The following is a 288,358-nucleotide window of genomic DNA, read 5'->3' as shown; positions in this document are numbered from 1 at the left end:
GTGTCTTTATAAATTTCCGTTTTACATGCAGTTTTGAAATAAGTATTAAATCACATTGACACATAATTATCCAAGTCCTACATTCGCTTTACATTTATTATAGTTTATTGAAATCATTTTCTGTTTGATTAAATCTCATTCACTTACTTAATTTTCCTTCCTTTCTTTACCTTATTCTACATGTTTGCAGAATGTCAATAATAGGTTAACAATATCAGAACCAGTTTTTACAATTACGTTAGAAAGGGATTTAGATATTCTTCCTATATAAAATGCGTTGTTAAATATTACAGACTAATAATAGTTATCGCATTTGCGAATCTAAGTCATTTAAACGAAATGCGTTAACAATTCAATTTTAATTTGCAGTTGAACTAAAATAGTTATTTCGAAATTAATATTTATGTTATAACATTGTATATCCCATGTTCCATGCTGTAAATCTTCTTTCTTTACGCGCCACACATACTTATATATATCAATGGAAAGGGAGAGAGAAAAAACAAAGAAGAGAGGTTTCATTTCCTCTTCGCCTCTCTTTTCCCTGTCCTCTATCTCTCTCTCTTCAATTTTTTTCGTACGCTCTCTATCTATTTTATTATAAACAAATGAAGACACAGAGGAAAACAAAACTAAAGGAAAACACAAACACCGTAGGATTTAAGAATTGAAGAATTTGAAGTAAAATGAAAATCAATACGTTGTTCATGGAATAAATACATTGTAACACACACGCATAGATACGGAACAAGTAATAAACATACATACTTATTATTCTCTCGATTCTGTAATGATTTGCATTTCGTTAACAGAATATGATACTGACACAAAAATATAACTTAAAAAACAAATGGTAGTTTCCCTGAGACTAAAAATTCATAACCTTAACCACCATATTACGTCGTACTTAGTATACTAAAACATGCATACGTATATACAGAACAATAAGAAGCATCATACTTATTGTTCTCTCGATTCGACTTTTTGTGTCTTGCAGGTCAAAGCATTGCTGTTAATGCATAGACAGTTATTCCTTATAACCTTATTGGAGTTGGAGGCCTATGCTGCAACTGGAGCTTTCAGACAAATGGCTACTCCGGCCTCTACAGTTACGCGATGACTTCGGCAATATCGTACTACGATCAGACTGTTTCTTTCACGATCTCCTGGTAGTCCTCATGTTTCTACCATGAAAGGTGTGAACTTAGTATAAGAAACCCGGTTAAACACACGACAGATCTAGAGATCTAAGTGAAGTTTCTGAATTTCCTGGTAACACCCACACAGCGATTTGAAGCTTTTGTCATGCTCGGTTAGGTAGCTGTGTTGCTGAAGTGAAGGAAGATTTCTCAGACGAACAAAAAATCTACAAATGCTCATTTGGATCGCTGGGAAATGTAGTTTTCTAAGAGGACTCCATATTTACAACATCGAATGAGAGGCACCGTTTTTGCACCTAGGTATAGTCCAAGGTATAACGTTTATGACACTGAATATGGGCTTCCTGTATTCGCAGAGACAATACTATATATATATATATATATATATATATATATATATATATATATATATATATATATATATATATATATATATATATATATATATTGTGGTGGGATATGGTTTCCAGCCGCGTGCTTCACGGAATTGATCGATACTTGAACAGTGGTCAGTACTTAAACATAATGAAGTACGAGGACTTCATCCTTACGGAGTCATTACGTTGCAAATATACCAATTGCCAATATATAAATCCTCTCAGGAATAATTCGCAGAGTAGTCTGAGATTGATTTTAATTCACTTGCCGCCTCGTGTAGCAGAGATCAACCTCATGAGAAATATCTGAGCAGATGAATATCGTGGTTTAAAGCACAGCTGGGCTAAGGCAGTTTAATCAAGAGCACGGGATGATCTGTAGAATTTTGCTTCCTGGACAAGACTGCAGGTAGAAAAAGGGAATATATTTGTTGGCCATTAATTATTCTACGTCCACAAGAATCGAAAGTGTTATAAATACATAAGAGTCTTCATGAATGAGAGTCTTTCATGAATAGAGTATTAGTGTCACCACTCTAACTCCCAGAACACCACTTTAGAACTACCAGTACTTTTCTGATTTTTTTCTTTCTTAGTAACCCTTCCTTGTATTATTTGTCTCTGTAATTCTATTTACAAAGAAAAGGCATCTTTTGGACTTAAACTCCAAACTTGGCAATTCGGAATCCTAAATTCTAAATTCTAAATCCTATTCTAAATTACTTCCACTGCTTAATTTGTGAAAGTATGCATTTGTTTGTTTCTTTCTCTACAATCCTGTCAAGTTTTTATTTATAGATTTTATATTTTCGATTATGGGATTTTCATTTTCTAGAATAGCGAAATTCCCAAATAAAGAAATTTTGACATTGCGGAATTAGAAAATTGGATTAATGACTTCCTAATGTTACCTATTCGACCATCACTCGTTCTTGCACAAGACATGTTACTTTACCCCAGATTGGGTGTGTTAAATGAAAAATAATTGCATATGCTTCAGTATATCGACTAAAGTGAGACGAGAAATGCTAATAATTTCAAAATAGTAGAACACACCGATTTACGTATTGTAACTTAGGTTATGAATTAGACGAATAAAGTGCATTTATAATAATACTCAACTTTAATAGTAACTTAAATAAACGCCAGATGCAAATATCTCCTATTTACAGATTATAATATTATCTATAAGAAGGTAACTCCCATACTGTAATGGGAATATTGAGAAGTAAATAGGTACAGACAAATACACTACAGACACTTACGTTTTACCATTATACGTTTTACTTAATTTGTATTTAACGTTCACAAATAATATACTGAGATGTTTTAACACCTGCCACATCTCATATGTTGTATTTTAAACCTAACAATCACTTATGTATTTAAACGATAATTTTAGCTGCAGGCGAAATGTTCTGGAAAAAGATACACACTCATTCTCCTCATACGAAACAAGGAAGAATTGCCACAAGAGTAGAAAGAATCAATCATTGTTCGAATTCACAAGAAAGGAGACAAAAGAGACTGTAATAATTATCGAGGCATTTCTCTTCTGTCAACGTCCTATAAAATCCTTTCAAACATTCCGTTAGCAAAGATGACCTCATACGCATTTTTGATTTAGATGAAACCGATCAATTATTGACCAAATATTTACCATTCGACAAATATTCGAAAAGAAGTGGTGATACAATATCCCGATACATAAACTATTTATTTATTTTAGAAATGCTTACGACTCAGTTAGGAGAGAAACATTGTACAACATTCTTATAGAATTTGGAATACCGAAAAACCCAATTAGATTAATTAAGATATGTTTAAATGAATCCCAAGGTAAAGTCCGGGTAGAGAAATTTTTGTCCATGAGCATTCACGTCGAGAATGGCCTAAAACAATGAGATGTATTGTCGCCATTGTTATTCAACTTAGTCTGGAATACCCTACATGGAAAATCAAAGGTAGCAAAAAGGGCCGGTATCCAATAGTTATGGAGTATTCTGATAATGTAAATTTAATAAGGGATGATAGGAGAATAATAGAAATAAATGCATAGGTTTTAATAAACTCTTGCAGGAACATGGGTTTAGAACTAAATGCAGATAAAACTAAATACATGGAAGTTCGTCGGGATCATAATACGGCAAAAAATTAACTGTCGACTAAAACCAGGAAATTCAGTTATTATTGAGTCCAAAATCTCTTTTAGTTGCGATTTCTGTCGAGAAATTTGATGCTTGAATTATGTATTATGATAATCATTCCTGTTGTTCCGTATGGTTGCAAATCGTGTTCGCTTATTCTGAGGGGAGAACATAGACTGCAAGTATTTGAGAACAAGTTCTTGAGGCGAATATTGGGACCCAAGAGAAACGGAAATGAGGAATGGTGGAAACTTCATAACGAGGAACTACATAATTTATACGGTTTTCCAAACATTGTTAGGATCACTAAGTCTATGAGGCTCAGTTTGGCAGATCATGTAGCCAGGATAGAAGGAAGTATTAACACTTTCAAAGTCTTATCTGGAAGATCAATCGAGAAACAACCATTAGCAGGATTTAGGCGCAGATGGGAGGACATTATTAACATGTTTCTCTGAGAAATAGGAATAGAAAGTAGAAACTGGATCTAGTTGCCTAAGGATAGAAGTCAGTGGAGACCTTTTGTGAACACCCCCAAAATGTTAATCGAAGCCATGATCTTAGAATTAGAAATCCCTGAGTAACATGAACATCACTTCGGCATTCCTTTTGATAAAAAAGAATGACATTTATAACCGTCGTAAATGCTGTTGTTTTCTTTTTGGTCTTTTTCATTCTACTATGGATGCGAGACTTATGTCCCTGTATTCCATTCCAGTAGATATGTCCGTTTATGTATGGAAGCCTAGGTGACAAAACCAATAAGTGTTAAGCGTATGTATAATTTCGAAATACTGTATCATTATTTCTTTCAATGAATGTTATTTCTTCTACAATTAACATTTCAATACGTCTTATTACGTTTAAAATATATAAACTATATTTGCACAAATCGATTCCCAATTACAAAGCTTTTGTTGAAAACTCGAACCTGGCACTTTTGGTTTACTATTTCCTAAGATACTCGAGGTTGGACTTAGAGGATTTTCAGTTCAAGACAACTATAATCAGTGTAGTCATTCTTTTTGGAATAGTTGTACAAAATGTTTCGGTTATTCGTTTAATTCTGATAGGGAATAGAAAACTCACTGGTTACATTCGCAGTAAATGCTTTGGTATAAATCGATGGAGATTTAGAGTTCTAGAAATTTGAATTTCTTCAAGATTCTAGAGTGTACGTAAATAAAATGTTCGTACACATGTATACTTGTAACGTTTCTAAAATATATTATCAACAACGTATCTGTAATGCATTACTTCAAGCAAGAATTATTTAAAAATATATTTACCTATTAACCTTTTATTGTCCTCTACAAACCTCCTATTTCTAGACTTTCTTCCTTCACATTCCGCATTCGTAAGTATGTAGTATACCAATAAAATTTGCACAAAAAACATTCGATTCATCCTTGCTGGAATAAGTATGAAACGAAATTACAGTATATACTTAGAACTATTTTATTACAGCTCTTACACATACACACACACACACACACACACACACACACACATATATATATATATATATATATATATATATATATATATATATATATATATATACATATATATATATATATATATATATATATATATATATATATATATATATATATATATATTGGTATTTTGAATTATATTTAGTAGCAGGAAAGTGTAAATAGTTAATTATACTTTTATTGATGATGAATAAGGATATACGATTCTTAATTTTAAAGTAAGACAATACGTATTGAAGTTCGGAACATTTGTAACGTGAAGGCAATCATACTGAATTTACTACAAATGATCACGTTGACCGATGGACATTTCACAAGTGACGACAGAGCTGTACGCTATAACCTGAGTATTGAATCTTACTTTAAACATCCAGAATTCAACACAAAATATTTCATATTTTTCTTAATGCTACGAATATAAGCTTAAAAATATGTTGCACCACTTTTCAATATGAATGGCCTATACGCATTACAAATTACAAGAAATATGTAAGGACACACTTCATTTTAATTGTAGAAAACTCTTTATGACTGTTTTTTTTTTTGAAAGCAACAAATTATTATACTTTTTCTGAGTGATTCATCTCTGTTGAGGCAACAATAAGAATGTTAATTTCTAAAAATGTCATAGACGAAACTATGGTGGTTGTAAAAGGAGTATGACACCATCACTGTATCGTGAACAATATTTCTTAGTGTACACTTGACTCTTCACAAGTAGCCTTGACTATTAACTTTCCATAAGGAGGACTCTTGAGGATATGTCTTACATAGACTAAAAATTTCACCATAATAAAATTGTATGACATCCTCATTACTCTAAGCACAAGTATGTTAAATATTATATAGTTACTACAAGTTATTGTGAACAACACTTGATAACATTTCGCATTCTTAGTTACAATAGGTCATTAGACCATATTAAACAGTAGTTAATGAACCAAGCAAAATGTTTCACTGTATATTTAAACTAAAAACAGATAATACGTAAGTCAATTTATACTTCATTGCTAGACAATACCAGTATAGCTGCAACGATTATACATTAAGTAACTAACGCAAATTAAACAATCTTGGCATTGTTCAATAAAAGTCCAAATTTAACAAAACCTAAAGCTAAATTATTAAAACTTAAAAAAGCACGAAGAAGTGATTATATATATTATGCTTCTCATTTCAAATATATATTATTTTTCCTTTCAAAATGTTACATTTCTCACGACTCAGTGTTTTGTACAGTTTGAGAAATATAACAAAGCTTACGGATCAATGAAAATTGCTAAGGGATTTTACTTCGATTATCAAGTAATTTTCCTTCTAAATATTTAATTATTTGTTGTTAGTCTCTTCTAATTTGAAGCACATCCACTCACTGAGGAACTACGCGTCGTTTAGGACAAGGACAGATTTGGTACCTCTCTTCTGAGCAGAAGACCGAGTTTCATATTTTTCATACATTACAAGTGAGTCTTTTGGTTGAATACTGAGTCAGTTTCTTTACAATGTTTGTTTGATATAATGTTAATTCTATTGAATTTAGGAAAGCATTTATAATTTAGAGGACCAACACATTGACTACAAATTTATAATACAAGTAATTATATTTTCTATGTTCTTAATTTTTTATGGTAAACTATTTACAAAGAAAAGAGTAATGTGTTTTTTTAGTTTAGTGCTGTGTTAAAATGTAACCTTTTTGCAATGTGTTTAAAGATCCTGTTGTTCATTGGACAGTCATGCTTTTTACGTCAACACTGTGTCGTAATTCGGTTTGTGGAACACGTGTTACCTGTATTTAAAGGGTTTTCTGGATTTACGGATTACTCCAATCTTTTATTTAGTTTGTGGTATTGTAGTAATGGTTCATGTCAGAAGAAAAAATATATTGTTTGGAGTCAACTTAACCTCAGATATTATTGGTATAAAGAGATATATTCATGTCGTTCCGCTTCATTTCTAGCTTCAAGTAACGTTTGGTATTTTTTTTTCACATTTGAGGCAGTTTCTTTATCTTGACATATTCCCGCAATATTAACACCTTATGTTGTTCTAAAGACCTGTTCTCAACATTGTTTGGTCACTTAATAATGACTGATTGAGAATAAGAATTTGCTTGGAGAATTATTATTATTATTATTATTATTATTATTATTATTATTATTATTATTATTATTACTTTGCATTTTCAGAGTTAGGTAGTAAACTAATTTGACATCTCGTGAGGATAATAAAAGGATTCTGAAGCAAATAAGGCTTATGATACCAGTGGTTTTTGGTGCTGTCTACTCCACGAGGATCCTATGAAATTTAAGATGTCAACCTAAAATCTCGCAACATAATATAACAGGTAAGTAATTGATTTCCGATAACAAATTCCGCTTTTTGATCTAACAGTAAGCTGTACGCTCTACAAGTCTATTAGTGTATCTGACATATAACGGGTATGTTTCGGTTTTAGGTTGAGAAAGCAGAGTCCTGGCTTGGTGAGCTTTCATTATTGTAGTATATATTACTAGTTACACCAAATGGAACATAGTGGCTCACGTTACTAAAGTCATATCTATTTCGAACTGATGTATCAGAAAGATAGAGAGGGAAGTGGAAGGAAGGAAACATGTTTATTCACGTTCTTCTTAATATGGAACCAGCTACTGGTGTTTTGCAAATCGTTATTTATATGAAATGGTAGGTATTAGTTCACTGCTTCTATTTTAGTAGTGCTACCTAAATAAGTCGTGTATTGCTTGCAAAGTTATAATTTTCAAATTGTCGTGCCAATTCGGAAATCCCAGTCCACTCTATTTCGTCGCCTTCGCAAACTTCGGTAAACCAGAAGGAAATATCGTATTGAGCCACATGAGTTGTTGACCCCAGCTCAGGTACAGAGGAGAATGGATATATAGAGACAAGTGCTGCATCATTAGTGGAATGTTTGTTTCTTGATACACCTTATAAAATGCGATGAAAACTAGGTGTTTTTTTTCGAAATCAAAATGCACATAAAGAGTGGTTGAGCAAGGGTCAACGTAGAGAACCAGTCGTCAAAGAGAAGCGTTTTGAGTGAGAAGGTGTGCGTGGTGAAATAACGAGCACCCACTTCATTTCGTTCCTCATGGTTCTAGATCAATGGTGACTTTCCTTCGAGTAGTTGCCGTGAATGTATGCTTTAGTATCTTATAGTGGTAAGCCGTGAGTGTGCGCTTGCGCAACAGGATAATATATATTCTGTCTCAGCTTCAGAAACCAAATAAACATTGAAGGAAATAACAACATCGAATTGATATCATACGCAGAATATAGTGTAGGTACGACTAATAAACTGATGATGTGAAAGATGTTAAGCAAATGTGCTCCGTATTATCTGTGTTTTATATCTGGTAACGTAAACAGGAGATATTGCAAGGGATATATAACAGACAGTAAGTAACAGTGGTATATATTTTGTTATTAGAATTGAGTTTGTTGAATATAAAATAATGAAACAAATTTTTTATTGCAAATTGTGGACTAGTGGTAACGTAATCAAAGTAGAATTCCACCAAGAAAGATGTATCAGCAATAGTACCAGTCACCTTAGTATATTCGGAGTTGACAATTTATATGTAAAATTAATTGGGATATAAACACTAGATAATTTGATTTAATTGAAATCGACAAGAAATATAGTTAAGGAAGCTAGAAGTTTCACAGTTGCCAGTTCTGGTAGAGAAAGAATCTAAGTAATAACATTAAGTAATCATGAGTTTGTACGGAAGTTTTGTTTTTGTTAAAGATAGAGAAAGAAAACTAATAATGTAAACAACCTGAAACACAAGCTCATGTCGAAAACGTCGGTGGACTAGCGATGAGCAACCAGAGACCTCTGGGCAAAAATTGGATGCTCCGGAGTGACTATCCTCTGTAGCCTCACTTCCGTATTGAAAAGTATACCACTTGGGTTCTACCAGTGGCAGAGACGCGACAAACACTAATGTGCCATAAAATTACTCCCCCAAAATCTAAAATTGCCTACATGTGTGCCAGGGAGCCGATTTCTCTGTACATTTGGGGAGGGGTCATTCAGATGCAGAAAGCATATATATATATATATATATATATATATATATATATATATATATATATATATATATATATTAGGGTGGTCCTTACTTATATGGGGAAAAATACATTTAAGAATTTCCTTGGACAAGCCCCCTAAAATGGTTTAATGGTTCCATATGGGACTAAATTGAGCCAGAAGAAAGATTAGATCCATTGAATAATTTTAAATGGTGCCTGAAGCGACCTAAAATTTTGAATTCGATTACAATACATAGTAAAGGGGAAAATCTGGAAGAAACCATTGAAATTTAGAAATGGCTTAAGAAAATGAACGGGAGATATCTTGGATAATGGAAATAGAAAAAAAGCCCAATGTAATCTTGTATAACGTTATCATGGCGGCCTCTTGAAGTTCGCCATCTTGAATTCAGGTAAAAATTTTCACATAAGGAGAGAGTGATGTGACATATCGTTTTAAGGTAGCATTTCACCACAAGCATAAATCTGGCATTGTTTTCAATTACCTATAATCATGTAATATTTTTACTTCAGAAAAACGAATTGCTTCGATTTAATGTTATTTTATTGTAGTTATGGACATCAGATTTGTAATAATGTTGGAAGTTTTCTAAATGAACTGAAAAAAACTGCTAGATAAAGCTAAATCTTTGTTTCGCTATGAACTGCAAATAAGTTTCCATCAAGATCATTCATAGTTAGGGATGCACACGAGACGAGTCGAGACAGGATTTTCCTGACAAAATTCGAGTCGAGATATGGCTCTTCCAATAGAGAAATATACATTTTTCGAGTCAAGACATCACTTTTACAGAACATTTTCGAGACGAGACAGCCACAAATCTTGTCTCGTGCGCAACCCTCTTCATAGTCCATTATGAGAAAAGAGAAAAATTATAACTTGGAAGAAATTGAAATATCCCTTATTTGTGTAGTAGGTTTGTGGTAAATTTTCAATCTTATTTGCTACATAGTTCACTTTTGACACATCTAGGAAAATATTGTCTGTGGGCCTTCACTATCTGCAAACGAAACTGCTTCTGCTCCTCATTTTTCGTAAGAACGTTGTAATCTATTAGTTTCACTCCTCTTTCTGCTGCACCGTTTGTTACGTGAATAAATTTAGCTATTATCTTTCCTTGAAGATAATCATTATTAATTGAAAATAAAATCGGTTCACACTTAAGAAACCCTTTGGGTATTTTAAATATCTCGATTAAAATTTGTGTGTTTGTTGTAACGAAATCACTAATTTCTGTTTTCACAAGACGTTTTATCATATCACCTCTTTCGTCAAGCTTCTTTGCTGTTTCACGGTTTCCCGTTACAGTTTTAATTCTTTCGATCAGTTTTTTCATAATGTTAATTTATTTTAAAAAAACGCTAGTTGTGCCTCCATTAAGTACCAGACATGGCGAGAAAATTTAGAAAGAGCCACTTCAGACAATTCTATATCTATTTGTCTATAACTGTACAAACCTTTCGAAAATTGCAGGTCTTGTAATGGTGAATGGGATGCTCGATCACATTTAAACCAAGCTTGCACATATATCAGAAAAATGCATACTCTTCGAAGATTTGTTTCTATTTGCTTCGTTAAACAAAATTGTTGGCGAAAAAGAAATGTTTCTAAAACGTAGATTGCTTTTCCCATTAACCCTGCATGGTGAATTGTTCCAGGCAAACGAAAGAAAACTCCTCCGGAACGTATGCCACTCAAGAATATGATGACCAGTCCTAAAAATTCCCTGTAATCTTCTCTGCGATGTCCTGCTTCTACAAGTTTGATAGCAAAACTCAACACTTCATTTCCTACATAGAAAATATTGTCCCTTACATCATCATCATCAATTTCTGGAATAAAGTTAGTGCAATCTATTTTAGACCACTCTCTCTGAAAACGCTTAAATAGAGGAACGCCTGGTCCAGCTACAAACCAAACACAACACTTATCAAACCAATTCATAAATGGGGTGTCTTCAGGGAAGGAATATAATTTTTTGGAGCTTCTTCTCTAGCAGAACGCAAGCACCGTTGACATGACCCATATTGCACGGAGTAGTGTGACAACAAACTGTCTGCATGAACTTTACCAAGTTCCATTCTTCAAGTGAATGAACTATAATAGAAACAATATGTTCTCTTGATGATGACAAAATGGGAACAGTAATTAGACTCTCATGACGATGCTGTAATAATTATTGATAACCTTTCGACAGTGTCTCTGGTAGTCAATTTCGGTAGTAGTTTTCCGTCCCAATGCACAAATAACGCACTTTGTGCACTCTGAAATTGTTTCTTGTAGTCATGTGCAACTTCGCTACGGATTTTCTATCGGCATTAGTGAATGGAAGACGTATCTATTTATTTTAGCTTTTATACATCATGGCCAAATGCTTCTGCCACCACCGTCAGATCTATCAGTGACCTTGTATCCATCAAGAACAGCAACCAGTCTTGGAGTAATAAAATTAGTTTTTCCCTTTTACATCTCTTAGAGGGTCCGGGCACACATGCATCCATTTTTACATCTTCTCTAACATTCTCAGCTGTTTTTTTCTCTTCATTACTTGAACTGTTCACCTCCATTTCTTTTGGTGTGTAAAGTTCAAACAAATCATTTTCAGAAGTGGCTTTTGTTTTGCGTTTCTCTTTCTTTTAAAGCCGTGCATATCCCTTTGGTTCTTTTCGTGCCAAACTCATGTCTTTACCAAGTATGTTACCATTTCGTCCCTCCTGTCTTTGATAACTCTCTATCTGTTTTGATTTCAATAATGCCTAGAGCATTAGCGTGTACTATATCAAATAAATCAGGCAAGATTTTTGACAAAGCTACTTATTTTTTGGCTTTGCACTTCACTCGATATTTCATTGTTCTTCTGTAATGCTCACTATTTCTCATACAATACAATCAGTTTGTCAGCACTGCGTTGGGTATTCTTTACTGGGATCCTTGACTTTTACAAAAGTACCTCAGTTTCTTTAACAGCTTATCGTGCACTTTCCCTAACTGTCAGATTTACTGTTCACAAGTTGTAGAAAAGGGCCATCAACACTTACTTGATTGACGGTAATTTACTTTCCAGAATCTGTTCATTGGCACTACGAATTAAATAAATTCCCTTCCGATACATATTGTATCCGCAGCTTGCATTTTTCCATTAAAATTCGCTAGAAAACTGAAATATCCAACTGTTAATCCTGACATTTGAACTAAAATAACTTTAAGAAAAAAACAAGTTTCATTCCCATCCGAACATGGGTGGGCCGTAAAAGGCAATACCTTCTCTGTGACCAGAGTTCAATCCTTTCCTCTGTAGCTTACAAATACTAAAATAGATATAAAATATTTTGATGAGCTTCAATTTAATATTAAAAATCGAATGTCAGGCAGCAAAACTACTGCGGGCAAACTAAACTTTTTGCCTACAAAATTGTAATTAAAATATTTTCTATATTTATGCATTTGCATTTTAAAAAACTTACAAAATACAACACATCATTTGCTACTGCCATATATTGACCAACTAAAAAACCAAATTAAGTAGGAAGTAATTACATTGTATTTGATATGACGGAAATAAATATGCTAGTCCAATAATCAAATGCATTAATACAATTATGATTGTTACGGTATTTACTAAAATTAATATAAGATTGAATAATAGTGCCAGAAGCAAAACTTTGGCAATTATCTGTGAAAAGGAGACATCTTTTCATTGGTAATAATTCTTACAGGACTAAAGCTATCTTTAAAATAGTGCCAGATTTGTGCTTGTGTTGAAACGCTACCTCAAAATGACATGTCACATGAGTCATGTGACATGACCCCAGTAGTATTCCCCCGTATATTAAACCGAGTCAGCAAATTTTTTGTGACGTCATAAGTCAAAGGTCAATGACCCCGGGGTACTTAGACCACCCCTCTAAGTTTTGGCAGGGGTTCTTTGGCCCATTCCCTAAATTTTGGCATGAGTACATAGGACCACCACACAGATTTTGGAAACTGCAAAAAATCTAAAACTTTGGTGTGGTAGCCCATGACCATGGCTTGTACCTCTATCAGTATTGGAGCTCTATCTCGTTCTCTTTTGTGCGTAGAAAAATTGCCAAAAAGTCAAATTTTGTTTCTATTTTTGACAATTTATCCAATTTGATTAGGTATAATGACCTTATAAAGTTATATGGGCGAATAAGGGGGTCATTCCCCTTCATAAGACATGGAAATATTAATGCACCCCTTTAAAATTTTTGTAGGGTTAATTTGGCCCACCCCTTCAGTTTCGCAAATTGCCAAATTTAAACGATTGGTATCATAGTACAGGACCTTAATATATGTTATAAATTTGAGTGGTCAACCTCGTTCCCTTTTAGGGGTACAAAACTGCCAAAATATAAACTTAAGCAATACGTTGCACCACGTGTTTCGTTTACGGCCCATTTTATCCCCCTTGATGAGGTCGTACTACCTTATAAGGTTATATGGTCATGTCTAGGGGTATCATTCTCTATCATAAAACATAGGTACATTGGTGCACCCCTTTAAAATTTGGGAGGGATACCTTATCCCACCCCTTCAATTTTGGAAGTTGTTTAATTTAAACTTTTGGTATAATAGTACTGGACAGTAATATGTATCACTATTAATTAGGTGGTCCACCTCCTTACCTTTCATGGATAAAAAATTGGTAAAATATAAACGTAAGCAATACGTTGTACCACGTTTTTGGTTTTGACCTAAGTTATCACCTTTTATGCGGTTTTATTATTGTATATGTTTATATGGGTATGTATAGGGGTCAATTACCTTACATAAGACATAGGTATATTAGTGCACACTTCTTAAAATTTGGGAGGGGTACCTTGAACCACTCCTTAAATTTTCGAATTTGTTTAATTTAAAAATTCGGTATCATAGTATAGGACCTCAATATGAATTACTATAAATCTGGGTAATCCAGTCCGTTCTCTTTTATGGGTAAGAAAAATTGCTAAAAATCAAATTTCGGAGGTTATTGATGCCCTTTGATGAGGTATTATTACCTTATATAATTATATGGAAATGTATAGGAGTCTATTCTATTTCTTAAGAATTTCTTAAGAATATTTCTTAAGATGCAATAGATACCTTGGTGCATCCGTTGAAACATTTGAAGGAGTACATTGGCCCCACCTAAAATTTGGACCCTAATAGGTATAAATTTGGGTGGTACATTTTGTTCCCCTTTATGGATAAAAATGTTAAAACTTCAAATTTCCGAGGTTATTGACCCCTTTGATGCGGTTTAATTATCTCTTATAAATATATGAATGTGTTTAGGGGTTTATTTTCTTTACAAGACATGAGTACATTGATGCTTTCATCTTAAAATTTAGTAGAGGAACATTGGCTCACCCTTAAGATTAGTAAATTGCCCAATTTGGTATAATGATATAGGTTCTTAATATATACCATTATAAATCTCGTACCCTTTCATGGGTAAAAATTACCAGAAATTAGTATGACCACGTGTTAGATTATTGACTCAATTTATTCCCTTTGATAGGGATTTAGCACGTTATATGGGTACGTACAGAGGCTTGTTACCTTTATATTTTTATGTTCCCTTCTAAATTTGGTTGGGGTTCATAGGACGATTTTCTATGTGGAAATTACCAAATAAAATTCGGTAATCGTTCTCTAGGACCCATTGTAAATTTTTGTGTCCCTCTTATGGCCAAAGATTTAAATTAGAAGGTTATTGATCTTTCTTGATACGACTTTATTATTGAATGAGTACAGAATTTATTACTTTTTCATAAGACACAGATGTATTAGTGTACTAATCTTAAATTTTGGGAGGGGCACATTTCTTATTGTTAAATCAATAATTGGTAATTGTTCTTAGAACTCAGTGGTATCTCATTCTTTGGGTAAATTATTGTCAAATATTAGTATGGTGATGTGATCAGTTATTAACCCATGATAGGATTATGGGTCCAGGACATTAGTATTTTTTTCTTTGTAGGATAATTTGAGAATTGTCAAAATGAAATTACGTGATTGGTCTTGAATATTCCCGCCTACGGACTAAAATATAATCGTAAGCAATACGTTGTACCACGGGATTGTCCTTGATAAAGTAGTGTACAGCAAAACCGTATAATTGTTAATCGAATAGTTAAAAACGGCATAAAGTTTGACGGTTAACCGTGAAATTTTTAAGTTTGAACATTTTGTTTTCAAAAATTTTAGTTTGAAAATGTTTGTTTGAAAATTTTTTGCTTGAACTTTTTTGTATTTTTATTTTTTTAAAATATTGTTTGAAAACTTTTGTCTGGTAATGTTTTCCTTTGAAAATTATTTGAAAAATTTCGATTGATTTTTTTTGAGAATTGATTGAAAAGTTTTGTTTGAAATATTTTGTTTTGAAATTTTTGTTTAAATTTTGGTTTCAAATTTTTAATTTCAAAAATTTTGTTCGATTTTTTGAAATTTTTGTTTGATAATTTTTCCTTTCAAAATTGTTTGTTTCAAAATTTGATTAAAAAGTTTTTGGTTGAAAATATTTCTTAAAATTTTTAGTTTGAAAATTTTTTGTTTAAAATTTTAGTTTGAGAAATATTGTTTGAATTATTTTAAATTTGTACACTCATTGGTAAAAATCGGAAATGTTTATAACAAAAACATCTGTGAACACTGTTTATCATGATGCAGTAATACACGTCAAAACATGGGGTTGTACTTGAAAAACTCAAATCATTGAAATGGATCATTTTATTACACTGCACTGGTTAATCACATACGTCCATGTCAGATGAAAGGTCTGGATATTGTTGATAGAATGTATTTTGAACTTCTTGCACTAATTTGTTTTTTAGCGTATACTTTTAATTCCAATTAAAGTCTTCTAAGGTCTATTGCAATATCGATATAATGAAATGGTTAATTGTAAGATTTAGGTATAACGAGAGACGTACATAGAACCATTCTTTTAAATTTTGGAGTTGTGATAAACAGAATTTTAGTATGGGGCTCGAAATTTGAACGTTCAATAATCAATCGATATAAAACAATACTTTGAACAGTAGTCACTAATCACAGTCTAAGATCATTGTTGGTGGTTGGTTTTTACCTTGAGCTTTCAGAAATCTGATAGGCAACGTTACTGAATCTTATGACTCATAGACTAAAGGCAATGCATGCTACAACACGTTGAAATTTAATCACAACTCACTGTCTAAGGTGACGTAATTTGATCACTAGCAAAATTATTGTCCATGCAATTTGATTGGCTGATCACTATCCTTCATGCAATCTGGATGGTTGATCTCTATTAACAAATAAACGGTTTTGATCATATTTATCAGTGAATGCAAAATGTTGAACGAGTGTTCAAACCAAGATTTTTAAACAGTAATCAATAAATGTTAAACAAAACTTAAAACTGAATGCAGCAAAGATTTGAAAATCATCCGTCAATCAGATTGCATGAAAGATAGCTATCAACCAATCAGATTGCATGAAGGAGAGTGATCAGCCAATCTAATTGCATGAACAATAACTTTACTAGTGGTCAGACTACGACACTTTAGTAGTTAAGATTAAATTTCAAAGTGTTGTAGCATGTATTATGTCTATGAGTCTATGAGTCATTGATTCAGTCTATGAGTCATAAGATTCAGTAACGTTACCTATCAGATTTCTGAAAGCTCAAGGTAAAAGCCAACCACCAAAAATGACCTTAGACTGTGAGTTGTGACTACTGTTCAAAGTATTGTTTTATATCGATTTATTATTGAACGTTCAAATTTCGAGCCCCATACTAAAATTCTGTTTATCACAACTCCCAAATTTAAAAGAATGGTTCTACGTACGTCTCTCGTTATACCTAAATCTTAGAACTAACCATTTCATTATATCGATATTGCAATAGACCTTAGAAGACTTCAATTGGAATTAAAAGTATACGATAAAAACAAACTAGTACAAGAAGTTATAAGTACATTACATCGACAATGTCCAGATCTTTTATCTGATATGGACGTATGCGATCATCCAGTGCAGTGTAATAAAATGATCCATTTCAATGATTTGTGTTTTTCATTTCAAGTACAACCCCATGTTCTAACGTGTATTATTGCATCATGATAAACAGCGTTCCCAGATGTTTTTGTTCTAAACAGTTCCGGTTCTTTACCAAAGAGTGCACAAATTTTAAAAAAATTCAAACCCAAATTTTCCAAGCAAATATTAAACAAAAAATTTTCAAACTAAAAATTTTAAGAAAAATTTTCCACAAAATATTTTCAAACAAACTTTGGAATTTTTGAAACGAAACAATTTCCAAACAAGAAATTTCAAAAAAATTCAAACGAGATTTTTCAATCTAAAAATTTCAAAAAAATTCGAAACAAAAATTTCAAACGTAAACATTTTCGGTTTTGAAAAAATAAACCAGAAAGTTTCAAATTTCAATCTAATATTTTTGAAAACAAAATTTTCACGGTTAACCCTCAAACTTTATCCGGTTTCTAACTATTCGATTAACAAATATACGGTTTCGCTGTTCACTATCTCATGAAGAACAATCACATGGTGCAACGTATTGCTTCGTTTTTATTTTGGCCCATAGGCCAGAATATTAGAGACCAATCATGTAATTTCATTTTGACAATTCTCAAATTATCCTACAGAGTTTAAATGTACCAATGTCCTGGACACATAATCCTTTCATAGGTCAATAACTGATCAGATGAACATACTAATATTTGACAAATAATTTACCCAAAGAATGAGATACCACCCAATTCTAAAAACAATTACCAATTTTTGATTTAACAATAAGAAATGTGCCCCTCCCAAAATTTAAAATTGGTAAACTAATACACTTGTGTCTTATGAAAAAGTAATAAATCATGTACTCGTTCAACAATAAAGCCATATCAAAAGAAAGGTCAATGACCTTCTAATTTAAATCTTTGGCCATAAGAGGGTCACAAAAATTTACAATGGGTCCTAGAGAACGATTACCAATCTTACTTGGTAATTCCCAAATAAAAGAATGTGCTATAAACCCTAACAAAACTTAAAAGGAACATAAAAATATAAAAGTAATAAACGTATGTACATAACCACAAAACGTGCTAAATCCGTATCAAAGGGAATAAATTGAGTCAATAATCGAACACGTGGTCATACTAATTTCTGGTAATTTTTACCCATGAAAGGGTGCGAGATTTATAATGGTATATATTAAGAACCTATATCATTATATCAAACTGGGCAGTTTCCTAACCTTAAGGGTAAGCCAATATACCTCTACCAAATTTTAAGATAAAAGCATCAATGTACTCATGTCTTGTAAAGAAAATAAATCCCTAAAAACATTCATATATTCATAAGAGATAGTAAAACCGCTTCAAAGAGGTCCGAAATTTGAATTGTATCATTTTTTATCCCAAAAAGGGAACAAAATATACTACCCAAATTTATACTAATATTATTAGGGTCCAAATTTTAGGTGGGGCCAATGTACTCCTTCAAATGTTTCAACGGATGCACCAATGTATCTATATCTTAAGAAATAGAATAGACCCCTTTGCATACTCGTATAATGATATAAGATAATAAAACCAAATAAAAGGGAATAACTTAGGTCAAAACCAAACACGTGGAACAACGTATTACTTACCTTTATACAGTGGAGTCTCTTCAATTTGAAGTCCAAGAAGACAAGAAAAAAATCGAATTATCAAAACTTCGAATGAACCAAAAACTCTAATTTTAAAGTAAAATCAAGGGAACAAAATAACTGTACTGTATATGAAAAACTACTAAACATGCAATGCACCTTACCTGTAAAGCACCACATTTTCGTAAGGATAGGCGCCGCGATTCGACATTTACCATAATGCACACCGATATATCACAAACGAATCTACATACCTTTTTGTCACTGTTTTAGTTCAGTTAAAAACAATTGCACAAATATCTCGTTCTTGCAAGTCATTTGCTGGTGGAGGACAGGGTTTAAGGTCATTGACATTTATACAGAAGGGATGAACACTTCCAGGTTATTGAGGAGGTGGAGAGATGCGTACCATCTTCTGCCAGATTCTCTATAGTGGGACGGAGTCCAGCTGAGGTGGTATCAAAAAAAGTATCTTTCCCATGGTCGCTTCTGGATATAATAACATATAAATAAAAACAAGTTGAAATTACATTGTTCTATTTGCAGTTTGTCGAACACTGCAAATTTTCCAGTGTAAATACTTCGAATTATCCAAACAGAAGTTTCAAATGTTCGATTTACCCACGATTTTTTAACCATTGTTTTTAATACAGTTTTCAAGAGGAATAAGCTTTTGTTCGAATTATCCAATAATTCGAATTATCCAAGTTCGAATTAAAAAGAGTCCGCTGTATTTTAGCAATTTTTTACCTATGAAAGGGAACGAGATGGACCATCTAATTAGTAGTGATACATATTAAGGTCCAATACTATTATACCAAAAGTTTAAATTAAATAATTTCCAAAATTGAAAGAGTAGAACAAGGTACTCGTCCCAAATTTTTAAAGGGGTGCACCAATATATCCATATCGTATGTAAAAAATGGACACGTATACATATCCATATAATCATATAAGGTAATAGGAACTCATCAAAGGAGATAAATTGGGCCAAAAACTAAACACGTGGTCGTACTAATTTTCGACAATTTTGTACCCATGAAAGCGAACGATATGGACCACCAAAATTTATCATGATACATATTGATGTCCTGTGCTATTATACCAAATGCTTAAATTGACCAATTTCCAAAATTGAAGGGGTGGGCCAAGGTACAACTCCCAAAATTTTAAAGGGTTCTATCAATGTATCCTTGTCTTATGTAAGATAATTGACCCCTATACATACCCATATAACCATATAAGGTAATAGGACCTCATCAAAGGGGAGAAATTCGGCCGAAAACCAAACACGTGGTACAGCGTATTGCTTATGTTTCTATTTTTGTATTTCTTTTGCCCATGAAAGGGAACGAAGTGGATTTCCCGAATTTATCATGATACATATTAAGGTCCTATGTTATGATACCGAATCCTTAAGTTGATTAATTTCCAAAATTAAAGGGGTGGACCAAAGTACTACTACCAAAATTTTAAAGGGGTGCACCAATGTACGTATGTTTAGATAGAGAATGGATCCCTATACATAAACATATAACCATATAAGGTAATAGGACCTCATCAAAGGGGATTAAATGGACCAAAAAACGAAACACGTGGTACAACGTATTGCTAACGTTTATATTTTGACAATTCTATACCCCTAAAAGGGAACGAGGTGGACCACCCAAATTTATGATAACATATGTTAGGATTCTGTACTATGATACCAACTGTTTAAATTGGACAATTTCCAAAATTTTAGGGAAGTGCCAAATTACCCCTCCCAACATTTTAAAAGCGTGCATTAATATACCCATGTCTTATGAAAGAGAATGAACTCCTGTATACGCACATATAACTATATAAGGTATTTAAACCTCATCAAAGAGGATAAATTTGGTCAAAACGCCCAAAAATGTGACTTTTCGGCAATTTTTTACCCATAAAAGGGAACGACATAGAGCCCCAATACTGATAGAGGTACATACCATGGTCCTAGGCTACCACATCAAATTTTTAGATTTGGCAATTTCCAAAATCTAAGGGAGTGGTCCTAGGTCATTGACCCCGGCCAAGGTCATTGACCTTTGACCTATGACGTCACAATTTTTTTGCTGACTTGGCTCAATATACGGGGAGAGTACTACTACTCTCTTCTTATTTAAAAATTTTGATCTGAATCCAGGATGGCGGACTTCAAGATGGCCGCCATACCAATAATATACAACATTAGGTGTGTGTCTTCCTCTAAATCATTATCCATGGTATCTTCGCATTCCCTTAAGGCGTTTCTAAATTACAGAAGTTTCTTCCAGATTTTTCCCATATACTATGTACTGTAATCGGATGTCGCTTGAGCCACCATTTAATATTATTCAATGGATCTAATTTTTCTCCTGGCTTAATTTAGTCCCATACGGAACCATTTTAGGGGCTTCGTCCAAATAAATTTGGAAGTGAAAAATTAAAGACCAACCTAATACTATATATATATACGTATATATATATATATATATATATATATATATATATATATATATATATATATATATATATATGAAGATTTTAAGACAAAATGCACTCAAATTATGCCAAATATTGTATATTCACAAATAAACTAGGGGGACCTACATGAGGTACGGGCGGCCCGGGACCCTTCGGCCCCCCAGGATCTGCGTCCTTGCATGTGCGATTTGTTTACATTAAAGTGAGTCTAAGAACAAACTCCATGGCTCTGGATAAGTAGAGTAACAAATAAAACACTGTTCTGACCAGAGCAGAATGAAATATATTAAAAACTATACTTACAATGTGTTACTGTTTCAAGGACCTAACGGTGTGTCTGATGAAGAGGACGTTAGGTCCTTGAAACTGTAACACATTGTAAGTATAGTTTTTAATATATTTCATTCTGCTCTGGTCAGAACAGTGTTTTATTTGAGTCTAAGAAACACTAAAAAAATATCCTGCGGTGAGCGCGAACCACCAATCTTATGACCCATAGGCTCGTGTTCTTCCGACTTCGCCAGGGAGCCAATGAAGGAGACGTTGCTCATAGAGGGATAAATAGTTAAGGTCTTTATAATTTGGCCCATCAGTGTGCTCCTCTTATCCTGTATATTTGTCGCTATCTGTTTGGGATCAGGTAAAATGCGTTTGCCTTGTAATTTTGTAATTAAATTACGGGAATCTATTTAGCTTATTTCATAGTTCTCCCATATTCACTTTCTAATGATCGGGGACAGTCGCCATCCAAATTCATACAATTACACGTACTCATCTCAAGATCTTTGACTTCACGATGTAGAGGCAGGGGTTACTCTTGACCCACGGAGCTGACTTTAGAAACAAGTCGTCTGGAAAAAATAATATATAACAATAACCGCATGCGCATGACTGGCAATAATTCGCTTTGGTCCCTCTGGATTCTTCTAGATGAATCGAAGGAGTGCGGCCAAAATGAAGTCCTGACTGCCAAGAGCGGACTGGCCCGGGCGGAAAGGCGGGGATTCCAGCCTGAATCCCTTGAGTTAGTAAAAATAATAATAATTATTACAAATATAACTTATTATTATTATTATTATTATTATTATTATTATTATTATTATTATTATTATTATTATTATTATTATTATCATCACATACTACCACTAAAGTAGAACTAATTCTATGCGAACAGATGTATACGTGAGGGCCCCCTTGTGTACGGCCATGGCCAAAAGCGTCCTTATAATTTGGGTCATTCCAAAACAATGTTTAACATGACTTCTTCCTATCATAAAAGTGAACCTGTATTAAAGATAGTGGACATCAAGATAACGTCATAATGATACCATACAATTGTAGATGTCCACCTACCTCAATTACTCATATTCAAATTAACGTATTAAATCGTGTCAGCCGGTCAAAACTTACAAAGTTTTATTGGTGTCTTTTTCTCATATTATATACTGTTAACTATTCTATAAAGAAACTTGAGTTACCGTTTAATATTATGTAATTGTAGCAAGTTTCTCATGAGGTGTTCGGTTCTGATTTGGAACAATTTAAAAGATGAGATTGAAAAAACTCATGTAGAGAATAATATTAAATGAAAACGAGGTTTTAAATGTGTTACTGTCATACATCAAAGAAAATTCATATTGCAGAGCACAAACTATTATATTTATAACTTTCATATCGTGTTTATTGTTTTCATCATGAGTTATTACCTACTTGAATCAAATTACTGACACTGTCCTGACCAAAAGTAAAATATGTGCTTTATTTCCAGCAAATATAATAATAATAATTAATTAATAATATAGATTTTACAACTTGAAATATAAATTTGTGCGTAAAATGTCAGTTCTTATCACAACACATAGACATTTTTAAAACTCGTTTTACTCCGAAACTCGCAGTTACAGTGCAGTACAGTAGTCAGTTCGGGTAGCTCAAATTACCAATGTTGGGGACTAGAACTGACGAGCTGTTCCAGGAGTTTTGTAAACTAAAATTGGTAGACCAAAAGTTGTGAAATCGAGACCTGGGTTGCTTTGTAAGTGAAATAGAACACTTAAATTATAAGCAGAATGTGACGTTTAGGAGCGATAAAGAGTAAGACAAAGTAAGGATAGGATAGGATTAATCCTCTCGGCACTTGCATGACGTTCTCGGCAGTCCTTAAATAATGACTCATCTGATGGGTTATTGTTCTCCCTTTGACACATCTCGTCTAGATAGTTGGTCGTCAGAAGACTCGAATAGAAGTCAAGCGCTGATATATAGAAAAACTGGCGTTTCATCGACGATGAACTTTATCGAAATACGAACACTCTCCCCAGTTTCGACACATCCTTGTAAGACATTCAACTACGTAACAAACAGATATTACCCCTTCTTGACAGGGGTAAGATTGGGAGTTCTAAACTCGAAATCGTGGACGGCAAGACTATATCCTGTCGTAGCAAATCTAGTCTTTAACTCTCTTGTCTCCACATCATTCAGTCGATTTTGTTTGGTCTCTTTGGTTATTCGGCTTACAGTTCAATGGATCTCTATGTGGTTGATGAAAATCCAAGTTATGTAGATTAACGTTATATTAGGTGATTGCTAACGCGTGAACAAAGGAAACAATGTGCAATATTATTGACTGAGAAATACATACACAACAACCAGTTAAGAGAAAATACAAATTCTTCTTTCTCTGCAATATAAATCAACTCTGTCGCACTGGAAGCAAGTAGAAACTAAAATATAACTTCAATATTAATCTGATTATTTCTGTCCATAATTTCAAGTAAATAATATTTATCAATTTCGCAAAATTTAAGTCCAACCTGTCGTGCCCAACATTTATAATTATTATTGCTATTGTTATAAACACTTCGTTGTGACGGCAGAATACCTTCACAATGTCCCTGACAATATAAATAGTAGCATGATTGCTACGATTATTTATTTGTTTGTTTAAACATAAATAAAACTATTAAATAATTTTAATTATATTCCAATAAATTATATTTTCATAAATGATTAGAGTTGAAATGTCACTAAATTTTGGTCTATTTTAAACAAGTTCCTATAATGTATAATTACCGAATAATGTAAATCAGATTGTCTCGATATGTAACAAAACAAGGTCAAAATAAATGAATTAAAGATGGTTTATCATCATTTTTGTGTTAAATAAACTGTAGCATGTGTATATATTTAGAAATGTTTACTAAAAGTGTATGTTCTCAAAAGATATGTAAAGTAACTGAATAACTGTCCCGCATACCGAAGTTTACCTAGTACAGTCAGGGACAGTAGAAACTGGAGGTTGGATACATAAGAAATGATAGCTTTTTCCAGTAGCAGAATAGTTTCACTCGATGTCTGATAGTTGGACAACCAACATGACAGCAAATACGTGCCCGAAAACATAACATGCCAAAATATTACTCCATTTGGAGGAAAAAGTATTACTATCTGAGAGCATCACTTAGAGAAACAACCACGAGATAAATCTGCAGAAAATCCATTCACTTTAAGATCAAAGAGATAGGAATTAATGCAAAGGAAACGAAAAGAATAATACGCATCATGCAGAGACCGAAAAAGTATGGAAAGCTAAACAAAATGAGAAAAGAAGGCAAGAAAGAAAGGAAAGAGCAAAAGACATGGGAATAAATTAAATTTTAACACTTAAGGATAAACAGTGTCCGTCTTTCCACCTGCCCGCTGTATCCGTCCTGGTTTTTCTCCCTTCATAGGATAAATCTCTTTCTGCATCAAACGCGAACATTATTTATAGTGTTTAATTCCTTGAAAAAAGTTAACTCCATCCAGGCCGAGACTCGAACCCCGGACCCTTAGAACGACAGTCAGAGGCTGTAACCACTTACCTACACACGCTATGTCAACTCCGTGCGTTTATAAATCAGCCATTACCCGCGCTGTTATCAAACGTCTTAAATCAGTCAATGTCGGGAGTTACCCCAGTTACACTTGAAGTTTGAATTTTATTTACGGCCTTTAGCCATCTACGGCAACAGGCCCCATGTTTTCATTAAACGCATTTGTTTTGTATGTTAAAATCAAGAATAACTTAATCTATACTCTTACTTACTGTTGTATATATATATATATATATATATATATATATATATATATATATATATATATATAGAGAGAGAGAGAGAGAGAGAGAGAGGTATATAAAAATCGGATTTAGGGGGGGTTAAAAGAGTGATTTCGTAACCTCGAAATGGGTCTTCAAGACGGTGATCGCACCATTACTGACATCTGGTAGCCGTGTTACGTAACACACACATTAGAAATAAAGCTTCGAAACGATTAGTTGCACGTTGTGCAGTGCATAAATCGGTAAGGTGACTGCATATTGAGTAGGCAACTCGAGTTCGAGTCTCGAATACACCATTTACTTTTTGCTTCAAAATACTTTTCTATATTTTTATATATGTTATTAATAATTGCTTTCTTGCATTTTTGTATATTATCTTAAATTAGTGAAGGTTCAGTAAAGTCAAGAAGGTTAAAATACATATATATGATAGTTTTATCCGTATGTACAGTCCAGAGAGGGAGAGGTCCGGGGGGCGGCGGGTCAACAGAACGTGACCCACTGCAAACTCCCACCCACTAGAACCCACTCTGACTTAACAACGTATAACGACCCACAGACTCATTCTGCTCAGTGCATTGTAGACAGCTTCTGAACACTGGTGAACTTGTCTACTTTCAAGGCATCCTATTTCTTTTCATTTGTTTCCATTGACAAAAGAACTTCAGGCAATTTTAGATATTGATATTTTCAATTGTAATAATAGCAATAGGACTTATTTGAGATGCAGCCTGTGATTTCGTAGAGGAGCTAACTACTGGGAAAAATGTTTGAATCATGTGTAATATATGAATTATTATATAAAAAATTGAATGTGACTATGTGTGCATGATCATCATATCCAAATTGCAAAGTCAAATGAAATGATTTTTGGTATATACTTAGGCCTCAATCTCAACTAGGAAGTTATCATACATGTATCGGTTTCATTGTATTACATATTCTAAGAGGGTCCGAATTTTTGCGAAAAATTTAGTATCTCGCAAGCCGTTCAAGTTGGAGAGCTGATATTCAGTATATTAATTCTTTATCTAATATAAATAAAATAAAGAGTTTGTTTGTGTGTTGGTCTGTCTGTTTGCCTGTCTGTCTGTGTGCAGCCTGGCAACCAGACGAGTGGACCGAGAGTTACCAAATTTTGGTCAGGGGTACCTAGCCCAAGCCACAGATCAAGACGAAGCCATTTATTCAAATTTCGAACCAGGGGAATCTTAGGGGGGCTTTGACCGGAACCGGCTCGGGAACCAGACAAATAGACCGAGAGTTACCAAATTTTAGTCACAAATACCTTGGTCCACGCTCCAGATCAAAGTTAAACGTTTTTCTCAAAATTCGAACCAGGGGATCTCAGGGAGACGTTTATCGGGACATGTAAAAGTAGTAGAAAATTTCCGATATTAGTGTCGAGTTCATAGTTCTCGCGGTCGCTGAAATCAATAATGAAATTCATCTCGCAATAAACTTCCAAATTCACGCTATTCGGCTCCTTGCCAGTGGTCACCGGGGGAGGGGGGCTGAAATATCGAAACATATAAAAGTAATCCAAAATGACCAATATTAGTGTCAAATACATAGTTTTCGCGGTCGCTAAGATCAATGGTGACACTTTTATTAGCGATGACTTGCAAAATCATCTACCATTGTATGCGGACCGAGGGTCACATGTGTGTGTGAAGGGGGGCGGTTACCAAGATGTAAAAATAATCCAAAATGACAGATATATATCAAATCCATAGTTTTCGCGGTCGCTGAGCTCAATAGTGACACTTTGATTAGCGATGACTTGCTAATTCAGGTGAAATTGTATGCGGGCCAGGGTCACATGTGGGGGGAGGTTACCGAGACATGTAACAATTATCTAAAATGACCGATATAAGTGTCAAATCCATAGCTTTCGTGGTCGCTGAGCTCAATGGGGAAACTCCGAGCGCATTCACCCCATTCGGCTAAGGGCCGGAAGTCATGGGGGGGCGACACCGAGACACGTAAAAGTAATCCAAAATCACCGATATTAGTGTCAAATCCATAGTTTTCACGGTCTCTGAAATCAATGGTGACATTTCCATTAGCGATTACTCAAAATCAGCTATCATTATATGTGGTCCGGAGTCACCGGGGGATACCGAAACATGTAAAATAATCCAAAATGACCTATATTAGTGTCAAATCCTTAGTTTTCACGGTCGCTGAGATGAATGGTGATTCTTCGAGAGGCGTTGACTTCTAAATACAACTCCCATCAGCTGGGGACCAGATACGTTCTTTTTAAATTTCAAACAGGGGTGTCTCAGGGCGTTTTTACAGTGATATGTAAAAGTAGTAGAAAATTACCGATATTTTATCGTTTCGTTGTTCAGTATGTTTACATAGATATTTTATCTGACCCTTGCGAAAAGTAGGTATTTCAGCTAGTGGTTATTAATAAATGCAAGATACAAATTATTAATAATAAACAGGGATAAAATTTTTAAAGCTGACGCCTGAAAGACCAGAAGAAATGAACCGAAGTGATTGAAATTGTGAACAGAGATTGCAGACGTAAAATGAGGGTACGGGTTTCGTATTTTCATAAAGAAAAACGGTTGGGTGGTGCACGGACTCCTCCAAACCTTTGACCACGAAATATGACAAGTGTTAGTAACACTAGGTCAAATGTGTAAAGGACATGAAGAATTGCAGGGAAACTTTACGTGTTGACAATACGCAAGAAATAAATGAATACTGGTTCTTATTTTCTGCGGAAAAACGGTTTCAGAGGGCAAAACTATCACAGAAAATTTTGAAAGTTTACGCCCGAAAGGCAAGAAGAAGTGAACCGAAGTGAATCAAATTATGCACAAATATTTTACACACAAAATAAGGGAATACGAATTTCGTATTTTCCTGCAAAAAAAGATGGTTGAGTGGGGCACGGAGCCCTCCAAACATTTGATCACAAAAACATTGTAAGCGTTAAAGATGCCTCCCGAAATATTATAAAATACTATATATACTGTTTGTGCTTACTGTTGATCTTCCAAATTTGAAAAATCGGATGGATACACTTGTGAAACACGAAAGGTCTTATTTTACATATCCAATATCTACACACAATTTATTTCGCTTCTGTCCACTCCTTCCGCCACCAGACGCCTCGGTCCACCCAAAATTTTTTTCTTTGCAGGAAAATACGAAACACGCAGTCCTTCATCTTACCTCTACAATATTTGAGCACAGTTTCATTCACTTCCGTCCACTTGTTTTTGCCTTTTGGGCGTCAATTTTCCAAATTTTGTGTGTGGGCCTTTTCCCCTTTACCGTTTTTTCCACAGAAAATAAAAAAACGAATTAGTTTTTTTTTCGCATATTGTCACTACACAAAATTTCGTTGCAATTCTTCATGTTCTGTAGGCACTTCTGACATACTGTTATTAGCACTTTTGATATTTCGTGATCAAAAATTTGGAGGGTTCTGTGGCCCACCTAACCGTTTTTCCAGGAAAATACGAAGCCCGTATTCCCTCATTTTATGTCTACAATATATGTGCACAATTTCATTCACTTCGGTCAACTTGTTATTACCTTTCGGGCGTCAACTCTCAAAATTTTGGGTCTGGTTTATCACCCCCTGAAACAACTTTACCACAGAAAATAAAAATACACGTATTAGTTTATTTTATGAAGTGTTACTCGTCAGTCATTGTAAAACTATTTTCCTTGTTTTTCCATCAATAAGAAGTTGCCTGACAAGTAAAGGGTCCCAATGGATGAATCGAGTTGCGGGATGACACTTAGTGCGACTGATAGAGGATATGGAAATATGTATATGTGCAAAGTTGTAAGGGCTGAACGCCATAAGAAACGAATGGGGGTCAAAATTGATGGGAGGAGGGCTATGCTATGTTATTAAAATACATCAAATAAACTATTGAATCATGAAAATAGTGAAAGATAGACAATGCAAACGGTGATAGTTTCTCATATTGACAGAAGAAAAATGGGCAGAGTAGATCGCGAAACCTCTGGCGGAACCTTCAAATCCGCATTTTTGAAATCTGTGATAATTTTGGAAATGGAAAGGTAGTGATGTGATATATCAGTTAGGGCCAGCATGTTCTCAAAAGACAATTATGAACTTTAGTGATCGGTATCTGTACTTAGTTGTTAGATTTAGGATAATCTTCATAGTTATTTACGAAAATCTAGGAGACAGATACTCGTATGTTGAAAGTTTGGACTATCACGAAAACACATGTAAGTTGAACATGTCTAAAGCCAGGAAAACTAACCTCGAAATTTGATATCCAAGTTGTATATTATTATATTTCACTTTCGAATATCAAATTTCACTGTTAGTTTTCTTGGTTTGTACATATGACTTATTTTTTGTCCATAATACGACTAATAATGCTAAAAGACTCACAAATCAAATTTAGTTCGCACCTTTAGCATTTCTTACAATCAACGTTCAATTGTAGTTCTTAGCCTTTCAAAATTATGAGCCTCATAGACTCCTTCTTTCTTACAAATATTAGTATCAATAATATAACCTATTGAAAAATTATCTTAACGGTAACCCACCGACAAACTGTAAGCAACCCCTGTAAAATGAAATTAAGTATTTCATTTTAACGAACCACGATTATGCTCTTTAGGCTAAGGGAGACAATGATAAGGCAAGTGAATGTTGATGGAAGATATGATGGAATGAGAATGTGGAAGGAAATTAAAGTATCCCGAGAAAACCCACACACGATACGATGGTGTCCACCACACAGTTTCTTGGCTGAGGATCGAACCAGAGGCCCCACGTACCAGAAACAAGTGTTTACCACTGAATCACCGTGTCCTCCCCCAATCCCTAAGAGACGCCGGCATCCAGTTAAGAATAACTGACATAAAAAAACGTACTTACCATTTTCTCACAAAGGAAACTCCACGAATCCCACATTCTGACCGTTTGTACTTCTTGTATGTTGGTTTATCACAAACATTATTTAGTATATCGATACATCTGTCAGAATAATAGTGTTTCCTCCAAAGTAGGGGCAGGTTACTTAGTGATAGAGCGCTTACTTCTGGTGCGGGATGGACCTCGTTCGATCCCAGACTTAAAGTTTGTAGTGGATACCATCGTGCCCGTGAGATTTCTCGGAATTATCCTATATCTCCTACATTCTCATTTCACAAATTATTTCCCAAAAATTAGCTCCCATCCATTACCTCTCTTTATTATTGGATCGGATTTCAGTTTCGCATCCCTTGGGTAGCAAAATTACATGAGATATGGAGCTACGGATTAACGTGAGATCCGAAATGCTTGCGCTCCCGCCGCGAATCGGAGCCGGGTCTCCTATGCTAAAGTCGCAGACGCTACCCAATATCCATGCGTGATCTCTCTGACTTCATTAGCCTAGAAGGCATAACATTTAAACTTTATGGACTTCATATAAATTCAGTTCTTCCTTGATAGCGAATTCTATACTGAGACAGAGTAGATCAATCAAATGTGTCCATCTTCCCTTTTTTATAATTTTAATGATGTTCTTGTAACTTTCACCGTGTTCTAAGATTCCTGTTAGTTGAAATATCGTATTTAATTGTAGTTAACTTGCCTCGGTCAACGTTTCATAAAATATCCCCATAATTCTTCAATTTCTTTGCGGTGACCTTTGTGCTGCTCCTGTACCATATCGAGTTGTGCATTAATGGAAGCCATGGCTAAAAATAATATACATTTCCTTTCCCCAGACTTCGATCCGACATTTTGTTCTCGAGTTATCGCTGTTTTCAGCATTTTTGCAACTGGTTTTTGGCTGGTCATAGCGCCAAAAGGAAGCATTTGTGCACCCAGGTTGTCTTATCATGGTGTCAGGAATCAGCTCCCAAACGTTGTCAGTGTTGTTTTGAAACACGCTCTATATTTCTATCCTGTTTCTGATTAGCTTCTCTTTACCAATCAATTTCCAGTATTCCCAAAACAAACCAAAAGTGAACTAAATTCACTAAATCGCCTACCCCGTATGCTTTCTTCTTGTATAATACTTATATATTTATATTGTAGTTGACAGAGATTGCCAATATTGATTGAAATATCTGGTTAAAATGCTAGTAGAGGAATTCCCTCTTCAGTACAGAAATTCCCTCCTTGCATCCTACCGCAATTTTAGGCGAGATGGGATTAAGTAAGATGGGAATTCCCATCTCGCCTAAAATGATAGGCATTCTTATCTTGGAGATATAAGTGGCTGATAAATCGTTAGGCTAAGTGGGATTAGGCTAGATGGGATGGAATCATCTGAAAATGTAGGGGGACGGTAGGTAGCGGCTTGACGTCACGCCGTACCCCATGCCTATCTTTGTCCATTGTAAATGCTTAGGAAGTGGGGGGTCGCCATACCCAGTTTTTTGGAGGTGGGGATAGGGTCCCCCGCGTTCCCACGCACTTTTACCCCTGCTGCTAAGTATTAATTGCTGTGAGGACTAACGAAAAATATTATCTGATAATAATAATAATAATAATAATAATAATAATAATAATAATAATACTGAATGATAAATACATTTTTCAACTTTTATTACAATTGCTGTCTGTTCCCGTGAATCTGGTTATATTGTTTTTGGAAGGAATAAAGAGGCTTCAAACAACAATATGATTTGTATAAAAGAAAAAAAAACCTTATCAGTAGTATTATAAACTCACAACTGACCTTGTCTGTTTTTTTTTTTAAACACAATGTTACGAGGCACAGAAGCCACCACGACTGCGGTGTGCTTGCTTTTTTGCCTCAGGCAGCTTCAGTACTAAAATTAAGACTTTCATTCTGTCAATTTATGTGTAGCTATCAGTCAGTCACACAGGTTCTTTGCAACGCTGAATGTTACAAGAAAGGTTTTGTTCATCGGATAGGAAGCGAAGCCCATCGTACGTTGTAATCCCTTCCCCTCTTTTGCCCACTCTGTGAAATTTAACTTGTATACTGTAGTAAGTTACAGAAAAAAGAATGCTATTTTTTTTAAATGACATTATCGAATAAGATTGAACATTATTACAATATATTCAAGATGAAAAATATTCATTTAACAGTCGTCGTACTTAGTTGTCTGCACTGAAATTCCCATAATGTGCTTTCTTCTTTGCTAATATGAGCTCCGATCTTCTTCGTGGCTAAGTGGTTAGCGTACTCGTCTTTGGCGTGGGAGACCTGGGTTTGATTTCGGTGAGAGCTCATGTAGTTCGGATTTCACGGTAAAACAGTAGGTACCGTCTCATATAGCCTCGCTGCTGAAAGGGACGACAAAATGAACTCAACTCATATGCAGCACCATAAGAATTAAAACTCCGAGGGGAATTTTGTCCCTGAAAAACCTCCCAAGATCATCAACGGTACGAAATATGTCTGCAATGCAAGATGTCAATCATTTCCAACTCTATGTTCTGTGACCTAGTTTGGTTTTCATGTTTTCAGTAAACTAGACAGACAAAAGGAAGAATAGAGGCTATCTTCTAGAAAATTGTGTTCGAGGGTGGGGGGTCACACAGGCCCGTATCCATGGGGAGTCTAGGGGGAAGGGTTCACCCTAAATTTTTACATGAGAATGATTTATGAGCATTAAAGTAGTCAGCCATTTAGATTTTTTCTTTTTGTTTTAGGATGATACTAGATTCGACTCCTGGTGTAAGCTCAACTTTGTCCTGTGTCATTTGCAGGGCTCGTTTCATACAGATTTGCTGAAAAACCTCTAAACATGTGCTATGACTAGTATGCGAACTAGTTTTTTTTAGCAAAAAAGAGAAATTTCTTGCTTTAGACTCTGCCCTGTAATCCAGTTTTTCTGGAGCGAGATAGTATGGTTGGGAACGGCCAATCAGATTCAAGTGCCGAACCCACATTAAAAAGACCTTCCTTTATAACCTTGGTGTTGTATAAGGACGAAAAACAAAAATATACTGATAGCTCCAGTAATAGATATTATGGGAAAGAGATTTAAAAAATAGGTGGTTTTGAAATAGAGAAAGGCAATACCTGAGCTTTATTAGTATTACTAGCATATATTACCCGCTTTGCTAAGTTGAAATGAAAATTTAAAGCACAACTCCGTATTTCATGTGTTTAGTACCCGTGAAATATGCTGTTTTCGTTTTTAATGGCATCGATTTAAACAACATTGGAAAGATCATTGATCATCTCGGCGACCCCAAAAATCATGGATTCGACACCAATAATGGTCATTTTCGGTCATTTATATGTATATTTCCTCCTCCCCGATGTTGCGGGCCAAGGCATCGAAAGTGTCACTATTCATTTCAGCGACCCCCCACAAATGTGGATTCAGCACTAATTATCGGTCATTTTCCATTATTTTTAAATATCTCTTCCTCCCTCTCCCCCAAGTTGTGGGGTTGAATTTGAATTTAAACGGGATCGAAAGTACCACTGTTCATCTAAGCGACCCAGAAAACTATAAAATTGACATGATAGTGGCCATTATCGATCATTTTATATATCACTTTCTCCTTTTCCCGCAAGTGGCGGAACTGATTTTGCATTTAAACCGGATCGAAAATGTCACAGTTCATCAGAGTGATCCCGAAAACTATGGATTAGGCACTAATATTGGTCATTTTTGATTATTATTATATACAGCTCCCCCTCCCCCGTGCTGTGGCACACAGAATCAGAATTGTCACTGTTAATCTCAGCTACTCCTAAAACTATTGACTCGACACTAATATTACTCAGTTTCGATCAGTTTTAAATGTTTATACCCCTCTCCTCCATTGTACCCCCCTTCCCAACTATTAGGGCTGGACTTGCATTGAAACAGCATCAGAAGTGTCACTGTTTGTCTCATCGGGCCCGAAAACTATGGATTCAACACTAATATCAGTCATTTTTCATAATTTTTAAATTTCACTTCCTCTCGCTCTCCCCTACGTTGCTTTATCAAAGTGAATAGCCTAAAGTAATCCCTGCCCCTACAATCATGTATGTTAAAAATTTGATTTAGATCGGTCGGGTGGTTCAAGAGTGATGAAGTCACAAAGGCAGTCATATTTTTTTTACATATATCTCCCCCTCCCCCTCACCTACCTTGGCTCGTCAAAGTGAAACGATAAAAAAACACCCAAGGCCCGACCCTCATATTTGTTCAAAATTAGATGGAGATTGGTTGGGTGGTTCAAAAGTTATTAGGTTTTATTAATTTCTATATATATGTTCTCCTCCCCAAACCCTAGGATGTACCGTTAAAGTGAAATTACAAAAATGTTTCCAGATCCAAACCTCATATATCTTGAAAATTTGATTGCAATCGGTCGGATTTTCAAGATATAGTTCAAGAGTTATTAAGTTACAAAAATAGTCACTTTCAGTCTTATATAAATTGATTTTTATATATCTCCCCTCCTTCTCCGCCCCCACGTTGCTCCGTTAAATTAAAATTACAAAAACGATCCCAGGCCTGAGCCTCATGTATGTTGAAAATTTGATCAAGATCGGTAGAGTGGTTCAGGAGTTATTAAGTTTTATTTATTTTTACACCCCCTCCCCCTAAGCTCTACCTTCAAAGTGACTAGCCTTTAACCAGCCCAGCCGTAAAACTCATCCATGTTACAAATTTGATCAAGACCGGTGGGGTGGTTCGGGAGATTTAGAGTCACAAACATATTGTTTCTTAATTATATATATATTAGTAGTGTCGAATCTAGATATTTTCAGAGGGGGGCAACGTGTGACATGGCCAGCAACATGGGGGAGGAGGAAATATACATATAAATGACCGAAAATAACCATTATTGGTGTCGAATCCATGATTTTTGGGGTCGCCGAGATAATCAATGATCTTTCCGATGCTGTTTAAATCGATGCCATTAAAAACGAAAACAGCATATTTCACGGGTATTAAACACATGAAATACGGAGTTGTGCTTCTAAATTTTCATTTCAACTTAGCAAAGCGGGTAATATATGCTATTACCTGACCAGGATATTAGTGCGGTTTTTCGTGGAGGGCGCTAGTGTTGTGTTTACATCAGTTTCTAGGTAAGCGCGGTGGGACAGGGGAACGGTGAGCGTCACTCTGCAGTGTATCCAACGATTTTCAAAAGTTGCAGTTTGCATGTTATTAGTAGCCTAATCTGTTTCCCTTAATAAAGAACTCCATAAATTATATAGTTGTTATTAAATGCAGTAATGGTTATTCCTGCAGTAATGCAGATGTATTGTGGATAATGGCATATGCATGGAAATTAACAATTTAAGAACAAGATAGCACACAAGTGAATTTCTACAGTGTATTAAGCAGATTATATAAAAAAATGATTACGTTATATTTGATTTCATTATAAAACAGTAGAAATCTGTAAAACTCAGTAATAAGATGTTAATGACTAAAAGATTAATTATGGGTTGGTAGCTTAGATACTTGCGCAATATCTTGTAACTGTAAGTTTAAATCAAGTTAAGGCTCGCGATGCTTGTATTTGTTTTAATGTAGATCTATCGATTGACAACTAAATTATTTTCTTGAGTTGTAGCCAAGAAAGAATTCCGACACGTTTCCACTCGAGAACTGTGGAAGTTCTCTTCGTTGGTCTATTGGCTAGCGCATGTGTCTTTGTTGTACGTGGTTCTGTGAGAGCCCAACAATTAATTTTACAATCTTTCACTTTCAGTAATCATCTGTCTCCTCTAGCATAAACAGCATAATCATGGGACGCTAAACTAAAGAAATTTCATTTCATTTTTTCGATGAATGTGAACCCTTTGGGGGAAAAGGAAGTGAAGAAGAATTTTTTCTTAATTTTTTAAAGGGCTACGGGATTGGATAGCTTGTCTTTCGGGATTGCCTTGTAAAACCTGATTACAATGCATCTTTCTTTTAGGATTATTATCGTAATCCAGCCTTTTGGTAAATGTGAAATAAAAGTATCGATAAAATATCAGCGTATGGGTAATGTAAGCATAAATATTATTGGTTCAATACACAATAAATTCACAACTTTTATTTATGAGTATAGAAATTTCCTTTGAACTCCCTCTGAATTTCTTTCAGACCCTAGGTCTCTTGTGACAAAGAATTAATTCTACTATCTGTTTTCATACACAATATAATTTTGAAACTTGGGAGCCTAGTGTTGTCTTAGTGTCTGTAATACATAATCATTTGTCGATTGACTTCAGAAGACTGAGTTTAGCCCGTGAGCATAAGTTGCATATAGTTCAAACATATCAGATGTACGGTCTTGTTTAACAAATTCTGTGTGCACATATGAAATTCAAAGACAAAGGCAATCAATTGTCTTTAAACAGCTGTATTTTTATTTCAAGTGAAGTATTCAAATGTGCTACGTATAGTTCCAAGAGGAGAAAAGAAAGAAATAAAACTGAACTTACGTACCTAACATTGGCACTCATCTTCTTTTTCATGATTTGATGTAAGAAGCGGCCGCATGATTTCCGGCCAATTGTTTCATCGCCGGTATCTTTGAGCAATGAGATGGCAGTGGAAGACAAACTTCGTTCTTCTAACTTGATATTTTGAAAAACTTACGCAAGTGGTTTTGTTACTTAAATACATATCTATTCTATCTAATCAATTTCAAAAGTACCATTAACTTTATAATAACATAATGAATGTAAGAGTTACCATGAAAATGTATTTTGTATTTCTTTTTTAATATGAAATTCATTTTTTCTGAATTTCTGAAGAAATCAATTGGCAGACTCCCCACTTTAAATTTTAATCGCTCCCCTACCGCCCCAAATGTAACATTGGGTTAATTTCTTTTAAATAAATTTTTCAAAATATGGTAGAAATACTGGATTTTTAAATTACCAAACCATGCTAAATAATGACAGGTTAGATATCAGAGAAAGTTATCTTTATCTACCATCTTAATTAGGGGCGGATCCAAATCTCCTTCGGAGGCGGTTAGATTATCAGTTTCCCTGTCACCAGTCTTTTGCAGCACATCCGAAAATGATCTCAATGCAAATTTGTTACTGAAGGTACTGTCAATCGATCGATCATATGGTCCAAATTGGTAGCAATTTCGAAGACGCCTTATCTCAAAACTACAAAATAAAACTTGATTTAAACAATGAAAGCGCAGTTGCCAAAGTATAACTTTGATTCACAAAGATGAACTTCGAGGTTTTGTTAACAGATGAAGTAGGAATTTCTTATACTCTAATGCTACGAACAGCGTTGCCAATGTGTGTGAATTTGCACAAAATGTGTGCAATTTTGGCCTGTTTGTGCATTTTGTGTGTAATACCAATCTGTGTGCATTTTGTGTGTAATTCGGCACAATTAAAAATTTTGATCATTGTTGATTTTTACGAAGTTCCTTTCATTCAAATATTCATTATTTCCACCATTCTTTTTTTTTCTGAAAATTGCCTACTAAAAGCTCCAACGCCTGACTCCAGGCCAGCGCAATAAAACTACAGAGAAAATAACAAGTTATTTGTTATAATTGTTAATCTCTTCTTATTTTCTCTATAGTATGATGAAACCTATCTTGCTTCCTTGGTACCTCACTTCTTGTTTTTCAGAGGCGGATGTCATGACATCCCCAAGCAAAGACGCTTTGTTCAAGCAAGCAATGTGAATGAATTTTGTCCCTTAATGTTGGCCAAAACATGAGGCGGAGGTGGTAAGAAGTCTTGTCTTCTCACCACTTGTGAAGAAAAGGCCATTTTGCAAACAGATGAACGACAGTGGCCGATGTCCAATTAAAAACATTAAGTACGTTGAAAGCAATGGCGCAGACTTTCCAAGATTTATGTGGGTGCATATCAATGGCAGGTCATATTAGCCTATATGTTTTCAGGGAAGTCTCGATGTTTGATTGATTTACTTTTAGTTAAAATACTTTATGAACATTGTCATAAAGGCCTGAACTGCGAGAAAGTAAAATATATCGGTACTATAAGGATAAATTGGGGCTGCCCTAGCTCAGTCGGTAACAAACTGATTTAAACGCAAGAGAAACTGGTTCAAACCCGGGTTCAAGCTAAAAATCTTCTGGGTGCGCCGCACCCATAAGATTATTTATGTTGGTGCCGGAGCTCTGGAGCACCCAAGTAGTCGACGCGCATGGTTGAAAGTAAAATGAAACTGACAATGGGCGGGAAGGTGACGGTTTTACAATAATAATAATAATAATAATAATAATAATAATAATAATAATAATAATAATAATAATAATAATAATAATAATAATAATAATAATAGTAAATCAAACGCTGAATCCTTGAACAATTGCTGGTCAATGTACACTCATGTTCAAAATGATTGTCGCATATTTATAACGGTCGTGTTGTGCGAATACAATTTTATAATAAACTCGCAAGGTACAGTACTTCTAGTACTGTTACTATGTGTATAATCGGGAAATGTATATTTATGCTAAATTTCATAGAAAAAAATTATAATTACGAAAATTAGAATGAGTACATCAAAATGTTGCTAAATGGAAAAGAAAAGTAAGCGCTCTATCACTAAGTAATCTGCCCCTACTTTGGAGGAAACACTATTATTCTGACAGATGTATATACTAAATAATGTTGGTGATAAACCAACATACAAGAAGTACAAACGGCCAGAATGTGGGATTCGTGGAGTTTCCTTTGTGAGAAAATGGTAAGTACGTTTTTTTATGTCAGTTATTCTTAACTGGATGCCCGCGTCTCTTAGGGATTGGGGGAGGACACGGTGATTCAGTGGTAAACACTTGTTTCTGGTACGTGGGGCCTCTGGTTCGATCCTCAGCCAAGAAACTGTGTGGTGGACACCATCGTATCGTGTGTGGGTTTTCTCGGGATACTTTAATTTCCTTCCACATTCTCATTCCATCATATCTTCCATCAACATTCACTTGCCTTATCATTGTCTCCCTTAGCCTAAAGAGCATAATCGTGGTTCGTTAAAATGAAATACTTAATTTCATTTTACAGGGGTTGCTTACAGTTTGTCGGTGGGTTACCGTTAAGATAATTTTTCAATAGGTTATATTATTGATACTAATATTTGTAAGAAAGAAGGAGTCTATGAGGCTCATAATTTTGAAAGGCTAAGAACTACAATTGAACGTTGATTGTAAGAAATGCTAAAGGTGCGAACTAAATTTGATTTGTGAGTCTTTTAGCATTATTAGTCGTATTATGGACAAAAAATAAGTCATATGTACAAACCAAGAAAACTAACAGTGAAATTTGATATTCGACAGTGAAATATAATAATATACAACTTGGATATCAAATTTCGAGGTTAGTTTTCCTGGCTTTAGACATGTTCAACTTACATGTGTTTTCGTGATAGTCCAAACTTTCAACATACGAGTATCAGTCTCCTAGATTTTCGTAAATAACTATGAAGATTATCCTAAATGTAACAACTAAGTACAGATACCGATCACTTAAGTTCATAATTGACTTTTGAGAACATGCTGGCCCTAACTGATATATCACATCACTACCTTTCCATTTCTAAAATTATCACAGATTTCAAAATGGCGGATTTGAAGGTTCCGCCAGAGGTTTCGCGATCTACTCTGCCCATTTTTCTTCTGTCAATATGAGAAACTATCACCGTTTGCATTGTCTATCTTTCACTATTTTCATGATTCAATAGTTTATTTGATGTATTTTAATAACATAGCATAGCCCTCCTCCCATCAATTTTGACCCCCATTCGTTTCTTATGGCGTTCAGCCCTTATAACTTTGCACATATACATATTTCCATATCCTCTATCAGTCGCACTAAGTGTCATCCCGCAACTCGATTCATCCATTGGGACCCTTTACTTGTCAGGCAACTTCTTATTGATGGAAAAACAAGGAAAATAGTTTTACAATGACTGACGAGTAACTCTTCCCAAGTGTAACACTCCGATTTTGATAAAATTTGGTAGGTAGATACTACACATAAAATAAACTAATACGTGTATTTTTGTTTTCTGTGGTAAAGTTGTTTCAGGGGACGATAAACCAGACCCAAAATTTTGAGAGTTGACGCCCGAAAGGTAATAACAGGTGAACCGAAGTGAATGAAATTGTGCACATATATTGTAGACATAAAATGAGGGAATACGGGTTTCGTATTTTCTTGGAAAAACGGTTAGGTGGGCCACAGAACCCTCCAAATTTTTGATCACGAAATATCAAAAGTGTTAATAACATATCTTAGAAGTGCCTACAGAACATGAAGAATTGCGTAGTGACAATATGCGAAAAAAACTAATGCATTTTTTTATTTTGTGTGGAAAAACGGTAAAGGGGGAAAGGCCCACACACAAAATTTGGAAAATTGACGCCCAAAAGGCAAAAACAAGTGGACCGAAGTGAATGAAACTGTGCTCAAATATTGTAGAGGTAGGATGAAGGAATGCGTGTTTCGTATTTTCCTGCAAAGAAAAAAATTTTGGGTGGACCGAGGCGTCTGGTGGCGGAAGGAGTGGACAGAAGCGAAATAAATTGTGTGTAGATATTGGATATGTAAAATAAGACCTTTCGTGTTTCACAAGTGTATCCATCCGATTTTTCAAATTTGGAAGATCAACAGTAAGCACAAACAGTATATATAGTATTTTATAATATTTCGGGAGGCTTCTTTAACGCTTACAATGTTTTTGTGATCAAATGTTTGGAGGACTCCGTGCCCCACTCAACCATCTTTTTTTGCAGGAAAATACGAAATTCGTATTCCCTTATTTTGTGTGTAAAATATCTGTGCATAATTTCATTAACTTCGGTTCACTTCTTCTTGCTTTTCGGGCGTAAACTTTCAAAATTTTCTGTGATAGTTTTGCCCTCTGAAACCGTTTTTCCACAGAAAATAAAAACCAGAATTCATTTATTTCTTGCGTATTGTCAACACGTAAAGTTTCCCTGCAATTCTTCATGTCCTTTACACATTTGACCTAGTGTTACTAACACTTGTCATATTTCGTGGTCAAAGGTTTGGAGGGGTTCGTGCACCACCCAACCGTTTTTCTTTATGAAAATACGAAACCCGTACCCTCATTTTACGTCTGCAATCTCTGTTCACAATTTCAATCACTTCGGTTCATTTCTTCTTGCCTTTCGGGCGTCAGCTTTAAAAATTTTATCCCTGTATATTATTAATAATTTGTACCATGCATTTATTAATAACTAGCTGAAATACCCACTTTTCGCAAGGGTCAGACAAAATATCTATGTATACATACTGAACAACTAAAAGATATCAGTAATTTTCTACTACTTTTACATATCACTGTAAACACGCCCTGAGACACCCCTGTTTGAAATTTAAAAAGAACGTCTCTGGTCCCCAGTTGATGGGAGTTGTATTTAGAAGTCAACGCCTCTGGAAGAATCACCATTCATATCGGTCATTTTGGATTACTTTTACGTGTCTCGGTGTCGCCCTCCGTGACTTCCAGCCCTTAGCCGAATGGGGTGAATGTGCTCGGAGTTTCACCATTGAGCTCAGTGACCACGAAAGCTATGGATTTGACACTTATAACGGTCATTTTAGATAATTGTTACATGTCTCGGTAACCTCCCCCCACATGTGACCCGGGCCCGCATACAATTCCACCTGAATCAGCAAGTCATCGCTAATGAAAGTGTCACCATTGAGCTCAGCGACCGCGAAAACTATGGATTTGATACATATCTGTCATTTTGGATTATTTTTACATCTTGGTAACCACCCCCCTCCACACACACATGTGACCCTCGGTCCGCATACAATGGTAGATGAATTTGCAAGTCATCGCTAACAAAAGTGTCACCATTGATCTTAGCGACCGCGAAAACTATGTATTTGACACTAATATTGGTCATTTTGGATTACTTTTATATGTTTCGATATTTCAGCCCCCTCCCCCGGTGACCACTGGCAAGGAGCCGAATAGCGTGAATTTGGAAGTTTATTGCGAGTGGAGCTTCATTATTGATTTCAGCGACCGCGAGAACTATGAATTCGACACTAATATCGAAAATTTTCTACTACTTTTACATGTCCCGATAAACGTCCCCCTGAGACCCCCTGGTTCGAATTTTGAGAAAAACGTTTAACTTTGATCTGGAGCGTGGAACAAGGTATTTGTGACTAAAATATGGTAACCTTCGGTCTATTTGTCTGGTTCCCAAGCCGGTTCCGGTAAAAACCCCCCTAAGATTCCCCTGGTTCGAAATTTGAAAAAACGGCTTCGTCTTGATCTGGGGCCTGGGCTAGGTACCCCTGTCCAAAATTTGGTAACTCTCGGTCCACTCGTCTGGTTGCCAGGCTGCACACAGAGAGACAGGCAAACAGACAGACCAACACACAAACAAACTCTTTATTTTATTTATATTAGATAAAGAATTAATATACTGAATATCAGCTCTCCAACTTGAACGGCTTGCGAGATACAAAATGTTTCGCAAAAATTCGGTCCCTCTTGGAATATGTAATATAATGAAACCGATACATGTATGATACTTCCTAGTTGAGATTGAGGCCTAGTTATATACCAAAATCATTTCATTTGACTTTGCAGTTTGGATATGATGATCATGCACACATAGTCACATTAAATTTTTTATATAATAATTCATATATTACACATGATTCAAACATTTTTCCCAGTAGTTAGCTCCTCTACGAAATCACAGGCTGCATCTCAAATAAGTCCTATTGCTATTATTACAATTGCAAATATCAATATCTAAAATTGCCTGAAGTTCTTTTGTCAATGGAAACAAATGAAAAGAAAAAGGATGCCTTGAAAGTAGACAAGTTCACCAGTGTTCAGAAGCTGTCTACAATGCACTGAGCAGAATGAGTCTGTGGGTCGTTATACGTTGTTAAGTCAGAAGGGATCCTAGTGGGTGGGAGTTTGCAGTGGGTCACGTTCTGTAGACCCGCGGCCCCCGGACCTCTCCCTCTCTGGACTGTACATACGGATAAAACTATCATATATATGTATTTTAACCTTCTTGACTTTACTGAACCTTCACTAATTTAAGATAATTTACAAAAATGCAAGAAAGCAATTATTAATAACATATATAAAAATATAGAAAAGTATTTTGAAGGAAAAAGTAAATGGTGTATTCGAGACTCGAAGTCGAGTTGCCTACTCAATATGCAGTCACCTTACCGATTTATGCACGGCACAACGTGCAACTAATCGTTTCGAAGCTTTATTTCTAATGTGTGTGTTACGTAACACGGCTACCAGATGTCAGTAATGGTGCGATCACCGTCTTGAAGACCCATTTCGAGGTTACGAAATCACTCTTTTAACCCCCATTAATCCGATTTTTATATACCTCTCTTTCTCTCTCTCTCTCTTTATATATATATATATATATATATATATATATATATATATATATATATATATATATATATATATATATATATATATAGACAACAGTAAGTAAGAGTATAGATTAAGTTATTCTTGATTTTAATCTACAGAACAAATGCGTTTAATGAAAACATGGGGCCTGTTGGCGTAGATGGCTAAAGGCCGTAAATAAAATTCAAACTTCAAGTGTAACTGGGGTAGCTCCCGACATTGGCTGATTTAAGACGTTTGATAACAGCGCGGGTAATGGCTGGTTTATAAACACACGGAGTTGACATAGCGTGTGTAGGTAAGTGGTTACAGCGTCTGACTGTCGTTCTAAGGGTCCGGGGTTCGAGTCTCGGCCTGGATGGAGTTAACACTATAAATGATGTTCGCGTTTGATGCAGAATGAGATTTATCCTATGAAGGGAGAAAAACTAGGACGGATACAGCGGGCAGGAGGAAAGACGGACACTGTTTATCCTTAAGTGTTAAAATTTAATTTATTCCCATGTCTTTTGCTCTTTCCTTTCTTTCTTGCCTTCTTTTCTCATTTTGTTTAGCTTTCCATACTTTTTCGGTCTCTGCATGATGCGTATTATTCTTTTCGTTTCCTTTGCATTAATTCCTATCTCTTTGATCTTAAAGTGAATAGATTTTCTGCAGATTTATCTCGTGGTTGTTTCTCTAAGTGATGCTCTCAGATAGTAATACTTTTTCCTCCAAATGGAGTAATATCCTGGTATGTTATGTTTTCGGGCACGTATTTGCTGTCATGTTGGTTGTCCAACTATCAGACATCGAGTGAAACTATTCTGCTACTGGAAAAAGCTATCATTTCTTATGTATCCAACCTCCAGTTTCTACTGTCGCTGACTGTACAAAAACTATTTTGTTGAAATACAATCATCAAGGCAGAAGAAGCTCTGATATTGTTTTCACTTTGCAATACATCTAAACATTTTTTTTACTTGAAACAAGTGGTATTTTGATTTTGTTTAAGTAGTTATTCACACTTAGCACATGTTTAATTTTGACAGTTGAATTTTTGTGAACTTTCTAGTATTTCTAGTGTTGGATTTACTTGTTCTAGAAAAAGAAAATAATAATTTCACATGACACTCTTTTCCGTATTCGAAGTAGGCTTATACCACTTATATGTTGATTAATATTGTCTATTTCCATTTTATTCACATATTATTTCAGGCTCTTACTTTAATCTACAGCCTTTAGATCAAGAAGGGAAGATCAAACATTCGAAAATATTTTAATGCTTTCGAGAGTAGCTTTTAGCTTCATAACTTTTATTATAAGTGGCAATTCTGTATTCTTAACGTTTCCTTTCGGACTGGCCTGAAAATAAAGTATCTCTGTAACTTCTTCCAGTGTCCTTTAATGATCTTGTGAACACGAACATTTTTAGTTGCAGCATACGATTCACGTTTGGATGTTATGAATGCGATATCGACACACTTGTCATACAGAAATCAGAATCCTTTATTATGTGACCAATATCCGTCGAACGTATAAGAAAGCAATCCATTAGATTCTCTCAAATAAGGGGAAAATCATTTGCTATGCACTAAAAATTCATTAAGATGTCTCTTACTATTGTGAAATACCTATTACATAGGATTGTATAAGACAGGATTAAAACAATAGATGGGCTTGAGTGTAAGGGTATTCAGTAAGCTCTAATATTACTTCAAGGACAGTAGTAAAGGAGCAATTAAGAATTATGATATCGTTTCCGCTTTGTTGAAAGTCTTCATATATACTTTGCCAGCATATAGTAACGACAACTGCACCATTTTCTATTGATTTGCGATAAAATGTATCTGATAATATTACTGAATATCTTTTCACATTCTATGATTTCTGAAAATGAATTATATTAAACAATAATAGGAGACCTCTACTTATTTTTTGAAAAACTGAAGTTCTTAACAAATAATCTATTACTGTATAATGAGAACAATATAACGATGGTTTATTACTATTATTAGCACGCCTTTCGGCAGGTCCTGGTAGTAATGAGAATTATTCTTTTATTTTTCCAATTTTAGATTTGGCCCTGGAAATGTTTCTTCCATGTTTTTCGATCTTCAGCTTGCTCTCTTAACTTCCAATATTTTGTTCCATTTTTCAATCACACCAGCTGTGTTCTTCTTCTGCCTATTTCTCGCTTCCCTTGCATCTTTCCTTCTATGGCGGTGTGAAGAAGACAATTTCTTCGCAAGATGTGTCTAATCCAATTGGCTTTCCTATCAAAGAACTTAATAGAAGTGTCATCTTCTCTCCTCTCTGGTTTAAAACATCTTCTTTTGTTACCCTCTCTGTCCACTTTGTTTTTTGCATTTTCCTCCAACACCACATTTCGAAGCTCTCCAAATACTTCTCTAAATTCCGTAATATCCAAGTCTCTGAACCATACAGTTCCAATGCTCCATATAGCACTTGACCAACTTCTTCTTAAGTCCAATATTGAGAATGCTAATTAAGAGTGATCTTTTCTTGTTGAATGCTTCTTTATCCATGGCAATTCTTTACCTGATGTCTTTGGTGCAGTAAGCATTTCTAGTCAAAATACTCCCCAGATACTTGAAATTATCGAACTCTTCAAATTCTCTTTGTTCTACTCTCATCCATAATGGCGTGTTTCCACGGGATATTCTCATGACTTTCGACTTTACGATGTTGATTCCATTCCATATAGTTTTCCTGTGCCAACTATTTTGTCAATCATCTCCTGTAGTAATTCTTCGGTTTTAGTGATAATAACCGTATCATCTGCATATCTGGTCTTGTTAATGATATGCCCTCCAATCTTGAAATCACTAATTCCCATTAATGCTTCCCCCATTAGACATTCACCGTAAATGTTGAATAATTGGGGCAACACACTACACCCTTCTCTGACTTCTCTTCAAACCTGCACGCTATTAGTTTCTGCTACATACAAACATAACTTCACTTGTTGTCCTATGTACAGGCTTCGAATAAGTCGTCGATTTCTCCAGTTGACTCAAATTTCTTTAAGTATTTTCGAAGTAAAATTTATCTGGCGGAAAGGTTTTCGCCAGTCGATGAAACACAAACACAACTAACTCTACCTTTACATCAAGAATTCCTTTCTGATATAATTCTCATGAATCCAGTAGCATCTCTAGTGCCTTTTCCTTTCTGAATTCCAAATTGGTCTTCTTCTAACCTCTCATCTATCTTATTTTCCATTCAGTATGCGTAACATAAACTTTCCAGTGTGGGAAATCAGGCTAATGGTTCTGTAATCGCTGCACTCCTGTGATTGCTTTTTCTTTGAGCAATGAAATTATAGTAACATAAAGAAAATCCTTTGGCCATTCTCCACTCAGGTAAGTCAATACTTTCATTGCATTGTCTCCTAATCCCTTGAGCAAATCTACTGCTACGTCGCCGTCTCCAGTGGCTTTCCAGCTTTGCATGTCTTTGGTTGCATGTATTACTTCACTTTTCAATAAACAAGATCCTTTATCATCATCATCCACCCATTTCTCTGCTTCAATCGCAATATCTGTGGGACTGTTCTTCTGATCATAAAGATCTTTTATGAATTCGTTCCAAATTCTAAAGATTTTTTGACAGTCAGTGATTACATTGCCTTGTTGATCTGAGATGCCACATGTTCGTATATTTTTCTTAGTTTTTCTCCTAATTCTTATGCTTTCTGGTACATCAGATCATATCTGTCGCGTGTTTTAAGTTCCGTTATTTTTCACATATCTGCTCCATGTACTTTTCTTTGGCTTTTTCCCTTTCTCTTCTCAATTCATTATTCAGCCTTCTGTATTCTTTGATGTCCATGTTTTATGCCCTTCTGCGTTCCTCCATCTTCTTAAGCATTGCTTCCGTTATCCATGGTGTTCTCAGTGCCCTTTCCATTCTGCTAATGTTATTGTCGAGTGTGTCAAGTAGAATTTAACTTTCCCCAGTTATTTTCTATATTGTCGATCATTATCTACCATTGTACAAAATTATTCTTCAGTCTCTTCTTTCACATCGTCGTCGATGTATCTTAGTCGCTCTAAGTTCCATTTTCGATTTCTCCTCCCATTTTTCTTGATCGACTTTAACCAAGCTTGCACTTCCACCACCAGGAGATTGTGATCCAAATCAATGTCCGCTCCTGGGAGTGTCTTCGTCTTGAAATGTTGCTTCACAAGAATGTAATTGATTTGGTAGTGTTTCTTATCTCCTGGTACAATGGTGTACACGAACAATAATAGCAACGAAAGATAAATGCGTATATCTCTTCTTATCTCTATCTAATAGATAAAATATATTTATTAAAAATCAGATTTCACTAAAGCAGTCAGTGACCATACGACTGTCTTCCTCTTACGGTGTAAGAATTCTCTGATTGCCCAATTGTATTTTTTCGGAACCTTTCTGTTTACTTGGTCGGACCAAGTCATTCGAGAAACACCAAAAAAGCATCGATACTTTTTTAATAGTTCATTTGCATTCTTCGGTTGAGAAGCATACTTTTTTGTATCTTCTCTGGGTATTACAATATGTTTAGTTCTTCTTTACCAGCTCATTGATAATTTGCAACGTAATAAAATAATGTAAGCTAAACATAACACTAAATAAATCATTGGTACTTATAGTGGACACATACAAAATCATTCAATAATTTTTTCTGATTTTTCCAGTGTATGCAATTAACAATATAATATGCATAAGTAAAGCAATGTTCGCTAATTAATAGCTGTGCTCATTGGACGTTATGCACAACATAACAGGCATCAACCGTATGATAGCATTTGAAAAGTAGGGGCCGGGTGGCTCAGTGGTAAAGCGTTCACCTCTGGTGCTTGGGGTATCGGGTTCAAACTCTGCTCCCGCAAAGTGAACTTTGTGTTGGAAAACACCGTGTGCGTGGGTTTTCCTTGGGGTTCTCCCGATTCCTCCCACTTTCACCATTCCACCATTTCGTTCATCTCTTACCATCACTGTCTTCTTTAGCCTAACTGGCATACCCGTGGGACGTAAAACTCAAAAATTTCATTAATTTTTTTTCCTTTGAAAAGTATTCACGTATTCAGGGCCGGATTTCCCAATAGGCCCGGTAGGCCCGGGCCTATGGGCGAAAGCTCCAAGGGGGCGCACGACCGAGAGAAAAAAAGAAGAAAAATATCTAGATATAAAAATAAATAGCCATAAGTTAACAAATTTTTTGAATTGATTTTTAAAAATCAGGCTAATAAACATTCTGATTTTGAAGTTCATTGGAACAAATAATTGTTGGTAAAGTTAAACTATTTTTCAACATTATGCATAAACTTCGTTAGAACATTGATCTCAAACACGGGAGAACTGGCTGTAATTTTTTAATAAAGGTTTTTTAGGAAAGTAAGTTTAACCAGACTAGTGGGCGGAAAAAAATATTGGGCCTAGGGGCGCCAAAATGCTAAATCCGGCCCTGCACGTATTGGAAACAAACTTGTGTATACAACCAGAATAAAACATATGCTTAACATGAAATACACTCTATTATAATTCCGGAATTTAAAAAAATACCAATTGCAGTCATACATGACCAAATTAGGAAGATATAATCTATACACATATTCTGTTCGTCACTCCCGTTAAGATAGTAAAGTTGCATGCAATTGTTTCACAATTTTAGTAATACGCAGGCGATAATATAGAACTATCAGCATTCAACTTAATAAAATCAAAATAAAAGAAGCTCATTACCGCTTTCTACGATTCATCTCTTTTCTACTCTTGACACAACACATGATACATAAAACAATTCAGCCTCGGTAAAATAGTTAACTTTACTTTGAGGTTAATGTCCCTGTCAGCAGCGAGACTATATGAGATTTGACCTACTGATTAACATCGAATTCGATCCACATGAGATGCCTCCGGAAATCGAATCCGGGTCTCCCACGCCCAAAAGCGAGTACGCTAACTGGTTATCCACGAAGGAGCTCAATCGCGGTAAAAGGAATACGAAGTTCATATTAACTAGAACTGCAGTTATATAACGACATGTTGTTATACAAAATCATCTTACTCTCAAATTTACACGGACCATTGAAGATAAGAGGTACGCTGATATTTGGCGCAACTACCGTATATACATATTTTTTAGGATAATGGATTGACAAACTTTATGAGCTAATGAAAGAAATTAGGAAAAAATGTCTTATGGACAAGGATCGGAAGGAGGCACACATTTACCGTCGGAGGCCTTCAGAAAATGACGAAAGAACTGATATAATATCCAGTATTTTGTTAAGGAAATGACAACTCTGTCGGGTCAAAATATTATACAAGAAAGTCGATCTAGACTAATGCAATGATGTATCGATAGAAGCGAAGAAGTCGTTGTACTAAAGGATTACCACGGAAGGAAAGAGTGTATGAATGTTCCATCTGTTTTTTAGAGGTCCATATAAAGGAGGAACCACCCCTTTTATCATTGCATTTATCGGAGTTCACTTTATGTATAGTATTTACACCCGGCACCAATATATTTCCGTGTTGATATATTTGGCATTAGAACAGCGCCCTTGAATATTTTTGAACTCCTTCTACCGTAAAGAGGAGACCGCTTTCAATCCGTCCTAGACATATGGTACAGCCTATATGTATACAAATTTCAAGAAGAGCGTTAAACTAGGGTAAACTCTATTCTGAGGATCTTTGTTAGTGTATTATTTCAATTGGAGAGTCCAATAAAAATGATTCTTCATAAGTGGCTCCATATTAATTCATATTTTCTGTAATTTGTCTTATTTATTATTGTGCAACCCTAAAATATAATGCCTAATTATATAATGGGACATATCTTTTTTGAAGTTATGTATTGTAACATTAATTAATATATATGTATTACTTAATGACATGCATATTAGATCCCTTACGGGCATTAACATTAAAGAAAATGTAATTAAGTGAGTTGAATCAAACTTGAATCATGGATGTCATTTAGGGAGGGCAGGAGGAGGCAATTGCTCCCCAAGAGGTTGAGGAATACATATACTTTAATCGATTGTCTACTAGTGAACTGGTACAAAACGTCAAAGTCTTATGTCGATGATGCTATTGGCCACCTCAAAAGAAGCCTGAAATGACGGTGCTGACTTGCATATATATAAAATAGAAGTAATTATGTATTAATTAACTGTGAGGGAAATTGAAAGAAAAATAATTAAATTTCATATTTATCAAGTGTGTTTTAAACAAAATAGCTCTAAACAAAACAATAGTATCAGGAGCATCTTCGTATATTTTGATATGGTATTTCTTAGCTACGCTGTTTAAACTTGCATTTATCTATTCTAATATCTACGGATGAACTTCAATTCCGTCGCCTTTGGTTTCTAATTTCAAGGCTCTAGTAGGTTATTTTTAATTAATTGATAAACAATTGAAATTAACTATTTAGAAATTGCATATATTAGTGATCTGTTGGCAGATAAATTACGCGCTTTCTAATGCTTAATATTTTGTTTAATTGCCGAAAGGATTAAGATGTTTGATTACTCGTACGACGTGAAATCACCCTCAAGGAGAAGAGAGAGAGGAAAATGTCTTTAAAACTGCATGAAATGAGATAGTGGAATGTGAGAAAATATTTTACATAGTATACTCGAAGAAATTAATGTGATTTTGTTTCTTCTTATGATTAGTATAAGTAAATATTATATCAAATTCTGCATTGTAATTAACAGTTATGTCATTAACCCTTTTAATAATTGAAGACTACATATTGAAAATTACGTATAATTATTATATTTTGAGAAAACTGACAATATCTGTACGACATTTTATTTGCGAAAACTGTTATAAGTAAACAATATTTGATACACTAACTTTGATTTTGGATATTTTCGTGTCTTGGTTTATGTTAATGTTCTACTACAAAGATACAAAATGCGGAATGATATTTGGAAATGGCATATGTGGATGATGATAAATGTTAATTGAATAGTACAACTGTCTTCTATTTACAAAATGCTTCAGTTCTAACAGAAAGTGGTGCAATAGGTAACCCGTATGTGAACGACACATCAAAATGTGTATTTTGCATTAACTTGAATTGAGATATTCTAGTTGTAAAATAATACCTTATTTAATTAAGTAATGAAAAATTCTCATTAATACTTTACCTCAAAAATTTCTTCTGTGTCAAAAATTTCTTCAAAAATTTCTTCTATTTGAAGATGCGCTCCAACGCTGATTTCTTGTCTGTATATAAATTGCGTACTAAATAACTGAAGTGTAAAGCTGTGTAAATGTTTAATTGACGTAAGGCTGAAATAATAGAACGGCAGAACATTATTTTGATACAAACATTGTAAATACCAAGAATAGTTACATATTCACCAGTTGGTACAATACATGGTTTACACACTTTGGAACTGTATGTTTTCTAAAACTGATAATGCTAATGTCTACTTATCACAATATGCTAGGAACATTCTGTATTTGGAATTCGAGTAGACAATAACTTAGTTCTATTGACATTTTCAAGTATGTACACATTTTAGTTTATAGTTAAAGACGATTCTTATCCAGAAAAGCAAGCAAATATACGAATAAGAAATGCATGAAATAAAAAGAAAAACGTTCTTAATGATTATATATAATTTTACATGCTCTAACGTGAGATAAACGGAAATTACTGAAGCTAATGTATAACCCAATTCGCATTTTTGGAATAAAACAAAATTAAAAATTTTGGTTTACAACAAGAAATAGTACAGGTATGCTAAACTATTCTAACGAGATATGTGTATAGGTATTTTTAACAGCTTTTACGCGACGCAATCCCACAAGTTTTGAAACAAAGGTATATGTAGGGTAGACGTGTGGCTCCGCTGTTACTCGTTGCCAATCCACCAAACTAGTTATGACGTACTATGACTGATCTTATCGAATAGTATGGGATCATCTCTTGGAATGCCACTCTATTCCACTTAGAAAGGATTTCGAGTGAAGAATTCCTTTCTATGTGTCTATAGCGCTATTACATGAGAAATGCTAGTACGGCAACTCCTTCTCCGTCTGTTTCTTGCAGCTGACGGGTCTGAATAAGACTCTATTACACTGACCGTCATAAATTAAGCAACAATGGATACTCAGGGGTATAAGGAAAGTAAACGCATGCTGGTGAACAAATTGCTATTGAAATTGAAGAAGCGTCTATTTTACACCGTACAGCAAGGAAAATTACCAAACGAAAGTACGCTCGTGGAGAAAAAATGATATTGGACGTAGGTGGCACTCAAACTGAAAAACACTGAAGCCACAAAAAGTTTTTTTCTGACCCCAATAAGGGATATACTCACCGTGCACAGCAATAGAGGATTCACAACGTTGTCTTATGCTGGCAGTTAGTGTTTGTACCAGATCATTCGGTATCTTTGTCCATTGTGGACTAGGAGCCCATTGAAGATCTTGGAAAATTTGTGGAGATGTATAAGGCTTGCAATGCGTTGCCCTAGGACATCTCAAATATGACCGATCGGGTTAAGGTCCGGGGACTTAGATGGTCAGTCCATTCATTGAATATAGTATTGCTCGAAGTAATGATCGACCAATTGTTCTCTATGGGTACGAGCGTTATCATCCTTTAGAGTGAATTCCTGAACTCTAGCACGTGCAAGGGATACAACGTGACAATCCAGAACAGTATCCTCATAGTGCTGAGCTGTCATTGTGTAACGCAAGAGAACAGAGATCAGCACGTCCTCTAAGCGAGATGCCACCCCAGAAAAGCAAATTTTAACCATTATAATTTTCCCTTTCAAGAATACTGGATGCACGGTAACGGGGTCCTGTTTCTTGCCAGACCAGTCTCCGTCAGGAATCACTGTCTAGAGAAAATCTACCCTTCCTTAAAGAGAACCGACTGACATTGCTCATGAGTTTAATTCATATGCGCTCTTGTCCAAATTTAATCGCTGCCTCTTGTGCCACCGGGTAAAGAGTATAGAAACCACTGGTCTTTTGGCATACGACCCAACTCCTTGAAGTTGTTAGTGTACTCTACTCGTTGAAAGAGGACGTCACATGGCAATAACAGCCTCCACACGCACTTGAGTTGCTGTTGCAGACCTGTTTTTTCGACTCATCAAACGTATATATCGATCATCCTTTCTGATATCACACGCAGACGACCAACACTGAAACGTCTCGGAGCAATTTGCGTTATTTGGAACTTGCTTCATAACCTGATGAACACTGCTCGATCGATAGTGATTCAACGGGCCACGGCGGCCTGATGCTCCTCTGCTTCCAATCGACTATGGCACTCTAGCGTAATTCATTCGGCAAATGATCCCTCGTTGTCATATTCGCGTGTTTCACTCCAGTAGAGTTAACTCTGAACTCTACACACACTGTCAGCCAACAAGTCCGTGAGTTCATGCAGTCTTCTTCGTACCTAATACTTTACGAAGTCGTGTGAGGACAGCATAATCGCAAGTTCTTTCACACAATCTTTTCCCGATCATCGTCTATGCTCGTTATATTATGACATCCATTTTCCCTGTATTTCATCATCCCCTCACCAGTCTTTTATTTTTGGTACACACTTTGTTGCTTAATTCTTGACGGGCAGTGTTGTTTCAGACAAGAACACCTTCATTAGTTCTGGTACCCCAATCTGGTACCCAAATTGAAGAAAAGTCTCAGGGGGATAGAAGTATCAAAGTTAGGTTAACGAAAATTCGGTACCCGTATCTACTCGATTCCTACACTCTTTACTGAGAACAGGCTTGGAATATGAATTCACTCAAGTGTTAACTCCTTTTCGTAATAAAGTAGATTTATTATAAAAATATAGGAACATTTACATTAAGCTAGTAAAAAATGTTCATTATAAAATCTGCTAACTTACATAATTGACTGAGAATAACTCCCAGAGTAATATTGAGAATGTTTACAGGCCAGACTGCCGAAAAACAAAAGACGTGATAATCTTTGCTTTAATTAATAAGAACACACTTAGTTGTGAATGATGCAGAAAATGAAAGAGAAAGAACTCGAAAAAAGGAATCCAGACTCTAGTAGAATACTACGCTGATATAAGCCTAATAATCCCCATCAAGTCTAAGCTTGATGCTGGCCGCCGAGTTTTTTAAGTTAACTACATAGTTGCTAAGGTACTAGAAATTTTTATAAGTTCTTTGTATGTTTTTTCTGCTTCGGCTTCTGTGGCTGCTGCACACCTGCTTCTGAGCACAGAAGTTGAAGTGACCGAAGAACCGTTTCAAGGCCAAATCCACCTTCTTTTATAATGTGCTACGACCCACTCTCTGGACTTGGAGAAGAAGGAAGGAAAGGGAAGAGACTGAGAGATAGTTCTGCACCGATCGCTTCTAGCACCAATTGCAGTCAAGGGGAATAATGCCTCCATTGGATTTTTGCAGAATTTAAGATCACGCTGGGATAATTGTTTTAATACTATGTAACGTGCCTCGATGGACGCCGTTCTGGGCCGCTGGATATTAGATCCAGGACAACTATATAAATTATTTGAGGGGTTAGAGTTGTTAGACCTATTTTCTCTATCATAAGAAATTAACTGGTGTATTATCAAATCTATGGCTAAAGATTATGAATCTAAATAAATTTAGCATTAAATTCAAATATATTAATATTACACTTACGAACTGCATTAGAAATATACCGTTTTATAGGTAATTCAATATCAGGTTCTTTTTAACGGAAAATCAATAAATTATCTTTTCTTATTTTATTTAGGAAAAAAAACATAAAAAATGAACTATCAAAAATGTATCGAAAATACAGATTAAATATTTAAACAATTGAAGATTATAAACAATTATCATATATCTTTGAGTATATTCTCCCATTTATACAAGTCATTACGTGTTCAAGTAGGTCAGAAAGATACATTAACTGACTCTATTTGATTACTACAATAATACAATAAATCGTGGATAACTAATAGAATTTGAATTCCTCCTAAAATTCAATAAGAATTTAGAATAATTTAATATATCTCACAATATGATAAATCGAATAAATTACTAGTATTTAAATTGAAAAAGTATAACACTCACCATTTGACAATGACAATTTTATGCCTTGTTAAATACCAGCCAGAAGGAGTATTTCACAATATTGCCTCTGAATTCCATCAAATAATCACACAATTCGACTCCAATTACAGATTTATATAAATTATAATATTATATAACACTTGATTAACTTCAGGAGAACTTTAACACTTTTAACCAACTCGAATAGTAAATCACTTGAAACTTTTGAAGAATTACCGTATTCCGATTAAATTTAAATATATGTTATAGAACCAGTATAATTTCGATGTGCCCAGTTCTACATTTCGTTCCGAATGGCCGCTTAGGTAACCCGCAGCTCATTCGAAACTCAGTAGTTCTATAGTTTTCCTCTAGAGGCGCTGCATATGCCGAGTGTTCGGAAGTTTAACATAACCCCTAGGATACATGATTTCTCTTTCCTTTTTTTTTATATCCAGAATTAAGTGTGATAAAACTTATCACACGCAACAAATATCGCCCTCCCGGTATATAAAAAGTTGAGGCAACTTTTTATTTAAATTAATTTTACCATATTTAGATATTCCATTTCAACCTTTAATTATGAATAGATAGCATAAGTTATTATTAGTAGGTTAAGTTTATAACTACTTCTACACTACACTACTAACTACTAACTCTAACTAACCCTCACACTCAATAAAATTCATTACATACAAAATAAAAATTTAAACGAAACTTAAGAAAAAAAATTCCCCCCAAAAATTCTAACACACCACTAACAATCTATCAACCACTCTAAGTTAGTTAAAATTAAATAGCTATTACTAATGTTGTCTATCTATTCATAAATTTACATTATATACTCTTTAGATGTTCTTAAAATACTCATATATACCTTATATTCTAATATGAATATCAGGAGGTAACAATATTCTGTTTAATCTTATATATATTTAATTTACAAAAAAAATATTATCCATTGTACGTATTTGTATTACAATATATACTCATCTGATGTAGCACCATTATTTTCCATCCATCATAGGAACAATCTTTAGAACTATTTTTCGTACAACCTTTGAAATAATCTTTGGTACCATCTTTGGAATAATCTTTGGAATAATCTTTGGAATTAATGTTATGGAAGCTTCCATTCATCTATTATTCTCGGTTTCCATTAAAATCTCCATGTAGAATATTGGACAATGACAATTCATACAAACAATTCTCAATACATAGACATAAGGACATCCAGATCTGGAATACTGATAAAAACATGCATTAGAAAACACATTAAAAACCTTTTATATATTTATATAACACTACTTTTGTCTAAATAGCTGACTAGATGGAATTTATTGAATAAGTTCTTATTTAGTGACTAGATTTTTTTTTTAGGCTGACTAGATTATTACCTTTTTTTCAATTAAGCCAATATTTACGATGCATTATTTCTAGGCTCTCTGTACTTTTTAGTTAAACTAACGTGGCTTTTTCGTATGTCCCTAGGATTATTAACGTTTACAACTCTAATAGTATTTCTACCTAAGAAACTCTCAATCTGATATGGCCCAAGCCATTTTGCACATAATGATTTAGTTCTCTTTTCTTTCAATGAAGACAAAACCTGTGACTTAATTAATACTTTATCTCCAATCCTATAGTCTGTTTCTACTCGTCTCAGATCATACAATTTCTTTTTACGTTTCCAGGCTTTATCTAGATTTTCTAATGCTCTATTCCACAAGTTTGGATCCTTTTGAGTTAAATTCATAGTACTTATTTTCCACTTAACATCTAGAGGATTGCAAACGTTATAATTGAAAACTAGGTCCATGGGACTACATTTAGTTTCTTCGTGGACCGCATTATTAACGGAAAATTCTATTTCCCATAGTCCTTTGTCCCACGAGCTCTGTTTATTACCAAAATATATTCTTAAGGAATTTTTAATTGTAGCCATGTATCTTTCACTGGGATTAGATGCCGCGTGATATGGTGAGATACTAATATCTTTAATCCCGTTAGCATATACAAAATCTTTAAACTTCGCTGAGGTGAAGATTGAGTGATTGTCATGACATATACTGAATATAAAACCATTTCTACACATCAATTTGTACAATTTGTTTATTACACTTTGTGTAGATAAGACCTTTATCGGTTCTAAGAATACTCTTTTTGAAAAAGAGTCTACTACAATTAGACAGTATCGTCCCAACTTACTCTCTACCAAAGGACCTAGCAAGTCTACAGCCCAGAGTCCGTTAACAATGTTCTCATACTGAGATATTAAAGTACCAGATTGTTTTCTGTTATCACTTTTATTTAATTGGCAATCTACACAAGTAGATACGTATTCTCTTATGTCTTCTAGGATACCTCTCCAAGTAAATCTAGCACAGATCTTAGCTATTGTCTTATTAATGCTAGCATGAGAACCTGGTAAAATTTGTGTATGAAAGAATGCAATAATGCTGGGAACTAACTCCTTCGGTAAACAAACCTTATAGGGATTCTTAATTGCCTTGGTCTTTTTACAAAGAATTCCTTGAATTATTTTATAACCTTCAACCTCTTTCCTAGCTCTTATATCTTTTATAATATTAGCTAACTCTGGATCTTTGAGTTGATGTTCTTTTATGGAAATATTAGCATAAGGCATGTTCCAGATGTTTATTAAGCAATAATTATTAACCTGTTCCGCATGTGATGGTTCGGTTTCCATTTCTTCAAAATTGTTATGATCATATAATCTAGATATGAAATCGGCTGAAATATTCATATTTGAGGCTATAGATTTCACTTCAAAGTTAAAGGCAAAGAGTCTATACAATAGCGATCCATATCGCTTGACCCTCCTCATATTTCTCATAGCATATACTAAACCTGAATGATCCATCCTAAGTTCGAAAGGATTATGTAAGTACGTACTGAAACGTTCCATGGTTTCGATTGCAGCTAACATTTCCAATAAATAAATAGGTTTGTTAAAGTCGTGTTTCTTTAAACGCCGACTGTAAAATGCAACGGGAACTAAGTTATTATTCTCATCGTACTGTTGGAGGACCCCGCCTAAACTTTTGAGAGAGCTGTCAGTATTGACTATAAATTTCTTACTTAAATCTGGAAGTTTCAACATAACATGGTTGGCAAATAACTCTTTTACATCATCGAGAGCTTTCTGTTGTTCCGCTCCCCAGACAAATTCTGCTGAAGCCCCACGTAAACGTTCAAGTGGTTCCATGACTTCATGGAATTGCGGTACAAACTTAGCATAATATTGTAAGAAACAACACAAAGATATTAAACCCTTTTTAGTTTTTGGTGCAGGTAGTTTTCTTATGACCTCTAATCTTGAAGGATCCATATACATTTTCCCATTTTCTATAATATAACCTAAATAAGAAATCTTATTGGAAAAGAAAGTACATTTCTTAGTTGACAAAGTTAAACCTTTTTCTTCAAGTAATCCTAACACTTTTTCCAATAATTCCTTATGGGATTCAACATCTGGACTTCTACATATGAGGTCATCCATGTACCATTGAACCCCTTCGTCCTTCAATTGATATAACAAGTCAGTCAAGATTTTAGACAACACATGGCTACCTGCAGCCAAACCAAAAGGTAAGACCTTAAATTCATACAATCCCCTATGCGTAAGAAAGGCAGTAAGGTGTCTACTTTCTTTTGTTAAAGGAATTGTTAAATAAGCCTTTAAAATATCCAGATGACTAAATACTTTTCCATCTGACAATTCTGCCAATATATCTTCAATCCTAGGAGTGAACTGTGTGTTTAAATACAAATGACGATTCAGATCCGAATAATTATCAATTAACCTCTTGGATCCGTCATTATTGTTCACTAGGAAGCATGGAAAAGCATAGTCACTATTGCTGGGCTGAATTAAATCTGCTTCTAACATTTCATCTAAAATTTTATCCATTTCTCTTTGCGAACTCCGAGATAGTGGATAAGCTTTCTTACGTATAGGAGTGTAGTCGTTAAGCTGTATTTTATACTCAAAATCTTTTATTTTTCCAACCTGCGATGCAAAAACTTTGGGATATTTATTATAAATCTCATCAACGTACCCTTGTAAGTCTGGGTTTGCCTCAAGTACATCTGGATCCACCCTCAGCGGACAAGCCATTTGCTCCATATGGGTATTAGAACTGCTTTCAATAGGATTAACTGCACTGGCAACACTGCAAATCCCATGAACTGGACCTCTGAGATGCCCCTCTCGATCTGATACCATTGTCTGACTGGTTGACTGTCCATCAGTGTCCGACTCACGCAAGAATAGCTTGGAAGTGTTTCCGGCCGCTTCACTGCAAAATAAATCACCCGGACGAGTTTCTGTTTTCAAATTAGGGGGGAGGGTGTTTAAAGTAAAGTTTAATGGTACATAAGCACCTTCCAAAGGGAGAAACAACTTATTGTTCACTAAGTCGATGTTCGCTTTTAGAGTTTTAAGTTCATTTATCCCAACTATAAACACTGGTTCTAAGTCACTCACTATGAAAAACTTCATTCTGTAAACACGGTATCTGAACTTAATTGGAATGATCACACACTGATCTAATGTTAACTTTTGTTTATCAACCCCAATTCCTATGAATTTTTCATTAATTATCTTAATTGGGTATTTTAACTGCTTATTCCAATTAATAAACCTTTGTTTGTTTATTAGTGACGCCGTTGAACATGTGTCCAAACCACCTCTTATATTTTGTCCTAACACAAAAGCATCCACCAATGCTGCAGTCAAAGTTCCACAAGAATTGGCATTTTCATTTTTTATTTTATTCTTATTATCACTATCTTTAGTTTCAGAATACGTAAATCTTCTGTCTTCTTTCTCTCGTTGTTGCGAATCATGGCAAAATCTATTTTCACTTCTTTTAAATAAGTGTTTTTTACTTTTATAGCTGTTCCCTCCAGAACCGCCACTGAAACCAAAGTCTCCGCACAATTGGTCACGCGTATTAGTATCATTCACTTTCGCATTAACTGGTATTGCTTTTGGGACCACTTCGTGTTGTTCTAATTGTACTCCCTTACGTCCATGACTTCTACCTCCCCCATGGGATCGAATCCCGGACCCCTTCATAAGAGTCAACACTTCATCAGTACTTTCACTTTTCTGTTTCTCGGACCACCCCAACCTTGACCGATTACCTGCAAAGCGTCTTTCATTATTATTTAAAGTAAAGGGTAATTGTTTATTGGAGGCACTAACACCACTATGAAAGCTCCGGGTTTGATCTTCCGACCCCCTCATCTGAGTAGTACCCTCTAACCGGTCACTAAGTTCTGCAAAGCGTCCGTCCGAGTTTAAGTTCATATTCACTTTCACTAACTGCTTATTCACAAGATATTGTTTATGAGCCCTACAGTTAGCAACATGATGCTGTCCGCCACAAAAATAGCACTCAATTTTTTTTTCCTGGGTTTTACTTGTATCGGAGTTTCTCACCAGTGCATTATACGATTCTAAGTTCCGCTGATGATTCTCATACTCAATAATGTCTCCCCTAAGATCTTCCATAGACATTGGGTATCGGTACTTATAAATATCGAACCTAATTTGCGGCTGCATCCCATCCATTATTAAACTAATTAATTCACTAGAGTTATTCCCATTCACAGTACCATAACATATTTCATATGCATCGCATATATTGTTTACAAAATCTAGTATATTTTCTCTAGGCTTCTGTATTACTCTTACATACCGATTTAAGAGTTCTCGCTTTCCTAAAGGTGTAACTAATTTAGTAAACAAATAATTAGAAATAAACCTCCAGTCATGTGACATTTCATACAAAGTAAGCAACTCTTGATTCAACCTCCCTTGCGCTTTACTTAACGCAGCAACTAAAACTGACTCGACTGGAAAAATTTTTAATTTCATAATTTTTTGTACTGCTAATAGAAATTGAAATAAAATAAGATCATTTGTTCCATCGGTACTGGGTATTGATTGAATTTTCTCATTAAATAAGTTACCTGTAATACTACTATTTAATTTATCTGCCCTAATATGGAAAGGCATAAAACTATTTATTAAGAAATTTCTACCAGTATTTAAATTTGTAGCTTCATATGAATTATCAACTACAAAAGGATTCTTACTTTCGTTTTCTTCGTATTTCTTGCAATCATCTGTAACCAACAGGTCAATAAACGGATTGGTAACAAGACTTCCTCCACTATCACTTTCTACAGACAAAAGCTGTTGTGAGCTATCACGTGACATACCTATTGCAGCTAGCTTGCTTGTTATGTCACTAGCGTTCGAACATAATTCACGTGTCTCGCTGTTTTCCTCAACAGACAAGGAATGCCTTGACCTTGACTCACTTTCAGTTTCTAAATAAGAAAGATCCCATCGCCGCCTAGCATTGGGAGAAATGACTACCCCTGCATTTCCATTTTCAAAGCCATTTAGTACCAACTGCGACTGATTTCTTTCACCCATATTTTCTAAGAAAATAACAAGGCTAAAAAAAATTATTATTCTTAAACCAAAGTAATGTCTGTATGAACTATCTTTCTTTAGGATAAGCGATAGACTCCTTACATTCATTGACCTTAAATTTTAGATTTGATATTTCCTTAATAAATATATACAGGGTGTTCACAAAAGTTTTACAAAAATGACAACCTACTAATATTCTTTCCACCTAATTCAGCGTAGAACATACTAACCCCTTTATTTTAACTCCTAATTTTCTTCCTATAGAAGAATTAAGATTCGGAACGAAATGTTTGTAACGTGCCTCGATGGACGCCGTTCTGGGCCGCTGGATATTAGATCCAGGACAACTATATAAATTATTTGAGGGGTTAGAGTTGTTAGACCTATTTTCTCTATCATAAGAAATTAACTGGTGTATTATCAAATCTATGGCTAAAGATTATGAATCTAAATAAATTTAGCATTAAATTCAAATATATTAATATTACACTTACGAACTGCATTAGAAATATACCGTTTTATAGGTAATTCAATATCAGGTTCTTTTTAACGGAAAATCAATAAATTATCTTTTCTTATTTTATTTAGGAAAAAAAACATAAAAAATGAACTATCAAAAATGTATCGAAAATACAGATTAAATATTTAAACAATTGAAGATTATAAACAATTATCATATATCTTTGAGTATATTCTCCCATTTATACAAGTCATTACGTGTTCAAGTAGGTCAGAAAGATACATTAACTGACTCTATTTGATTACTACAATAATACAATAAATCGTGGATAACTAATAGAATTTGAATTCCTCCTAAAATTCAATAAGAATTTAGAATAATTTAATATATCTCACAATATGATAAATCGAATAAATTACTAGTATTTAAATTGAAAAAGTATAACACTCACCATTTGACAATGACAATTTTATGCCTTGTTAAATACCAGCCAGAAGGAGTATTTCACAATATTGCCTCTGAATTCCATCAAATAATCACACAATTCGACTCCAATTACAGATTTATATAAATTATAATATTATATAACACTTGATTAACTTCAGGAGAACTTTAACACTTTTAACCAACTCGAATAGTAAATCACTTGAAACTTTTGAAGAATTACCGTATTCCGATTAAATTTAAATATATGTTATAGAACCAGTATAATTTCGATGTGCCCAGTTCTACATTTCGTTCCGAATGGCCGCTTAGGTAACCCGCAGCTCATTCGAAACTCAGTAGTTCTATAGTTTTCCTCTAGAGGCGCTGCATATGCCGAGTGTTCGGAAGTTTAACATAACCCCTAGGATACATGATTTCTCTTTCCTTTTTTTTTATATCCAGAATTAAGTGTGATAAAACTTATCACACGCAACAACTAATATTTCTTTATTATCTATCTCTTTTTTCTTTTGCAAATGAGACTGTAGTACAAGTGTATTTTTTTATATACCCATTATGCATACAATTATTTCCAGATCTGTGACTGAGAAAAACTGCCAGAAAGCTTTTATTCGCGCGGATGGTACCCGATGAGGGGTCAAAATTTCAATTCTTCAAATATGTGATCCTTGAAGTATGTAATTTCCACTTATCATCCTGTAAATTTGACAATGCCATTCGGAGTCTGGTATAAGAAAACTTTACTTTGTATGAGTACAGATGTGAGATTTTTAACGAATGTAAAATGTACCCTTATGTCCAAATTATTGTCGCATGTCTTTAGAAATTACATAAATAGAAATAACTCTCTTTCTTGTGATAGAAAATGTCACATTCATTCTTGGAAATAAGTAGAAAAACAAAGCTCATGTTTCCAAAAGTATTTCAATAAAAAAATAAGATACAAGCAAGTTATAATTAAAAAAAAAAGAAATCTACGAAACTTTCATCAAGTTCCATTTTCGTAAACGTGGCAAACGCGCAGCGAAACTTACAAAGAAGGAGAGATTTTATGATTTGTTAGAAATACAACGTAAATCTGTCATAAGGATAGTTACTATACATGTGGCACAGCTCTAACAAGCATTGCTATTAAGCATTTTACATTTAAACAAAGGACTGAATAGAAATAAACTACAAAATATACGAAGCGATCAGACATTTTGTGTTAATTGTTTCGTTATATGGGTCTGCCAAGGTGTAGTCCTTACCATGCCTTTGTAGAATAGTCGGTTAAAGTAGTTTTTTTTTAAAAAAAAAGCTTGATTCTGTGAATTCCTTAAGGAACAATGTTTTGTTCTCAAAATGCTCCTTAGTATCATCCTCTTCATTCTAGTTTATTTGAATATTTCCAAATAATTTAGAATTATGTCTTAAAAACATTAAAATTGTCAAAAATTTTATAAAAAGCGTAAGCTTCATTTATAATCAATTTCGTAACCGAAATGAGAAACTTACAAATAGTGAAATTTCAATTAACATATGACTAAACTTTTATAAAACAGTACTTAAATAAAACATTTACTCCGCATAGTTTCTGCAAGTAATATGTAGGAAATAGACAGAAATAATGAACGTAAACTATTTGATGTTGATTAAAAATTAGTAGGGATAGTTCTAAAGGCAAGTAGAAAATTCTGTCTGCTTCATGAAAATAATAAAATAATGGTATTTTTGCTGTATCGGAAATTTGTTTAGTAAATAAATAAATACAATACAATTATATAAGTCAATCACTCTGACTCGGTAGCTTGAAGTGAAACTGTGTCGGCGCGAACCTTCGGCTTTCTTCGTTCCACACGAAAGAACACGAAGTTGATCCGAACCAAGGGAAAGGGTGTAGAAAGATGTAATGGCACTCACGGCCTGATAGGTATTGCTTGTCATATAAGAAATTGAATGTTCTCCGCAAGATAGTATCTGTTACTTCTTGACGCGATGGAAGATACGAGAAAATCGGTTCAGTTAATGTAATTGACAATAAAAACTTTTAAGAGCTGTGGATGGTGGTAAATCAACAAAATATATTACGTTTGCAGATACAATTTACACAACAAAGAACACGAATAGTGTGATAAGCAGGGAAAGCAGAAAAACTGTTATGTGGTAAGACAACAGAAACAAAAATCACAAACTGGATGTTTAAAGTGTATAGCAAAAAAAGTACCTAAGTATGTGGCATAGTAGATGTAATCTACCAATCAGTTGATCCATGTTCGAGTCTTCGTCAAGTGTATTTTGTTTTTTCGCGTCGAAGGAACAGCCACTACTTGTAATATTTACTTTTTATCTTTTCGTCAAAGATACAACCATTACTTGTAGTATTAGTTTTATACAGGGTGTCAATGAAGTATACCGACAAACTCTAAGAGGTAATTCCTTACATCAAAATCAGAGAAAAAGTTTATTTGGACCTGTGGAGAAAAGTGCATTTTTTCAGAGCTAGTGCTGTCGAAAATCCCGAAAAATCAAAACTTCAATATGTGCTATTTCGAATTCCAGAAATTGTGGATGGTGGTCCTTATCAAGTAAAGAAAGTCACCCATACGCAATTCAGAAATGCACATTTCATTAATTTTCAGTGGGTATACAGAGTATTCCATACAGGGTGAAATTCCCAGACATACCACCAACCGAATTTTGAAATACGCTCTGACTTCATGATCGGTCCAAGGTAGACAAATGGTAAGCCTTGATAGCAGTGAACACAAAATCCTTTACCGCGATGTCGGAAGTGTTATGGATCGTCAGCAGCACGGTTTCTCGTATCGGGAACACGCATGCTGCAATGTTTTCTTTCACGCTTATAAGCGAAGAGAACGTGAAATAGACCGTGAAGAAATACATTCCATCACACATTATTGCGAAAAGAAAAAACGTAGAGCTGCCGGTTCCTAACACTTCCGACTTCCCTCCGATGAATTGGATGTCCATTATTGTTAAGGCTTACATTCTGCCTACTTTGGACCCTCTTTGAAATCAGCGTATATATGAAAACTCTATTGAGAGCATATCTGAGAATTACAGCCTGTAAGGAATACCTTGTATACCTATTAAAAATTGACGAAATATGCACTTTTGGATTGCGTAAGCGCGGCTTTCATTACGCTGATAAGGACCATCATCCATCGTTTCTAGAATTCGAGATAGGACCGCTTTAAATTTTGCTTCTTCTCTGATTTTGGTCACCCCTGGCTCTGAAACTATGTATGTTCGCCATAGGTACATATGAACTTTTTCTCCTATTTTGATGTGAGGTATCACCTCTTACAGTTTGTCTGTATAGTTCATTAATACCCTGTTTATGGTTTCATTCTGTTAGATTTTTCCTTTTTTTGTCTAAGGTAATAATATAAGGCTGAAGGTATGATTATACCTAGGTAGATCAAAAGTAACGGTGTTGTAGATTCCTTTCCATTAATAATATATCAAAATATGCTTACATCCAAAGCTAAATATACAAGTAATTGAAATAAAAGTAGAAAGTTTGGTGAGTCACCACTGAGGGGAAGAGCAAGGCAAATAAACTGAGGCGCTTTAAAGTGCCTCTCTTATCTGTGTGTTAACTGTGAACTGAAAGTACTTTCTTTTTTTAAAAAAAGTAATAATGCTATCAATGAAATACTTCTCTTTGTGGAAACATAAAGAGAAGAAAAAGAAACAATATTAGTATATTTGTTTATTATTTAATGTTTCAGTATGTTAAAAAAAGAAATCATGTTCACTATTTAAGGAGAATATGGTTAATAAATTAGTGCTCATACCGAGTGGAAAGATAATATGTATTACGGAAGGTCATTTTCTATTTTGGAGTACTCAAGTGAGAATGAAAAGAATGCAACATTTATGGAACCAACCCTATCAAAAGATTGATTCTGATGGGAATCCATTTAGTTTAGCATCCCAAGTTAAGTTATTCAACCAATTCTCATATAGTCTCCGTTCTGAAAGGGATGTTACACTCCCAGTGAACCAACTGATCAGTCTTATAACTATCAGTTTGTGGTAAGATGATTGGTTTGTGAACTGTGAAAGGTCTACAAGCCATGAACGGAGAAATTTCCACGTAACCCGAAATAGTGTAGAGAAGTCACAAACTATGTAGAGAAGATGATCACTTGCTGAAGTATTGTGATACATAATTAATCTTGATTTTCAGCTTCCGAAAATTGTGCTTCTAGGTTCGTATTACGATTTCAAAAGATCAGTAAATCTATATTATAAAATTAAAACTCACTATGTGACTCTTAATCTCTTGAACAACCCGACCAATATCAATCAATTTTTTTACGTAGATGCGGTTCTGGACTGGGGATGTTGTTGGCAATTCATTTGATGGTAGAACTTAGGGGAGAGGAAGGAGGGGAGATAGAAAAAATAAATAAAACTTAATAATTCTTAGACCACCTGACCGATTTCAATCAAATTTTGAACTAAATGAGGTTTGGAACTGGGAAGTTTTTCTTATCATTTTGCTTTGACGGTAGATTTTAGGTAAGGAGGAAGGCAGGAGGGGAAATATATGGAAATGAATAAAACTTAGTAACTCTTGAACTACCCGAGCGATCTCGATCAAACTTTCAACATAGATTAGGTTCGGACCTGGGATGTTATTGCCATTTCACTTTTACAATGCAACGTAAGGGAGGGGTAGGGGTAGATATATGTTATAAATGAAAATAAAAGTGACTGTCTTTGTGACTTCATCACTCTTATACACCCTACCCATCTTTATCAAATTTTCAACATAGATGAGGTTAAGACCTGGGGTAGTTTTATCATATCCATTTGACGGTAGAACAAAGAGTTAGGGGGAGGGGAGATATGTATGAAAATGAATAAAACTTATAACTCTTGTACCACACAACTGATCTCGATCAAATTTTCAAGATAGATGACGTTCGGTCCTTGGACAATTTTTATAATTTAACTTTAACGGTGGATAGTGGGGAAGAGGGAAGATATGTAAAAAATAAAAATGAAACTGGCTGTCTTTGTGACTTCATCACACATGAACCATCCCAACCAATATCGATCAAATTTTCAACATAGATGTGATTTGGCTCTGGGATACTATTTATAGATATCTATTTACTTTGACGATAAAAATTAGGGGAGGGGGAGGAAGGAATTAAAAAGTAAGTAAAACTTAACACTTGAACCAAACGATCAATCTCGATCAAATTTTAAATATAGATGAAGTTAGGATCAGAGATTTTTTGTATCATTTCCCTTTGACCGTCGAACTTAAGGGAGAGGAGGGGATACCTAAAGTAAATAAAACTTAATAACACTTGAACCACCGGACCGATCTCGGTCAAGTTTTCAACCTAAATGAAGTTCGAACCTGACATGGTCTTTGTCATATCACTTTGAGATTAACAGTGACACTTCCGATGCTGTTTAAATTTGAATTCAGCCCCACAGTTTGAGAGATAGAGGAGCGAGAAATATATAAATACGATAGAAAATGACCGATATTAGTGGCGAATCTATAGATTTCCAAGGTTGCTGAGATAAACAGTGACACTTCCGGTCCCGTGCCTCGCAAAATGGGGAGAGAAGGGGGATATATAAAAACCATCGAAAATTACCAATATAAAAGAGCGCATTAGTAATAGTAAAATGTGACTGACTAGCGGAACTATGTTCTCTTAACTTACCCCAGGGAAGCGGATAATTAATGCTCGTATATTCTAAAAGTCAAAAATATAACTCACAATTCGTTTATAAATATAGGCTGGGGCAATCTTTAAAGGTCAGTTACGAACTAATGAAATAGCCATTCTAGATTTAATTTAAACAGCTAAGATTCTTGTTCACTTTGGCTAGTTTATGAACAAAAAATGGAAAATTAAGATATTGTAACAGTTTCCTTCTTTCTTTGCTAGAGTTGTAATTTCTAAAAACGATGGATCACATGGTCACCGATTTGTAAGGAGGAGCTTAAATGCCAAGTATCATTTCCCTATGATGAGACATTCATCAGAAAGTCTCTTTTGGAGTATATTTTTAATATTACCTATCCTCACTTAGAACATGTATTGTATGAAAGTAACTTGAGAAAAGCCCGGCCAGAGTTAACTAACATCGGGAAAGAAGAGTTTGGTAAATGAACTTCGGGGCCATCCTTCGCGAGGCAGTAGTGCACATTTAAAATGTTAATATTACAAACTGGAGGAGAGCAATAGTCAGAAATAGTGAGGAAAGGCGTCCTAAAGATTCTAACTTAGCGCATATATGACAGGACGTATAAAGTTCTCAAGTGAGGGCGTGGCAGAATTAGGATGACCCACGACTCACGTGCAAAGGATCCCGGGTTCGATTCCTGCTCTAGTGTATTTTTTTCTTTAATCAATAAAGTAACGATTTTTACTTACAAATAAAATATTAATTCATCATATATTTATAATACATAAAACAATAGAATTGTTCAAATGAGTTGTAAAATCTTTGAATATTCCATGTTAACTAGCAATAGAATGTAACCTATTCCGCGTAGTATATTGATGCCACGGGTTATATTATAAAATAAAATGAAATTTTTTAGTTTTACGTCCCACGTGTATGCTGGCTGGGCTAAAGAAGACAGTGAAGATGAGAAATTAATGAAATAGTGGAAAGAAGAAAGTGGGATGAAACGGGAGAACTCCGACGAAACTCACGAACACGGTGTTTGTCCACCACAAATTTCACTTGGCGGGAGCAGGGTTTGCACCCGGAACAACATGCTCCAGAGGTGAATGCTCTACCACTGAGCCACCGCGTCCGGACTTATATTATGGTTAGCACAATCGTTGTGTAAAAAATGTTCTTGACGTTTCGTGTCTATATCTGTGAACAGTGTGCGAAATGACCGGACATTTGCAAGGGAGGATGGATTGTACTTCAGAAGACAATAGAATGGCAAAGTATGACAGTTTTAGCCAGGGGCGTCATTTAGGAAGAGCAAGAGCACCAATTGCCCCTCAAGATTTTGAGGAATAGATATCCTATAATTGATTGTCTACTAATATACTAGTACTAAACGTCAAGTGAACATTTTTTGAACAACGACTGTGCTAACCATAGTATAACGCATGATATCAATGCACAACGCGGAATAGGTTACATTTGATTCCTAGTTAACATAGAACATTAAAAGATTTTACAACTGATTTGAATATTTCTATTGTTTTATGCATAATAAGCATGTGGTGAATTAATACCTTATGGCGACTTTATTCAAAGCAAAAATAGTTGAATCGAGCTACAATCCAACCCGGAACCATTTGCACGGGGACGTAGATGCTCCTAACTCTGCCACGTCGTCACTTGATAACTTTACGCGTCGCATCATGTATGCGAGAGTCAGAATCTTTAAGATGCGTTTTCTCCACTATTTCTGGCTGTTGTGCTCTTCCAGTTTGTAATATATACATTTAAATGTGCATTACTACCTTGCGGAGGATGAACCCGAAGTTCATTTACCAAAGTCTGCTTTCCCCTTATTAGTCTCGTGAGATACTGTTTTTAAGCACAAATTTTTACACCCTTTTCCTCTATGGACTTTACACGAAACTTACATAATAAAGCCTTCTTTCGAAAACGGTGATAATTATGTTTAAAAACTAACTTGAAACGATTGAAATGTTTCTTGTGATGATCCAATAGATAAAAAAAATAATATGAGTTACACAATTGAAGAAATTCCCTCTACTACTTCTTAAAGCTGGAATTTTCGAAAATGTTAGGATATATGTCTACTTATTTATAATAAGACATTTGTATCGAATTCCACGGGCGTAACTTGAGAGGCTGTGATGTATTTTATTATTGGCCTATTTATTTTAATCCTTCATCACCTTTAATATACGCGCATTAATTAAAGTAAAAAATTACAGAACATTGTTAAAAATTACCTATCTTAATATTTTTGTTTTATTGGATCAAAAGATTCAATATATTTCAGGCAAAATTTTCTTCTAGGCCTTATACCTGAAGAACTACATATAGTGTAGCCAAACTCATACTATCATTTAACCCAATATCATTTGCTTACTTCGCAAAAAAAAAAAAAAAAAAAAAAAAAAAAAAAAAAAAAAAAAAAAAACAGGAACCAAAACTCGATTTAGGGGCTCCTCATAAATGTTGTGACCCTTGATAAAAGAAATCTAATATATTTCATTCAATCAAAATTTTTCTTCTACTCCTTATTTCTTGAGTTCTACATATAGTGTAGGCAAACACAAACTATCACGTAACTTGGTGTAATGTGCTTATTCCGTCGAAAATACGAACACTTGATTTAGGCACCATTCAGAAATGTGCCTCTGATTCAGAAACTAATTATTGGCCAAGATCGCAATCTTTTGATAATTATTTTATCATTAATAAAATTCTTGGCCAAGATCGCAATATTTTGATTCATTTTTTTGATTACTCCTAAAATTCTTCTTTAATTTTCTTCGTTTCGACGATATTGTCAAGGTTGATTTCATTTATGCAGTATACTAGTTGAAATGCCGCTCTTGTCACGGGAACATTAGGTGTATGGAACATATTTGAAAGGTATATTTGGGCACTCTTCCCCTTTTGGGATGCCCCTATGAATTAAAGTGAGATCATAAAAACTCAGGTAGACGCAAGTCACAAACTTAATTAAAACGAGATAATCATTTTCACATTTTGGTTATTTTATGAATAGATTATGGGAAACTAGAATAATATGGAAATTGATATCCTCATACCCATAAATCGAAATGTTCGAAAACGCTGGGACTTATACCAGCTTAGATGTAATAAGGAACTAATATACTGAGTTTCGTCTGTTAAACTTGAGTGATTTCCAAGATATATTTTTGGCATACAATTTGAATTTCTCTAATCTTTTAGCAAACATATATTAATGAAGGTAACATGAAACTAGTTAGGCATAATTAGCACTGTCTTCCACTTCAATGTTTTATTCATTTATTTATTTATTTTACATTAATAAGGACGGACACACTAAGAAGGGAAAAATGATTCAAAGTATACATAAAAATAGGGGATACGGACAAAATCTCGCGGCCGAAACATCGCCGCCCAAAATCTCGCCGGCCAAAACCTCGCGGGACAAAATCTCGCCGGGACAAAACCTCGCGTGGCCAAAACCTCGCCGCCCAAAACCTCGCGGGACAAAATCTCGCCGGGCCAAAACCTCGCGTGGCCATAACCTCGCCGCCCAAAACCTCGCGGGACAAAATCTCGCGTTGCCAAAACCTCGCCGGGCCAAAACCTCGCCACCCAAAACCTCGCCGCGAATGAAAGTTTTCTTTAAAATTTACCCAATGAGTTTCTTAATATGCAATTCCACATTACAAATAATAATAATAATAATAATAATAATAATATACAAAAAACATCGTGTGCGTGGGCTTTCTCGGGTTATTGCCGTTTCCTCCCACTTTCTTTATTCGATCATTTCCTTCATCCTGGTCATCTACGTCTCCTTTAACCTACAGGACATAATCAAGGGACGTCGTAAAAGCTCATATATTATTTCATACTTTCATAAATATTATTAGATTTTTGTTGAAATTTTAAGTTTTTGGATGTTCCAAAGTTCACGAAACTAACCCCGTTAGTTGTCATTACTTTCCTTATGCAGACTTTCTTTCCCTATAACCAGTTTAAAAACATCCTGTCGCCCTATCTTCACATTGAAGTCCTCTAATACAGAAATAGAATTTTCATATGGTATCGCGGGACTTGGTCAAATACCCGTGATACTTTTTCTGAAACAGCGTCTTTTATACCGTCATCCTTATCACCTGTTGGAACATTTACATTTTGGTCAGGCGAGATTTTGGGTATGGCGATATTTTGGAGCGCGAGGTTTTGGCAAGGCGAGGTTTTGGCCCGGCGAGATTTTGGCCCGCGACGTTTCGGGCGGCGAGGTTTTGGCCAGGCGGGGTTTTGGCCCGGCGAGATTTTGGGCCGCGAGGTTTTGGGAGGCGAGGTTTCGGCCAGGCGAGGTTTTGGTCCGCGAGGTTGTCGCCGCGAGGTTCTGGCCGCGAGGTTTTGTACCCAAACCAAAAATAGAGTATCTTACGAGATCTTAAAGAATATGAAAGTCACCGAATAGATCCCTAATTTAAAATACATAGCCATTCGTTCTAGTATTTTGAACAATTCCGTTTTTACGTAGGAGGGATGGAGCAATTTCTAGTGTTTAAATTTAAGTTATGAACAATTAACTCGACATTGCTTTTATGTCAATTTCATTAAAATGCTTTAGGGGGATAGCCGGTTTAAAAATTATGAATATATATATATAGTATCTCACGAACCCCAAATGATTGCAACATGGAATCTGGTATATAAAATACTTGTTAAAACTCGATGGACACAAAATCCAAAGTTTCCGAAATTTTCACATTTAGGAGGAAGCCCAACTATTCCTCTATGTTTTCTCAATAAACAGTATAAAATTGCATCGATATTTTCTGTTTCACTAGGAAAATTGACTTAACTATCTGAAATGAATTTGTGCACATAGTAAGCACTTGAGTCGAGCTTACTTTTCATCAGTTCACTGCATTCTGAGAAGAGGAAGAAGGTCCAAACCAACCTTCAAAATATTTTTCAAATAAAACTACTCTTCCTATAAAATGAACGGACATCTTTGCTATTAAAGAAATAAATGTAGAAATTTTAAGATTTTCTCTGAAGCAATCAGAAGCAGGTTAAAACACAAGCACGAAGTGCACCCTTGATGTTTAGATTACAGCCTACTATTTCCTAGCGATGGCCATAATTTTTCGCGATCCGGAATCCAGAAAATATATTTTCCGGAGTCGGAAAGTTTATTTTCCGGATTTCGGAAAAAATCCGATGTTCCGGAATGTAGAAATATTCCGGACTTCGGAAAGAATACGATACTTTTCTGATATCGGAATTTTACTGAAATCCGGATTTTTTCCGAATTCCGAAATTTTTCCAAAATCTGAATTTTCCGAAATCTAGAATGTTTCCGATTTTGCTTTCTGGATTTCGGGAAATAAAAGTTCTGGAATTGACCATCCCTAATTCCTATATCCTTATTTTACCGGTAAATTGTATCCATATATTAAATAGAATTTATTGTTACGAAGGAAATTAAAAGTAAAATTTAAAGGAATGTTGAGTTTACTTGCGGCTAAGAGGTATCCTTGAGAAAGGAATAGGGGCACTTTGGATTGGATTCACGTCGGTAGCCGGCTCAAAAATGTGGTTGGATCGGGAACGGCTAAAGTTAGGGGAGGCCCGATGCAACCATATTATAGTTCATCACCATATTATAGTTCATTTGCAAGCCTACCATGAAAATTTTAGGTTGCAGCAAAAATTTAGGGGGTGCCCCTCCCCTAGACCCCCCGGATTCGATTATCGGTGAATGTACATTTGTTCAAATTTAACACTACTCTGTAAATCTACGTCTTATATAACCTCAGTGCTGTAAGAAGTATTCTAGATGTCATTGAATGAAACTGAGGTATATAAATATATACTGTTACTAGTTCTGAAGTTAAGTGTGTTTGGTTATTGAAACGCCTGGAGAATACAAGTTACATTATGCACATTCAAAGGTAAAGCTCAAAGAAAACGCCTCTGGCTGTGTTTCGTGTGATACTGTAGGAATATTAAATAAGGACTCAATTCACACTACCAATATCAGATATGACAACCAATCAAAATTCGATAAAAGGGAGTTCGTGTCTACTAAATGCCATGTAATACATGAGATTTCTTATAGATAGACATTCACATACATTTCAAAGGTAGGCGTCATGAAGGAAGCAAGAATTCGATTCATAACGCTTCTTGACGAAGGTTATAGCGCAAAGCAAGCCGCGGAACATATAGGCATTCGCCCTAGAACAGGTCACATAAATATCGTGTTACCGGAGAAACATTTCGTCGTCGTGGTAATGGGAGACGGCGAGTTACCACAAACGAGCAAGACCGTCGTCTAATTTAAGAAGCCAAGGAAACTCCCCATTCAAATTCGCGTCAACTGCGACAAGCCGTTGACTTTCCTGGATCCCGTCAAACAGCTATTAGGCGACTCAGGGAGGGTAATCTCTTCGCTTGGCGTGCAGCCATTAAGGAATTTCTTTCCGCGGAACACATCAGACGTCGACGTCAATTTGCAGAGGAATATATACATCGGAACTGGACAAGTGTCATTTTCAGCGATGAATGTATATTTTCTTCTGCAAATGACGGACTAGTCTGTGTCTTTCGTGAGAGAGGTTTCAGGTTCGATCCTTGATAAATATGGCAGAAGCGTTCCAGCGGACGCATATCAGTGGCTGTCTGGGGCTGGATCTCTGCAGATGGATTTGGGTATCTTCACAGGATTGATGGGCGCCTTACAGGTGCGCAGTATAAGTTCATCTTGGAGATTATTATGGTGCCGTCTGTTCGCTAACGTTATCCTGAGGAAGCAATCTACTTTCAAAACGATTGGTCATCTGTCCATGTGTCACAAGTTGTCCAAGAGCGGCTGGCAGAGCAAAAGGATGTAGTGGTAATCAATTGGCCATCACGCGGAGCAGATATTAACCAAACAGAAAATGTCTGGACAGAGGTAAAGAGGTGTTTGAGGGTGAAAGGGGCTAATGAAGTTCCTAAATTAGCTCTGGAATTCGGTCGTTAATGCTTGGGAAGATCTTGCTGCGAATGGCACGGGCTATGTCCTTCGAATGATAGTAAGAATGCCTCGTCGAATATTAGCGGTTGTTGAAGCAGGTGATCACTGGACATCATATTAAGAACGTGTTTAGTTTCAAACAGCCCTTTTAAGGGCAACATTTCATCCTTAAAATGTTATGTGAATATGAGATTAAGCACGCAGAAAAAAATTGTAATGCAATCATAGATTTATATTTTTAAAAAAATAAAATGTGCTTTGAGTGGGATTCGACCTAACAACCATCACTACGTAAAGCCGAAATGCTACCTCTACTCTAGCTTCTCACTAGCGGTTACTGCCTACCAATACCTTGCACAATTGCTGCCAAGCCGCCAAAATTTCATACGTAATATTCCTTCGTAATTAAAAATTATATACAAGAGAGATACCTAATTACTGCCATTGTTTTCCATTATTAAGAAGACGTGTCTTGCATTAAAAACGTAATGCTTCATTATTGACTGATGAAAATGAAAATGCAATAGTCGAAAATTGTATTTTCTTTGCAAGTGATTTAAAGCAAATTCGTATTCATAACCAAACTTAAAATGAAGCTGAGTTGAGTTGAGTTGACTTTGAGTTTAACGTCCCTTTCAGCAGCGAGGCTATATTAGACGTGGGCCTACTAACACATGTTTAATCCCAACCACATTAGCTCCCACCGTGAATCGAATCCTACTCCTCTACGCCATTAAAATAAAGTGGATTCGTATCTCTAAATTAGGATAAATTTCTTTAAGTACTTTTGAAATTCTTAACTAGATTTGCGTGTGTTTCCAAAGCAAATTTGATAAACCTTACTGAATTTTGAGTTTATCTCTTTTATACTTCTGAACCATATCTATTATTTGGTATCAAATATGCAGAATGTTTCCAAACAACACAGATAACGTTTGCGAGGTGATTCCTGAAACAAGACAAGACAAAAAGTATGGACCAACCTGGATTCACAAATGTTTCCTTTCGGAGTTATTGGCTGCCAAAAACATGAAAAAAATGAATTTTAAAGGTCCATAGGTCCAAAAGTATGGGACCTACCGAAGTCGGGTCAAGACTTCACTCAGAAACTAATATGTGCGTTATCCAAAAGTACATGTTTCAGAATCTTAAGGTACTCACGCAATAATTTTTATAGAGGGAGTTTGGCTAAAGGCATATAATTTGAAGTACTCACCAATGACCTCTATAAAAATTGTTGCGGAAGTACCGCAGGATTGTGAAACTTGGATATTTGGAGAGAGCTCATATAGTTCTTTAGTGAAGTCTTGGCCCGACTACGGTGGGTGCCATACTTTTGGACCTATGGACCTTTGAATATCATTTTTCATATTTTTGGCAGACTATAACTCCGAAAAAAGCATTTGTGCACCTAGATTGGTCTATACATTTGTTCCATCTTGGTGTCATTAATCACATCCCAAATATTGTCGGTGTTCTTTGAAACAACCTGTATAAAACTTTCAACTAGAAAGATTGCACACGCTAGTATTTAACCTTATTTGAATAACTGAATCTCTGAAATTAGGGAAATTATTTGATTATCAGTATACATACAATATGGTATTCACATTTATTTTAAACGTTCAATTAGAATAAATAATTTATACCTGCTGTCTTCATTGAGCTCTATAATGTTTTGTAAGAGTATGTTTTGACTTCACTTTTGTATACAATGTGGGATCAAATTATGGTGATTGCGTTATGTGTTTAATTATTTAAAAGATTTTAGATAAAGTTGATAGCCCAAAAGATCTAGGTGCACTGAAACATTAACAAAAAATGAACAGAATATTTATTAATTCATCCATGGCCTATATATTAAAAATATATATCCCTGCCTCCGCTTAATAAGATTGAGAATCTCTAGCCAAGAAGGCATATATTTAATTGAAACACGGAGACTCCTGATTTTGAAGCGCCAGTGCTAACTGCACACCTATATTCATTAGTTATTATTCATGTCATAAAGTTTTTGAAACAATGTTTTTTGTAAAATGTTTATAATTTTCTGCGAGAGTTAATTTAATTATGTTCCCTCTTCAAAATAGTGTTAAATAATAAATAATAATTTAACAATAGAACAATGCTTAATTCCGCACCCCTTAGTAGTTAATACACTCTAGAGCAGCCTAATCATCAGATAGCTAAGGACTTTCTTCCTATAACTTTTACAGTGTAAACTCTCAAGCCGATATAACATCTATACCAAGAGTTACACACCATATTAAATTAGGAATAAGTGTGGTTATAATAATTGCTTGTTACGTCAGAAAGAAGTATCTTTGATTAATATCATAGGAATTAATCTATGTATTTTCGTGTACAGAAAAGAAATAAAGAGTTACGATAGGAAGCCAATTAACTCGTTAGACAAGAACCTCTGCTACTTTCGTCACTTAGAATATAAACGTCCTCAGATTTCTGAATTAAGAATTTCAATTAGGAATCCATCAATGTATTTTGAATATGTTTAAAGTTGTCTCAATTCTCAACGAATTATTTTTCAATTGAAAATTTTGAATAAAATCTAAAGATGACACTGCGTATTTACTTTCATGTGCACTCACCTTACGAACAATTGTTCGGCATACCTTACATAGTACGGCAAAGTACTAGGTATCCCCTCTAATCCATAATGTGTAGGAAGTATAGATTTGATGTCATCCCTTGTCTGAACGACATTCTATTCAAAAATATTTTGCTAAAACGTAAATTATGAGTACCACCTCAGCAGATATGTTTACAAGATTAGAAACAAAAATCAGTAATCGGTGAAAGCACTGTTTCTTTCAGAATTAATGTTCCGGGGAGGGGGGCACACTCACAAGAAGAAGGCAGACTTTGGTAAGTGAACTTCGGGCCATTTTTTGCGAGTTGTTAGTGCACGTCTAAAGAATTAATATTGGAAAGTTGCAGAACGCAATGACCAAAAATAACGGAGAAAAGCTGTCTTAAAGTTTTCTACTCGCTGCATATATTGTACGACACACACATTTACCAAGTGTCTGCGTGGCAACGTGAGAAAAATCTTTAACTCATTCGTAAATGGTTCCGGATTCAATTCCTGTTCGAGTCATACATCTTTTTTTGTGCTTCAACCAATAAAGTAGCAATTTGTATCTATAAGTAAAATATTAATTGACTATATGTTTATAATGAGTAAAACAATAGAAATTTTCAAATCATTTGTAAAATATTTCAATGTTCCATTTTAACTGCGGTAGAAAAAAAAATTAATGTCTTCCGTAAATATTATTGTTACCGCAGTCGTTGTGTAAAAAATGCTCTTGACGCTTCGTATCTACATCTGTCGACAGTGTACGAATTAGAAGAGGAATGAGGAGGAAATCTCCTTTGGTTATAGCAACATCCAGTATTAGCAAACGGGATTTTCCCTTAAACTCCTTTGTAATTCGTACACTGTCAACAGATGTAGACACGAAGCGTCAAGAACATTTATTACACAACGACTTTCGCAACCAGTGGCGTATTTATTGGGGGTGTTTCCAGGCTTACGCCTCCCGAATGTTATTTACTATATTAAAGTAAATGAAATATTTCGAGAATTTTCACATTTCCAGGACTAAAGTTGGCAAATCCCCCTTCGAAATAAAATCGCAAATACGCCACTGGTCGTAACGATAATATAACTCGTGATATCAGTATATTTTCGGAATAGATTAAATTTTGTTTGCCAGCTAACATGGAACAATGAAAGATTTTACAAGTGATTTGAAAATTTCTAATGTTTTATTCATTATAAACATATAGTGAAATAATATCTCACTTATATTTACAAATGCCTACTTTATTGGTTGAAGAAGAGAAAGATGTGTGACTCGAACAGGAATCGAACCCGCGGCACTTTACACCTAAGTTACAGATTTTACTCACTCTGCCACCCCGTCAGTTGGTAAATTCGTATGTCGTACGAAATATGCGGCGAATAGAAAACTTTAAGACGGTTTTTCTACCTTATTTTTGGCCACTGCGCTCTCTCAGTTTGTAATATTAACTGTTTAAATTGCACTACCACCTCGCAAAAATGGCTCAGAAGTTCACTTACCAAAGTCTGCCTTCTCCTTGTCAGTATTACTGGAGGAGGCACTGTCAGGACTTGTCCGGAAGAAACACTGGGTGAAAGATAACATGTTAAGTATAAAGGTTTTAAGATCAATCTTTCAAACAATACTGAATGGGGAGTTCTAACTTAATTTCATACACATACCTTAAAATAGAATATTTCGACTAAAATTGCCACTTTAGAAACTTCATTTCAGAGAATGACTATGAGAAACAATAAGGTCACTGTAAAATACATTATAAAACACACACACTAAAGACTCTATCTACCTTCAAAATGACATTTCCAGAAGTTCAGCCGCAACTAAATAGGTTTTTCAGACCTGAAAAAGTTAACCTTTCTGAAGTTCATGCAAATATTTAATCTTTCTTTCAGGTTACCTCCGATTGGGATTTCTCCTTGAAGTGAAAACTGTTCCTTCGTGATTATAAGGTTCACGTACGCCTTTCCAACTGAAAAGATCCACTTCTTATTTCCGCTGAGAGCACACGTGTTTTGGAACCCACCTGAAGCTGAAGATCGACGTCTCATATAGCCTCAGTGCTCAAAGAGACGACAAACTCAAGATCAGTCATCCAACCGAAAACTTATTTACGTCGCCTTTTCACACTCATCAAAGAGTATTAAGCGCTTTTTTTAAATATTGCATTTACAATCAAACAAAGTAACTTGGAGTGCTGTCATTAAAAATATTTAATTTTAATTTCACATATATATTAAACAACTTCGCGTAAAATGATACTTGTAGATCTTCATGTTGACGAACACTTTCTTAAATCGCCAATTGATATATATATTTTTATATTATATTAATTATTTCAACCACATTTACGTATAACTTGCAGTACATATGTAGAGTAAACAAAAAAAGGAATCCTATTATGGTCATTTTTATGCAACAAAACATTGAATGATGATTTTAAAATATTCTGCATTGAAATAGAAAATTTTTTCGATAGAATAATTTTGATACTTTTATTTTTTCTATGTAGTAATGTAACGATTTATCACAGCATTGTGTACAAAAGGGATTAACAAATGTAGTTATTTTTTCTAAAATATTTAAATTAATTTGTATTGAAAAATTATACAACAAATATAGTTAGTACTACGTGATGCATAATAAATAGGAAAGTAATGTTTTATTAAAGTTGCGGGTATATTGGCTAAACTTTTATTATAGTTTCATTTTCAGGTTTTAACAATCAAGTTCCTTCTTTTTATTGAAATCTTGCTAATTGTAGTATTTGATAAATATAAAAGTTTGAATTATACTTTATGCACATATTCAAATTGAATAGTATTAAATTAATAATATTGAGAAATATTTTTTTGGATTAAAAGAGATTTTTGAATTTTTTAACGTCCCGTTCAGCAGCGAGACCATATAAGGCGTAGACCTACTGATTAACGTGAAATTCGAACCACATGAGGTCCCGAAGGAAATCGAACCCGGGCCTCCCGCGCTGGATTAAAAGAGAGTCGTTTAACAAAATATCACTAACAAAATGTAAACATAATAATAAATAAAATATGTTGTATACCGAATAATAAATAAAAAAAGTTGTATAACGGATTTGAACTGTTGATCATCACCAAACTTGAACATTTAGTGAGTGTCCATTAACTGACTTCTGTGCGATTGCTAGCTTATTAAATACATCTTGATAACACATATAAACAAAGTATACGAAAACGAGTGGTTGCTTCATTTTTTAGTTTAGTTAAATGGTTTTCTGAACATAATTAGCACTGTCGTCTTGTCAATGTTTTGCTAAGATTTGCATCCTAAGAGGGAAATGGAATTTTAAAATTTAACCTATAAATAAAATATCTCAAAAGTACCTCATGTTAGATAGATGAAGTTTGATATATAAACTCCTCACTAAAATAAATGGTTCGGTGTAATCGAGTTTTCGTATATTCAGCAACTACAGGAAAAGGTGTAAAGGTAATTTTCTCAACATATAAATAAGAATCGAAGTTTTCTCTCTCCCCATCACAGGTAAACGCTGAACTATGTAAAACGAATTTTTGAAAATCAGAATCGCTTGGCTAGAGTTGAGTTGATTTTGAGTTTAAAGTCCCTTGTTTAAGCCTCAACAGCGAGGCTATATGAGACGCGACCTACTGATTAATGTGGATCCGAACCAGTTGAGCTCCCTCCGGAAATCGAACCCAGGTCTCCCACGCCAAATCATTTGTCTAGAGGCGTGATTTCACCACCTCATTGTCGCCAAAATATATATCCTAAATCGGAAGGAGATTCAAAATACATGACAAAAATATTGTTTCCTGCGAGTCCGACATTAGGGACTTGAATCCAGTAATATACGAGGGTTGGAACTTAAATAGTGGCAACACTGCTGTGCAGAAACTATGCAATGAAATGTACTAGTGGCGCTGATAGCGCACGTTGTTGAAATATCTACCTAACCTCCGAGCATATAGACTCGCCCGTCACACGTCACTGGCAGGCGCACAAGCGAGGGAAGCACAGTCACTTGTGAGCGAGCGGTCTAACGTAATGGTGTCAGTATGTTTTCGAAACAGGAACAACAGAGTTGGATCAAGATTGAATGTGCCAGAGGTCATACAGTACGAAGGTCATCAAGGGCTTCAAGAGGCGTGTGGGGAACCGGCATTGCCGTACTGAACAGTGGCACGGTGGGTAAAAGCCTTCAACGAAGGTCGGCAAACTGTGGCAGACATGCATCGGGCAGGTCATCCTAGCGTCTCTGAAGAAGAAGTGCAAGCTGTTGCCGCGTTAGTGGACAGTGATCGACGCCTGACGATTCGTGAGCTCGCCCTTAGCGCATACGACTGTGCTTCGCATCCTGAAGGAACGCCTGGGCATGCGCAAATAATGATGGGTTCCTGTACTCGCTTCCCTCGCTTATGCGCCTGCCGGTGACGTGCGACGGGCGAGTCTATTTGCTCGGAGGTTAGGTAAGTATGTCAACAACGTGCGCTATCAGCATTACTAGTACATTTCATTGCATAGTGTCTCCACAGCAGTGTTGCCACTATTTAAGTTCCAACCCTCGTAAATTCCTCAATGAAGTAAGTGAAGACTTATCCCAGCGTTTACGATAGCTTGCCTTCTAAAAGGGGAAAGGGCAGTTTGTAAAAAATTAAGTTGATGTTGATTGCCTTACCGCCACGTACTGATGATTCCAGGGGGTAGCACAGGGGCACATTATCTCCTGGGACAAATGAAATTCTTACCACTTCCGTCCAAACTTCCGAAGAAACCAGTATTTTTGCAGTGCTACTTTAACCCTTTTTATTGAAATTATCCCTCGGGAGAAATAGTTTGTACTCATCACTTTCATCACGGATAATGACTGAATCGTTTGAAATAAAACTTCGAAGATAGTCGAACCAGTTTTCATTTTTATCATACTGCTTTCATTAGAATCGGTATCCTAAGGGAGAAATCGGCTCAAAATTTGTGATAAAAATATAGTATCTTCCGGAACTCTTAAAAGACGCAGATTAAGTATTGTTTATGAAGTCCTTTTGAAAACTAAGATGACACATGTCCTAATAAAAGGGTATGACAGACATGGGTAATCCTCGGCCATCCTCTGTATAGCCATGGTTTAGTCCCTTCGTCATTAAAATTAGTGATATGTTGATTAAGTTTTATTAAAGTTTCACTTTCGCGTTATGACAATGAAGCTGCTAGTTTCTATAATACTCTTGGTAATTTTAACACGTTGAAAGGCAACAATTTGAATTGCTTGCCCATATTTAAATTACTAACATAAAATGAATAATGTCAAACACTTTTTATTAATAGATGAGAGCTGTATAACGAAATCTCCCGAACAAAATTTTAAAAAAATACGGTTGGCACGGAGCTGGAACTAATGATCATCGAAAAAAAAAAAACGGGAGCGCTAAATCATGCTTTAACTAATCACCCTACTACTTGTTGAAAAACACTATAACGAATAGAGAGAACAGGCGTTTCCTTAAAAAAAAAAGAAAGACTGTAGGGTAGGTGATTTGTACCTTACGGGCATTAACATTAAAGAAAATGTAAGTAAGTGAGTTGAATCAAACTTGAAGCATGTCATTTAGAGAGAGCAGGAGGGAGCAATTGCCACCCCCTAGAGTTTGAGGAATACATATACTTTAATCGATTGTCTACTAATGTACTGGTACAAAACGTCAAAGTCTTATGTCGATAATGCTATTGGTCCCCTTAAACGAAGCCTGAAATGACGGTGCTGACTTGCATATATATAAAATGCAAGTAATTATGTATTGATTAACTGTGAGGGAAATTGAAAAAAAAAATTAAATTTCATATTTATCAAGTGTATTTTAAACAAAATAATTCTAAACAAAACAATAGTATCAGGAGCATCTTCGTATATTTTGATATGGTATTTCTTAGCTACGCTGTTTAAACTTGTATTTATCTATTCAAATATCTAGGGCTGAACTTCAATTCCGTCGCCTTTGGTTTCTAATTTCAGGGCTCTAGTAGGTTATTTTTAATTAATTGATAAACAATTGAAATTAACTATTAAGAAATTGCATATACTAGTGACGTGTTGGCAGATAAATTACGCGCTTTCTAATGCTTAATAATTTGTTTAATTGCCGAAAGGATTAAGATGTTTGATTACTCGTACAACGTGAAATCACCCTCAAGGAGTAGAGAGAGAGAGAGGAAAATGTCTATAAACTGCATGAAATGAGATAGTGGAATGTGCAAAAATATTTTACATAGTATACTCGAAGAAATTAGTGCGATTTTGTTCTTATGAATACTATAAGTAAAGATTATATCAAGTTCTGCATTGTAATTAACAGTTATGTCATTACCCCTTTTAATAATTGAAGACTACACATTGAAAATTACGTATAATCAGTGTGCGAATTAGATAATCTATATTGAGGGGGATAAAATTAGACCAACAGGACGTAAAGACTGAAGATGCAATACTTCAAAATGAGACAATAATGTCTTAACCCCCCACCCACCCACACACACATAAATATGGCATCTTTAATAAGTAAGAGATTTATTTATTCAATAATCTACTGTCAATAACTATGTACGTATATATTGTCTGACATGCGCTTTTCATCCCTTTTTTTTTTAATGTCGATTCCGTGACAGCTCAAGAAGTCAACACTTACAATTACTTTACTGTTAGGTTACAGATGAGTTGATTCACTATGTGCTACGTTATTCAAATAAAGTAAAACATTACATTGAAGTTTTCCAGACAACATTATTGGCGTGGACAGCAAACTGTACAGCGAAAAGAAAGATGGAAAAATGGAGAGTTAATTTTAAAAAGCCCGCTCCAATTGAAGTACTTATACAGACATGGACAATGACACGGAGAACCAGTTGTATTAGCAAATCTTGAAACAAATCTTCAATTATGCGCTTACTCACCCTCACATGTCTGCTCACTAGGGGCGCATCCGCAGCATGCATGTTAACATATTATGACCACGAGAGAATATATTTCAGAATTTGAGTACAGTTTCAAAAGCTCATTTCCGTAAACTATAAGAGGCAGTGATTACTATGTTAATTATCACAAATTAAACGCAACTTTTGAGTTGCATACACACAAACTACTAGGAAATGAGGACCATATCCTAACAAAGAATACACTGGAAAATGAAAGAAATATTACAAAAATAAAAATAAGATGACAATCGATACAAATGTAGAGAATGAATATGACATGTCTGAACTTCGCTAAGTATGGTGGAAGAAGCTATTTGTTTACTTCTTCTTGGCCAGCCGCTAAGAGCACTTATAAATCCATATGTGACTTTGTTATGCGCAATTAGTACTTTCAAATTCACGAACGACGATAAACTGAAGGGTACGAGGATACGGTTGCAAGTAACAACTGTAGTCATAGTAATATAGTTCAAAACAACGGTGAAAATTTAGAAATGACCAAAACTGAATAGTTTACATCGTTCATTTCGAAATACAGTTAGAAGATTAAACTTGCAAGAAATGACAAAAATCAGTGAAATTTGGCGTTATATTAAGCATAGTTTGGGAGGGAAAGCCAGCATCCCCGGTGGGGATACTTCAGCTGACTTCTTTGGGAGGGAACAAAATGTGATTGAGGGGAAAAATCCCCCTCATCCCCCCGGTAATTCGTACCCTGCGTATAATTATTATATTTTGAGAATACTGACAATATCTGTACATTTTATTTGCGAAAAATGTTATAAGAAAACAAGATTTGATATATTAACTTTGATTTCGGATATTTTCCTGTCTTGGTTTATGTTAATGTTCTACTACAAAGATATCCATTTTGATGTGTCGTTCACATACGGATTAACTACTGCACCACTATTTGTTAGAATTGAAGCGTTTTGTAGATAGAAGACAGTTCTACTATTCAATTCATATTTCCTCATAATTCAAATATGTCATTTCCAAATATCATTCAGCATTTTATGTTTTGCAAACACTTGAATTGAGTTATTCTAGTTGTAAAATAATACGTTATTTAATTAAGTAATGAAAAATTCTCATTAATACTTTACCTCAAAAATTTCTTCTGTATGCAAATATTTTTCTCTTTTACCAGTATATATTAAACTCTTATTTGAAGATGCGCTCCAACTCTGAATTCTCGTCCGTATATAAATTGCGTATTAAATAATTGAAGTGTAAAGCTGTGTAAATGTTTAATTGACGTAAGGCTGAAACAATAGAAGGGCAAAACATTATTTTGATGCAAACATTGTAAATACCAAGAAGAGTTACATATTCACCAGTTGGTACAATACATGGTTTACACACTTGGCAACTGTACGTTTTCTGAAACTGACAGTGCTAATGTCTACTTATCACAATATGCAAAGAACAATATGTATTTGGAATTCAAGTATACAATAACTTACTTCTATTGACTTTTTAAAGAATGTACACATTTTAGTTTATAGTTAAAGACGATTCTTATTCAGAAAAGCAAGCCAATATAGGAATAAGAAATGAATGAAATAAAAAGAACAACGTTGTTAATGATTATATATAATTTTACATGCTCTGACGTAAGATAAATGGAAATTACTGAAGCTAATCTATGGTCCAATTCGCATTTTTGGAATAAAACAAAGGAAAAATTTTGGTTTACAACAAGAAATAGTACATTTATGTTAACCTATTCTAACAAACTGAAACAATAGAAGGGCAAAACATTATTTTGATAGAAACATTGTAAATATCAAGAATAGTTACATATCCACAGTTGGTACAATACATGGTTTACACACTTGGTAAGTGTACGTTTTCTGAAACTGAAAGTGCTAATGTCTACTTATCACAATATGCAAAGAAGAATATGTATTTGGAATTCAAGTATACAATAACTTACTTCTATTGACTTTTTAAAGAATGCACACATTTTAGTTTATAGCTAAAGACGATTCTTATTCAGAAAAGCAAGCCAATATAGGAATAAGAAATGCATGAAATAAAAAGAACAACGTTCTTAATGATTATATATAATTTTACATGCTGTGACGTAAGATAAACGGAAATTACTGAAGGTAATCTATGGTCCAATTCGCATTTTTGGAATAAAACAAAGGAAAAATTTCGGTTCACAACAAGAAATAGTACATGTATGTTAACCTATTCTAACAAGATATGTGCATAGGGATTATTTTTACAGCTTTTACGCGGCACAATCCTACCAGTTTTGTTACGAAAACTAAATGTAAGTAGTGTAGACGTGTGGCTCCGCTGTTACTCGTTTCCAATCCACCAAACTAGTTATGACGTACTATGTGTGATCTTATCAAACAGTATGGGATCATCACTTGGAATGCCACACTATTCCACTTAGAAAGGATTTCGAGTGAAGAATTCCTTTCTATGTGTGTATAACGCTTTTGCACGAGAAATGCTAGTACGGCAACTTCTTCTCCGTCTCTTCCTTGCAGCTGACGGGTTTGAATAAGACTCTATTACACAGACCGTCATAAATTAAGCAACAATGGATACTCAGGAGTATAAGGAAAGTAAACGCATGCTGGTGAACAAATTGCTATTGAAATTGAAGAAGCGTCTATTTTACCGGACAGAAAGGAAAATTACCAAACGAAAGTACGCTCGTGGGGAAAAAATGATATTGGACGTAGGTGGCACTCAAACTGAAAAATTACTGAAGCCACAAAAAGTTTTTTCTGACACCAATAAGGGATATACTCACCGTGCATAGCAATACAGGATTCACAACGTTATCTTATGCTGGCAATAAGTGTTTGTACCAGATCATTCGGTATATGTATCCATTGTTCACAAGGAGCCCATTGAAGATCTTGGAAAGTTTGTGGAGGGGCATAAGGCTTACAATGCGTTGCCCTAGAACATCTCACAGATGCCCAATCGGGTTAAGGTCCGGGGACCTAGATGGCCACTCCGTTCGTTGAATATGGTATTGCTCGAAGTAATGATCGACCAATTGTTCTCTATGGGTACGAGCATTATTGTCCTTTAGAATAATTTCTGACCACGTGTGAGTGGTACAGCGTGACGATCCAGAACATTATCCCTATAGTACTGAGCTGTCATTGTGTCACGCAAGAAAACAGAGATCAGCACGTCCTCCAAGCGAGATGCAACCCCAGACAAGCAATTTTGAACCATAGTAATTTTCCCTTTCAAGAATACTGCATGCACGGTAACGGGTTTCTGTTTCTCTCCAAACCAATCTCCGTCAAAAATCACTGTCTAGAGGAAATCTATTCTTCCTTAAAGAGAACTGACTGCCATTGCTCATGGGTTTAATTCACATGCGCTCTCGTCCAAATTTAATCGCTGCCTCTTGTGACACCGGGTAAAGAGTATAGAAACCACTGGTCTTTTGGCATACGACCCAACTTCGTGAAGTTGCCAGTGTATTGTACTCGTTGAAAGAGGACGTCACATGGCAACAACAGCCTCCACACGCACTTGAGGTGCTGTTGCAGACCTGTTTTTCCGACTTATCAAACGTATATATCGATCATCCTTTCTGATGTCACACGCAGACGACCAACACTGAAACGCCTCGGAGCAATTTGCGTTCTTTAGAAACTGCTCCATAACCTGCAAAACACTGCTCGATCGATATTGAGACACCGGGCCACGCCGGCCTGATGCTGCTCTGCTTCCAATCGACCGATGGCACGCTAGCGTAATTCATTCGGCAAATGATCCCACGTTGTCATATTCGCGTGTTTCACTCCAGTTGATTTGCCTCTGCACTCTACACACACTGACAGCCAACAAGTCCGTGAGTTCATGCAGTCCTCGCCCATACCTAATACTTTACGAAGTCGTGTGAGGACAACATAATCGCAAGTTCTTTCACACAATCTTTCCCCGAGTTCGCCTATGCTCGTTATATTATGACATCCATTTTCCCTGCATTTCCTTATCCCCTCTCCCGTCTTTTTTTATTACACATTTTGTCTTTGTTGCTTAATTTATGACGGGCAATGTAGTTTCAGACAAGAACACCTTCATTAGTTCGCTGGTTTGAAATTGATCTGAGATATCTGGTACCCCAATTCAAGAGAAGTCTCAGGGGCATAAAAGTATCAGAAATGAGGTTCCCGAAAATTCGGTACCCGTATCTACTCGATTCCTGCACCGTTTACTGAGAACAACAGGGCTTGGAATATGAATTCACTGAATTGACAATTCTTTTTCGTAATAAAGTAGATTTATTATAAAAAGATTCATTATATATCTCATTATATAATAAAGATAAGATTTATTATATTTACATTAAGTTTAGTAAGAAAATGTTCGTTACAAAATCTGCTAACTTATATAATTGACTGAGAATAACTCCCAGTGTAATATTGAGAATGTTTATACGGCAGACTGCCGAAAAACCAAAGACGTGATAATCTTTGCTTTAATTAATAAGAACACACCTATTTGTGAATGATGAAGAAAATGAAAGAGTAAAAATTCAAAAAAGGAAATCCAGATTCAAGTAGAATATTACGCTGATATAAGCCTAATAATCCCCATCAAGTCTAAGCTTGATGCTGCCCGCCGAGTTTTCTAACTTAACTTTACAGTTGCTGAGGCTAGAATTTTTTTATAAGTTCCTTGCATGTTCTTTCTGCTTTGTCCTCTGTGGCTGCTGCGCGCCTGCTTTTTGAGCACAGAAGTTGAAATGATCGAAGAACCGTTTCAAGGACAAATCCACCTTTTTTTATAGAGTGCTACGTCCCATTCTCTGGACTTGAAGGAGAATGAAGGAGAGGGAAGAGAGTGAGAGAATGTTCTGCACCGATCGCTTTTAGCAACAATTTCAGTCAGGTGGAATAATGCCTCTATCGTACTTTTTGCAAGTTTAAGGATCACGCTGGGAGAATTGTTTTAATACTAACTTTTATTTGTTCTCTCTCTCATTTTTTCTTTTGCAAATCAGACTGTAGTACAAGTTTTTTTCTTTTTATATACTCATTATATGCATACAATTATTTCAAGATCTGTGACTGAGAAAAACTGCCATTGAGCTTTTATTCGCGGGAATGGTACACGATGAGGGGTTAAAATATCAATTCTTCAAAATATGTTTCCTCAAAGTATGTAACTTCTACTTTTCAGCCTGTAAATTTCACGAAGCTATTGGGAGTCTAGGATAGGAAAACCTTACTTTGTATGAGTAAAGATGAGTGAAATTGTGAGAATGTAAAATGTACCCTTATGTCCAAAATTGTTGTCGCATGTCTTTAGAAATTACATAAATAGAAATAACTCTCTCTCTTGCGATAGAAAATGTCACATTTCTTCTTGGAAATAAGCAGAAAAACAAAACTCATATTTCCAAAAACTATTTCAATAGAAAATTAAGAAATAATCTAGTTATAATTTAAAAAAAGAAATCTCCGAAACTTTCATCGAAAACTTCTAAGTTCCATTTTCGTAAACGTGGAAAACGCGCAGGGAAATTTACAAAGAGGGAGGGAATTTTATGCTTTGTTAGAAATACAACGTAAATCTGTCATAAGGTTAGTTACTATACATGTGGCACAGCTCTAACAATCATTGCTATTAAGCATTCTACATTTAAACAAAGGACTAAATAGAAATAAACTACGAAATGTAGGAAGCGATCAGAGATTTTGTGTTAATGGTTTCGTTATATGGGTCTGCCAAGGTGCAGTCCTTACCGTGCCTTTGTATACTAGTCGGTTAAAGCTTGTTCTTGACATACTTTTTTTCCACGATCATCACTTTCAATCCCACACCTTATAGTAACGTTTTTATTTCTTTATTTATTCATTTATTCAATTTTGGAAGAGCTTGATTCTGTGAATTCCTTAAGGAACATTACTAGGTTCTAATAATGCTCCTTAGTATTATCCTCTTCATTCTAGTTTATTTGAATATTCCGAAATAACTTAGAAGTATGTCTTTAAAAACATTAAAATTGTCAAGAATTTTATAAAAAGCGAAAGCTTCATTTATAATCATTTTCATAACCGAAATGAGAAACTTACAAATAGTGGAATTTTAATTAACATATGACTAAACTTTAGTAAAACAGTAATTAAATAAAACATTTACTCCTCATAGTTACTGTAAGTAATATGTAGGAGATAGGCGAAAATAATGAACGTAAACTATTTGATGTCGATTAAAAGTTAGTAGGGATAGTTCTGAAGCCAAGTAGAAAATTCTCTCTGCTTCATGAAAATAATAAACATTTTACAAAAGTAACGGTATGTTTGTTGTATCGGAAATTTGTTTAGTAAATAAATAAATAAAATACAATTATATAACTCAATCACTCTGACTCGAACCTTCGGCTTTCTTCGTACCACAAGGTTGATCCGAAGGAAGGGAAAGGGTGTAGAAAGAAGTAATGGCACTCTCGGCCTGTTCGGTATTGTTTGTCACATAGGAAAATGCATGTTCTCCGCAGGGTAGTATCTGTTGCTTCTTGACGCGATGGAAGATATGAGAAAATCGGTTCAGTTAATGTAATTGACAATAAAAACTTTTAAAAGCTGTGGATGGTGGTAAATCAACAAAATATATTACGTTTGCACATGCAATTTACACAACAAATAACACGAATAGTGTGATAAGCAGGGAAACTGTTATATGGTAAGACAACAGAAACAAAAATCACAAACTGGATCTTTAAAGTGTATAGAAAAAAAACTACCTGAGTATGTGGCATAGTAGATAACATTCGAATCTACCAATCAGCTGATCCATGTTTGAGTCTTCGTCAAGTGTATTTTGTTTTTTCTCGCCGAAGGAACAGCCATTACTTGTAATATTTACTTTTTATCTTTTCGTCAAAGGAACAGCCATTACTTGTAGTATTAGAGTTTTATACAGGGTGTTAATGAACTATACCGACAAACTCTTAAGAGGTGATTCCTTACATCAAAATAAGAGAAAAATTTCATATGAACCTGTGGAGAAAGGTGCATAGTTTCAGAGCTAGTGCTGTCGAAAATCCCGAAAAATCAAAACTTCAATATGTCCTATTTTGAATTCCATAAATTGTGGATGGTGGTCCTCATCAGGTAAAGGAAGTCACCCATACGCAATCCAGAAGTGCATATTTCATTAATTTTCAGTGGGTATACAGAATATTCCATACTGGGTGAAATTCCCAGACATACCACCAACCGAATTTTGAAATACGCTCTGACTTCATGATCGGTCCAAGGTAGGCAAATGATAAGCCTTGATAGCAGTGAACACAAAATCCTTTACCGCGATGTCGGAAGTGTTATGGATCGTCAGCAGCATGGTTTCTCGTATCGGGAAAACGCATGCTGTAATGTTTTCTTTCACGCTTATAAGCGAAGAGAACGTGAAATATACCGTGACAAAATACATTGCATCACACATTGTTGCGAACACATCAGCTTTCATTACGCTGATAAGGACCAACATCCACAGGTTCTGGAATTCGAGATAGAGCCGGTTTAAATTTGGCTTTTTCCCGATTTTGGTCAGCCCTGGCTCTGGAACTATGCACTTTTCGCCATAGGTCCATATGAACGTTTTCCCCTATTTTGATGTGAGGAATCACCTCCTGCAGTTTGTCGGTACAGTTCATTAATACCCTGTATATGGTTTCGTTCTGTTAGATTTTTTCTTGTTTTTTGTCTAAAGTAATAATATAAGGCTGAAGGTATGATTATACCTATGTAGATCAATAGTAACGGTGTTGTAGATTCCTTTCCATTAATAATATATCAAAATAAGCTTACATCCAAAACTAAATATACAAGTAATTGAAATGAAAGTAGAAAGTTTCGTGAGTCACCACTGAGGGGAAGAGCAAGGCAAATAAACTGAGGCGCTTTAAAGTGCCTGTCTTATCTGTGTGTTAACTGTGAACTGAACATACTTTTTTTTTCAAAAAAAGTAACAATGTTATCAATGAAATACTTCTCTTTGTGGAAACATAAAGAGAAGAAAAAGAAACAATATTAGTATATTTGTTTATTATTATATGTTTCAGTATGTTAAAAAAAGAAATCATGTTCACTATATAAGGAGAATATGGTTAATAAACTAGTGTTCATACCGAGTGGAGAGATAATATGTATTCTGGAAGGTCATTTTCTATTTTAGAATACTCACGTGAGAATGAAAAGAATGCAACATTTATGGAATTAACCCTATCAAAAGATTGATTCTGATGGGAATCCATTTAGTTTAGCATCCCAAGTTAAGTTATTGAACCATGTCTCATATAGTCTCCGTTCTGAAAGGGATGTTACACTCCCAGTGAACCAACTGATCAGTCTTATAACTATCAGTTTGAGGGAAGATGATTGGTTTGTGAACTGTGAAAGGTCTACAAGCCATGCATGCAGGAGTTTCCACGTAAACCGAAATGGTGTAGAGAAGTCACAAACTGTGTAGAGAAGTTGATCACTTGCTGAAGTATTGTGACACATAATTAAACTTGATTTTTAGCTTCCAAAAATTGTGGTTCTAGGTTCGTGATACGGGTTCAAATATCAGTAAATCTATATTATAAAATTGAAACTCACTATGTGACTCTTAATCTCTTGAACCACCCGACCAATAACAATCAAATTCTTGACGTAGATGCGGTTCTGGACTGGGGGTGTTTTTATCAATTCATTTTGATGGTAGAACTTAGGGGAGAGGAAGGAGGGGGAGATAGAAAAAATAAATAAAACTTAATAACTCTTGAACCACCCGACCGATTTCAATCAAATTTTCAACAAGATGAGGTTTGGAACTGAGAAGTTTTTCTTATAATTTTGCTCTGACGGTAGCTTTTAGGTAAGGAGGAAGACAGAAGGGGAAATATATGGAAATGAGTAAAACTTAGTAACTCTTGAACTACCCGAGCGATCTCGATCAAACTTTGCATACAGATGAGGTTCGGACCTGGGATGTTATTGCCTTTCACGTTTATGATACAACATAAGGGAGGGGTGTGGGTAGATATATGTTAAAAAATGAAAATAAATGTGACTGTCTTTGTGACTTCATCACACTAGTACACCCTACTTATCTTAATCAAATTTTCAACATAGATGAGGTTAAGACCTGGGGTAGTTTTATCATATCCATTTGAGGGTCGAACAAAGAGTTAGGGGGGATACATGTATAAAAAGGAATAAAACATAATAACTCTTGTACCACCCAACTGATCTCGATCAAATTTTCAAGCTAGGTGACGTTCGGTCTTTGGACAATTTTTATAATTTAAGTTTGACGGTGTAAAGTGGGGGAGAGGGAAAATGTGTAAAAAATAAAAATGAAACTGGCTGTCTTTGTGACTTCATCACTCTTGAACCATCCCAACCAATATCGATCAAATTTTCAATATAAATGCGATTTGGCCCCGGGATAGTATTTACCGGTATCTATTTACTTTGACGATAAAAATTAGGGGAGGGGCAGGAATGAATTAAAAAGTAAGTAAAACTTAACACTTGAACCAAACGATCAATCTCGATCAAATTTTAAACATAGATGAAGTTAGGGTCAGACATTTTTTTTATCATTTCTCTTTGACCGTAGAACTTAAGGGAGAGGAGGAGATACCTAAAGTAAATAAAACTTAATAACACTTGAACTACCGGACCGATATCGATCAAGTTTTCAACCTAAATGAAGTTCGAACATGAGATGGTTTTTGTCATATCACTTTGACGGTGTAACTTTAGGGAGGAGGAGGAGAGACATTTAAAAATGATCGAAAATGACCGATATTAGTCATCGATAGCGTTTGGCTAGCTGAGATTAACAGTGACACCTCCGATGCTGTTTAAATCCAAATTCAGCCCCACGGTTTGAGAGACAGGGGAGAGGGAAATATATAAATACGGTAGAAAATTAGTGGCGAATCTATAGATTTCCAGGTGTTTCAGATGAACAGTGACACTTCCGGTCCCGTGCCTCGCAAAATGGGGAGAGAAAAGGGATATATAAAAACCATCGAAAATGACCAATATAAAAGAGCGCATTAGTAACAGTAAAATGTGACTGACTAGCGGAACTATGTTCTCTTAACTTACCCCAGGGAAGCGGATAATTAATGCTCGTATATTCTAAAAGTCAAAAATATAATTCACAATTCGTTTAAAAATATAGGCTGGGGCAATCTTTAAAGTTCAGTTACGAACTAATGAAATAGCCATTCTAGATTTAATTTAAACAGCTAAAATTCTTACTCACTTTGGCCAGTTTAGGAATACAAAATGGGAATTAAGATATTGTAACAGTTTTCTTCTTTCTTTGCTAGACTTGTAATTTCCAAAAACAATGGATCACATGGTCTCCGATTTGTAAGGAGGAGTTTAGATGCCAAGTATCATTTCCCTATGATGAAACATTCATCAGAAAGACTATTTTGGAGTATATTTTAAATATTTCCCTTCCTCGCTTAGAACATGTATTGTATGAAAGTAACTTGAGAAAAGCCCGGCCAGAGTTAACTAACATCGGGAAAGTAGAGTTTGGTAAATGAATTTCGGGGCCATCCTTCGCGAGGCAGTAGTGCACATTTAAAATGTTAATATTACAAACTGGAGGAGAGCACTAGTCAGAAATAGTGGGGAAAGTCGTCCGAAATATTTTAACTCAGTGCATGTATGACACGACGTATAAAGTTCTTAACTGAAGGCGTGGCAGAATTAGGATGATCCACGATTCACGTGCAAAGGATCCTGGGTTCGATTCCTGCTCGAGTGTATTTTTTTGCTTTAATCAATAAAGTAACCATTTTTACCTACAAGAAAAATATTAATGCATTATATGTTTATAATACATAAAACAATAGAATTGTTCAAATCAGTTGTAAAATCTTTGAATATTCCATGTTAACTAGCAATAGAATGTAACCTATTCCGCGTAGTATATTGATGCCACGGATTATATTATGAAAGAAAATGAAATTTTTTAGTTTTACGTCCCACGTTTATGCCGGCTGGGCTAAAGGAGACAGTGAAGATGAGAAATTAATGAAATGGTGGAAATAAGAAAGTTGGAGGAAACGGAAGAACTCCGACGAAACTCACGAACACGGTGTTTGTCCACCACAAATTTCACTTGGCGGGAGCAGGGTTTGCACCCAGAACCATATGCACCAGAGGTGAACGCTCTACCACTGAGCCACCGCGTCCAGAGTTATATTATGGTTAGCACAATCGTTGTGTAAAAAATGTTCTTGATGTTTCGTGTCTATATCTGTGAACAGTGTGCGAAATGACCGGACATTTGCAAGGGAGGATGGATTGTACTTCAGACGACAATAGAATGTCAAAGTATAACTGTTGTAGCCAGGGGCGTCATTTAGGGAGAGCAGGAGGAGCAATTACCACTCAAGAGTTTGAGGAATAGATATCCTATAATTCTCGATATAATTATAGATATCCTATAATATCGATTATAATCGATTGTCTACCTATATAGTAGTACTAAACGTGAAAGCCTTATGTCGATGGTGCTTTTGCCCCCTCAATTGAAGTCTGAAATTACGCCGCTGATTACAGCATACATCCAGTATTACCAAAGGGTATTTCTCCCTCACCCCCTTGTAATTCGCACACTGTCCACGAATAAAAACACGAAGCGACAAGAACATTTTTTCCACAACGACTGTGCTAACCATAATATAACGCGTGATATCAATGCCCAACGAGGAATAGGTTACATTTGATAGCTAGTTAACACAGAACATTGAAAGATTTTACAACTGATTTGAATATTTCTATAGTGTTATGCATTATGAGCATATGGTGAATTAATATTTTATGGGTACTTTATTGGTTAAAGCAAAAAGCAAAAAAAGTTGAATCGATCGACAATCCAACCCGGAACCATTTGCACGGAGACGTAGATGCTCTTAACTCTGCAACGTCGTCACTTGATAACTTTACGCGTCGCATCATGTATGCGAGAGTCGGAATCTTTAAGACTCGTTTTCTCCACTATTTCTGGCTGTTGTACTCTCCCAGTTTGTAATGCACTACTACCTTGCGAAGGATGAACCCGAAGTTCATTTACCAAAGTCTGCTTTCCCCTTAATAGTCTTGTAAGATACTGTTTTTAAGCACAAATTTTTACACCCTCTTTCTTTATGGACTTTACACGAAAGTAACATAATAAAGCCTTCGTTCGAAAACGGTGATAATTATGTTTAAAAACTAACTTGAAACGGTTGAAATATTTCTTGTGATGATCCAATACATAAAAAAAAATATGAGTAACACAATTGAAGAAATTCCCTCTACTTTTTCTTAAAGCTGGAATTTTTAAAAATGTTAGGATATATGGCTACTTACTTTTAATTAGACATTTGTATCGACTTCCACGGGCGTAACTTGAGAGGCTGTGATGTATTTTATTATTGGGCTAATTTTGTTTATCCTTTATCACCTTTATTACACGCCCGTTAATTAAATTAAAAAATACAGAACATTGTTAAAAATTATCTATCTTAATATTTTTGTTTTATTGGGTCAAAACAATTAAATATATTTCAGGCAAAATTTTATTGTATGCCTTTTACCTGGAGAACTACATATACTGTAGCCAAACTCATACTATCATTTAAGTCAGTATCATTTGCTTACTTCGCAAAAAATAAAAAGGAGATGTCGATTTAGGGTCCGCTCATAAATGTTGTGACCCTTGATAAGAGAAATCTAATATATTTCATTGAATCAAAATTTTTCTTCTAATTTTTATTTCTTCAGTTCTGTATATAGTGTATCCAAACCCAAGCTATCACGTAACTCGATGTAATGTGCTTATTCCCTCGAAAACACGAACACTTGATTTAGGGACCATTCAAACATTTTGTGCCTCTGATTCAGAAACTAATTATTGGCCAAGATCGCAATCTTGTGATATTTTATTATCATTAATAACATTCTTGACCAAGATCGCTATCTTTTGATTCACTTTTTTTATCACTCCTAAAATTCTTCTTTTATTTTTTTTCGTTTCGACGATATTGTCAAAGTTGATTTCATTTACGCAATATACTAGTTGAAATGCCGGTTCTTGTCACGGGAAGATTAGATGTATGGAACATATTTGAAAGGTATATTTGGGCACTCTTCCCACTTTGGGATGTCCCTATGAATTAAAGTGAGATAATAAAAACTCAGGTAGACGCAAGTCACAAATTCAATTTAAACGATGTAGTCATTTTCACATTTTGGTTATTTTATGAATAGACTACGGGAAAATAGAATAATATGGAAATTGATATCCTCATACCCATAAATCGAAATGTTCGAAAGCGCTGGGACTCATACCAGCTTAGATTTAATAAGGAACTTATATACTAAATTTCATCTGTTAAACTTGAGTGATTTCCAAGATATAGTCCTGGATCCACAGTACATGCCCGTAAAAATTTGTGGGTGCACGGAGTTTTAATGTTGTATCGTCTTCTTCAAACTATCGTTATCTGCTTTTTCTTGGGTAGACATCTTAATTATGGTCGCTTATCTCCACAGACGCCATTTTCCAATATGGCCGCCAAATAAGCAATCAGCATATATAACTCAGGAACTAAGCCACCTAGAAAAGTCATCTTGGTGTCGAATCCTTGGTTTTCGAAGTCAAAGAATTCAAATATTGCCATAAAAGTGCTATATATTGAAGTATTTTATATACTACCGACAAGCAATACATTTTATATGTAAAGGGTGGACCATTTTAATTCATCCATGGGAATATTTCGAAAACCACAAATCGAATCAAGGAAAGTTTTCAATTATATTTGTTCGCCACAAAAAGGGACATATTTTGGCTTACTCTTTAATACCACCAGAAGAACAGTGTTTGCCAATTCAACAGAAAGTTGTATTTTTCAATTGTCAATACTTCAGGTTATTACAAATTTCAAATCTGCATTTGAAAAGAAAACAAGCATTACCACATTTACTTCTGTATTGTTCAGTATTGTAAACTAACGACGCTACAGTATCACAAATATTTAAAACAAATAAATTTTAAAGTCTTCAAAAACAATAATAACGCAAGTGAAGTGCGAGGGAAGGCACATCAAATGTACCTTAGTGTCAAGTACTACAGCAACGATGTGACATATTTCGAATAAATGTGAACAAAATTATAAGAAATTAAAAATTTGACTTTTTCCAAAGGCTTTATTTCGAAACACTGCACAGATAACTATCACATCTAATTATGTAAGTTGTTTTCAAAAAGCATGAAGATCATAATTCCGTTTACAGCACTTGATATCTGAAACCATTGGAGAGATATGGAAATTAATGTTAAAGTTGCCAAGACTGCTTAAAATCATTAAGTATGAGAACTCGCTGCAAATACAGCTGCCAAAAACTGTTACCACTACTACATTGTAAGTAATTTTCAATTTCTTATCATTTTCTTCCAATTATTCGAAATACGTCAGAACATAATGATAGTATAAGACACTAAGGTGCATTCGATCTGTTTTGTCCCGTTCGTCTCACTTGCGTTATCATTATTTTAGAAACCTTCAAAGTTTGGTTATTTTTAATGTTTGTGATACCGTAACGTTGCTAGTTTACAACCCTGAACAATAAGTGTGGTATTGCTTGTTTTCTTTTTAAATGTAAATTTGAAATTTGTAATAACTTGACGTAGAGACATTTGAAAAAATACAACTTTGTGTTGGAATGCAACATTCTCAATCTGGTGGTATAGAGAGTACGCGAAAAATGTCTCCCTTTGTGACAAACAAATTTCATTGTAAAGTTGTTTTGATCCGGTGTATAGTTTCCGAAATATTCCCGTTGATGAATAAAAATGGTCCACCCTGTATATATGGTGTATTGTATTTATTACAGACATTGGAGCCGTGTGTATGTTAACTTAAAAGGATGCGAAAACAAAGTTGACATACAAAATGTTTCATGGTTTACAATATATGTAAAAGCAGTAAATCAAATATTATGCTATTAGTATCATTATGAATTATTATTTTCTAATGGTTCAAAATATCATTAATCCAAAAAATAAAAAAAATAAACCATTAGAAAAGTTGCTGATGTGACTAAACAACTGAGTATTCTTACAATATTACCCACTTATAAACAGCATTATACACAACATTTGAGCAACCACAATATTTACAATCTCTAATATTATTTTGTCATTTTGTTGAGGTAACTGCAGAAGTTGTAATTTCTCGCTACATTCGTTCACAAATCTTAAATAGCAATCTCTTAGTTCTTGACTTGACACTAACAGTTGAGTGTGAAGTAATTTACACTTTCATTTTTCTTTATTTTGCAAGGCCAGTCGAAACTGATTTGATTCTTTATGTAAATTGTTATATGCTTCCTTTTTGTTATCACCCCAGGAAACATCCCTAAATCATTTTATCGAATGCTTCAGAGACAATTAACATTCCTTGAAACGCCCGGGAAAATAATGTTTTTTTCATTTAGTACACTCTTAACTGCATTCACTCCGAAGCTCTCTGTTTCAACCAGAGCATCATCGAAACCACTACCAAGGAGGTACCTCCCAGCACACCGTAGAGCCACTTTTTGTGCCACGAAATACTCCAAGCATTGGCAGTATGTCATAAAATTCCTCTGGGTTATTTAGAACTATGTCCACAACTGTGCAGAACACTCCTTCTTCGCAGAAGTCCGGAAGATTGGGTTGTCTAAATTGTTGTTTCACAGATTCAAAGTTTTAAGGGCAGTACAAACAGTAGTGTAATCAGTAACTGGGGAAGAATAACTGACAGAAACCCGACTTATTTAATTGGTGTCACCTCGGATGAAATTAAAGAGTGCATACTGCTGCACTTTGGTGCAGCATGCTGAGTGTTGCCTAAAAACGCACCACATCGAGTAAGAGAAATAACAAACCCAGTTTTTAGAGCACATGTGGATGCCTCATGAGATACATAAATGCCAACACCTTCAGCAGCTTTAAAGTTGTTGGGAAGACCAGGTTTGTTTGTATTCTTTCTTTGGTTTAGTATTTTTTTTCGACACCGTAGCTCACACTGAAGTTCTCTTCATCAGTACAGTTTGTGAAATATTTTTTCTTTCTGTGGATCTCTTCTGATGTCTTCCGTTGAAAAAAGAACCATGGCAGTATGATGGCTTCCAAATGTACCTATGAGGAGCGATGACTTGTCTTCGAAGTCGAAGTTGTAAAGAACTCATGTTGTAAAATCTCCTAAGTTAAAATGATTTGGTATTGATGTCTCAGCAATTTCACATGTTTTTACAGAATACGCAGAGCGTAAATTTATGTCTCTTATTAAATCTTAGTAGCTAATGGAAACACCAACTCGATTTAAGGAAGTTATTAACGTTTTACCTTTGCATCAATCATAAATTGAATGCGCCATCATCATATGAAGTAGTGTTTTCTTCATACTATGCCATATCTGATAATACATTATTTGTAATAGAGATAATAGTGGCAAAGATTTGCGTTCCGTCATCTTCCAGTTCATTATCATTTTCGATGTTTGCGACAACACTGTCTTCTGCTGCTTTCATGAGTAAGTGTGTTTGCTAATATTGAATAGGGATGAAAGAATGGTAATACATCAGACATCGTCATCATCTTCCAGGATTATAGAAGGTCTGTGGAATCATAGAATTTGTCGCTTAAGTTAAAATCTACTTCCTTAATAGCATTACGTAGAAGTCTTTACGGCATTGTGAGATCTAATCATTTGGGCTAAAACGTCTGAACTCTGATGAGAAGAAAATACAAGCAAAGGTTCCTTTCGGTTTTTTTTATAGACAAAACTTGATTTTGTCCTCATATTCCCTAACCAAAAATATCTTCACCTCATTGTTATAAATTGTAATACTGTCATCGAAGTTGTTCATCAGCTTCCTAATTTTAGAAAGCGTGAAGCCATAACCGTTACTGAGTAAAGGGTCAATAACTGTTTTCCTTGCTTGAATAACTGGAATTTCTGTAACAATTTTGTAGTTTTCGGCTCTTTAACATTTGCCAGGCAGTCATATTTTCTAAGATAAGATTTTATACAGTTTCCATGGGCGAGTACATCGGCTGAAGACAACTTGTACTATCTAAATCTTCGATATGATCTAATACTTCATCATGAAAGAAATTTGCACCTGGTAGAAATTTGTGGGCTTTATTCTCTTTACACACACGAAACTTCTTTACTCCACGCACTTCAGTTATTGTAGCCGATATATTTCCTCAGATAATTCATGGAAGGTTATCTTGGAATTCTTTCTGATTAGGACCTCGGCGGGAAGTGGTTAATGACCGATTAATACAATTTGTCCTCACATTGAACTTGGACTCCCCGGAAAGCTAGAGACCCCTCCGAAATAAATTTCTGCGTACGCCCCTGGCTATATTATGAATCAGAATACAATATATCGCAATTTTAAGATAATATTTGAATTCTCTGATCCCGAAAACCTACGATTAGATACAAAGATTACTTTCCTAGGTGACTTAGTTCCTTAGTTATGTATATTGATTGCTTATTTGGCGGCCATATTGGAAAATGGCGTCTGTGGAGATAAGCGACCATAATTGAGTTGTCCACCCAAGAAAAAATAGAAAGCGATAGGTAAAAGAACACGATGCAATAATAAAGCTCCGTGCAGCCACAAATTTTTACGGGCATGTACTGTAGATCCCGGACTAATATATTTTTGGCATACAATTTGGATATCTCTAATCTTTCAGCAAACATATTTGAATGAAGGTAACATGATAATAGTTAGGCATAGTCAGCACTGTCTTCCACCTCAATGTTTTATTCATTTATTTATTTATTTTACTTTAATAAGGACGGACACATATACTAAGAAGGGAAAGATGATTCAAAGTATACATAAAAATAGAGTATTCACCGAATATATCCCTAATTTAAAATATTTAGGCATTCGTTCTAGTACTTTGAACAATTCCGTTTTCACGTAGGAGGGAAGCAGCAATTTTCAACACACCTTTTTTCGCATTCGAATGCAATACAGTCTCACCATGATAGAAACATTTCTTAAGTGTTAAAATTGAAGTTATGAACAGTTAACTCCACATTGCTTTTGTTATGTCAATTTCATTAAAATGCTCTAGGGAGATAGTCGGTTTTAAAATTATGAATATATATATATAATCTCACGAACCCCAAATGATTGGAATATGGAATCTGGTATATAAACTCCTTGTTAAAACTCAATGGACACAAAATCCAAAGTTTCCGAAATTTTCACTTTTAGGAGAATGCGCAACTATTCGTCTATGTTTTCTAAATAAACAGTGTAAAATTGCATCGATATTTTCTGTTTCACTACGAAAACGACTCAAGCGTTTGAAATGAATTTGTGCACATAGTAACCACTTGAGTCCAGCTTAGTTTTCATCAGTTCACTGCATTCTGAGAGGAGGAAGAAGGTCCAAACCAACCTTCAAAATATTTTTCAAATAAAACTACTCTTCCCGAACAATAAACGCACATCTTTGCTATTAAGGAAATAAATGTAGAAATTTTACATTTTCTTTGAAGCAATCAGATGCAGGTTAAAACACAAGCACGATATGCACCCTTGGTATATAGATTACAGCCTGCTATTTACTAGCGATGGCCAAACTTTTTCGCGATCCGGAATACAGAAAATTTATTTTCCGGAATCGGAAAGTTTATTTTCCAGATTTCGGAAAAATTTCGATGTCGGAACAATTCCGGAATTTAGAAATATTCCGGATTGCGGAAAAAATACGAAATTTTTCCGACATCGGAATTTTACTGAAATCCGGAACTTTTCCGAATTCCAAAATTTTTCCTAAATCAGAATTTTCCGAAATCTAGATTGTTTCCGATTTTACTTTCCGGATTCCGGGAAGTAAAAATTCTGGAATTGGCCATCGCTATTTCCTATTTCAGTTGTACTTGTTTTACCGGCAAATTGTATACATACATTAAATACAATTTATTGTTACGAAGTAAATTAAAAATGAATCAAATAGGGTCTTAAAGTGGTTTAAGTATATATAATTTAAAGAAATGTTGCGTTCACTTGCGGCTAAGGGGTATCCTTGTGAAAGGAATTGGGGAACTTTGGATTCGATTCAGGCCGGTAGGCCGTTCGAACCATTTTATAGTTCGTCACCATATTATAGTTCATTTGCAAGCCTACCGTGAAAATTTTAGGGGGTAGCAAAAATTTGGGAGGGCCCTCCCCTAGACCCCCTGGATTCGATTATCGGTGAATGTGCATTTCTTCAAATTAAACGCTAGTCTGTAAGACTACGTCTTATATAACATCAGTGCTGTAAGAAGTATTCTAGACGTCATTGAATGAAACTGAGGTATATACAAATATGCTGTTACTAGTTCCGAAGTTAAGTGTGTTTGGTTATTGAATCGCCTGGAGAATAAAAGTTGCATTATGCACATTCAAAGATAAAGCTGAAAGAAAACGCCTCTGGCTGTGTTTCGTGTGATAATGTAGGAATATTAAGTAAGGACTCAATTCACACTACCAAATATCTGATATGACAACCAATCAAAATTCGATAAAAGGGAGTTCGTGTCTACTAAGTGCCACGTAATACATCAGATTTCTTGTAGATAGACATTCACTTACATTTGAATGGTAGGCGTTATGGAGGAAGCAAGAATTCGTTTCATAACGCTTCTTGACGAAGGTTACAGCGCTAAGCAAGCCGCGGAACATGTAGGCATTCACCCTAGAGCAGGTCAGCGGTGGGCACATAGATATCGTGTTACCGGAGAAACAATTCGTCGTCGTGTAATGGGAGACGGCGAGTTACCACAAACGAGCAAGACCGCCGTCTGGTTTAAGAAGCCAGGAAAACACCACATTCAAATTCGCGTCAGCTGCGACAAACCGCTGACTTTCCTGGATACAGTCAAACAACTATTAGGCGACTCAGGGAGGCTAAGTTCTTCACTCGGCGTGCAGCCATTAAGGAATTTCTTTCTGCGGAACACATCAGACGTCGACGTCAATTTGCAGAGGAAAATATGCATCGGAACTGGACAAGTGTCATTTTAAGCGATGAATGTATATTTTCTTCTGCAAATGATGGACTAGTCTGTGTCTTTCATGAAAGAAATTCCAGGTTCGATTCTCGATAAATATAGCAGAAGCGTCCAGTGGACGCATATCAGTGGCTGTCTGGGACTGGATCTCTGCACATGGATTTGGGTATTTTCACAGGATTGATGGGTGCCTTACAGGTGTGCAGTATACGTTCATCTTGGAGAATATTATGGTGACATATGTTCGCGAACGTTATCCTGAGGGAGCAGTCTACTTTCAACACGATCGGTCAACTGTCCATCTGTAACGAGTTGTCCAAGAGTGGCTGCCAGAGCAAAATGATGTAGAGGTAATCAATTGGCCTCCACGCGGAGCAGATCTTAACCCAATAGAAAATGTCTGGGCAGCGGTAAAGAGGTGGTTGAGGGAGAAATGGGCTAATGAAGTTCCTAAAACTTCCAATGAGCTCTGGGATTCGGCCGTTAATGCTTGTTAAGATCTTGCTGCGAATGGCACGGGCTAGGTCAGTCGAGTGATAGAAAAAATGCCTCGTCAAATGTTAGCGGTTGTTGAAGCAGGTGGTTACTGGACATCATATTAAGAACCTCTTTAGTTTCAAACAGCCCTTTTAAGGGCTACATTTCATCCATAAAATGTTATGTGAATATGTGATTAATCACGCAGAAAAAATTGTGATGCAATCATCGATATATATTTTTAAAAAATAAAATGTGCTTTGAGTGGTATTCGATCTCACAACCCTCACTACGTAAAGCCGAAATCCTACCTCTACTCTAGCCTCTCGCTAGCGGTTACTGCCTACCAATACCTTGCACAATTGCTGCCAAGCCACCAAAAATTTCATACGTAACATTCCTTCGTAATTAATAATTATATACAAGAGAGATACCTAATTACTATCATTGTTTGGCAATATTAGGAAGTCGTCTGTTGCATTGAAAACATAGGGCTTCATTATTGACTGATGAAAAGGAAAATGCAATAGTCGAAAATTGTATTTTCTTTGCAAGTGACTTAAAGCAAATTCGTATTCATAACCAAACTTGAAATGAAGTTCAGTTGAGTTGAGTTGACTTTGAGTTTAACGTCCCGTTCAGCAGCGAGGCTATATTAAACGTGGACCTACTAACTGATGTGGAATCCGAACCACATTAGTTCCCACCGTGAATCGAATCCTAGTTCTCTACGCTACTAAAATAAAGTAGATTCGTATCTTTAAATTAGGATAAAATTCTTATAGTACTTTTGAAATTCTTAACTAGATTTTTGCGTGTTTCCAAAGCAAATTTGAGAAACTTTACTGAATTTTGATTATCATCCTTTTTATACTTCTGAACCATATCTATTATTTGGCATCAAAAATGCAGAATGTTTCAAAACAACACCGCTAGCGTTTGGGAGGTGATTCCTGAACCAAGAAGAGACAAAACACATGTACCAACCTGGATTCACAAATGTTTCCTTTCGGAGTTATAGGCTGCCAAAAACATTAAAAAAATAAATTTTAAAGGTGCATAGCTCCGAAACTATGGAACCTACCGTAGTCGGTCAAGACTTCACTCAGAAACTAATATGTGCGTTATCCAAAAGTACATGTTTCAGAATCTTAAGGTACTCACGCAACAATTTTTATAGAGGGATTTTGGCTAAAGCCATATAATTTGAAGTACTCACCAACGACCTTTATAAAATTGTTGCGGACGTACCGCAGGATTGTGAAACTTGGATATTTGGAGAGAGCACATATAGTTCCTAAGTAAAGTCTTGTCCTGACTACGGTGGGTGCCATACTTTTGGACCTATGGACCTTTGAAGTTCATTTTTCATATTTTTGGCAGACTAGAACTCCGAAAGGAAGCATTTGTACACCCAGATTTTTCTATATTTTTGACCTATCTTGGTGTCATTAATCACACCCCAAATATTGTCGGTGTTATTTGAAACAACCTGTATAAAATCATCAACTAGAAGGATTGCACATGCTAGTATTTAACCTTATATGATTAACTGAATCTCTGAATTTAGGGAAATTATTTGATTATCAGTATACATACAATATGGTATTCACATTTATTTTAAACGTTCATTTAGAATAAATAATTTATATTTACTGTCTTCATTAAGCTGTATAATGTTTTGTAAGAGTATGCTTTGACTTCACTTTTGTATTCAATGTGGGATCAAATTATGGTGATTGCGTTATGTGTTTTATTTATTTAAAAATTTTTAGATAAAATTGGTAGCCCAAAAGATCCAGGTGCATGAAACATTAACAAAAATGAACAGAATATTTATTAATTCAGCCATGGCATATATTTATAAAAATATGTATCCCTGCCTCCGCGTAATGGAATGGAGAATCTCTAGTCAAGAAAGCATATATTTATAATTGAAACACGGAGACTCCTGATTTTGAAGCGCCAGTAAGAACTTCACACCTACATTCATTAGTTACCATTCATGTGATAAAGCTTTTGAAACAATTGTTTTTGTAAAATGTTTATTATTTTCTGCGAGAGTTAACATAATTATGTTTCCTCTTGAAAATAGTGTTATATAATAAATAATAATTTAACAATAGGACAATGCTTAATACCACACCCCTTAGTAGTTAATACACTCTAGAGCAACCTAATCATCAGATAGCTAAGGACTTTCTTTCTATAACTTTTACAGTGTAAACTCTCAAGCTGATATAACATCTATACCAAGAGTTACACATCATAAAAATTAGAAATAAGTGTGGTTATAATAATTGCTTGTTACGTCAGAAAGAAGTGTCTTTGATTAATATCATAGGTATTAATCTATGTATTTTCGTGTACAGAAAAGAAATAAAGAATTACGCTAGGAAGCCAATTAGCTCGTTAGACAAGAACCTCTGGTATTTTCGTCACTTAGAATATACACGTCCTCATATTTCTGAATTAAGTATTTCAATTAGAAATCCATCAAAGTATTTTGAATATGTCTAAAATTGTCTCAATGCTCAACGAATTATTTTTCAATTGAAAGTTTTGAATAAAGATCTAGAGATGCCACTGCATTCTTACTTTCTTTTACGCTCTCCTTACGAACATTTGTTCGGCATATCTTACATAGTACGGCAAAGTACTAGGTATCCTCTCTAGTCCATAATGTGTAGGACGTATAGATTTGAAGCCATTCTTTGTCTGAACGAAATTCTATTCAAAAATATTTCGCTAAAACATAAATTATGACTAGCACCTCAGAAGACATGACTACAAGATTAGAAACAAAAATCAGTATTCGGTGAAAGCACAGTTTCTTTCATATTTAATGCTCCGGGAGGGTACACTCACAAGGAGAAGGCAGACTTTGGTAAGTGAACTTCGGGGTCATATTTTGCGAGTTGTTAGTACACATTTAAAGAATTAACATTGCAAACTGGGAGAGCGCAATGGCCAAAAATAACGGAGAAAAACCGTCTTAAAATTTTCTACTCGCTGCATATATTGTACGACACACACATTTACCAAGTGTCGGCGAGGCAAAGAGAGGAAAATTTTTGACTCATGCGTAAAGGGTTCCGGATTCAAATCCTGTTCGAGTCATACATCTTTTTTTCTTCAACCAATAAAGTAGCAATTTGTAACTATAAGTAAAATATTAATTCACTATATGTTTATAATGAGTAAAACAATAGAAATTTTCAAATCACTTGTAAAATATTTCAATGTTCCATTTTAACTACGGTAGAAACAAAATTTAATCTATTCCGTAAATATTATTGTTACCGCAGTCGTTGTGTAAAAAAATGTTCTTGACGCTTCGTATCTACATCTGTAGACAGTGTGCGAATTACAAGGGGAATGAGGAGGAAATCTCCTTTGGTTATAGCAACATCCAGTATTAGCAAAGGGGATTTCCCCCTCAACTCGTTTGTAATTCGTACACTGTCAACAGATGTAGACACGAAGCGTCAAGAACATTTATTACACAACGATTGTCGTAACCAGTGGCGTATTTATTGGGGGCCTTTCCGGGCTTAATCTCCCCAAAATGTTATTTACTATATTAAAGTAAATGAAATATCTTCGAGAATTTTCACATTTCCAGGACTAAAGTTGGCAAATGCCTTTTCGAAATAAATTTGCAAATACGCCACTGGTCGTAATATAACTCGTGATATCACTATATTTACGGAGATTAAATTTTTTTGCCAGTTAAAATGGAACAATGAAAGGTTCTACAAGTGATTTGAAAATTTCTATTGTTTTATTCATTATAAACATATAGTGAATTAATATTTTACTTATATTTACAAATGCCTACTTTATTTGTTGAAGAAAATAAGATATGTGACTCGAACAGGAATCAAACCCGGGACACTTTACACATAAGTTATAGATTTTACTCACTCTGCCACCCCGTCAATTCGTAAATTTGTACGTCGTACGATATATGCGGCGAGCAGAAAACTTTAAGACGTTTTTTCTAAGTTATTTTTGGCCTTTGCGCTCTCCCAGTTTGTAATATTAACTGTTCAAATTGCACTACAACCTCTCGAAAATGGCTCCGAAGTTCACTTACCAAAGTCTGCCTTCCATTTTTCAGTATTACGGGGGGAGGCACTGCCAGGACTTGCCCGGAAGAAACATTAGGTGAAAGATAACGTGTTAAGTATGTAGCGTTTAAGATCAATCCTTCAAACACTACTGAAGGGGGAGCTTTACTTAATTTCACACACATACCTTAAAATAGAATATTTCGACTAAAATTGCCACTTTAGAAACTTCATTTCAGAGAATGACTATGAGAAACAGTAAGGTCACTGTAAAATACATTATAAAACACACACTCTTAAGACTCTATCTCCCTTCAAAATGACATTTCCAGAAGTTCAGACGCAACTAAATAGGTTTTTCAGACTTGAAAAAGTTAACCTTTCTGAAGTTCATGCAAATATTTAATCTTTCTTCCGAAATAAATTCTTTCAAGTTACCTCCGATTGGGATTTCTCCTTGAAGTTAAAACTGTTCCTTCGTGATTATAAGGTTCACGTACGCCTTGTCCGACGCAAAAGATCCCGTTCAGAAAAGGTCCAGTTTCCCGGTGAGAGCGCATGTGTTTCGGAACGCACTTTAAACTGTAGATCTTCGTCTCATATAGCCTAAGTGCTCTAAGAGACGAGAAAGTCAAGTTCAATCATCAAACCGAAAACTTATTTACGTCGCCTTTTCACACTGATCAAAGAGTATTAAGCGCTTTTTCTTTGAATATTCCATTTACATTCAAACAAATTAACTTGGAGTGCTATCTTTAAAAATATTTAATTTTAATTACACATATATATTAGACAACTTCGCGTAAAATGATACTTGTAGATCTTCATGTTGAGGAACATTTTTTAAATCCCCAATTGATATATATTTTTTATATTATATTAATTATTTCAACCACATTTACGTATAACTTGCAGTGCACATGTAGAGTAAACAAAAAAACAATCCTATTAGTGTCATTTTTATGCAACAAAACATTGAATGATAACACTGGTCGAGAGTGAAAAATTTTCTTTCATGAAACAAAGTGTTCCTTGTAGTGTTCGAGCTGCTGAAAACGAATCTGATCTTAATTTGGGCTCTGCACCTTCAGATTTTGAAATAATGTCAGTTATAGTAGGTTTTGGTTAAAATTTTAAGGAAATCACAGAACTGCAGGTTTGAAGCCTTTCTACTCCTTTCCTAACTATCCCAGAATAACAAATGATACCTCTTTGGAAAGAGTATGGAACACAAATTCCAACGGTAGACATTTAGGACCTATCGCGCTCAATTTGTAGAAGAAGAAGAAAAATATTGAAAAAACTGGGGAAAACTTTTTTTAAAAAAAAACAAATTTAGAAAAGTTTCCAACATTGATAGTCACGCTACGCAAACATAAGCTCAGTAACCCATACCCTATACATTCAGGTGTGTTATATTAAAAAATCAGAGCTCAAACACAAGGGGAGTAAAATAGTGTGCAAGTAATTTTTAAAAAACGGGAAAATTTAATATTTGGAGAAATTGACAAAAAATTTGCAACATTACACTTGCGATACTCACACATAAGCTCAGTAACGAACACCTAATACATTCAGGTAAAATACTCACAGATGTTACCAGAACAGAAGTTTAGAAAATTTTGTTAAATGATGTTACCATGTATGTAAATTGTCTACGATTGTTTTGAAAAATTTCGGCTTTTCTATGGCAAAAAGAAACACGGTCAGAATTTTTTGAATTACATCCAATATTCCAATTTGGGAGAAAAAAGGGCCTATTGAAGCCTGGCAAGATTGTATTTTTCCTTCCTCCCAGTCACCACTCTACTGTTGCTCAGTTGTCTGAAGGTTTGAGGCAGTTTGTGCACGTCTTCCTATCGTGTAAGTGTTTTTGTGACTGTCACATTGCCTCGAGATTGTGTTACCCACTCAGATAATTTTTGTTATGTCTGAGGAGAATACATAGTTAAGGCTAGGAGAGAAAAATTAATACTTTTGGCGAAGAAGGCTTACGAACTATATACTTCGACAGCAAAATTGATGAAGATAGGCAGTGGGTACTTAGTACAATATGTAATAAGTGTGCTTGCCATTTCCGGTCGTGGTTGAATAACAAACGTCAAGGTAAAATGTCTTTTGGTGTTCCGAAGATATGGTGTGAGCCAGCCGACCACGTAAGTGACTGCTACTTCTGTGCTGTATACATTCAAGACATGAAAGGGAAGGACAAAGAAAATCCTGACAATATTTCGATTGCAATAAGACCTGTCAAACACGGTGATAATGTTCCAGTTCCTGTACATCCAGCAACATAGTCTCTGGAAGAGGAGAAAACAAACGTAGCTTTTTCAGAATCGGAGAGCTCAGAGTCAGATTTTGAATTTGAAGAGAGAAACAACCCATATTTTGTAACACAATGTGATTTAAGTGACCTTGTTCGAGATTTGAAACTAACTTAGTGGCAGGCTGAAATTCTTGGATCCAGACTTAAACAATGGAATTTACTTGACGTAAGTGCCACCGTTTATTCATACAGGAAACGACATGCACCATTCAGAGTTTTTTTTCAACAGGAAGATACATTTTTTTCTGATGTCAATGGTTTATTTGCTGCTCTTGGTACGACACATGTGGCACGGAAGTGGTGACTTTTTATAGACTCCTCAAAGAGCAGTCTTAATGCAGTTTTAATACATAATGGCAGTATCCTCTCAACTGTACCAATTGCCTATGACACACAGGTGAAAGAAACGTATGACATAATGAAACTTATATTAGAAAAAGTTCAGTACAATGTTCTTAAGTGGCACATTGTTGCCGATTTGAAAGTTATAGCATACTTACAGGACTACAGAATGGACACCGAAACATTGCTGTTTCTTATGCGAATGGGATTCTCGAGCCCGAGATAGTCACTACCAGAGGAAAGAATTACCACGACGCAGCACAATGCAAGTAGGTGTTAGGAATATTGGAACCTCTCTCTAGTTAAATCTGAAGACATATATCTCCCTCCACTCCATATAAAACTTTGCCTTATGAAATCTTTTATAGTTGGAATGGACAAGAGTGGAGCTAGATTTTAGTATTTAGTAGTAGATTTTAGTAAATTTTCAAATCTCAGCAATAACAAAGTGAAGGCTGGTGTGTTTGTCGACACCCAGATAAGAGATATAATCAGGGGTGTATCCACGGGGGGGCCCACCGGGGCCCGGCCCCCCCAAATGAGTTCTTGGCCCCCCCAAATGACCAGCTTATAAAACATCATCGTAAGATTACTTCGCTTCAGTCATTTAAAAGTAACAAAGTTTACATATAATTGATAATTTTCGGTAAAATAGTATGGAAAATACAATTTTACCATACCGATCGAAAAATAGTGTGGTATCCAGGGGCGTCGTTAAGGGGGGTAAGGATGAAGATCCCCCCCAAAAAGTTCTCAATTTCTTAACCAGTTGGCAAATTAAAATACCTAGTTGGCAATTTGAAGAATGCCGCTTTGTTCGTGCTGCAAATCATGATCAGTTCTTTTATAGACTTGGCATAAATTTTGTGTAGTTTCCTATCTTGAAATAAATTGATATACCGGTAGTCGTTGAAAACTTCTTTACTTGTTGCAAGTGATCAGTGCCGGATTTACTTACAAGCTAAACAAGCTATAGCTTAGGCCCCCACTGTCTTGTAGGCCCCGGAAACCTGAAGAAAACTGGATATCCATTTCCAATGTATAAGAAAATCAATCAATAAAATACAATTTACATATACGTAGGACGTAGCAACAGTGCTTACTGTTGTGTAGGCTACTATGATGTAAGTAATGCTGCCCCTTCTGCTAGGTTACTTCCTAAAATATCATTAGTTTATCCATTTCTGTATACGGGGTGCCTACGTTCACTGGACACGTAAAGGGCCCCATTACCTTCAACAGCTTAGGGCCCCACTAAACCTAAATCCGACTCTGCAAGTGATCACACTTCACTTTTGTTCATTTGATATTCCTAAACATTTTGAAGAATCTTTAATGAAAAATCGGGAAATTGTACCACTGACAAAAGCTGAATAGAGGTGGCGTGCAAAATTAAAACAAAGACAGACAGAAAAAGCGTTTCGGTTGCAGGTAGAGCATTGGACGCAAAAGCATTTGATACAAGAGCGTATACAAGACAACACGCAGATTGTGGAGATTAATAAGAGAATAATAAGAACTAATAGGCCTATTAATAAAATAAGAACAAGTCAGTGACTAGTTAGTATAAACTTTTTACTATGTATAGTATGTAAATTTGACAAATTTAGGAGTTTTTTCCTAATAGTAAAATATCAAAGGGAACTAGATTTTGATACCAGAGTGAATATATTATGTAACCGTGTCTGCTTTGTGTGTGAATAGACCTTTCCCTTTGAACAAAAAGTGATCATATTAATACGGAGGAAAACAATAGATTATTTCAGTTGTTTTGCAGTAAGAATCTATTTACAGGGCTTTTCGAGTAGAGAGAATTGAACAAAATGTGTTTTGGGAATGGTATCACATTAGATTTTTGGGAGTGTTGTTCGGTAGAGAGAAAAGCTACAATGGATGTCAAGCAGTGCCGTGCCTTGGGGTGGGGCGACCACCCCGGGTGCAGATGTAAAGGGGCACAAACTTCGGGAGAAAAATGCATGTGCGTACACATGTATAAAATGCAAGGAAAAAAGTAATTAAAAGTGCTCAAACTCAAGGGAAAGCAGGGTTTAATTTTGAAAATTTTCTACCGCTTCGCGCCAAGCATGGTGGCGCTTCGCGGCTGATCTGTCGATCTCACCCATATGTACGGCGGCACCGTCGTATACTCTCCCCGGGCGCTGACTTACCACGGCACGGCACTGGAGTCAAGTCATTTCGTCGCTTCCACTGTGAACCTAAGTCCAAGATTTCAAAAGTCACATTTTGGGGTTCAAAACGTCTGCTGGGTGAAAAAATAGACCGGTGTGTGTTTCACTTCATTTTCATACAAATATGTTGCCTTTCCTACCTTATTTTTAATCCTGTAATTGCTTCTTTCGAAAGTAAAACAAAAATTGCAATTCTTTCTTTCTTAAGTCAAAGCATTACATATGTAAATCACAGGGCCGCAACTATGGGGGAGGAAGCGAGGCACGTGCCCCGGGTGCGTGGTTAGAGGGGCGCCTAAAAGGGAGGTTATATATTAGTATTTTTTCTGCCGGTATTTAATATATTTCATCAGAGTGCGAAATCATGAAATGGAAGTGGGACAAGACGAGGACTGAAGTTAAAAAAAAAAAAAAAAAAAAAAAAAAAACTTTGCGCACTTTTATGCTTTAAAGTTTCGATATAGAAAGTTCACGTATTTAGGCATCCAGAAGTAGTAAATTATACAAAGTTAGGAATTATACTAGTATACCACTGATCACTAGTTCATCTAATAATTAAATATGAAATACACGTTGATTACATATGAATTACGATAATTACTTTGGAAACTTCTGACATTTCAGTGTATTATCCCCCCCAGCAAGGATTTAGTGAGGGAATTTTGTCAAAAAATATTCAGTGGGGGAATTCCCCTGTTCCTCAAGGATTTCGCACATTGTTTTTCACAATAAATTTCACTATTTCAATTCGATAATAAATAATGAATTTTTTGTAGAATCAAATCTCATATTATAATATGAATTATAGTGCATTTTCATCTTCTCTAACGACATACATTATTCATTTTGGTAGAAAATCATACTACAAAGACATTCTCTCAGGCTTTCTCCCACTTCTCTGCCAGAGCCTTTTTCCGCACCCTACCCAACAAGATCCGGCGTTTTAGCAAACGTCCTTAAGATATGAAGTACGTAGATGAGCTAAGGAGGTATTTGTGTGCAGGTTAGCCTGGTCTCTCACTGAACCCCTCAATTGAATGTTTATGAAAATTATATGTCCCTATATAATAAGCAGTAAATATAGCCTACCTTATTCTACGTTTTTTAATGCATTTCTACAACAGATTATAGCTTTAGAGGTTCTCGTGAGGATTGGGTGACGCGGATTATCTAACCTAGCCATAAGTTGTCAAATTAGCAGTTGTGCATCGTGCATGGTAATAATGATCCTGAGTTAAGGTGTAAAATTGCAATCCAAAGTCGAACAAGGGCTGTTCGTATTCGTACCTCAGACGAGGCATGGAATGGGACGAATATGAAAATAAGGTTGCTGTAATAGATTTCCACAGGGTTGGTATAAGTGAGGCTAAGATTTTCAAAACACTTTTCATTTTTTAATAAGACTTGGCAATTTTTAAAATCAAGACTTGGCAATGTTAAGTTTCGTCCGCCCCCCCCCCCCAATCTTGTAATGCTCGCTACGCCGCTGATGGTATCTCTTTCTTATACCGATCGGAAAGTAGCATGGTATACTTTTTTTTTGTGACAGCAGATTACACAATTTACTGCGATTTATATTTGACAGTTTGATGACAAACGTTTTAACAAGGTACTATAAATACTACCATAAAACATTGGTACTAAATTAATTTGTAAGTACAGTACATTATATTTTTATATGCTGTATCTCGTGTTTTATAAAACATATTTTTTATCATATGGAAAATTTGATGAAAAACAAAGTTTTTATTCAATTTTTCAGTCTGGATTTCATTCGCTTTTTAAAAAACGCTACTTGGTGTAAAACAGGAAGTAAGATATAGCTGTTAATAAAATAAATGTTTGTTCAGTCACGAATAATAAATAAATATTTTTGTTAGGAAATCTTTAAGAAATTAAGTGCAATTTTAAAGAAAATCAATCTTATGTAGATAGGTTCTGTGTACAAAGGCTTAAACTGAAATAGTTACGCACAAAGGTATAACATTTGGTCCGGGACAGTAGTTCTGAGTTAAATATAATAAAAACCATCTGGAATATAATTCATGGAGAAAAAGTATAATAATAATAATAATAATAATAATAATAATAATAATAATAATAATAATAATAATAATAATAATCTTAAAAAGCGGTGCTTTTAGTTTTCCGGAAACAAACCAAAATTTTCCGGGTTTTTTCAGGCCTCAAAAACACCAGCTGAAACACATTTTTTGGCTTGGCCCCCCTTGAAAAACGACGCCCCCCCCCTACATTAACCTGCTGGCTACACCCCTGGATATAATGCGGGACCATAACTTTGATGCAGCGCTTAGCCCTCTTGAGCTGCAGTGTTGGGTATCATTCAAGAGTTTGTGTTCCGGTTTCTTAGGCAAGACAAAGGATGAGAACTACAAAAACACTCGTGGACAACTTGTTTAATAATTACGGAAAGCATACATACAACATGTCGGTGAAAATTCATTTTCTACACAGTCATCTAGACTTCTTTCCACCGAATCTCGGCGACGTAAGTGATTAGCATGGCGAAACGTTTCACCAAACAATAGCAGCAATGGAAAGACGTTACCAAAGTGGATGGAAACCGAATATGCTTGCGGACTATTGTTGGGGATTGGTTAGGGACACCGAAGACACAATCTTGGTTGAGCATATTAGGCCTAGCTTTACTTTCTTTTTTTAGAGCTGCTTATAGACTATATTTATATTCATATACTCAACATGGAATGCCTTATTCTAATTTATATTCTTGTTGGGGGGGGGGGGAAGTGTGCGAGAATATTTATTATTGATACTACACTGATTGCCTTTAAATTTATTGATCTTTTTTGTGGGGCCAAGATTCTTATGATTGTAGTTGCTTGAGTAGTTTAGGATAAAATTTTAGTTTGTGGAACTAAAGAAGGTTTATTGCCCTTAAGCCATGGTTTGACCTTTTTCAATTTGTGTGACTAGAGTTGCCTTTTTAAATAGAATAAGTGTTTTTTTATTCATAATGGGCTTGAGTTTTTTAATCAATAGATATAGTGTATTCATTGAGTGAGAAGTTATTTCTTTTAATAGAAATAAAATTATTATAACTCTTCTATTTGATTGAATATCATTTATATTTATAAGATTTGTGCTTTATATTTCTAGAATAGTAATTTATTACAGTGAACAATATATAGGATCTGAACGATATTTTAATCGGTTTATTATACTTGTATTGATATTTGTTCTTTCGATAGTTTTATTTATTGTTTCTCCTAATTTAATTAGAATCCTACTTGGGTGGGATGGTTTAGGATTAGTATCATATTGTTTAGTTATTTATTATGAAAATGTGCGGTCTTATAATGCTGGCATGTTAACTGACCTTTCTAATCGTATTGGAGACGTAGCAATTTTATTAGCTATTGCTTGAATATTGAATTATTTTTTTCTCGCCTAGTAAACAGCAATCTCTATGACTCTTTTAATATAATGAACGTATTTGATGTATGTTACTGAGCTTATGCGTGAGTATCGCAAGTGTAAATGTTGCTAACATTTTCCAATTTCTCCAAATATTAAATTTTTCCTCCTTTTCAAATTACTTTTAACTGTTTTACTCCCCTTGTATTTGAGATATCTCTTTGAGTTTTTAATATAACATACCTGAATGTATGTCATATGGGTTCCTGAGCTTATGTTTGCGTAGCATGACTGTCAGTATTGCAAACTTCTCTAAATTTATTCAAAAAACCCGTTTTTTCCCAGTTTTTTCAATATTTTTCTTCTTCTTTTACACATTGAGTGCGATGGGTAATAAATATTTACCGTTGTAAAGTGTGTTCCAAGCCCTTTCCAACTAGGTATCATTTGTTATTTTGGGATAGTTAGGAAAGGAGCAGAGAAGCTTCAAACCTGCCCTTCTGCGATTTCCTTAAAATTTTAACCAAGATCAAATATAACTGACATTATTTCAAACTCTGAGGGTGCAGAACCAAAATTAAGATCAGGTTCGTTTTCAGCAGCTCGAAAACTGTAACGAACACCTGCTTTCATGAAGAAAAAATGTTTGAAGTTGAATTTTGTCGAACAGTTAATTTTAAAATATTCTGCATTGAATTAGAAAACATTTTCGATCAAATAATTTTGATACTTTCATACTTGTTTATGTAGTAATGTAACGATCTATCACAGCATTGTGTACAAAAGGAATTAACAAATATAGTTACTTTTTCTAGAATATTTAAATAATTTTTGTATTGAAAAATTAAACAACAAATATAGTTAGTACTACATGAAGCATAATAAATAGGAAAGTAATGTTTTATTAAAGTTGCGGGTATATTGGCTAACCTTTTATTAAAGTTTCATTTTCAGGTTGTTACAATCAAGTTCCTTCTTTTTATTGAAATCTTGTTAATTGTAATATTTGATAAATATAAAAGTTTGAATTATACTCTATGCACATATTCAAATCGAATAGCATTAAATTAGTAATATTGAGAAATATTTTTTTGGATTGAAAGAGATTGTTGAGTTGAGTTTAACGTCCCGTTCAGCAGCGAGACCATATAAGAGTTAGACCTACTGATTAACGTGAAATCGGAACCACATTAACTCCCGAGCCTCCCGAGGAAGGAAATCGAACCCGAGCCTCCCACGCTGGATTAAAAGAGAGTTGTTTAACAAAATATCGCTAACAAAATGTAAACATAATAATAAATGAAAAAAATAGTATACCGGATTTGAACTGTTGATCATAACCAAAGTTGAACAATTTAGTGAGTGCCCACTAACTGACTGCTCTACGATTGCTACCTTATTAAATACATCTTGATAATACATATAAACAAATTATACGAAAAGGGATGGTTGCTTCATTTCTTAGTTTAGTTAAATTGTTTTCTGAACATAATTAGCACTGTCGTCTTGTCAATGTTTTGTTAAAATTTGCATCCTAAGGGGGAAATGGAATTTTAAAATTTAACTTATAAATAAAGTATCTCAAAAGTACCTCATGTTAGATAGATGAAGTTTGATGTATAAACTCCTCACTAAAATAAATGGTTCGGTGTAATCGAGTTTTCGAATATTCAGCATGTACAGGAAAAAGTATAAAGGTAATTTATATCATACTTTCTTAACATATAAATATGAATCGAAGTTTTCTGTCTCCCCATCACAGGTAAACGCTGAACTATGTGAAACGAGTTTTTGAAAATCAGAATCTCTTGGCTAGGATTGAGTTGATTTTGAGTTTAAAGTATCTTGTTGAAGCCTCAACAGCGAGGCTATATGAGACACGACCTACTGATTAATGTGGAATCCGAACCAGTTGAGCACCCTCCGCGAATCGAACCCAGGACTCCCACGCTAAATCATTTGGCTAGAGTCGTGATTTCACCACCTCATTGTCGCCAAAATATATATCCTAAAGCGGAAGGAGATTCAAAATACATGACAAAAATACTGTTTCCTGCGAGTCCGTCATTAGGGACTTGAATCTACTTATATAAATTCGTCAATGAAGTAAGTGAAGACTTATCCCAACGTTTACGATAGCTTGGCTTCTAAAAGGAGAAAGGGCAATTTGTAAGGAGAAAAAGCATATTTAAATTACTAACATAAAAAGAATAATATCAAATACCTTTTATTAATAGAAGAGAGCTGTATAACGAAATCTCGCGAACAAAATTTTAAAAGTACTGTTGGCACGGAGCTGGAACTAATGGTCATCGAAAAAAAGGGGAGCACTAAATCATGCTTTAACAAATCACCCTACTACTTGATGGAAAACACTATAACGAATACAGAGAACAGGGGTTTCTTAAAAAAAAAAAAACTGTAGGGTATGTGATTTGTATTGATGGTTATGGGGAAATAAATTATAAAAAAGCAAGCGCTAAGTAACTACTCTACAAAGGTAAGTTAAGAACGGACTACTTGCAGACGCATATAAAAAAACTACTAAAACAAAATGCATGATCGTTTCGCATATTTTGTAGCTTATTTCTATTTATTCCTTTGCTTACGTGTAAAATGATTGATATCATTACTACAGCTATTCCATGTGTATAGTAACAAACCTTATGACAGATTTACGTTGTATTTCTGTCAAAGCATAAAATTCCCTCCCTCTTTATAAATTTCGCTGCGCGTTTGCCACGTTTACTAAAGTAGAACTTTCGGAGATTTCTTTTTTTAATTATGACTTGCTTATTTCTTAATTTTTTTATTCAAATAGTTTTCGGAAATGTGAGTTTTTGTTTTTCTGCTCCAAGAAGAAATGTGACACTTTCTATCACAAGAAAGAGAGTTATTTCTATTTATGTAATTTCTAAAGACATGTGACAACAATTTTGGACATAAGTGTACGTTTTATGTAATTTGCTCCCTGTGTTCAGTTTTTGCTGGTTGTTTCCGTATATTATTTTTTTCTAATAAAGATGTATTTTTCACGTCTGTCTAGGGTTTGTTGATATCAAGAACTGGCAGCACCTTCATTTCTGACTCTAGTCAGCGCATTCTCATTAAAAATAGTATGTCATGCAGTGTTTCTTTCAGAAAAAAATGTTCCATTAGACACACACAGTATTATTCGGAGGGGAATTGCTGGTACTATTCTATTTATTATTAAATTATGGACATGTTATTTTGGTCTCTTCCCGAGTTACGCTCTCAGAGCTCCGGGGGGCAGTGGTCCCCGAAAAAAAGTGTCTAGAAGAAAATTGACTTCATGCATGTTTGCAACGAACGTTGTTTTTCTTAATTATACTGCATTAAGTTTTATATTTGGTTGCTGTTTTCTTTGCTGCGGCGCTAGTTTATATCTTTTGACTATGGGAAGAAGTGAAAGAGTGTATATAAAACGTAAATTGAGTGCCGAGAGGAGCTTTGAAAAGAAAGTTGCATTTCGGACGCGCTTCCATGAGTAAAGTTGCAGGGTCTCCCGATAGTTGTTCTGGCATTTCTGATTGTTCTAAAATGAAAGTATTTTCCTCTAATTCACTTAACACCGTTGTCTGCAGCAATTCGAAATGCATGTTCCTGTGTTTCTTGTACTACCTCTTGTCAGATGTCTTTAGTGGAGTACAAGAATAAGCGTTGTGGTGTTACATTTCCATTAGAAATACATTGCCAAGCTTGTGGAGCCAACACTGATTTCTACGTTTCAAACAAGAAAACATCAGGCCTTGAGTCTAATATTATATTAGTTTAATGGAATGTGTTGCTTAGGTAAAGGACGATAAAGTGCTCAAATGTTTCGTAGTTTGATGAATATATCTCCACCTGCAAAGAAATTTGACAAAATAAACAAATTTCTTCTTTCAACTCTTGAGCATGTTGTGGAAGAAACTACGAAAGCAACTCGCTCTGAAGCTGTAAAAGCAAATCAATTAAATGAAGATGTGGAATGTAGGACTGATATTTGTGCAAGTGTAGATAGGACGTGGATGAAAAAAGGCCATATTTCATTATATGATGTAACATCAGTTATCACAATTGATATAGGTAAGGTGTGAGATATGCAGTGCATGTTGAAATATTGCCATGAATATTCCACTACATCAAAATTTCACAAAGTGAAGCAAAATTTAAGGAAAACTGTCTATCATCATCCTCCAAAACTACAATTAATCGAGTGGAACCATGGAGGTTGTGGCTGTGAAGGTCACTTTCAAAAGTTCAGGGTGGAAATTTTGTGTACGATATACAAGACATTTTGGCGATGGTGACTCTAGTGCGTTCACGTTAAAGGCAGAGAGTAAACCATGTAGGAAAAGCTGTTAAATAGTAAAGCAGGCAACGGCGTGTACTCAAAGATAACAAAGTACAGAAACTTTAAGATGGAAAACCGCTGGGGGGTAAGAGAAGACTTACGGGAAAGAAATCGATTCTCTACAGCTATACTATGGGAAAGCCATAAGAGAAAACTTGCGTGATATTCAAGCAATTCGAAAGGCTATGTAGGCAATCAATTTTTATAAATTAACAACCGAAAACAAACCAAACTATGTATGTGCTGTGTCCAAATGGGAGAAAATTAATGGTGTGGTTACAACAGAAACCAAGTTACAGGGGAGCATTGCGAGCACAAACACTTTTTACCATAAACAGTAAAGAATCATATTAACCCAACCTTTAGAGTATTTGCTGCCCCACAGCTCATCAAGAAAATTATCTTCGCGGCAAGATTCAAAATCCGAATGAAAGTTTCAATAGCATGATTTCCAACACTGTCTAAAAACGTCATTTGCTAGTGGAAGAGTGGTACATATAGCTGTGTATGATGCATTGTAATGTTTTAATATTGGCTCTTCGATCAAGTGTGAGTTTCTGAAGAAGTTAGGAATAACATCAGGTGAGTAGAAGTTAGGAATAACAATAGAAATTATACTCAAGGAAAAGGGAAAGAGCAGAGAAGAAAAATGAGAAAGACACAGAAGACAACGAAAAATATGGTTACGGTGCACTCTAAGTGCTTCATTTAAACTCTGCTAACCTTTACATACGTTTTTCTCAGAAGCACATTTTTTTACGTATATGTACACTCATGCCAAAATGATTGTGGCATATCTAAAACTGTCTTCTTGTAAGGATATAATTTGATAATGATTTTACAGTGTACATTTAATACTAATACTATGTGTACAATCGGGAAATGTATATTTGTGATAAATGTCAGGAAAAGAATTATAAATACGAAAATTGGAATGAGTAAAACAAAATGTTGCTAAATGGACAAGAAAGTTTTATTTTCATTTTATTGTTCTTATTTACTGCTCCTCTGACATGCAATTTTTCACATACGTCTTTGCCGATTATATACATACTAGCTTTGTAAGAAATACAGAGCGAATTCGTTATCAAATTATTTGTCTTTATTATTATCGTGCAACTCTAAAGTATAATGGCTAATTATATTCTTGGACTTATGTTTTTTGAAGTTATATATTGTAACATTAATTAATACATATGTATTACTTAATGACATGCATATTAGATTCCTTACGGGCATTATCATTAATAAAAATGTGAGTTGAATCAAACTTGCATCTAGGATGTCATTAAGGGAGGGCAGATGGGGTCAATTGCCCCCCCAAGAGGTTGAGGAATAAATATACTTCAATAAATATTGTCAATAAATATACTTCAATAAATATACTTCAATAAGGAATAAATATTGTCTACTAATGTAGTAGTAAAAAACGTGAAAGTCTTATGTCGATGATGCTCTTGGCCCCCTAAAACGAAGACTGAAATGACGGTGCTGACCTGCATATATATAAAATAGAAGTAATAATGTATTGATCAACAGAGGAAAAATTGAAAGAAAAAAATATAATTAAATTTAAAATTTATCAAGTGTATATTTAAAAAATAATTCTTAAAAATAAAACAATAGTATTAGGAGCATATTTCGCATATTTTGAGATGGTTTCTTAGCTACGCTGTTTAAACTTGTATTTATCTATTCAAATATCTAGGGCTGAACTTCAATCCCGTCGCCTTTGGTTTCTAATTTCAGGGCTCTAGTAGGTTATTTTTACTAATTTATAAACAATTGAAATTAACTATTTAGGAATCGCGTATATTAGTAATCTGTTGACAGATAAATTACGCGCTTTCTAATGCATTATATTTTGTTTAATTGGCGAAGGGAATAAGATGTTTGATTACTCGTATTACATCCCTCAAGGAGTAGAGAGAGAGGAAAATGTTTTCAAAACTGCATGAAATGAGACAGTGGAATGTGAGAAAATATTTTACATGGTATACTCGAAGAAATTAGTGCGATTTTGCTTCTTCTTATGAATACTATAAGTAAATATTATATCAAATTCTACCTTGTAATTAACAGCTATGTCAATAACCCTTTTAATAATTGAAGACTACACACTGAAAATTACGTATAATTATTATATTTTGAAAAAACTGATAATATCTATACGACATATTATTTTTGAAAACTGTCATAAGAAAAAAAGATTTGATACACTATCTTTGATGTTAATCTGTATCTGAACCACACATCAAAATGGATATTTTGCAATAACTTGAATTTAATTATTCTAGTTGTAAAATAATACCTTATTTAATTAATCAATGAAAAATTCTCATTAATACTTTACCTGAAAAATTTGTTGTATTCAAGTATTTTTTTTTAAATTATATATATTAAACTCTTACTTGAAGATGTGCTCCAACGCTGAATTCTCGTCCGTATATAATGTGCGTGTTAAATAATTGAAGTGTAAAGCTGTGTAAATATTTTAATTCATGTAAGGCTGAAACAATAGAAGGGCAAAACATTATTTTGATACAAACATTGTAAATATCAAGAATAGTTATGTATTCACCAGTTGGTACAATACGTGGTTTACACAGTTGGGAACTGTATGTTTTCTGAAACAGACAACGCTAATATCTACTTATCACAATATGCGAAGAACGATATGTATTTGGAATTCAAGTAGACAATAACTTAGTTCTATTGACATTTTCAAGTATGTACACACTTTAATTTATTTTAAAGGCAATTATAATCCAGAAGAGCAAGCCAATATAGGAACAAGAAATGCATGAAATAAAAAGAACAACGTTCTTAATTTTTATATATAATTTTACATGCTCTGACGTGAGATAAACGGAAATTACTAAACTTAATGTATGACTAAATTCGCATTTTTGGAATAAAGCCAATGAAAAATTTAGGGTTACAACAAGAAATCGTATATATATTTTAATCTATTCTTACAAGATATGTGTATAGGGATATTTTTTCAGCTTTTACGCGGCGCGATCCCACCACTTTTGTTACGATAACTAGGTGTATGTAGTGTAGTCGTGTGGCTCCGCTGTTACTCGGTGGGAATCCATCAAAATAGTTATGACGTACTATTTGCGATCTTATCAAACAGTATGAGATCATTACTTGCAATACCACACTATTCCACTTAGAAAGGATTTCAAGTGAAGAATTACTTTCTATGTGTGTATAGCTCTTTTGTACGAGAAATGCTAGGACGGCAACTCCTTATCCGTGATATTGGACGTAGGTGGGACTCAAACTGAAAAACACTGAAGACACAAAAAGATACTCACCGTGCATAGCAATACAGAATTCACAACGTTGTCTTATGCTGGACTAAGTGTTTGTCCCAAATCATTTGGTATCTGGGTCTCCTTTTGACAAGGAGCCCATTGAATATCTTGGAATATTTGTGGAGAGCTATAAGGCTTTCAATGCGTTGCCCCAGAACATCTCATATATGTTCGATCGGGTAAAGGTCCGGGGACCTAAATGGCCACTCCATTCGTTGAATATGGTACTGCTCGAAGTAGTGATCGACCAATTGGCTCTATGGGTACGAGCATGATCGTCCTTTAGAATGAATTCCTGAACTCCGGTACGTGCGATGGGTACAACGCGACAATCCAGAACCTTATCCTTACAGTGCTGAGCTGCCATTGTGTCACGAAAGAGAACGCTGTTCAGCACGTCGTCCAAGCAAGATGCCATCCCAGAAAAGCAAATATGAACCATCATAATTTTCCCTTTCAAGAATACTGGATGCATGGTAACGGGTTCCTGCTTCTCGCCAGAACAATATCCGTCAACAATCACTGTCTAAAGAAAATCTACTCTTCCTTAAAGAGAACTGACAGCCATTGCTCCTGCGTCTAATTTACATGAGCTTTTGTTCAAATTCAATCGCTGCCTTTTGTGACATCGGGTAAAGAGTATAGAAACCATTGGCCTTCTGGCATACAACCCAACTTCGTGAAGTTGCCAGTGTACTGTACTCGTTGAAAGAGGACTTCACATGGCAAGAACATCCTCCACATGCACTTGAGTTGATGTTGCAGACCTGTTTTTTTCGACTTGTCAAACGTATATATCGATCATCCTTTCTGACGTCACACGCAGACGACCAATACTGCAACGTCTCGGAGCAATCTGCGTTCTTTGGAACTTGCTCCATAACCTGCTGAGCACAGCTCGATCGATAGTGACCCACCGTGCCACGTCGCCTTGATGCTGCTGTGCTTCCAATCGGCCGATGGCACGCTAGCGTAATTCATTCGGCAAATGATGCCTTGTTATCATATTCGCGTGTTTCACTCCACTAGACTTGCCTCTGCATTCTGCACACACTGTCAGCCAACAAGTCCGTGAGTTTATGCAGTCCTCGCCCGTACCTAATACTTTACGATGTCGTGTGAGGACAACATAATCGCAAGTTCTTCTACACAATCCTTCGCCGATCTTCGTCTATGCTCGTTATATTGTAACATGCATTTTCCTTGCATTTCATCTTCCTCTCCCCCGTCTTTTATTTTTATTACACATTTTGTCCTTGTTGCTAAACTTATGACGGGCAGTGTAGTTTCAGACAATAACACCTTCATTAGTTCGCTGGTTTGAAACTGATCTGAGATATCTGGTACCCCAAGAAATCTCAGGGTGATAGAAGTATCAGAAATGAGGTTCTCGAAAATTCGGTATCAGTGTCTACTTGATTCCTACACACTTTAGTGAACACAACAGGGCTTGGAATATGAATTCACTGAAGTGATAATTCCTTTTCGTAATAAAGTAGATTTATTATCAAAAGATAGGAATATTTACATTAAGTTTAGTAAAAAAACATTCGTTACAAAATCTGCTAACTTACATAATTGACTGCGAATAACGCCTAGAGTAACATTGAGAATGTTTATACGCCAGACTGCGGAAAAACCAAAGACGTGATAACCTTTGTTTTAATTAATAAGAACACACTTAGTTGTGAATTGTGAACAAAAAAGGAAGAGAAAGAATACGAAAAAAGGAATCCAGACTCGAGTAGAATATTACGCTGATATAAGCCTTCTAATCCCCATCAAGTCTAAGCACGATGCTGCCCGCCGAGTTTTCTAAGTTAACTTCATAGTTGCCAAGATACTAAATACATTTGTAAGCTCTTTGTATGTTCTTTGTACTTCGGTCTCTGTTTCTTCTGCGCGCCTGCGTTTTGAGCACAGGAGTTGAAGTGATCAAAGACCGTTTCAAGGCCAAATAGACCTTCTTTCATAGTGTGCTATGTCCCATTCTCTGAGCTTTGAGGACATGGAGGAAGAGGGAAGAAACAGAGATTGTTCTGCACCGTTCGCTTCTAGCACCAATTGAGTCAGGCGGAATAATGCCTCTAGCAGACTTTTTGCAGGTTTTAATATCACGCTGGGAAAATTGTTTAATAACTAATTTTTATTTTTCTCTGTCTTTTTTTTTTTTTTTTTTTGCAAATGAGACTGTAGTACAAATTTATTTTCTTTTTATATACCTATTATACGCATACAATTATTTGCATATCTGTGACTGAGAATAACTGCCAGAAAGCTTTTATTCGTGGGGATTCTGCTGTATGAGGGGTCAAAATTTGTGCGTCCTGGAAGTACGTAATTTCAACTTTTCAGCTTGTAAATATCACGAAGCTATTGGGAGTCTAGGATAGGAAAACTTTACTTTGTATGAGTAAAGATCTGAGATTTTTAACGAATGGGAAATTTAAACTTGTTTCAAAAATTGTTGGTGCATGTCTTTACAAATACATAAATAGAAATAACTTTCTTTCTTGTGGAAGAAACTGTCACATTTCTTCTTGGAAATAAGCAGAAAAACAAAACTCATATTTCCAAAAACTATTTCAATGAAAAAATTAAGAAATAACTCAGTTATAATTAAAAAAGAGAAGCTTTCATCGAAAAATTCTAAGTTCCATTTTCGTAAACGTGGCAAAAGCGCTGCGAAATTTACAAAGAGGCAGGGAATTTTATGCTTTGTTAGAAATACAACGTAAATCTGTCATTAGGTTAGTTACTATACATCTGGCACAGCTCTAACAATCATTTGCTTTAAGCATTTTACATTTAAACAAAGGACTAAATAGAAATGAGCTACAAAATGAGCGAAGCGATCAGGCATTTTGTGTTTGTGGTCTCGTTATATGCGTCTGCCAAGGTGAAGTCCTTACCGTGCATTTAAAGAGTAGTCGGTTAAAGCTTGTTCTTTACATACCTTTTTTCCACGTCACTTCGAATCCCACACCCTATAGTAACTATTTTTTTTTAAAAAGGTTAATTCTGTGAGTTCCTTAAGGAACATTGTTTTGTTCTAATAATAATCCTTAGTATTATCCTCTTTCTTCTAGTTTATTTGAATATTTCGAAATAATTTAGAATTATGTCTTTAAAAACATTAAAATTGTCAAAAATTTTATAAAAAGCGGAAGCTTCCTTTATAATCATTTTCATAACCGAAATAAGAAACTTAAAAATAGTGGAATTTTAATTAACATATGACTAAATTTTATAAAACGGTAATTAAATAAAACATTTTCTCCTTAAAGTTTCTGCAAGTGATATGTAGGAAATAGACAGAAATAATGAAGTAAACTATTAGATGTGGATTACAAATTAGTAGGGATAGTTCTAAAGCCAAGTAGAAAATTCTCTCTGCTTCATGAAAATAATAAACATTTAACAAATATAATGCTGTATCTGAAATTTGTTTAGTAAACAAATAAATAAAATACAATTATATAATTCAATCACTCTGACTCGATAGCTTGAAGAGACACTGTGTCGGCGCGATCCTTCGGCTTTCTTCCTAGCACACGGAGGGACACGAAGTTGATCCGAACCAAGGGAAAGGGTGTAGAAAGAAGTAATGACACTCAGGGCCTGATAGGTATTGCTTGTTATATGTTCTTCGCAGGATAGTATCTGTTGCTTCTTGACGCGATGGAAGATACGAGAAAATCGGTTGAGTTAATGTAATTGACCATAAAAACTTTTAAAAGCTGTGGATGCTGGTAAATCAACAAAATAAATTACGTTTGCAGATGCAATTTCCACAACAAATAAACGAATAGTGTGATAAGCTGGGAAAGCAGAGAAACTGTTGTATTTTAAGAGTATAGCAAAAAGGTAAAAAACAAGCACCTGAGTATGTGGCATAGTAGATAACGTTCTAATATATCCATGTTCGAGTCTTCGTCAAGTGTATTTTGTCTTTTCTCGCCGAAGGAACAGCCATTACTTGTAGTATTTACTTTTTATCTTTTCCTCAAAGGAACTGCCATTACTTGTAGTATTAGAGTTTTATACGGGGTGTTAATAAAATATACCGAAAAACTCTAAGAGGTAATTCCTTACATCGAAAAAAAGAGAAGTTCATATGGACCTGTGGGTATACAGAGTACTCCATACAGGGTGAAATTCCCAGACATACCATAAACCGAATTTTGAGATATGCTCTAACTTCATGATCTTTCCAAGGTAGGCAAATGATAAGCCTTGATAGCAGTGAACACAAAATCCTTTAGCGCGATTTCGGAAGTGTTAAGGATTGACAGCACCACGGTTTTTTCTATCGGGAAAACTCATATTGCAATGTTTGCTTTCACGCTTATTAGTGAAGAGAAAGTGAAATATACTGTGACGAAATACATTGCATCACACATTATTGCGAACACAAAAAACATGGAGCTGCGGGTTCCTAACACTTTCGACTTCCCTCCGAGGCACTGGATGTCCATTACTGTTAAGGCTTACCTTCTGCCTACTTTGGACCCTCTTTGAAATCAGCGTATATATGAAAACTCTATTGAGAGCATATCTGAGAATTACACCCTGTAAGGAATACCTTGTATACCAATTAAAAATTGACAAAATATGCACATTTGGATTGTCTAAGCATGGCTTTCATTACGATAATAAAGACCACCACCCACAGTTTCTGGAATTGGAGATAGGGCCTGTTAAAATTTGTCCATAGGTCAAAATGACCTTTTTCTCCTATTTTGATGTGAGGAATCACCTTTTACAGTTTGTCGGTATAGTTAGTTAATACCCTGTATATGGTTCCATTCTGTTAGATTTTTTCTTGTTCTTGTATAAGGTAATAATATAAGGCTGAAAGTGTGATTATACCTAGATAGATCAAAAGTAACGATGTTGTAGATCTCTTTCCATTAATAATATACCAAAATAAGCTTACATCCAAAACTAAATATACAAGTAATTGAAGTGAAAATACAAAGTTTGGTTAGTCACAACTGAGGAGAAGAGCAAAGAAAATAACCTGAGGCGCATTAAAGTGTCTTTCTTATTTATGTGTTAACTGTGAACTGAACACCTTTTTTTTAAAAAAAAAAAAACAATAATGTTATCAATCAAATATGTCTCTGTGTGGAAACATAAACGGAAGAAAAAAACAATATTAGAAAACTTTTTATCATTATATGTTTCAGTATGTTGAAAAAAAGAGATCATGTTCACTATTTAAGGAGAATATGGTTAATAAACTAGTGTTCATACCGAGTGGAAAGACAATATGTATTCTGGAAGGTCATTTTCTATTTTGGAATATTCACATGAGAATGAAAAGAATGCAACATTTACAGAATCAACCCTATCAAGAGATTGATCCTGATGGAGATCATTTAGTTTAGGATTCCAAGTTAAGTTGTTGAACCATGTCTCATATACTCACGGTGCTGAAAGGGATGTTGCTCTCCCAGTGAACCAACTGATCAGTCTTATAACTATCAGTTTGAGGGAAGATGATTGGTTTGTGAACTATGAGAAGTCAATATTAATCTACAAACCATGCACGGAGGAATTTCCACGCAACCCGAAATAGATTAAAGTCACAAATCTGTGTAGAGAATTTGATCACTCGCAGAACTATTGTGACACATAATTAAACTTGATTTTTAGCTTCCTAAAATTGTGTTTCTAGGTTCCTAGTACGGGTTCAAAAGATCAGTAAATCTACATTATAAAATTGAAACTCACTATATGACTCTTAATCTCTTGAACCACCGACCAATTTCAATCAATTTTTGACGTAGATGCCGTTCTGGACTGGAGGTGTTGTTAGCAATTCATTTTAATGGTAGAACTTAGGTTGAGGGAGGAGGGATAGATAGAAAAAATAAATAAATCTTAATAACTCTTGAACCACCAGACCGATCTCGATCATATTTTCAACATAGATGAAGTTCTGGACTAGGATGGATTTTATCATTCAACTTTGACTGAACAACGTAGAGGGGAGGGGAAGGGGAGATACATAAACATCAATATAAATAAAAATAAAAGTGAGTAGGTTTGTGACATAATAACTCTTGAACCACTCGACCGATTTCAATCAAATTTTCAACTAGATGAGGATTGGAACAGGGAAGTTTTTCTATCATTTTCTTTGACGCTTGATTTTAGGTAAGGGGGAGGGCAGTAGGGAAAATGTATTAAATGAATAAAACTTAGTAGCTTTTGAACTACCCGATCGATCTGGATCAAACTTTCAACATAGATTAGGTTCGGACCTGGGATGTTATTGCCATTTCATGATACAATGCAACGTAAGGGAGGGGTAGGGGTAGATTTATGTTAAAAAATAAAAATAAAAGTGACTGTCTTTGTGACTTCATCACGCTTAAACACCTTACCGATCTTAATCAAATTTTCAACATAGATGAGGTGAGACCTAGGGTAGTTTTATCATATCAATTTGACGGTAGAACAAAGAGTTAGTGGGAGGGGAGAGATGTATGAAAATGAATAAAACTTAATAACTCTTGAACCACCCAACTGATCTCGATCAAATTTTCAAGATAGATGACGTTCTGGCCTTGAATAAGTTTTACAATTTAACTTTCATGGTGCAAGGTGGGAGAGAAAGGAGATATGTAAAAAATAATATAAATTAAACTGGCTGTCTTTGTGACTTCATCACTCTTGAACCACCTAACCAAAATCGATCAAATTTTCAACACGGATGCGGTTTGGGCCTGGGACAGTATTTACCGGTATCTATTTACTTTGACGATAAAAATTAGGGGAGGGGGAGGAGGGAGTTAAAAAGTAAGTAGAACTTAACTTTTGAACCAAACGATCAATCTCGATAAAATTTTAAACATAGATGAAGTTAGGGTCTTAGATTTTTTTATCATTTCTCTTTGATAGTAGTAATTCATGGAGGGGTGGGGATACCTAAAGTAAATAAAACTTAATAACACTTGAACGAACGGACCGATCTCGATCAAGTTTCCGACCTAAATGAAGATCGAAACTGAGCTGGTTTTTGTCATATCACTTTGACGGTGTAACTTTAGGGAGAGGGAGGAGAGACATTTAAAAATGATCCAAAATGACCGATATTAGTCATCAATAGCTTTTGTTCTAGCTGAGATTAACAGTGACACTTCCGATGCTGTTTAAATCGAAATTTAGCCCCATAGTTTGAGTTAGGGAGGAGGGGGAGATATGTAAATACGATAGAAAATGACCGATATTAGTGGCGAATCTATAGATTTCCAGGTTGTTGAGATAAACAGTGACACTTCTGATCCCGTGCCCCGCAACATGGGGAGAGAAAGGGTACACAAAAATTACCAATATAACCATCGAAAATTACCATTGAAAATTACCAATATAAAAGAGCCCATTAGTAATAGTAAAAAGTGAGTGACTAGCGGAACTATAATTTCTGAATTTACTCCATGGAAGCGAATAATTGATGCCCGTATATTCTAAAAGTTAAAAAAATAGAATTCACAATTCGTTTAAAAATATATGCTGGAGCAATTTTTAAAGGTCAGTTTCGAACTAGTGAAATAGACATTCATCAAACGAAAAGAATGTGTTCATGGAAATATTATTTGCGAAATATTCAAATCTGTTCCCCAATAGAATAGCATATCAATCGAAGTGAAATGAAAAAGATCCTAGTGAATCCAACTGCTAACTGTCTTCTAGATTTAATTTAAACAGCCAAAATCCTTACTGACTTTCCCCAGTTTATGAACACAAAATGGGAAATTAAGATATTGTAACAGTTGCCTTACTTCCTTTGCTAGAGTTGTAAATTCCAAAAACGATGGATTACATGGTCACAGATTTGCAAAGACGATTTTAAATGCCGAGTTCCATCTCTCTATGATGAGACATTCATCAGAAAGTCTCTCTTAGAGTATATTTTTAATATTTTCTTCCTCTCTTAGAACATGTATTGTATGAAAGTAACATGAGAAAAGCCCTGCCAGAGTTAACTAACATGGGGAAAGCAGAGTTTGGTAAATGAACTTCGGGGTCATCCTTCGCGAGGCAGTAGTGCACATTTAAAATGTTAATATTACAAACTCAAGGAGCGCAATAGTCAAAAATAGTGGGAAAAGGCGTCCTAAAGATTCTAACTCAGCGCATGTATGACACAACGTATAGCTCTCAAGTGAGAGCGTGGCAGAGTTAGGATGATCCACGACTCACGTGCAAAGGATCCTGGGTTCGATTCCTGCTCGAGTGAATCTTTTTTTTTTTGCTTTAACCAATAAAGTAACTATTTTAACTAGAAGTAAAATATTAATTCATCATATGTTTACAATACATAAAACAACAGAATTGTTCAAATCAGTTGGAAAATGTTTGAATATTCCATGTTAACTAGCAATAGAATGTATTCTATTCCGCGTAGTATATTGATGTCACGGGTTATAGTATGAAATAAAATGAAACTTTTGAGTTTTACGTCCCACGTTATGCCGTCTACGCTAAAGGAGACGGTGAAGATGAGAAATTAATGAAATGGTGTAAAGAACGAAGTGGAAGTGTAACGGAATAATTTATCGTTACATTAAATTTCTACTTTGCTTTGCGTTGCATAATTTTAAGGGGAAGGATTCAGATGTAGTATCTTAGGTATAGAACTGCTTTCATTTGAAGCGATTAAAGTAGACTTGCACAAACATGTGAGTTGTTAGTTTGTTATTCTACTAGGTTTTGTTGCTTTCGTGTTCTCGTTTGTTTTCGTGTTCTCGTTTGTTTTCGATGTGTAATTAACGTACTGCATAACGGTGTACAATTACTTGATCTGTGCCTACGCATACTTTACAATTGTATAAATAATTTTTAGGAACCTCATAAATACCATATGCTTTAATATTTATAAAATAATTCCTCAAAAGAAAATTTTCTGTTATTTGTTTAATTAAATTTTAGTATAAGTGTGGCTGTTTTCATTCTGTACGTGCTTTCGCATGCTTTTAAAAACCGTGTGTGAAGCCTTACATTTCGTAGATTCTGCCCACAAAAGAAGACGTTATTGATAATGTTAGAAAAGAGGAAACGCGGACGAATAAACATTATGTAAGTGGCGTGTTGTTTTATAAAATTGTAAGGCAATATTTTGAGAATTCATACTTCATTGTTTGTATAAGTAAATCGTTATTACAATGGTACGTTCTGTCTTAAATTTTTCATTTGATAAAATGACCATTGAAATATCAGGTGTGTAAAATTATCGCGAATTATGTTTTTAAGCGGATTCTGATTAACGTGTTTAGTGCACCTTTGTAGAAAACAAAAACATTGCAATAATGACTATGAATGCGGTGCTTAGAATTTTGAAATGTTCCAGAAAATAACATTTAGTGAAAAGGAACCATTCAGTTTTGGGTTATAAGCACAGACTGCTTTAAAAGTTGGTTCATCCAGGTAACAAATAATTAGAACGTTTTCTGCAGTGCATGGTACGAAGCATAAATGCTGTTATAGTATTCTCGTTACTTAGTTAAAATTTTGTTCTCAAGATTCGCTTTCATATCTATGGTAATTTTATTAAGACTGCATGATATAATGAGATCAATAATATATCATTAATTCGTGCCGCCTTTCGTCCCGATCTATTAATCAACAATGACTACAAAACACCAAATGATCAGAATAGTATGCACTTTTCTTGCATAAATGATAATTAAATATGTTTGGCAAGATACCTAATTCAAAATAATAAGTTTGTACGTTATTAATTGAATAAATTTCCGAGTTCCATGTAGAAAGTAGTCACGATAATTGCCTTAGTCACGATATTTCGGTATTGTTTTCCAATATTCAGGAAATCAGCAGTGACAAATTAATTAAAAACTGGTCTTATATATCTTTAGCAACATTTTGCTTTATGTATATTATATTTTCTCTTGTGTAGTACTAACCTATGTGAATTGTAGAATAAATTAAGATGTAAAAAAAATAGTAGCCAAGTATCCATAGGAGCATTGATCAATACAAATTTGAATTCAGACAGTAATGTCAATCTTAAAGAGGATTGATGTCCATTCCTTGTTTTTTTTTTAATCTCGGCGAGATGCATGGGTTCATCTTCATAACTTCATCTGTAAATATGCATTATTTCATAATAATATGGAGGAACATTCTCATTATTGTTTTCAAAGTATACGTTAGGTTAAATGTATTAAAAGAGAATCCGTCTGTAAATATGCATTATTTCATAATAATATGGAGGAACATTCTCATTATTGTTTTCAAAGTATACGTTAGGTTAAATGTATTAAAAGAGAATCCGTCTGTAAATATGCATTATTTCATAATAATATGCAGGAACATTCTCATTATTGTTTTCAAAGTATACGTTAGGTTAAATGTATTAAAAGAGAATCCATCAGTTACGTGCTAGAAGTTCACGTGATGGCGGAGCTGCTTAAAATATTATTTGTCGTTAGATCATCATCATCATCATCATCTCTGCTACAGTTGGGCATTGAAGGAATGGTTGAACTAAATATATGTTACTCCTACGGTATTGATGTCTTTATGTAAGAAGGTTTTCTTTTCTTCCTATGGAATTACGAAATATCAACTATCATTAACTATCATGAAATACTAGATTTGTTTCATTGCAACCGAGGATACTTGCTAACATTATTGAGATAAAAGGTTTTATGAAATATTAGTTATCATGAGATACCAGCTTTGTTTGATTGTATCTGTGGCTACTTACTAACATAAAAAAATAATTTGAATAAGACTCATTATAGATTAATATACAATCTGCTGAAATTTAACCATTCACTTGTAAATACAGGATGTTTAAATACAACTTCCTAAAAAAAAAGTTTTGTACTATTAATTGATGTAAATCTATATAATTTAAATCAGAGAAAAATGGAAATGACATATTGATCAAGTGTGTAGTTTCCAAGTAATTCGTTATGCAATATGCTGAGCAAAGATTTGAAAATTTATTTCTTTATTTTTTGACTACTTGAGAAAGAGATAGCCAATAAACAGATAACTTAATGAAACGATAGTTTGCGTTAATTTATTCACAAGAATACATTTTTATGAAGTAAATATTTTTTTAGAATTTTAAATTAATTACTAATTTATTTAGTTCCATGAATAGAGGTTACCCGTCAAAACTCAAGAACCTGGTTTCTGATACGTAGTTATGAGAAATATACTTTCAGTTTATTTGCAGTTTCTTTGTTTCACTTTTGTTTTAGGCAAGCTATAATAAGTGAATTATATACACCGAAAAGGTTATTTTATCTATTTTCTATTAAATTTTAAAGTTTTTTTTCTTCTGTTAAAATTAATTATAAGGTACACGCGGCGTGCGTAAAGTCAAATTGATATTAGGCGCTGAGCGGTACCGTTACAGAAGGAAACGGGAGAACTCCGACGAAACTCATGCAGACGGTGTTTGTCCACGACAAAGTTCACTTGTCGGGAACAGGGTTTGAACCTGGAATCCCATGCACCAGAGGTGAACGCTCTGATACTGAGCCACCGCGGCCCAGAGTTTTATTATAGTTAGCAGAATCGTTGTGTAAAAAATGTTCTTGACGCTTCGTGTCTATATCTGTGAACAGTGTGCGAATTGACCAGACATTTGCAAGGGAGGATGGATTGTACTTCAGACGACTATAACATGGCAAAGTATGACAGTTGTATCCAGAAAGGTCATTTAGGGAGAACAGGAGGGGCAATTACCCCTCAAGAGCTTGAGTAATAGATATCGTTTAATCGATTGTCTACTAATATACTAATACTAAACGTGAAAGCCTTATGTCGGTGGTGCTCTTGCTCCCTCAACTGGAGTCTGAAATTACGCCGCTGATTACAGTATACATCCAGTATTACCAAAGAGAATTTCTCGCTCATCCCACTTGTAGTTCCCACACTGTCCATAATTATAGACACGAAGGGACATGAAAAGTTTTTGCACAACGACTGTGCTAACCATAATATAACGCGTGATATCAATGCACAACGCGAAATTCGTTACATTTGATTCCTAGTTAACACAGAACATTGAAAGATTTTACAACTGATTTGAATATTTCTATTGTTTTATGCATTATAAGCATATGGTAAATTAACATTTTATTGCTACTTTATTGGTTGAAGCTAAAGACAAAAAGAGTTTAATCGACGGAGAAACCAACCCGGAACCATTTGCACGGGGATAGATCCTCTTAACTCAGCCACGTCGGCACTTGATAACTTGACGCGTAGCATCATGTATGCGAGAATCGGAATCTTTAAGACGCGTTTTCTCCACTATTTCTGGCTGTTGTGCTCTTCCAGTTTGTAATGTAGACACTTATATGTGCACTAGTACCTTGCGAAGGATGAACCCCAAGTTCATTTACCAAAGGCTGCTTTCCCTTATTAGTCCCTTGAGATACAGTCTTTTAAGCATAAATTTTTACATTCTTTCTCTATGGACTTTAGACGAAAGTAACAAAGCCTTCGCTCGTAAACGGTGATAATTATGTTTAGAAAGTAACCTGAAACGGTTGAAATTTTTTATGATGATGCGATAGATAAAAAAATAATATGAGTAGAACAATTGAAGAAATCCCCTCTACTACTTCTTAAAGGTGGAATTTTCGAAAATGTTAGGATATGTGTCTACTAATTTATAATAAGACATTTGTATCGAGTTTCACGGCCGTAAATTGAGAGGCTCTGAGGTATTTTATTATTAGCCTAATTTTTTAATCCTTTATCACCTTTAATATACGCGCGTTAATTAAAGTAAAAAAAAAAATACAGAACAATGTTAAAAATTACCTATCTTAATATTTTTGTTTTATTGGATCAAAAGAATTCATTTCATAACGCTTCTTGACGCGGTTACAGCGCTAAGCATGCCGCAGAACATGTAGACATTCACCCTAGAACAGTTCAGCGGTGGGCACATAGATATCGTGTTACCGGAGAAATAATTCGTGGTCGTTGTAATGGGAGATGGCGCGTTACCACAAACGAGCTAGACCGTCGTGTGGTTTAAGAAGCCAAGGAAACACCCATTCAAGTTCGCGTCAACTGCGAGAAGCCGCTGACTTTCCTGGATCACGTCAAACAGCTATTAGGCGACTCAGGGAGAATAATCGCTTCTCTTGGCGTGCAGCCATTAAGGATTTTCATTCTGCGGAACACATCAGACGTCGACGTCAATTTGCAGAGGAAAATATGCTTCGGAACTGGACAAGTGTCATTTTCAGCGATGAATGTATATTTTCTTCTGCAAATGATGGACTAGTCTGTGTCTTTCGTGAGAGAGGTTCCAGGTTCGATCATCAATACATATGGCAGTAGCGATCCAGCGGACGCATATCAGTGGCTGTCTGGGGCTGGATCTGTACAGATGGATTTGGGTATTTTCACAGGATTAATAAGCGCCTTACAGGTGCGCAGTTAAATTTCATCTTGGAGAATATTATGGTGACATCTGTTTGCGAATGTTACCCTGAAGGAGCAATCTACTTTCAACACGATCGGTCACCTGTCCATGTGTCACGAGTTGTCCAAGAGTGGCTGGCAGAGCAAAATGATGTAGCTTTAATCAATTGGCCTTCACGCGAAGCAGATCTTAACCCAATAGAAAATGTTTGGCAGAAGTAAAGAGGTGTTTGAGGGAGAAATGGGCTAATGAAGTTCCTAGAACTTCCAATGAGCTCTGGGATTCGGTCGTTTATCCTTGGGAAGATCTTGTTGCGAATGGCACGGGCTATGTCCGTCGAATGATAAAAAGAATGCCTCATCGAATGTTAGGGGTTGTTGAAGCAGGTGGTCACTGGACATCATATTAAGAACGTGTGTAGTTTCAAACAGCTTTTTTAAGTACTACATTTCATCCATAAAATGTTATGTGAATATGTGATTAAGCACGCAGAAAAAAATATGCATATTCGAAATATATTTAAAAAAAAATAAAATGTCCTTTGAGTGGTATTCGATCTCACAACCCTCATTACGTAAACCCGAAATGCTACCTCTACTCTAGCCTCTCACTAGCAGTTGCTGCCTACCAATACCTTGCACAATTGCTGAAAAGCCGCCAAAATTTCATATGTAACATTCCTTCGTAATAAAAAATTATATACAAGAGAGATACCTAATTACTATCATTATTAAGAAGACGTCTCTTGCATTGAAAACGTAAGGCTTCATTATTGACTGATGAAAAGGAAAATGCAATAGTCGAAAATTGTATTTTCTTTGCAAGTGATTTAAAGCAAATTCTTATTCATAACCAAACTTGAAATGAAGTTAAGTTGAGTTGAGTTGAGTTGACTTTGAGTTTAACGTCCCGTTCAGCAGCGAGGCTATATTAGACGTGGGCCTACTAACTGACGTGGAATCCGAACCACATTTGCTCCCACCGTGAATCGAATCCTAGTCCTCTACGCTATTAAAATAAAGTGGATTCGTATCTCTAGATTACGATAAATTTCTTAAAGTACTTTTGAAATTCTTAACTAGATTTTGGCGTGATTCCAAAGCAAATTTGAGAAACCTTACTGAATTTTTAATATTATCTTTTTTATACTTCTGAACCATATCTATTATTTGGTATCAAATATGCAGAATGTTTCAAAACAACACCGATAACGTTTGGAAGGTGATTCCTGAACCAAGAGAAGACAAAAAATATGGACCAACCCGGATTCACAAATGTTTCCTTTCGGAGTTATAGGCTGCCAAAAACATGGAAAGAAAATGAATTTTAAATGTCCATAGGTCCAAAACTATGAGACCTACCGTAGTCGGGTCAAGGCTTCACTCAGAAACTAATATGTGCTTTATCCAAAATACATGTTACAGAATTTAAGGTACTCACGCAACAATTTTTATAGAGGGAGTTTGGCTAAAGACATATAATTTGAAGTACTCACACACTACCTCTATAACAATTGTTGCGGAAGTACCGCAGGATTGTGAAACTTGGATATTTGGAGAGAGCACATATAGTTCCTTAGTGAAGTCTTGACCCGACTACGGTGGGTGCCATAGTTTTGGACCTATGGACCTTTTAAGTTCATTTTTCATATTTTTGGCAGACTATAACTCCGAAAGGAAGCATTTGTGCACCCAGATTGGTCTATACTTTTTGTCCTATCTTGGTGTCATTAATCACATCCCAAATATTGTCGGTGTTTTTTGAAACACCCTTTATAAAATCATCAACTAGAAGGAATGCTCATACTAGTATTTAACCTTATATGAATAACTGAGTCTCTGAAATTATGGAAATTATTTGATTATCAGTATACATACAATATGGTATTCACATTTATTTTAAACGTTCATTTACAATAAATAATTTATATTTACTGTCTTCATTGAGCTGTATAACGTTTTGTAAGAGTATGCTTTGACTTTTCTTTTGTACTCAATGTCGGATCAAATTATGGTGATATCTTTATGTGTCTTATTTATTTAAAAGATTTTTATAAATTTGATAGCCCAAAAGATCCAAGTGCACTGAAACATTAACAAGAACGAAAGAATATCTATTAACTCAGCCATGGCCTATATATTAAAAATATGTATCCCTGCCTCCTCGTAATGGGATGGAGAATCTCGAGCCAAGAAAGCATATATTTAATTGAAACACAGAGACTCCTGATTTTGAAGCGCCAGTGCTAACTGCACACCTACATTCATTAGTTACCATTCATGTGATAAAGTTTTTGAAACAATTGCTTTGTAAAATGTTTATTATTTTCTGAGAGAGTTAATTGAATTATGTTCCTTCTTCAAAATAGTGTTAAATAATAAATAATAATTTAACAATAGAACAATGCTTAATCCCGCACCCCTTAGTAGTTAATACACTCTAGAGCAGCCTAATCATAAGATAGCTAAGGACTTTCTTTCTATAACTTTTACAGTGTAAACTCTCAAGCTGATCTATATCTATACATCTATCTATACCAAGAGTTACACATCATATTAAATTAGAAATAAGTGTGGTTATAATAATTTCTTAGTACGTAAGAAAGAAGTTTTTTCATTAATATCATAGGTATTAATCTATGTATTTTCGTGTACAGAAAAGAAATAAAGAATTATGCTAGGAAGCCAATTATCTCGTTAGACAAGAACCTCTGGTATTTTCGTCACTTAGAATATAAACGTCCTCAAATTTTTGAATTAGGAATTTCAATTAGGAATCCATCAAATTGTTTTGAATATGTTTAAAATTGTCTCAATGCTCAACGAATTGTTTTTCAATTGAAAGTTTTGAATAAAATCTAAAGATGACACTGCGTTTTTACTTTTTTGTGCACTCTCCTTACGAACAATTGTTCGGCATACCTTACATAGTACGGCAAATTACTACGTATCACCTGTAATGCATAATGTTTAAGAAGTATACATTTGAAGTCATCCTTTGTCTCAACGAAATTCTATTCAAAAATATTTCGCTAAAACGTAAATTATGACTACCGCCCCAGCAGATATGTCTACAAGATTAGAAACAAAAATCCATGAAAGCACTGTTTCTTTCAGAATTAATGTTCCGGTGGGGGGCACACTCACAAAAAGAAGACAGACTTTCAGAATAGTTAAAGAATTAATATTGCAACCTGGGAGAGCGCAATGGTCAAAAATAACGGAGAAAAAGCGTCTTCTTCTGTCAGTATTACAGGGAGAGGCATGTCAGAACTTCCCCGGAAGAAACACTGGGTGAACTATAACGTGTTAAGTATGATGCGTTTAAGATCAATCCTTCAAACACTACTGAAAGGGGAGTTCTAACTTAATTTCATACACATACCTTAAAATAGATTATTTCGACTAAAATTGCCACTTTAAAAACTTCATTTGAGAGAATGACTATGAGAAACACTATGGGCTCTGTAAAATACATTATAAAACATACACACTCAAGAGTCTATCGACCTTCAAAATAACATTTTCAAAAATTCAGACGCAACTAAATAGGTTTTTCAGGCCTGAAAATGTTAACCTTTCTGAAATTCATGCAAATATTTAATCTTTCTCCCGAAATAAACTTTTTCAAGTTACCTCCGATAGAGATTTCTCCTTGAAGTGAAAACTGTTCCATCATGATTATAAGGTTCTCGTATGCCTTTTCGCCGCAAAAGATCCAGTTCAGATTCCCGGTGAGAGCGCATGTGTTTCGGAACCCACTTTAAGCTGTAGATCTTCGTCCCATATAGCCTCAGTACTCAAAGAGACGAGATACTCAAGATCAGCCATCAAACCGAAAACTTATTTACGTCGCCTTTTCAAACTCATCAAAGAGTATAAAGCGCTTTATTTTAAATGCTGTAATTACAATCAAACAACTTAACTTGGAGTGCTGTCTTTAAAAATATTTAATTTTAATTTTACATATATATGAGACAACTTCGTGTAAAATGATATTTGTAGATCTTCATGTTGACGGACACTTTTTTCAATCACCAGTTGATATATATTTTTATATTATATTAATTATTTCAACCACATTTGTGTATAACTTGCAGTGCATATGTAGGGTAAACAAGAAGAATCAATCGTATTATGATTATTTTTATGCAACAAAACATTGAATGATGATTTTAAAATATTCTGCATTGAATTAGAAAAAATGTCGATAAAAGTTTTGATACTTTCATACTTGTTTATGTAGTAATATAACGATTTATCACAGCATTGTGTACAAAAGGAATTAATAAATGTAGTTACTTTTTCTAAAATATTTAAATTAATTTGTATTTTTTATAAAATTATACAACAAATATAGTTAGCACTACATGATGCATAATAAATAGGAAAGTAATGTTTTATTAAACTTGCGGCTATATTGGCTAAACTTTTATTAAAGTTTCATTTTCAGGTTGTTACAATCAAGTTCCTTCTTTTTATTGAAATTATGCTAATTGTAATATTTGGTAAATATAAAAGTTTGAATTAAACTTGATGCACATTTTCAAATTGAGTAGCATTATATTAGTAATATTGAGAACAATTTTTGGATTAAAAGAGATTGTTGAGTTGAGTTTAAGGTCCCGTTCAGCAGCGAGACCATGTAAGACGTAGACCTACTGATTACCGTGACATCCGAACCACATGAGCTCCCGAATGGAATCGAGCCCGCACCTTCCATGCTGGACTAAAAGAGAGTTGTTTAACAAAATATCACTATCAAAATGAAAACATAATAATAAATTTAAAAAAAAAAACTAGTATACCGGATTTGAACTGCTGATCATCGCCTAACATGAACATTTAGTGAGTGTCCATTAATTGACTGCTCTACGACTGCTAGGTTATTAAATACATATAGATAACACATATAAACAAATTATACGAAAAGGGGTGGTTGTCTCATTTTTTAGTTTATTAAATGGTTTTCTGAACATAATTAGCACTGTCCTCTTGTCAGTATTTTGTTAAAATTTGCATCCTAACGGGAAAATGGAATTTTAAAATTTAACTTATAAATAAAGTATCTCGAAAGTTTCTTCATGTCGGATAGATGAAGTTTGATATATAATCTCCTCACTATTATAAATGGTTCGGTGTAATCGGTGTAATCAAAGGACATTCAAAATACATGACAATATTACTGTTTCCTGCGAGTCCGTCATTAGGGACTTCAATCTACTTATATAAAATCGTCAATGAAGTAAGTGAAGACTTATCCCAGCGTTTACGATAGCTTGGCTTCCAAAAGGAGAAAGAGCAATTTGAAAAATAAAGTTGATGTTGATTGCCTCGTCACCACGTACTAATGATTTCAGGGGGTAGCAAAGGGCCACATTTTCTCTTTGGGACAATGAAACTCATACCACTCCCGTCCAAACTTCCGAAGAAAGCAGTATTTTTGCTGTGTTAATTTAACCCTGTGTATTGAAATTATCCCTCGAGACAAATAGTTTTACTCATCGCTTTCATCACGGATAATGACTGAATCGTTTGAAATTAAACTTCGAAGATAGTCGAATCAGTTTTCTTTTTTATCATATTGCTTACATTAGAATCAGTATCCTAAGGGAGAAATTTGTGATAAAAAATTTGTATCTTCCGAAACTCTTAAAATAGACAGATTACGTTTTGTTTATAAATTCTTTTTGAAAAGTAAGATGACACTTGTCCTAATAAAGGGGTATGACAGACATGGAAAATTCTTGGCCATCCTCCGTTTCGCCATGGTTTAGCCTCTTCGTGATAAAAAACGGAGGTATTGTTTTATTAAAATTAATGATATGTTGATTAAGTCTTATTAAAGTTTCATTTTCGCGTTATCACAATGAAGCTGCTAGTTTTTATAAAACTCTTGATAATTTTAACACGTTGAAAGGCAACAATTTGAATTGTTTGCCCATATTTAAATTACTAACTTAAAGAAAATAATATCAAATACATTTTATTAATAGAAGAGAGCTGTATAACGAAATCTCGCAAACAAAATTTTAGAAGTACTGTTGGCACGAAGCTGGAACTAATGATCGTCGAAAAAAAAATGGGGAGCACTAAATCATGCTTTAACAAATCACCCTACTACTTGTTGGAAAACACTATAACGAATAGAGAGTTTCTTTTAAAAAAATACTGTAGGGTGTGTGATTTGTACTGATGGTTATGGGAAAATAAAGTATAAATAAAAGGACTAAGTAACTACTCTACAAAGGTAAGTTAAAAACGGACTACTTACAGACTCATATAAGAAAACCACTAACACCAAATGCATGATCGTTTCGCATATTTTGGAGCGTATTTCTATTTATTCCTTTGCTTACGTATAAAATGTTTGATATCATTATTAGAGCTATTCCATGTGCATAGTAACTAACATTATGACAGATATACTTTGCATTTTTAACAATTTCTGAACAAGAATCTTTTAATCTTATGCGGTCTGAAAGGAGATTCAAGTAGAGATCTTAAAGATAAAACATGTCTTAAATATCAAAAGTGAACTTGACTCCCTCGTGCACTGAATGTGCCAGTTTTCAGTTAAAGATCAATCCACACATAGTGTATGATGCCCATGTCATTCCCCTGCCATGATCCGACGGTGTCACTGCCGTGGCCATTCACACATATTATGCCGTTCTGTGGCGTGCCACTATTTCTTTCTACGCCCTTTCCCTTCGTTCGGATCAACTTCGTGTTTCTTCGTGTGCTACGAAGAAAGTCGAAGGGTCGCGCCAACACAGTGTCTCTTCAACCTATCGAATCAGAGTGATTGAATTATATAATTGTATTTTATTTATTTGTTTACTAAACAAATTTCAGATACAGAAAAAATACCATTATTGTTGTAAAATGTTTATTATTTTCATGAAGCAGAGAGAATTTTCTACTTGGCTTTAGAACTATCCCTACTAATTTTTAATCGTCTAATAGTTTACTTCATTATTTCTGTCTATTTCCTACATATTACTTGCAGAAACTATGTGGAGTAAATGTTTTATTTAATTACTGTTTTATAAAAGTTTAGTCATATGTTAATTAAAATTCCACTATTTTTAAGTTTCTTATTTCGGTTATGAAAATGATTATAAATGAAGCTTCCGCTTTTTATAAAATTCTTGACAATTTTAATGTTTTTAAAGACATAATTCTAAATTATTTGGAAATATTCAGATAAACTAGAAAGAAGAGGATAATACTAAGGAGCATTATTAGAACAAAACAATGTTCCTTAAGGAATTCACAGAATCAAGTTTTTCTTTAAAATAAAACTTACTGTATGGTGTGGAATTCGAAGTGATGGTCATGGAAAAATAAAATATGTAAAGAACAAGCTTTAACTGACTACTCTACAAAGACACGGTAAAGACTGCACCTTGGTAGACGCATATAACGAAACCACTAATACAAAATGCCTGATCGCTTCACACTTTTTGTAGCTCATTTCTATTTGGTCCTTTGCTTAAATGTAAAATGCTTAATAGCAATGATTGTTAGAGCTGTGCCACATGTATAGTAACTAACTTTATGACAGATTCACGTTGTATTTCCAACAAAGCATAAAATTCCCTTCCTTCTTTGTAAATTTCGGTTCGCGTTTGCCACGTTTACGAAAATGGAACTTAGAATTTTTTGATGAAAGATTTGGAGGCTTCCTTTTTAATTATAACTTGCTTATTTCTTAATTTTTTATTGAAATAATTTTTGGGAAATATGTGTTTTTTCCTTCTTATTATTTCCAAGAATAAGTGTATCATTTTCTACCACAAGAAACAGAGTTATTTCTATTTATGTAATTTCTATTGACATGTGACAACGATTATGGAAATAAGTGTACGTTTTATGTAATTTGATCCTGTGTCCTGTTATTGCATGGTTCTTTCCGTATAATATATTTTTCTACTAAAGATGTATTTTTCACGTCCGCCTAGGAGTTGTTGATGTCAAGAACTGGCAGCACCTTCATTTCTGCCTCTAGTCAGCGCATTCTCATTAAAAATGGTACTGCATGCAGTGTTTCTTTCAGATAAAATGTTCCGTTGGACACACACAGTATTCCGAGGGGCATTGCTGGTACTATTCTATTTACTATTATATTATAGACATGTTATTTTGGTCTCTTCTCGAGATACGCTCTCAGAGCTCCGGGGGCAGTGCTCCCCTGGAAAAACAAACGTGTAGAAGAAACACTGACTTCATGCATGTTTGCAACCAAGGCTGTTTTGTTTAATTTTACTCCACGAATTTTTATATTTGGCTGATGTTTACTTTGCTGAGGTGCCAGTTTATTTCTTTTGACTATGGGAATAAGTGAAAGAGTGTATATAAAACGTAAATTCAGTGGGAACATATTTACATCGCATTTGGTATATAAAACAGTGCCCAGAGGAGCTCTGAAAACAAAGTTTGATTTCGGACGTGCAAGTGCTTCCATGAGTAAAGTTACAGCGTCTCTCGATAGTTGTTCTGGCATTTTTAATTGTTCTAAAATGAAATTAATTTTCCTCTAATTCACTTAACACCGTTGTCTGCAGCAATTCGAAATGCATGTTCCTGTGTTTCTTGTACTATCTCTGGTCAGATGACTTTAGTGGAGTATAAGAATAAGCGTTGTGGTGTTACATTTCCAACATAAATACATTGCCAAGCTTGTGGAGCAAGACTGATTTCTACGTTTCAAACAAGAAAACATCAGGCCTTGAGTCTAATATTATATTAGTTTAATGGAATGCTTTGCTTAGGTAAAAAACGATAAAGTGCCCAAATGTTTTGTAGATTGATGAATATATCTCCACCTGCAAGGAAATTTGACAAAATAAACAAATTTTTTTTTCAGTTCTTGAGCATGTAGTGGAAAAAAATACGAAAACAGCCTGCTCTGACGCTCTAAAAGCAAATCAAAAATATGAAGATGAGAAATGTAGGACTGATGTTTTTGCAAGTGTAGGTGGGACGCGGATGAAAAGTGGCCATACTTCATTATATGGTGTAACATCAGTTATCACAATTGATACAGGCAAGGTGTTAGATATGCAATTCGTGTCGAAATATTGCCATACATGTTTCACAACATCAAAATTGCACAAACCCAACGCCAAATTTAAGGTTAACAATCTTTCATCATGCTCCGAAACTACAATGAATCGAGTGGAACCATGGAGGTTGCGGCTGTGAAGATCACTTTCAACAGTTCAGGGAGGGAATTTTGTGTACGATATACAAGATATTTTGGCGATGGTGACTCTAGTGCGTTCACGTTAGTGGCTGAAAGTAAGCCATGTAGGGAAAGCTGTTAAATAGTAAAGTTAGAGTGTATTGGTCATGTACAGAAAAGGACGAATGGCAGAAAGAGGCGTCTACTCAAAGATAACAAAGTACAGAAACTTGAAGATGAAAAACCGCTGGGGGTTAAGGGAGGAATTACGGGAAAGGAAGTCGATTCTCTACAGCTATACTATGGGAAAGCCACAAGAGGAAACTTGCGTGATCTTCAAGCAATGCGAGAGGCTATGTAGGCAATCTAGTTTTATAAATAATCAAACGAAAGCAAAATAAACTATGTATGTACTGTGTCCAAATGGGAGAAAATTAATGGTGTGGTTACAACAGAAACCAAGTTACAGGGGAGCATTGCGAGCACAAACACTTTTTACCATATACAGTAAAGAATCATATTAATTCAACCTTTAGAGTGTTTGCTGCACAACAGCTCCTCAATAAAGAATTATCTTCGCGGCAGGATTCGAAATCCGAATGAAAGTTTCAATAGCATGATTTGCAACGCTGTCCAAAAACGTCATTTGCTAGTGCAAGAGTGGTACATATACCTGTATATGGTGCATTGTAATGCTTTAATATTGGTTCTTCAATCAGGTGTGAGTTTCTGAAGAAGTTAGGAATAACATCAGGTGAGTAGAAGTTAGGAATAACATCAAACAAAAGACTCAAGGAAAAGGAAAAGGCAGAGAAGAGAAATGAGAAATACACAGAAGACAACGTAAAATATGATTACGGTGCATTCTAAGTGCTTCAAGTAACCAGTAATTCATTTAAACTCTGCTAACCTTTATACGTTTTTCTCAGAAGCTCATATTTTCTACGTATATGTACACTCATGTCCAAAATGATTGTGGTATACCTAAAACTGTCTTTGCCGATTATACACATACTAGCATCGTAAGAAATACCGGGCGAATTCGTTATCAAATTTTTTCTCTTTATTATTATCGTGCAACTCTAAAGTATAATGCCTAATTATATTCTTGGACTTATGTTTTTTGAAGTTGTGTATTGTAACATTAATTAATTCATATGTATTACTTAATGACATTCATATTAGATCCCTCTTACGGGCATTAACATTAAAGAAAACGTAAGTAAGTGAGTTGAATCACACTTGCATCATGGGTGTCATTTAGGGAGGACAGGAGGGGGAAAATACCGCCCCAAGAGCTTGACGAATACATATACTTTAATCGATTTTTTTCTAATTTACTTGTACAAAACGTGAAAGTCTTATGTTGATGATGCTTTTGGCCCCCTAAAACGAAGTCTGAAATGACGGTGCTTACTTGCATATATATAAAATAGAAGTAATTATGTATTGATCAGCAGAGGAAAAATTGAAAGAAAAATATATAATTAAATTTAATATTTATCAAGTGTATATTTCAAAAAATAACTCTAAACAAAACAATAGTATCAGGAGCATCTTCATATATTTTGATATGGTATTTTTTAGCTACGCTGATTAAACTTGTATTTATCTATTCAAATATCTACGGCAGAACTTCAATCCCGTCGCCTTTGGTTTCCAATTTCAGGGCTGTAGTAGGTTATTTTTAATTAAGTGATAAACAATTGAAATTAACTATTTAGAAATTGCGTATATTAGTAATCTGTTGGCAGAGAAATTACGCGCTTTCTAATGTTTAATATTTTGTTTAATTGGCGAAGGGAGTAAGATGTTTGATTAGTCGTACGACATCCCCCAAGGACTAGAAAGAGAGGAAAATGTTTTCAAAATTGCATGAAATGAGATAGTGGAATGTGAGAAAATATTTTACATGGTATACTCGAAGAAATTTGTGCTATTTTTCTTCTTCTTATGAATACTATAAGTAAGTATTATATCAAATTCTACCTTGTAATTAACAGTAATGTCATTAACCCTTTTAATAATTGAAGACTACACATTGAAAATTACGTATAATTATTATATTTTGAGAAAACTGGTAATATCTATACGACATTTCATTTGTGAAAACTGTTATTAAAAAAAAAAGATTTGGTACACTATCTTTGATGTTAATCCGTATGTGAACGACACATCAAAGTGGGTAGTTTGCAAAAACTTGAATTGAGTTTTTCTAGTTGTAAAATAATACCTTATTTAATTAAGTAATGAAAAATTCTCATTAATACTTTACCTCAAAAATTTCTTCTGTATGCAAATATTTTCTTGTTTTACCAGTATATGTTAAACACCTATTTGAAGATGCGCTCCAACGCTGAATTCTCGTTGTATATAAATTGCGTATTAATTAATTGAAGTGTAAAGCTGTGTAAATGTTTAATTAACGTAAGGCTGAAACAAATGAAAGGCAAAACATTATTTTGATACAAACACTGTAAATATCAAGAATAGTTACATATTCACGAGTAGGTACAATAAATGGTTTACAGAGTTGGGAACTGTATGTTTTCTGAAACTGACAATGCTAATGTCTACTTATCACAATATCAAAAGAACGATATGTATTTGGAATTCAAGTAGACAATAACTTAGTTCTATTGACTTTCTCAAGTATGTACACATTTTAATTTATATTTAAAAACAATTATGATCCAGAAAAGCAAGCCAATATAGGAACAAGAAGTGCATGAAAAAAAAAGAACAACGTTCTTAATGATTATATATAATTTTACATGCTATGACGTGAGATAAACGGAATTTACTTAAGCTAATGTATGATCCAATTTGCATTTTTGGAATGAATCCAATGAAAAATTTAGGTTTACAACAAGAAAGAGTATATGTATGGTAACCTATTCTAACAAGATATGTGTATAGGGATTTTTTTTACAGCTTTTACGCGGCGCGATGCCACCAGCTTTGTTACGATAACTAGGTGTATTTAGTGTAGATGTGTGGCTCCGCTGTTACTCAGTGCCAATCCACCAAAATAGTTATGACGCACTATTTGTGATCTTATCAAACAGTATGAGATCATTACTTGGAATACAACACTATTCCTCTTTGATAAGATTTTAAGTTAAGAATTCCTTTCTGTGTGTGTATAGCTCTCTTCCTCGAGAAATGTTAGTACGACAAATCCTGCTATTTTACGCCTTACAGCAAGGAAAATTACCAAACGAAAGTACGGTCGCGGAGAAAAAAATGATATTGGACGTAGGTGGCACAAACTGAAACACACTGAAGACACAAAAAGATAGTTCGCTGACACCAATAAGGAATATACTCGCCGTGTATAGCAATACAGGATTCACAACGTTGTCTTATGCTGGCAATAAATGTTTGTAATAGATAATTTTGTATCTGGGTCCATTGTTGACAAGGAGCCCATTGAATATCTTGTAAAATTTATCGAGTTCTATAAGGCTTGCAATGCGTTGCCCCAGATCATCTCATATATGCTCGATCGGGTTAAGTTCCATGGACCTAGACGGCCACTCCATTCGTTGAACATGGTACTGCTCAAAGTAGTGATCGACCAATTGTGCTCTATTGGTACGAGCATTATCTTTCTATAGAATGAATTCCTGATCTCTAGCACGTGCAAGGGGTACAACGTGACGATCCAGAAAATTATCCCTATAGTGATGAGCTGTCATTGTGTCACGCAAGAGAACACAGATCAGAACGTCCTCCAAGCGAGATGCCACCCCAGAAAAGCAAATATGATCCATCATAATTTTCCCTTTCAAAAATACTGGATCAGAACAATCTCCGTCAACAATCACTGTCTAGAGAAAATCTACTCTTCCTTAAAAAGAACTGACTGTCATTGCTCCTGGGTCTAATTCACATGCGCTCTTGTTCAAATTTAATCGCTGCCTCTTGTGACACCGGGTAAAGAATATATACACCACTGATCTTCTGGCATACGACCCAACTTCGTGAAGTTTCCAGTGTATTGTACTGGTTTAAAGAGGACGTCACATGGCAACAACGGCCTCCAAATGCACTTGAGTGGCTGTTGCAGACTTGTTTCTTCAACTTCTCAAACGGTTATATCGATCATCCTTTCTGATGTCACACGCAGACGACCAATACTGCAACGTCTCGGAGCAATTTGGTTCTTTGGAACTTTCTCCATAACCTGCTGAGCACTGCTCGATCGATAGTGAGCCATCGGGCCACGCCTGCCTATTGGTGCCCTGCTTCCAATCGACCGATGGCACGCTAGCGTAATTCATTCGGCAAATGATGCTTCGTTGTCATATTCGCGTGTTTCACCTCACTAGACTTGAAAGTGTACTCTGCACACACTGTCAGCCAACAAGTCCGTGAGTTCATGAAGTTCTCGCCCGTACCTAATACTTTACGATGTCGTTTGAGGACAACATAATCGCAAGTTCTTCTACACGATGTTTTCCCGATTTTCGTCTATGCTCGTTATATTGCGACATTCATTTTCCTTGCATTTCATCATCCTCTCCCCGTCTTCTATTTTTATTACACATTTTGTCTTTGTTGCTTAATTTATGACGGCAGTGTAGTTTCAGACAAGAACACCTTCATTAGTTCGCTGCTTTGAAATTGGTCTGAGATATCTGGTACCCCAATTGAAGAGAAGTCTCAGGGGGATAGATGTATCAGAAATGAGGTTCCCGAAAATTCGGTACCAGTATATACTCGATTCCTACACTCTTTACTGTGAACAACAGGGCTTAGAATATGAATTCACTGAAGTGATAATTCCTTTTCGTAATAAAGTAGATTTATTATCAGAAGATAGGAATATTTACATTAAGTTTAGTAAAAAACATTCGTTACAAAATCTGCTAACTTACATTATTGACTGAGAATGACTCCCAAAGTATTGTTGAGAATGTTTAAAGGCCAGACTGCCAAAAATCCAAAGACGTGATAATCTTTGCTTTATTTAATAAGAACACACTTAGTTGTAATGATGAACAAAAAGAAAGAGAAAGAATTCGAAAAAAGGAATCCAGACTCGAGTAGAATATTACGCAGATATAAGCCTTCTAATCCCCATTAAGCCTACGCACGATGCTGCCCACCGAGTTTTCTAAGTTAACTTCATAGTAGCCAAGATACTAAAAGTTTTTGTAAGCTCTTTGTATGTTATTTCCGCTTCGGCCTCTGTGGCTGTTGCGCGCCTACTTATTGAGCACAAGAGTTGAAGTGATCGAAGACCGTTAGAAATCCAAATCCACCTTATTTCATAGTGTGCTAGGTCCCATTCTCTGAACTTCTAGGAGATGGAGGAAGAGACTGCTAGATTGTTCTGCACCATTCGCTTCTAGCAAAAATCGCAGTCAGGCGGAATAGTGCCTCTGGCGGAGTTTTTGCAAGTTTTAAGACCACGCTGGGAGAATTGTTTTAAACCTAACTTATATTTCTTCTCTTTTTTTCTTTTGCAAATGAGACTGTAGTACAAATTTATTTTCTTTTTTATATACCCATTATATGCATACAATTATTTCCAGATCTGTGACTGAGAAAAACTGCCACAAAGCTTTTATTCGCGGGGATGTTACCTGATGAAGGGTCAAAATTTGTGTTTCCTTTACGTATGTAACTTCAACTTTTCAGCCTGTAAATTTCACGAAGCTATTCGGAGTCTAGGGTAGGAAAACTTTACTTAGTATGAGTAAAGATGTGAGATATTTAACGAATGTGAAATGTACACTTGTTTCCAAAATTGTTGTCGCATGTCTTTAGCAAATACATAAATAGAAATAGCTCTCTTTCTTGCGGAAGAAAATGTCACATTTCTTCTTTGGAAATAAGCAGAAAAACAAAACTTATATTTCCAAAAACTATTTCAATAAAAAATTAAGAAATAAGTCAGTTATAATAAAAAGAGAAACTTTCGTCCAAAAATTCCATTTTCGTAAACGTTGCAAACGCGCAGCGAAATTTATAAAGAGGGAGGGAATTTTATGCTTTGTTAGAAATACAACGTAAATCTGTCATTAGATTAGTTACTATAAATGTGGCACAGCTCTAACAATCATTGCTTTTAAGCATTTTACATTTGAACAAAGGGCTAAATAGAAATGAGCTACAAAATGTGCGAAGCGATCAGGCATTTTGTGTTAGTGGTTTCGTTATATGCGTCTGCCAAGGTGAAGTCCTTACCGTGCCTTTGAAGAAGCTTGTTCTTTACATACTTTTCTTCCACGTCACGTCGAAAACCACACCCTATAGTAACGTTTTTTTTTAGAAAAGCTTGATTCTTTGAATTCCTAAAATAACATTGTTTTGTTCTAATAATGCTCCCTAGTATTATTCTCTTTCTTCTAGTTTATTTGACTATTTCGAAATAATTTAGAATTATGTCTTTAAAAACATTAAAATTGTCAAGAACTTTATAAATGGGGAAGCTTCATTTATAATCATTTTCATAACCAAAATGAGAAACTTAAAAATACTGGAATTTAAATTAAGATATGACTAAACTTTTATAAAACAGTAATTAAATAAAACATTTACTTCCCATAGTTTCTGCAAGTAATATGTAGGAAATAGACAGAAATAATGAACTAAACTATTAGATGTCGAATAAGAATTACTAGGGATAGTTCGAAAGCAAAGTAATACATTCTCTCTGCTTCACGAAAATAACAAACATTTTACAAAAATAATGGTATTTTTGCTGTATCTGAAATTTGTTTAGTAAACAAATAAATTAAATACAATTATATAATTCAATCACTCTGACTCGATAGCTTGAAGAGACACTGTGTCGGCAAGATCTTTCGGCTTTCTTCGTAGCACACGAAGGAACAGGAAGTTGATCCGAACCAAGGAAAGGGTGTAGAAAGAAGTAATGACACTCAGGGCCTGATAGGTATTGCTTGTCACATGTTCTTCGCAGGATAGTATCTGTTGCTTCTTGACGCGATGAAAGAAACGAGAAGTTCGTTCGTTATGGTGTTTGACCATAAAAACTTTTAAAAGCTGTGGATGGTGGTAAATCAACAAAATAAATTACGTTTGCAGATGCAATTTACACAACAAATAACACGAATAGTGTGATAAGCAGAGAAAGCAGATAAACTGTTATATGGTAAGAGTATAGCAAAAAGGAAAAAAAAAAACAAGCACCTGAGTATGTGGGATAGTAGATAACGTTCTAATCTACCAATCAGTTGATCCATGTTCGAATCTTCGTCAGGTGTATTTTGTTTATTATCGCCGAAGGAACAGCCATTACTTGTAATATTAGAGTTTTATACAGGGTGTTAATGAACTATAGGGACAAACTCTAAGAGGTGATTCCTTACATCGAAAAAAGAGAGAAGTTCATATGGACCTGTGGGGAAAAGTGCATAGTTTCAGGACTAGGGCTGTCGAAAATCGCGAAATTCCCAAACATCAATATGTCCTATTTCGACTTCCAGAAATTGTGGATGGTGGTCCTTATCAGGTAAAGGAAGTCACGCATACGCAATCCAGAAATGCATATTTCATTTTCTGTGGGTGTATTGACTTTTCCGTACAGGGTGAAATTCCCAGACATACCATCAACCGAATTTTGAGATATGCTCTGACTTCATGATCGGTCCAAGGTAGGCAAATGATAAGCCTTGATAGCAGTGAACACAAAATCCTTTAGCGCGATGTCGGAAGTGTTAAGTATCGTCAGCAACTCGGTATCTCGTATCGGGAAAACGCATGCTGCAATGTTTTCTTTTACGCTTATAAGTGATGAGAACGTGAAATATACTGTGACGAAATACATTGCATCACACATTATTGCGATTACTTAAAAAAACATGGAGCTGCGGGTTCCTAACCCTTCCGACTTCCCTCCAAGGTATTGGATGTCCATTATTGTTAAGGCCACCTTCTCCCTACTTTGGTCCCTCTTTGAAATCAGCGTATATATGAAAACTCTATTTAGAGCATATCTGAGAATTACACCCTATAAGGAATATCTATAGCTATTAAAAATTGACGAAATATGCACTTTTGGATTGTGTAAGTATGGCTTTCATTACGCTAATAAAGACCACCATGCACAGTGTCTGGAATTCGAGATAGGGCCTGCTTAAATTTGTCTCTTTCCCGATTTTGGTCAGCCCTAGTTCTGAAACTATGCACTTTTTGAAACTAGGTCAGCCCTAGCTCTGAAACTAGGTCAATATGAACTTTTTCTCCTATTTAGATGTGAGGAATCACCTCTTACGGTTTGTCGGTATAGTTCATTAATACCCTGTATATGGTTCCATTCTGTTAGATTTTTTCTTGTTCTTGTCTAAGGTAATAATATAAGGCTGAATGTATGATTATAACTAGGTAGATCAAAAGTAACGGTGTTGTAGATTTCTTTCCATTAATAATATATCAAAATAAGCTTACATCCAAAACTAAATATACAAGTAATTGAAGTGAAAGTAGAAAGTTTAGTGAGTCACCACTGAGGAGAAGAGCAAAGCAAATAAGCTGAGGCGCTTTAAATTGTGTACCTTTTCTATGTGTTAACTGTGAACTGAACACCCGTTTTTTTTAAAAAAAACAACAATAATGTTATCAATGAAATACTTCTCTGTGTGGAAACATAAAGAGAAGAAAAAACAATATTAGTAAATTTATTTATTATTATAAGTTTCAGTATGTTGAAAAAAGAGATTATGTTCACTATTTAAGGAGAATATGCTTAATAAACTAGTGTTCATACCGAGTGGAAAAACAATATGTATTCTAGAAGGTCATTTTCTATTTTGGAATACTCACGTCAGAATGATAAGAATGCAACATTTACAGAATCAACCCTATCAAGAGATTGATCATGATGGGAGATCATTTAGTTTAGAATCCCAAGTTAAGTTGTTGAACCATGTCTCATATAGTCACGGTGCTGAAAGGGATGTTACACTCCCAGTGAACCAACTGATCAGTCTTATAACTATCAGTTTGAGGCAAGATGATTGGTTTGTGAACTGTGAAAGGTCTATATTAATCGACAAGCTATGCACGGAGGAATTTCCACGTAACCCGATATAGATTAAAGTCACAAATCTGTGTAGAGAAGTTGATCACTCGCAGAACTATTGTGACACATAATTAAACTTGATTTTTAGCTTCCCAAAATTGTACTTCTAGGTTCCTAATACGGGTTCAAAAGATCAGTAAATCTACATTATAAAATTGAAACTCACTATGTGATCCTTAATCTCTTGAACCATCGACCAATCTCAATCAATTTTTGACGTAGATGCGGTTCTGGACTGGGGTGTTGTAACCAATTCATTTTAATAGTAGAACTTAGGTTGAGGGAGGAGGGGTAGATAGGAAAAATAAATAAATCTTAATAACCCTTGAACCACCAGACCGATCTCGATCAAATTTTCAACATAGATGAGGTTCTTTACTGGGATGGATTTTATCATTCCGCTTTGACAGAACAACGTAGAGGAGAGGGAGGAGGGGAGATATATAAACAGCAATATGAATAAAAACAAAAGTGACTATCTTTGTGACTTAATAACTCTTGAACCACCCGACAGATTTCAATCAAAATTTCAACTAGATGAGGTGTGGAACTGGGAAGTTTTTTTATCATTTCGCTTTGAAGGAAGATTTTAGGTAAGGGGGATGGCAGGAGAGGAAATATATGGAAATGAATAAAACTTAGTAACTCTTGAACTACCCAAGCGATCTCGATCAATCTTTCAACATTGGTTAGGTTCGACCTCGGATGTTATTGCCATTTAACTATTTCGATGCAACGTAAGGGAGGAATAGGGGTAGATATGTTAAAGAATGAAAATAAATGTGACTGTCTTTGTGACTTCATCACCCTTAAACACCCTATCGATCTTATTCAAATTTTCATCATAGATGAGTTTGAGACCTGGGGTAGTTTTATCATCTCAATTTGACGGTAGAACAAAGAGTTAGGGCGAGGCAGAGATGTATGAAAACGAATAAGACTTAATAACTCTTGAACCACCCAACTGATCTCGATCAAATTTTCAAGATAGATGACGTTCTGGCCTTGGATAATTTTTATAATTTAAATTTGGCGGTTCAAAGTGGGAGAGAAAGGAGATATGTAAAAAAAAATAAAATAAAAATGAAACTGGCTGTCTTGGTGACTTCATCACTCATGAACCAGCCCAACCAGTATCGATCAAATTTTGAACATGGATGCAGTTTGGTCTAGGATAGTATTTACCGGTATCTATTTACTTTGACGATAAAAATTAGGGGAGGGGGAGGAGGGACTTAAAAAGTAAGTAAAACTTAACTTTTGAACCAAACGATCAATCTCGATCAAATTTTAAACATGGATGAAATTAGGGTCTTAGTTTTTTTAACATTTCTCTTTGACAGTAGAAATTCATGGAGGGGAGGAAATACCTAAAGTAAATAAAACTCAATAACACTTGAACCAACGGACCCATCTCGATCAAGTTTCCAACCTAAATGAAGTTTGAAACTGAGATGGTTTTTGTTATATCACTTTGGCGGTGTAACTTTAGGAAGAAGGAGAAGAGACATTTAAAAATGATCTAACATGACCGATATTAGTCATCAATAGCTTTTGGCTAGCTGAGATTAACAGTGACATTTCCGATGCTTTTTAAATTCAAATTCAGCCCCACAGTTTGAGAGAGGTAGGAGGGGGATATACATAAATACGATACAAAATGACCGATATTAGTGGCAAATCTATAGATTTCCAGGTTGTTGAGATGGACAGTGACACTTCTAATCCCGTGTCCCGCAACATGGGGAGAGAAGGGCGATATATAAAAACTATCGAAAATGACCCATATAAAAGAGCGCATTAGTAATAGTAAAAAGTAACTGACTAGCGGAACTATAATTTCTTAATTTACCCCAGGGAAGGGGATAATTGATGCCCGTATATTCTAAAAGTCAAAAATAGAATTCACAATTCGTTTAAATATATAGGCTGGAACAATCTTTAAAAGTCACTTAAGAACAAATGAAATAGCCTACATCGAACGAAAAGAATATGTTTATGGAAATATTATTTGGAATTATTCAAACCTGTTCCCCAATAGAATAGCATATCAATCGAAGTGAAATGAAAAAGATCCTAATGAGTCCAACTGCTAACTATCTTAGAGATTTAATTTAAACAGCTAAAATGCTTACTCACTTTGGCCGGCTTATGAACACAAAATGGGAAATTAAGATATTGTAGCAGTTGTCTTACTTTCTTTGCTGGAGTTGTAATTTCCAAAAACGATGGATCACATGGTCACAGAGTTGTAAAGAAGAGTTTAAATGCCGAGTTTCATCTCCCTATGATGAGACATTCATCAGAAAGTCTCTTTTGGAGTATATTTTTAATATTTTCTTTCGTCGCTTAGAACATGTATGAAACTAACATGAGAAAAGTCCGGCCAGAGTTAAGTAACAGGAGGAAATTTTTAATTAAATGAACTTTGGGGCCATCCTTTGCGAGGCAGTGATGCATATTTAAAATGTTATACGAGCCATACACTGACGTATTTTTCCGCCGTAGCCATAAAATTTCTTGCGCTAGTCTTGTTAGCAGCTGTCAATACGTTAGTGTATGGGGCCTGGCGTACGTTTACGTACCGAATTTTTATACGCTGGAAAAGTCTGGCTGCTTTTAACTTCGAGCGTAAATACGGCGCGTAAAAACGGCTCAGATGAAAGTCTTTTCGAGCAGCAGGTGGTCTCTTGCCCTTTCCACAGCCTTCTCCCTGGTCTGGTATTATTGTTTTCAGAAGAGAAAACCTGTTTTTGTGTTGTGCTCGCGAATCGTTGCTGAGGTTTGCTGGTAGACTCACCAGAAATCATCATTCCAATCTAGTTTCAGTCTTTCCATACAATATATGATTTCGGCTAAACTAATATTTCCTATTGCACAAAACGAGACATTATTTCCTAATTAAAATTCAGAATTAATTTTGAGTGTACAGAGAAAAAGTATTTAAATCCAATACTTCCTAATCTGAATTCGCAAATTATGAGAGCTCCTCCGTGGCTATATAGTCAGCGTACCCGTCCTCTGTGCGGGGCGCCCTGTTCGATTCTAGGCGGAAGCTCATGCAGTTCGGGTTCTACTTCTCATATAGGCTCGCTAAACTTATCGAACCTGATGCCTTTCGACTAGGAATTTAAGATTTAATTTAATATTTGGACATTAGTTTTTTTTTTCACACAGGTAAAGGCGCATATAAAGATGAAGTCACACCTTCAGAGTTACCCACGTTGTGATACTGAAATGAAATCTTTGAGTTTAACTTCCCACGATTATGCCATTTAGACTAAAGAATACAATAATTAAGCCAAGTAGATGATGATGAGAGAATTGGTGGAATGAAATTTGGGAGGAAACGAGAGTACCCCGAAAAAACCCACGGACATGATGTTGCCCACACAAACTTATTTGCACGGGGATTGAACCAGGGACCCCACGCACCCGAGATAAGTGCTTTAGCACTGAGCCGCTGTGGCCCTCTGTTGTGATATTTTTTTTAAAAAAAAAGTATGACTGTCAATAGCATTTGACCAATTCTTGCCGAATTGAAAATTATCTATAAAACATATGTTGCTCCCACTATTGAGTATTGTTCTCCTATCTGGTCTATGGCCTGCCCTACTCATTTAAAAAATTAAATTCCGTAATTAATTTCTTTTTAGCCATTGTATCCTACCGAGTACCTCACCTCCGAACACTTCCAAAAAATAACGTTTTAAAATCCCTCAATATCAAACCTCCCCTAGTAAGAAACAAAATTTCTGACCTAATATTTTTCCAAAAAATTGTAAATGGCCACATATCATATGAACAGTTGTTAAGTCAGATCAATTTTCGCGTACCCGCGAGAACAACACGGTGTAGTGATCTCTTTTACACTCGAGCTGTGAGAGTTAATATTATCCAAAGGTCCCTTCTAAACAAAATTAGATCAGTACCTATAATCAGTTACCAGAAACTGTAGACGTTTTTTCAAGTGAGTATACTTTCAGATCATCTATTAAATAAGCTATTTTTGTAATGTCGCTGTTGTCTTGTACCATCTTGACCTCAAATTGTTATTAAATTGTTATCAAATTGTTAAAATGTTTCAGAGTAAAATGGCCTAGTGCTGTATCTGTAAGTTTAAATAGTAGTAATCCTGACCTTGAACAAGATACTATCCGATATTTCCCTGATAACACGGAGCAAATAATTGAGTTTGAATATCGAAATTCGATGACGATTCTTGCTATTTTGACAATGTGCTGCTTGTTTTTTTTAAGTACTTTCTCAACTTTACAAAAATTTATAGCGAAATAGGTTCAGAAAGTAACTATTTTTTCACGCGATCTTTATATTACTCGTAAAAAAATTCAATAAACCACGATATATAATGTTTCTTTCTTCGTATATTGTTCAAAACCTCAGTTTGTGCAAATATTTAAATCTAATAATAATCCTATTTTATCATTAATGCTTATATACTAAGTCAAATAGCAAATCGTTGTACAGTTTTTTTTCTGTATGGTTGCTTCCCAGCCGTAAAAGTTCTGGTTCAATTCGAGGTTCTGGCCATGTTAAATATTTTTCAACATTGTATTATATCTCATCATGATGGGGATATGTTTACGAACACTTACCTGAAAAGTACAATAGATTTAAGCCCAAAAGAGCTCATAACTAAGACCAGAATTGAAAATTACACGCATTTACAGGAAATACACTCATAAATATATATTAACTTATTAAAGCATTTCTCAATCTTAGTGTTGGGAGTACTATCAAACCTTCCTAGATAAATGTCAACTTAAGGTATATTGCCATAAAATATTATGTAACACTCAATACTTGTCATTTAAATAATTTATTTCACGAACAACTCAATCGTTTTACCATGTTTGTAAGTAGTATATGCATCATTATTAGGAGAATTGACATAATTGACGCAATCTGCTACTTAATAGTGTATATTTTTCATAGACATTACATATTGAACATAGTAGAAACTCATCTTCAAGACTGCTTCGTGTGGATGTTTCCATATTACAGGCTATTAATTAAACATTTATTTATGAAATATGTATTTATGAACTATCACCTAAGGCGTTTTTCAGAAATTCGAAAAAAATTCTCCCTCAAGAGTAAACTACCCGTTGTGGATTTTTTCAGGAAGAATTAGTTACATCATATTGTCCGGTTATTAATAAACCATTTATTTATCAATTACGAACAAAATTAACTGACTCGTGTTTGAGAAAATATCTCGAAAAAACTCTCAGGCAAGAGTAAACTAACCTTTTTGTATTTTTATCACAGAAATAACTTATGCCAGATAATAAAAGTGGTAATGAAATATTGATGTACGAGAAGAATCGTTAGTCATTTTCGATAAAATCGCGTTTGTCTTTTTATTTTCATCTATCAGTGAACTTCCTTTATTTTGGGGGATAGGAAGAAAATTCGAAAACCTTCCCTTGGAAATCTGATAAAAGTATTAAGTTTAGAAACTTATCACTCGAATTTAAAGAAAATTATCCGATGTTGAGTTCGCCCTTACTACTACTCAATTGATTTGTATGTATATGTGGAAACCCTCAAGTTCCGGTGGATTTTACCCTCATGTCACATACCCGACAGCAAGAACGAAGAAAAAAGTCACTAAGTTTAAAACATTTTTTAATACAGTAAATTACTAAAGACTACATTTAAAGAAAACATGAAAATAAACAGATATAAACTGGCAATAAACGAAAACCAGAGTAGAACTGAATTTAACCTGACCCCGCATGCTAACACCGGGCGACGGTAATTTTGTCACCGGAAAATTCGTCACGGTAATTTCGTCACCGGTAATTTTGTCACCAAAATATTACCATATAGGTAATTTCGTCACCGAAAATAATGTCACGATAATTTCATCACCAGTGTCTTTTAGAACATAATACAAGTACAGTGAATGAACTCGAAAAAGTTTTTGAAATTGTTTTCTTTAATCTTCAACTGCCAAAACTGTGCAGCATAATCAAAATATATTATTTTTATTAAATAAAGAATTACATATTTTAGATATTGTATTTGAGACAAGAGATAAAAGTTTCCAGTAATTATATCACAGAAATATTGTCATGTAGGAAATTTTGTCACGGTTATTTCTTCACCTTTGTTGAATTAAATAGAGACAAAGCAAACGATCAAACAGATTACGTTATTTTAATAAAACTTAGGAAACAATTCAGTTGGTGTTGAACTCTGCAAAATTGAAGTTTCTGGTACTCGACGCAAGAACAAGCACCAGTAGGAGAAAATAATGTCTGCTTGAGCAAATGTTAAAAGCACAGGCAACATGGGACACTAATGGGTTCATTATTCACTATTTACAAATATTAAATTTTGCGAATATAAAAATTTCAGAACAGAAAATAATAAACAAATATGGGAAGATACGCCAATCTGTTAATTTTCCCGCAGAATAGACGAAAATTTTCTTCGTTCTAGTACCGTTCTCTGAGTTCAAACTCTTGGACCTTCCAAGTTAACAGAGTCATTTGAAAAGAGTGGCCTTTTTAAAGAGCTATTAAAAGAATTATATTATATTTGAACTCTGAGTAAACATTGGCAAATTGTTATTGGATATATGTGAAGAGAACAAATTTCTATAAAGGAAGAAAAACGTATAAATATTTCTGGATGTTTCCTTTAAATATAGCCTTATCAACCTATTAAAAAGTGAAACATGGATTGTGAACGCAACTTTTCAATGGCTCAAAAAAAAAAAAAAAAATGTTGTTTGAGGTGAGACTTCCTTTACTAGGTATACGCCCTAATGTAGACCAAGACACAAAATTCATATGAAGAACTGTTTCGTGTGGTGGTGCATCAGTGCAGTGAATTTAGTGAATATCCGGACCTGTAACTATGCTAATGGATTTTATTATAGCGTAAATGCAACTTTTGGAGATTCAACTCGTTTATAGCGTTACTTTTTTCACCTGACTCAGTCAACATGGAGGAAGGTCCAAGAGCTTGGACTCTTAGAACGGTACAAGAGCAATTAAAATTTTCGTTTTTTTTTTTTTTTTTTTTTTTTTTGCGAGAAAATAAACAGATTTGCATTTCTTCCAATAGCAGATGTGCATAGATTAATACAAGTGACTTCGGAGGAAGAGCTGGAACTTCTGGACTATTTTGATAGCACTTACGTGTCAAACAGGTATCGCCGTGTTAAAGCTCGGTTTGGGAATATTTGTTTGCGTAATGTGCCCCGTCTATATCCTCCAGACAATTGGAATGTTCACCAAGCTACCTTTAACAGCAATTATAGGATAAATAGTATTTGTGAATTGTGGAACTAGAAGTTTCATCATCTAGTAGGAATGTCCCACGCAACTATTTGGAAGCTTATTCATGAAATTCAACAAGTTGAAGCAACGATTTCAGCTGTGCTTCATCAAGATGTTGTGGGGCAACCACCCAAACAGCAAACTAGAAGAGTGTTTCAGATTTTTCAGAAACGGCTCTAATCTTTGTGTTTAACGTATAACACTGGAACTAAATGTTTGAAAAAAAAATTGCTTGTTGTTTCCTATCATGTTATGAATAGTAGAAAATGAACATGTAAACCATTTATTGCATTAATACAAGTTATATTTTGTTTGCTAATTTTCTGTTCTGAAATTTTAATATTGCCAAAACTTAATTTTTGTAAATAGTGATATATAAATCCATTACTGGCCCATTTTGCCTGTGCTTTTAACATTTACTTGTGTTATTTTACTGCTGTTTGTTCTTGCTTCGAGGATCCGAAACTTTGATTTTCCAGAGTCGAACACCAACTAAATTGTTTTCCAACTTTGATTAAGATAAGGTCAGCTGTTTCGGTCGTTTACTTTGTCTCTACTTAGTTCAACAAAGGTGAAAAAATGACCATGACAAAATTTCCTGCATGCTAATATTTTGGTGACAAAGTTACAAGTAACGAAATTACTATGTCGAAATTTCCGGTGAGCGAAATAACCTACATGCTAATATTTTGGTGACAAAATCACCGGTGATAAAATTACCTAAATCCGCTAACAGCCAACCTTTCAATAAATAAATATTTAAATTATTTTTAACAACTTGATAAAAACTAAATGGCAAGATAAACTTTAAAATAAAAAAAGGTAGGTGGAAGCAACGGGGAGGATTCCTTCAACTTACAAAAGCCGAGGTAACAAGGATCAAACTATTTATAAAGAAGGGGGCTGGAGGTAGTTGTATAAGTCTTGTTTTCTCTTTCTGGTCTATTTTTGAGCTGTGGATAAGGTAGTAAAAATTGGTATTCCGTGAGGGGATAATTTATTCTATTTGTTACTACTATGGGGGCGCGGTGGCTCAGTGGTAGAGCGTTCACCTCTGGTGCTTGGGGTCCCGGGTTCGATCCCAGCCTCCGCCAAGTGAACTTTGTGGTGGACAAACACCGTGCTCGTGGGTTTTCTCGGGGTTCTCCCGTTTCCTCCCACTTTCTTCATTCCACCATTTCACTCATCTCTCATAATCACCGTCTCCTTTAGCCTAACCGGCATAACCGTGGGACGTAAAACTTAAAGATTTCATTTCATTTTTTGTTACTACTATATTCTTCGTTAATATTGTAAGAAAGAAAAAAACGAAAGCTGCAACCATTAATAAATCATATTTTCTTTAAATTGAATTTATCATTCAGTAACCCACTTTTTAACGACCAAAGTCAACAGTCCCAAACATTGTATAACAAAAAAATTAATCATATATTCAACTATCGGAACAATCCTTTACTCCCTTATTTTTTGTAAACTGCAGTTCCAAACAATAGGCTTATTTCGGAAGGTAAGAGGAAACCACACATCAAGCTCGTTCAGATTGTATTAAATCATCATTGTGTCTGTTTAGAAATTTAAATGTTTCCAATCTACATCGTAAAAAATTGAAAATGAAATGAAATGAAATTTTTAAGTTTTACGTCCCACGGTTATGCCGGTTAGGTTAAAGGAGACGGTGATAATGAGTAATGAATGAAATGGTGGAATGAAGAAAGTGAGAGGAAACGGGAGAACCCCGAGAAAACCCACGCACACGGTATTTGTCCACCACAAAGTTCACTTGGCGGGGGCTGTGATCGAACCCAGGAACCCAAGCACCAGAGGTGAACGCTCTACCACTGAGCCACCGCGGCCCTTCGTAAAAAATTCAATATAACTTTTTCCCTGTCCTGTGTCCTCCTCCTTCGAAGTATGATTTATATAAATATTTAGTGATCTCAGGTCACTAAGTACAATGATCTAAGATTGTACCAAAAATAGGCCAAATGGATTGAGTTGCTTGGACGTAATATAGATAAATGTGAATTTTTAATCCTCTTCGGCGTGGCTCCCAGTCTGTCATAGGCGCCCGAAGGGGAGGGCAGGATGGTTCACGAAAATGTATACTTAATATAGCAAACCATGTATATTAAATACGAGACATAATATAGCAATCATGGAGATGGGTCCCGCTCTAGAAAATTTTCTTCGGGCGCCCCTGCAGTCTGTTTATTTCATATTGTGACGTACCACTTTGACAAAGCTTTGCTGCAACAGTGTATTTCAGATCATGTTTAATGGAAATAGTATATTGAGAACAACGTGCTCTCTACTATGAGCAGTGAGAAAAAAAAACACCCTTGCAATTGTTTGACATGCTGTTGTGTGTATAATATGTTCGTATAGTTATCTACAAAACTTGTCGGTGTGATTCATCCAGCTGATTATTTATTAGTGTAATTATCAGTAATCATTAGTATATTATTTATTGCATTATCTATCTATTAACATGCTACAATACCAACTAAAATCCATTTCCTGGTCCAAATCTTTCTGTTTCTTCTATGCTTTCTTTTTATTCTTTTACTTTACAACACAATGTTTATAGCACCTGTACTTAAAACCATGGTCTCAGACAGATCCATCTTGTTCAAGCAACTTGAGTAAACTGGAAAACTACCATGTGCTCAAACAACAGGCAAGAGGAAGAGCGAAAAATGTCCGCTTCTTTTTCTTCTTCTTTTACGCGCCTATTTTTACGCTAGGTGTATGGGCCAACTTACGGACCGAAATTTACGACATCATTTTACGGACCGAAAATGCGCGCTGAAAATACGCTAGTGTATGTTGGCCTTTAATATTACAAACCGGAGGAGCACAATAGTCAGAAATAGTGGGGAAAGGCTTCCTAAAGATTCTAACTCAGAGCATGTATGACACGACATATAAAGTTCTCAAGTGACGGCGTGGCAGAGTTAGGATGATCCACGACTGACGTGCAAAGTATCCCGGGTTCGATTCCTGTTCCAATGATTTTTTGTGATTTTGCTTTAACCAAGAAAGTAACCATTTTTAACTAAAACTAAATTATTAATTCATCAAGTGTTTATAATACATAAATCAATAGAATTGTTCAAACCAGTTGTATAATGTTCGAATATTCCATGTTAACTACCAATAGAATGTAACCTATTCCGCTTAGTATGTTGATGCCATGGGATATGTTATGAAATAAAATGAAATTTTTGAGTTTTACGTCCCACGATATGCCGGCTAGGCTAAAGGAGACGGTGAAAATGATAAATTAATGAAATGGTGGAAAGATGAAAGTGAGAGGAAACGGGAGAACCCGACGAAACCCATGCACACGGTGTTTGTCTACCACAAAGTTCACTTGGCGCGAGCAGGGTTTGAACCCGGAATCAGATGCACCAGAGGTGAACGCTCTAGCACTGAGCCACCGCGGTCCGGAGTTATATTCTGGTTAGCAGAGTCGTTGTGTAAAAAATGTACTTGACTTTTCGTGCCTATATCTGTGAACAGTGTGCAAATTGACCAAACATTTTTAAGGGAGGATGGATTGTACTTCAGACGACAATAGCATGGCAAAGTATGACAGTTGTATCCACGGGTGTCATTTAGGGAGAGCAGGAGGGGCAATTATCCCGAAAGAGTTTGAGGAATAGATATCCTTTAATCGATTGTCTACCAGGCCCGTGCTGGGTCACTAACGAGGGCGGTGGACAAGTGTCTACCAAAAGGGCGCCCATACAAACGTGAATACATATATATATATATTCTCCGTAACTTAATTAATATACTAAACATCGGGAGGTGATTCCTGACACCGGAGATAAATCGAAAAGTATGGAAAGTATAGACGAACCTGGGTGTAGAAATGCCTCTGAGCTATGACTACCCGAAAATTTTCGAGAAAATGCAACAGCAGCTATACTCGAGAACAAAATGTCGGAACGAAATCGTGCAAAAGGGAAAGTCCATTATTTTTAGTCGTAGATTCTATTAGTGTACAATCGGATGTAATGCTGTGGCGGTGCAAGAGTGACTCTCAAAGAAACTGGAGTATTCATTCGACTATTTTATCAAACGTTGAATGAGGGCAATGAACAACAATCAAGTATACCTACAAGATTTCAACAATCAAAAGTAATAGTACATCGTTCAAATTAGAACACAGAATTCGAAAGAAAGAGAGATACACATGCGTGATTGAACTGTTTTGTCTCAGCACAGAATAAACTCTCGGAAAAAGAATTTAAATGAAAAGAAGACTTTAACGTATCACAATTACATCTTATGGACTAATGGTAACGGATGATAAATGAACGACTTTCTGTCGAAGTTACGAGTGTGTGAAAATGGAAAAAATAACTTAGAACCAGATTAGGTTTATAACGACAATCAGGAAGCAAAGATCATGATGAACGAGAGATCAAGTGATCCCTGACATGATAACAGTGATTATCACAAATTACGTGAATACTGTTTGGACAAAAGTAAGCTGCACTAAAAGGTTTCCTCCTGGTAATACGTAATTCCGTGGAAGATTATAATTTCGAGCATAGAAGCAACGAAACTGGACGAAACAAAACCTATTGCGCGTGTTGCACAATTATACAAAGAAATACAGAACTTCCGATTTATTCTGTTTCGTCAAAGGAGGATAACTGTGAAACTCTCAGAAGTACCTTATACAGTATTTGGGCAATGCAGTATGTGTGCACGAAATAGCTGTGAAGAATAACAGTTCACAGCCTGATGTTGTCAACCGTTGATCGCATTGCAAAGAAGACATTGGCGAAGCAAATTTTTCCGTGTGCGGTCAAACACACCTGAAATTTCGAAGGTGATTGCCGCAGCTATGTTAACTCGAGCAGCAAATTCTTCAGCTGTCGTGGCTAGTGTTGCATAAAAAAAGGCGTTTCATAACGCCCCAAATAAGAAATCAAGGGGCGTGAGATAGGGTGAAAGACGTGGTCATAACACAGGTCAACCTCTCCCAATCCAACTATCTGAGAATGTTTCATTTAAGTAGGTCTGCATATACCTGTCAAAATATGCAGGTGCACTGTCATGCTGGAATCACGTATGCTGTCTTATGTTCAAGGGCACATGTTCTAACAATTTTGGGAGAACATTACGTAAAAATAAATTATACGTACTCCCACACAGGCAGGCCGGTAATAAATAAGACCCTACCACAAAATTATCCATCATACTGCAACGCGCGCTCGCACTAAATCTCTCTGCTGATAGTTCACTAAAGTTGTGTGTGCATTTTTACGCCCTACACATGGCTACTGCTAGTTTCAGGATGGTCTGATCATTTTCAGTAGGCTGTCTTCAAATTCAACTGTTCACATGGTGCGATTTTCTCCGACTTCACGCATTGGAAATTGAAGAGACCCTAATGGCGGCAAGGCGAATATGGAGGCGTGGAAAAAATATAGGGAAAGTTACTCTCCTATGAGAGAGACGGTTACGATATAAACGCCTTGCCGCTGAAATATTTCCCCTTGCCTTTCCATAAATAAGGTACATATCTGCCAGCTCGTGGATAGGGTAATCTGCCATTTGCAGGCAAATATAGATTAACAAAATTATTTTTACTTAAACACCAACGTCTACAGTTTTACACGACCGTGAATACCTGAACACAACACTCTACCGCTGTACACAACACTTCCTATTCTGTTACACAGCAATTCCATACGTAACATCAGAGCATCGGACTCTGTATATCACTCACAAGTTGCGTCAGATGCCTATTATAACACAACCATGGTAATTTATGCCATTCCACATCAAAACTGCAATACAGCCTTCCGCGAAACACTCGCAAGCAGCACAGCAGGGACGATAATTCTGTAAGTGCTGCTACGACTAAGCAAAAGTGCCACATTCTCTTTCGTCAGTGTAGGCATTTCATCCACCTCCAAAGTACATAGATTACGTCGAAAACATATTTTCCACCATTTGTTGCATGTGTTTAGAAACACTTTTCTTCTAAAAAAAAAAAAAGTTCCGCCAGTGACAAAATCAAAATGTAAGTGGGCTACACTAGGACACTATTTTGGTATATTCACAATAGGAATGTAGTTTTTCGTAGCACAGGATTAAGGGGCGTTTTCCCAACTGCAGGATAAAGAAAAAGCCCCTCGAAAGTATCCCTGGAAGAAGACTTACCTAACGGATAAATTAAGTATACTGTTCCAGCGCATTTCTTTGTATCATTATGCAACGTGTACATCTCATGTTTCGTTCATTTTTGTTGCTTCTGTGCACGGAAGTATCATATTCCACGGAATTACATATTACGAGCAGGCAATCAATCCTTTAATGCAGCTTACTTTCTCCCAATATGTATCTGGAGAATCCCTTGTACACTCGTTGATTACATATGATCTATGCATGTTATGTTTCTTTATATGCCGCCTGACTGTCCTATGCACAGTAATTTTAAACCTAATCTGTGTCAAAGTTATTTTTTCCATTTTCACACACTCGTAACTTGGACAGAAAGCCGTTCATTTATCATCTGTTATCAATAGCCTAGAAGATATAACTGTGATACGTTAAAGACTTCTTTTTGTTTATATTATTCTCCCGAGAGTTTATTCTGTGCTGAGACGAAATAGGTTAATCACACATGTGTATCTCTCTTTCTTTCGAATTCTAAGTGTCTTTATTTGAACGATGCTGAAATCTTGTACTTGATTGTTATTCATTGCCCTTATTCAACGTTTGATAAAATAGTCGAAAGAATACTGTAGTTTCTTTGGGAGGCACCCTTGCGTCGCCACTGCATTATATCCGAATGTACACTAATGGGATTTACGACTAAAAATAATGGACATTCTCTTTTACCCGACTTCGATACGATGTTTTATTGTTGAGTTATGGCTGATCTTACTTTTTTCCGACAAATTTTCATGTGATCAAACCGGCAAAAGGAGGCCTTTTTACACCAAGTTGGTGTATACTTTCCGTTTTATATTCGTGTCAGGAGTCAACTCCTGAAGTTTGTTAATTCAGTTACACCCTGTATATATACGGGCTCCATTTTATGTATTAAAACGCAAAGTTTATTTAATAACATAAATAGCTAAACTGTGAAAACTTCTTTACTAGAGAAACGTTTTTCAGTTTTTGTAAGATTTTTTTTGTCAAACAAAATGAAGCTAAATATACATACTAATAAATCAATATAACTATATTTTAGAAATACAATAGGCATTGATTATTCCAATACTGCTCTAAAACACACAGGAATAATTACATAACAAGGGCACCTTACGTAAAGGGCGCACTGAACCCTTCACGGGTTTTTTACCAACAATATGCACTCATTGTACAGAACTATGCCACACAGAAAAATGAAACCGTTTATCTTTGATGTGGTTTCGCAAGGGCACCTTTGCAAAGGGTGCACTGTACCCTTCATGAGTTCTTTACAAAAAGTAACAATATGTATTCATGGTACAGAATAAATGAAACCGTTTATCTTTGATGTTTTCTCAAAGGCGTCTTATGTAAAGATCGCACTATACTTATCATGATCAATAATAACACATACGTAAAGGGCGCCCAGGTTCTTTATCAATAATAATTCGGAGGGTGCACCGGGACATGTCCCGGTGTCCCGGTGGGCCAGCACGGGCCTGTTGTCTACTAATATACTAATACTAAACGCGAAAGCCTTATGTCAGTGGTGCTCTTGCCCCCTCAATTGAAGTCTGAAATTACGCCGCTGATTACAGTATACATCCCGTATTACCAAAGGAAATTTCTCCCTCATCCCCCTTGTATTTCGCAGTGTCCACAAATATAGACACGAAGAGACAACAACATTTTTTGCACAACGACTGTGCTAACCATTATATAACGCGTGATATCAATGCACAACGCGGAATAGGTTACATTTGATTGCTAGTTAACACAGAACATTGAAATATTTTACAACTGATTTTTAATATTTCTATTGTTTTATGCATTATAAGCATATGGTGAATTAATATTTTATTGCTACTTTATTGGTAAAACAAAAGACAAAAAAAAAGTTGAATCGAGCAAGAATCCAACACGGAACCATTTACACTGGGACGTAGATTTCCCTAACTCTGCCACGTCGTCACTTGATAACTTTACGCGTCGCATCATGTATGCGAGAGTCGGAATCATTAAGACGTATTTTCTCCACTATTTCTAGCTGTTGTGCTTTCCCAGTGCTTTCCCAGTAATGTATATACACTTAAATGTGTACTACTACCTTACGAAGGATGAACCCGAAGTCTGCTTTCCCCTTATTAGTCTCGTGAGATACTGTTCTTTAAGCACACATTTTTACACCCTCTTTCTCTATGAACTTTAGACAAAAGTAACATAATAAAGCCATCGTTCGAAAACGGTGATAATTATGTTTAAAAACTAACTTAAAACGGTTGATTTCTTTGTGATCATGCGATAAATAAAAAATAATATGAGTAAAACATTTGAAGAAATCCCCTCTACTACTTCTTACAGGTGGAATTTTCGTAAATGTTAGGATATATGTCTACTTATTTATAATAAGACATTTGTATCGAGATTCACGGCCGTAACTTGAGAGGCTCTGAGGTATTTTATTATTAGCCTAATTTTTTAATCCTTTATCACCTTTAATATACGCGCGTTAATTAAAGTAAAAAGATATACAGAACATTGTTAAAAATTACCTATTTTAATATTTTTGTTTTATTGGATCAAAAGATTCAATATATTTTAGGCAAAATGTTCTTGTACGCCTTATACTTAGAGAACTACAATGTTGTGTAGCCAAAATCATGCTATCATTTAACTCAACATCATTTCCTTAGTTCGCAAAAAAAAGAAAAAAAAGAAAACTCAATTTAGGGGCCACTCATAAATTTTGTGACCTTTGATAATAGAAATCTAATATATTATATTCAATTAAAATTCTTCTTCTTCTCCTTATATCTTGAGTTTTACATATAGTGTAGTCAAACCCAAACTATCACGTAACTCGGTGTAATATCCTTATTCCGTCGAGAATACGAACACTTGATTTAGGGACCATTCAAAAATTTTGTGTCTCTGATTCAGAAACTAATTATTGGCCAAGATCGCAATTTTTTGATAATTTATTTATCATCAAAAAATTCTTCGTCAAGATAGCAATCTTATGATTCATTTTTTTGATCATTCCTAAAATGGTAGGCGTCATGGAGGAAGCAAGAATTTGTTTCATAACGCTTATTGACGAAGGTTACAGAGCTATGCAAGCCGCGGAACATGTAGACATTCACCGCAGAACAGGTCAGCTGTGGACACATAGGGTGTGGTGGTGTCAGGGGTGGGTAAGGGAGGCTAATCTCTTCGCTTGGCGTGCAGCCATTATGGAATTTCTTTCTGCGGAATACATCAGACTTCGACGTCAATTTGCAGAGGAAAATATGCTTCGGAGCTGGACAAGTGTCATTTTCAGCGATAAATTTATATTTTCTTCTGCAAATTATGGACCAGTCTGTGTCTTTCGTGAGAGTGTTTCCAGGTTCGATCATCGATATATATGGCAGGAGCGTTCCAGCGGACGCATATCAGTGGCTGTCTGGCGTGGATCTCTGCAGATGGATTTGGGTATTTTCACAGGATTGATGGGCGCCTTACAGGTGAGCAGTATAAGTTCATCTTGGAGAATATTATGGTGACATGTGTTCGCGAACGTTATCCTGAGGGAGCAACCTACTTTGAACACGATCAGTCACCTGTCCATGTGTCACGAGTTGTCCAAGAGTGGCTGCCAGAGCAAAATGATGTGGAGTTAATCAATTGGCCTTCACGCGGAGCAGAACGTAACCCAATAGAAAATGTCTGGGCATAGGTAAAGGTGTGTTTGAGGGAGAAATGAGCTAATGAAGTTCCTAGAACTTCCAATGAGCTCTGGGATTCGGTCGTTAATGCTTAGGAAGATCTTGCTGCGAATGGAACGGGCTATGTCCGTCGAATGATAGAAAGAATGCCTCGTCGAATGTTAGCGATTGTTGAAGTAGGTGATCACTGGACATCATTTTAAGAACGTGTGTAGTTTCAAACAGCCCTTTTAAGTACTACATTTCATTCATAAAATGTTATGTGAATATCTAATTAAGCACACAAAAAAATGTGCTTATTCAAAATATTTTTTTAAAAAAATAAAATGTGCTTTGAGTGGGATTCGATCTCACAACCCCCATTACGTAAATCCGAAGTGTCACCTCTACTCTAGCCTCTCACTAGCGGTTACTGCCTACCATACCTTGCACAATTGCTGCCAAGTGCTAAAATTTCATATGTAACATTCCTTCGTAATTAAAAATTATATACAAGAGAGATACCTAATTACTGTCATTATTAAGAAGACGTCTCTTGCATTGAAAACTTAGGGCTTCATTATTGACTGATGAAAAGAAAATGAAATAGTCGAAAATTGTATTTTCTTTGCAAGTGATATAAAGCAAATTCGTATTCATAACCAAACTTGATATGAAGTTGGTTTGAGTTGAGTTGATTTTCAGTTTAACGTCCCGTTCAGCAGCGAGGCTATGTTAGACGTGGATCTACTAACTCATGTGGAATCCGAACCACATTAGCTCCCACCGTGAATCGAATCCTAGTCCTCTACGTCATTAAAATAAAGCGGATTAGTATCTCTAAATTAAGATAAATTTCTTAAAGTACTTTTGAAATTCTTAACTAGATTTTCGCGTGTTTGCAAAACAAATTTGATAAACCTTACTGAATTTTGAATATTATGTTTTTTTTATACTTCTGAACCATATCTATTATTTGGTACCAAACACTCAGAATGTTTCAAAACAACATCGATAAAGTTTGGGAGGTGATTCTTGAACCAAGATAAGACAAAAAATATAAACCAACCAGGATTCACAAATGTTTCCTTTCGGAGTTATAGGCTGCACAAAACATGGAAAGAAAATGAATTTTAAAGGTCCATAGGTCCAAAACTATGGGATCTACCGTAGTCGGGTCAAGACTTTACTCAGAAACTAATATATGCGTTATCCAAAAATACATGTTCCGGAATCTTAAGGTACTCACGCAACAATTTTTATAGAGGGAGTTTGGCTAAAGACATATAATTTGAAGTACTCACACACTACCTCTATAACAATTGTTGCGGAAGTACCGCAGGATTGTGAAACTTGGATATTTGGAAAGAATCTATAGTTCCTTAGTGAAGTCTTGACCCGACTACGCTGGTGCCATAGTTTTGAACCTATGGACCTTTGAATTTCATTTTTCATATTTTTGGCAGACTATAACTCCGAAAGGAAGCATTTGTGCACCCAGATTGATCTTTACTTTTTGTCCTATCATGGTGTCATTAATCACATCCCAAATATTGTGGGTGTTGCCTGAAACACCCTTTATAAAATCATCAACTAGAAGAGTTGCACATGCTAGCATTTATCCTTAAATGAATAACTGAATCTCTGAAATTAGGGAAATTATTTGATTATCAGTATATATACAATATGGTATTCACATTTATTTTAAACGTTCAATTAGAATAAATAATTTATATTTACTGTCTTCATTGAGCTGTATAATGTTTTGTAAGAGTATGCTTTGACTTCACTTTTGTATTCAATGTGGGATCAAATTATGGTGATATCGTTATGTGTCTTATTTATTTAAAAGATTTTAGATAAAGTTGATAGCCCAAAAGATCCAGGTGCACTGAAACATTAACAAAAATGAACAGAATATTTATTAATTCAGCCATGGCCTATATATTAAAAATATGTATCCCTGCCTCCGGATAATGCGATGGAAAATCTCTAGCCAAGAAAGTATATATTTAATTGAAACACGGAGACTCCTGATTTTGAAGTGCCAGTGCTAACTGCACACCTACAATCATTAGTTACCATTCATGTGATAAAGTTTTTGAAGCAATTGTTTTTGTAAAATGCTTATTATTTTCTGCGAGAGTTAATTGAATTATGTTCCCTCTTCAAAATAGTCTTTAGTGATAAATAATAATTTAACAATAGAACAATGCTTAGTCCCGCAGTCCTTACTAGTTAATACACTCTAGAGCAGCCTAATCATCAGATAGCTAAGGACTTTCTTCTTATAACTTTTACAGTGTAAACTCTCAAGCTGATATAACATCTTTATACCAAGAGTTACACATCATATTAAATTAGAAATAAGTGTGGTTATAATAATTGCTTGCAACGTCATAAAGAAGTTTCTTTAATTTATATGATAGGTATTAATCTATGTATTTTCGTGTAAAGAAAAGAAATAAAGAATTACGCTAGGAAGCCAATTAGCTCGTTAGACAAGAACCGCTGGTATTTTCGTCACTTAGAATATACACGTCCTCAGATTTCTGAATTAAGTATTTCAATTAGAAATCCATCAAAATATTTTCAATAAGTTTAAAATTGTCTCAATGCTCAACGAATTATTTTTCAATTGAAAGTTTTGAATAAAATCTGAAGATGATACTTTTTACTTACCTTCTTGTGCACTCCCCTTACGAACAATTGTTCGGCATACCTTACATAGTACGGCAAAGTAATAGGTATCACCTCTAATCCATAATGTGTAGGAAGTATAGATTTGTAGTCATCCTTTGTCTGAACGAAATACTATTCTAAAATATTTCGCTAAAACGTAAATTATGTCTACCGCCTCAGCAGATATGTCTACAAGATTAGAAACAAAAATCAGTATTCTGTGATACAACTTTTTCTTTCAGAATTAATGTTCCGGGGGGCACACTCACAAGGAGAAGGCAGAATTTCGTAAGTGAAATTCGGAGACATTTTTTGCAAGTTGTTAGTGCACGTTTTAGGTATTAATATTGCAAAGTGGGAGAGCGCAATGGCCAAAAATAACGGAGAAAAACCGTCAAAAAGTTTTCTACTCGCTGCATAAATTGTACGACACACATATTTACCAAGTGTCGGCGTGGCAAGGTGAGGAAAATCTTTGACTCATGCGTAAAGGGTTCCGGATTCAATTCCTGTTCGAGTCATATATCTTTTTTTTTTTGCTTCAGCATATAAAGTAGTAATTTGTAACTATAAGTAAAATATTAATTCACTATATGTTTATAATGAGTAAAATAATAGAAATTTTCAAATCACTTGTAAAATATTTCAATGTTCCATTTTAACTACGGTAGAAACAAATTTAATCTATTCCGTAAATATTATTGTTACCGCAGTCGTTGTGTAAAAAAAAAATGTTCTTGACGCTTCGTATCTACATCTGTCGAAGTGTGCGAATTACAAGGGGAATGAGGAGGAAATCTCCTTTTGTTATAGCCACATCCAGTATTAGCAAAGGGGATTTCCCCCTCAACTCCTCTGTAATTCTTACACTGTCAACAGATATAGACACGAAGCGTCAAGAACATTTATTACACAATGAATGTCGTAACGATTGGCGTATTTATTGGTGGCGCTTCCGCGCTTAAGCCCCCCGAAATGTTGAAATGAAAAGAAATCTTTAAGTTTTACGTCCCACGATTATGTCGGTTAGGCTAAAGGAGACGGTGATGATGAGAGATGAGTGAAATGGTGGAATGAAGAAAGTGGGAGGAAACGGGAGGACCCCGAGAAAACCCATGAGCACGGTGTTTGTCCACCACAAAGTCCACACGGCGCGAGCTGAGTTCGAAACAGGGACCCCAAGCACCGGAGGTGAACGCTCCACTACTGAGCCACCGCCCCCTTCTCCGAAATGTTATTTAATATATTAAAGTAAATGAAATATCTTCGAGAATTTTCACATTTCCAGGAATAAAGTTGGCAAATCCCCCCCGAAATAAAATCGCATATACCCCACTGGTCGTAACCATCATATAACTCTCGTGATATCAGTATTTTTACGGAATAGATTATTTTTTTTTTTTGCCAGTTAACATGGAACATTCAAAGATTTTACAAGTGATTTGAAAATTTCTATTGTTTTATTCATTATAAACATATAGTGAATTAATATATTATTTATATTTACAAACGCCTACTTTATTGGTTGAAGAAAAAAAGATGTGTGACTCGAACAGGAATCGAACCCGGGACACTTTAAACATAAGTTACAAATTTTACTCACTCTGCCACCCCGTCAATTGGTACATTCGTACGTCGTACGATATATGCAGCGAGTAGAAAACTTTAATACCGTTACTTTTGGTCATTGCGCTCTCTCAAATTGTAATATTAACTGTTTAAATTGCACTACCACCTCGCGAAAATGGCTCCGAAGTTCACTTACCAAAGTCTGCCTTCTCCTTGTCAGTATTACGGGAGGAGGCACTGTCAGGAATTGTGCGGAAGTAACACTGGATGAAAGATAACGTATTAAGTATGAAGCGTTTAAGATAAATTCTTCAAACACTACTGAATGGGAAGTTCTATCTTAATTTCTTACAGATACCTCACAATAGATTATTTCGACTAAAAGTATCACCTTAAAAACTTCATTTGAGAGAATGACTATGAGAAACAATAAGGGCACTGTAAAATACATTATAAAACACACACACTCAAGACTCTATCTAATTCAATTGACATTCCAAAAGTTCAGACGCAACTAAATAGGTTTTTCAGGCCTGAAAAAGTTAACCTTTCTGAAGTTCATGCAAATATTTAATCTTTCTTCCGAAATAAACTCTTTCAAGTTACCTCCGATTGAGATTTCTCCTTGAAGTGAAAACTGTTCCTTCACGTACGCCTTTTCGATGCAAAAGATCCAGTTCAGATTCCATGTTAGAACGCATGTGTTTCGGAACGCACATTAAGCTGCAAATCTTCATCTCATATAGCCTCAGTGCTCAAAGAGAAGACAAACTCAAGCTCAGCCATCAAACCGAAAACTTATTTACGTCGCCTTTTCACACTCATCAAAGAGCATTAAGCGCTTGTTTTAAATACTGCATTTACAACCAAACAAATTAACTTGGAGTGCTGTCTTTAAAAATATTTAATTTTAATTTCACATAAATATTAGACATCTTCGCGTAAAATGATACTTGTGGATCTTCATGTTGACGGACACTTTTTAAATCGCCAATTGATATATATTTTTATATTATATTAATTATTTCAATCTCGTTTGCGTATAACTTTCAGTGCATATGAAGAGTAAACAAAAAAAGCAATCCTATTAGGGTCATTTTTATGCAACAAAACATTGGATGATGATTTTAAAATATTCTGCATTGAATTAAAAAAAAATTCGATAAAATGATTTTGATACTTTCATACTTATTTATGTAGTAATGTACCGATTTATCACAGCATTGTGTACAAAAGGAATTAACAAATGTAGTTACTTTTTCTAGTATATTTAAATTAATTTTTATTGAAAAATTATACAACAAATATAGTTAGCACTACATGATGCATAAGTAGGATGGTAATGTTTTATTAAAGTTGCGGGTATATTGGCTAAACTTTTATTAAAGTTTCATTTTCAGGTTGTTACAATCAAGTTCCTTGTTTTTATTCAAATCTTGCTAATTGTAATATTTGATAAATATAAAAGATTGAAGTATACTTTACGCACATATTCAAATTGAATAGCATTAAATTAGTAATATTGAGAAATATTTTTCGGATTAAAAGAGATTGTTGAGTTGAGTTTAACGTCCCGTTCAGCAGCGAGACCATATAAGACGTAGACCTACTGATTAACGTGAACTCCGAACCACATTAACTCCAGAAGGGAATCGAGCCTAGGTCTCCTGCGCTGGATTAAAAGAGAGTTGTTTAGCAAAATATCTCTAACAAAATGTAGACATAATAATAAATAAAAAAAAACTAGTATACCGGATTCGAACTGCCGATCATCACCAAACTTGAACATTTATTGAGTGTTTACTAACTGACCGCTCTACGATTGCTAGCTTATTAAATACATCTTGATAACACATATAAACAAATTATACGAAAAAGTGTGGTTCCTTCATTTTAAGTTTAGTTAAATGGTTTTTCGAACATACTTAGCACTGTCGTCTTGTCAATGTTTTGTTAAAATTTGCATCCTAAGGTGGAAATGGAATTTTAAAATTTAACTTATAGTTATAGTATCTCAAAAGTACCTCATGTTAGATAGATGAAGTTTGACATATAAACTCCTCACTAAAATGAATGGTTCGGTGTAATCGAGTTTTCGAATATTTAGCATCTACAGGAAAAGGTATAGCCTAAAGGTAATTTATATAATACTTTCTCAACATATAAATATGAATCGAAGTTTTCCGTCTCCTCATCACAGGTAACTGTTGAACTATGTAAAACGAATTTTTGAAAATCAGAATCACTTGGTTGGAGTTGAGTTGATTTTGAGTTTAATGTCCCTTTTTTAAGCCTCAACAGTGAGGATATATGAGACGCGACCTGCTGATTAATGTGGAATCCGAACCACATGAGCTCCCTCCGGGAACCGAAACCAGGTCTCCCACGCCAAATCGTTTGGCTAAAGTCGTGATTTCACCACCTCACTGTCGCCAAAATATATATCCTAAAACGAAGGAGATTCAAAATACATGAGAAAAATACTGTTTCCTGCAAGTCTGTCAATAGGGACTTCAATCTTCGTCAATGAAGTAAGTGAAGACTTATCCCAGCGTTTACGATAGCTTGGCTTCTAAAAGGAGAAAGGACAATCTTAAAAATAAAGTTGATGTTGATTGCCTCATCACAACGTACTGATGATTTCAGGGGGTAGCACAGGGCCACATTTTCTCCTGGGACCAATGAAATTCTTACCACTCCCGTCTAAACTTCCAAAGAAACCAGTATTTTTACAGTGCTACTTTAACCCTGTGTATTGAATTTATCCCTCCGGAAAAATAGTTTGAACTCATCACTTTCATCACGGATAATGACTGAATCGTCTGAAATTAAACTTCGAAGATAGTTGAATCAGTTTTCTTTTTTATCATATTGCTTTCATTAGAATCGGTATCCTAAGGGAGAAATCGGCTCCAAGTATGTGATAAAAATATAGTATCTTCCGAAACTCTTAAAATAGGCAGATGAGGTTTTTTTATAAACTCCTTTTGAAATGTAAGATGACACTTGTTTTAATAAAGGGGTATGACAGACATGGGAAATTCATGGCCATCCTCTGTATAGCCATGGTTTAGCCCCTTCGTGATAAAATCGAAAGTATTGTTTAATTAAAATTAATGATATCTTAATTAAGTTTTATTAAATTTCATATTCGCGTGATGACAATGAAGGTGCTAGTTTTTATAAAACTCTTGATAATTTTAACACGTTGAAAGGCAACAATTTGAATTGTTTGCCCGTATTTATATTACTAACATAAAAAGAATAATATCAAATACCTTTTGTTAGTAGAAGAGAGCTGTGTAACGAAATCTCGCGAACAAAATTTTAAAAATACTTTCTGCACTGAGCTGGAACTAATGATCATCGAAAAAAAGGGGAGCACAAAATCATGCTTTAACAAATCACCCTACTACTTTTTGGACAACATTATAACGAATAGAGAGAACCGGCGTTTCTTAACAAAAGAAAAAACGACCGTAGGGTATGTGATTTGTACTGATGGTTAAGGGAAAATAAAGTATAAAGAGCAAGCGCTAAGTAACTACTCCACAAAGGTAAGTTAAGAACGGACTACTTGGAGACGCATATAAGAAAACCACTAACGCAAAATGCATGATCGTTTCGCATATTTTGTAGCTTATTTCTATTTACTCCTTTGCTTACGTGTACAATGTCTGATATCATTATCAGAGTTATTCCATGTGTAGAGTAATTAACATTATGACAGATACACTTTGCATTTTTAACTATTCCGAACATGGATCTTTTAACCTTATGCGCTCTGAATGGAGATTCAAGCAGAGATCTTAAAGATAAAACATGTCTTATATATCAAAAGTGAACTTGACTCCTTCGTGCACTGAATGTGCCAGTTTTCAGTTAAAGATCAATTCACACAAGTTTATCGTGTCCATGTGATTCCCTGCCATGATCCGAAGGTATCACTGCCGTGACCATTCACACATATCATGCCGTTCTATGGCGTGCCACTATTTCTTTCTACACCCTTTCCCTTCGTTTGGATCAACTTCAACTTTTTTCGTAGCACACGAAGGGACACGAAGGATTGCACCGACACAGTTTCTCTTCAAGCTATCGAGACACAGTGATTGAATTATCTAATTGTATTTTATTTATTTATTTACTAAACAAAACTCAGATACAGCATTTTTTTTGTAAAATGTTTATTATTTTCATTGAGCAGAGAGAATTTTCTACTTGCCTTTAGAACTACCCCTACTAATTTTTGATCAAGTTCTAATAGTTAATTCATTATTTCTGTCTATTTTCTACTTATTACTTGCAGGAACTATGGGAAGTAAATGTTTTATTTAATTACTGTTTTATAAAAGTTTAGTCATATGTTAATTAAAATTCCACTATTTTTAAGTTTCTCATTTCGGTTATCAAAATGATTATAAATGAAGCTTCCGCTTTTTATACAATTCTTGACAATTTCAATGTTTTTAAAGATATAATTCTAAATTATTTCAAAGTATTCAAATAAACTAGAATGAAGAGGGTAATACTAAGGAGCATTATTAGAACAAAACAATGTTCCTTAAAGAATTCACAGAATCAAGCTATTCAAAAAAAAAAAAAAAAAAAAACGTTACTATAGAGTGTGGGGTTGGCAGTGAATTGTCAAAATGTATGTAAAGAACAAGATTTAACCGATTACTGTACAAAGACACGGTAATGACTGCACTTTGGCAGACCATATAACGAAACCACTAACACAAAATGCCTGATCGCTTCGCATATTTTGTAGCTCATTTCTATTTAGTCCTTTGTTTAAATATAAAATGTTTAATAGCAACGATTGTTGGAGCTGTGTCATATGTATAGTAACTAACCTTAAGACAGATTTACGTTGTATTTCTAACAAAGTATAAAATTTCCTCCCCCTTTGTAAATTTCGGTTTGCGTTTGCCACGTTTACGAAAATGGAACTTAAAGTTTTGCGACAAAGTTTCCGAGATTGCTTTCTTCATTATAACTGGCTTATCTCTTTATTCTTTATTGAATTGTTTCTGAATATGTGTCTTGTTTTTCTGCTTATTACCAAGAAGAAATGTGACATTTTCTATCACAAGAAACAGAGTTATATCTATTTATGTAATTTCTAAACACATGCGACTATAATTTTGGACATAAGTGTACGTTTTATTTAACTTGTCTCTGTGTTCAGTTTGTGCATGGTTCTTTCCGTATATTATTTTTTCTACTAAAGATGTATTTTTTACGTCTGTCTAGGGCTTGTTGATATCAAGAACTGGCGGCACCTTCCTTTCTGCCTCTAGCCAGCGCATTCTCATTACAATTAGTATGCTATGCAGTGTTTCTTTCAGAAAGAATGTTCCGGGGGCACACACAGTATTCGGAAGGGCATTGCTGGTACTATTCTATTTATTATTATATTATAGACATGTTATTTTGGTCTCCTACCGAGGTACGCTCTCAGAGCTTCAGGGGTCAGTGCTCTCTCGAAAAAAAAAAAACGTCTAGAAGAAACACTGACTTCATGCATGTTTGCAACGAGCGTTGTTTTCCTTAATTATACTCCATTAATTTTTATATTTGGCTAATGTTTACTTTGCTGAGGTGCTAGTTTATTTCTTTTGACTATGGGAAGAAGTGAAAGAGTTTATATAAAACGTAAATTCAATGGGAACAAACTTACATCGCATTCGGTATATAAAACAGTGCCCATATGAGCTTTGAGAACAAACTTTGATTTCGGACGTGAAAGTGCTTCCATAAGTAAAGTTGCAGGGTCTCTCGATAGTTGTTCTGGTATTTCTGATTGTTCTAACTGAAAGTAATTTTTGGGTGATTGACTTAACATCGATGTCTGCAGCAATTCGAAATGTATGTTCCTGTGTTTCTTGTGATACCTCTGGTCAGATGTATTTAGTGGAGTACAAAAATAAGCGTTGTGGTGTTACATTTCCATTAGAAATACATTGCCAAGCTTGTGGAGCCAAGACTTATTTCTACGTTTCAAACAAGAAAACATCAGGCCTTGAGTCTAATATTATATTAGTTTAATGGAATGCATTGCTTAGGTAAAGAACGATAATGTGCCCAAATGTTTTGTAGATTGATGAATATATCTCCACCAGCAAAGAAATTTGACAAAATAAACAAATCTCTTCTTTCAGCTCTTGAGCATGTAGTGGAAAAAAACTACGAAGGCAACTCGCTCTGAAGCTGTAAAAACATATCAAATAAATGAAGATGTGGAATGTAGGACTGATATTTATGCAAGTGTAGATAGGACGTGGATGAAAAGAGGCCATACTTCATTATATGGTGTAACATCAGTTATCACAATTGATATAGGTAAGGTGTGAGATATGCAGTGCATGTTGAAATATTGCCATGCATATTCCACTACATCAAAATTTCACAAAGTGAACTCAAAATTTAAGGAAAACCATCTCTCATCATCCTCCAAAACTACAATGAATCGAGTGGAACCATGGAGGTTGCTCCTGTGAAGGTCACTTTCAACAGGTCAGGGTGGAAATTTTGTGTACGATATACAAGACATTTTGGAGATGGTGACTCTAGTGCGTTCACGTTAATGGCTTAAAGTAAACCATGTAGGAAAAGCTGTCAAATAGTATAGTTAGAGTGTATTGGTCACGTACAGAAAAGGGTGAGCGGCAGGCAACGGCGTGTTCTCAAAGATAACAAAGTACATAAACTTTAAGATGGAAAACCGCTGGGGGATAAGGGAAGACATACGGGAAAGGAAATCGATTCTCTACAGCTATACTATGAAAAAAACATAAGAGAAAACTTGCGTGATCTTCAAGCAATGCGAAAGGCTATGTAGGCAATCAATTTTTATAAATTAACAACCGAAAACAAACCAAACTATATATGTGCTGTGTCCAAATGGGAGAAAATTAATGGTGTGGTTACAACAGAAACCAAGTTACAGGGGAGCATTGCGAGCACAAACACTTTTTACCAGAAACAGTAAAGAATCATATTAACCCAACCTTTAGAGCATTTGCTGCCCCACAGCTCATCAAGAAAGAATTATCTTCGCGGCAAGATTCAAAATCCGAATTGAAGTTTCAATATCATGATTTCCAACACTGTCCAAAAACGTCATTTGCTAGTGCAAGAGTGGTACATATAACTGTGTATGCTGCATTGTAATGTTTTAATATTGGTTCTTCGATCAATGTGAGTTTCTGAAGAAGTTTGGAATAACATCAGGTGAATAGATGTTAGGAATAACATCAGAAATTTTACTTTAGGAAAAGAGCAGAGAAGAAAAATGAGAAACACAAAAGAAACAACGAAAAATATGGTTACAATGCATTCTAAGTGCTTCAAGTAACCAGTAATTCATTTAAACTCTGCTAACCTTTACATACGTTTTTCTCAGAAACACATTTTTCCTATGTATATGTACACTTATGCCAAAATGATTGTGCCATATCTAAAACTGTCTTCTTGTAAGGATATAATTTGATAATGATTTTGCAGTGTACATTTAATACTGATACTATGTGTACAATCGGAAAATGTATATTTGTGGTAAATGTCATAGGAAAAGAATTATAAATACGAAAATTAGAATGAGTAAAACAAAATGTTGCTAAATGGACAAGAAAGTTTTAAAATGAAATGAAATCTTTGAGTTTTACGTCCCACGGTTATGCCGGTTAGGCTAAAGGAGACGGTGATGATGAGTAATGAATGAAATGGTGGAATGAAGAAAGTGGGAGGAAACGGGAGAACCCCGAGAAAACCCACGCACACGGTGTTTGTCCACCACAACGTTAAGAAAGTTTTATTTTCGTTTTATTGTTCTTATTTACTGCTCCTCTGCCATGCAATTTTCCACATATGTCTTTGCCGATTATACACATACTAGCATTGTAAGATATACCGGGCGAATTCGTTATCAAATTATTTGTCTTTAGTATTATCGTGCGACTCTAAAGTATAATGTCTAATTATATTCTTGGACTTATGTTTTTTGAAGTTATGTATTGTAACATTAATACAATGTATTAATTAATGACATGCATATTAGGTTCCTTACGGGCATTAACATTAAAGAAAATGTGAGTTGAATCAAACTTGCATCTTGGATGTCATTTAGTGAGGGCAGATGGGATCAATTGCTCCCCGAAGAGGTTGAGGAATACATATAATTCAATCGATTGTCTACTAATGTAGTGGTAAAAAAAACGTGAAAGTCTTATGTCGATGATGCTCTTGGCCCCCAAAAACGAAGCATGAAATGACGCTGTTGACTTACATATATATGAAGTAGAAGCAATTATGTATTGATCAACTGTGAGGGAAATTGAAAGAAAAAATATAATTAAATTTCATATTTTTCAAGTGTATTTTAAACAAAATAATTCTAAACAAAACAATAGTATCAGGAGCATCTTCGTATATTTTGATATGATATTTCTTAGCTACGCTGTTTAAACTTGTATTTATCCATTCAAATATCTACGGCAGAATTTCAATCTCGTCGCCTTTGGTTTCTAATATCAGGGCTCTAGTAGGTTATTTTTACTAATTTATAAACAATTGAAATTAACTATTTAGATAATTCCTTTTCGTAATAAAGTAGATTTATTATCAAAAGATAGGAATATTTACATTAAGTTTAGTAAAAAAGTTTGTTACAAAATCTGCTAACTTACATAATTGACTGAGAATAACGCCTAAAGTAATATTGAGAATGTTTATACACCAGACTGCGGAAAAAACCAAAGACGTGATAATCTTTCTTTTAATTAATAAGAACACACTTAGTTGTGAACTGTGAACATAAAAGAAAGATAAAGAGTTCGAAAAAGGGAATCCAGACTCGAGTAGAATATTACGCTGATATAAGCCTTCTAATCCCCATCAAGTCTAAACACGCTGCTGCCCGCCGAGTTTTCTAAGTTAACTTCATAGTTGCCAAGATACTAAAAAATTTTGTAAGCTCTTTGTATGTTCTTTGTACATCGGTCTCTGAGGCTTCTGCGCACCTGCTTTTTGAGCACAGGAATTGAAGTGATCAAAGACCGTTTCAGCGACAAATACACCTTCTTTCATAGTGTGCTACGTCTTATTATCTGAACCTGGAGGATATGGATGAAGAGGGAAAAGACATGAATTGTTCTGCACCGTTCGCTTCTAGCACCAATTGCAGTCAGGCGGAATAATGCCTCTAGCGGACTTTTTGCAGGTTTTAAGATCACTCTGGGAGAATTGTTTTATAACTAACTTATATTTCTTCTCTTTTTTTCTTTAGCAAATGAGACTGTAGTACAAATGTATTTTCTTTTTATATACCCATTATATGCATACAATTATTTACATATCTGTGACTGAGAAAAACTGCCAGAAAGCCTTTATTCGCGGGGATTGTACCCTATGAGGGTTCAAAATTTGTGCTTCCTGAAAGTATGAAATTTCAATTTTTCAGCTTGTAAGTATCACGAAGCTATTGGGAGTCTAGGATAGGAAAACATTACTTTGTATCAGTAAAGATGTGAGATTTTTAACGAATGTGAAATGTACACTTGTTTCCAAAATTGTTGGTCCATGTCTTAGAAATTACATAAATAGAAATAACTCTCTTTTTTGTGGAAGAAAATGTTACATTTCTCCTTGGAAATAAGCAGAAAAACCAAACTCATATTTCCATAGTTTTAAATATTAAAACTATTTCAATGAAAGAAATAAGAAATAAGTCAGTTATAATTAAAAAAAGAAACTTTCATCGAAAAATTCTAAGTTCCTTTTTCGTAAACGTGGCAAAGGCGCTGGGAAATTTACAAAGAATGAGGGAATTTTAGGCTTTGTTAGAAATACAACGTAAATCTGTCATTAGGTTAGTTACTATACATGTGGCACAGTTCTAACAATCATTGCTGTTAAGCCTTTTACATTTAAACAAAGGACTAAATAGAAATGAGCAACAATATATGCGAAGCGATCAGGCATTTTGTGTTAGTGGTTTCGTTATATGCGTCTGCCAAGGTGAAGTCCTTACCGTGCCTTTGTAGAGTAGTCGGTTAAAGCTTTTTCTTTACAAAAGTTTTTGCACGTCACTTCGAACCCACGCCCTATAATAACGATTTTTTTTTAAAAAAAGCTTGATTCTGTGAATTCCTTAAGGAAGATTGTTTTGTTCGAATAATGCTCCTTAGTATTATCCTCTTCCTTCTAGTTTATTTGAATATTTCGAAATAATTTAGAATTATTGCTTTAAAAACATTAAAATTGTCAAGAATTTTATAAAAAGCGGAAGCTTCATTTATAATCATTTTGACAAACGAAATGAGAAACTTAAAAATAGTGGCATTTTAATGAAGATATGACTAAACTTTTATAAAAAAGTAATTAAGTAAAACATGTACTTTCCATAGTTTCTGCAAGTGAAATGTAGAAAATAGACAGAAATAATGAACTAAACTATTAGATGTCGATTAAAAATTACTAGGGATAGTTCGAAAGCAAAGTAGAAAATTCTCTCTGCTTCATGAAAATAATAAACATTTTACAAAAATAATGGTATTTTTGCTGTATCTGAAATTTGTTTAGTAAACAAATAAATAAAATACAATTATATAATTCAATCACTCTGACTCGATAGCTTGAAGAGACACTGTGTCGGCGCGATCCTTCGGCTTTCTTCGTAGCACACGAAGGGACACGAAGTTTACAACGGTATGTTGTATGTGTTGTACTGTTGTAGTATTATTTATCTTTACTGGTCTTATAAAGACGATCAGATGTGCGACTACGGAGCATATTTTGTAAAGAAAAAGAAAAAAGGAAATTGTAAAGATTATTATTGCTCCTTAGTTACTGAAATGAAAAAATAAATAAAAGAGGTTATAGAGTGAAAGATTACGAAGTTCTCAGAAGAATTGATGTTCAAGAAATTAATGGTTTGTAATAGGAATATTAAGCAAAGGTATAAATAAATAATATTTACGTTTCAATGTTCTGTTATAGATATTGTGGCTCAAGAGATATTTATTAAGAACCAGCAGTTACATAATTAAATGGTGCCTTCATACCGGGAGTTAGTGTATCGTTCCGAAGTAGAGTAACAAGGAACACAATTGAGCCCAATATTTATGTTGCTATACTAAGAAGTGGTAAACGAATAAACCGAGGTATGTCGGAAACTGAAGGTGTCTAAGACAGACTTATGCAAAGTGGTAGTCCAGCTCCTGAAACCGTGACAGATTTTTTAAAGCAGATATCATGCCAAATGAACCAACTTCAACAGAATCAACAGGAGTTCCAACAAAATATGGTGACTCATCAGCAGTTTGAGAAGCAGTTTGAGGAGTTCCAACAAAAAATGGTTACTCAACAACAATTTGAGGAATTCCAGAATGTAACCCATCAACAATTGGACTCCCTAAAGCAATTGCAACTTAAAATTGAGGAACGACTGGAAGATAAAATGGATCAATTACAATGCAAAATAGAAGGTCAATTGGAGGAACAAATCTCTACGAGATTTAAGCAGTATGACCAAAAGATGGAACGAGTATCCCAAAATTATACTGAGATGCTGGATGTGTTTAAAGCAATGGAATCGGTAATTAACGAACACACCTTTCACATCCGAGAACTTCGAGAGGATATGAATTGTTTACAAGAGTGGTACCATGCTACTAAGGAAGAGCATGACGGTGGACATAGACATCAATCCCACAGTGGACATAGAAATCAGGCTGCGTATAATGGATTAGAATCAGTAATCCCTCATGATGGTGGATATAGAAATCAGTCTCCTTTTAAGGAACCAGAACCAGTAACACCTCATCGAGTTTTGGAGGATAGTGAGTCTTCGGGATATAGTGAAGGAAGTACCGAAGTTGGAAGAAGAAGGAAATATTCATCCTATAGGAATTCAAAATATTATGGTAAATATTTAAAATCCCATAATAAAGACAAACCTTTGCGATTTAGCGAGGTAAAATCATTGACTAAATTTAGTGGTGGACCTGATGATATTCCTGCACGGGTATTTATCGAGAAGTTTGAGGACGAATGTGAATTAATAGGAATAAAAGAGTCAAAATTCTTGAAGATACTTCCACACGTCCTACAACCTCCATGTTTAACGTGGTTCAAAGCAATCCGAGAAAATCTTCATGTTTATTCAGATTTTAAAGCTGCCCTATTATCCAATTATGAAAACGACTTTATGCTTGCCAACAGAGATGCTTTATTACGTACCAAAGTTTTCGATCCCCGAAGCCACAAGAATGTCACGGAATTTGTAGTATCGACATATAATGAATTAAAAGCTCTAAATCCTAATCATCCTGAATCGCGTATAATTGCTTCTATTCGCATCCTATTGCCGTTCCGATTGCAACAAATGTTAATGTCTGCACAATGTGTCAATATTAGTCATATGGTCATGCTAGTGCAGAACTTTGAGAGTCAATATCTGATGCAGAAGAACAATAAAAATCCCAATAGAGGTCAGGGTAATGTTAGCCGCAATCCTATTAATTATGCCCATGTTCGCAATATAAGTGTACAGAATGGAAATAGCTCCCACAAACAAGTAAATGGCAATCGTTATTATAATGAACGAGCATGTAATGTAAATAGTACCGGTAATTCAACTCAACCTAATGGCAGAAATAGTAATAGGAATTTCAGAAATAATCACCGAAATTATAACCGTAATAACAATTACCATAATTTTGTACAAAATCGTTTTGCAAATGGCAGGAATTTCGTAAATAGGAATCAAAATATGGTAACATCCTATGAAAGACAAAGAAGTTAGATAGATTGTGCTATCCAATGCTGCTTAAATGCGCCATTTGAACGAATAACTTGAACCATTAAAAAGGCGTCCGACAGATTTGTATTAGATCGACCTTTGCTTACGTCTATGGTTAATGTGTTCTTTATTCAATTTATTATTAAATTGTACGTTAAAAATATATGTAATTTGTGAAATATTACGAAATGTCGATGAAATAAAGTTATGGTAGCCTACCGAAAATACTAGAAAGAAATGGATGGACTTAGTCAAAAATGTAGTCCCTCCTGAGATTAAAAGTAAAGTTAATATAAATAATGTGTAAAAGAGGGTACTTAATCTTAAATGAGATAAACACAGTATGTTATAGTTATATAATTTAGTTATTGTATTTTTCCTCTTGTTATTTTATTTTCAACTATTTTTCTAATGTAACAATTATTTTCTTCAATGTTAATGTATGCTATATTGTTTTATTGCGTTCACAACACTATAATCACTCCATAAGCATTTTATGTGTTCTATATGTATATTCACGTAGAATATTTATTTCGTGTTTACGTCCTAATAACGTTTTAATGTTCTGTTATTTAAAAGAAAAAATGGATTAATTTTAATAGAAAATGTATTTATATTTAACTCTTCGCAGTTATGCTAAATTTCATGAATTAAACTATATTCATTATATTAAATATATCCCAGTGAATGTACAAATAATTGTGGACCGTATTATTATAGTTATTTTTCTCTTGATGTACCTTTTTATTTATATTATAATGTGAGGCCAAAGAATATGTTTAATTATGCGATTAATATATGATATTGATATAAAATGTAATCTTATATATACAAGGGCTGTTCAAAATGTGTATTCTTGTACGGTCCAGGAATCTTTTCATTTATTGTTAATAAATAAATGAAATCCATGTTCGTGACGCCAGATACAACGGTATGTTGTATGTGTTGTACTGTTGTACTATTATTTATCTGTACTAGTCTTAGAAAGACGATCAGAGGTACGACAACGGAGCATATTTTGTAAATGAAAAGAAAAAAGGAAATTGTAAAGATTATTATTGCTCCTTAGTTACTGAAATGAAAAAATAAATAAGAGAGGTTATACAGTGAAAGATTACGAAGTTCTCAGAAGAATTGATGTTCAAGAAATGAATGGTTTGTAATAGGAATATTAAACGAAGGTATAAATAAATAATATTTACGTTTCAATGTTCTGTTATAGATATTGTGGCTCAAGAGATATTTATTAAGAACCAGCAGTTACAAGCTGATACGAACCAAGAGAAAGGGTGTAGAAAGAAGTAATGACACTCAGGGCCTGATAGGTATTGCTTGTCACATGTTCTTTGCAGGATAGTATCTGTTGCTTGTTGACGCGATGGAAGATACGAGAAAATCGGTTCAGTTAATGTAATTGACCATTAAAACTTTTAAAAGCTGTGGAAGCTGGTAAATCAACAAAATAAATTAGGTTTGCAGATGCAATTTACACAACAAATAACACGAATAGTGTGATAAGCAGGGAAAGCAGAGAAACTGTTATATGGTAAGAGTATAGCAAAAAGGAAAAAAACAAGCACCTGAGTATGTGGCATAGTAGATAACGTTCTAATCTACCAATTTGTTGATCCATGCTCGAGTCTTCGTCAAGTGTATTTTGTTTTTTCTCGCCGAAGGAACAGCCATTACTTGTAGTATTTACTTTATATCTTTTCGTCAAAGGAACAGCCATTACTTGTAGTATTATAGTTTTATACGGGGTGTTAATGAAGTATACCGAAAAACTCTAAGAGGTAATACCTTACATTGAAAAAAGAGAGAAGTTCATATGGACCTGTAGGGAAAAGTGCATAGTTTCAGGGTTAGGGCTGTCGAAAATCGCGAAAAACGAAAACTCCAATATGTCCTATTTCGATTTCCACAAATTGTGGCTGGTGGTCCTTATCAGGTAAAGAAATTCACACATACGCAATCCAGAAATGCATATTTCATTTTCAGTGGGTATACAGAGTATTCCATACAGGGTGAAATTCCCAGACATACCATCAACCGAATTTTGAGATATGCTCTGACTTCATGATCGGTCCAAGGTAGACAAATGATAAGCCTTGATAGCAGTGAACACAAAATCCTTTAGCGCGATGTCGGAAGTGTTAAGGATCGTCAGCACCACGGTATCTCGTATCGGGAAGACGCATGCTGCTATGTTTGCTTTCACGCTTATTAGTGAAGAGAACGTGAAATATACTGTGACGAAATACATTGCATCACACATTATTGCGAACACAGAAAACATGGAGCTGCGGGTTCCTGACACTTCCGACTTCCCTCCGAGGCATTGGATGTCCATTATTAATAAGGCTTACCTTCTGCCTACTTTGGACCCTCTTTGAAATCAGCGTATATATGAAAACTCTATTGAGAGCATATCTGAGAATTACACCCTGTAAGGAATACCTTGTATACGAATTAAAAATAGACGAAATATGCACATTTGGATTGTGTAAGTATTACGCTAATAAAGACCACCACCCACAGTTTCTGGAATTCGAGTTAGGGCCTGTTTAAATTTGGCTTTTTCCCAATTTTGGTCAGACCTAGCTCTAAAACTATGCACTTTTCACTATAGGTCAATATGAGCTTTTTCTCCTATTTTGATGTGAGGAATCGCCTTTTACAGTTTGTCGGTATAGTTCATTAATACCCTGTATATGGTTCCATTCTGTTAATGTTTTTCTTGTTCTTGTATTAGGTAAGAATATAAGACTGAAAGTGTGATTAGACCTAGATAGATCAAAAGTAACGGTGTTGTAGATTTCTTTCCATTAATAATATATCAAAATAAGCTTACATCCAAAAGTAAATATACAAGTAATTGAAATGAAAATACAAAGTTTGGTGAGTCACCACTGAGGAGAAGAGCAAAGAAAATAACCTGAGGTGCTTTAAAGTGTCTCCCTTATCTACGAGGCCTGTCTAAAAAGTATCCGACCTTAATTTTTTCCACGCAAAGTAGTGATTCTCTGGCGGCGCCACCGTGCACGGTGGAAGGAGGAACCTTAATGCGCATGCTTGAATTTTTTCACCGCGTTCGCGTGTGCCAGTCGTGAGCTGGTGGTCGCGAAGTGAGGTGCTGTTGGTAGTGTTCGTCGGATTTAGTGTTTCTCGCAAGATGGCTGAACGAATTGAGCAAAGATACTGCATCAAATTCTGTCAAAGGCTGGGTGATTCTCAAAGCCAAACAATTCGTAAGATTCAGCAGGTGTTTGGAGAAGATGCGATGGGTGAAACACAAATTAAACAATGGTTCAACCGATTCAAAGATGGCCGCACATCAGTCGAGAGTGAGCAGCGTAGCGGCAGGCCCCAAACTGCTCGGAATGCTGCTGTTGTTGAGCGGGTGCGAAATTTGGTGATGGCAGATCGCCGTTTGACAGTGCGGGAGATTGCAGAAGATGTTGGAGTGAGTAAAGATTCTGCACATGCAATTTTGCGTGACGATTTGAACATGAAACGAGTGGCTGCTAAATTTGTATCCAAGTTGTTGTCTCAGGAACAAAAAGACACCCGATTTGACGTTGCACAGGACCTCCTGGACACCACCAAAACTGATCATGGGTATCTGAATTCCGTGATAACTGGAGATGAGTCATGGGTGTACGGGTACGACCCAGAAACAAAACAACAATCGTCTCAATGGAAGCATCCCGATTCTCCAAGGCCGAAGAAAGCGCGGCAGGTGCGAAGCAAAATCAAGGTGTTGCCGACTGTTTTCTTCGATGCCCGTGGAATTGTGCATCACGAGTACGCACCGGAAGGACAAACAGTGACAAGGGAGTACTATCAAGATGTTCTCAGGCGACTCCGTGACGCAGTCCGGCGCAAAAGACCAGACATGTGGACAGCGAAGAACTGGCACGTCCATCATGACAACGCCCCAGCACATTCGTCCCAATTGATCCACACGTTCTTAGCCAAACATGGAATTACAACCGTTCCCCAAACTCCCTACTCTCCAGACCTGGCTCCTTGTGACTTCTGGTTGTTTCCAAAATTGAAGACGTCTCTGAAGGGATCCCGTTTTGAGAGTAGAGAAGACATAATGCGGAACACGACGACGGAGCTGAACAACATTCCAAAAGAAGACTTCCAGCGGTGTTTCCAGCAGTGGAAGTATCGGTGGGCTAAGTGTGTGGAAGCACAAGGGGCCTACTTTGAAGGGGATTAAGGTCCCAAATCTGTCAGGTATTCGCAACTATTTTTCTGGCCAAAGGTCGGATACTTTTTAGACAGCCCTAGTATGTGTTAACTGTGAAATGAACACCTTTTTTTTTTAAAAAAAAACAATAATGTTATCAATGAAATACTTCTCTGTGTGGAAACATAAAGGGAAGAAAAAGAAACAATATTAGTAAACTTGTTTATTATTATATGTTTCGTATGTTGAAAAAAGAGATCATGTTCACTATTTAAGGAGAATATGCTTAATAAACTAGTGTTCATACCGAGTGGAAAGACAATATGTATTCTCGAAGGTCATTTTCTATTTTAGAATACTCATGTGGGAATGAAAAGAATGCAACATTTACAGAATCAACCCTATCAAGAGATTGATCCTGATGGGAGATCATTTAGTTTAGGATCCCAACTTAAGTTGCTGAACCATTTCTCATATAATCACGGTGCTGAAAGGGATGTTGCTCTCCCAGTGAACCAACTGACCAGTCTTATATCTATCAGTTTGAGGCAAGATGATTGGTTTGTGAACTGTGAAAGGTCTATATTAATCGACAAGCTATGCACGGAGGAATTTCCACGTAACCCGAAATAGATTAAAGTCACAATTCTGTGTAGAGAAGTTGGTCACTCGCAGAACTATTGTGACACATAATTAAACTTGATTTTTAGCTTCCCAAAATTGTACTTTTAGGTTACTAATACTGGTTCAAAAGATCAGTATATGTACATTATAAAATTGAAACTCACTATGTGACCCTTAATCTCTTGAACCACCGACCAATCTCTATGAATTTTTGACGTAGATGCGGTTCTGGACTGGTGTGTTGTTAGCAATTCATTTTAATGGCAGAATTTAGCTTGAGGGAGGAGGGGTAGATAGAAAAAAAATAAATCTTAATAACTCTTGAACCACCAGACCGATCTCGATCAAATTTTCAACATAGATGAGGTTCTTTACTGGGATGGATTTTATCATTCAACTCTGACTGAACAACGTAGAGGGGGTGGGGGCGGGGGAGATATATAAACATCAATATAAATAAAAATAAAGTGACTAGGTCTGTGACTTAATAACTCTTGAACCACTCGACCAATTTCAATCAAATTTTCAACTAGATGAGGATTGGAACTGGGAAGTTTTTCTGTGATTTTCCCTTGACAATAGATTTTAGGTAAGGGGGAGGGCAGGAGGGAAAATATATAGAAATGAATAAAACGTAGTAGCTTTTGAACTACCCGACCGATCTCGATCAAACTTTCAACATAGATTAGGTTCGGACCTGGGATGTTATTGCCATTTCATTTTACGATGCAACGTAAGGGAGGGGTAGTGGTATATTTATGTTAAAAAATTAAAAATGAATTGACTGTTTCTGTGACTTCATCACGCTTAAACACCCTACCGATCTTAATCAAATTTTCGACATGGATGCGGTTTGGGCCTGGGACAGTATTTTCCGGTATCTATTTACTTTCACGATAAAAATTAGGGGAGGGGGACGAGGGATTTAAAAAGTAAGTAAAACTTAACTTTTGAACCAAACGATCAATCTCGATCAAATTGTAAACATAGATGAAGTTTGGGTCTTAGATTTTTTAATCATTTCTCTTTGACAGTAGAAATTCATGGAGAGGAGGAGATACCTAAAGTAAATAAAACTTAATAACACTTGAACCACCGGACCGATCTCGATCAAGTTTCCAACCTAAATGAAGCTCGAAACTGAGATGGTTTTTGTCATATCACTTTGACGGTGTAACTTTAGGGAGAAGGAGGAGAGACATTTAAAAATGATCTAAAATGACCGATATTATTCATCAATAGCTTTTGGGATAGCTGAGATTGCCAGTGACACTCCCGATGCTGTTTAAATCGATAGTTAGCCCCATAGTTTGAGATAGGGAGGAGGGAGACATATATAAATACGATAGAAAATGACCGATATTAGTGGCGAATCTATAGATTTCCAGGTTGTAGAGATGAACAATGACACTTCTGATCCCGTGCCCCGCAACGTGGGGAGAGAAGGAGTATACAAAAACCATCGAAAATGACCAATATAAAAGAGCGCATTAGTAATAGTAAAAAGTGACTGACTAGCGGAACTATATTTTCTGAATTTACTCTATGGAAGTGGAAAATTGATGCCCGTATATTCTAAAAGTTAAAAAATACAATTCACAATCCGTTTAAAAATATAGGCTGGAGCAATCCTTAAAAGTCAGTTTCGAACTAGTGAAATAGCCATCATCGAACGAAAAAAATATGTTTATGGAAATATCATTTGCGAAATATTCAAATCTATTTCTCAATAGAATAGCATATCAATTGATGTGAAATGAAAAAGATCCTAGTAAATCCAACTGCTAACTGTCTTCTAGATTTAATTTAAACAGCTAAAATGCTTACTGACTTTTGTCAGTTTATGAACACAAAATGGGAAATTAAGATATTGTAGCAGTTGCCTTACTTCCTTTGCTAGAGTTGTAATTTCCAAAAACGATGCATTACATGGTCACAGTTTTGCAAAGAGTAGTTTAACTGCCGAGTTCCATCTCTCTATGATGAGACATTCAACAGAAAGTCTCTTTTGGAGTATATTTTTAATATTTTCTTTTCTCGCTTAGAACATGTATGAAAGTAACATGAGAAAAGCCCTGCCACAGTTAACTAACATGGGGAAAGCAGAGTTTGGTAAATGAACTTCGGGGTCATCCTTCGCGAGGCAGTAATGCACATTTAAAATGTTAATATCACAAACTCATGAACGCAATAGTCAAAAATAGTGGGGAAAGGCGTCTTAAAGATTCTAACTCAGCGCATGTATGACACAACGTATAAAGTTCTCAAGTGAGGGCATGGCGGATTTAGGATGATCCACGACTCACGTGCAAAGGATCCCGCGTTCGATTCCTGTTTGAGTGATTTTCTTTCCTTTAACCAATAAAGTAACTATTTTAACTAGAAGTAAAATATTAATTCATCATATGTTTATAATACATAAAATAATAGAATTGTTTAAATGAGTTGTAAAATGTTTGAATATTCCATGATAACTAGCAATAGAATGTAACCTATTCCGTGTAGTATATTGATGCCACGGGTTATATTATGAAATAAAATGAAGTTTTTGAGTTTTACTTCCCACGTTATGCCGGCTAGGCTAAAGGAGACGATGAAGATGAGAAATTAATGAAATGGTGTAAAGAAGAAAGTGGAAGGAAACGGGAGAACTCCGACGAAACCCAAGCACACAGCGTTTGTGCACGACAAAGTTCACTTGTCGGGAGCAGAGTTTGAACCTGGAATCCCATGCACCAGAGGTGAACGCTCTAACACTGAGCCACCGCGGCCCGGAGTTTTATTATAGTTAGCAGAATCGTTGTGCAAAAAATGTTCTTCACGCTTCGTGTCTATATCTGTGAACTGTGCGAATTGACCGGACATTTGCAAGGGAGGATGGATTGTACTTCAGACGACAATAGCATGGCAATGTATGACAGTTGTATCCACGGGCGTCATTTAGGAATAGCAGGAGGGGCAATTACCCCTCAAGAGTTTGAGGAATAGATATCCTTTAATCGATTGTCACTAATATACTAATACTAAACGTGAAAGCCTTATATCTGCGGTGCTCTTGCTCCCTCAATTGAAGTCTGAAATTACGCCGCTGATTACAGTATACATCCAGTATTACCAAAGGGAATTTCTCGCTCATCCTACTTGTAGTTGCCACACTGTCCATAAATATAGACACGAAGCGACATGAAAATTTTTTGTACAACGACTGTGCTAACCATAATATAACGCGTGATATCATTGCACAACGCGAAATAGGTTACATTTGATTCCTAGTTAACACAGAACATTGAAAGATTTTACAACTGATTTGAATATTTCTATTGTTTTATGCATTATAAGCATATGGTGAATTAATATTTTATTGCTACTTCATTGGTTGAAGCTAGACAAAAAAAGTTTAATCGAGGGAGAAACCAACCCGGAACCATTTGCACGGGGATAGTTCCTCCTAACTCTGCCACTTCGTCACTTGATAACTTTACGCGTCGCATCATGTATGCGAGAGTCTGAATCTTTAAGACGCGTTTACTCCACTATTTCTGGCTGTTGTGCTATCCCAGTTTGTAATGTATACACTTATATGTGCACTAGTACCTTGCTAAGGATGAACCCCAAGTTCATTTACCAAAGTCTGCTTTCCCCTTATTAGTCCCTTGAGTTACTGCTTTTTAAGCACAAATTTTTACACTCTTTCTCTATGGACTTTAGATGAAAGTAAAAAAGCCTTCGCTCGTAAACGGTGATAATTATGTTCGAAATGTAACTTGAAACTGTTGAATTGTTTTTATGATGATGCGATAGATAAAAAAATAGTATGAGTAAACAATTGAAGAAATCCCCTCTACTACTTTTTAAAGGTGGAATTTTCGAAAATGTCAGGATATGTGTCTACTTATTTATAATAAGACATTTGTATCGAGTTTCACGGCCGTAACTTGAGAGGCTCTGAGGTATTTTATTATTAGCCTAATTTTTTTAATCCTTTATCACCTTTAATAAACGCGTGTTAGTTAAACTAAAAAGAAAATACAGAACATTGTTAAAAATTACCTATCTTAATATTTTTGTTTTATTGGATCAAAAGGTTCAGTATATTTCAGGCAAAATTTTCTTCTTGGCCTTATACCTGGAGAACTACATGTAGTGTCGCCAAACTCATACTATCATTTAACCCAGTATCATTTGTTTACTTCGCAAAAAACAAAAAAAAAACAAAAAAAAACGAAAACTCGATTTAGGGGCCGCTTATAAATGCTGTGACCCTTGATAAAAGAAATCTAATATATTTTATTGAATCAAAATTTTTCTTCTACTCCTTATATCTTGAGTACTACATATATTGTAGCCAAACCCAAACTATCACATAACTCGGTGTAATGTGCTTATTCCGTCGAAAATACGAACACTTGATCTAGGGAGCATTCAAAAATTTTGTGCCTCTGAGCCAGAAACTAATTATTGCACAAGATCGCAATCTTTTGATTGATGTTTTTGATAATTCCTAAAATTCTTCTTTTTTTACGTTTCGACGATATTGTCAAGGTTGATTTCATTTATGCAGTATACTAGTTGAAATGCCGGTTCTTGTCATGGGAAGATTAGATGTATGGAACATATTTGAAAGGTATATTTGGGCACTCTTCCCCCTTTAGGATGCCCCCTATGAATTAAAGTGAGATGATAAGAACTCAGGTAGACGCAAGTCACAAATTCAATTTAAACGATGTAACCATTTTCACATTTTGGTTATTTTATCAATACACTATGGGAAACTAGAATAATGTGGAAATTGATATCCTCATACCCATAAATCGAAATGTTCGAAAGCACTGGGACTCATACCAGCTCTGATTTAATAATGAACTTATATTCTGAGTTTCATCTGTTAAACTGAGTGATTTCCAAGATATATTTTTGGCATACAATTTCAATATCTCTAATCTTTTAGCAAACATATTTTAATGAAGGTAAATATGGTAATAGTTAGGCATAGTTAGCACAATCTTCCACCTCAATTTATTTATTTATTTATTTATTTATTTATTTTACTTTAATAAGGACGGGCACATATACTAAGAAGTGAAACATGATTCAAAGTATACATAAAAATAGAGTATCTTACGAGATCTTTAAGTAAAGAATATGAAAGTCACCGTATATAACCCTAATGTAAAATATATAGGTATTTGTTCTAGTATTTTGAACAATTCCATTTTCACGTAGGAGGAAGGAGCAATATATTGTATCTCACGAACCGCAAATGGTCGGAATATGAAATCTGGCATATAAACTCCTTGTTTAAACTCGATGGACACAAAATCCAAAGTTTCCGAAATTTTCACTTTTAGGAAGAAACCCAACTATTCCTCTATGTTTTCTCAATAAACAGTACAAAATTGCATCGATATTTTCTGTTTCACTACGAAAGACGACTCAACCATTTGAAAAGAATTTGTAGAAATAGTAAGCACTTGAGTCGAGCTTAGATTTCAGCAGTTCACTTCAATTCAAATATGCATTCTGAGAGGAGGAAGAAGGTCAAAACCAACCTTCAAAATATTTTTCAAATAAAACTACTCTTCCCGTACAATAAACGCACATATTTGCTCTTAAAGAAATAAATGTAAAAATTTTACGTTTTTCTCTGAAGCAATCAGACGGAGGTTAAAACGCAAGCACGAAATGCACCCTTGATATATAGAATACATTTTCATTTTCGCGATTCGGAATCCAGAAAATTTATTTTCCGGAATCGGTAAGTTTACTTTACGGATTTCGGAAATATTTCGATGTCGGAAAAATTCCGGAATTTAGAAATATTCCGGACTTCGGAAAATATACGGATTTTTTCCGACATCGGAATTTTACTGAAATACGGAATTTTTCCGAATTCCGAATTGTTTCCAAAATCAAATTTTCCGAAATCTAGAATATTTGCGATTTTACTTTCCGGATTTCAGGAAATAAAAATTCTGGATTTGGCCATCGTTGTTTCCTATGTCAGTTGTACTTATTTTACCGGTAAATTGTATACATACATTAAATACAATTTATGGTTACGAAGTAAATTAAAAATGAATCAAATAGGGTCTGTATGTGATTTAAAGTGGTACAAGTATATATAATTTAAAGAAATGTTGCGTTCACATGCGGCTAAGGGGTATCCTTGTGAAAGGAATGGGATCTTTGGATTCGATTCAGGCTGTAGCCGGCTCAAAAATGTGGTTGAATTGGGCCCGCCTGAAGTTAGGGGGAACCGATCGAACCATCTTATACTTCATCACCATATTATAGTTCATTTGCAAGCCTACTGAAAATTTTAGGCGGCAAAAAAATTAGGTGGGCCGGCCCCCTTGACTCCCTGGATGCGATTATCGGTGAATGTGCATTTGTTCAAATTAAGGACTAGTCTGTAAGTCTAGTCTTATATAACCTCAGAACTGTAAGAAGTATTCTAGATGTTATTGCTGAAAGAAAACTCCTCTGCCAGTGTTTCGTGTGATACTGTAGGAATATTAAGTACACTCAATTCACACTACCAAATATCTGATATGACAACCAATCAAAATTCGATAAAAGGGAGTTCGTGTCTACTAAGTGACACGAAATACATGAGATTTTTTGTAGATACACATTCACTTACATTTGAATGGTAGGAGTCATGCAGGAAGCAAGAATTCGTTTCTTAACGCTTCTGGACGAAGATTACAGCGCTACATGTAGGCATTCACCCTAGAACAGTCAGCGGTGGGCACATAGATATTGTGTTACCGGAGAAACAATTCGTCGTCGTCGTAATGGAAGACGGTGAGTTACCACAAACGAGCAAGACCGTCGTCTGGTTTAAGAAGCAAAAGGAAACTCCCCATCCAAATTTGCGTCAACTGCGACAAGCCGCTGACTTTCCTGGATCACGCCAAACAGCTATTAGGCAGTAGAAATGGAGATACTTCTACACCCGAAAGGAAAAATGATAACGGTACATTAGTTAATAATTATGTTATTACATCCTCCTTTAATGGATTTGTCGCCAGACTGTAGGTTAGGTCATTAGGGGTTGATGACCTGACCGTTATGTGGTTGGTACCGTTTGGAAAGTTCGTGTCCTCTTTTTTGAGTTTGTATGCGTGTATGTACAGGTGGTATACTGGATATTTTTAAAAATAATAATGGAAATTTAAATTTGAATTTTAATTGGTTCGATTTGAATTAAATCTGGTGATATGTTAGTTAATTAGAATATTGGTACATATGATGAAACGTTACTTTGTATCACTTAGTTCCGTATCAGTGATTAAATTAATAATAATAATGAATATATTTACATTATTGATATTGAGATGAAGACCCCCGTTCGAATCTCGTATTATACAGATTTTTTTTGAGTAATAGAATCTTACAATGAGATGATGATCCCCCGTTTGATTCTCGTTAATACAAATGTTTTTTTTGACTAATAGAAACTCACCTTGAGATCAAGACCGGTGTTCGAATCTCGTATTATACAGATGGTTTTAACTAATAGAAACTTACAATGAGATGAAGATCCAGGTTTGAATCACGTATTACACAGAAAAATGGAGGCTTGTTGTTGTTGTTAATTATTTTATTCTCTCACATGTATAAGATGTTCGAACAATAGGTGAGTATACTAAAATCAGCTTTTGAAAAAGTATATAGAAAGTGGGAGGATACCATTTTATAAAAGGTAGTGAAAAATATCTATATATATAAAAGAGAACGCACAAATCCTTTGTGAACTCATCACGCTAATACGGCTGAACCAATTTCTTTCATTTTTGGGGGGTTGTTAGGATTTGGACCCTAGATGGTTTTTATCATATCACTTTAATTTTTAATTACCAGTGTCTTGAGATAATTGACCATTCAAGTGTCCATACGTACAAATCCTTTGTTATTAGTTCATCATAGGTAAAAATAAACGTATTTATATGCAACCCGCATGACCATGTGACTCGGCGGGTTAACATAAATGACAGGCGCTATAATTGTAACATTTACTGCAATTTGAAAGCGAAAAAGTAAAAATTATCTAAGTAACAAAGTTTATTGCGTTCCGGGGTGACCGCAGCGAAACGGGGTGAACGCTGCTAGTATATTATAAAAGTTTATGTGGTGGGTGCTGAGAATGAACCCTGGACCGTTAGCACCAGAGGTGAACGCTGTATGATGGGTGGGAAATATTTATTCATGCGGAAGATAGGAAATGTGTGTGAATTGAATAGTTTATTTATTTATTTTCTTAATATTCATTTTTGTTGATTTTGTTTATGGCTTATAGTTAACTCAGTTCTTACAGCATGTTTCTAAGTTTGAAATGCGGAGAGACCAAATGATTCTTGCATCTCTCACAGAGGCTATCTTAGAAATGAAGACTCAGTCTTATTTTTGCAAAAGGATTTGCTTCCGGGTATTTGACCTATACACGCTTCCTCTTGCCCCCGTTAGAAATTGGCTGAAATTTGAGTGGCGACATAAATAGCTATAGAGTGTCATTGCTCTTTCTACTTTTATTTCCGCTTCCCAATATGTACTGAAATATTCTCCAGTAACTATGATTGATATTGAGTTATTTATCTGCAGTGATGAAGACTGATAGATAGATATTTAATGTTTCTTCCCTTTACATGATATTATGGACAAACACATAAATGTATTTTTGGCGATATCTGATTTTGGCAATGTGAAAGTTTTACTTGTAACCATTTCTTTAATTAGTTGAGAAAGTGTGTATATTTTAGAATCGTACGCTATGTTGTACATGCGGGATGGCGACACCCTGTCGTGAATGAAGAAAAAAATGGTAGCTTTCCCTTGAACGGTCATTTACTGTTAAGATCCCTACCTCGGTTGATGAACTTGTAAATAAAAATTCTTAGATTTCCTGATGGAGGACTGAACACTGAATAAATTGATTGTATCGATTTTTAAACATGATGAACGACGTTATCGGACATGCTGACTTTATTTATAATTAACGAAAAAAGGTTTTTGAAAACATGATGAAAAGATGATAGAAGGGGGAGCACATTGAAATGCTTTATAAATACTACCCAAATAAAGATGAATTTTATTAATATTTACCTAGTGCACGAGTGCATATTGAAAAAGTTTATTTGTTCTTGTGTCTGTATTGAAGTTTTTTTCTTTTTTGATTCTGACAGAAGGAAGTTTGATTTTTAAGGTGAAAATCATTTAACTTTTTTAAAATGCTAAAGTTGCTTGTATTACCCTCTTAATTATAATGGAAGTTTCGTAACTAATTATTTTTTTAATCGTATTGTAGTTGTACTAGGAAATAAATTTGGGATTATTTGTGTTGTAAGTCTATCAGGAAATAAACCTAGGACCATTTTGTAATAAAGACAAAAGGGTTAATATTTGTGGCAAAGCGGGACCAGTGGAAATGTAATTTCGATTTTCTATTGCCAAAGTTATTATTATTATTATTATTATTATTATTATTATTATTATTATTATTATTATTATTATTATTATTATTATTATTATTGTGGGACCTCATATTTTGGGGGAGATGAGATACTTTACTTAAGAATATATGAATGAACATTTGTAAAATGAATATACTGGTCTTTTATCCCTTAAGAACCACTGCTGTGATTTTACCAAGGGCTAAAAACGTATCATTTACCTGTAGAGTTTTATTTGGTTAATTATAGTGTGCTTAATTACAATATGTTTGATTGATGTCTTACGAATTTTAACTGTAATACATATTGTTACACCGATTGTGTATTGAAATATGATCACTTTACACTTTAAAATCAGTTATATCCGATATATTTTTCCACTACAGATGTGCTTGAACTGAACTAAGATGTAATTTAGAATTTTGCCGTTAGATGTTATACAAGTACGTTTGGTAACATATTATAATCTTTTAGGAAAGCAAATGTTTGAACACATTTATATATGTACTAGTAATGATTTATTCGAAGAAAGAAAGAAAAAAATTCAGTTTGGGGGAGGGAGTCCACTGTCCTAGAGCTTTGTATCTTATACGTGGATGCCTAGTACTTTTTATTTTTTTTATTTTCGTGTTTTAATAGTAAATATTACTGAATGTTATTTATTTGAGGGGTGGTAGCCCCATAACGCAAACAATAGCTTTAATGTTAAGAAAGAGATAGAGGATGAAAATTTTACGGGTGGAGCCCGCCCCTAAATAAGATGCACTGGTTATTGAAGATTGGCTTTTGATCTTGAAAACTTGTGTATTCTCGATGCGAAAAAGAATTATGTAATTCTATCCGTAGCATGTCCCTCCAACTGAGGGGCTCTTGCGCCTTAGTTAGGGTGCACCCTTAGATTTTTACAGTATTAAAAAAAAATTGATCATCTATTATATTATGGCAAAATGAAATTATGTACGGCTATTCGTAGCATATCCCCTACAATTGCGGAGGTTTTGCTCCTTAGTTAGGGTCCCCCTTAGATTTTAACAGTATTAAAAATAGAATGAACATGTATTATATTAGTGCGAAATGAAATTATGTACGGGTATCCCTAGCATGTCCCTACAACTGATGGGGGCTTTTACCCCTTAGTTAGGGTCCCCCGTAGATTTTAACAGTATTAAAAATAAATTGAACACAGATAATAGCAAAAGGAAATTATGTATGGCTATCCCTAGCATGTCCCTACAACTGATGGGGCCTATGTGTTAGTAGGTAGGTAGGTACCCCTAGGTTTTGTAACATAATGAACATGTGTTGGATTACTAATGGAAGAAGCTATCCCTCACAAAGTATGTTTTGTTGACAGAACACAAGTGCGAGAAGGGTTTATGCCTCTTATTTATTGTAATAATGCTATCAGTAGAATTTTACGGTTTAAAAAACAAATATAGCATACTTTACCTTTAAAATATAGATATATATATATATATATATTCGGGACCATCGACGAATTACGTCAACACGGCACACGGCTAAGCTAAACTGAGGTCTAATTTAAAATTCTTCCGCCAGGTGTCATACAAATCCAGTTCCTATTATATTTATTTTGTATTAAAGTAATGAAAAAATGATAATTTCTTAGGAAAACAAAATGTTTGAAGACAATTATATAAGAATTAGTACGGGGTTACTCGATTAAAGAAAGAAAGAAAAAAATAAGTATAGAAGAAATGTAATTTTACTGTTTTAATATGGTTATTGAAAACACACAATCTTATTTTTGTTTATTGTTGAAAAAATATTTATAAGTTTAAATGATATAGATGCATAAGAAAACCGATATACATTTTGTTTGTACATTTATGACTGATTCAAGGCTTGAACTAAAGATACTACTCATATGAAGCGAACGCATTTTTACTTTTAATAAATCACATTGTTTGAGCTTGTCCGGGTGGAAATGTGATTTATATCCAGTGAAAAAAAAATAATTTGTTTAGCCCGTCAGATTTTGAGGGTTCAATATACCTTTTGGAAAATGGCGTGAAAGATATACTCAAGTATTAGAGAATACATTTGAATGTTGGGAAAATCTTTACTTGAATATCCTATAGCTAATTTGGACTGGACTGACATTAAATAAAACCCGAGATTAAATATCATGCTTATCATTGAAAAGTAATTTCCGAGCCTTTGCAGCGCTGCCCGTGTAGGGCATTTAAGGTGGGTTTGCTTATACGCGTAAGCGCACACGGAATTTGAACCCGCACCCTGGAGTTAAGGTGAGTTTGTTTACACGCGTAAGCGCACCCGGGATTTGAACCCGCACGCCAGTGTTACGTCCACGCTGGTATTAAATCCGCATTTCGGTGCTAAGGTGACGATTTACACGCGTAGGCCAACCCGGGATTTGAACCTGCACGCCAGCGTTAGGTCCACGCGGGAATTAAATCCGCACCCCGGTGTCAAGGTGAGTTTGTTTATGCGCGTAGGCCTGCCCGGGAATTAAAATTGCACGCCTTAGCACGAAAAGCAACAACATTAAGAAATTATAACATGCGACATTTGTAGTTGAGAACGCAAATATGCGAAAGCTTTAACGTGGAACTTTTAGGATACAACCGGAAATTGAATCCGGGTTTGTTAGCACCGATATAATTTGTATTAATTAGTTTTTATTTTCTTTATTTTGCATAGAATGGAACCACAACCACAACCAAGTACTTCCGCCGCCTCCACCTCCTCCTCTTCGTACCACCACATCCAGTGGTTTAATAAGATGGAAGAGTTATTGGATGTGGTCGAAGGCAGGAAAAGAAGAATAGAGCGGGAGAACATAAAATTAAAAAATAAGCGGGGGCGATACAACCCAGTGGTGGAACAAAAAGTGGAGCCAATAACATCATCACTTGTGGAAGAAGTGACGTCAGTGGAGGAATATGTGCAAGTGGCGCCGATAGAAGCATCAGTGGTGGATGAAGTGATGCCAGTGGGGCCAATAGAAACATCAGTGGGAGGGGGTAAATGACAATGATTTATCGTTATTATATGATGGGGAAGATGAACTTTTAATAAAAGCCTATAGTAAATATGAAAGACTGGAAACAATAAAAAAACTGAAACAAAAATTTTTGTAGAAAGAAAAAATGTAAATAAATTATGTTTTCTGGGTGAAGGGTAGATTTGAATTTCCTTTCGTTTGAATTTTTAAACCTGTCTAACAAATGTCATAAAATGTCTAACTTTTTTTCCTTTTCGGGTCATATTGAACTTATATTGCTGAATATTGTATAATGAAAGATATTGATACCTTTTTTATTAACAGTAACGTTTGAAGTATGAAAAAGATATTTTCAGAATAAGAATTGTTGTTAAATTTTTTAAAAGCAGGAAAAAATCTTTATGCTTTTCAGTACGCTGCACTGATTAGTTAACAGTTACCACTGAAAAGTTTTTCAATTTTGCTGTAGTGTCTATCATAACTAATTTGATTTTCCTCCAGTTTCAAATGGCACTTGAGTTTTCAGGATAATTATTTTGTTTTCCTTTTATTTTTTAAAGAATATACATAGTTGTAGGGTGAAACAAAATGAGATATTTGCTGGTGTCCATATTTCATAAATAAGAATTAAAACAACATTTTCGTTTACTATTTAGTTGTTGCTATTAAATGATACTATACTGAACGAAAAGTCTGAATTTTACTTCTTGATTAAATCCGTTTAAGATAACTGAATAAATAAAATACAAATAGTGAAAACTGGGAGGAGACGGGCGAATTTTGAGAAATTTTATGCAGGCAAGTTAGTGAATTTGAAAACTCTTCTTCTGTGAACACTAAAATGTACTTGGTAGCAGGGAACATACATTGAAATCAGTTTTTTTATTCCTTGAATAGTTAACTAGGTATTTCTTTTGTATTTGAAGCTGTGGATTTGCGAGCCACGCCATTTTATATGAAATTTTGTGCAAAAACACGATAATGTCCAGCTATCTAAAGTAAAGTATTGATGAAGTTCTTCAGTGTAGAATGACAAACTATAACCTGTATATTAATTCAGACATCATTTATCCACTTGGATTAAAGAAAAATGAAATGAAGTCCCCCTACACTTAGGCTATGGTGATTTCTTGTATAAAACCTCTTAGAAACTTTATAAAAAGCGATCCTGAGAAACACAGATACACAGTGTTTACCCATTACCTAATTCAAAGCTTGATACTTGTCATGAAAATGTTCAAATAATTGGAGTAAGCTAGGATCGAATCAGTAACCCCAAAGCACCAAACGTGAGAGCTTTACCACTGACCCATCGCAATCCCCAAAGAAGAAGAACTTCAGTTTAGTTCAGTTCAGTTTAGATACTTAATGCTGTCATCAGAATATTTTCTTTGAGCAGCAAGGAATCGTACTCTCAATATTTGTGAATGTTAAATAGCAAATTGTCTCCTAGAAATAAAAAATACTTACTTACTTACTTACTATGGTATCTGTGTACGCGTAACTATGAAATTATCTTTAATAATAAATGAAATGAAATCTTTGAGTCCCACGATTATGTCGGTTGGCGTAAAGAGACGGTAAGTATAAGTAATGAATCTTTTATATTGATTTGCTTTACAAACAAAGCTGTTGAATAATATATAGAAAGTGGGAGGAAAGGGGAAATCCCGAAAAAAAACTTACGAGCACGGCGTTTGTTCACCACAATTTATAAAAAATAAATCCAAACTTAATATTTGTCATGAAAATGTTGAAATAATTGATGCGAGCGGGGATCGAATCAGGAACTCCAAGCAGTGAAAATGAATGCTTTACCACTGAGCTATTATGATCCCACCATGACAAATGAAAGCCTAATGAAAAAGTCTGACTGTAGGAACCAAGTATTACCGAAAAGTAATATTGAAACTTTGTCATCATAGTAAACCTCATAATTGTGTAAAGCATGAACGTATCTTTATTTAATTTAATTTTATTGGATGCTCAGAGAAATTGTATTTCAAAAGTGTTAAAAGTGAATGTGAATCACTGGACTGACTTGTTATGAAAAAAAATAAGTTTGGTCTTGCGAATCGATAAGAAAACAATAGTGAACTATGGCTAACGTACTTATAGATTTATCATCAAATCTTTGAAAAACTTTGGACAAATCTTTTCTGTTTTAAACAGTACATAAGTAGACAGACCAAAGGTAAAATTAACGAACAACTGTGTGTCAAATAAGTAAGATTAATACGTACTAAAAGATGGTTGTTTTCAAGAACTTGAACTGAAAATTGTTTCTAGTGGCCTTCTTTTTAAAACAAGTGGATAAATGAATAAATGAAATGATAGGAAAGGTAACATAAGTGGTGGAGATTAAGTTTAGTTGACCTCCCCTTTGAACAGCAATGGGGTATTTTATATAATCTCACAAAGTTACTGTACGTAAAGAAAAGTGTAAATAAGATGATCTCCTACAGGACCAGGGTCTGCCACCCCGATAGCACGTACGCTATCCGCTTAGCAAAGAGGTTGAGGAAGCTCATGTGGAAGATTGAATCTAATTCAATACATTAGAGATGTATAACCTATTCCATCGACATAAAAACCTATTTGAATAAGTAAATGATCTTTGAATATATGTCATATAGACATGAAAAAGAATACAGATAAATAGGAAATAAATCATGGATTACTTGTACAAATAAATTCTAGTTTCATGAAACTTCAGACATAAGAAGGAGTTTGTGAAACAGTTTACTAAAAAATACTGTTACAAATTGGATTTTTTTCTTTCCTAAGCTTTTAGCATATAGCCTACCTAATGAAAATTTACAGGAATTCCTAGCACTGATCAAATACATGATGCAGGTTTCAGTTCTAACATATATTCACAACTTACTACATGGATTGTCTACAAGAATAATATGATCCTTAACACTTAGCGAGTTTTCGATAGCATTTGTTCCTCCTTATTGTACGTGGTACTTTATCTGTGCACATATTTTAGCGAAAGTTCAATAGTTATTGTGTCATTATAACAACTGTAATTAATTTTTCAAGTGTGGAGTATTCTGTAGATAGGATAGTTCCACTCGTTGATAAAAGTTGTCAGAAAAGGAAGTAATCCACCATGTCTTAAATGTAAAATAGCCAAAAGTATAAGATAGTCTAATAGACATTGTTAAAATCTCTCCTTTAACTTTTTTAAAAGCATTATTTGCTGATCAAGTCAAATTGCCACAATGCGTTGGAATCCAACAGTCTAATTAAAACAAGCAAATGCAAAGGATCTATTGGGGTTAAGGTATTGTGATTTCTAATTATTACTTTCAATGTCAGTATATAGAAATTCAAGCAAGCGCAGTAAACGGCATGGGTGACTTTGTTGTAAAAACTGTTGCAAAGATGAAATATTCAAGTTAATTTGAATATAAGAATCACTTCATAATCGTAAAAGTATAGCATCTAAAACTAATAGGGGGTGGAAACTAAGTTTCAGGTCTACCTTAAACTTGTTCAAACCTGTTTTCCTTTATTAATTCAAACAAGACAATACATCCCACGGTGAAAAGTATAAATACCACAGTTAAGAAAGGTACACAAGAATAATCTTGTGCTGGTTGTAGTCGATGAAAAGATTTCTTCTTCGTATGGTGGCCAATGAAGATATTTGTGCCTAGTGTTTCAGAAAAATACATAAAAAACAATATTTTCAAAACTGTTTGAACAGAGTCTTCGTTTACTTTGTAACTATTGAAGATTCAAACTGAAAAAATGTCTAATGCTGAAAACGTATGGGTCTGTTTCTGCGATAATATTCACATAACCATTCAGTGCTTGATAAATGCGTTTCAAATGTGGGAATCTAAAAGAAGAAGTATGCTTCTTTGCAGTGAATGTGTACGTGGATTAAAAGTCGCAATAAACCATGACTGTATTCTGTTACATAAAAATATATTGAAAACAAAAGTACTAAGTGTTATTACGGACATGGTTATACATGATGAAATTTGGTATAGGTTTCAAAAAATGCACGACAATACTTTTAATAAATTAGAACAGTTTTTTCATATATATGATGATGCCATTCATAATGATACATTTGTTAATCAACTGATAGAAATATTCTTGCAGAAAGATTTTAAGAAATTCTTAATTTGGAATAAAAACCATAGTGCTGGGTGTTTGTGATTGAAAATATGAAGAAATAATAGACGTATGGATGAAAATGTTACTCTTCTGTAGCTATATTACATGTACAAACTGTGAAAAGGTACGCTTTGCCATGATTGTTTTTCTGTGAACGTTACAACTGAATCTTACTCAAGTAAATATTTAAGAAAAAAATATAGTTAATGTGCAGTGCAGTGTTATCATACTAAACATTTCTTCAGATATTTATGTGAATGAGTTGAAAATGTAGCAAAAAAAAAACTAATTAACACAATACAGATTAAAACCGTGTAGAAACCAATATAAACTAATGAAAGATGTTTCGTATTGCTGAAGAAATGAAGACTTTATACAAGTTTCATATTGCTGAATAAAGGAAGACTTTATACTAATAATTATAATAATAAATCGGAGATTTTTTGTACTTTTGCAAACAATAATCGCAAAAGCCCTTGACTCCCAAAAGTTTACGGACACTAGTTATTAACTGATAATGTACATTTTCATATAAAATGTAAATTTGCTTACCACCCTTAATTCCCGGATAAATCACATGTCATGACATGTCATTCCATGTCATTTGATTTCGTTCGTATACATTAATTTGGTACTTGGGTGCCAGGTATTGTTGAATTTTTTCACGTCGTTCAAAGTACATCCATTTTGATCTGCAGTGTTTATTCCTAATTTTATGGTTAGTTTCTTTGCTTGTTTCAACAAGCGTTTTGGATTGTTTTTCAATTTATACACTTGATTATACATTTGATCCACCCTTGCCATCCTCAGAATTACACTCTTTGGGAGGCAGTACACGTTCATCTCCATAGGAAGTAATTTATTTTTAAGAAGTTATCCAATGTTTAAGAGTTATCTCTTCCCTTTTAGGAGATGCACACTATGCAGCTTCAATTAGAATTTTCTCATTACTATTGAGGGTATTTTCCACTATGGAAAAGAGAAACTTTGGGTTCAATTAAGATTTTCTACATTATGTTATGTATATCGTTTTAACTTTGAGGTAGTGCTCTCGATAGTTATTCCTATATAGGTGTTTTTGTCAACATCCTTTATTGTGTTGTCCATTACAAATTGAAACAATAAATGAATATACTTTTCCGGATCATTGATTCCATTTGAACCCATACACTTAATGCTTAGTCTTGTCCCCTTTAGCCCGAAATACGTATAATTACGGGATGCAATTTTTACAATTTTAAATTCTGATGCACCCATACCAAACATTGTCTTAGGTACTTCTTGAAAACTCACAGAACCAAACGCAGTTAAGTTCTTAGGTTCCCCAGAACTAGCAGAACTTGGTCCTGATAAGCTTACCTAGTAGTTTAGCGTTGTCCTTAACACATAAGTCAGCTGTTTTTCCTATTAGTAAGCTTAGCTCCTTGAGCTTTTCGCAAGCTTAATTTTTTATAATACCCTCAGGGAATAATCCTGTTCGATAAAAGTTAGTAATATTGACATCACCCTGGTAAAATAACATCCTGCATAATGCTTTTTTTAATTCTTTGAATAATATCTGATATTGTTCGCTGGGCACACGCACCCCATTGCTATGAAATTTATCTACTATCATTTTCCAAGTATAATAAGCAACTTCGGATGCCTCATATTCTAAGCGTTTTCCCATGATTAACAATTGAGTTAGCTCGTTTGCACTTGTAGAAGCCATCTGTAATCGAAATAATATATTCTTCTAATGAAATAATAATAATAAAATATTAGAACTTTAGTATTTGCACTATCTAAAACACGAATATTAGTATGGTCTTTGCACAAATATGCATATATTGTTCTTCTAATATTGCAAAAGTCCTAGTATTGTCAATAGGATATAAAGCTTTATTATTATTGTCTTTACAATTTCCTTTCCAACTTATCACTTTATTTTTTGCTTAATGTCCATGTATGTGAAAATCACGTTTATCAACAGTGGGAGTTACAATTTGTACCTCGTACTGCGATGACAGCAAGTACGTCAAAAGTCTTTCCGGAGTGTCAACAATCACGGATTGCAACAAGTTCGTTTTTTGTTTGTCATTTTTCCCATAAAGTGAATAAGGAATATTTTAGCAATATACCTCAGACTCAGGTTCAATCCAATATTATTTTCCATTAAATTTATGCCTTTGTGGGGATGATACTCTTTAATGTATTTATTTTCGTATTCTTTAGTTTTGCACCAAGCAAGAAAAATCAAGCATCGTGCTTCATTTGAAGGAATAAATTCCCATAGTTGTGAAATAAACTATTTGAATTACTAAGTTAGTAAGCACATGAATTAAAATCCAATCTTCTCTGATATCACAATTTATTTATTTTTCAATATATTGTTTATTCCAACATTGCTTTAGCAAACACTAAGTGTTAGTAAATGAATGACAAAGTATGCAATTGTTAATATTAATTTCATCCCTAACAAATTTACGTACATGTCTATTATTACATATAAATGTTCTAATGATATAATAATGCAATGAAAAACTTTATATAATCACACCTGTTTTTTCACGATGTATTTAAACATGTTAGATGACCATATAAATTCGATGCGTGCGCATACTCGTACTAGATTTTTCACGCATGTCAGATCCGTGTGTATACTTGTACTTGGTTTTCGCGCATGTCACAATATAATACAAAAGCACGCATGCGTATAGCTGTAGTAAATCAGATAAAGGGAGTGATACGCTGTTACAATGTACAGTCAAAAGCAATCCGTTTCCGCAGGTAAAAACTAAAAAACAAATTCTGGTTCTTCTTCTTGATCTCATAATAAGAAACGGAACGGTGAAATTGAGACCAATCTTTCTTTATTGCAAAGTGAATGTGTAAAATCTAAGTATATTTCACCACGTGAAAAACGTTTTCAACTTGAAAAACAAAAGAAATATATTCTTGTACATCCAAATGATCCTGAAATTCCCGAAGATAATGATACATGTCGCATAATATTTTGCAGACAGGAGCCAATAATCGAACAAGTCTACAGAAGAAGTTTCAGATATTCAAATGAAATACCGTTTGAAGATGAAGTAGTACTAGTAAATCAAAATACAACTTCTAATGACAGTTTGATATTCAATGAACTAAAGTGTGATTGTACTCCTAATGAAGTAAGTGAAATTTGTGTAAACCAAATACTAGAAAAATATAAACTTCCTGAACCACTACTTTGTGAAGGCTGTGCGAATCGTAGTGAGAAAGAAACTGAACATAAATGTGTGAGTGAAAGTGATGAAGTATTAAATACTATTGTGTGGAATTTCCTAATCAAGAAATCAACACGTGAACAAATTCTAAAACAATATTTGAAAATTCATGTGAAATATATAGAAGTGAACAATAATACATATCTTATAAACAAATTTAATTATTCATATCAAGAAATCACGTTTAATGATTATCATACTTCTGACTTAAGAGAAGCATATCTTGAACATGATAAAAATGTGTATCAACAATCGACAGTGTGAGTATCAATGTATTTCACTAAATACATACGATTATTGCGAATATCAATGTTGTTCTTTTTCTATAAAAGAACAATGTGTATTAATGTGTATTGCCCGTTGGAAACCTCAGCGAGAACTTTTTTGTTACGGGTGTTTTCAAAATCTCAGTATTTTAAATGAACATGACTGTATTACTTTAGACTATGATATGTTATGCTATAATGCATGGCGTACAATGGTAAACACACAAACTTTTGTTGACTTATATGAAGAATTTGCTACAGTGCATTGTGATGCTGAAATTGATGATTGGGCATTTACATATACATTATATAACATTTTGTTAAAGAAAGATAACATTCAGTTAATTACACAGTTATTCTTACAAAAAGATTTACAATATAATATGCATTTATGTCAATCAATCACAAAATAATAATAATACAAAGAAAGCAAATAAATAAATTAATGAAATCATATCATAAAAGAGTTTCACAATTACATTGGCCAACATGTAATTGTACATATTATAATAATAATAATAATATAAATATTGAATGTAATAAACACTATTTTAAGGAGTATTAAGATTTTAAAATCATAATTGTATTCGTAAGTAAATTTTTGTATCTTATTGAAATTAGTAAATAATTTTTTTTTCTCATTTTATATTACATGTTTTATTTATATCCTTACACATCTTATATATTCTACTTTACCGCGAAAAATTTCAAAACACTTACAGTGTAAAGGTAAACTGTTTCAAATAGGATTTACAATTTTATACGTAGGAAAAAAAGATTCTTTAAAAATTTTATACGTAGGAAAAAAAAGATTCTTTAAATTTTTTTTTCATCAAATGAAAACATTAACATGTGTATATGAAAAAATATCTTTTTACAATTTTATTTTTGAAAATTGTATTTTGCAATGTAAGTTTCATCTAATGAATTATTTATACGTGCGCCGCATAACTGCTCTTAGGAATTACGTAGTAAACAGTCTAAGTAAAATTTAAAAAAAATACATTTTCGTTTTTTTACATTTTACAATGTAAGAGTTTCATCTAATGAATTATTTATATGTTCACAAATTTTTAATATTTTGGAACATCTTTGGTATGCACACAGGAAGTGTTCGAGTAATTTATTACGAGATATTAAAAAAATAAATGGAGTTTACGTAGTAAAACGATCTAACTAAAATTCCTATGGAAGCGGTCCATGAAAAATTAGGAGTTTGCACAGCAAACGATCCAATACATAAGCAGAGCTTCTGCAAGAAGCGAACCAAGTAAAGTTCCTATGGAAGGGATTTATTTACAAGTTCTCAAATGAAATTTGCTCGTTAAAATTTTAAAAAACGAGTTTGTGTAACAGATGAGAGAATAAATAATTTCGTATTTTCGGAACATCTTTGGTATGATTACACGAAGTGTTCGGGTAATTTATTCCGAGAAATTAAATAAATAAATGGAGTTTACGTAGTAACACGATCTAACTAAAGTTCCTATGAAAGCAATACATTAAAAATTAGGAGTTTCTATAAGAAACGACACGATCAATAACCGCAGTTTTTGTACAAAACGAATCTTAATAATACGAGAGGTTAAATAAATAAATGAAGTTTACGTAGTAATTATTTAATGGATCACACTCTATTTTTAACATCGAGTTTGCACAGCAAACGATCCAATACATAAGCAGAGCTTCTGCAAGAAGCGAACCAAGTAAAATTCCTATGGAAACGAATTATTTAATAGTTCACAATTTATTTTAACAACGAACTTACTTAGTATTTTCGAAAAAAAATTCTCTTTTGAATTTGCAAACAAATGAACCAGTAAAATAAAAATAACACGAGCACACAAATAATTTGCAACGAGCTTATTTTAGTACACTCACATAATGTTCGAACATGATATACAAGTGAGAGAACGAAAGATACGATCCGTAAAAATAGGAAAAGAGAGAATACATAAGCAAAGTTTGTGAAGCAAAAGTTTTGGCATTTTTATATCATAAAACAAAATCCGCATACATAAGATTTGTTTCCGCATTTTATAATGCATGCATGTGAGAAAACTTTTTACAGTTTTTAATTTGCGTTTTTGCATTTTGTTTTTAAACTTGTATTTTCATTTTGACATCTTGCATTTTGTTTTTAAAGTTGTATTTTCATTTTTGACAACTTGCATTTTTAGTTTTCAAAGTTACATTTGCTTTTTTTGTTCAATCGCTTCATTAGAAGTTCCGTGTTAATTATTTGTTTTGAAAACAGATTTCTGCATTTTATACCGCATGTATGTGAAATCTTTATACAGTTTTCATTTTATATTGCATAAATGAATTTCAAAATACAATTCTGCAATTCTAATTAACTTTGAAAATATGTATATGTATTAACTTTGAGTATATGAAAATAACTTTTTTATAATTTACAATTTGTGTATGTGAAAAATAAGTTTCTTCAGTTTTTCTATAAAATTTTAGTTTATTGGGTTCCTATGAAAGGTTGTTGTTGCAAATACAAATTCTTATACCTCATAATCGTATATTACCTTTTTTTAATCAGGAAAAAATTAATATTAAATGAAAATCAAAATAAAATTTAGTCTATATTTATTTCGGTAACATTATATATAGAAGCAAAATAATAATAATAATAATAATAATAATAATAATAATATTACATAATAGTTAGACAAATATATATATATATAGAATCAATGAAAATTACAAATTAATATCCCTTATTCTTTGATACTAGAATATCTACTAATTCATTTAAACAACTCTGGTTTCTTATTAATTTAAAATATTCTTCTTCAAATATGTTTGCATTCATATACATTCTATGTGAATTCCGAAATATATTATATAGTTCTTTTCTCACATTTTCTTTAATAAAAATTATCCATGTCTCGGTTTCTAAAGATTCAATGTCCATAAAAATGCAGCGGTGAGACATTTGTTGCGGACAGTCAAAAATAAAACAACCCTCACACAATAACACACAATTAGGGTTCCAATTTAAAATACTGTTTTTGATGCACTTTTCATCCACAAACCATTGTGTACACTTACACTTTTCTTCTTCTTTGTTATTCTTCATTGATAAGTCTAAGGGCTCCGTTTGTGGTGGTGGTGATGGTGTAACACTTGCATCTTGTGTGTCGGGTTTACACTCGTCCAGTTCATCAAATAAACGCAAAATTTCTTCTTCCCCCTTCACTAAATAAGTCAGGTGAGGGTGCTCTTTCTTCCTCCTCACTAGATAATTGGATAATTTCTTCTTCCTCCTCCTCTTCTTCCTCCTCTTCTTCTTCTTCAGTAGATTAATCAGGTGATGGTGTTCTTTCTTTAGCATCTATTGTCCAGTTTTAAGATGGAAGTTGAATATTTTTTGATGCTCTTACTCCTAATAATGACGGGGATGCTGGAAGTACTAATGAAGATGTTACAATTCCAACAGACGATGATGGGATTAATACTGGATCCTTACGTAAATCAATAATTTCTGCTTCTATAATAATCTCTGAGGATACTGGCGAAGCTGGAGAAAAATACTGAGTTTCCTCGTCAATAAAAATATTTGGTAAATCTCTCGCAGTTTTAAACTTTTTCCTGGGAGATTCTACAAACTCAAACGAAGAATCTCAATCTAACCCTTCGCACAAGTCAATTTCTCGTCGTACTTGACTCTGAATCGACTCCATAATGATACTATACCAGTATTATCTTCATACGCAATATATAAGGAAAACTTTACCGTTATCATCATATCATGTAATACTTTAAACATTTTTTCAAACAGTCCTACAACATCAATTAAAATATTTTCACATGTACTGTTCCAATTTTCAACAGAATTTTTATAAATATAGGAATAGCAAAACATGTTCTCATATAATCTTTTAAAAACATCAATATTTGGTATTTTCACTTTGGTAAATCATTCCCCCATTTTTCAAAGGTATTTCCTCATTAACGTTATTCATAAGGCGTACTATTCAATCATCTTTCATCTGTGTGAAAAAATTAGATTTAGATAAATCACGTGTAAGTAAATAGTTTACATGCTTTTAAAATAAAATCTGTTATTTACAACTTCTATAATTATTCATGTAAACAAGACATCTACCATACATACACCAACATATCGTCCATGTAAAATATCGGAATCAATCATACCACAAATTATCGTTGTATTGGCATTCATTCATTCACTACTACATTAATATAACAATCTTCTATTGCAATCGTATTTAACATCCCTTCATGTTTCAACACGATCATCATTCAATAGGTGAATGTTCTTCTGCATTCGCGTTCAATGACCTCATATGTTCTACCATTCGTAATGTAAAACTTTCTTTGTATTCATTGTTAATAAATTATCATAAAACTTGTTTTTATTATAAGTTCATATTCTCTAATGTTTATCTTCAACGTTTCCCAATCTTTCTTTTATGTTTTCGCCGACAATGTCTTTTGTTCACCTAGCGTTACACAAAAGTTATTTCTATTAGTTTGTTTCCAATCTGTGATGTTTATCTTCCACGTCCTCAATCTTTCTTTTGTGTTTTTCACCGACAATGTCTTTTGTTCACCTACCGCGGCACCAAAGTTATTTCTATTAGTCTGTCCCCAATTTGTGATGTTTATTTTACACGTCCGCAATCTTTCTTTTATGTTTTTCACCGACAATGTCTTTTGTTCACCTACCGCGGCACCAAAGTTATTTGTATTAGACTGGCGGTATTCTGTGATGTTTACCAAGCGTGTCAACGGTCTTTCTCTGTATTTGAATTGAAGTTTTAGCAACGCCCTGCAAGCACACATCATAATCATCACTCCTGCCCAACCGGTTTTCCAAAAGCACGTAAACATTCACTTTGTCTCGTGAGTTCACCAGCAAAAGACGTACGAAAACCACGCTCTGTATACGTATATTTACCAATACGCTTCTAATAAAGCAAACCAATAAATGATTACCAACAAGTTCTTCAAAAATCACACTGTTAAAGTAATCAATACGAAAAATAAAAATAAAAATAAGTTCCCGCATGAATAAATATTTCCTGCCCATCATACAGCATTCACCTCTGGTGCTAACGGTCCAGGGTTCATTCTCAGCATCCATCACATAAACTTTTATAATATATATTTTTCACTACCTTTTATAAAATGGTTTCCTCCCACTTTCTATATACTCTTTCAAAAGCTTATTTTAGTATACTCACATATTGTTCGAACATCTTATACATGTGAGAGAATAAAATAATAACAACAACAAGTCTCCATTTTTCTGTGTAATACGTGATTCAAACCGGGATCTTCATCTCATTTTGAGTTTCTATTAGTAAAAACCATCTGTATAATACGAGATTCGAACACGGGTCTTGCTCTCAATGTGAGTTTCTAGTAGACAAAAAAACATTTGTATTAACGAGAATCAAACGGGGGATCTTCATCTCATTGTAAGTTTCTATTACTCAAAAACCATCTGCATAATACGTTATTCGAACGGGGGTTTTCATCTCAATGTTAATAATGTACATATATTCAATATTATTATTAATTTAATCACTGATACGGAACTAAGTGATACAAAATAACATTTCATCATATGTACCAATATTCTAATTGACTAACATATCACCAGATTTGATTCAAATCGAACCAATTAAAATTCAAATTTAGATTTCCATTATTATTTTTAAAAATATTCAGTATACTAACTGTACATACACGTATACAGACTCAAAAAAGAGGACACGAACTTTCCAAACGGTACCAACCACATAAAGGTCAGGTCATCAACCCCTAATGACCTAACCGACCGTCTAGTGACACATCCATTAAAGGAGGATATAATAACATAATTATTACATAATGTACCGTTATCATTTTTCCTTTCGGATGTAGAAGTAGCTCCATTTCTACTTTAATCGACTCAGGGAGGCTAATCTCTTCGCTTGGCGTGCAGCGATTAAGGGATTTTTTTTCTGCGGAACACATTAGACGTCAAATTCAATTAGCAGAGGAAAATATGCATCGGAACTGGACGAGTGTCATTTTCAGCGATGAATGTATATTTTCTTCTGCAAATGATGGGCCAGGCTGTTTCTTTCGTGAGAGAGGGTCCAGGTTCGATCCTCGATACATATGGAGAAGCGTTCCAACGGACGCATATCAGTGGCTGTCTGGGGCTGGATTTCTGCAGATAGATTTGGGTATCTTCAAAGAATTGATGGGCGCCTTACAGGTGCGCAATATAAGTTCACCTTGGAGAATATTATGGTGACATCCGTTCGCGAACGTTATCCTGAAGGAGCAATCTACTCTCAACACGATCGATCACCTGTCCATATGTCACGAGTTGTCCAAGGGTAGCTGGCAGTGCTAAATGATGTAGAGTTAATCAATTGGCCTTCACGCGGAGCAGATCTTAACCCAATAGAAAATGTCTGGGCATTGGTAAAGAGGTGTTTGGGGGAGAAATGGGCTAATGAAGTTCGTAAAACTTCCAATAAGCTCTGGGATTTGGTCGTTAATACTTGGGGAGATCTTGCTGCCAATGGCATGGCTTATGTCCGTCGAATGATAGAAAGAATGCCTCGTCGAAAGTTAGCGACTGTTGAAGTAGGTGGTCACTGGACATCATAATAAGAACGCGCGTAGTTTCAAACAGCCCTTTTAGTACAACATTTCATCCATAAAATTATATGTGAATATGTGATTAAGCACGCAGAAAAAATGTGCTTATTCGAAATATTTTTTAGAAAAATAAAATGTGCTTTGAGTGGGATTCGATCTCACAACCCTCATTACGTAAAGCCGAAATGCTACCTCTACTCTAGCCTGTCACTAGCGGTTACTGCCTACCATACCTTGCACAATTGCTGCCAAGCCGCCAAAATTTCATATGTAACATTCCTTCGTAATTGAAAATTATATACAAGAGATATACCTAATTACTACCATTATTAAGAAGACGTCTCTTGCATTGAAAACGTAGGGCTTCATTATTGACTAATGAAAAGGAAAATGCATAGTCGAAAATTGTACTTTCTTTGCAAGTGATTTAAAGCAAATTCGTATTCATAACCAAACTTGAATTGAAGTTGGGTTGAGTTGAGTTGCCTTTGAGTTTAACGTCCCGTTCAGCACCGAGGCTATATTAGACGTTGACCTACTAACTCATGTGGAATCCGAACCACATTAGCTCCCACCGTGAATCTAACCCGAGTCCTGTACGCCATTAAAATAAAGTTGATTCGTATCTGAAAATTATGATAAATTTCTTAAAGTTGTCACAACTTCATGAGAAAGTGTAGACTCTAAATTTTTAATGTTCAGGATATCGGTTTTTCAGATTCCCTTAATGTGGTTTCCTGAATGTTAACGGTAATCACTGGCTTCATACTTTTATCTCCTTCTATTGATACTTATATTTATATATACATATGTACATATATATATATATATATATATATATATATATATATATATATATATATATATATATATATATATATATATATACAACTGATTGTGGCTGACGTAATTTCAAACTTCAAGGAACAAATAATCTCACCTTAAACTGAGGACGACAACTATACAGACATAGAAGGATTCAACGCACTTATAATTACATATAAGAGGGTTATACTTCGCTCGAACTACCCATACACAAGACTGTTTCCATTCATAGTATCACCATGACTATATTAACTATCCATTTACCTGGTTATGTACAGATGCGAATTTATCAGACACATTTACTAATATTTTGTCAATAAACACATTATACTAGAATAACTATCAAGCATATCGTCATCATCAGTAATTTTCAATCGGATTAAATATAATTGGCTCAATAAATTACTCGGTACCGAACATTAAAATGCCTTTTATTAATAGAAGAAAGCTGTATAACGAAATCTCGCGAACAAAATTTTAAAAGTACTGTTGGCACGTAGCTGGAACTAATGATCATCGAAAAAAAAGGGGGAGCACTAAATCATGCTTTAACATGCTTGTTGGAAAACACTATAACGAATAGAGAGAACAGGCGTTTCTTAAGGGGAAAAAAAGATGGTAGGGTATGTGATTTCTACTGATGGTTATGGGAAAATAAATTATAAGGAGCAAGCGCTAAGTAACTATTCTACAAAAGGTAAGTTAAGAACGGACTACTTGGAAACGCATATAAGAAAACCACTAACACAAAATGAATGATCGTTTCGCATATTTTGTAGCTTATTTCTATTTATTCCTTTGCTTACGTGTAAAATGTTTCATATCATTATTAGAGCAATTCCATATGTATAGTATCTAAGATTATGACAGATATACTTTGCATTTTTAGCAATTTCTGAACATGAATCTTTTAACCTTATGCGCTCTGAAAGGAGATTCAAGTAGAGATCTTAAAGATAAATTATGTCTTAAATATCAAAAGTGAACTTGACTCCCTCGTGCACTGAATGTGCACTTTTCAGTTAAAGATCAATTCACACATAGTGTATCATGCCGATGTCATTCCCCTGCCATGATCCGACGGTGTCCGTGGCGTGACCATTCACACATATCATCCGGTTTTGTGGCGTGCCACTATTTCTTTCTACACCCTTTCCCTTGGTTTGGATCAACTTTGTGTTCCTTCGTGTGCTACGAAGAAAGTCGAAGGATCGCGCCGACACAGTTTCTCTTCAAGCTATGGAGTCGGACTGATTGAATTACATTTTATATTTATTATTTTCATGAAGCAGAGAGAATTTTCTACTTGGCTGTAGAACTATCCCTACTGATTTTTGATCGACATTTAATAGTTTACGTTCAGATTCAAGCTTTTCAAAAAAAAAAAAAAAAATACGTTGCTATAGGCTGTGGAATTCGAAGTGATGATCGTGGGAAAATAAAGTATGTAAAGAACAAGCTTTAACCGACTACTCTACAAAGGCACGGTAAGGACCTTGAAGACGTATATAACAAAACCACAAACACAAAATACCTGATCGCTTCGCCCATTTTGTTGCTCATTTCTGTTTAGTAATTTGCTTAAATGTAAAATGCTTAATAGCAATGATTGTTAGAGCTGTGCCACATGTATAGTAACTAATAATATGACAGATTTACGTTGTATTTCTAACAAAACATAAAATTCCCTCCCTCGTGGTAAATTTCGATTCACGTTTGCCACGTTTACGAAAATGGAACTCAGAATTTTTTAATTAAAGTTTTGGAGGCTTCTTTTTTAATTATAACTTACTTATTTCTTAATTTTGTATTGAAATAATTTTTGGAAATATGTGTTTTGTTCTTCTGCTTATTTCCCAGAAGAAATGTGACATTTTCTATCATTTCTTCTACATAAAAAGAAAGTTATTTCTATTTATGTAATTCCTAAAGACATGTCCAACAATTTTGGACTAAAGTGTACGTTTTATGTAATTTGCAACCTGTGTTCAGTTTTTGCATAGTTCTTTCCGTATATTTTAATTTCTACTAAAGATGTATTGTTCACGTCTGTCTAGGGGTTGTTGATGACAAGAACTGGCAGCACCTTCATTTCTGCTTCTAGTCAGCTCATTCTCATTAAAAATAGAAATTCATGCGGGGTTTCTTTCAGAAAAAAATATTTCGTTAGACACACACAGTATCCGGATGGGCTTTGCTGGTACTATTCTAATTATTATCATATTACAGACATTTTATTTTGGTCTCTTCCCAAGGTACGCTCTCAGAGCTCCGGGAGGCAGTGGTCCCCCGAAAAAAAAAAAGTCTAGAAGGAAAACTGACTTCATGCATGTTTGCAACCAAGGTTGTTTTCCTTAATTATACTCCAATAATTTTTATATTTAGGTGTTGTTTACTTTCCTGAGGTGCTACTTTATTTCTTTGGACTATGGAAAGAAGTGAAAGAGGGAATATAAAACGTAAATTCAGTGGGAACATATTTACATCGCAATTTGGTAGATAAAACAGTGCCCAGAAGCGCTTTGAAAACAAACTTTACTTTCATTGCAGAACAATCAGAAATGCCAGTACAACTATCGAGAGACGCTGCAACTTTACTCATGGAAGCACTTGCACGTCCGAAATGAATTTTCGGATAATTGACTTAACATCGTTGTCTCCAGCAATTTGAAATGCATGTTCCTGTGTTTCTTGTACTACCTCTGGTCAGATGTCTTTAGTGGAGTACAAGCATAAGCGTTGTCGTGTTACATTTCTATTAGAAATACGTTGCCAAGCTAGTGGAGCCAAGACTGATTTCTACGTTTCAACAAGACAACATCAGGCCTTGAGTCTAATATTATATTAGTTTAATGGAATGCGTTGCTTAGGTAAAGGACGATAATGTGCCCAAATGTTTTGTAGATTGATGTATATATCTCCACCTGCAAAGAAATTTGACAAGATAAAGAAATCTCTTATTTCAGCTCTTGACCTTGTAGTGGAAGAAAATAATAAACAGCTTGCTCTGAAGCTGTAAAAGCAAATCTACTAAATGAAGATGTGGAATATAGGACTGCTATTTGTGCAAGTGTAGATGGGACGTGGATGAAAGGAGGCCACACTTCATTATATGGTGTAACATCAGTTATCACAATTGATACAGGCAAGGTGTTAGATATGCAGTGCATGTCGAAATATTGCCATACATGTTCCACTGCATCAAAATTGCACAAAGCGAACGCAAAATGTAAGGAAAACCATCTATAATCATGCTCCAAAACTACAGTGAATCGAGTAGAAGCATGGAGGATGCCGCTGCGAAGTCACTTTAACAGTTCAGGGAGGAAATTTTGTGTACGATATACAAGATATTTTGGCGATGGTGACTCTACTGCGTTCAAGTTCATGGCTGAGAGTAAAGCATATGGCGAAAACTGTGAAACAGTAAAGTGTATTAGTCATGTACAGAAAAGGGTGAGTAGCAGACAACAGCGTGTACTCAAAATAACAAAGTACAGAAACGTGAAGATGGAAAACAACTGGGGAGTAAGGGAAGACGTACGGGAGAGGAAATAGATTCTCTACACCTATACTATGGGAAAGCCATAAGAGAAAGCTTGCGTGATCTTCAAGCAATGCAAAAGGCTATGTAGGCAGTCTATTTTTATAAATTAACAACAGAAAGCAAACGAAACTATGTATGTGCTGTGTCCAAATGGGAGAAAATTGGTTGTGTGGTTACAAGAGAAACTAAGTTACAGGGGAACATTACGAGCACAAACACTTTTTACCAGAAACAGTAATGAATCATATTAACCCAACCTTTCGAGCATTTGCTGCCCCGCAGCTCATCAAGAAAGAACTGTCTTCGCGGCAAGACTCAAAATCCGAATGAGAGTTTCAATAGCATGATTTGCAACGCTGTCCAAAGACGTCATTTGCTTCTGCAAGAGTGGTACATATGGCTGTGTGTGGTGCATTGTAATGCTTTAATATTGGTTCTTATATCAGGTGTGAGTTTCGGAAGAAGTTAGAAATAACATCAGTTGACTAGAAGTTAGGAATAACATTAGCCAAAGACTCAAGAAAAGGGAAAAGAGCAGAGAAGAAAATGAGAGAGACAAAGACAACAACGAAAAATATGGTTACGGTCCATTCTAAGTGCTTTAAGTAACCAGTATCTCATTTAAACTCTGCTAACTTTTCCATACGTTTTTCTCAGAACCACATTTTTTCTACGTATATGTACACTCATGTCCAAAATGATTGTGGCATATCTAAAACTGCCTTCTTGTAAGGATATAATTTGATAATGATTTTTAGGGTACTTTCAATACTGATACTATGTGTACAATCAGGAAATGTATATTTGTGGTTAATGTCATGTTAAAGGAGTTACAAATACGAAAATTAGAATGAGTAAAACAATATGTTGCTAAATGGGCAAGAAAGTTTTATTTTCGTTTTATCCCTGTTTTATTTTCGTTTTATATTTCGGTTTATCCCACACGCGCTTCTGACATACAATTTTACACATACATGTATTTGCCGATTATATACATACTAGCAATGTAAGAAATACCAGGCGAATTCGTTATCAAATTATTTGTCTTTATTATTATTGTGCAACAAGTATAATGCATAATTATATTCTTGGACTTATGTTTTTGAAGTTATTTATTGTAACATTAACTTATACATATATATTACTTAATGACATGCATATTAGATCACTTACGGGCATTAACATTAAAGAAAATGTAAATAAGTTAGTTGAGTCACACATGCATCATGGATGTCATTTAGGGAGTGCAGGAGGGGGAAATTGCTTCCCAAGAGGTCGAGGAATACATATACTTTAATAGATTGTCTACTAATGTACTGGTACAAAACGTGAAAGTCTTATGTCGATGATGCCCTTGGCCCCCTAAAACAAAGACTGAAATGACGGTGCTGACTTGCATATATATAAGATAGAAGTAATTATGTATTGATCAAGTGTGAGGGAAATTGAAAGAAAAATATAATAAAATTTCATTTTTGTCAGGTCTATTTTAAACAAAATAATTCTAAAGAAAACAATAGTATCAGGAGCATATTTCGTATATTTTGATATGGCATTTCTTAGCTACGCTGTTTAAACTTGTATTTATCTATTGAAATATCTACGACAGAACTTAACCTTTGATTTCTAATTTCAGGGCTCTAGTAGGTTATTTTTAATTAATTGATAAACAATTGAAATTAACTATTTAGAAATTGCGTATATTAGTAATCTGTTGGCAGAGAAATTACGCGCTTTCTAATGTTTAATATTTTGTTTAATTGCGGAAAGGAGTAAGATGATTGATTACTCGTACGACATCCCTCAAGGAATAGAGTGAGAGGAAAATGTTTCCAAGACTGCATGAAATTAGATAGTGGAATGTGAGAAAATATTTTACACAGTATACTCGAAGAAATCAGTACGATTTTGCTTCTTCTTATGAATACTATAAGTAAATATTATATCAAATTCTGCACTAATTAACAGTTATGTCATTAGCCCTTTTAATAATGGAAGACTAGACATTGAAAATTACTTATAATTATTATATTTTGAGAAAACTGATAATATCTATACGACATTTTATTTGTGAAAACTGTTATAAGAAAAAAGATTTGATACACTAACTTTGATGTCGAGTAGTTTCGTGTCTTGGTTAATGTTACTGTTCTACTACAAAAATATAAAATGCTGAATGATATTTGGAAATGACATATGTGAATGATGAGAAAATATTAATTGAATAGTACAACTATCTTCTATTTACAAAATGCTTCAGTTCTAACAGAAAGTGGTGCAATAGTTAATCCGTATATGAACGACACATCAAAATGAATATTTTGCAATAACTTGAATTGAGTTATTCTAGTTATAAAATAATACCTTATTTACTTAAGTAATGAAAAATTGTCATTAACACTTTACTGTACCTCAAAACTTTGTTCCGTATTCAATTATATTAAACTCCTATTTGAAGATGCGCTCCAACGCTGAATTCTCATCCTTAAATAAACTGTGTGTTAAATAATTGAAGTGTAAAGCTGTGTAAATGTTTAATTCATGTAAGGCTGAAACAATAGAAGGGAAAAAGATTATTTTGATGCAAACATTGTAAATATCAAGAACAGTTAGATATTCACCAGTTGGTACACTCCGCATCAAAAAATTGCGATAGCTAACGCCCTGCAGTTAGGCCACCTAATATACAACTTCTTATCCTATAATCGTGTCAGGTAAATAGACCCCCTCTCTCTCTTCTCCTTTCTTCTCTCCCATACTAAAATTAGCTAACAACATGAGCGCAATTCTTATTTCAAACTACACATGTATTAGTTTCGATAAAATGAAATTATAAAACCGAGACGAAACAAGATTCATAGGTTGATGTAGGGAGAAACTGAAACACACACAATGAGAAATTGAAACCAATGGATGTCTATTACACAGAGACTCATAAATGATGCAGAGATAGAGAAGAGGAGAGAAGAAGAAAAAGAAAACGGAGAATAGATAAAACTGTGGAATTCAAACGTATTAAGAAAAGAACCTAACATTATAAAGTTCCGTTTCCAGAAATCTAACAGTAATATAGAAACAGCGTTTGTGTTTACATATTTTTTTCAGAGCTATTCGAATATATAGAGGATGCTTTAAACATTCATTATGTCACTTGCAGAATGGATAGCAACTCAATTTCAAGTAGAACTGTAGATGTCCGAGACAAATCCAGAATAATGTCAAAATTTTAACACACATGCTTTGTTTCCGCGTGGTTCGATTGCAAATTCGGCAGTGTTCATTGGACTGTTTCAAAATACATTCTAATATACCCAGTAGATAGAGTTGGTCCTGTCCTCCATTTCAGACTACTAATGCTAACTGAACAAAAAGCAAAAAAGAAAAGAAAAGAAAAGAAAGAAACAAAAATAAAAGAGAAAGTTGAAGAGTTCTTTTTTACTGCTAAATTTGTATCAGAAACACCCTGTATTAAAAGCTCAAACTGTATGGTAACGAAAAGTTACAAATGTTGGAAAGGAAAAGTTTATATTCCTCATATATGTAGCATGTTTCAAATTTCAAAGTGAAAAGAAACACATTGAATAATAGGATGGGAACAAATTTTAGTATAAATATTTTTTTCAATTAACCAAAGAGTTACCACTTTTTAGTCTTTTCTGAAGATTTATTTCTTCCGAACATCCAGCATTGATTTCAGCTCTTCCGGATATAACGTAATTTGCACCGATAGAATGAACACGCTAAGAGCCCAAACGGATCATGGTGTCAGTCGGATGACGTTGGTTAGGTTTTAGACCACCACTGGTTCGAAGATTCTAATTCGTAGTGACCCGGTAATTCGACTGAGACTCGGTAACCCAGATGATATAAAAGATATTTTGCTTATTCATTTGCGTTTAAATACTATTTCTTTCAGAGATGACAAAGACTGGAGATGTTTATCCCAGAGCACCAAAACTTGACGCTGAAGTTGGTAGTTAATTACATTTTCCAGACCAGGTCTATCGGTCTCTTGCTCCGTTTTAACTTTGGAACAGGCACACACACATGAAGTGCATGTGTACGTGAGAGAGAGGGGAGATAAGTTAAAGATGAAAAGGCAGGATAGGGAAACGTCAAGAAACGGAGAGAGAGACGAATATAAATATGAAACATACTTATCATTACAGTGTATGATGAAGAACACACACACTGTTTATTCGAATTCTGACCAGTGATGCTTTGTAAGTTCTCCAACAGAAGATAAATCTCTGTTTACAGCCATTATTTTATGCGAAAAATTTCTGTTACCTGACGGGGAATCGAACCTAGATTTTCTGCTTGGAAGTCTGGTACTTTACCGCACCACCGATTGCTTTATCCAAATTTTGTCCAACAAATGCTGTAATATTTCTTTCTGAGAACGATAACACGAAAAGTGTTTACTGCAAATCAATTAAGTGTTTCGAATATCCTGGCAAATCCCTTGTCCTTTGTCAAAAACATTCGTAAACCATCTCTATCATATTAAAGGTGTTTGCTTCCACATTCGCAAGCATTGCACGTCAAATATGAGAAATCGATTCTTCAGTATCACCTTCTAAAAAATGACAATATGAAAATGACATCCATTATGAAACTATCCATTATGAAAGTGACATAATAAATGTTTAAAGCATCCTCTATATATTCGAATAGTTCCGAAAAAACATGTAAAAACAAACGTTATGTCTATATTACTGTTAGATTTCTGGAAACGGAACTTTATAATGTTAGGTTCTTTTCTTACTACATTTGAAGTCCACAGTTTTATCTATTATCCGTTTTCTCTTTCTTTTTCCTTCCTCTTATCTCTCTCTCTCTGCCTCATTTATGAGTCTGTGTAATAGACATCCATTGGTTTCAATTTTTCATTGTGTGTGTTTCAGTTTCTCCCTACATCAACCTATGAATCTTGTTTCGTCTCGGTTTTCTTATTTCATTTTATCGAAACTAACATATGTGTAGTATGAAATAAGAATTGCGCTCATGTTATTAGCTAATCTTAGTATGGGAGAGAAGAAAGGAGAAGAGAGAGAGGGGGTCTATTTACCTGACACGATTATAGGATAAGAAGTTGTATATTAGGTGGCCTAACTGCAGGGCGTTAGCTGTCGCAATTTGTTTGATGCGGAGTGTACAATACATGGTTTACATAGTTGGGAACTGTATGTTTTCTGAAACTGACAGTGCTAATGTCTACTTATCACAATATGCGAAAAATGATATGTATTTTTAACCCTGGAACTCCAGACATTTTTTTATACCTTTGTGTACCAGTCGGGTCCAATGGACCCACAGCAATATATTGAGACCGTCTAGCTATATAATTACATTTTTAGGAGAAAATGAACAACGAAATACTAAACAATGTCATTTTTGCAATGTATTTATGACGAATTAAGAAAATACACTTCCCTGTTATCGTAGTTATACCGTACACTAGAAATATGGTAACTTAGCAGTATTATTATTTCTTTATATGAGCTCAAACAGAAGTTCTAATTTTTAGGCATAATGAAATAGTCAACCTTTTACATACACGTAATAACAACATTAGATTACAAGTAGCAAATATTTGCCTCCAAAAAGCTGAAAATTACGATCCCTTTGCCTTTTCTTTTGCATTTGTTAAGGTTAGTGTACGAAACATTTTTCACAAACAACTCTGCTGTGCTCAGAACACACATTTGTCTTGCATTTGGTACAAAAGGTTCTTGTCTTTTGATCACGTTTTGATGGGCAGATCCCGCATCGAGCTTTTTTTTTTTTTTTTTTTTTTTTTTTTTTTGGGATGACTTTCCATGAGCTGATCAGTTTTTGTGTGGCTTCTCTTCTGTGGAAAGTCTTCTCCAATATGAGCCATTTGTTTGCCGAGGGAAATCAGGAAGTTAAAACATTTCAATCTCTGCTTCTTGTCTTTCTTCTGTAGTCACAAGAATATAATATAAGCATTGAGTGCGCTTATATCGATCATGTTGAAGAATGTTACTAGAGACCATCTCCTTGTCATTCGCTTTATGTCGTAACAGCGGGTCATTTGGTCCATAGTGTCCACGCCAGACTTTGTTTTGTTATAGTAAAGGACTACTTCTGGCTTTTTCTCTGCTGCAGAAGTGTCAACTTCAGGCTGGTTATGCATTGTACTCAGAAGAGTAAAAGTTTTGTACTTCTTTGGACAGTACGAAACTATTATGGTATCCTGTTGGAATCCAAGCAAACTGCTTCCTACAGCCCTACTTTTATCCGGTTTGGTAAATGAAGCTGGGTGTTCTGGCTTACTCTTCCGTATAGTTCTGACGTAGGTACGTTTTCGTTCCTTCAATTTACGTGCAAGAGAAAGGCTTGTAAAGAATTTATCCCCAGTAATACTACCACTTCCAGCAATTTCTTCTGTCAGTTGATTGACTCTTACCTCTTGATTGACTTCTCTTCCTTGTTCTGGACTCTTTCCGCTATATATTTGCATCTTCCACACATAGCTTGTGGTGCTCTCACAAATGACCCAGAAATTTATTCCATATTTACCCGGTTTACTTGGTATGTATTGCCGAAAGGGACAACGTCCACGAAAAGTCACAAGCTATTCGTCCACCGTCAGTTATCTCGGGGAATATAAGCGTTCTGTAGAGTTTTAACCCAGTCTTCAAACACTGCACGAATTGGAGATAGTTTATCATCAGGTCTTCTCTGGCGCCTGAGCTGTGCATCATCAAAACGTACAGCGGAATTGATTTGTTGAAAACGATTCCTGATCATAATGGAATTGAAGATAGGTCGACCGTCTTCCTTACTCCAGAGCTGCCTAGTTTCTTCACTCTGATTTGTATACCCCAATAAGTATTAGCACGCCGATATATATGTCTGAACACTAACAGGTTTCCACTCACGAGAAAATTTTATCCTACCTTCCTTGTTAGTCCACTTGTAAATTGTTTCCAGAATGTTCCTACGAAAAAATAGACAAAAAGCACATTTCTCATCGTCAACTTCCCTGTTAGCATACCGTGTAGGACCACAGTCCTTTCTAGTTACATCGGCAGCACCAGTACGCCCGCGATTGGTAGTGAAGGGTACTAAATTGAAATGTTCTAAGCCACTTCTAGAGCGGAAAATTGCTTCGTCTTGCACGTCGCTGTCACTAACATCAGAAAAATCACTCTCACTTGCAGATAATTCTAATAATTCACAGTCCACTTCTCATCATCTGTCGAATCACCAGAAAAATCCTCCTCTTCTGCCAACAGACATCGGCGTATGTCGTTATCGGAAAGTTCGCCATGTGCCATTATCCTCACACACTAAATTCAATGACTAAAGTGAAACGTGCACTGGCTGGTTTAGAATATATTATAGGTAGAAATATATAATACGCCCCTGAGAGGTGGTGTCAGAAAGAAAACACCATAAACCAGTAAACATTATGTACAAAAGGAATAAATAGTTGGGAAAAATTACTAAAACTGCATTAACTCCTTTATAAGTAAAACATTTTACTGATAACTTATAACATAATACTGATAACAAAGAATAAAGAACACGCTGACGTTAATTCTGCCATGTATGATCCACAATGTAAATCAAAACCAAAGTTGAACCAGTATTCCTATTTAAAATATAGTGGGTCCACTGGACCCACCTGGTACACAATGCTGCAATTTTAATATATACCACCTGATTTAAAGGAACAAAGTATTTCTGACATAACATGGAAGAGGAGCACCATAAAGAAAAAGTCACGGAATATTAGCGACCACTCACGAAAACTTACTCTGTAATTAATAAACGAAAAGTCATATGGGTCCAATGGACCCGTTTGGGACTCCCAGGGTTAATTCAAGTAGACAATAACTTAGTTCTATTGACTTTTTCAAGTATGTACACATTTTAATTTATATTTAAAAACAATTATGCACTAAAGGAAGCCAATATACGAACAAGAAATGCAAGAAATAAACGAACGCAGCAGCACTTACGCGGTGCAATCCTACCAGTTTTGTTACGGAAACTACGTGTATGTAGTGTAGACGTGTGGCTCGGCTGTTACTCGCTGCCATTCCACCAAACTAGTTACGACGTACTACGTGTGATCTTACCAAAGAGAATTTGATCATTACTTGGAATGCCACACTATTCCACTTAGAAAAGATTTCGAGTGAAAAATTTCTTTCTATGTCTGTATAGATCTTTTGCACGAGAAATGCTAATACGGCAACTCTTTCTCCGTCTCTTCCTTACAGTAAACAGGTTTGAATAAGACTCTATTACACTCACCGTCATAAATTGAGCAACAAATGGATACTTAGGAGTATAAAGATAGTAAACGCATGGTGGTGAACAAACTGTTATTGAAATTAAAGAAGCATCTATTTTACGCCGTACACCAAGGAAAATTACGAAACGAAAGTACGCTCGTGGAGAAAAAATGATATTGGAAGTAGGTGGCAATCAAACTGAAAAACACTGAAGACACAAAAAGATAGTTTGCTGACACCAATAATGGATATACTCACCGTGCATAGCAATACAGGATTCACAACGTTGTCTTTGCTGGCAATTAGTGTTTGTGCCAGATCATTTGGTATCTTGGTCCATTGTTGACAAGGAGGCATTGAAGATCTTGGAAAGTTAGGGAAAGGGTATAAAGCTTGCAATGCGTTGCCCTAGAACATCTCACATATGCTCGATCGGGTTAAGGTCCGGGGACCTAGATGACCACTCCATTCGTTGAATATGATATTGCTCTAAGTAATGATATACCAATTGTTCTCTATTGGTACGAGCATTATCGTCCTTTAGAAAAAACTTCCTGAACTCTAGCACGTGCGAGGGGTACAACGTGACGATTCAGGACATTATCCCTCTAGTGCTGAGCTGTCATTGTGTTACGCAAGACAACACCGATCAGCACGTTCTCCAAGCGAGAAGCCACCCCAGAAAAACAAATTTGAACCATCATAAATTTCTCTTTCAAGAATACTTGATGCATGGTAACGGGTTTCTGTTTCTCGCCAGAGCAATCTCCGTCAAGAATCACTGTCTAGGGAAAATCTACCCTTCTTTAAAGAGAACTGACTGCCATTGCTCCTGGGTCTAATTCAGATGCGCTCTTGTTCAAACTTAATCCCTACCTCTTGTTACACCGGGTGAAGTCTGTAGAAACCACTGGTCTTCTGGCATACGACCCAAATTCGTGAAGTTTGCAGTGTACTGTACTCGTTGAAAGAGGACGTCACGTGGCAACGACAGCCTCCACAAGCACTTGAGTTGCTGTTACAGACCTGTTTTTTCGGCTTGTCAAACGGATATATCGATCATCCTTTCTGATGCCACACGCAGACGACCAACACCCCAACGTCTCGGAGCAATTTGCGTTCTTTGGAACTTGCTCCATAAAATGCTGAGCACTGCTCGATCGATATTGAGCCACCGGGACACGCCGACCTGATGCTGCTCTGCTTTCAATCAACAGATGGCACGCTAGCGTAATTCATTCGGCAAATGATCCCACGTTGTCATATTCGCGTGTTTCACTCCACTAGACTTGCCTCTGCAATCTACACACACTGTCAGCCAACAAGTCCGTGAGTTTAAGCAGTCCTCGCCCATACCTAATACTTTACGAAGTCGTGTGAGGACAGCAGAATCGCAAGTTCTCCCACACAATCTTTCCCCGATGTTCGTCTATGCTCGTTATATTATGACATCCATTTTCTTTGCATTTCACCACCTCCGCCCCGTCCTTTATTTTTATTGCATATTTTGTCTTTGTTGCTTAATTTATGACGGGCAGTGTAGTTTCAGACAAGAACACCTTCATTAGTTCGCTGGTTTGAAATTGGTCTGAGATATGTGGTACAGTCCGCGGCTTAGAAATTGTTACAAAACTTCTAACTCCAAATTAATAACAAATGTTTGCCCCGTTTTCTAATGCAATCCAGAAATACACGTCTCGATCGATTAGTTATTTCTTGTCTTTAATCCTACTCCCTTCCTCCTCCACCTGTCCTTGTCTAAAGCAGCGTGTGCGACGTAATACACTCTTTCCATTCAGACGAAAAAAAATCAAGTTTACAATGTTATAGCTCTAAAACAGTCTTTTTCATTCGTATGTTCTGAAAAAAATAGCCTATTTAAAAAACGTCTTACAATCTTCCCATAGCTTCATTAATACCTTTAGTTTCATCTTTTCTTTCTTTAAAGACTGCAAGCTAGTAAGATGCTCCCTAAGAAATCTATGGAAATTGCCAATAACGGCAGTTAGTTTTGTGCTTCCTAAAATCTGTAATGCACGCACAGAGCTCGAGAATATCTACTGACAGAAATGAATGTTATTCAATGATCCATTTAATTTATTTTCAGTAATTGCAAGCAAGTGTTCCAAGAGCGTCATTTGGGCAGGACAGGAGGGTGTAATTTCCCCTCCCTTGCGCTTCATAAATATATATTGTTTAAGCAAAAGTATAGTAATACACTAGTAAAAAAGTGAAAAGTTTTTGTATGTGGAGACTCTCCCCCCCCCCCCCCGAATAAAATCTAAAGGTGTCGAAATAAGGTGGAGAACACTTTTGAGAGCATCAGATGATTACAAATGGAGAGAAAGATCTTGAGAACTGAGGAATTAAGAATTTAAAGAATATGAAGCTTCCGAGACGGGTTTCGAACCGCGAACCTTGTAGTTATCGAAACATGACTTTATCCACTCTGCTACGGAGAACTCTGTACTCACGCATATACGTTTCCTTTAGCTACGTTGAAAACTAGCTTAATGGAATATTCCAAAAGTGCACTTGGTGGATGCGCCGTTCTGATAGGATATAAACCTCTTGTAACTTAGTTACAGTGTGCATAATGAACTTCTCCTTGTTCAGAACACTTTTCAGGGCAGTAAAATTTGTTACTATTGTGTTAATTAGGTTACATTTGATATAACCATCTCATAAGGTAGTGCCAAACCCAGTGCGTTATCATCTGTAAGGTGATTGGTTAATGCAAGTTACTCCTACGTGTATGGTGCGAACTTCGAATCAAGACCATTCGTATTGATTATTTTCTTTGAGCTACGCCCACACTGTGCATTCCACAAATTCAATTTAGAAGTAATGTAGTCACAGCTAGTTTAATTCGAAATTATTTTAAAATATGATATTTTTGTTATTACATGCGTTTCTTTAACTTGCGATGTTTCAAACTTGATATTAAATCTTACAACCTTAATGTAACTCATTTCCCTACGGCATATCATCATAAATGTTTGCACAACGACGACAGTCAGGCGTTAATACAAAATTCAGTTCTTACTGGAATGTATGCATATATATATTTAGAAAGTTTCACTCAGAAAAAAACGTACAGTGCAACATTGACTCTTGGAGGAATTTTAAACGAATTTACTATACGTATAAATTACGATCTCAACAATCTACTGTAGGGGCTGACACTGAAACAATTTCAGGGAGGGAAAAGAGTTATAAGTAAAAAAAAAAAGCGATAGAATACAAAAATAATGGTGTCAAGTTCATAGTATTCTGATTAGAAGGGTGAATAGTGGCTACCAGATGACACTCCTAACTTGTTTGTAGACTTGCATAAATGGAAAATTGTGTTGAAAGTATATTTTACATTCAAGTATGATTGTTTAAAAAACCTTGTCCTTGAACAATGTTTTATAAATATATTCTACTGTATTTCTTATTTATTTTAACATATTTTATATATATATTGTATTCTATGTTATACGACTCTTAATTACATTTTACGTCTTACATTTGAAGAGGAGCTTATGACAATTCAGAGCAGCAGTAACATGCACAGAATGCAGGCCTTGGCAATCCAGAGCTCCTGCCCCACGAAATCACTACTTTTCTGTAAATTATATCTAATTTTAGAGATAATAATAGACATTTTAGTAAAACATGCCCTCAAAAAATCCTTGTCTTACGCATCTGCAAAGCAGTGAAAATTTTAGAAAGTGAGCAGTGTAACGTATATCCTGTTTCTAAATATATATTTATATTAGTACTACAATTATTTTGGAAGGATATTAACACGTTACACGCGCACCTGCCTCCGCAAAGACAACTTAAACGTGCACGCTGGAAGGAAGGAGAATTTAATTCCCCCACTAAAAAATAAATTATGGTTATGTTGGTATAGTTCAAGTAACTGAACAAAAGTGGGAACTTATTAAATCCAATAGCTACTAGTAAAAATACTCTCATAGCACGCCAGGTAAACTAAGCTCTACATTAGTCAAATAATAGAGTTAAATCGGATATTATCAACTTTATATCTGTAAACTCGAACAATATAATTAATTGCCAAATTTTAAGAATACAAAAAATAACACAAAATGAATTTAATTTAGATCACAAAATTGAGAACTCAACTATAAAACTCATTATCATTCAAATATCGACCAGCGATAGCAGCATAAAAACAACCACAATGTTAAATGGCGTACTAACTTGCCAAGAGAAATTCTAGAAAATAATTTACTTACAGTAGGTATTCCAGTTATAAACCAAAGCTTTTACAGCAATAAACTCACATATTCACAATTTATCACATACACTATCAACACTTAATTTAATTTAGAAGCCGATTAGGTTGAAACATATTCAATTTTGACACCAAATATAATCGTTTTCCTTCCTATTTGATAGCTGCCTGTGATCTGACGATCCCAGGTAGCGCTGCACTTGAACAAAATTATCATTCCAAAAAGTACCACCAGAGGTCATTGAGAACCATAGCTTTTCTTGAAATGATTTAAATCTCAGTTAGGATACTATGATTATTACAAATCGGTGGAAAACTTGTTATCTCGTTTTAATAACAGAAAAATCGAGGATAATTATAATTTATAATTATTATTTTAGAAAATTCAAAACCTTGACTATAAATGACATATTACACACATCCTGCTCTCCCGAATTAAAAAGTTAACCTTTTTAATATAAATGTTCCTAAATTATAATCCATTTAATAAGCAACTGCCATAAGGTAACTACTAATAATATCTCCTTTAGTTAATTTGAATCATCCACTCCATCATTCATACCTAACCCCCAAAAAGAAAAAAAGAAACGAACTAAACAAAATCAAATACTAATAATAACCAGAATCATCCATCGCCATACAAAATACATTCACTCATGGATCTCTACTTCTAATCCATCACCCGTTAATAATTATGGCAATTAACTCATTAATAAATTATAAGAATACAGCCTAGATTATTCTTCAATCTTGTCTAATATCGGATAGATTAATTTCAAATCTTATTCCTCATAAGCATTATCAAACTATTTATCAATGCTCAAATTAACAATGTTAGCTAACCTGGAAATGCAGAATTGATTTTTTTTTACAGATATTTGCTCTCCAAAATATCCATTTAGGCAATAAACAATAAAAACATACTACTTACATACAGCTGACAAATTCTGCAATAATTGACAATATCCGAAACCAAACTTATTCATGGACACATACATACATCAATGGTAGTCGCGACAATATACAAAACACGGCATTGCAGGCCTGCAATAGAAATAACAATTACTATTTGATCAAAACAAATAATACACAAACAAATACATAACCAAAATAAAACTGTGGTAAGCGGTAACACTGACAGATACTCTAAATTAGCCGGATTTTTTTTTATGTTGCAGTTATATCTCTTCTCTCTCGATACTTTTTAGTAAGGGCTACATGTGACCTACGAACATCATTAGGATTAGCATCAGATCTAATTTGAACACTGTTCTGACCCAGGAATTTGACCAATGTGTATGGGCCCTCCCAACGATAAGCCAAGCTCTTATTAAACTTGGCCACCAATGATGACTTAACTTGCGATTTTATTAATAATTTATCCCCCACCTTATAATCAACAGGAATTCTCTTTTTATCATATAACGCCTTCCTTCTCTTCCACGCTAACTCCATATTACGCATCGCCGATGCCCAAATTTCACCTTTATTCTTATCCACATTCCACTTAGTGTCAAGAGGGTCACAGACATTATACCCGTATACTATATCCACTGGACTACACTTTAGTTCTGTGTGGATCGAATTATTGAGTGAAAATTCAATTTCGTGTATGCCCTTATCCCACTGTTGTTGTTTATCATGGAAAAATATCTTTAACCCATTTTTCACAGAACGTATGTATCTTTCACTCAAATTCGAAAACGCTGCGTAGGGGGAAATCCTGATATCTTTGATTCCTTGACTATATAAAAAGTCCGTGAACAATTTAGATACAAAAATAGAGTGACAATCATGGGCGAAAGCATGTATAAACCCATGCCTACACATTAACTTATACATCTTATGTATAATACTTTGGCTGGACAAAACTTTAATAGGTTCCAGATAAACAAAACGTGAACAACCATCTACTATAATTAAACAATAACGTCCTGATTTTGATCTTGTTATTGGCCCAATTACATCTCCATACCAAAGACCGTTTACAGTCTTTTCATATTCTGATACTAACAACCCCATCTTTTTCTTATTTTCGGCTTTGGCTAATTGACATTCTTTACAAGTGGTTACGTATTCCTTAATATCTTTCAAGATACCAGGCCATGTATAGCGCGAGGCTAATTTCCCAATCGTACGGCTCACCCCTCCGTGACCACCGGGCAAAATTTGTCCATGATAGAATTCCAACAATACTCTCCATAAATTTTTGGGAACACAAACCTTATAGGAGTTCTTATATGCTTTTGTTTTCTTACAAAGTATTCCGTTTACCAATTTATAACCTTCTACCTGTTGTTTGCTTTCCAATTTTTTAATTATTTCTGACAAAAAAGGATCTTTATACTGATGCTCCTTAATAGATAAAGATGCATAGGGCATATCCCACATATTTACCATACATAGGTTTTGCATTTCCTCATCACTAGATTGTACATTCTCAATCAATTCGAAATCATGGGTGTTATATACTCTAGAAATAAAATCAGATGTTACATTTAAATTTGACGATATGTGCTTAACATCAAAATGAAAGGCAAACAACCTATGCAATAAGCTACCATATTTTTTTACACGTTTAATATTCTTGAGGGCATAAGACAAACTTTGATTATCTACTAATAATTCAAATTTATTATGTAAATAGATTTTAAATCGTTCTAGAGTCTCCACTACTGACATCAATTCAAGCAAATAAATGGGCTTACTATAATCATAAGGACGTAATTTTCGACTGAAATACGCTACAGGTCTCAAGTAGCCTTCTGAATCGTACTGTTGGATCACCCCTCCAAGACTTTTTAATGATGAATCGCAACACACTATAAACTTTTGGTTTAAATCGGGTAATTTAAGCACAATGTGGGATTCGAACATTGCCTTGATATCATCTAAGGCTTTTTTCTGGGCGGGTCCCCAATGAAATGCCACCTTAGGAGATCTCAATTCATTTATTGGATGCATTATTTCATGAAAACCAGGCACGAACCTTGAGTAATATTGCAAGAATAAACATAAACGCAACACCCCCCGACGATTTTTTGGTGCTGGTAAGTTGCGTATAATATCTAGGCGAGCAGGATCCATTTCAAATTTATTATATTCAATAATATGACCTAAGTAAGAAATTCTGGTTTGAAACATAACACTTTTATCAAGTGACAGCGTAATACCATTTTCACGAAAAATATTCAACACTTTTGTCAACAATTTCTTATGCGAAACAATATCTTTAGAAACCAGTACGACATCATCAAAAAACCACTCCAATCCTTCCTCTTTTAAGGGATATAACAAGTCTGTCATAAGTTTTGACAACAAGTAAGACCCCACAGATAATCCGAAAGGTAAATAACGAAATTGAAAAAGGCCTCTGTGCGTCAAAAACGCAGTATACTGGCGCGAATTCTCAGATATCTTCAGTTGTAGATAAGCTTTACGTAGATCGATCACACTAAAGATACGCTCTTGAGATAATTGTGCAATAACATCCTCAATAAGCGGAGTATATTGAGAATTAACCAACAGTCTGTCATTCAAACCTTTGTAATTGACTACTAATCTTCTTCCCCCACTCTTATTTTTAACTAAAAATGCAGGAAAAGCCCAACAACTATTACTTTTTTCAATAATGTTCTGTTCTAACCAATCATCAATAATTTTATCCATCTCCTTCTGTTCACTACGTGAAATCGGATATGCTTTATTTCGAATAGGGGTTTCATCAGTCACTTTTAATTCATACTCAAAGTTTTTAACTGTTCCAATACGATCGCTGAAAACGTCAGAATAATTAGCAACCAATTCATTTACATACCTTGGTAAATCAGGATCTTCATTCACCAACTTGTGATCGACCAAAACCTTGGTAGCCTGCCTATTAGGAGTTCTCGTATCCTCTCGTACATTGGATCCATCCCCCTGTGTACCAGACTGTTGAAAATTATGTACCACCGCCCTGGATGTGGCTCTGCTGTTTGAAAATGTTTCTGCTTGCACACCATCGCGAGACGCCTGATGTTCCACAAACCATTTAGAAGTCGGAAACTTATGGGACCTGGAATGATTAGTTTCTGCGGCAGAATCATTTTTCAAAAGAGTAGGGGTATTATTTAACCTTATTGGAACTTTAACTTTTCCACCATCTATTATAAATTGTTTCTTGTTAATGTCTATTGCTCCTTTAAGAAAACTAATTCCGTCTATTCCTATAATAAACTTAGGTGACAAGTTTTTATGCAAAAAGAATTTAAGTTTGTAAGTTAAACCACCAATTTTTATCGGTAGAACAACACATTGATCTAAATAAAGCACTTCCTTTCCAATCCCCACTCCACGAAAAGTATCTTTAATATATTGCACTCTCCAGTTAGTGTTTTGTTCCCATTCTTTAAAAGAGTCTATATCACAAAGATTCACTGTACTGCAAGTATCTAAGGCTCCTTCTAACTTTCGTCCCAAAAAATACGCATCGATAAATGTAGCTATAGGTTTCCTATTATCTTCGGTTGACGTTCTATTCATCAAGGCCGCCTGTTGTTTTTGTTGTTGCTTTTTATACATACAATTTATAACCTTATGATCCCCGCCACAAAAATAACATTTTATTCTCTTTTTACACTCAATAGAAAAATTTGACCCGCACATTTCATCATAGACTAATTTTGATCTTTCATAATTCACATATTTAACAACTTCCTCATAAAGTTCTTGATAAGTTGATGGAATAATATATTTAAAGATTGCATATCTAATATCTGGTTTCATACCCTGTAAAACATTCACTTTAATACCCTCTTCATTTAGAGTGCCTTGAAACACCACATAAGCATCATAAATATTGCTGATATATTCTAATATATTTTCATTCTTGCTCTGAATACGTTCAACAAACAATCTATTTATTTCTCGTAAGCCTAATGGTGTCAACAGAGAAGTTCGTAAGGCACGACATACCTCCAACCAGTCATTAACATTGCCCAACAACTTAAGTAATTCTGTATTTAATAAAGCAGTAGTTTTTCCAATAGCCAACATCATAATACATTCTAAGGGAAACAACCTCAGTTTATTAATTTTATAAACAGAAAGCAAAAACTGAAAGAGTTCTATATCTTTGCTTCCATCACAAAAGGGTATATTACGAGCAAAATCGTTTAAAGATTTTGTGCTGAATGAGTTACAAGTTTACTTAAATCTGTTCTCAAAACAGAAGCATTAGTATTGCATGTGAAATTATTTACAACTGATTCTGAAGGAAATATCTGAGTTCCAGCCAAGTGCGAACGAATTGCTCGTATTTGTGCTGATAAGCTACCACCAGCTGTTGGAGGTGAACGGCCTTGACCGCCGACTGCTGTTTGCTCGTGGCCACCTGACACCCCCGGGCGACTAGGCGAAGCCTTAATACAAACGTTATCGCTCTGATTTTTATTGCCACTTGCAATAACAAATGAATTATTTTCTACCGTATTATTCTTTCCAGCGTCACTCAAAACACCAGGATCACTAGTGTGATTTTCCACACTAGGATTTGTCAATTGAGTTTGGTTAATTACTAAAACTCCAGTATCACCATTTTCGAAATGATCAAGTTCAAGACGTAGGTCATGATTAACAGATCCGGTCGCCATCTTACGAACCACTCGGTGACGCTCAATACAATTCTTATTACTTACTATTTAGCTATAATGCAACCCTTTTACAAAATAATCCGGCTCTATCTATCACATAACAAGAAATAATAACATATTTTACATTCCCACTCACCAACTGAGATCACAGGCAGCTATTTAGATTTGTAACGTATATCCTGTTTCTAAATATATATTTATATTAGTACTACAATTATTTTGGAAGGATATTAACACGTTACACGCGCACCTGCCTCCGCAAAGACAACTTAAACGTGCACGCTGGAAGGAAGGGAATTTAATTCCCCCACTAAAAAATAAATTATGGTTATGTTGATATAGTTCAAGTAACTGAACAAAAGTGGGAACTTATTAAATCCAATAGCTACTAGTAAAAATACTCTCATAGCACGCCAGGTAAACTAAGCTCTACATTAGTCAAATAATAGAGTTAAATCGGATATTATCAACTTTATATCTGTAAACTCGAACAATATAATTAATTGCCAAATTTTAAGAATACAAAAAATAACACAAAATGAATTTAATTTAGATCACAAAATTGAGAACTCAACTATAAAACTCATTATCATTCAAATATCGACCAGCGATAGCAGCATAAAAACAACCACAATGTTAAATGGCGTACTAACTTGCCAAGAGAAATTCTAGAAAATAATTTACTTACAGTAGGTATTCCAGTTATAAACCAAAGCTTTTACAGCAATAAACTCACATATTCACAATTTATCGCATACACTATCAACACTTAATTTAATTTAGAAGCCGATTAGGTTGAAACATATTCAATTTTGACACCAAATATAATCGTTTTCCTTCCTATTTGATAGCTGCCTGTGATCTGACGATCCCAGGTAGCGCTGCACTTGAACAAAATTATCATTCCAAAAAGTACCACCAGAGGTCATTGAGAACCATAGCTTTTCTTGAAATGATTTAAATCTCAGTTAGGATACTATGATTATTACAAATCGGTGGAAAACTTGTTATCTCGTTTTAATAACAGAAAAATCGTGGATAATTATAATTTACAATTATTATTTTAGAAAATTCAAAACCTTGACTATAAATGACATATTACAGCAGTTAGTAATGTTTCCCCAGAAGTTATATCTCCGATTTTTCCGAGTGTGATATCAGTATCTGTGCATTATCACTTTTCACCCGCAGTGTATTGAAACGTACTAAAAGCAAACTGTTCTGAATTCTTCACTGGTTCCCCCTATGACCTCACGCGAATAGGATCAACCTTTGACATATCCACATCTAAAATATCATCTTTTATGTCAGAGATCACGAAAACTATCCATCCGACGCAAATATAGGATATTTTCGATTTTTTTTTGCCTGTCACTCTCCCATTGTCAACTCCATGCCAACCAAGGCTAAATTTGAACTTACGCAGCATCCACAGTGTCACTATTCATCTTTGTACATGAATTCGACACTAATATCGTTCCTATTTGATGTCTTTTACATGTCACCTTCACCTCTTTGTAGGGGTGGTTTCAGTGTCTCGCCCCCATAACTATGGGGAAATTTCAACCAACGTAAGTATAATTATAATTTACCATTTGCAAAATAATTGTACAGGTGATCTTTTTCGGACAGGAATTCGTTAACTACTTTTTCGATATAAATGTATTGCCCCTTTTTAAGTAAGATCCTATACTCAATCATAAATCATGTCATTCAAAGCTCTAATGGAAAACGAAACGAATCGTCGTATACATTTACATTCATGAAGAGAAAAAGAGCAAAACATTGATTGCACAAACGTATAATGGTATCATTTGCATGCAAATTTATAACTTATAAAACATGTTGGCTTGTTAGATAAGGGGTTAGGAAACGGAATTCTTTTGCTGGTGGTCCTACTTTCGAATCTAGTCCATTCTTGTTTGCGTTTTTCTTTTAGCTACACTGAGTTTGTACATTCCAGATCTTCAAGCTTGATCTAAATTTAATACCAGTTAGTGAATTAAAAGAGATGACATTATTTTCAAATACGACACGTTATTACATGGTTTTCATTAGCTTACATTACCCAACTTTGATATCAACTCTTCCATCCTTATTTTAACCTCATTTCTTGACGTGTTTTGTTACAAAATTCATGAATCCTGACGGAAAAATTGCTTTACCACTTAATGGTTACTGCTATGAAAGCAAGTGCAAAATATGAGAATTAAATGTCATATCTGTAATTTCGTGTGGAGAAGAAACAAACTTGTGAACCAAAGGTTTAAGAACAACTCAACTTATTAAAATAAATTTTGCCGAAGATTATTCACTTATATAATCATAAAAGGAATACGAGAGACGTTCTGAAACGAAGAAATACAACATACAACTTTGAAAGCGGAGGCAAAGAAACGTAACGTAACAAGACTAAAGACGATTTATTTACGGCGTAGTGATCGTGGTTGAGTGGTCAAGGCATTCGATTAGTAATCTTGAGGTTCGTGGTTCGAATCCGCTTAGGGCACTTTTTTACTTTAATATTTTTGATGGCGATTGATCGACGATGACACGTTTTATTATATTCAGATATTTCAATACTCGGATGTTTCAATACTTGAACTACCAAATATTCAGGGATAATAATAGTAATAATAATACTTATTATTATCTCGTAGAAGATTGAAAGGTAGGAGCCAGTTATCGCTCCGATCATACCGTTAGAAGCAGAAACGTGACATTTGGCAAGAATATTTCTGTTTTGTTTAATGTTGCCCACGAGAAGAGAAATTTATCATCTTGTTTCTAAAACAAACAAAATAACATGAGAATTAACATTTTACATTCGAGACGGGATAAGGGTAACTCAAATTATCATGTCGCTTTAGAGATGAGAATCGGGACGAGATGAAGAGTGTCGTAAACATTTTTCGTCTTGTTACGATTCTCGAAATAGTGCATGTCCATTGTTTAAGTAACAATTGCTCTATAGACGGAATCTTATAAGCTTTTTGTTACTTTGTATCTTACAGCTCATTGAATTATGGTGTGTGTAGGTATTTTTTTTAGCAAAGCGTTTATACTTACCTCTGCATATCCTAAAAATTAGTATATTATATGACTTACTGCTGAGTAATGTTCAATTATTTCTATTACAGTTATTTTTCCTAAAACCTACACTAGAGCACTCTACAGCAAACGTTAGTAGAAAGCTTTTGTTTAAAATGTGGGTAGTTGCAGAAATGTATCTTGAAGGTACCTAAACCCTTCTCCGAAATCCCTACGCTTAAGTAAGTTTTTCCAAATTTTAGACCTACTTTAAAACTTTTAATACCATTATTATTATTATTATTACTGAAGTGTTGTTAATTTAGTGGTTCAACCTATTCCACCCAGCTCCCGTCTAGTGGGCATTGTGCTGAATAAACACCGTGTGTGTAGTTTTCTCCGGATTTCGCATCGTCCCAATTTCTGTATTTCAATATTTCTTTCATTCTCATAATGGACTTCTTCTGTAGCTTAGCCGGCATAACCATTACTTAAAAACAAATTTTTGTATGGCTTTTCTGAGTTCAGTACCCCTACTTTCTACGTGAAATTGGCCTGGAAACTTTCCGTTTAACATTTAACTAGTTGTAGGAACGTATGCAGAGGGTATGTCCTGATGGTACTTACAATTGTCTCCAATCCCGACTATTTTCTAACTTTTGCCTAATGCTAGAGGCGATTTCACAGATTTTAATATAATTTGTCCTCATACGGAATTTGTCTTCTATATTGTTATTATTATTATTATTATTATTATTATTATTATTATTATTACTGAATATTTGAGATATAAATATTACGTCCTATTCCAATGAAAATAAGCATACTGAAGTTAAGAAAAATCAAAAGAAGTTTTTTGGACCCTCTATAAGGATGAATTGCCTTATAAGAGATACTTTGGAAGGAAAAGAGGGGAAGCAAAGAAAATGTCAGCTAATGAACAATATGAAAATCGAACCTTCGGATGCCTTATCAGAAACTAAATTGGATTTGTCTTCATCACGATACATGTCTTTGGGTAAAAGACATTGCATTATGTTTGCGTTATATTGATATTTTAACAATATATATATATATATATATATATATATATATATATATATATATATAATAGTTCATATTTACCAATTTTGGTTGAACGAATATATGGAACGTGTTGAAAATGACGAACGGAAATATTATTATTACTTTTAGTAAGAGTGGAAGAAAGTAGAAACAATTCCACAAAGTCGTTTCAGACAAATTTATGACTTATATTAATCCTTAAGGATGACCATTTTGTATTCCCGAATTGTTTGTGAAACACGCCAAGTTTTCAGACAGTAGGAATCGAGTGTGTAGACTGTGACGTCATGTTACTTTTCCTCCTGTGAAGGAAGTCGTTTCAACTCTAACTTGTAAGAACGAGAGAAATTGACTATGTTTTGTGTTATTATACGTCAGAAATATCAACTTTGTAAATTATAAAATATTTCGAAATCTCGTCGGAGGGACTCGAACCGCGCACCCCTGACTCACGAAACGACTGCTCAAGCCACTATCCTAAGACTGCTCTTTTAAATAAAAGTCAAGAAACACTCGTGTATAGAACACATTGCAAGCGTTTACGATTGTAATATTTTATTAACGATGAAACAGTGATTTCCGTCATGATAAAATATTATAGTCCAGAAAATTCAAGTTTAAATTTAAAAAAAGAAGACCGAAAGTATCTCCGTAACTTATCTTTATTATATTCGGTTATTCACGTTTTACATTTATTTCCAGTAACCTTGAACGAGAGGGACACGAGCACAGATGCATCGAGGACATTTAATATTTCAAAGTATCTTCCATCGGTGAATCGTAACTGAGACCCCCGAGATCTGATTGGTGAGGTCCCTAGTTCCTTCCCAAGAGAAGTAAGCTTGAGACGAACAACATTGTGCTCGTAGGTTTTCTCGGGACACTCTCACTTTATCATTACACCAATTCGTTCATTATAATTCACTTGCTTTAATTATAGTCTCCATCAACCTATCAGGCATAATCGTGTGACATTACACGTAAAGATTATATTTTCAAGCTGTTAACCCAAACCAATCCGAATCGAGAAACAGTTGCATATTATGCTCAATAGCGTGTTTTCACAAAAAAAAAAAAAAAAAAAAAAATGTAGAAAAGAAACGGGCAATCGTAATTTCATTCAAAAGTGAAGCAGCAGACTCATAATACCTTCACCTAAAACGAAACACGAGGGAAGACTTAAGGGAAAGGAAATCGATTTTCCACAGCTATACTATGGGAAAGCCATAAGTAAAAACTTGCGTGATCTTCAAGCAATGCGAAAGGCTATGTAGGCAATCTATTTTTATAAATTATCAACCGCAAGCAAACCAAACTATGTATGTGCTGTGTCCAAATAGGAGAAAATTGGTGGTGTGGTTACAACAGAAACCAAGTTATAGGGGAGCTTTACGAGCACAAACACATTTACCAGAATCAGCAAAGAATCATATTAACCCAACCTTTGAAGCACTTGCTGCCCCACAGCTCCTCAATAAAGAACTATCTTCCCGGCAAGACTCAAAATCCGAATTAAAGTTTCAATAGCATGATTTGCAACGCTGTCCAGAAACGTCATTTGCTAGTGCAAGAGTGGTACATATAGCTGTGTATGATGCATTGTTATGTTTTAATAATGGCTCTTCGATCAGGTGTGAGTTTCTGAATAAGTTAGGAGTAACATCAGGTGAGTAGGCGTTAGGAATAACATTAGACAAAAGACTCAAGAAAAGGGAAAAGAGCAGAGAAGAAAATGAGGAAGACAAAGAAAGCAACGAAAAATATGATTACGGTGCATTCTAAGTGCTTCAAGTAACCAGTAATTCATTTAAACTCAGCTAACCTTTACATACATTTTTCTCAAAAGCACGTTTTTTTCTACGTATATGTACACTCATGTCCAAAATAATAGTGGCATATCTAAAACTGTCTTCTTGTAAGGATATAATTTCATAATGAATTTGCAACGTCTTTTAATACTGACACTATGTGTACAATCGGGAAATGTATATTTGTGGTAAATTTCATATGAAAAGAATTATAAATACGAAAAATTAGAATGAGTAAAACAAAATGTTGCTAAATGGACAAGAAAGTTTTATTTTCGTTTTATCCTTCTTATTTACTGCTCTTCTGACATGAAATTTTGCACATACATGTCTTTGCCGATTAAACACATACTAACATTGTAAGAAATACCGGGCGAATTCGTCATGAAATTATTTTTTATTACTATTGTGCAACTCTAAAGTATAATGCTTTATTATATTCTTGGACTTATATTTTTTGAAGTTATGTATTGTAACATTAATTAGTATGTACTACTTAATGACATGCATATTAGATCCCTTACGGGCATTAACATTAAAGAAAATGTAGGTAAGTGAGATGAATCAAACTTGCATCATGGATGTCATTTAGGGAGGGCAGGAGGGGGCAATTGCTTCCCCAAGGGATTGAGGAATACATATACTTTAATAGATTGTCTGCTAATGTACTGGTACAAAACGTGAAAGTCTTACGTCATTGTTGCTCTTTGCCTCCTCAAACAAAGCCTGAAATGACGGTGCTGACTTGCATATATATAAAACAGAAGTAATTATGTATTTATCAAGTGTGGGGGAAATTGAAAGAAAAATATAATTGAATTTCATATTTATAGTGTGTTTCAAACAAAATAATTCTAAACAAAACAATAGTATCAGGAGCATCTTCGTATATTTTGATATGGCATTTCTTAGCTACGCTGTTTAAACTTGTATTTATCTATTGAAATATCTATGGCAAAACTTCAATCCCGTCGTCTTTGGTTTCTAATTTCTGTGCTCTATTAGGTTATTTTTAATTAATTGATAAACAATTGAAATTAACTATTTAGAAGTTGCGTATATTAGTAATCTGTTGGCAGAGAAATTACGCGCTTTCTAATGTTTAATATTTCGTTTAATTGGCGAAAGGAGTAAGATGTTTGATTACTCGTACGACATCTCTCAAGGAATAGATAGAGAGGAAAATATTTTCAAAACTGCATGAAATGAGATAGTAGGATGTGAGAAAATATTTTACATAGTATGCTATAAGAAATTAGAGCAATTTTGCTTCTTGTTATGAATACTATAAGTAAATATTTTATCAAATTCTGCATTGTAATTAACAGTTATGTCATTACCCCTTTTAATAATTGAAGACGACACATTGAAAAATACGTATAATTATTATATTTTGTGAAAAATGACAATATCTATACGACATTTTATTTGCGAAAACTGTTATAACAAAACAAGATTTGATACACTAACTTTGATGTCAGGTATTTTCGTGTCTTGGTTTATGTTAATGTTCTACTACAAAAATATAAAATGCTGAATGATATTTGGAAATGACATATGTGAATGATGAGGAAATATTAATTGAATAGCACAACTGTCATCTATCTACAAAATACTTCCGTTCTAACACAAAGTATTGCAGTAGTTAATCCCAATGTGAACGACACATCAAAATGGATATTTTGCAGTAACTTGAATTGAGTGTATCTAGTTGTAAAATAGTACCTTATTTAATTAAGTAATGAAAAATTGTCATTAACACTTTACTTTACCTGCAATTTGTTCTGCATTCAACTCCAACGCTCAATTCTCATCCATATATAATGTGTGTGTCAAATAAATGAAATGAAAAGCTATGTAAATGTTTAATTCATGTGAGGCTGAAACAATAGAAAGACAATACATTATTTTGATACAAACATTGTAAATATCAAGGATAGTTACATATTCTCCAGTTGGTGCAATGCATGGTTTACACAGTTGGGAACTATGTTTTCTTAAACAGACAATGCTAATGCCTACTTATCACAATATGCCAAGAACGTTCTGTATTTGGAATTCAAGAAGGTAATAACTTAATTCTCTTGACTTTTTCAAGTATGTACACATTTTAGTTTATAGTTAAAGACGAATATTATCCAGAAAAGCAAGCCAATATAGGAATAAGAAATGCATGGAATATAAAGAACAACGTACGTAAAAATTATATATAATTTTAAATGCTCTGACGTGAGATAAACGGAAATTACTGAAGCTAATCTATGATCCAATTCGCATTTTTGGAATAAAACAAATGAAAAAAAATGGTTTACAACAAGAAATAGCATTTATGTTAACCTATTCTAACAAGATATGGTTATAGGGATTTTTTTTACAGCTTTTACGCGGCGCAATCCCACCAGTTTCGTTACGAAAACTAGGTGTATGTAGAGTAGACGTGTTGCTCCGCTGTTACTTCGTGCCAATCCACCAAATTAGTTATGACGTACTATGTGTCATTTTATCAAACAGTATTTGATCATTACTTTGAATGCCACACTATTCCACTTAGAAAGGATCTCGAGTGAATAATTTATTTCTGTGTGTGTGTAGCTCTTTTGCACGATAACTGCTAGTACGACAACAACTTCTCGGTCTCTTTCTTGCAGTAGACAGTTTTGAATAAGACTCTATTACACTGACCGTCATAAACTAAGCAACAACGGATGATTAGGAGTATAACGAAAGTAAACGCATGGTGGTGAACAAACTGATATTGAAATTAAAGAAGTATCTATTTTACGTCGTACAGCAAGGGAATTTACCAAACGAAAGGCAGCTTGTGGAGAAAAAATGATGTTGGGCGTAGCTGGCACTGAAACTGAAAAACACTGAAGCCACAAAAAGATAGTTTGTTGATAGCAATATGCGATATGCTCACCTAGCATAGCAATACAGGATTCACAACTCGTCTCATGCTGGCAGTAAGTGTTTGTACCAGATCATTTGGTATCTGGGTCCATTGTTAACAAGGAGTGCATTGAAGATCTTGGAAAGTTTGTAGAGGGTATAAGGCTTGCAATGCGTTGCCCTAGAGCTTCTCACATATGTTCGATTGGGTTCAGGTACAGGAACCTCGATGGCCACAACATTTGTTGAAAATGGTATTGCTCGAAGTGATGGTCGACCAATTGTGCTTTTTGTGTAAGAGGATTAGAATAAATTTCGGAACACTACGACGTGCGAGAGGTACTCCCATGCGCAAAAAATATTGCGCGTATACTGTAACTCACATTTTTTCGCAATTATTCCATTTTCCATATGTTTATTGGTAAAATTCAGTTATTAGTACGTGGAGATAATAGAAAGCAATCCATCTAAGGAGATATTTCCAAAAAATATAATAAAATAATAAAAATATAAGCAAAAAACAAAATTATGTTCGGTTTTGTGTATACTGGCAATAATGTTTTCGAGGGAATTTTTGGACTAGCACAGCACGATTGCAGAGGGAATAATAAGATTAGTAGGAGAAGACCTGAACCAAGGAATGGAAATTGGAGTAAAATATTGCATTTATTGGCTTAAATCTAGGGTGTAAATTGTCTGCCAAATATAAATTAGCTTCTGTAAGCAAGATGTTATGCGAAAATATATAAACAAAGAGAAAAACTGTTGTCTTAAGTTTGGAAATGACATGCTCTATAGCCATGAGCATTTATTTCTTAAGAAAAAGATCGGCAACAAAAGAAAATCTGTGTGGTCAAGTGGGTAGAGTGACGGACCAGTAATTCTTATACTGTTTTGACACCAGATCGAATCCCATCCGGTCCTGTTCAATTTTTTTTCTTTATAAAACATTGTAGAAAGTGTATAATTTTTATGTTAATAAGAAACGAAATAATATAATAATGAAATAACTTTTTGTTTTTCTGATGACGTATTTTTTCAGAATTAGCTTACTATTTATTACTAATAGCGATTGTTTTTAGTTTATGGTATGGTATGCTTAACCGTTCCCTCTCCGTTTTTACACAGCTTCAACTCACTGCGAGTGTCTGTGAGTCAGGAACAGAAAAAAACAAAACAAGAGCAACCTGCAGCTTACACACAGCGTGAGGAACACAGTCACAGCGATAGCTCGTTGTCATGAAGAAAAAAAACTGTTCTAGTGTTTCTGTGTGTGTGTTTCTTTTTAAAGTATTGACTCTCTCTCTCTCTCCTTTTGTTTCATATCCACAAGTGCAAGAAATGCAAGTCTGTGTGAAAAAAAAATCAAGAGTGCTTTCTTTAAACAAAAGTAAATTTTACAGCTCTCTTTGTGAGGAACGCGAATGCTTCCAAAAGATGCCATGAATATTAACTATAATCGTACCAAATTATACAGTAGCATGAAAAACTGATAATAAAATGATGTAACATGCATAAGCTTTTTTTTCTAGAGTAACCACACATTAAACATAACAAATTAAATTTTTGAGATTACAAATTATCACAGTACGTGTCGGTGTAGGCCTATTCGTTTTCACATTCGAGCGACGAAAGAAGAAAGTGTGGTGATAGTTATAAAAACCGAATACTAGATTTCAATAAATTCAAGTTACATGGCTCCTACATATCGAAAAAAATGATTTTTCGATGTCTGTCCATCTATTTGTCTCTCGGTTTGTCACGCTTTTACACGCACTCAAATAGAGGCCATACTGTTCAACTTATCTGCACCGAAACCTAGACATAACGTTTTAATAACATAATATCTTTCGAATTTTATGTCCTTCGACACCTAAAAGCAAGGGTAATTTACTGAAGGATTAAAATTTAAAATAATTCAATTTTCTCAAATAACAAAAAAGCTGTGACGATTTTATTTACTTTTGATAAATATATATTTTATTAACAAATCTCCACCACATATGAATAATTTTTCTGAAAAAATATATATGGTGTAATTTACTGTATGGGATGCGTTCTTTTTGCACAATTTTCTCAACCACATTTCATAAATAAACGTATCATTAATTACCTAACAATATGACAACTCGTTCGAAGGAGTAGCTTAATCTTAGGGTGAGCTTTCCCCCGATGGTTTTCCCATTAACGCCTCAGGCAATTTTGTTCATATTTCGTAAAGAAATATTTCATTAATAAACTAACATAGAGCATAAATAGTTTATTCCGATAACATACAGAAGAAGTGGTTTTCTCAAGGGTTGATTTTTTTTGGACAATTGTCTCAGTAATAACTGAGACAAATTTGTTCTAATTTCAGTAAAAATATTTTCTGTAATAATCTTACAATATGGTATAACTCACTTGTTCCGAAAAGAAAAATCCAAAAGAGAGAGTTTACTTTGACAGTGAAATTTTTCCCGACGATTTGCTTAAAAATTACTCGATATACTGTCAAAAGTACAGATAGAAGAGTTTACCTTTGAGGGTAAGCTTTTCCCGATGACCTTCCTAAAAACAACTCAGGAGATGTTTGTTGTTCATATTTTATAAATACGTGTTACATAAATAACCTAGCTATATGGTATAATTCCCTCATCCGGAAAATCTAGAAATGGTATATTACTTTTGATAGTAAGTTTTACCCTGCGATATTCTCAAGAACGACTCAGGCGATTGTGTTTGTATTTCATAAATAAATGTTTTATGAAAACACTAACAATATAGCATAGCTCGTTTGTACTGAAAAGATCCACAAGGGATAATTTATTCTTGGGGATGACTTTTTGCATAATTTTCTCAGAAATTACTCAGACGCTTTTGCTTATAGTTCACATACAATTATATCATTTATAATTCTAATATATGGATCAAGTTATTTCTAACGGAAATATGACCAATGGGTACTTTACTTTTGGGCCTGAAGTTTCTTCTAGCAAAGTTTTCCAAAACATTATTTTATTCGCATTTTCCCAAATAAATGTTTCAATAACAGTTGCAGCCTAACATAAGTCAGTGTAAAAAATTCGAGCGAGAAAGTACAGTGCGTTTACTCCGTACCCTTTCTTAAATATATTTTTAAATGTTACACCTAATCGCAATTTTCCGAACAAAATCGAAACTTCTTTTTACACGTGCCTTGTTGTGGTCAAATGGTTCAAGTGCATTGGTTCTGGATTAGATTTCCAGTGAGAGCTAGTGTATCTTCATCCAAGAGATGTGACACGTCGGTGCAAAGAAGCAAGTGTTTAAATAAGCCTAACCAAGCTAATCAACAAAAGAAATAATACAAGTTACGAAATTATCGTAGAAACGTTGTTAATATTAGGTAGGTTCGACTGGAATGTCCAAACAATTGTCAATTCCAAAGGTCTTTGTTTTCGTCCGGCGGGAGCTCATGTGGTTCGGATTTCACGTTAATCAGTAGGTCCACGTCTCATATAGCCTCGCTGCTGAAAGGGACGATAAACTCAAAATCACATCACACATCTTTGTTTTCGCCTTTGTTTTAGCTCATAAATGTCTCAGTCATAAGCTCTTTACTGGCTAGCGTACGCGCCTTTGGCGTGGAAGACCCGGCTTCGATTCCTGGCGAGAGCTCACGTGGTTCGGAGTCCACGTGAATCAGTAGGCCGACGTCTCATATAGCTTCGGTGCTGAACGAGACGTTAAACTCAAACTCAATGTCTTTGTTCATAAATGTCTTTGTGTATGGTTTTGCATATACGTGGCATGGACATTAAATTTTGATTTCTACGCCATATGTATCTAATTACATACACACCTATAGAACGAACACAACAAACTTGGAATATCTACATTGTTTCCGTATGGAAAATAATCACGCTCTACTGTACAGGACAGCCGTGTGTATGGAATTCCATACACATGGCAATCAACGTATTAAGAAATGTATAATAATAAGAATTATTATTATTATTATTATTATTATTATTATTATTATTATTATTATTATTATTATTATTATTATTATTATTATTATTATTAATAAACAGAAAACGATACGATCACTTACACAATTTATAAATATAAGTTAACATTTAATAAGCATATAACTGCAATGGAATTAAGTTGTTTCTCTCTCTCCCTGAACGCTACAGCCCTTATTGTTCTAAGGCGTAGAAGAGAACTTGTGGCACCCACGATTTGGGGCGGTGTGTGGTCACAACTTGGTATCCCTTTGTTGTTAGTCCTAGCTTTCTAGACGGATGCAGTTATTACCGGTAGAATATACAAGCAAATAGACTTTTGTATTACTATTAAAGTAAATAATTACACTCATTCCTTCAATGTGATACTTGTGGTTGCTTAACCGTATACAGACAGCTGATCCATGAAAAAATCGTTAATAATAATAATAATAATAATAATAATAATAATAATAATAATAATAATAATAATAATAATAATAATAATAATAATAAATAACAGGAACTCGACAAATATTCTTGCAAATAATAGGAAAAAGTTTGCGTCACACTGTTCACTTTGCTGGACACACCAGTGTGGCGCGTTATACCGATTGTGGCACACTGGAATATAGGGTATGTTTTTTTTTTTCAACTATTCCAACTGCTTCAATTGAAATGGATCTATAATAATAAGAGAATGAATTTAGTCTTCTTACCCTTCAATTTAGAAATAAGGTTCGCGAGAATTTCATAAAAGAATAATATACTCAGAATTGTATATAGTAGTTTGTTTTATTCGAAATTACATACCGGTACTTCCTGCAACCGTTTTTTGATTGAAATGATTTGAAATGAAATTTTTAAGTTTTACGTCCCACGATTATGCCGGATAGGCTAAAAGAGACAGTGATGATAAGAAATGAATGAAATGGTGGAATGAAAAAAGTGGGATAAAACGGGAGAACCTCGAGATAACCCACGCACACAGTGTTTGTCCAGCACAAGGTTCACTTGGCGCGAGCATAGATCGAACCAAGGACTCCATGCACCAAAGGTGAACGCTCTACCACTGAAACACCGTGGTTTCTGAAATTACTTATGGAACTACCGAGAACTATGCTGTAATATTTGAATGTGCTCCAAGTTTACAATAATTAGTTTAGTTAAATTCATTATTAACAATTAAATAATTGCATTCATTATTAACAGGTAAATGCTGCTGATGCAAAGACTTAAATCTAGCGATACCGCGAGCGTAAGTATTAAACAGAGGGATTTTAAAGAGCCGCCTGAGCTGGGGGCCCTGGGCTCCATTGGCTCTGCCCTTAATGCTAATGCCTATAGATTATAAATTAAAGGGGACGGGCCGAGTTCGTTCTAAAAATTCCGGCCCGTGCAGACCTCTAGCTCCTGTGTATATGCTATCTGAAAATACAGTAGAGTTTCGCTTATCCGACATAAAACAGGCAGGCAGAACGCCGGATAATATGGATGTGTTAAGGAAAGACCTATAAAAAGTCAAACTATGATATAATTTTACACATTACGCATCTAATTATCATCTTTGCAAGAAACAAATATAATGCATTGACTCAGTGATATCCAGCGTGAGGTCCTGGAAGCTGTCCCTTACCAAACCTCAAGCACTTTTTAATAAACCTACTTTTTCCCTTTTGAGTTTTTTTTTTTTTTATGTCAGATTACTTTGAGTCAATGTCCAAACTGTGGACAATGCGTTGTTCTTATAATTCTAACAAGTAACACTTCCCAAGTGTAACACTCCGATTTTGATAAAATTTGGCAGGTATATACTATACATAAAATAAACAAATAAGTGCTTTTTTATTTTTTATTTTATTTTATTTATTTATTTATTTTTTTTTTTTTGCTGAAAAACGGTTTTAGGGGGCAAAAGCCCTCACCCAAAATTTGAAAGTTGACGCTCGAAAGGCAAAAACAAGTGGACCAAAGTGAACGAAATTGTGAACAGATATTGCGGACATAAAATTAGAGAATACGTGTTTTGTATTTTCCTGGAAAAAACGGTTAGGTGGGGCACAGATCCCTCCAAACCTTTGATCATGAAATATCAAAAGTGCTAATAACAGTATGTCAGAAGTGCCTAAATTTACATGAAGAATTGGAACAAAACTTTGTGTTAGGACAATAAGCAAAAAATAAACAAATTCGGCTTTTTTATTTCCTGCGAAAAAACGGTTTTAGAGGAGAAAAGGTCCCCCCCATGAATTTTGAAATTTGACGCAAGAAAGGCAAGAAAAAATGTACCGAACTGAATGAAATTGTTCACAAATGTTGTAGAGGTAAGATGAGGAAATACGTGCTTCGTATTTTCCTGAAAAGAGAAAAAAACCTTTTGAGTGGACCGAGGCGTTGAATGTCGGAAGGATTGGACCGAAGCGAATGAAATTGTCTGTAGATATTGGATATGAAAAATAAAGCCCTCGTGTTTCACAAGTGTCTCCATCAGATTTCTTCAAATTTGGCAGATCAACAACAAGCACAAACAGTATAGCGTATTTTGTAGTATTTCACGAGGCAACTTTAACCCTTACAATGTTTTTCCGCATAAACAAAAACTCGTGCCGATTAATTTCCTGTTTGCTGTTGATGTGCCAAAATTGATAGGGACATCTTTAAAACACGAAAGTCCTTATTTTACATACAGTCTATACAATATCTACACACAATTTCATTTTCTTCGGTCCACTCCTTCCTGCACTTTTACGGTAATATTAACTTTTTTTGGAGGGGCTCTAGGCCCCAACACTGTTTTTTCATACAAATTAAAATGCCTTTCATTTATTGTTTTGCAAATTGTCCCTATACGAAGTTTCGTTGCAATTCTCCATACTCTTTAGGAACTTCTGACGTATACATACTTATTTGCACTTTTGATATTTCCTAATCAACAGCTTAGAAGGTCCGAGCCCCACTCAATCGCTTTTTTCCAGGAAAATACGAAACACAATTACCTCGATTTACGTCTAGAATATCTGTGTACGATTTCAAAATTGGGGGGGGGGGGGGAATTCTGCCCCCTAAAACCAATTTTTCGCAGAAAATAAACTTTTTTTTTTGCGTATTGTCCCTACACAATGTGTCGTTCCAATTCTTCATGTCCTTTAAGCACTTCTGACATTCTGTTTTGGAGGGGTCTGTGTCCCACCGAAACGTTTTTTTTTTTTTTTTTTTCAGGAAAATACGGAACCCATATTCCCTCATTTTTCGTCTACAATATCTGTGCACAATTTCATTCATTTCGGTTCACTTCTTCTTGCCTTTCGGGCGTCAACTTTCATCATTTTGGATAGGGGATTTTGTCCCCTAAAACAGGCATTCGTTTAGTTTTTGCGTATTGTCCATACACAAAGTGTCATCGGAATTCTTCGCCCTTTACACACATCAGACATATTGTTACTAGCACTTTTGATATTTCATGATCAAAGGTTTGGAGGGGTCTGTGTCCCACCTAACCGTTTTTTCCAGGAAAATACAAAACACGTATTCCTTCATTTTACGTCTGCCGTATCTGTGCACAATTTCGTACACTTTGGTCCAGTTGTTTTTGTCTTTCGGGCGTCAACTTTCAAAATTTTGGGTGAGTGCTTTTGCCCCCGGAAAACAGTTTTTCCGCAGAAAATAAAAAACATGTATTCGTTTATTTTATGTGTAGTATCTGACTGTCAAATTTTATCAAAATCGGAGTGTTACACTTGGGAAGTGTTACTTGTAAGAATATACCGTAATGCCATTGATACCAGGTGGAATTAAAGAACACTTTTAAATGGGATTACAATTTCGTTTCCGGTCTGTTTATAACATTACTTTATTAGAACGATACACTCATTGCCATTTGCTATTTTTGTTATGTGATATACGTAGCAGACAGTTTTCCTTACATGTCTCTAGGAAATATTTTTCGATTTCGTGTGAGTTAGAATTAAGTTTGACCGGTTCATAAATGACAAGTAAGAAACGTTTAAGAGAAATACAGAACTGTTGCATTATTATTATTATTATTATTATTATTATTATTATTATTATTATTATTATTATTATTATTATTATTATTATTATTATTATTATTATTGATATTTTTGAAACATTAGAATTACGTGCTTACGAGGATTCGTGTCGGGTCCCCTCCGAAAAGAAAAGTTGGATATGTGCCTGCACTGAATGATAGACGTATGAGGCAAGGTATAGACGAGCGTGCTAGGCGATCGAGTCCGGAGCATCAAAAACAGACTAAGACCACAACTTGCAGTTCTTCTTGCCGATTGATGCTGCTTTTTACCTGCTATGATATGTCGGATAATAATGTGAAATAAACGAAGGTCAAGACCATGGCGTATTGGTGTTTCATGCACCTAAACCTGTAAAATATTTGTGCCGAAAACATCTTTCACTCACTAGCTAAATTTGAGGGTATGATCGCTCATCTTCCCTTATAAAGTATAGTCTTATAAAGAATATATATAGCACAATAAAAACCTTAAGACCAAATTCAATGATTTTCTATAGTTTTCTTTTTTAATAACGGGAAACTTATTCATTTCATCACGATAAATCACGTTTGATACTAAGATGTCTGTTTCTGACTATATATATTTTTCATACTTTATTGGAGATAATTTTTTTTTCAAGAAAAGAGGATGATAAAGGAAGCTATACAACACCATAAACTGAAAGCAATTGGTATTACTAATAGTACACTAATTCTAAATAAATACGTCATCAGAGGAAACAAAAAGTTATTTCCTAATTGTATTGTTTCAGTTTTATCAACATAAAAATTATACACTTTCTACAATGTTTTGTAAAGAAAAAAAATTGAACAGGACCGGATGGGATTCGATCTGGTGTCAAAACAGTATAAGAATTACTAGTCCGTCACACTACCCACTTGACCACACAGATTTTCTTTTGGTGCCGATCTTTTTCTTAAGAAATAAATGCTCATGGCTATAGAGCATGTCACTTCCAAACTTAAGACAACAGTTTTTCTCTTTGTTTATATATTTTCGCATAACATCTTGCTTACAGAAGCTAATTTATATTTGGCAGACAATTTACACCCTAGATTTAAGCCAATAAATGCAATATTTTACTCCAATTTCCATTCCTTGGTTCAGGTCTTCTCCTACTAATCTTGTTATTCCCTCTGCAATCGTGCTGTGCTACTCCAAAAATTCCCTCGAAAACATTATTGCCAGTATACACAAAACCGAACATAATTTTGTTTTTTGCTTATATTTTTATTATTTTATTATATTTTTTGGAAATATCTCCTTAGATGGATTGCTTTCTATTATCTCCACTTACTAATAACTAAATTTTACCCATAAACATATGGAAAATGAAATAATTGCGAAAAATCGTGAGTTACAGTATACGCGCAATATTTTTTGCGCATGGGAGTACAACCTGACGATTCAGAACTATCGGTACAGGCTGAGCTGTTATCGTGTCACGCAGGAGAACACAGAGATCAGAACGTTCTCCAAGCGAGATGCCACTCCACAAAAGCAAATTTGTACCACCATAATTTTCCCTTTCAAGAATGCTGGATGCATGGTAATGGGTTCCTGTTTCTCGCCAGACAAATTGGCGTCAAGAATCACTGTCTAGAGAAAATCTACTCCTCCTTAAAGAAAACTGACTGCCTTTGTCCTGGGTCTAATTCACATGAGCTCTTATCCAAATTTAATCGCTGCCTTTTGTGGCACCGGGTAAAGGGTATATACACCACTGCTCTTCTGGCATACTACCCAACTTCATGAAGTTGCGAATATACTGTACTCGTTAAAAGAGGACGTCACGTGGCAACAATAGCCTCCACATTCACTTGATTTGCTGTTGCAGACCTGTTTCTACGGCCTGTCAAACGGATATACCGATCATCTTTTCTGATATCACACGCAGACGACCAACAATGTAACGTCTCGGATCAATTTGCGATGTTCGGAACTTGCTCCATAACCTGCTGAGCACTGCTCGATCGATATTGAGCAACCGGGACACGCCGGCCTGATGCTACTCTGCCTCCAATCGACCGAAGGCACGCTAGCGTAACTCTTTCGGCAAATGATGCCTCGTTGTCATATTCGCGTGTTTCGCTCCACGAGACTTGCCTCTCCAATCTACACACACTGCCATCCAACAAGTCCGAGAGTTCATGCAGTCCTCGCCAGTACTTACTACTTTACAATGTCGTGTGAGGACAGCAGAATCGCAAATTCTTCCACACAATCTTTCCCCGATCTTCGTCAATGCTCGTTATAACGACATCCTTTTTCTCTGCATTTCACAACCAACGCCCCGTCCTTTATTTTTATTGCACATTTTGTTTTTGTTGCTTAATTTATGACTGGCAGTGTAGTTTCAGACAAGAACACCTTCATTAGTTTGCTGGTTTCAAATTGATCTGAGATATCTGGTGCCCCAATTGAAGAGAAGTCTCAGGAGATAGAAGTATCAGAAATGAGGTTCCCGAAAATTCGGTACAAGTATCTACTTTATTACTACACTATTTACTGAAAACAACAGGGCTTGGAATATGAATTCACTGAGGTGATAATTCCTTTTCGTAATAAAGTAGATTTTTTATAAAAAATATGAATATTTACATTAAGTTTAGTAAACAAATCTTCGTTACAAAATCTGTTAACTTACATAATTGATCGAGAATAACTCCCAGAGTAATATTGAGAATGTTTACACGCCAGACTGCTGAAAAACCAAAGACGTGATAATCTTTGCTTTAGTTAATAGAACACACTTAGTTGGAATGATGAAGTAAGTGAAAGAGGAAAAAATCGAAAAAAGGAATCCAGACTCGAGTAGAATATTACGCTGATAGAAGTCTCCTATCCCTCATCAAGTCTAAGCACTACGCTGCCCGCCGTGTTTTCTAAGTTTACTTCATAGTTGCTAAGGTACTAGAAATACGTTCTTTGTATGTTCTTTCTGCTTCGGCCTTTGTGGCTGCTGCGCGCCTGCTTTTTGAGCACAGGAGTTGAAGTGATCGAAGAACCGTTTCAAGGGTAAATCCACCTTTTTTCATAGTGTGCTACGTCCCATTCTCTGGACTTGGAAAAGATGGAGGGGGAGGGAAAAGACTGAGTGATTGTTCTGCACCGTTCGCTTCTAGCACCAATTGCAGTCAGGCGGAATAATGCCTCTATCGGACTTTTTGCGAGTGATAAGATCACGCTGGGAGAATTGTTTTAATACTAACTTTTATTTCTTCTCTCCCTTTTTTTCTTTTGCAAATAAGACTGTAGTACAAGTTTATTTTCTTTTTATATACCCGTTATATGCATACAATTATTTCAAGATCTGTGACTGAGAAAAACTGTCAGAAAGCTTTTATTCGCGGGGATGGTACCCGATGAAAGGTCAAAATTTCAATTCTTCAAAATATGTGTTTCCTGGAAGTATGTAACTTCCAGTTTTCAGCATGTAAATTTTATGAAGCTATTGGGAGTCCAGGATTGGAAAACCTTACTTTTTATGAGTAAAGATGTGAGATTTCCAACGAACGTAAAATGTAATTTTTATTTAATTTGCCCCCTGTGTTCAGTTTTTGCATGGTTCTTTCCTATATTATTTTTTTTATTAAAGATGTATTTTTCACGTCTGTCTAGGAGTTGTTGATGTCAAGAGCTGACAGTACCTTCATATTTGTCTCTAGTCCGCGGATTCTCATTTAAAAATAGCATGTCATGCAGTGTTTCTTTCAGAAAAAATGTTCCGGGGCTCCACACAATATTCGGAAGGACATTGCTGGTACTATTCTTTTTATTATTATATTATAGACATGTTATTTTGGTCTCTTCCGGAGGTACACTCTCAGAGCTCCGGAGGGCAGTGCTCCCTCGAAAAAAAAAAAACGTCTGGAAGAAACACTGACTTCATGCGTGTTTGCAACAAACGTTATTTTCCTTAATTATACTCCATGATTTTTTCTATCTGGCTGCTGTTTACTTTGCTGCGGTGCTAGTTTATTTCTTTTGACTATAGGAAGAAGTGATAGAGTGTATATAAAACGTAAATTCTGTGGAAGCAGATTTACATCGCATTTGGTAGATAAAACAGTGCCCAGAGGAGCTTTGAAAATAGAAATGAAACATTTGAGTTTTACGTCCCACGGTTATGCCGGTTAGGCCAAAGGAGACGGTGATGATGAGTAATGAATGAAAATGGTGCAATGAAGAAAGTGGAAGGAAACGGAAGAACACCGAGAAAAATCCATGCACACAGCGTTTGCCCACCATTAAGTTCACTTGGCGGAGGCTGGGATCGAACCCGAGACTCCAAGCACCAGAGGTGAGCCACCGCGGCCCATCTCTGAAAATAGAGTTTAACTTCGGACGTGCAAGTGCTTTCATGAGTAATGACGCAGTGTCTCTCGATAGTTGTTCTGGCATTTCCGATTGTTCTACAATGAAAGTATTTTTCGGCTCATTGACTTAACATCGTTGTCTGCAGCAATTCGAAATGCATGTATCTGTGTCTCTTGTACTATACATTATTCGGCGTAAGCTCTAAACTCCGATAAACAAAATATTTGTATCCTTCCGCTTGTCACAAATATGATTGGCTAGTGATGTATCACTCCCACTCCCCACGGGGAGGAGCAAATTATACACGTCCATTTTGACAATACTGTCTCGTGTTGTCCAGATACTTACAGCAGCAGCAGAAAAAAATAGAAACTCGAAAGATTAAAAAAAAAAGTATTTGAATTTCGCTCGTAAACAATTGTTGCTTAGTGAGTAAAGGCTTGCCTTGTTGGTGTTTCACCACAACACTCGCGGAACTGGGATTCATGCCAGTCATCTTTCAGACTTTAAAAGCAGAACACGCGTCCACAGTTGAGTTGGCGCCATAATTACTGCGCATGCGTAGTGTTTATTTCTATTGTTTCATTAGCCACACTCGATGGCAGTATTATTAGATAATCCGTACTATATTTTTGTCATTTATAATAATATAGCAGTTTTATATGAAGCTTCATAGTAAAAGTAATAATGCAATCACCTGAACTATTTTGCGGAGGAGTACAAGCGTCGGTAGGACAACAGCAAATCAGCAAAATGTAGTTTCACATGGCTTTGTTTATCGCAGTTTAGAGCTTACGCCGAATAATGTATAGCACTGGTCAGATGTCTTTGTGTTGTTTCATTTCTCTTAGAAATACATTGCCAAGCATGTGGAGCCAAGACTGATTTCTACGTTTCAAACAAGACATCAGGCCTTGAGTCTAATATTAGATTAGTTTAATGGAATGCGTTGGTTAGATAAAGGTCGATAATGTGCTCAAATGTTTTGTAGTTTTTTGAATATATCTCCACCTGCAAAGAAATTTGACAAAATAAACAAATCTCTTCATTCAGCTCTTGAGCATGTAGTGGAAGAAAATACGAAAGCAGCTTGCTTTGAAGCTGTAAAAGCACATCAACTAAATGAAGATGTGGAATGTAGAACTGATATTTGTGGAAGTGTAGATGGGACGTGGATGAAAAGAGGTCATACTTCATTATATGGTGTAACATCAGTTATCACAATTGATACAGGCAAGGTGTTAGATATGCAGTGCATGTCGAAATATTGCCATACATGTTGCACTACATCAAAATTGCACAAAGCGAATGCAGAATTTAAGAAAGCCATCTATTATCATGCTCCAAAGCTACAGTGAATCAAGTGGAAGCACGGAGGTTGCGGCTGCGAAGATCATTTTCAACGGTTCAGAGAAGAAATTTTGTGTAGGATATACAAGGTATTTTGGTGATGGTGACTCCAGTGTGTTCAAGTTAATGGTTGAGAGTAAACCATATGGCGAAAACTGTGAAATAGTAAAGTTAGTGTGTATTGGTCACGTACAGAAAAGGATGAATGGCAGTCAAAAGCGTCTACTCAAAGATAACAAGGTACAGAAACTTAAAGATGAAAACCGCTGGGGGTTAAGGGACGACTTACGGGAAAGGAAATCGATTCTCTACAAGTATACTATAGGAAAGCCATAAGAGAAAACTTACGTGATTTTCAAGCAATGCGAAGGGCTATGTAGGCAATCTATTTTCATAAATTATCAACCGCAAGCAAACATAACTATGTGTGTACTGTGTCCAAAGGGAGAAAATTCGTGATGTGGTTACAACGGAAATCAAAGTTGAAACATTACGAGCACAAACACTTTTACCAGAAGCAGTAATGAATCATATTAACCCAACCTTTCGAGCATTTGCTGCCCCACAGCTCATCAAGAACTGTCTTCGCGACAAGACTCAAAATTCGAATGAAAGTTTCAATAGCATGATTTGCAACGCTGTCCAGAAACGTCATTTGCTAGTGCAAGAGTGGTACATATAGCTGTGTATGGTGCATTGTAATGTTTTAATATTGGCTTTTCTATCAGGTGTGAGTTTCTGAAGAAATTGGGAATAACATCAGGTGAGTAGAAGTTAGGAATAACTTCAGACAAAAGACTCAAGAAAAAGGAAAGGAGCAGAGAAGAAAAATGAGAAAGACACAGAGGAAACGAAAAATATGGTTTCGGTGCATTCTAAGTGCTTCAAGTAACCAGTAATTCATTTAAACTCTGCTAACCTTTACATACGTTTTTCTCAGAAGCGCAATTTTTCTATGTATATGTACAGTCATGTCCAAAATAATTGTCGCATTTCTATAACTGTTTTCTTGTAAGGATATAATTTGATAATGATTTTGCAGGCTACTTTTAACACTGACACTATATGTACAATTGGGAAATGTACATTTGTGGTAAATTTCATAGGAAAAGAATTATAAACACGAAAATTAGAATGAATAAAACAAAATGTTGCTAAATGGACAGAAAGATTTATTTTCGTTTTATCGTTCTCTTTTACTGCTCTTTTGACATGAAATTTTGCACATACATGTCTTTGCCGATTATACACATACTAACATTGTAAGAAATACCGGGCGAATTCCTTATCAAATTATATTCCTACAACAACATATTTATAGACATGCTACAATAATTTGGATATGAGTGTACGTTTTTCTTCGACACCATACGGTCTATCGTTCTGAAATTTGTTGTGATGTTAGTCATATTGATAATAATGTTTATAAACTAGAATTACTTTCATAGCTTAATACTGACTGTGTGACGATGATGGTCAATTGTATTTTTTATGTGCGTTTTTGTATTACGTAAAATACAGCGCATTATTTCGAAGCACACACTAAAGCATTTGAATTAATTTTAGTTCACAATAAACGCAACGTCGTCCTAGACAAAACTTGCAAACTTCATTCAAATCCATGTATTCGTTTCCGAAGAAGAAGGTGCAAATATTTTTTTCTCCAGTATTGTACAATGCGAGTTGCATACACTACAGCTAAAGACCACTCTACAGAAGCAAATTATGGAACCATTTATAGCTACAGGAAACGTGTCAAAGATATAGATGTTACAACAGCTGAGAAAGTGAATTTTTCCTTGCCTCTCTCATTCTCGGGCACATCCCCTCTTTCCGATTTAACATTTTTATCTTTTTCACTTCTCTCCTTCTCGTTTAGCTGAGGCCCAAGACCACTACATTCGAAGTCGGAAGCCCGCCTTCAAGGCTATAAAACATGTACCATAAAGTTACTTACTGTTTGTTGCGAAATTAATGTTCTAGACAGACTTCAAAACAGTCTATGTAATCTTACACATTGCACTATTTGCAATAACAATAACGTATTTAGTGTCCTAAGATGCATCATTACTGTTTTAACTAGTAAAAATAATATTGGAACTTCTTGTATCTTGTTAGTAATACTAGAGTAAGGCCGCGCTAAGAAGAGCTCTGACAACTCTCACGTGCGATCAAGCGCGGTTGCCACATTTATCTTCTGTAACAATATAAATATCACAAGGGGCACATTTTGTGGAAATGAATCATATATGTATTACAACAAAAATATTATTTAACATTATGTCTGACGAAAGTATTAGACAAAAGAAACAAACAAATTAGTATTGCGTAAAGAAAACAACCGTCACTTCTAAACACATAGGGCCTTATGCAGAGTCGTTTTGACATATGATTAGCGTCATACTAAATGCCTGACTACTGCATATGTTAGTCGAACTCTTTAGTATGAGATCGGGCATCTTCGTGGCTAAGCGGTTAGCGTACGCCTTTGGCATGGGAGACCCCGGTTCTATTCCCGGCGGGAGTTCATGTGGTTCGGATTCCACGTTAATCAGTGGGTCCACGTCTCATATAGTCTCGCTGTTGAAAGAGACGTTAAGCTCAAAATCATCTCAGCTCTTTAGTATAACACTAAACACGCGTCAGAATGACTCTGCGTAAGACCCACAATGTTATATCTTTTTTTTTTTTTTAAATGAAAACTACTTACGTTAGAGAATGGCTTTCACTTGTAGACAATTTAATTCCGTTTACTGTAGAAATCCTACGCTTTTTTCCTAGGATGGATAAAATTTCTGTCGGTTCAGCGAGGTCTTTCGGGCACTTCTCTTTTGTGATTCCTTTCACAGTTGTAGGGCTAATGTATAAAGCTGAATCTACTCTTTCAATCACTTTATCCAATGGCAATAAAGAACCGTCGTTAGGTTCTTTTTCGAAATATTCCCTAAGATTAAACAAAAATTAGTGTGCCTGACATGTCAAGGGCACCCCCTTTCCGCACTTCTTACGCACTTCAGGCACTATGTTCATAAACACATACACACACACACATACACATACTAAATTTATATTTTAGGTCTATGTGAATAATATGAATACAAACTATGTTCCACTGATGAATGAGAACAACAATGATTACACAACAATATTCAGACCAATGCACTGAAATGATAGCACAAAAAATCAAAACAACCTGGCAACACAAAAACTTTCACAGTAATGAGTAAGTATAAATGTGACAACACTGTTCGGTTACCATGGAAACAACCTAGTATTTCCAAATGTATTTTTGTGGGACTAAACCTATCCTCCCCTTCACATATTGGTGAAAAAATGTCTTCTACGAAAAGACAAATATAGCTGGATCACGTTCGTTACTTTCCAACCACTCAATTTCTAAATCAGTCCTTATGAAAAGCTCATTATAACGATCTCTGTAATATATAGAGAATGTAGGTACAGTGAAACCTGTTAACTTGGCCACCTCTCTAAGTTGGCCACCTGCTTATCTTGACCTAGTTCGTCTTGAACCTGCATTTTCCCATAAGACATTCGTTACTTACTACTCTATAAGTTGGCCATCTGTCTATCTTGGAATTTGGCCACACTGAAGCAATGCTTACCCTATGATGATAATTTACCTGCGTATCTTGGCCACGAAAATACAGTTTTGTTATATTTCTTAACTCAATCGAATTCCCATATCATAGGCAGATGTTCTGTATTTGTGACTGGACAAAAGAAGCATAGATTCGCACGATTTGTTCTTGCAGGTCAATGGCCAGAACACTACCCTCATAAAAGTGTGGTGAAGAAAGATGTGAATAAGAAAAAGCACGTAAAGGAATTCAGGAAATGGTTGCACGTAGCCTATTTGTTTACCCTGTCTGTTTTAGTAAAACCATTAGCTATATCGGCTCTTTTCATCAGTGGGAAGCTTTAGTAATTCCGGAAAATTCTCAAGGTTAAAGCTCAATTGTCATTTATTGGCACCTGACTCCTTGTCAAAACGTAGCGGAGATTTTGAGATATTAATTCCCTCAAGATTTTCTCAAAACATCTTTTGCTCCGAGGGAAACACTTCTTTGTAGCTCATTAACAAGAGGTAGTTAACTACAATATTAGAATGTGCATATCTGCCAAAAAGAATAAAGCAAATGTGTCTAGAATGAACCACCATTCAATAACAACTGAAAAGAAGTCATATAAATTGCATATGAATTTCTCAATTTATAACTTAGCTTTTCTTGTCTTCAATCTGAATAACTCAATGTGCTGTAATATCAATTTCAATAAACTGCGTACGTACACTTCTATTTCAAGGTTGTTTGTGTTATTGTGTTTTCAATCCGAATAATCCAATGTACCAGATTAGTTTTCAGGAAGGGAAAGGTATGCATATATATTAAACATACTATCAAGAGCGCCGATTCTGGGGGACCGGGCCCCCCAAAGCTCATGTGGCCCCTATTTTATTTATGAGTATACAATATTTGATATAATTTGAGTGCAATTTGTCTTAAAATCTTCATATATATACCTTCTGCATTTGAATGACCCCCACAAATTTACAGAGAAATCGTCGCTCTTGCATATTATAGTAATATTTTCTAGTACTGTCTATTTTTATGATTACTCTATATACATTATTTATAAGTAGCTGTCGTGCTACTGCTTATTAAAATTTTAGAATCAAGTAATACTAGAAATCCTATTCTAAAAAAATACAAAAATCACATTTATTTTCTGTAAGTTGGCCACCTGTCTAAGTTGGCTACTTTTCGATGGAACCGATGGTGGCTAACATAGACAGGTTTCACTGTACATTTTTTCCTTATGTCAACAAATTTCCTAGAAAGATCATTCCGAATTATACTAATTTCAGCCTGACATTCCAAATAATGGTTCATTGCCCTTGAACTTTAGAAGAGCCGTACAGACTCACTACCCTCTTCACTTTCAATTCCACGAAACCTACTCCCTGCGGCGATAGGGAGGTGGACCGGTTGTTGTTCCATGTAAGCCCACTTCTATTTACGTAGCAAATTTGTCAAAAGGACAGAGTTGTGTCAATAAATGGAAAAAGAAAAAACTTTTTTTATGTCAAAAAACGAAAATACAAATACATGAAGTTCGTCAATGTAACTGCTATATTATTCTTTGTTGCTACTTTTGTTAATCAAAATTTAAAGAAGAAATCTTTACACTTCTATAATTTAAAAACCTATTTTTTAATTAAATTTATATATATATATATATATATATATATATATATATATATATATATATATATATATATATATATATATATTTTTAACTACAATAAAAACATGTAAATTTAATCTTTATGTACATACTGATAAACAGCAAATTCTGAACAGTTAATTATAAAAGAAAAACTTCTTCTAATGATTTTCCAGGAGGTAATGTACCTAAAATGGAAGCCACATTTCCTCGCTGTACTGCTATGCTGATACGTTGTATCAGAAAAGTAGAAGCCCGCTTGTCACCAGTAAGGTGTGCTATACGTTGGCCTACTTCTTTGATGAAATTGAGCCCTTCGAGACCCCAAATGCCGCTCGATTCAATGGCTACGGGCACGAACATGTATCTATTGAGCAGATCTTTATATTTTCTTCTTTTCTCGCATTCTCTGCGGGCTGCAATAGCTCCTTCTCGAGATGAAGAAAGAGTCAAAAAAGAAAAAAAGTATTCATTATTGTGGCAATAACTTTAGGCCTAGTGGAACTACGTTGTGCTGGAATGTTGAGGAGTAAAGTGAAATACGATTATTGTTTTTTTTTTTTTTAAATATCAAGTTTGTAAATATTTCAACTTATAATCTGATTCAATCAGTGATAAAGTAATTCGATTCCTTTATCGTTCTGTCATGTGGTCGCTTTCATCCTTCTTGCTATGACGGTTCGCAACACTGTCGTCAACTTACATGATGTTAGATCTGTCAGAGCTCAGGTTACGATGGCCCTAGGCTAATAACTATAATTATTGTTTAAACAGTACTGTAAAAATGTGAAAATTAACCATCTTTATTTTGGATAAGAACACACACACACACACACACACACACACACACACACACATATATATATATATATATATATATATATATATATATATATATATATATATATATATATATATATATATATATATATCAGCTAATGCTTATGACAACAAACACTATTCAAAGCTTTCTTGCACCCACTGGAAAACGTGAAGTATATTAATATTTATTTGCACATATTGTTATTGTAGACTCTTCCCACAATGCCCACCGACTTCGATTTTACAAAATTTGAGAAAAAAAATTCACTTTTTATTTAGTGGTCAATTTGAAGGCATTTTTTATACTACCATTAAGAAACCCATATACATCATATTACGAATCAATCATTATGAAACAATCTCATGTGTGACACGCAGCAGTGGTACCAATCTTTGAAAGTTTCATTTACAACTTTTTTCCTTTTCCTTGTTTAACTGATTTTGTGAGTGATGGTGCTTTCAGTATAAAGGTACAATAAGATCTCTCTCTCTCTCTCTCTCTCTCTCTCTCTCTCTCTCTCTCTCTCTCTGTGTGTGTGTGTGTGTGTGTTTGTTTCTAGTTTCCGGCGTAAGCATGTGGATACTACCATGTATACTTTCCTGTGTACATATGCTAGTGTGTGTGTGTGTGGGACGGGTATATGATGTATTAATTGGGATAGCGTAGTGGAACTTATCGATATTAGTACGTACATACAAACGGCTGTTACTTCACACGATAACTTTGGACGAATGCGAACTTTTAAATTCTGCTTTTTCCAATAAATAAGTAGAGTGATTCCTCTCGAAGGAGTTCCCTAAAATGGTAGAACCTACCATGTCCAATTGAATCACAAATTGCCGCAATCGTTTGTACATTGTTTGTACAGAAATGTGCAGGCCAAATTTTCGTTTGTACACTATTATGGGCGCCGCCAGAACGAAAACAAATTGGGGGCTGTCTAACTGGTAGCCCCACATCAACATGTCCTATTCAATCACAAATTATCGCAATCGTTTGTACGTCGTTTGTACAGAAATGTGCAGGCGAAATGTATGTTAGCACGCAATTAGGGGCGCCGCCAGATCGAATACAAATTGGGGGCTGTCTAAGTGGTAGCCCCCACTAACATGTCCTATTCAATCACAAGTTGTCGCAATCGTTTATACTTCGTTTGTACAAAAATTTGCAGGCGAAATGTTTGTTTGAACAAACTTAGGGGCGCCTCCAGAACGAAATCAAAGTGGGGGCTGCCTAAGTGGTAGCCCCCCACCATGTCCAATTGAATCACAAATTATCGCAATCGTTTGTACATTGTTTCTACAGAAATGTGCAGGCCAAATTTTCGTTTGTACACTATTAGGGGCGCCGCCAGAACGAAAATAATTTGGGGGCTGTCTAACTGGTAGCCCCACACCAACATGCCCTATTCAATCACAAATTATCGCAATCGTTTGTACTTCGTTTGTGCAGAAATGTGCAGGCGAAATTTTCGTTTGTACATAATTAGGGGCGCCGCCAGAACAGAAAAAATGTGGGCTGTCTAAGTGGTAGCCCCCATGTCCAATTGAATCACAAATTGTCGCAATTGTTTGTACTTCGTTTGTACAGAAATGTGCAGGCGAAATGTATCTTCGCACACAATTACGGGCGCCACCAGAACGAAAAAATTGGGGGCTGTCTAAGTGGTAGCCTCCCACCAACATGTCCTATTCAATCACAAATTGTCGCAATCGTTTGTACTTCGTTTGTACAGAAATGTGCAGGCGAAATTTTCGTTTGTACACAATTAGGGGCGCCGCCAGAACTGAAAAAATTGGGGGCTGTCTAAATGGTATCCCCCCATGTAAAATTCAATCACAAATTGTCGCATTCGTTTGTGCATCGTTTGTACAGAAATGTGCAGGCGAAATGTTTGTTTGAACAAACTTAGGGGCGCCGCCAGAGGGAAAACAACGTGGGAGGCTATCTAAATGGTAGCCCCCCCACCATGTCCAATTGAATCACAAATTATCGCAATCGTTTGTACATTGTTTGTACAGAAATGTGCAGGTAAAATTTTCGTTTGTACACAATTAGGGGCGCGCCAGAATGAAAACAAAGTGGGGCTGTCTAAGTGGTAGCCCCGCACCATGTCCAATTGAATCACAAATTGTCGCAATTGTTTGTACTTCGTTTGCACAGAAATGTGCAGGCTAAATTTTTCTTTGTAGACAATTAGGGACGCCGCCAGAACGAAAACAAAGTGGGGACTCTTTTAAGTGGTAGCCCCCCCCCCCACCGTGTCCAGTTGAATCACAAATTGTCGCAATCTTGTGTACTTCGTTTGTACAGAAGTGCGCAGGCGAAATGTTTGTTTGTACACAATTAGGGGCGCCACCAGAACGAAAACAAACTGAGGGCTCTCTAAGTAGTAGCTTCCCACCAACATGTCCAATTGAATCACAAATTGTCGCAATCGTTTGTACTTCGTTTGTACAGAAATGTGCAGGGGAAATATTCTTTTGTACACAAGTAGAGGCGACGTCAGAAAGAAATTAATATGGGGTCTGTCTGAATGGTACCGCGTCCATCATGTCCAATTCAATTACAAATTGTCGTAATCGTTTGTACATCGTTTGTACAGAAATATGCAGGCGTAATTTTCGTTTGTACACAATTAATGGCGCCGCCAGAACGAAAACAAAGTGGGACTGTCTAAATGGTAGCCCCCATCATATCTAATTCAATCACAAATTATATCAATCGCTTGTACATCATTTGCACAGAAATGTGGAGGCGAAATTTTCGTTTGTACTCTATTAGGGGCGCTGCCAGAACGAAAACAATGTGTGGGACTGTATAAATGGTAGAAACATTAAAAAAAATGTGTCATATTTATGGAGTATTTTTCTAACAGGACTTTGTTCACACTATTGTGTGGTTTGGTATGTTCACACTATCGTCTGATTAACTATATTGATCTTATTCTAACGATGATGGAATTAAATGTTTTTTTATGTTTATATTTATACTTACAATCAATATTGCTGGGTTAGTTTATCACTCCTCAGTTCTTATTATTAAACTTATTCATTATTTCTTACGTGAGCTGAATCCTTATGAGAAAAATTTATTTTTTTCTTTCTATCTTGCAGAGAAACCGTTATTCTCATCTCGTACAGGAAATTGATAAGTGGAAGATATAACAAATTCACAAAGTAGAGTGTTAAAGGGAAAATTATAACACAGTATTTTGTTTTATTTGATCATCTTCATTAAACTCGTTTTGCAGCAACTATAGAATGCAAGGTGAAGTATTTTGGTGCATTCAGCATTCTGATTTACGAGTAGAGTTGCTAACTGGCCGGTATTTGCTGTGATTTTGATTAAGGCCGGTGACCGGTACAAACTTCTTATTAGCCCCCTTCTGACCGGTATTTTGGAATCTGCCATCCAGAATATAACATTGAACATCAAAATTTTTCAACAGTGCCTTTACAAACACAAACGTCCGTTGTATTATACATTATCGATATTTTTTTTAATGTATGGCAGTTTTATTTTTTATTTATTTAACATAACAAATTTGATAACACTTATATTTTATTGTAAAAAAATTTTATACATTTATTGAGAGTAGAAAATACATTTTTAAAGCAATGAAGTTTATAGAATAAATTTCATTTTATGAATCAACTTTTGTTACATAAAGATTAATATCCAATATTATTCATCTGTTTCGATAATTTTAAACAAGTGGCAATTGCTGGTAAATACAATAACGATCAATACAGTCTTCAGTTTCTCATTTGTACAGAGAATTTTGAGGGTGTGCCGGTAATTTTGTTTTCCTTAGTTGGCAACCTATTTACGAGGTTTTGTTTCAACTCTGCTACGTAGTGGCTCCGTACTGACACTCCCCATGGAAATAAGTATGTAAGGCTACCATACGGTTTCTTAAAATTTGTTCCGGTGTGCACAAATTTTCCTTCTTGTCCTCTTTTTTTCTTTATTATTATTATTAATTACATATCAAAATTTCTGAAAAGATAATAAAATCGACTTATTCCTTTTGCTTTCAATTCCGACAATACCATAGGAACAATTTCATTCTAATCTTTATTATTATTCCAATCACTGCTTCCCCGGATATAACATGAAATGTTTAAATCCTCCTAAGTAGCACTCTTATCACTAAAAGTAAGAATGTATACCCCGAGGTGGCAACAAATTCTTGTGACGTTCCAGACCAGCTCCGAAAACACATTTTTTTCTGCTTCAGAAAAACAATTATGCAAATTGCTTTCTTTTAGTTCGCATACTGGGTTGACAAAAATAAATCAGTCTATTGAAATTTGGAAACAACTTCATAAATCTGGATTTTTTTCTTTATAGACATGTAGAGCATGTAAAGATGGTATGTGTAATAATATTGAAAATATAATTTTTGTCTAAATATTGTATGTTCACTGATTGCGTTTATATTGTATAACAGCTTCTAGCTTCTATAATAATTTTTAGCACTGTTGATTAAGTATGGACTATATTAATACATTATTTTAAGTTGTATAACTAGTGCGATACTGTAGTAAAATTCGAAAGATAAAATTAATACAAAATGCAATATTTACTACTAATTTGTAAGATGTCCCGTTTGTTCTGTTTTCAAAAAGTATGGTAGTCTTAAAGTATGCTAAACCATACAAAATAAATTCTACTGTAAATTGTACCCCTCTGATAGTGCTCTCAAACGGGTCGGGTTACGGGTCGGGTCGGGTAGGGTCAGTCGGGTTAGCTAGTGTCGGGTCACTCGGGTCGGGTCGTCACATTCTTCACTTATTTTCTATACTATAAGGAGCTTTGTTGTAGAATTCAATTCGAAGTTGGTGAATGAATGATAATTGTGACTAATTGAAGGTGAAATAGTAATAACATTTTAATTTAACCCTATATTAACTAATTGGCATTGTAATTGTAATTAATATTACTACTGACTTTTTTCCTTTCTGCGTTTCTATGTCAAGTTAAATGTCACATTAAGTGAAATTGAAAGGAAATATCTAGTTAACGTCCCACGTTATGCACCAACGCTAAGAGAGACAGTGATGATGAGAAATAATTGAAGTGGTTGAATGAAGAAAGTGGGAGGAAATGGGAGAACACCGAGAAAACCCATGCACATGGTGTTTGTCCACCAGAAAACTTACTTGGTACGAGCTGGGATCAATACCATGGACCTTCGGGTCAAACATCTGCCTTTGGGCAGGTCACATTATTATTATTATTATTATTATTATTATTATTATTATTATTATTATTATTATTATTATTATTATTATTATTATTAGAACTTTAAGAGTGCCCAAGAAAGTTCCGCCGCCTTTTCACCAACACCTTCGAACATTGGTATGTAACCTAAGACGTACCTGGAATATCAAAAATCGTCTCCATCAGCCTCGACGACCTTCTGCCGACGTTCTGGAAGGCTATGGATTCCATCGCAGTCGAACTTGGTGGGACGTGAAGTGAAGAAGGTATCAAGTGCATATTGAACCTCTACTAGCGATTTGAATTGGCGTTCTCTAAGGTGATTGTCCAAGGAATAGAATAGGTGATAATCGGACGGTACAATGTCCGTGGAGTATGGCGGATCCAATAGTGTTTTCGGTCCAAGGCATAGAATGATGTATTGGGTCATTTTAGCCACGTGGGGTTTAGCATTGCCTTGTAACAGGAGGACCCCTTTGCGATTAAGAACTGCTGGATCCAGACAGTACACAGTGACAGTACACAATTGCATTGATGATCTGACCAGCTGGTAGCAGTTCCCTGTAGAGAAATTGCTCCTTCCTCAGACGAGACACAAAAGAAACACAGGTGTCTGCTTGCGTTGCTTTCTGGCTCCAAGTCAAATCATGTAGGACCCATCAACCCAACTTGCAGATGGTGGTGGTGCCGAATGGTTTCTCCACTCACACTGAAATGTAGTACCAGTACCTCACATGTCTGTCTTCGCCTCAATTGCTGCCTGAAGATCTTTATTTTGAACATCTGTTTGTCTTCCGGTACGTGGTGCGTCTTCGAGTGTTTCGTCACCGCCCTTAAACCGTCATACCACTGCACTCTCCGCGTAGTCACGACATCCTCACCAAAGGCCTGTCATATCTTCCGCCCCGCGGAGCAGCAATTTGAACTCGTACAGCAAACAAGCCCATATGACGCTCTGTGAAGGCCCCATGTTCACTCAGTCCTTACGCACGTTCACGGTGTATCTGAACAGCCCCAACCAAGTAGTATGTTGGATATACTTACTAGTGTTGCTCACGAGAATAGGTTTGGGGCATTCTCGTCTCGAAAATGTGTCGTGAAGGTAGTCTCGTCTCGAAAAGTGCATATGTTTCTATTGAAAGAGCTCTGTCTCATCTCGTACCCCTTCATGAAAATTCTGTCTCGTCTCGTCTCGTCCAACAACTGACCTTCACCTTATATCCATTCGCATTCAACTCACGGTGTGAATGCCAATTGAACACAGACCTCTACAAAGAGACAGAACTTTTTTGGTCATCTTCATATTATTATTATTATTATTATTATTATTATTATTATTATTATTATTATTATTATTATTATTATTATTATTATTATTATTATTATTATTATTATTATTATTGCTGCGTTAGTGATTTGACTTTCTCCTCAATAAAATACTTGCTAATTTTATATAACGTTGCAAATGTCTTCTTGATAAATTAATCAAGAAAAAATAAAAGATAATTCCCTACAGAATGATATTTCATTGCAATTAGTTCCTTATGATTCTATCAGACAGCAACGCTGTTTTTAAGTAGAAAAATCGGAATGTTAACGTGACGAAATTTTTGTTTGTTACACAGCAAGAAATATTAAAAGAAGTTCTATATGCATTCCTTACTAGAAAATAATGTTGTCTTCAGAACTTTTATTATTTTAGTCTTCAGAACTCAGTCAAATTTTATTTTGACTTTCGAAGTTGATTGCCTAAATTTTAACCTTGGAAATTTGGATGTGTATTAAAATAAAGAAGGTTAGCAGGGTAGAGAGGAAAACGAATTAGGAAATGCTGAAAAAATGCAAGAGACGAGAGCAATATTAGACGATATAAGGAAGCGAAAAAATGGACGGATCACAAGTTTCGATCTTGCTAAGAGATTGCATTCTGAGAGATGTAGTAAAGGGGGTGATAAAAGGAGAGCGAGAGTGTGTAAGAAGGTTGCAATTGATAGATTGTAATAAGGAGGGTGGTACTTTATGTTGGGTTGCGAGGCAGATATTAGCGGGAAATCGCAAAAATAGAAGCCTTACCTAGTTACTGAAACTGGCCTGTCATTAATGGCAGAACACTGAGGAGGAGGAGGAGGAGGATAATTATACTACAAATAAAAAAGCCGAAACAATGGTTTATGCATAAGAATTGGTCAGCATTTTTTTTCTGGTGGCAGTTTTGTAAGGTTCTAGCTCTCTCAAACTGGTTAGATTGTAAGGTCAGGTCACTCGGATCGGTTGTCGGGTTAGGTCACCTCGGGTCACTTTGGGTCGGGCCAATCGGGTCAGCTCTAATCGGGTCAGTCAATTCGGGTCACGGGTGGGGTCGGGTCGGTCTTCAACACATATAATTTCCACGAAAATTACAATATACCACGGTTTATACCTCATTGGTCTTCCAATAAACATTTTCAATGATGTGTACACAATGTCACCATTTTTGTATGAGGAAATTTCTAGAGGGATTTTGTGGGAATTTGATGGAGTGTAGATTCCTGTGTGTGTGTGTGTGTGTGTGTGTGTGTGTGTGTGTGTGTGTGTGTGTGTGTGTGTGTGATACCTTACAGGATACAAGATGTCGAGGAAGTGTGTAAATAAACCGGACAATTTCTGTTATGTATGTGGGGAGCTGATATTTAAATCACAACGTCGATGTTTTACTTCACTTGTGAGGAAGTGTTATCAGTTATATTTTGGTTGCTGTGTAGGAGACCAGGATAAGAACTGGGTTCCTCATTACATTTGTTGTACTTGCGTGAAACGTCTGACTGGGTGGGCGAATGGTGGACGAAACATGAACTTCGCAGTACCGATGATCTGGAGGGAACCAAAAGATCATTTCTTCAGACTGCTACTTTTGTATGACACAGATAAAAGAAATAAGCAGTAAATCTAACCACACAGTACAGTACCCTAATTTGCCATCAGCAATTAGGCCAGTTCCACACAGTGCAGAATTACCTGTACCAGTACCTCCTCCTCATCTTACGGTAAATGAGGATTACGTACTTGAGGCAACTATTGAAGTTCCGAATGAAGATGATGATCCTACTTATGTAGGAAGCACATCTACATTGGATCCCCATCTCATAACTCCGGGTGAACTAAATGACCTCGTACGTGATTTAAACCTCTCCAAGACACAGACAGAACTTCTTGATTCTAAACTTAAGCCTGGAATCTGCTCCATCGTGACACTAAAGTGTGTATTTTTCGAAACCTTCATACAGAGTTTCAAAACTATTATTCTCAACAAAATGATTTAGTGTATCGTAATAATGTATGTGCTGTGATGGATACACTTGGACATGCACATATAAGTACAGAGTGGAGATTGCTTATTAACTTTTCGAAAACTAGTTTTAAGGCTGTCCTTTTGCACAATGGCAACAAATTTCCTTCAGTGCCTTTGGCTTTGCAACTAATATGAAGGAAACCTATGAAAACATCGAAATAGTGTTAGAAAAAATTCAGTATGAGAAATACAAGTGGACCGTTTGCTGTGATTTACAAGTCATTTCTTTGTTAATGGGTTTGCAGCTTGGTTATACGAAATATTGTTGTTTCCTCTGCGAATGGGACAGCAGGAACAAAGCGGAACATTACATCAAGAAGGAATGGCCAACGCATGTATTAACTCCTGGACAGAAGAATGCTGTTTATTCCTCACTGGTGAGCCCTGATTAGATAATTCTACCTCCTCTTCACATAAAGTTGGGGCTCTTCAAAAACTTTGTTAGGGCAATGGACAAAAGTAATGCAGGATCTTCTTACCTCAAGGAAAAAAAATCCTCGGGTTAGTGACGCTAGGGAATTTTGTAGACCCCCAAATAAGATGTTTGATTCGTGACCAAAAATTTGAGGATCTCTTAACTCTGGTTGAGAAAGCAGCTTGGTGTCCATTTAAATGTTTAACAGAGAACTTTTTAGGAAACAAGAAAGCCCCAAATTACCGTGAAATTGTGAGTGATTTCCGGCAATCATTCAATGAAATGGGTTGCAACATGTCCCTTAAAGTTCACTTTCTAGACTCCCACCTGAATTTCTTTCCTGAAAACCTTGGGGCTGTTAGTGATAAGTATGGGGAACATTTTCATCAGGACAATTCCTCCATGGAGAAGAGATACCAGTGACAGTGAAGTTCAAAAATGGTAGCTGATTACTGTTGGACACTTAAAAGAGATGCTCCAGAAACCAAACACAGAAGAAAGTCGACAACTAAAACATATTAGTAGAGGTAGGTAAGTGTCCATTTATTAAGAAGATACCACTCACTTCTATTGTATTATTTATTAAGTAGATATAAAATGGTGACACCGTATATACAACATTGAAAATATGTTTTTTTTTCAAATCCAATAAGATATAAACCGTGCTTATATTGTAATTTTCGTGGAAGTTATATGTGATTTTATCTGCACTAATGAATATTGTAAAATGAACAGTACACACAGCATATTTTTTATATAAATATGTTTATTTCTCTAGATAGAATAATGCTATTCTTATGAAACTTAGAGGGCTTACTATGTATAAATTAAGCTAACATACAATATAATTTGTGCGTTTATATACCTAAGGTTCCCAAGCTACAAGTATGAAAATGGTTTTAAAAAAAGAAATAAGAAAAAGAAAAGAAATTTGAGGGGAAATTTTTCGAAAACACCTCTGTCACGGGAAAACTGAGGGTGATGGAGAAACACTGATTGCAGATTCGAATTCTACGTGAAACGTTCTATTAGAATCAGGTATTTTCTTCCGTGTGCCAGAGAAAAAGAATTTTTTTCGACTAGTATAATAGGTACCATTTTCAAACTCAGCAACCGTTATTCAAACCGGTTAACGTTGATCGCAGATATTAAAAATACTCACATCCATATATTATTTAATACAAACGAAAATTTTACCTGCACATTTCTGCACAAAGGATGTATAAACGATCGCGACAATTTGTGGTTCAATCGAACATGGTGGGGCTAGCACTTAGACAACTCCCCTTTTTTTCGTTCTGTCCGCGCACCTGATAGCGTAGAAAAAAACTTTCGCCTGCGCATTACTGCTCAAACGATGTACAAGACATTTGAGATAATTTTCTTTTGAATCGGACGTAGGGAGGTGCTACCAATTAGGCAGCCTATACTTTGTTACCGTTTTGGCGCGCTCGCAATTGTGTACAAACGAAAATTACGCCTGCAAATTTCTGTACAAAACCGTAACAAACAAGTGCGACAGTTTGTGGTTGAATTCGACATGGTGGGAGGGCTATCAATTAGAGAGCCCATAGTTTGTTATCGTTTTGGCGGGGCCACAATTATGTACAAACGAAAATTTCAGCTGCACATTTCTGTACAAAGGCGTACAACAAAGTGCGACATTTTGTGGTTGAATTGAACATGGTGGGAGGGCTACCATTTAGACAGCACCCACTTTGTTTTTGTTCTGGCGGTGCTCCTAATTCTGTACAAACGAAAAGCTCGCCTGCACATTTCTGTATAACTATATTCAAACGATTGCGACAATTTGTGGTTCAATTGCATATGGTGGGGGGCTACCATTTAGACAGCCCCCACTTTGTTTTCGTTCTGCCGTCGCCCCTAATTGTGTACAAACGAAAATTTCGCCTGCATATATATGTACAAACGATGTACAAACGATTGCGACAATTAGTGATTGAATTAAACATGGTGATGGGGCTATCACTTTCCATTAATGTGGAAAAGTCAGTGCTAGTGCCAACACGCCAGCTGTTATACCTTGGTATCGAAGTAAACTTGGACAACAACTCACTCCAGGTGGACAACCGCTACTTGGACATTATTCGACACTGTCCATGGCAATTTGTGCTTCACTCTCACCGTGCTCGTCAGATATTGGCGGGATACATCGTTTGGGTTGCCCCTGTGTCAACCCTGACATATCCCATTGCTTACGCTATCCTCCATCAAAAATTTTTCAAATTTGTGATACAAACCATTTGTGCTGTGCAGTCTCGTCCTCTACCTATCTGGGACTCCTTCGTACCAGATGTAACTTGGTATACGAATGCTGTGGTCGACGGAGAAGGAACGCCTATTTTTCAATGGACAGCTCTTAGATGTTTTCCCATTTTTGTGTTGGAGTTTTTGGCAGTAGCCTTTGCTATTATACTAGCCTACCCCAGGAAAGTGTCTATTTACTGTGATAACCAAGCACTAATCTACTGCTTTACAAAAAGAATATGTAGAGTGTGGTATCTTCTTCCTGTAGCCCATATTGTGTATAATTTACATAACTTTGTACTCACATTTGTAAATTCTGAGCATAATAAAGCTGATGAAGCCTCACGCGCCGGGGCGCGATCCTCTTACTGCCCTCAACCAATCGGAACACGCCACCTGGATCCTGGGATAACAAAACCCAGTAGACAGGTGGTGACACTTCAGTTCTCGAGGATTGAGGGTAGAGAGAGGGTCGCTGCTCCGCGCGCGTGGGGACTTCGATTCGACCCTCTGGGGGGCACGTCAAAATACAATGCTGAAAAGTCATGTATAGAAAAAGACTTGCTACAATAGGGAACAAATAAAGGCCACCAGTGGGGTTAACAGTGTTGCCAACTGCAATGAAAAATACATGTTTTGCAAAGAGCACTATATGAAGTGAGTGCAATATTCAGTGTCAACCTGTCATGTATAACATAAGATATGGCGTGTATAATCAGTGGTACAATCTAACAAAAGAGAATAGAAAAAGAGAAGTACGAAAAATACGGAAAAGACGAAGTTGGCCATAATGCGCCACATTTGATCACGAGCTGTGCATATTAGAATGCACAAAACAAGAAAGCACGAACTGTGCAGGAAACCGACGTACCTAGAGTCGAAAAGAAAAACGAGTTCTAAAGTTGGCAACACTGGGCATGAACATGCAGGCAAGTCTAATATAGTTAGGCCACTCGCTTCACAAAAAGAAAATTCCGGCAACAGGCATCACTCGGATAGCATCAATGCTAGAGTGATTGAGGCAATGTCAAGTCGGGGAACATGAAATTGTTGGGTTGAGCCAACAACCTATAATAGAAGTAGTGAACATTATGTCATGGTGGGTCGTATGTGGGAATATACAGGGTCTCACCAAACTTTGTGACCTGAAAGATTTGCGAAACGAACAAAAATGTGACGGATCCAGTTGTGCAGGAATGTACCAATGTCAGGGGGTGATAAAAGTATGTGAGAAGCAAGTGCCCCCAGGATCCCCATCATAGGGCTCCAGGAGCCAACTTCAAACTTTCAAATGGCAACAGGGACCGAGTGGTACCTCTCTCGATAGACCATGGAATGTGCAACAACACCTATAGGAAACATTCGCTATATGAAGCATATTTTTCAAAATGGCCGCCACAAATATATGTTGTGTCTTAACATGGCATCGAACATTGTGATCCCAAATTGTTGCGAAGCGAAAAGAGGTGTTGCAAATCCAATTGCACAGGAATGTACTCATGTCGAGGGCCAAGAAAACTTTGTAAGGAGCAAGTCCCCCAGGGCCCCCGTCAAAGGCTCGAGGGGTCAACTGCAACATTTCAAATGGGAACAGGGGGCGGATGATATTTCTCTGGATAGATACAACACCGCCTATAAGAAACATTTGCTATATGAAGCACGGGTTTCAAAATGGCCGCCAAAAATGCACGTTGTTCTTGTCACCAAGCAGATATTTTGGCGGCCATTTTGAAATCCCATATAGTAAATATTTCTGATATGCATTGTTGTATATTCCAAGATTTATCGAAGGAAATATAACTCGACCGATGGTGCTATTTGAAATTTTGAAGTTGGCCCCTGAGACCCTATGATGGGGGACTTGGGGGCACTTTCGTCTCACAGAAGTTTGTCGTCTGCTGACATGGATTCATTCCTGCACAACTGGATGTGTCACATTTTTTTTTCGCTTTGAAATTATTTTAGTCGCAGAGTTAGGTGGGACACTCTGGATATATCACATAGGCGGTGATAGTACTGCAGACAGCAACACACAGCAGATCAAGCCTTTGATTATGTTTGTTTTCTACATGTGTGGATATGTGATAGAAAGACCACCAAAGGTTCCGACACCTCTAGAGTACTGTTTCGAGACATTCACAAGCGATCATTGTACCATGTGTGACGGATTGGCAGTATTCCGCTGTGCTCACTGCAAATGTATCTTCTGTTTGGACCATTGTCTCATCGAACATTTGCACGTACAATGTGGACGAGCATGTGCATATGATGCGAAGGCTAATGCCTGTTGCCGAAATTTTCTTTTTGTGAAGCGAGTGGCCTAACTATATTAGACTTGCCTGCATGTTCATGGCTAGTGTTGCCAACTTTGGAACTCCTTTTTTTTTACTCTAGGTACGTCGGTTACCTGCATAGGTGGTACTTTCATATTTTGTGCATTCTAATATGCACAGCTCGTGATCAAATG

General features: G+C 35.0%; 1 long non-coding RNA gene across 3 annotated transcripts; it reads right to left on the bottom strand.

Annotated features, from left to right (window-relative positions):
* Positions 1-52,000: 52,000 nt before the first annotated feature.
* On the bottom strand, positions 52,001-253,852 carry LOC145670615 (uncharacterized). Of its 3 annotated transcripts, none has more exons than XR_014128362.1 (6): positions 253,778-253,852; positions 230,362-230,499; positions 151,017-151,174; positions 125,203-125,300; positions 86,655-86,813; positions 52,001-52,139 (listed from the first exon to the last, which is right to left on the bottom strand). It is a non-coding gene; the product is annotated as an uncharacterized LOC145670615 (long non-coding RNA). The 3 variants fall into 3 exon arrangements; XR_014128363.1 differs by lacking the exon at positions 253,778-253,852 and adding an exon at positions 241,401-241,558; XR_014128364.1 differs by lacking the exon at positions 125,203-125,300.
* Positions 253,853-288,358: the final 34,506 nt, after the last annotated feature.

The sequence above is a fragment of the Thermobia domestica genome, chromosome 14, assembly GCF_964235325.1.
Source record: "Thermobia domestica chromosome 14, izTheDome1.hap1.1, whole genome shotgun sequence".
NCBI classification, from domain to species: Eukaryota; Metazoa; Arthropoda; class Insecta; order Zygentoma; family Lepismatidae; genus Thermobia; species Thermobia domestica.
Note: the sequence above shows the minus strand (reverse complement) of the source record. Positions and strands in the feature narration are given on the sequence as shown.